At 40.7% G+C, this 243,083-nt stretch overlaps 10 protein-coding genes across 22 annotated transcripts; 5 read left to right on the top strand and 5 right to left on the bottom strand.

The window, feature by feature from the left end:
- The first annotated feature begins 4,138 nt into the window (after positions 1 to 4,138).
- LOC118212829 (alpha-catulin-like) lies at positions 4,139 to 43,955 on the top strand. 2 transcript variants are annotated; one of them, XM_035391252.1, is made up of 19 exons: positions 4,139 to 4,472; positions 19,186 to 19,375; positions 25,482 to 25,669; positions 27,160 to 27,279; positions 28,082 to 28,171; positions 29,531 to 29,701; positions 30,528 to 30,728; positions 32,220 to 32,306; positions 32,486 to 32,644; positions 32,828 to 32,920; positions 33,759 to 33,909; positions 35,499 to 35,536; positions 35,683 to 35,733; positions 36,040 to 36,194; positions 36,852 to 36,900; positions 38,063 to 38,119; positions 39,272 to 39,391; positions 40,775 to 40,858; positions 42,164 to 43,955. In XM_035391252.1, the coding sequence occupies exons 1-19, from the start codon at positions 4,377 to 4,379 to the stop codon at positions 42,326 to 42,328; spliced, it is 2,265 nt and encodes a 754-aa protein (XP_035247143.1). In that variant the 5' UTR covers positions 4,139 to 4,376; the 3' UTR covers positions 42,329 to 43,955. The 2 variants fall into 2 exon arrangements, with proteins under 2 accessions (XP_035247143.1, XP_035247233.1); XM_035391342.1 differs by having other exon boundaries at positions 4,140 to 4,472; positions 35,502 to 35,536.
- Positions 43,956 to 60,741: 16,786 nt separating this feature from the next.
- phf20l1 (PHD finger protein 20 like 1) lies at positions 60,742 to 79,316 on the top strand. 4 transcript variants are annotated; one of them, XM_035430824.1, is made up of 24 exons: positions 60,742 to 60,881; positions 62,093 to 62,206; positions 62,306 to 62,477; positions 62,793 to 62,888; positions 63,834 to 63,918; positions 64,198 to 64,286; positions 64,934 to 65,117; positions 66,136 to 66,270; positions 66,376 to 66,458; positions 66,941 to 67,193; positions 68,217 to 68,390; positions 68,940 to 69,122; positions 69,391 to 69,450; positions 69,916 to 70,209; positions 70,657 to 70,869; positions 71,002 to 71,055; positions 71,158 to 71,265; positions 71,978 to 72,124; positions 73,675 to 73,856; positions 74,217 to 74,316; positions 74,917 to 75,112; positions 76,231 to 76,549; positions 76,952 to 77,117; positions 77,722 to 79,316. In XM_035430824.1, exons 2-24 carry the CDS (start codon positions 62,124 to 62,126, stop codon positions 77,862 to 77,864), a joined length of 3,519 nt encoding a protein of 1,172 aa, XP_035286715.1. In that variant the 5' UTR covers positions 60,742 to 60,881; positions 62,093 to 62,123; the 3' UTR covers positions 77,865 to 79,316. The 4 variants fall into 4 exon arrangements, with proteins under 4 accessions (XP_035286715.1, XP_035286723.1, XP_035286733.1 ...); XM_035430832.1 differs by lacking the exon at positions 62,793 to 62,888 and having other exon boundaries at positions 77,722 to 77,864; XM_035430842.1 differs by lacking the exons at positions 76,952 to 77,117; positions 77,722 to 79,316 and adding an exon at positions 76,718 to 76,930.
- Positions 79,317 to 80,833: 1,517 nt separating this feature from the next.
- Positions 80,834 to 129,192, top strand: tg (thyroglobulin). The gene is made up of 48 exons (XM_035382267.1): positions 80,834 to 80,929; positions 81,153 to 81,261; positions 81,397 to 81,494; positions 82,164 to 82,352; positions 82,811 to 82,970; positions 84,507 to 84,613; positions 84,893 to 85,036; positions 85,364 to 85,549; positions 85,919 to 86,968; positions 87,871 to 88,467; positions 88,796 to 89,029; positions 89,661 to 89,798; positions 90,368 to 90,445; positions 91,146 to 91,249; positions 91,573 to 91,693; positions 91,964 to 92,167; positions 92,362 to 92,571; positions 93,134 to 93,279; positions 93,593 to 93,752; positions 94,107 to 94,271; positions 94,972 to 95,121; positions 95,557 to 95,721; positions 96,819 to 96,935; positions 97,561 to 97,676; positions 98,295 to 98,400; positions 98,858 to 99,055; positions 99,415 to 99,585; positions 100,072 to 100,158; positions 100,311 to 100,394; positions 100,885 to 101,022; positions 101,519 to 101,692; positions 106,641 to 106,752; positions 106,887 to 106,963; positions 108,041 to 108,184; positions 109,127 to 109,192; positions 109,852 to 109,986; positions 110,222 to 110,386; positions 110,672 to 110,876; positions 111,004 to 111,091; positions 111,180 to 111,339; positions 111,948 to 112,144; positions 120,388 to 120,552; positions 120,989 to 121,156; positions 122,326 to 122,513; positions 125,585 to 125,692; positions 127,979 to 128,119; positions 128,261 to 128,454; positions 128,918 to 129,192. The coding sequence occupies exons 1-48, from the start codon at positions 80,863 to 80,865 to the stop codon at positions 129,052 to 129,054; spliced, it is 8,223 nt and encodes a 2,740-aa protein (XP_035238158.1). The 5' UTR covers positions 80,834 to 80,862; the 3' UTR covers positions 129,055 to 129,192.
- Positions 112,473 to 119,546, bottom strand: LOC118208003 (src-like-adapter). 2 transcript variants are annotated; one of them, XM_035382245.1, is made up of 8 exons: positions 119,394 to 119,546; positions 117,566 to 117,722; positions 116,577 to 116,676; positions 115,848 to 115,934; positions 115,657 to 115,760; positions 115,189 to 115,320; positions 113,454 to 113,583; positions 112,473 to 113,291 (listed from the first exon to the last, which is right to left on the bottom strand). In XM_035382245.1, the coding sequence occupies exons 2-8, from the start codon at positions 117,678 to 117,680 to the stop codon at positions 113,087 to 113,089; spliced, it is 873 nt and encodes a 290-aa protein (XP_035238136.1). In that variant the 5' UTR covers positions 117,681 to 117,722; positions 119,394 to 119,546; the 3' UTR covers positions 112,473 to 113,086. The 2 variants fall into 2 exon arrangements, with proteins under 2 accessions (XP_035238136.1, XP_035238145.1); XM_035382254.1 differs by lacking the exon at positions 119,394 to 119,546 and having other exon boundaries at positions 117,566 to 117,880.
- A 3,336-nt stretch (positions 129,193 to 132,528) lies between the features above and the next one.
- Positions 132,529 to 141,609, top strand: LOC118211081 (CCN family member 4-like). Its single transcript, XM_035387888.1, has 5 exons — positions 132,529 to 132,776; positions 138,782 to 139,058; positions 139,394 to 139,648; positions 140,488 to 140,681; positions 140,924 to 141,609. Exons 1-5 carry the CDS (start codon positions 132,729 to 132,731, stop codon positions 141,221 to 141,223), a joined length of 1,074 nt encoding a protein of 357 aa, XP_035243779.1. The 5' UTR covers positions 132,529 to 132,728; the 3' UTR covers positions 141,224 to 141,609.
- Positions 141,610 to 142,226: 617 nt separating this feature from the next.
- LOC118211074 (protein NDRG1-like) lies at positions 142,227 to 156,175 on the bottom strand. 2 transcript variants are annotated; one of them, XM_035387873.1, is made up of 15 exons: positions 155,892 to 156,175; positions 151,873 to 151,902; positions 148,322 to 148,427; positions 148,002 to 148,122; positions 147,612 to 147,674; positions 147,439 to 147,499; positions 146,362 to 146,448; positions 146,082 to 146,138; positions 145,758 to 145,861; positions 145,616 to 145,678; positions 145,458 to 145,509; positions 145,016 to 145,063; positions 144,680 to 144,715; positions 144,300 to 144,351; positions 142,227 to 143,546 (listed from the first exon to the last, which is right to left on the bottom strand). In XM_035387873.1, the coding sequence occupies exons 2-15, from the start codon at positions 151,894 to 151,896 to the stop codon at positions 143,323 to 143,325; spliced, it is 1,098 nt and encodes a 365-aa protein (XP_035243764.1). In that variant the 5' UTR covers positions 151,897 to 151,902; positions 155,892 to 156,175; the 3' UTR covers positions 142,227 to 143,322. The 2 variants fall into 2 exon arrangements, with proteins under 2 accessions (XP_035243764.1, XP_035243754.1); XM_035387863.1 differs by lacking the exons at positions 151,873 to 151,902; positions 155,892 to 156,175 and adding an exon at positions 149,251 to 150,218.
- A 3,694-nt stretch (positions 156,176 to 159,869) lies between these two features.
- Positions 159,870 to 185,310, top strand: LOC118214050 (protein tyrosine phosphatase type IVA 3). Of its 5 annotated transcripts, none has more exons than XM_035393500.1 (6): positions 159,870 to 160,026; positions 174,202 to 174,812; positions 177,370 to 177,462; positions 181,386 to 181,516; positions 183,944 to 184,018; positions 184,156 to 185,310. In XM_035393500.1, the coding sequence occupies exons 2-6, from the start codon at positions 174,708 to 174,710 to the stop codon at positions 184,271 to 184,273; spliced, it is 522 nt and encodes a 173-aa protein (XP_035249391.1). In that variant the 5' UTR covers positions 159,870 to 160,026; positions 174,202 to 174,707; the 3' UTR covers positions 184,274 to 185,310. The 5 variants fall into 5 exon arrangements, with proteins under 5 accessions (XP_035249391.1, XP_035249410.1, XP_035249429.1 ...); XM_035393519.1 differs by having other exon boundaries at positions 159,897 to 160,026; positions 174,205 to 174,812; XM_035393538.1 differs by lacking the exon at positions 159,870 to 160,026 and adding an exon at positions 172,457 to 172,474.
- A 3,184-nt stretch (positions 185,311 to 188,494) lies between these two features.
- On the bottom strand, positions 188,495 to 197,750 carry LOC118213130 (casein kinase II subunit alpha-like). 2 transcript variants are annotated; one of them, XM_035391850.1, is made up of 13 exons: positions 197,625 to 197,750; positions 195,466 to 195,607; positions 194,166 to 194,277; positions 193,190 to 193,291; positions 192,870 to 192,920; positions 192,707 to 192,766; positions 192,096 to 192,179; positions 191,622 to 191,732; positions 191,217 to 191,318; positions 190,816 to 190,916; positions 190,535 to 190,683; positions 189,612 to 189,701; positions 188,495 to 189,003 (listed from the first exon to the last, which is right to left on the bottom strand). In XM_035391850.1, the coding sequence occupies exons 2-13, from the start codon at positions 195,564 to 195,566 to the stop codon at positions 188,888 to 188,890; spliced, it is 1,179 nt and encodes a 392-aa protein (XP_035247741.1). In that variant the 5' UTR covers positions 195,567 to 195,607; positions 197,625 to 197,750; the 3' UTR covers positions 188,495 to 188,887. The 2 variants fall into 2 exon arrangements, with proteins under 2 accessions (XP_035247741.1, XP_035247732.1); XM_035391841.1 differs by lacking the exon at positions 197,625 to 197,750 and adding an exon at positions 195,757 to 195,811.
- A 13,790-nt stretch (positions 197,751 to 211,540) lies between these two features.
- On the bottom strand, positions 211,541 to 220,827 carry LOC118212872 (heat shock factor protein 1-like). Of its 2 annotated transcripts, XM_035391307.1 has the most exons (14): positions 220,373 to 220,827; positions 219,264 to 219,372; positions 218,750 to 218,886; positions 217,698 to 217,822; positions 216,970 to 217,045; positions 216,757 to 216,818; positions 216,220 to 216,316; positions 215,709 to 215,842; positions 215,417 to 215,611; positions 214,283 to 214,360; positions 212,859 to 212,964; positions 212,555 to 212,614; positions 212,361 to 212,412; positions 211,541 to 211,938 (listed from the first exon to the last, which is right to left on the bottom strand). In XM_035391307.1, the coding sequence occupies exons 1-14, from the start codon at positions 220,487 to 220,489 to the stop codon at positions 211,778 to 211,780; spliced, it is 1,509 nt and encodes a 502-aa protein (XP_035247198.1). In that variant the 5' UTR covers positions 220,490 to 220,827; the 3' UTR covers positions 211,541 to 211,777. The 2 variants fall into 2 exon arrangements, with proteins under 2 accessions (XP_035247198.1, XP_035247206.1); XM_035391315.1 differs by lacking the exon at positions 214,283 to 214,360.
- Positions 220,828 to 233,041: 12,214 nt separating this feature from the next.
- Positions 233,042 to 242,642, bottom strand: LOC118210929 (basic helix-loop-helix transcription factor scleraxis-like). Its single transcript, XM_035387454.1, has 2 exons — positions 241,795 to 242,642; positions 233,042 to 234,410 (listed from the first exon to the last, which is right to left on the bottom strand). Exons 1-2 carry the CDS (start codon positions 242,323 to 242,325, stop codon positions 234,372 to 234,374), a joined length of 570 nt encoding a protein of 189 aa, XP_035243345.1. The 5' UTR covers positions 242,326 to 242,642; the 3' UTR covers positions 233,042 to 234,371.
- Between the last annotated feature and the right edge of the window lie 441 nt (positions 242,643 to 243,083).

The raw sequence follows: 243,083 nt of genomic DNA, 5'->3' as shown, positions 1-243,083 counted from the left end.
GCCAGCACTTGGAAAGTCAGCTGTTGGTTCTCCAGCATTCTGCAAATCAGCAACATAGCAGCACCAACACTATTTTTAAGGAGAGCAGGGCAGTCCAACTTCCTTTATTTATTTATTTATTTATTTATTCATATATTTATTTATTTACTTACCTACTTACTTATTCAGACAGGCAGACATCAGAGAGGGTTACAGATAAGGAAGAGGCCGCAGCTGAAAAAGTGGCTTGACAAGAAACAAGCCCTCACGCACACAGGGGGAATCATACTGAATATACTGTAGCTGAAGAGTGGGTAGTCCTACTGACTGCACTACATGTCTCACTGGTATTATTAATAGTTGATTTTCATTTAAACTGCCTCACCACAACTGCAGGCTAGGGCTGATTTGAAAATCTAAAATTGTGGAGTAACATTTGAGTAAAAATCTCTGTCTGGTCAGTCAAAGAATTAAAATAAATTGTTAGCCTTTTATTCTTCCATACATTGCTAACTTGAGGACCCTAACAACTAGGATATTCCATGTAATGAGACTGATCTGAATGTAGCTGATTAGCAACAGTAAGGTTGCTAGGTTTAGATGTACTTACTGTATGGAGTGGCGACTACCACCTCCTAAGAATGAGTGAAGCCAACAAAATGTGCACACATGTTGGTAATGACTAACCGGGTGTCTCTGCAGGGCCATGGAAATTCAGAGAAGTGCTATTCTTTTTTAAGCCTGACAACCATTCTCATTGAGAGGAGTAACAAAGTGAACAAATACAGTGCGGAATATGTCCGGTAAGTGTAACACATTCAGAATGAATCACAATACTGCTTGCCAAAAACACACAACCTATGAGCCGATATTAAATTTGACTTATTTGACCATAAATGAGTATGTGTTACTCTTTAATGAGGATTTCATCAAATTGTCATGTCTCTCTTGTTCCTCATTGGGAACTAGCGTGGAGACTGCTAGAGAAGCAGACAACAGTGCCTTGCCTGTGTTTACAGACATCCCTGTTATCTGGCTTGACTATAATTTCCCATGGCTTGGCAGCAAACACGAAAGCTAAGAGTAATGACAGCTAAATAAGGCACGCAGTCCTGCCCACTTCCTAGCAGAAATAGATGTGCCAGTCCACACACTCTTGTGGACGATGCCTTTTTTGTATCGTAACTAACAGGCCTGTTCCAGATTTCCTTATGAGTAATATAGCTATTCAGAGATATGGTGCAAATGTCATACAATGATATCTAATACCAAAGTTAAATGTTATTTAGTGTTAATTAATATTTATAACACTTGGAACTGTGTTTCATAAAAGCCTTTGATCAAGTGACTACATCTTTTTTATATTATGTTTGACCTCCCTGACATAAGGTTAAAATGTTCAAATCCATTTTAAGCCTTCTGTTGTAAGATCTTCTGTCCAGTAGGTGGCACAATATCCCCAGTGAATGCTGAAATACAATCCATGTACCTGAGGACTTTGCAAAATTCTATTGCACATAAAATAGACATAGGAACATTTGGGTTTTTTTTAATATGTCAAGTCCATATTAATTACTGAACTATAGCTGTTGTTCCTCCCTTTTTGCTTAAACAGTAAAATGCCAAAAAATAAACTAAAAATTAAAATACATTTTAAAAATGCACAGGCATCTGCTTTTTAATTATGACTTTAAAAGAATGGTTCATTTTCTGTGTTCACCCCAGAACGTGAATTACCTCCGTATGGATTAATTTTATATGCATATTTCAGTTCTTTTTTACTTGAGATTCTGGTCATCTGAGTAATTAATCTACTTGAATGTCATTGCATGAACAGTGTGTTGCAGGGAGGAGATTATGTAACTAAGTATGGTCTTCAAACCAGGTTGTGCGCGAAGTTTATCTGGTCTGAGCATGGTGGCCCATTTGAGGGAATATTCAGGTACCAGGATGTCAGGCATTGTTTATTGTTTTGTTAATACTGAAAAGCAAGATCTGCATAGCTATGTTTCACTCTGTGCAATCTGGTCTACCGACAAACAGTTACATGCACCTTGTTTTCATGTCAGTAATACTTTTGTCAAATGTTTTAAATCAACAGAATTCCACGCATCTGTTTGGTCAGTGAAATGTGTATAATTAATAAATAAATACCTCCTAGTTAAAGAGCACTTAAATCACTTGCTTAAATCAGTAAAAAAGGCTTATTTAGTATCTCATTGTTGAACGAGTGGGTGTTACACAGGCCACAGAGTAATCTCTTCATCCCAAAATGTGACTATACGATAATCAACTCCAGATGACATACCATACAGTCAACACCAGACAACCTACCATACAGCCAACGCCAGAAAACAAAATATGCTTGGACCTGTTATGGCGTTATGTACTACCAGGAGTCAGAACGTACCTGTTGATCGCACTGCACAATTGTTTTCAACGGTACCAAGAGCTATTCTGGAGCAGCGCCCTGAGCGCTTTGAGTACAATCAAACAGAGGAGCAGTTACTAATGTTCTAGTGCTCGATTTGCTATTGTTTGTCAGCATGTGCTTTCCTACAAAGCACATGAAGTAGCCATTGCTTCTTATCACTCCACAGTTTGCAAATCGGGGCTCACACAGACATGAGTCAGAAACCACTTTATTTGCAGCTCAACAGGTAAACTTGTGTTCACCTGATTGAATACAGGGGTCGTTTGTTACCAATGGAATGCTGCGCTGGCGAATGCTCTTGCATCCCAGCGTGATTCTAGAGCCAATTGTGCATTGTCCTGCATGGCTGCTGCCATAGTTTGGATTTGTACCAGACTGTGGGGCCCCTCCAGGCACTAGAACTGTGCCTGAGCCACACAGAATGAGCCACCCAGCAGCCTTGGAATCATTACCTGTTTAACTAATCAATTAGAAGACCCATCCTTATTAATTCTGCAACTGCTTGTGATCAAATTATAATACAATACACATTCCAAATTTGTTTATTAAGGTACAATGGCATATAAACAAAAGTTTAAAAAAATTATTATTTTTTTAACAGAACTAAGTTTCAGAAATCACAGGAAAGATTTCCATTGACATACCATCAATGGCTTAAAACAGATGACTAGTGAAAAATCAAATACAGTTTAGAACTCAATCAACACCTCAGTCAAATCTTATCAAGCACAGCAGGAATGAACATCAGCATGTGGTATACTGTATGCTACAGAGGTTCTCCAGGAGCTGGATTTAAAAAAAAAAAAAAAAAAAAACATGTGATCAGGGGACAAAAAAAAAACACCCTGCAGGTCACACAAAATGGGTAGCAGATGTTCAACAGAGGTGCTGCCTTGTGCTCAAGCTGATGTCAGCAAAACGGCATGCAGGGTATTCGTGCCAGCACCCCCAGCTTCTCCTCATCTCTTTTTTTACCTCTTTTGTTTATACCACTTAATGACACGATATTGATTTTATATGTGAAAAAAGTTGCTCAACATACATAAAGCCTTATGAACGGGTCTTCATTACATTCCAATATGTTTTTGAATCAATTTGTACATATACCTTATCTTCTATGCTGATTGCCAATCACATTGACACACTACAGCTGCAGAGCTAATAAGAGAAGAAGAAAAGACTGGTGGCTCAAGTTTGCTAACAGAAAGTCTGGAGGAAGTGGGGTGAGGTAGTACTGCTGTAAACTTGAGCGGGGTAGGCAACTTCACTTGAATCATCCTAGTGAAGACTACCTCTAAATTGTATATGTACAGGATAAAGTGTATGTCGTTTTGTTCTGGATAAGAATCCCTGTTTAATAAGCAACACTAATATGGCATAGTTACTGTGTGTGCAGTAATAACACGTTGAAATGTTGTGAAGAGAAATACAAATGTATCAATGTATCAAACCTTGAATTTAAAATTTTGAGCCCTACCATGCAGTGTGAGGTTACCACTTTTGTGTGCAATTACTGTGTGTGCAGTTACCACATGTTAAAATGGAAACAGCGATACCAATCACAAATGTCAGAATGTATCGACTTTTGTTGAGCCCTACCATGCAGTGTGCAAACACACAACATATTGAGGATGAGGGAGAAAGGTGTGTGTGCGTGTGCGCGCGTGTGTGTGTGTGTGTGTGTGTGTGTTCCAGTCAGGGTAATGTCACTCACAGCTCGGCAGATTTCGGGCAGTAGTCGCTCTGGTCTCTATCACTACTGCAGTCGGCAGTGCAGCTCGCTTAGCTTGCAGTGGTCCGGTAAACTGCTTGGAGTTACAGGAAAACGTTTAGTAAGAACACAGCAGGACACGAGTGGATTACAGAAAGTGCAAAAACAAACAGGGTTTTTTTTTCTATCGCTCACAGGAACAAAAAATTTAACCCTGAAACTGTGTTGCTCCAGAAAAATAAATCGGCGGGAATGGCTTCATCTCCTTGCGGCAATAGCAGCTTCGATTCCGGTCTCGAGATCAAAACTCGTTCGGTGGAGCAGACACTCATCCCTCTGGTTTCTCAGGTAAATTGTGCGACATTGCAGCCTTAACTTTATATTAGCCTATCCTTATCTTTGCATTACTTCGTAACATTTTTCTTTACTGCGGAGTTGTGTATTGAACAGAGTTTCACCACGAATTTTGGCTGTGGTGTTGCTATTGCAACTGTATCCAGGCGCATTTGAATGTCAGCTAAATCTGGTTGAATTAGCGAACAGATTTGTATAAATAGTTACACAGTGTCACTTCAACTGTTTGTTTACATGTATGGGATGAGGAATGAGAATTATAGAATATGCTCAGTTATCTTGGGTGATGGTATTACTGACAACTAGTGCCTTTTATAGCTTATATAGTTGACTTTTTGATGCCATTATGTACATTTGTACTTTCATGATTGTGCTTGTTACTGTCCCTGCTAGCTGGTTGCTAAAACTTTTTTTCGCCTTGTAGCAACGGCACAGGAGAAATAAAAGGAGAAAAACGACAGACTATGATCAGTATATAAAACAAATATTCGAAGGAAGGAATCTCATTTTAACCATTTATGGTATTAAACATTTAGCGAGCTAATTCATTATTTAAAACATACGTGGATTGGGGGAATGAACCTGTAATAGCCTCCACACGCGACAGTACCTGCAAGTTCTGTATAATAATTACTAGGCTGTTCAGGTAGCCTACAGCATACGAAGTATTCGGTATACAGGATTATAGAAACATTGTTTGGCTTATCAGAATGAAATATTTTAACAGAACATATCATATTCTATAATTATATATATTATAAGTCCAATATTAAACCTGAAAATATCATTGCTATTACTAAAAATGGCTAATTTCTCCTATGTCCTCAGCAAAAACTCCATCTTATGTAACAGTGACAAAACTTGTGTAGTTGCCTGAATGGAATAGCATTCAGATGATATTGTGCAACGTTTATTTCACTCAGCTTTGAAAGCCAGTTCCATGGGTATGCAGTAGACTTTAAAGAAGGGGCCCTCATAGGACTCCTGAGGGGTGCATTTGGCTGTAGCACTGATGTGTTTTGCCCTAAAGCAGAGCAGCCAATTAAGGACTTGAGATCAAGGTGTGTAGATTCTTTAGACAACCAATGGTGCTGAAACATTGAAACCCAGCAGACTCGGTGGTCCCCCAGGATTGAATTGTGACTGAGCCTGCATGTGGTCTGTGCAAGTGCTGACTGTGGCCACATATTCCATGAGATCAGACATGAGTGGCTGTAGCATTGTCCTGTGACGGAGGTCAAGTTCAGGTAAATTCACCCCTGACTCATTGGTACACAGCAGCTCCCCCAGTCCATCAGGCTACAGCAATCAGCCTACATCACCAGCCATCAGTTGCACTGTTCTCTGTCATGCTTGTTTCTGGTGCTGGTGGATCATAGAGTGCAAAATAAGTTGTCTACAGTACATTGAATCTTAGCTTGGCAGAGGATTGTAGTGACAGGATATTAGGATTTTATGAACTTTAAGTGTAAAACTAATGCCACTGAATATCTTTTTGTTAAATTAAATACCTGTGGTGATAGAAGTGGTGTTGTGACGATTGTTGCAAAGGGAATAAAGGTTAAAACCTCAAGAAACATTGATCAGGGATCATCTGAAGTTCTAGCTCACATAGAGTCCTTCATTATTGTTCCAGCCGGCAGGTTCCCATTGTTTCTAAGAACAGCTCTGAAAGAAAAAGCACTGATTGCGAGTGTAGGGTAACCAGGCCGGCCCCACGTCTTGCACTCGGAGGCAGACAGCTAATCTCGGTGTGTCTCTGCGTCTCTCAGCCTCCCTCATCAGCCCTGTGTGATGCCAGCCACGGAGGGCATGTGGGGTGACTGGCTCCCGGTCTTCCTTTTGAACAGGAGTCATTGTTTACATGGGCTGTCTAAATGTCTCAGTCCAAGGTCTTTAATCAGCCTGTAATTTAAAGGCCTGCCTGTTGCTGGAAGCCATTGCTCACAGGCAAGAATTACTGTTCTGTGCCCATGTGCTATGTTATGCAGCAGTGTATTTACAGAAATGTTGCAGATTTAACTTCAATATGGGCACTACACTGTGCTTGTACCCAGTTGTTAGAAGATATCCAACTTCAGACTAGAGGTTACAGAAAAAGTAAATGGCAAGCAAAGGTCCTGCAATTTTAGAGAGTAAATTTGGGCATGGGCAGCCCTGCCAATATGAACAAGTCCATAATATCTCTGGAGTGGAAATGTGTTTGCAGTATCACATTGGCCATTTCCTATCTTTGGGCCACATTCTGTCATCCTGACCCATCTAATCTTGCAACCATTCCATCTGACAAAGTTAGGGTCATTTAATGCTGACTCAGCAAGTTTCCTCTCATATCAATATTTTAATATTTAAACGGTCAGCAATTGGCTTTTTGGTGAATTTATGTGACAGTGAAGCTCCCTTACCCCTGCCCTCCACCCAGAGAATTCATGCGCCTATCTCACAGTGCTGCTGTTCCACTGGGCCCTTCCATATTCTAATTTGGAACCTGTCTGTAATCATCTCCATCTCAGCAGCCCTGCACTTTCTTAGACAGAAGGTGGTCTCTTTTGTCTTAACACTATAACTGAAGTTCTCTGCTTGTGTTTTCATTACGGGGTGCACTTGGATTGTGATTTTACTGTATGAGAGAATCTAAGTTGATTTTGAGTTCTGTTAATGTCACCTGAACAACTTAGTGTAAAATATGAACATTATCATTCAGACACCATAAAGTATGGGAAATTACATATACCTGCAGCCCAATTATAGTTGCTGCAGTGAAAAAGCATGCTGAGAACATTTGATTCTTGAAAATGTTTCAGTGTTTAGACCGGAGTAGCTGACGTGGGAATAGATGTGTCAGGCATGACAATTTTATGGTTGGGACATTTTTGACAGTGAAGCCACATCAAGCATGATTGTGATGAGGTTTAGAAATGTTACCAGGGGGAAGTTACTGTGTTTATAACCAGTGGGCTGCTGGTGGAGAACAGATGGAGGATTGCTGACAAGGCACATGGGCTGTAGTGATGCAGTGACTGTCTCACAATAAAGGGGGTCATGTGACTAGTACAAGCTAATAGTGTGACCAAAATATGTGCTGTGCATAGGTGTTGCCTTTTATAGTCTTGTAGCTCTAAAACGCCATAAGGTAACATGTAATGGGCTGATATTTCTTTATTAAATTGTATTTTCACCATGTGCTTGTCAAACAAGCGCCAACATTTGCTACTGCATTCTTTTGGTGTTGCCGTGTAAATTATATTCAGTCATAAATTATTGAAAACTGCTTGGTTGCATTTCTCAACAGGATTGTTTTAAAAGGTTAGTTAATTTCCCAATTGACATTTTTATTATTGTGAATTAATGTTGTAGAATTAATCTGCTCATATTTATAGCCTCTAGAAACATAAGGTTGGTCATAAGGACACTGGTAGACTATCAATCTGATGATTGGTAATAAATAACTGTTATTTAAGACCAGCTAATTACAGCCAATACCAAATCATAAATGAGTACTAAGCAAACTAATCTACCTGGTTCATTAGTTTGCTTAAGTTAGGTTGCTGGCTGAGAAGTGATACATCCAGAATTAGAATTATTATGTGATAACCCATAACAAACTAACTTAATAACTCTAATTGTTATATTGAAGTTGTGCTCATTACAGAAATGATTATGATCATTACGTAAAGCATTATTTTAAAAAAGAAATTGCGCTCTCAGAGAGTATTACACTGTCACTCATTGATACAGTGCAGTCTGTCACTGTTTTTAATGAGTGCGTGTTCAAGATTTATTTTGTGTTTGCAAGATGGACTTGAGGACTGACCAGCAAGCACTTGGCAATGCAGTTTCATGTGCCAGCTGTATCAAAGGAGAGCTCAGTAAAAAAGCTCATCTTTGTAAACATAATGTGATAAAATGTCATAATAACAGTTGTAAGTATAAGTATTCCTGGTACAGGGTGCAGAACCATTCATGTTCCCATATCAGTCTTTCACCAATTAATTTGTAAGAATAATGTGGATGACAAGAGCCTCGGTGATATGCAGTTTATTTATTCAAATGAATGCAGTCCCAACCATTTTACTTAGGGTTGGGGTTAAAGAGAAGGTTGTAGGGTTGGGGTTGAAGATGAAGACAAGGTTGTGGTTGTGGTCATGGTTGACATTTGAGGACAAGACGAGCATGGACCAGGTTGCTTTTGGATTAGACTTCTGGATGGGGTTTTGCTGACTGCAGCTAGAACATTGTTTTTGTACCTGCATCCTTTTTGGTGCAAAACCAATTTGACCCTTCTCAATATTCCAGCAGTACTGAGATCTTCTGAGCTATGGGGTGATACATTATTATGGTCTTGGTGACTCAGACACAGAGCTACAGTAAATTTTTGATTTGGCTCAGATAGTAACAACACAGAAAAGAGACTTTTAACAACTCATATACTGCTGACAGATTGATTTTTACGTTTTCCCTTTTTACAGTTGACTCAACTTTCTTTGACCAATCAGAAGGCTCAGCGAATTTCATCAAGGACAATGGTTATTGTGATGTAAACCTCCAGAGGGTTATAGAAGACAGCAGTGAGAGAAATGTTGTACTGTTCTCACTACAGGGCAGAGGAAACAGAAAGAGGTCTTTTATGTGCCCTGTCAACACTGCCCTATTTATAAGAGCTTCACAATGCTACTGGTCATTCTCACTGAAGGTCTCCTGGGTATTCTTAGTTCCCACATGATAACATTTGCTTATTATGTTCCTTTTTTTGTTGCAAAGATGGTCATGATGTTTAGGACCGCATTATTATGCTCTTGCATTTTCTTTTGCTATGCCTTGTGGAAATTTGCAAAAGCTGGTCCTGAAGGGGATGTCTGCTTTGATGAAGTGTTTCAATATTCATTATTCAGGATCATTTAGCTCACTGGGTATCCCTTGCTTTCCTTTACTCATGCAGATCCTGAATTTAAGTTTTATTCATTTTTTGTTATTTGGATGCCCTGAGCACTCAGCCAAGAAACAGCAGTCTTTTACCAACTGCTGAATTTTGTCCAAGGAGAGCTGGAAATTTCATCTTTGTTCACAGGAAAATCAGCACAGTGAGATGCTGTGCTGATTAACTGCTTTGTATAATAATGGGCCATCAAACATAACAGATCCAGTAAATAGTATTGGACTAAAGAGGATGCGGCTTCCTGAGGATATAGATCTGAAAAACCACAGAACGTGTAGCCGAAAAAAGATTAGGACTTTATTGTACTAACCACAGGTCTCTTTTATCACCAGAGAGCCCACAGGAGAGACGGAGCTCCCGAAGGACTTTAAAAGTGCTGACAGCGTGGTGGCGGTGTTTGGATAATAGCGTGTCATTCCACCCACCTTTTTATATATTTTTGGCCTTACAGCAGCCAGAAAATCAGATGGGCCAAGGCAATGCTCGTCACACTGACATATTTCAGCACCTCACATTCATTTAGCAGAATGTCTTATGCTTTGTTTCTGCCTATCACATCAGTGAAACAGTGAATAAACCATCTATGCTATTACTGGTCATTATTAATGAGCCGTCAATTCATAACCATTTTGTTTATTTTTATGGGTAGACGGTGGCAACTAATGGAGAAAAAAATTGATAAAACAGAGGCCTCAGATTGTTTTAACATAGACTGTTTTGTGCTACTGAAAGCCGCCCCCTTCAGTGGGCGACAGGACCACCCTCACTCCAAAGCGGGCTTTGACTGCACTGACTACATTCCACAGCAAGCCTCAGGTTTCTGTCATCCGGCTCTTACGGGATAAGGCACCAGGAGGGTCACCGGCGAAAAGGTCAGAGGTCATTACCTCAAAGTACGTGACCTCTCTGCACACAGACACAGCTTAAATGAATTATTTAGTTATCACAGTCGACCCTGGCGACCCACTGTAGTAAGCTGGTATTTGTCCATACCATAACTGCAACCTCTGAGTAGAATTGAACTGTTAAAGGTTCTAAACAACAAAACTAATGTGTTTTTTTATTTGGAAACTGTGCACATATCTTTATTATATAAATATCCTTAAATACATACTTTTTTGGTGATGTTGTGGGTTTGTGACATGAGGAGAAATCTTCAACTGTACCTGAAAAGTGCAAGGAAAATGCATTGTCATTTGCCATCGTTTGATATTAATGGGCTGAACAGATTGTTCTCATTTTTTTATTTATTAATCCAATCCCACTTGAATTTGGATTGTCCAATTGTCCAGTCAGAATTTCTTATGTATTCTTTCACTTTATTCAGCAGGGGGAAAGCAAAGGTTAGGGTTAGAGAGTGGATCACAATACACAAAGTGCCACGGTGGGTAACCCCTGGCTGAATGGGGGATTTGTATATGGGTCGGAAGTCAGTTGCCACATGGTCTGTGCCACAGTCTCCCTGTTCTCTTCACTAATGTTATTTTCTTTCTGTTGTTTATCAAATCAGATGTTTATTACGCTATTTATGAGGAGAAATCTTCTTTGCAGGACAACACAGCTTCAACAGGGAACATGACATTGTGACATTGCTGCCCAAGGCGCATGACAATGGCCATGCATGAGTTTCCATTAAATAAGATCAACATCATTGATTTCATTTCAGCATACTGGGTGTGAAGGAACTTCTTGAACTGCTTGCAATCTGTTGGAATATCAAAAAAAAAACTTGTTGTACTTGTTAAACCGTATCCAGCTTTACTGGGCAGTACGTATTAATTATCTTATGCTTTAGTCTACTTTGGATAAAAGCATTTGCCAAACAAATAAAAATGTAATTCTGTGAAATATTGCACAGGGAAAACATTACAATGTCTTCAACTGATGCTTTTAGTGTTACACCAGAGCTCAGTGCAGTTTTGCTGAATCAAAGTTCAATAATAAGTTTGAGGAACAACACTGGATGATATACTGAACAGCTTGAGCTTCCACAGTACTAAATATGCCAATCACTGTGCTTTCAGTTTATTTAGTGCACAATGTTGGAGCAGCCAGCAATGCAGCAGAATTTGCTAATCAAATCAAGAGCATCATTCTCCCTGAAATTGCTGTTTACAATCTACATAGAATTTCCTATAAATCAAAATTTACGAAAAAAGGGGCCAGAACACTTTACTGATCTAAGTATAGTCAGCTTCTGTAGACTATATGACTAAACACTGAGGGCCCCAATTACCCAAGATTCCACCATACATGCCAGGGTTACAGAAAATATTTTGGCACTTCCCCCCTTCAGGTTTCTCCTATGACTGGTCACTCCATGTCTGAATAAACTACTGCTCATCTTGCATTGACTTCAATGAATACTAATTAGCAAGCTGGGTTGTTTAGTGTATTGTAAAACATAACCAATGTAACATTACTAGCACAATTTTGTAGCTCATTCCACATTATTTCACTCAAATTGCACCAAACAGACCACTTGCAATAAGTAGCTTGTTGATACCCAAGTTTTGCATTTTTGATTTTCTGTAATTGCGGCACTAAAATATCTAGTAAGTGATCTGCAGGGATATTTTCTTTCCTTTTTTTTTTGTATGGCGCAAAGCTAGGAAGAGATGACACTTTCAGAGAAATTAGAGAGCAAATCACTGAGTCAAAATTATGAAAACATAATAACTACCAGATTTATTTTAAACATTTATGTGTTCACAGTACTGCACTTACCTTTTCATGCATTTCAAAACTATTTCATATCTTAATTTTTACTAATATAGTACAAATGCCATTACATGGAGTTTGGCATATCATTAAACTGTATTTTTGATTGCTTGGAAAATGTCGATATACAAAGTGTTCTACGTAGTATAATTATAGAAATTACATACTGATTCAAGTACTTTACACTTTCAAGAGTATAAACAAGCTGTATACTCTAAGCTGAATTCATTCCCATGACCCCACATTGCTACTTTATTACATGTAATATCTGGCAGTGAGGTAAATGTTATTGGTTGTGCCGTTGTGCTAATAGACCATTTTGAATTATGTGGTAAGACTTCCAGTCCTCAGTGCACATTCTTACTGTCTGAATGAGTAAGTGAAAGATGCAGTAGAGTGATATTAGCTCAATTTTGTCTCCATTTCCCAGTAGACACATAACCCAGAGTCTGTCCGTTAAAATTCCAGAGTGGATTAGAGTGTTGACATGGGAATAAACACAGAGGAGTACAAGGAGCATGAAATGAACTATCCCTTCAAAAGGATGAGCAACCCAGCAGTCTCTATGAGATCAGTTTGATAAGACTGGTAAGTGTGTATCATATGGATATGTGCAGTACCTGCTCTATGCTCTACCTCACCCCTGTGTAAAGTTTAGTTTCAGCCAAAATTTCTACCTCACCCCTGCGTAAAGTTTTGTTTTTAACATTAGAAACAGGAAGCACAACTGTTAGTTGCTTCCCTCGCTGTCAAATGGTAATTATCTCATTTTGATGAACACTCATTTGTGAGGCAAAATTGAAAATTTGCATTGAATTGTGAACAAGATATAAGGACAAATGTTGATTGAATCCCCTGCATTTTTAACTGTCATGTACGTCTCTAATCTCTGACCTACATCAACAACATGTGCTCACCCTGAGTACTGAATCACAGACAGTATGAAGGCAATACTGGAAATGATGAAATCCAACACGGGGTTTTAAGGTTGGGCATTACATTACATTATATTACATTACAGTCATTTAGCAGACGCTCTTATCCAGAGCGACTTACATAACTTTTACATAGCATTTACATTGCGTCCATTTATACATCTGGATATAATACTGAAGCAATGCAGGTTAAGTACCTTTCTCAAGGGTACAACAGCAGTGTCCTACCCCGGAATCAAGCCTGTGACCTTTAGGTTACAAGACCAGTTTCTTACCCATTAAACTACACTGCCGCCCCAGGGCTTAAGGTTAGGCTAATGGTTACTCCCCTCTCATCCATATTCCATGTTGTTCATGTCATGGTGCTGAGGACTTGGTTCCCTAGGGACAAAACTGATGGATATAGGCACAACTTACGGATTTAAAAGATGGACTTGACCTATTCTTTGTATTACTAATCCATTAAAAGGGATTGATGTTGGATTGGATGTTGGATCCAATAATGGATGTTGCGAATAAGGATGTGCCATATTGGAAAATCTGGGGCTGATATCAATGACCAATATTTTACTGGCTATGTTGTTAGATGCTGATGCCATCCTGTTTTCAGAAAGATCCACACTGAGCTTTTATTGGCTTTTATTGAATCGAAATGTCTTAGAATGTATTACATTTTTCTTTTCCATTCCTAATAGGATTTAGCTAGTCTGTGAAAAAAATCAGTATCAGACTTTTTTTGATAGGCCTTAAATTTAGAACGGAAACACAAATGGATCCCACATTTTCTACTGGGCTGATTTTTTCTGTACTGCTATATCTGCATAAAAATGCGGCTGTTGAAGGGTCGGTAAAGCCTTGTCGCTCCAGGAGTTCAGCGATGTGCTGCGGTAATCCGTGTGAAATGGTTCTGAAAGAGGGCGGCCATTATGGCTTTGCGTCAGACAGAAGGGAGCTCTGTTCCTTGTGGGCTGTCTCGGATCAGTTGCGCTGATCGTTCCTGTGGACACCTTGCCACTGGACCCACAGTCTGATTCCCACTGGTCTGCGAACAGACTTTATGCTTCTCCATGCAGAAAAAAGTGTGCTGCGTTTTGGCAATGCGTGCATTTTCAATTTGGTTTCCAGTCAAGATATATCAGTATCATTTGCAGAATGAAGTGTTGGAGTGTTGAGACATACTGATTTTCACAGGAACCTCAACTTTAATTTTTGCCAGCTGGACAAAACTGTGAAAAAATTCAATGCAGGTTTTGGATAAGTGCATGAGATATTTCGCCATTAGATGCGTTTACAACAAATATTCTGCCAGGTGAGAAATAACTCCTACGGTACTGTCTCACACTAGAATGCAATGATCTGATGTGTGTGCATTCCTTAACACAATGTATGTTTTTTGTATGGCCCATACTTTCTGGCATATTTATTCTGCATTTCCCGTATTTAGCCAGCATGGTGATGTATTCTGCAGCAGTCTCCTTTACAAACCGCTTTACCATATAACAGCAGGTCTGCTGAATCATTTGCAGGTAGAACAGTGAGAAATAAAGTGAAATATTGCCACATTTTTGGTTTTCCCTTCAATAATTGACAGTTTTATAAAGAGGATGTGCTAATGCCCATTGTGTACTCTTGTCCTTCAGATTTTGATTTTCACAAACATACTGTAAATCCTTCTGAAGTACAGTTGCTTTCTACACCCTAAAAGGATTATCATTCTGATCGCCATGGTCACCAGGAATTCAGAATTCTTGCTGTGACTAAGGGGGAAGGGGCTCAGGTTTCCGACCTTAATTTGCAGTGTCATAGGGCATGCATGTCAATTACCTGGGTAGATCTGTGCTCCCAGGGGAACAGGTCAGAGCATATGAGCAGACATCATTAAAACTTGGTGTTTACAGTACCAGTAGGCTTCAGGAATACCTTGCCTTAAGAATAATTGCCAGTACTTTCCGGAAGTGTGATAAATGTTCAGTGCTTACTTGTAGGTCTCAATAGTGGACAGAGTGTATACACTACCATAGGCATACTCAAAGCTTACCTGTAGCCTTGGTGAATTCACTGTCATTCATATATTTTGTTCATTCTCTGTATTATTGATTTTATTTTATTTAGTGATTTGAGTTATGTTGGATATCTCTTGGAAATAATTTTACCTTGAAGGGTAAATTTAAATATTCTCGGTATCAGTAAAGGAATTATTGAGTGAAAACCTCCATTTCTGAATTCTCTGTCAGAAAATCATATCATTATGACCTTTAGTTGTAGACCTACAGTATGTTGTGTGTGCTTCACAAAAGGGCAATCTGGAGAACTATGGATTTACTTACATTCATAATTATAGCTATATATGTGACTGAAATATTTTATTCACCTCAACACTGCATATTTTACATTTATTTGTTGTGGGTAATACAGTCCTGGTAGACTAATATTAAATTACAGTACAAGTACTGTAATCAGTCACTGTATTGAAGGCAGCTTGTCTCTGGGCCTTGTCCATCTGTTTACCCTCAGAATCCTGACTGAGGCTGCAGATGTAGCCTAATGCATTTGGCAGTTGTCGCTGTTAAATTTACTTCAGACTGGGGTATTTTTAAACTGTCATTTGCTCTAGGTCACTTCCTCAGTCCTGGTGACATATGCATGTTTTATCTCTGCCTGTGTCAGGAACCTACATAGGCCACAACTCGCACGCTTCCAGAGGCCATCTGCTGTCACTCAAAACTCCTCTCTTTCCAATCTGCCCAGTTTCTGTGTGTTCCCGTGAATGTCATTACACTTAATTTCCCATCTGATGGCTAACGACTCAGTCTTAAACTAAACTTTGTACTGCAGCTCATGTAATGAAACTTCAGGTGAAGCAGGAGTGATGTGTCGTAATGTTTTTATGTAGTAAATTTTCCAGGGGACAGGCTTACCAAAATGGCCAGGCATAAGTATTAAGCAGTCTGATTATCCGTACAGGTGCCTGTAAATTTCAGATCACCGTCCCTCAATTCACAGCGCATGTTGGGTTTTGTTATGCACTGAAAAAATGTTTCGGTGGATAGACCACTTTCTACTTCAATTTGTTGCGCCTATAGTTTTTTTTTTTTTAGGTTTTCTCAGTATTCATTTGAATGAACTTAAAAGTGGCTGAGCTCTACAAGTGCCACCAGGGCCAGTTAGAAATGGTCTGCAACCTTCGAAAGGTGATGAGAGCCCCAATGTGAATATTTTATCCATCTGCCTGCTTCGGCAGGAAGTGCCGTGTTCTGTCAGGGCTGTGTCAATATTGTGTTTCTCCAGCCTCTGTCATCTCTGTTTACACAGTGCAGACTGAATGTGTACTAATCTCTCCAGGAGGAAGTCAGAGATATGACTCCATTGGCCACCGCGGCTCTCTATCCCCTGTGTGCGCCCCCCTGCTTTTCCACCACTCTTCCCTTATCTCAGCCTCTCTGTCTGTCTCTGCCAGCCTCTGTTTGTTTTAAAGGACCAGTCTGCTTAAATGCTCTGCTTCTGCCGGACAGTCAGGGAGCTGCAACCCTTCTGCTCTCTGTTGACAGACACTTTGTCAGAATGATAGCCAGGCTCCACTGCCCATCATGCGTTGGCGGCAGACACCAGAGGCACATCTGTCTAAAAGAGGAAACGTCTATGCAATCATGTCCATAGACAAGACATTATTCTGGCGCATTTGCGCATTTATATGATTATGGTTATGTATACTGTTAGCATTAGCGCCAGGGTTAGGGTTGGGGTTAGCGACATCGTGCACATGGACGAAATTACTTTGAGCATGTGACAGAAGCACCATTTTTGGCTTGATCCTTCTCCTTATGGCCATTTATCACCCCCTCCCACCTTCCCACCCTCTGAACTTGTGCCAGCCCAGGATGCAGTTTCAGTGGGACATTATCACTGGAGTGGATACCCTGGGTCAGGGAATGCATGCTGCAGTTCCGGCACTTTCAAAGTCAATCTGGAATGTAATCATGGATCAGGAGGACCTGTTTCTGCCTCATTACCTACCCTTTCCTTTCAACCTACAGCAGCTATCAAATGGCAGACAGCGGTGATGCACACAGTATGACTTTTCTGAGGAAATATATCCCACTGCTATTGAATCGCTGTTTACTGATTGCGCTGCAAAAAATGTGTGCGATCTGGAAAGCAATTTGCAGTGTGACATAGCTTTTCAGACATCAAACACCGCCTACAGCAGACCATGCAGGAGACTGTGCAGGCCTGTAAGAGATGAGGTGCAGCTGTGCAGCTGTGCATCCAGCCAATAACAGCCCAGTGCTCCCTCTCCTTCATTCCTATGAGATGGTAATCAAAGCACAGCGAGTAATTGGGTTTGGTAGTGAATTATTTATGATTCTAATTAGTGCTAAGTGTGGGGCAAAAGGCCTGCTTTTCTGAGGGTTTTCCTTTCTTTCAGTATGATGTTGCAATCATATCATGTCTGAAAAGAGTGAGAGTCTAGGTACCCTTGTGGCATACTCAAAATTGAATGCCAAAATTACCTCTCAGTAACTTTGAATCAGATCACTCAAACGTGGCTCATTTTGAAGTTTGGATGTCTAGTGTATTATGTTGAAAGGAAAAATTATTAAATGAAGTTGTGGTTCATTTAAAGCTAAATACTTATATCCTGGATCAGGACTGATTGCTGTCTTGAGGGAAGTGGGCATGGTATTGATTATGAGAAAGAAGGTTGCCATAATAAGTACATTCTTCATGTGCAAATCATTAGACGTAATCTCTCCAGCATATCTTTTGTGCACTTAAATGCAAGACCAAAGTCTTAGAGTATGACCAAAAAGAGACCATAAAAGGAAATAAAACAGGCACAATTTTGATCCTTCTGGAAGGTCTTGAGGTGCTGTAACTGTTGTTTAATATGCAAAAAAGTGTCTCTTCCGGGTAGCGTTTGAGAAGCAGGCAGGTTTTTTTTCATTCTTAATGTCCCCAATGTTGGCATATTTCACCAAATTTTTGTCTCATTTTATGGCCAGTTTGGTGTGTGCTCAGCATTTTCAACTAACATTCGCCGGGTTCATTTTCAAGTACTTTTCTAAGCTTTTGGAAAATAATTCAAATTAGTCTGATGCTGCAGTGTCAGATTGAGGACAGTCCAAAGTGCCTTTAATGAGTATATGTGGAGGTGGCACCTATTTTAGTTGGTTGAGCTAATCTCAGGATCAACATTTTGACCTTTGATTTTTAATGAAACCTAAAAATACAGGTTATTAGAAGAACATTGGTATTTGGAATAAGTATTTGGCTTTCATATTTATTTTTACCAACTGTCTGACATCTTATGATATTTCATGCTTCTCAATTTTCCAGTGATTGGTCACATCCACTCAATCAAGTGCAAGAATGAAAGTTTATATAATCTGATTTTCAGCCCTTCACATTGCACGTACAGCTCTTGTGCTTCTGCACTCTTCTCTGTTGAAAACAATTAAATGAAATGCTCTCTCTGTGTGCTCGCTCTCTCGCTATCTTTTTTTGTGTATGTGTGTGTGCATGTGTGTGTGTGTGTGCGTGTGTGGAGAAGTCTACTTTAACAAAGGAGGAAGGGAGCCTTGCTCTGCAAAACACCTCCTGATGAGTCTCCATGGAGACACAGTCACTCTTTAACAGCGTGTGGGAAATCATCTCAGTTTTTTGTGACAGCGTCACTGCTGTAATAGACCTGTGAAGGGCCTATGGGCCTATAGACTGAGGCTGCATTTACACAGGCCAGATTTTGAACATGCCTGGCTCTCACAACATGTTAATGGGCTGATTATTGCAGGGTGAAATGATGTAACAGTGTATGTGTATATGTAACATGTGTAAAATACGTAATCAGAGCTTTGATCAGTCTTGACTCTTCACAAATGCGGTGTACACTACTGGATGATTCAGATGAGTGTGGGAACTGGTGATGCTGTACAGCAAACTGTTTAGTGGGGTCATCGGCATCACTTATTAAACAAGAGACACTCCATTTAGAGATGCTTCTAGTTATGCAGGGCCCTGGTGTTCTAGCATTGATGATGTTCTGGGGCCAGTCATCACTGTTACAAAGGCTCGTTATAAAAAATGGACCCACGTGTGTTTGCCGCATGTGTTTCAGATTACCACCCTGATCAATCACAAGGACAAGCTGAAGAAGTCGGGGAAGACCCAGCGTGCGCTGCAGAGGCTGGGCCAGGCCGTCAGCGTGGCCGTGGGCCGCTTCGTCACCGTGGGCCAGGTCATCGCCACCGAGAACCTGGAGCTGAGGGAGGAGATGAGCCTGGCGTGCAGCGAGGCGCGGCGAGCGGGTAAGAGGGTCGGACCGAGACCCAGTGACCTTCCTGGAGGACCTGTCTGTCCCTGCATGCCCTGCTCCTCAGATGGGAGGACATGTGGATTACTGACTGCCTCAGAGTATTTCAGACCTGGTCCTGGGCACTTACTGGTTATGCTGGTTTATATGCAAGTTGAGCCGTAAATTAATTAGGTTTGATGAGCTTTTAACAGAATACTGATTTTTTTGTATCTGGCATTGTGTGTGTGCGAGTATGTGTGAATGCGTGCGTGTGTGCGCGGATGTATTTGCGCTTGTCAGTGTGTGTGTGTGTGTGTGAGAGAGCGAGATAGAGAGAGGAAGGGGGTGATTGATTGTCATGATAAACAAACTTAAGTTCATACAAATACACTTGGAATTTCCATTTATGTTTTAACAGTCTTTATAGTCTGTTTGCTGTTTCATTTTCTACAAGGACAGATTTTTGTTTCTGCTCTTTTATTCTCAACGGATGGTGGAGCAGTCAGTATATTTTATGTTCATTCTTGGTTTGCCCAAGTAGATAATGCAGGATTTTCCTAAGTTAATGGTTCATTTTAGTGATTGCATTGTTTAGTAGTTATACTCTTTTGCAGCTTATATTTGTATTGTATTCATACACACACACACACACACACACACACACACACACACACAGAAATATATATTTTTGCGTATGCATGTCTTTTCTGTGTGACACTATTTTTCTTTGTCAGAACTGTGTGAGTTTTGATTTTGCATGTGAATATTCACGAAGTAATCATATTAAAAATCAAATCTGTTTTATTTGTATAGTGCTTTTTACAGAGAACTGTCACAAGGACACTTTACAGAGTAACATAAGGAAAATTCTGCAAAAACCAGGCCTGAACACCCTAAAAGCAAGCAGTGAGGTAAAACTCCCTGGGTGGAAAAAAAGCTATCATAAGAATATGATTTGTTCCCAGCTGGACTGGTTAATCATACCACTTATTATGCAGTGGTCAGTTCAGGCCAAGGTTTGACACCTTTAGCACACCTACACCTTTTATTTATTGACACTTCTTGTTATAATGATACACAGACCAGTCATTGAAGTTTTTGTTTGTCCTAAATCATCCTATTTTGGCAATGCATCACTGGATTTGTAAAGATACCATTTATCATATTGTGGCTGTTCCAGGAGATGTGAAGGGGGAAAAAAGGAACAAAGGGTACACTGGAACACTTATACTAACTACATGTCAATCACATTCCTACAAATTCAAGTAGCCTAAAATTTTAATTGTCCAAACACTTTTTAAAGCTTAGTTTTACAAACAATACTTCCATTAAGGTTTGCTTTTCAACATAGGTATATATGTTATGTGTACTGTCAGGTCTCTTCATCATAATCGTATGCATATGTTTGCATGTCAGAATAAGTTGTCACACTTTCCAGGTTGGTAGAGAGAGATTTATCTATATTAGAATCCAAAGATGAATTTGTGATAAGTAAACACAGTGTGTTTCGGTGCACTGAGGGCCTGAATCTGCCTTTCCCCTGGCATTTCAGTGGTGTGTATTTTTCCTAAAACGGGTGACTTCCATCTAAACGCTCCGCTAACTGTCTGTGTGCAGCTTCCGGTGGCACGTGGTGCTGGAGTGCCGCGGATGCTGTGTTAATGTGGTGATAATGAAGTGGTACAGACTCCTCAGAGTCCCCCTGCACTCTGCAGAATAAGCCTGTCCTGACATGAACCCCTATCCTGACATGAACCCTCCTCCCGAAACTGCAGCTGAGCTCCCTCCTGCCACTTCCCATCTGGGACCGAAGGCATAAATTCCTGAGCAAGATGGAGAGTGCTTGCATCCGCTGATGCTGTCAATCAAAAATGAACGTGTGATGGCTTTTGATATTGGTTTTAACAGTCCAATGCATTTTTAATTTAGAATTCTGTATTTATCCAGGGGGACCTGGCAAACGTTTTCATTATGGACTCAATATACTCAAGCAATTACGTTTTAACTAGTAAGTAATTAACTGTATTATGAGTTATATATGTATAAATCAATTATAGCCCTGAATTTCAATTTGAGCAGGCTCTATGAGAAACTAGCCCTATGCCAGATCATATACGTAAAATTCATGAATAGTAATACAGTACTGTGAAATGTTTCAATGTGTTGGTGTTAAAAACACTTACAAGTGTATACAAGTATACAAGTTTTGGCTGCAGCCTGAATTGCTCTTAAATATAATAAAACCCCAAGCATATTAAGTAATGATTGAAGTGGGTACAGCAAAAGACGTGGATTTTTGTCAGTGCTAAGTTGACAGATAGTCTTCATACAGAGTACATTGGTTGTTTTGAGCTCCATCCGCTGCAGTCAGGATGCTGAAATATAGGCAGGTTTTGCATACATTTATAGCACAGTGATATTCTGACAGAACACTGAGATGGGCTGTCCTCACTAAGCATATACTGACTTACACAAGCTAGCTAAAAGCATGGCTGACAATCACATGCTTATTAACTGGAATACATAATTTTATTACATATTCTAAAATTTGTACTGATGGATATTTTCCTGAAGCAAGTAGGACATTGTGTTTTATAAAGGTCCAACAGTGGCCTATCTGAAAGGAATTGACCATGATGGGCTGTCCCGTTATTGGAAAAGAATGTACGACGGGGGTGGTGAGGCGAAAAGATTCTAATCCGCCACCTTCTAATAACCAGTAAGTTATTCAACCATGGACAACAACTGCAAGGAGCATTTCTACCCTCACATATCCTGAATAGCCAATAGTAGAAAAAAATGAACTTGATATATATATGTTTCTTAATCCTGTGATATATTTCATCCCTTCTGCTGTGCATTTTCTTTAGTGTTGAAGGGCTCTGAACACAGCATATAATTAATATTGACAAGAGGAGAACAGGTGCTGACCTATCACGAGACAAATAAGCACAAATATAGAGCTTATTAGTGGGGAAATGTCCAACCCAAGATTTATTCACCGGTAGAGCAGTGTTGTAGCGCTCACTGCAGCAGCAGGGACACATCGATCGGAAACACTCAGGATTGTTTACTGCTGTAGAGACACAGGCATAGGTCCACATCTTCAGCCATAGACAATCTTCACTGTGTCATGAGTCAGTGTTTGTCTCCCAGTGTAAATCAAACAGTATGTTACAAATGTAGCATACAGAATATACAGCAGTTCGCAGTGGAACTGCAATTATTATTGCTTCGGATCCTCTTATGGATCCGAAGCAATGGAGGCCTCTTATGAAATGGAAGCATTACAGCCGCTCATACTGAAAGTGAACAAAACTCTTCGTATTGATAATAAATATTGGTTCTGGTGATTCTGGTTCAGAGGTGTGCTTTTCTCAGGAAAACTGCAGTCATCCTCATTGGTCAGCTATGTCATCATAGAACTTTACTGTACTCCAACAAAGGATGTAAATTGGTTCACTTAACAATGGTGCAATAGAAAATGTACTGTAGGATAAGTCGTGGAAAACAAAGACACTTTATTCACTATGGCATATGCTTAAAAAGACTTCATTATGCTGGAATATCCATATGAAAGTCACCCACTTGGGTGTTTTTTAACATTTTCTCCTGCTGGGATTCAATAGGAGTCCATTGTGTAGAAAGACGCTCTCAGCCAACCAAAGATCTTTTCTCCTCGGAGTTAAGAGCACCTGTCTAGCTGCTGCTAATTTAATTTGACCGCTTTTTCCTACCGATTTGGAATGCCGGCTTTGTGTGCGGTCAGGCTCATCGCTGGAACCTGCTGCAGTGGCAGAGCATAGATAAGCACACACACCTTAATTTCTATTGATGTCAAGGCACTGCCTCCTTTTGCTCTGCTGTCCGTGAGTAAAGTTTGCAAAGACATTGAGACAGAGGAGACGAGAGTACTTCATGTATAGCATGTGTAAACAGACTTGTAGCCCAGAGGGTCATTAGTGGACGAGGAGGCATTAATGTCCTGCTGTCTGAGATGCCTGCCAGCCCAGGGAACACCCGTCCAATTATATGCTACCCTGTGGGGCTCCCAGCTACAGTTGGCATGAGCCTGGTCCAGACCATGGGGCCCATCCACACACTAGAGCACTGCTCTAATAGGACGAGCCCCTTTATCTGTATACTGTATGTCGACACATGCTACAATCATGCTACATTGATGGCACACACCTTAATGAAATCAAAGCACAGGGACAGGTAGCGCAGGCTCCTTCTGATATTTATTCTAACCAATTGTCTTTTAACCTGATAAATCCATATGATTTCATTCATGTCTGTTCCTGTAATTCTGCCTGCTCTGTAGTTACTATATGTTATTTCTCTTGTAAAGTGCTGTCAATATGTTGTGCTTTCTTAAAATTGATAACCTTCTTGGATAAGAGCATTAAGAATAAATACAGTTTTTAAAAATGAGAATTCTTTCACTTCTGTTACAGTTTAGTTTGTGATTAATTTGTTGCTGTTCAACACTGTCCAAATTATGCAAATTAAAAATCTAACTGAAGAAGAATACAAACGTGAATTTGTGTTTAATTCAGGTGCTGTGTTTTCATCTTCCAATACTGCTAGCCATGGATTCAAGAATGAGCCTTTTCCCATTGCAGAGGAAAGCAGTCTAAATCTTCAGGAAAAAAAGTATTTCAAGGTTCTGACCATTCTTTCATGTGTAGCCAGAAGGAACTAAATAAGAGCTTCTTAAACACACTCAGTTGCAACCGATTCAGTAATGGATGTGATCACACTTATTACCTGCTGATCTCTTTCGTAGGGAACCTTTGAGGTGAAGTGAAGCAGGCACCAGGGAGTTATTGAATCCATTTTGCTGGCTTGGCACAGAAACCTGTCCGATAAGATTACAGGACATGGAATGGAAGGGCGTGGGAGTTCAATTTATGTTTGCTCCAAGTCACTGGACTTGCTCTGAAGTGAAGATATCATTTTATATTACTGCTTTTGAAACATATAGTCACAGAATCGTATACTGCAGATCTGAACCACACTAAGTATCAAAGAACTGTATCACAGACTGGACCTAAACATCAGATAGGATGTATATGAAAATAACATGCACACAAATTAATAAAAATAATAATAATTCTAAGAATAATTCAAAATGCATTGATTTATTAGGTTTATTGATTTGCTGGTTTGGTTGAGGAATTTTGGCAAGACACCAGGGAGCCAAGTGTCATGGGATCACACCTCAGTCTAATGTCTGACTCCTACAGCGCAGTGCCCCCTTCACCCTAACCTCTCTCCAGAGTGACTCAGCACCACTGCTGTGTTTTACAGAAGTGAAAAAGCAAGTGAAAAACCACATCTAATTAGAAGGTATTAATGGGCTTTAATTAAGCATTGGCTTCCGTTGAACACTGTAGCTGCTGTACATTAGTTCAGCTGTTCAGGGAATCTAGATGGACTAGCAGGTGGAGGGACAAACCAAACTTGGCCTACTTTGGTTTGGTTTTCCAGTATAATGTATGGCCCACTTAAAGATCAGGACAACATGCAGGTCTTACCAGAAGGGGTTTAAATCCTTCTTTTAGCATCTTTATGGCCTGGAAAATAATATGGAAAAACTAAAGCTGCAAACAAGCTTGGACCTGGCATGGAAAAGTGGCTGTTTTGAATGTACTGATTAGATCAAGAAGGTCATAAATTTAATGAGGAAAAACTGCTATTGCCTGGTGAAATTAATAAAGGAATAAAACTGTCTATCCAAGATCTAAAATGACATTAAAGGGGCAACCTTGCATTATTCATTCACCTGTGGTTGTGCTAGGTCATGGAATGCTGCGTCTTTGGGATGTAGGACATTTCAAAATCCGACTTTTACACTAATTGACTTACATTCTGATAAAAATTACTTTCTTTCCATTACAAAAGCAGGCATTGCCATAGCCCTGCCAATGGGCTCCTTTCCTCTATAATCAAATATTAAAACCTAACAGTGAGATTACTTTGGCTTGTTTTTTTTAAACACGGCCAATGATTCCTGGGAAACACACAGCACGGGACATGCCAGGGTAAAACTGAATGTGCTTGTGCTAGCTCTGTGTTCGTGTACTATACCATGTGCCATGGTGCTGTTTCTCCAGGAGACACCATTGCCCGGCTCACAGATGCGGCAGGCACAGAGCCCTTGGAGCCAGATGGGCGGAACACCGCCTTCACCGACAGGACGGCCATGGTGAAGGCTGCCAGGATGCTGCTGTCCTCCGTCACCAAAGTGCTGGTGCTGGCTGACCGCATCGTCATCAAACAGATCATCAGCTCCCGCAACAAGGTGGGTGCCGATGTCATACAGCACGCTTCCACTTCACGGCCACGCCACATTCTCGTATATATCCATATATTCACTTACACCTCAACATCTGCCCAGCGCCCCCGCCCCCACCCCCCCACATCTCCCAACACATACCGTATGCCACACACTGACCTACCACACTCTACTTCATCAACATCGAAGGGCACAGAATTCAACTACTGTAATATTTAAAGGAAAGCGCTTCCATCACCTCTATGATGAAGATTAAATCTGCAGCCATTTCAATCATAAAACAGCCGGCAGCTTCTCGCCAGTACAGTCGTATGCATTTATGAATAGTCGTGTGCATTTACGGTAGTTCGGTCCAATAAAAAACCAGTATCATCAGTGTTTTTTTACAGCTGCAGTCCACTGCTTAGAGCAATTCAGCCTCCAGGTTCGGACACCACTGTCTGAGATGGGGAGCCGTTTGTGTTTATCTTGGGCAGGCTGTGTGGTCTGAAACAAATGGCTTCCTTAATAATAAAAACTGTTATTAAGCCAACCGTTTGTTTCAGATTGCACAGCCTGCAGCAGACAAATAAAATGGAGGCCTGAGTCAGGCTTTTCACTGTTGTTGCTTTCAGATCCGGCAGTTTCATCTCTCCCTGCCCACGCTGCAGTCACTGTAAATTCATTAAGTGGCCTGCGCAAATTAATGATAATGCGATTTAATTGAGTAATGAGAGGGCTGGTTAGAAAGGATAAAGGCCATGGACTATCAGAAGTAAATTCAGAGAGAGAGAGAGAGAGAGAGAGAGATTTGCAGAGTAAAAATGATATCATAAACGTGCCTTTTAGCGTGTCCTGTGAGTTCTGTGAACTGTGTCTTCTCATGACATGATTCCCGTAATCCCACTTCATGATTTTATTTAAAGGATTAGTTGCATCTGTACAAGCAAATCACTTCTATAGGCAGCAGTAATCAGCTCTTTGGACAATGAGGAAGTGGAAATGCTGAGAAGCTGTAATTGTTGTTGGGAATTATTGGAATTCTCTGTTTTCCAAGGGATAAGTAAATGCTGTGAATGAATACGAATGCTGAGAGTTAATTACGATCCTTAATCCATTTTGTGGATGACCACGTTTTCCAAACAAACTTTCATTCATCACCTTTCAATCTTTCATTTGTCTCTCTGGTCAGCTAATCAATACAAAGTTAATTTGAGTGACCACCTTTATCCTAGGATGAAACATTTCTATCCTGATAGGAGTCTCCTACAGGGTGACAGTGCCCTCATCCACAGGGCACGAGGGGTCACTGAATGGTTGGTGTTTCCTTTAATTTGTCTCTCATCTGTATATGTTGACAGTCTCATCAGATTTAAATAGTTTTGTCATAATTTCAGAACAATAAGTGATCAAGTGGCCTTCATTGGAGCTTCCAGTGTATACGTTCTGCACACTGGAGATTCCTGAACTTGCCTTGGTTGATGCTGGAAGTTGTGAGTCCTGTTGTTTTTTTGCAGGTGCTGATCACCTTAGAGCAGCTGGAGAGAGTCTTCAGTTTCCAAGAATTTGTCCAGATCTTCAGCCAGTTTGGGAACGAGATGGTGGAGTTTGCACACCTTACTGGGGACAGGCAAAATGTGAGCATCCTAACCTTTCTCTTTATCAGAGCATTGGCACCCTAACCTCTCACTCTGTAAGAATGTAGTCCTCCTGACCTACCGTTGAAGGTGACTTAACCATTCTCTTTGTCAAAGGGAAAAATAACCCATCTATTTCCTACAACAATCACTAGTCCAGAGAAGCACATGTATGTGCTTTCAGAATAATGTTTAATGGTGGATATTTTCTGTATTATGTAAACTTTCACATTATAGAGAAATAATGTGTTTCATTGCCTGTTTCTCTACACAGTAGGGCAGTTTTACTGCAATAGCTTCAGGCTCCAACGGCTGAAGCTATTGCAGCGCAGTATGATTAAAGATAAAGATTCCCTTTTGTTATCACTAGTCCTAAATATGGAAAGGAATTGGTTGTTTCTGTGGGCACTAAGCAGTGTTTCTGTCATTTTAAAATTTCTCCTGGAATTGTTCAGGTGAAAGCTTCAATCTCAAACTCTCAAAAGCTAATTTAGCAGTGCTTGGAAATGTTATGTGTATGCTAGTTATGAAAGTTATATCATATAATTTTCCATGAAATCATGGATGTTCTCTGTTTTCTCATGACATTCCAAGCTCTGTAAAACCCTCAAGTTATGAAAAATGAATTCAGTCATTGCTATTTACCAGGTCCAAATATGAGTCTGTGTGTGTGTGTATGCATGTGTGCATGCAAGCATGTGTGTGTTTGTCTGTCTGTCTGTCTGTCAGTCTGTCTGTCTGTCTGTCCCTGTGTCTATGTATTGGAGAACCTCACAATTGGATGGGTGTCACTTCTCCTTAGGATCTGAAAGATGAGAAGAAGAAAGCCCGAATGGCTGTCGCACGTGCTGTGCTGGAGAAGTGCACCATGATGCTCCTCACAGCCTCCAAGGTAACTGGGAAAATCAGGCATGTTGTTTGCATAGTATCACCATGACATGGACTGGAATTTTGTTCAGTATCGAAACAGTATTTCCCTTATGGCAAGCAACATTCTACAGGTATTGTGTCTAAGTTAGTATTTTGTCAGACAATGTACATACCATAGAGCCAGATTTACGCATATAAAACTTGCAGTGCAAATTGTGGGCTGACGAGGGTATGTTAGTATGTTCGCAGTCTGCCTGAAATTAAACTCTTATTTACTAAGGCTACTACTAATTACGCAATCAGCGAATGGTAATGCCTACTATTTGCATTTTGCATATGAAGCAGAGCTAGATGGTGTGAAAAGGAAACTCCTGTTTACTGCACTGAATACACTCCTCTTTAGTGCACAAAATATCCAGTGTTAATTCTGTAGTTCTGTAATTCTGTAGTTTATTGATTTTGTCCTTGATGATCTTATTGGTTTTTGGTTGGCCTGTGGGAGATGTGTGTGAAGTATGTTCTTTGTGTATGAGTGAGTGATGTTTTCAGCCAGTCAGTCTGGGTGTGTCCACTTGAGAATGCAACCGTGCCAGTGAAGTATTTGTATCCATTCATGGATTTGAACTTTTGAATGAGATGTTTGTCCCCACTTGAGCATGTGTATGTGCAGCCCATGTGTCCTTTTGAGGATGTGAGTGTGTGTGCAGCCCATGTGTCCTTTTGAGGATGTGAGTGTGTGTGCAGTACATGTGTCCTTTTGAGGATGTGAGTGTGTGTGCAGTACATGTGTCCTTTTGAGGATGTGAGTGTGTGCTCAGTGCTTGTGTCTTCTTGAGGATGTGAGTGTATATGCAGTGCTTGCCTCCTCTTGAAGATGTGAGTGTATACAGTGCTTGCCTCCTCTTGAGGATGTGAGTGTATATGCAGTGCTTGCCTCCTCTTGAGGATGTGAGTGTATACAGTGCTTGCCTCCTCTTGAGGATGTGAGTGTATACAGTGCTTGCCTCCTCTTGAGGATGTGAGTGTATATGCAGTGCTTGCCTCCTCTTGAGGATGTGAGTGTATACAGTGCTTGCCTCCTCTTGAGGATGTGAGTGTATATGCAGTGCTTGCCTCCTCTTGAGGATGTGAGTGTATACAGTGCTTGCCTCCTCTTGAGGATGTGAGTGTATATGCAGTGCTTGCCTCCTCTTGAGGATGTGAGTGTATATGCAGTGCTTGCCTCCTCTTGAGGATGTGAGTGTATATGCAGTGCTTGCCTCCTCTTGAGGATGTGAGTGTATATGCAGTGCTTGCCTCCTCTTGAGGATGTGAGTGTATATGCAGTGCTTGCCTCCTCTTGAGGAGGTCCGTTTGAGCGCATAATCGTGCTCTACTGCAGACCTGCCTGAGACACCCAGACTGCGAGTCTGCTCGCATCAACAAGGACGCCGTCTTCCAGCGCATGCGCTTCGCCCTGGAGCTGGTCGTCCAGATTGTGACTGACACGCGGCCGAGCACGGACGCTGAGACCCTGCCCGTCAGTATCTACTGTGGGATCAGGGACTTCAAGGTGATTCTGACAGAGGAAATTACATTCAAGCCAAATGTCCACATATCAATTTTTTCAGGTTCAGGGTGGAAGGAGTAATTTGAAAGTACAGATAGAATCTGGGTTTTCATATAAAGCTCCCACTCAGTCATTTTATGAAGTGACCAAACAAAAGAAACATAGTGTGGAGCTCAACTGAGCACAAGGTTTTGATTATAATGCAGACCTTAACTGAGCACATTTCTCCTGTGTTGTGGGCTATACCTAAAAATGTGGGTTCCACCTGAACATGTTTCATCTGCGGTTAATGTGAGTTTCATACTGAGTCTGCCTGAGGGCTAATGTTAGAAAAGGTAGCATGTGACACAACATTCCCTATGTGTAGAGAATATAGGAATGCAAAGATTCTATGTTACATTGTTAATTTCAACAAGAATAGCAGTTCTCATGTTTTGGACAACAGTTACGGACCACTGACAGAAAAGTAAGCGTGCTTGTTCAGTTGTATTTAGATCTAACGATAGGCTAAAATCAGCAGCAGCTGCTAGCTATTATTCCAGTTGTGGTCAGTAGTATAACCAGTAGTATAAGCTTTGCACAACTTTGCACAAGTCTCTTTTTCAGTGTTTCTCCATTTTTGTCTACCTTGTCATTTTTGTGGTTCTCCTGATAACACTTTAACTGAAACAAAATATTGGTCTTGCACTGTGATTATGTTCCACTGTGTTAATCCATAGCTTGGTTTGATTATTAATACCAGATGCACAGGCTGTTCATGCTTGTTTGCAGGCCGTTGTGGAAGCTCGCAGAAGCCTAGGCCTTTCCTGACCACTCTCCCCCCTGACAGGCCAAGGTGGAGGGGCTGCGGGAGCAGCTGTACTGCGTGACCCGGGAAAGTCTGACAGCCCTGCTGGAGCGTATTGCGGAGCAGACCGAGGACTTCACAGACTCAGCCTACACCAGCCATGAGCATCGAGAGAGCATCCTGCAGCTGTGCCACCTCGCCAGGCAGGAGCTGAGGCAGCTGGGCGCACACTGGGAGCTTGCTGTGAGTGTGGGCACCCCCTGTGCCACTGATCCTGAGGGAAGGGGCTTAGTAACATCATCCCTCAACTGTCACCAAGTGAATCCACTGTCACACTCATGTTGATAAGGACTTAAAAGTTCCTCTGAAAATATTCCTTATTTTTGCAAGCGAACAAATCTCATATTTAAGAAAACTAGGAGGCTTATTTTTTTATTTATTAAAAACTTCTTATGAATCTTATGCATCATATTTGGAGATGAATAATGTGAATAATCCAGTGAAATTTGCAACTGGTATGCAGTTCTCATTACCAAAAAGGAGATCTCATATTGATATGCAGCTCGCGTGTGTGTCCTACATGAACTGTGGAAACAGAGGACTGTATCAGTCGCAAATAGCTGAGCACAGTCTGGCTGCTTTCAGAACTGCTATCTCGTTAAGGGAGATTCTAGATTTGGCTGACATTTTCCTCTTTTGAGGTGTTTGAGTTTGAGTGCTCTTCCACACCTATTCAACACATATACCTTACTGCTAAGATAGTTGCTAGGTTTCTGAATAATGGACAGCAGCATGGGATATATATTCAGCTTTGCACCACCCTTTGTCCTCCTTCACCCTGGAGCTTCTTCCATCTGTCTCTCATCTTCCCTTCACCTTTATGGTCCGAACGGCTGAATAATAAAACTCAAGCGTAAGCACACAATGAGTAAGGTCTCAGAGTGGACAGGCCCTGGGTCTGTACCAGCAGCTATATTCAGTTGTTTTTTTTAGGTGCTTCTTTTTAATACAACAGTATCTGACTTAAAAATTTAAAAAAAACACTGGATAACTGACAATTGAGACCATATTTTCTGTTCTGTTTGCAAAAATGTAGGTAATTGAAAGTGAAGGAGAAACAAATCCCTATTGAGCCTAATGCTGTTCTCACATTCCCCAGTAATCCCCTCTTAAAGGGAGACTTATAACACTTTGGCGTCTGCCTCCAGGTGCATTTGAAAGATTGCTGTGTTTTTACTGCAGTGGTTGCACTTGGTTGATCATTTCATGCAAATTTGAGGAACTGTATGACTGATGGTTGAATGATATAGCAGTGCTACAGTGTTAACTTTTTCTACAGGAGCTAGCAAAGTTTCCGCTAACAACAACAAACACTTGCGATAGAGTGATAGAATATTACATGCCGCCTGTCCTTCACCAGCTCTTAAATATGCTGTCCTCATCAACACAGCTTTTTTATAGTACCCTGCTACAATGTGAAGCCGTGAAGCTATAAACACATTTTGCATACTGTACATGTTTGGACCAATTAAGTGTAGGTCAGTCTATGGATAGTCAAGGTGTAAGATTGCAGTCGTTGAAGCTGTGAGGGACTGCTATATAAAACTGTACTGCAGTGCTGTAGCTGTGGACTTCTCTTTTTAGTTTGGTCAGAAGTGGGCTCCGGCTGGACCGGTCTTAACTGACACCGCATTATCAAAAGTGTGTCTTCCTCCCTGTCTCCTGTATGAGCAGCAGTCCCTAGGAGCCAGTGAAGCCACTGAGGAAATGGAGATCAGCATTCTGAAGACCTGTCACTGTGTGAGTGAACTACGGCAGGAGGTGAGCCACTGGCTGTCACTGACCCAACTTCAATCACAGCACAAATCCAGCCGGCTTTAACACAATACAGACACCCCCATTATCAGCTATAAGCTCAGTTTCCAGGTTTTAATCCTCAGAGGAAATGTTAAAGAGTGTAGTGTGTTAGATCATTCCCTCTCTCTCTCTCTCTCTCTCAGCTCCACAGGGCAGCAGTGGGGCCTGCATTGGACCTGCTGAAGTACCACACTGAGCACACGGTGCTGAAGGCCCTGAAGGTGTCTGGAGGGGAGGGTAACCTGGAGGGCGTGGACGAGTATTCCTGCAGACTCACTGAGCAGAAGGAGCAGTTGGTCGAGGTCAGAGGACGGGCCAAAGGATGACCAGAAGTCCTAATTACACTTTTAAAATGGGCTATAGTTTTTTCAATGCAATTTGGGAAAAGTTAGAAGTTGTCTCAAAGTGCTGGTCCAGGATCAGGTAATTCTTCACGTTTTGATTTTTAATTGGGTGCTTTCATTGTTCATCTTGGTTTTATCCAGACATGTAGACTCCTGCGTCACGTCTCAGGGACCGAGCCACTGGAGATCACATGTGTACATGCAGAGGAGACCTTCCAGGTCATCGGGCCACAGGTAACCTGGGAAACAAAGCAGAGCCCCACGCTGACATGGCAGAAAAATTGTATCTAAAACGCAACTATAGCAGGATTATTCCAACGTTGGACTAAGAGAGTGGCAGTGTCTGCCAGGCCACTCCACTCAGCCCTAGTTCTGTAGGGGCACAGAGCTTATAGCTACACCCTCTACACAGGAGCTTAGCCACCTGACTCAGCTAATCCCTCCCCTCTTCTGACTGTCTGTGGTTTAAACTGAGCATCCAGGTGCAGAATTGAAAGCCCTGTTCTACAACATTAGCTTTTTACTTAAATTATAACTTGTAACTAGAAGTGGCTGTTATACTTTATTTAGCAGCATGGCTGTGACAATGTGAATTCATGCTGTCTCCTCTGTAGTGAGACATATTGCATTATTGTGAAAATTAAAGTATTTTGTAAGTATGCATGGATTCAATATATATTGAATTAATGCAGGATATAATTTGTCAGTGGGTTTGGAAAAAGGCAAAATTGGGCTTGCGGTTCAGTAGTAGCACTATGCTCCTGATTTTAGTCAGTATCTCAGTGTATTCAAGAAATAAATTAACATATGGGTGGAATCCAAAAATATATTGCATCCTTTATAAATGCAGCTATTGCAGTGCTTTTGACCTCAACACCTGTTTGTTACCATTTGTTTTTAATAAGAGTGAAATGCACTGTTAAATCTTTTCAGATTCTCTGTAGTCAACTTGCAGGAAATACTGTATTGGCACACATTGGTAGTTCTTATCTGATGAACAAGCACTCTTGAGGTGATGTTGGGCAAAGAAGTTTTGTAATGTATACAAAAATCCCAAAATATTTGTTCTCAGATAATCTCAGCAGCACAAACACTGGCGCTCCATCCAACCAGTAAAATCGCCAAAGAGAACCTGGAGGTGTTCTGTGAGGCCTGGGAGTCACAGCTTAGCGACATGTCCATCCTGTTGAGGGAGATCAATGATGTGTTCGAGGGACGAAGAGGTGGGTTACCCCTATTCTTGTGTGCTGTTGGCAGTTTATACAGGCCTTGCCTATGGCCACTGATCCTTATATGTAACTGATGTGTTTTTTCGAGCATCTGTGAGCCTGTACTGTCAGCCCATTCAGATACACAAGGGTTAGTGGATCATAAAGGTGACTGCTCTGCGATTGTGTGTGTCTTTGCCCTTCCTTGAAATCATTATCACTGGGCCAATACTTTTTTTGATCGCGTGTGTTTTGTTGGGTTGGAAAAAGTATTGCTGTATGTATGAAAAATGATAGTTAATCCAAATAAAGTTTTGTCTGTTTTCATGTCTTATTTGATCTTAAGTTTTATCCGTATTTGTTCTATTCTGAATGGATTGATAAAATACAGTGAATATTTTCAGTGACAGTGCTAGAAACATGGCATGTGCAAAATGCAAGTTTTGGAATGTGACTTCTTCAGTTCAAAAATCTTTGTGAACCAACAAATGCTGTTTGTTCAATGAACATGGTTGAACTCACAATCAAAAGCTTACATTTAAAATATTTACTATATTCTGTCAAGCCATGAACTTATTTTGTGTCATGTTATGTACATGACACAAAATAAAACTATTTTAGTAACAAATGACAGATATCAGGTTAATATCACATCTAGCATAACCGTTAGCATAGCAGTTCAGCATACTGTAACTGTTTAGCATAATGTTTAAGCAGGTTAAAGAACACAATCAGGTGATGCCAATACCAATTAAACTTGCATTAATTTGCATTATTGGGTACTGTATCCTTTTACTCCAGACCAGCTAAACAGAACACTTTATACGTATGTAGAACGAGTAGTCAAGTATTTTGATAAAAGCAATGTAATATTGAAACCTCATTTCAGAAATTTATTTCATTGTCACCATGAAAATATCTGCTACATACAAAAACAACAAAAAAAGTGATAGATGGACTGATGATTTAGAACTCACATCCCTGGTTAAAGCAGTTGAATTAATGGGGCCCTCTATAGCTGGCAAAATCCCAAGGATAAAATTTCCCAATGCCCTTGAAGGTTTCTGTCTTACAATAAAATTCCAAGGCATTTGTCTGGGTTCGTAGCGGGTGGTCACAGTGCATTAAGATTCCTTCCCAAGCCTCTGAAGGGTTTGTCTGTGGCAGGTCTTCACCCAAATTATTTACACCAAGTGATTCCATAAAACCACTCATTTATCATTGTGTCCTGGCATTCCTGAAATGCCTTTAACCCACACTCACAATTACTGGAGTTAGGAAAATGGAGGATCTCGGGATTTGACATGATGGGTGGAGTTTTCCCATCATGCGCATTGTCATATATCAAAAATATTAAATATGTAGGCACAATGTCAGACACAAGTGTTTAGGGGAAAATATTAATTTATTTGAAATTTGCTGCATATTGTTATCATTTAATTTTGACCCTGGTAAAAGTTGTCCTTGAAATTGCTGATGTCTTTGCACCATATAGGTGACAGATGTTCAGTGTTATTTTTTATATTTTATGATAATTTATTTTTTTGTGATGGGTTAGCACAAGAAAATAATTTGATAGAAATACAATTTGTTCTCTTTTTGAGGAGATAAAAGAACATACCTGTCATTACCGCGGCCAGGGGTGAGTAAATTATCACTAATCAAATTACACCTAAGTCAGTGAGACACTGACACTTTAACATTGTTTTCTGTTATTTTATATCGTTATTCTGTTATCGTTTCATGTTTCATTTCTGCATATTATCATATGTTGTCATTTTCCTTCAGAAACATTTGCCAAACCTGAAGGTGGTGAAGGCTGTCAAGCTTGATGCTGAGGTAAGTACTGTACTGCCATGTCAGGCAATCATGTAAGATCATTTAATTCCACCATAAGGGTGAATAGTAATGCCAAACATGTATTCAAATGTGTAAATAAGAAGCTGTTCAGTGTTACTGATTCCAAGCAGTGTGCATCCTCTTTGTTAATTTGCCCGGAACATGAATATGAATCAATATGGTGCTCCAGCATAAGCTAATATAAGGGGCAATTGTAACCTTCTATGTGGCCTAAGAGATGGGAGCTGAGGTCCAGCTCAGCAGATGAGCAGTGAAGATTGTGATGGTGAGGCTGTGGGGTTGCAGGAGCAGTCCACTGTAGCTAAGCTGGGCCTGGAACTGAGGCTAATCACATCAGACCTGGACTCTGAGTGCGAGAAATGGGATGACCATGAGCATGACATCATCCGTCAGGCACAGAGCATGTCAAGCATGGCCTACTCCATGTATCTCTTTACCAGGTACCGACAAAATCACACACACAGACATACAGACATGCACGTGCACACACACAGTTCCTCTTCCTAGTGGAACGCATATGTGATTATAAACACACAAATTCATGCCTACTCACAGTTACACTCAGACAGAGTACATTTAATTGGAACTATAAAAAGGCACAGATAGACTTGATTAGCTATTAATAACAGCATATCTAAACAAGTGTGACTAATTGTATGAATGCAGAACAAATTCTTTCTGTTTTAGTTCACTGAAAATCAAGCATGCAGGATACCATACAATGTCTCATTCTTCATGTTCTTTGAAATATTTTTGGTTTAGCTGTTAAATAAAATACATAGTCTTGATTAATGTTTTACAGCATCACATAGATTCATTTTGCCTTCAATAAGCTGTGCAGTAGAGGGAAGGCAGAAATATTTTTTCCAGCAGTTGAGGAAATGCGACAGTTGGAACAGTTAGTATGAAGGGGAAAAAGCTGAAGAGTTGACTGTTTCAAATTACTTGTCATTTTGTATAAATGTCAGCAGAATAGTTAGTGTGTGAGCTACCAGTACTGAAGATGACAGAGCTGATATAAGACTGGCTACCATAGCTGGTAGTCTGCGTCAAATCCCACACCAACACACACTTTTATTTTGTTTTTAACAATTCAGAGGAGAGGGCCTACTGAAGACGACCCTGGACTTGTTCCAGCAGGCTGAGGTAGGACACGCCCAACTGTGCACATGCTGCAGACTCACTCTTCAGAAAGGCTAATGTGATGTCAGTTTGAGCACCGATAATAAAGACTCCCAGGACTCTACTCTGTGAGACATGTGCATATCTTATTACAATCAGTGCAATTGTCTACCTGCGATCTGACTGCATTCTTAGCACTCACATAGCTTTGGGACCTACTGTGCCTGCTGGGCTTCACCCCTCCTGAGCTCTCAGTGAATTTGGTTTGATTTTGTGCAATGGATACTCATACGGATTTCACCCGATGTGAGGCGAAAAAGGCTGTTTTATTTGAAGTGTGTTTGTGTGAAGAGAGAGGTTAAGTATGAATAAATGTGTTTTCTCTGCCCCCTGTAGTAGTACAGATTAATCAGCTGCTCAGCTAATTACATTAATTACCTGTTCAGACTGGCAAAAAAACAATTACTTGAAATAATAATCAGGCTTAAATCAGCTTTTCCATACCTGTACACTTAACACCTTTACACAATTGTACCGTACTGTAGGCCCTTATAGAAATGAATTTACTGACAATATATTAATGCACATGCATATTTACAGTACATTGTAGTGTATTCCATTTTCATAAGGGCTGAGGAGTCACTCTTCTTAGTGAATCTGCCCAGAATATTTACTTCCAGGGAATGAGCTTGTGTTATAATGCTACCCTGTCAATATCACTCTTTCCCTGAGCAGTGGCATGGCACTCTCCTCTCTAATGCGATCTGACCCTTTCTGCAGGTAGAAAACCCCATTGTCGCCACAACAATAAAAGTCACTTCTGAGAACAAACACATGTTGCTTGTGTCTTTGGAAATTGTGTGTCAACGGTAGATGTTTGCACACTTATGAACTGATTTAAGTTGAATGTGCCTATGTGCGCATTTTTGTAGATTAACTATGAACAATGTATAAGCCATATAAGCCATTTTTATGCTTCTTTTGTTCCGTGCACAACTTTATGTGACCAAGAGTCAAGGATACTGGCTGCGTGAAAAAAGATGAGATTCTCAAAGTTAAGGACAAAGTGCATTACGGTTAGAACAATAGTGTGATGTGTATTTGAGTGCATCTGTACATGTTTACTTCAGTCAGATTTCTCAGCAGTGTAGAAGGGGGCGGTAATTCATCCTGTCCCTTCCCACAGGTGTTTTCGGAGGAGGGCTTTCAGCTGTGCTCGTCTTTGCAAGCGCTCTCATCTCAGGTGAGATGATGAATCACAGCGCTAGGAAATTAAATCCATCCTCCCATCTATTTCTCTTCCTTCCTTTTAATTTGATTTCCAGGCCTGACAAGGTAAACAATAAATATATATTTTCCCTCCACGCTTCCTTCCAAGCTGTAGTCGTGGCGTGTAATTAAACGTCTCTCTCCCTGACAACCATTAATGACTCCCATCTGTCTCGGGGAGAGGGAGCGGGAAGATGGGGATCAGCGCGGCAGCGCCGGCAGGTCTGGACGCGGGGAGGGGGGGGCGGAGCTCTGGGGACGCACGAGGGCGAGGGCGCATCATCGACATCGAGACGAAGAAGAAATATGAAGACCGTTTCGCTGAAACGATTAGAGCCCAGCCGATGTTCCATCACTTCTGCTGTTCGCGTCATCCCAGCTCAAAAACTTTGTGAACAAAAATTCCTGCTGGAAGAACCTTGACCTTTCAAACTGCTGCAAATGAATGCATTTTAGGACCATGTGATTTTTTGTTGTGTTTTTATTCTGATGCAGTTTTATCGAGGGCTGTCGTGTGAAAGTAAACCTGCATGCAAGTGCTAGGACAGGTGGTGCTGAAATGCTAGATTATTCCTGTTAATGCATACAAGGAATTCGGCTGTGGTCCTTTAGAATAGTTCCTGTCATAGCTTGTGTAAGCTAGCCTAATACCACTGGCTTCCTTTTCAGTTTACTGTATATTATCTGATAATGACATGAATTCTTTCTTGGTAATGCCTCATTACAACTCACAGACTACCCTGCGTTTGTTCTAGCATTATCCGCATGTTTGCGTTTGTCTAGCTCCAGTAATTGTGTCTGCCTTATTGCAGACTTGTGTGTGGGGTGGGAATGGTATGTGACAGCAGCCCATAAATGGCAGAGCATTTCCAGTGATGAATGTATTCAATGAAGCGCATTCCAGCTCGTGTTATTCAGTCACAGCCATGCTGAGCCAAAACCAAACCAACACAAATATTAAACCATTCATTTTATTTTGTTGTCATTTAATCAGATGGGCTCATAAAACCAAGACTTATTGCAAGACAAGGGATTTATTTTGTAATGGCTAGTGAACAGGGTATGAACATAAAAATGTCTGGTTTTTCTTCTGACCTTGTGCTATAACTGCTCAATTACCTCTCAGGTGGGAGATGAGGAAAAAGTGATGATTACCTCAGAGACAGAGAAGCTAGTAACCTTGTGCCAGCAGCTGCAGGTAACTGCAAGAAGCATGGTGCAGGGCAAGAGTGCCACCTTCCTGAAGGTAAGGCACATGACTGTGTCCATATTCCCATGCACTCTCTTTAGGGGAGTGCTTCTGTTTGTGTACAGTATGTTTTCATAAAAACATATGCAGTTTCCTCATATTCATAAATGTTTAAATTAGTTATTAAATACCTGCATTTGGCATGTGTTCATTGATGTTTAAGGGAGCATTTAGTTAAATAACTAATAATTGATTCAAACAGTACTTAAATATATTGTACTTATACTGTATATCATTGACATGTATTAATACAACCCATGCATCTTTATCAGTATTATTATTGTACTGTTTTCAGGTACTTTTTGCATTCATGTGAAATTGTTTGAAACTTTCGCTTTTAGGTTAAATGTCACTTTTTTCATTTTTAAAATTTTTTTAAATTATTTTTTGTCCCTGATTTCATCCCTGGTTTTTCCCAACCGTGAACTCAACCAAAATTGGTGATCTCCTGCTGCAACCCTTCCTGCCGACATGACGCCTATTCTAGCTATTTTTCACACTGCAGACGCACCACTGATTACATACTGCCCATGTTGTCAGAGGATAACCCGGTCCGCATAGTCTTGCGTCCGCAGGCTCCTGATCTGACCAGGAGTGGCCGCTAGAGAGCAATGAGAATAACGGACCATCGCCGGCGTAGCCCCTGTCATTCCCCGGCACAGGGCTCACTCTTTTGCTTTCAGAACAAGTATATTTACAGTGTGAGCCACCTGGAGGCCCAGTGACATTTTTTTCTGCATATCACAAATTGATTTTGGCTTGCAGATCTGGTATAGGCCTACAGAATCACGCATAGGGGGAAATAAATTGACAGATTTATTTCAACTATAAACATGCCTTGGCTAAGCAGTCTGAGGACTGCAGACAAAGCATATATGTCTTTCATTGAGATTTACATGTATGTATTAATCTAAAAACAGCCATATAACTAATCAAAAACAATAAAGTAAGCACTTAATATTCACACAGGATACAGTTCAGAATAGAATTGGTTTGTTCCTCTTAAAGATATTTGTAATTTCTTAATGGAGACACTAACTGATCCATGTCTATGGGCTCAAATTAATGCCAAAAGTATTTTGTATTTTGTAATACCGCACGTGTTGTTTACGGCGTTGTTTCCCTTTTTAGTACAATCTGGCTTGATTGACAATTCATTTATTCAGTAGGTGAGAGTATAAGCTTTCTAACGATGTATAACATGTCTAATTTTGCTTTTGGAATAGCGTTTTATAGGTCAGAGTAATCAAAAGTTTTACAGATTCAACTCGCAATGTACAAACACAAACCATAAGTTGCAAGCACAAGTCATTGCTTACAAAATACAAAATACTTTTGGCATTAATTTGAGCCCATACATGTCTCCTTTTTCATGAACAGGTTCAGTCCTCTGTACAGCATACCAAAGGCATCCTGGAAATTGTAGTTTTCCTCCTACCTGCCTGTCACAAGCTTGCCAGAAAGGTAACAGGCAACACTTTAAAGCCTTGGCTCATTCACACCATACTGCAAATGTGTGCTTTGTTTTCATTCAATCTACTGAAGGTTTCTTCTTTTAGTAGTGTGTGCACAACAGAATGACTTTATTAATTGCCTACATGGTCTTTATATTTACTTTGTATGCCTTTAAATACAATGCACAAAGCCTGCAATCTTGTCTTAACATGCACCGATCACAACAGACACAACAACACTTTTGAATGACAGCAAATCACAGCCAAAATGTCAAGCAAAAATAAATATGGCAGTTCTAAATTCAGCATGTAGCCAAAACTGGGAAGTGTTGGTGGAGGCCATTTGTCATTTGTGTGCCCTCCCTCCAGGGCATAACTGAAGTTGGAATATTGCCGGGGTTGAAATGCATAGACCCTCATGAGTGCAACCCTCTCGGGGTGTGTAGGGGCATGCCCCACCAAAACTGATCAGTAAAGCTGGGTGTTTCTCATTGAAAATAAAGGCTGAAGTCGCAGAGTAGTAACAGCAAAGTTGTTGAAAATTACAGAAAATATATATATTTAAAAAAATGTAAACATTAATTAATTAAATTTATGAATTTTTCCTCATGCGAAGCAGTGGGAAAGAATTGAAATAACATGCACAACTGTAGCAAAGGTAACAAGTGCTTCAAGTTTCAAACAAATCAAGGGCAGTTGCCGGCTATGAGGAACAGCCTATGAGTGAAATCCAGTGATAGGCTGGGGCATTTACTCACTTAATTCGGACCATCACGAAAAAAAGGAGTATTCTTTTTGCAACAACTGACAAAGACAAGAATCTTGATCCCAGCACATTCCAGAATCTGTATTCACTATCAAACTTTGTTTCTTTGTTTCTCTCAGCATTTGCCTATACAAATAACACTTAAGCCCATGTTAAGGTTGACAGTTAATATCCAAAATTGCTGGAAAACCACTGAAAGCACTAAAAACAGAGGAAATTGCAGAAATTGCAGTCATGGAATCCATGGCGCCTGCAACTTAACTGTGACCAACACCCAACCTTACTGATCAGTATATTGTGCCCTTGCATTCCTTCCTTTCTCATTTATCTCTATGTGAATCTCGAGGGTTTAAGAAACCATTCTTTGATAACTTTGTGAGTGCTGAACTTCAAACAGTATCTATTCAACAAAGACAAACTTTACATCTAATGTTTAATATTCAACCTCTACAAAGTCTTATAAATGTTTAAAATGTATATCATTACTGTTGCAACACCCCCTCCCCCCCCCCTCCCCGCCACCTCCCATACGCCCATTCTTCATTGCAGTACCTGTCAGAGAGCAGCAGTCTGAGCTCCCCTCAGATCTGGAGGGAAAAGCACCTGGCCATCCCAGATAAAGAAGACCCTCTCAACAACAAGAACACCAGCGGGTTTGGGGTTAAATCCTTGGAGCATCACATGGCCAGTCTCACATTCCTGGAGAGCAAGTAGCCTCATTCACACTCAGTCCAGACCTGACTGGCATGAACCTGTGTAGTTCACTGTGGAGCATACTGCTCACTGCCACCAGAGGGCAGTGTGAAGCACAAGACTGATGTATTTTCGCAGAAACAGGTTGACTTTAGTGAAACTGTTCAGTTGTGTCCCAGCAACCTGGCAGTGCATTGCTTTGTGGTGCCTCTGTATCTCCAAGTTCCAGATTCCTGCCAATATGCTGTAAAAGTGAAAAAAAAGGCATGCAGATTGACATGTACTGTATAGGTGAGAAAATGTGACTTTTCCGTTTATATTACATGGACTTTTTTCACTATTGAAATTTGCGCTGGGCTAAGAGTCCTAGTGCAATTTAGTCAACAAATGTTCATATGATCTGCTGCATAGAACAATCATAAACATGATCAAGGCTCAGAACAAAGATGTACTGCGAGCAGGTATTTCTGTCATACATGCATTGATAGTGATTTGAAAAGAAAGAAGGCGCAGTACTCTGTGACAGTGCTTTACTTCATGTAACTATTACCTTCTAGAAGAAATATTAGCACCATTGGAAGGTCTTTTCCCCCTGAGAGAGATTTTGTCCAAATTAATTCAGTTAGATTTTATTGACTTTCATGTATGCATTTGTAATAATTTTATTTTTTTTAAACATGTGTAATTGTATTTCCACAGAAGATATGGCTCCTGTATTTGAAGGACACATTGATCATGCACAAACACAATTAAATGCAGCAAGCTTCCTAATGTGCCATGAGTTAAGCAAAGCAACTGGAAGCAAACTATGGCCATTGCATAAAATGTTGAATGATAAAAATTTCAAATTTAAAAACATTCATGCTTATGTACATTATTATTGTTTGTGTAAGTAACATATTGCACACTGCCGAATGCATTCACAATTTTGGAATTGAAGTTACACCATTTTAACAAATTATGTAATCCTATACACTGTAAGGTGGTTTTAGTTAGTGTCCAGAAGAGCATATATTTTAAACTAGTGCAGTCAAAATCTAGACACTTCTCTGTTACTGCTGGTTAATTGGTTGGAATTCAATCATGTGATGCATCGGTAATCTCATAATTACATTTTATTCATTTATCATTTATTTGTCCACATCCATTGAGATAAAACAATCCCATTTAAGGGAGCCCTGGCCACTGTATTAAATGTTATGTTATGAAAAAGGATTCTGACATTCTGTCATTGTGATCACACCATTTCAACATGTACCCATGGGTACTATCACTCAGTAATTTGAACAGAGAAGAAACATTCTGATAGTGAACATTTAGATGCATATGTGTAGTTTATTAATTGTTCTGCTTAGCACCTGGAGAGATGCTCTGGTAACTAAACCAAATTCCAATTGCTTTGTGACAAAGCCAATCAATACTGTGTATTTCTACTCTTTAAAATGAAGGTGCTTTGCCTGACAGAAACCTCTGTCTCACTGTTAGCCAGGTCTGTTTCTGACACAAGTCTGTTGTTTTCAAAGGACTTGTATGTTATATCACATTGTTCTGCCATATAAACCCATTGTGTTTCCTCCAAATTTCAAATATGAAATCTGTAAAACTGAAAAATATTTTTCAAATAAAGATACCACTTTGCTACTTCTAACCTTGTGATAAATTATTATAATGTCAAGTATCAAATTATAAACTAGAATGTAAAGTCTGTGGTGTTAGCTGTTACCAGATTAAAAAGTTAAAGCTGTAGCATCTTAAAACTTTATCAGTGTAACTTCATGACGATTTCAACCTAATGGGATTTTGTAAATGAAATGTCACTAAATTATACCTGTTTTCACCAAGACCAAATATCCAGAAAAAAAGCATTCAGATTTAATGTTGAATATCTCAGCCATAGATTGGTCCGTAGAAATAGCAAACCACTCAAAATGATTCTCTGGTTCACAATGGTGCTAAGCGTAAGCCTCTGTCTAAAATGGCCCCAATGTTATTATGTAAAATATTTTCATACAATTGCTTGTGTCACCATTGCACCCATATTGTTTGAGCGCAAAATAAAGGTAATATGTGAAAGTAATATGGTGTGTAGAGCTTGGTCCACAGATGGTGCATACCAAGTTGCATGCATATCTGTCCAGTCGTTCTGTGGCAGCTGTTGTTTTGGTGTTTTTCACAAAATTCAGAATGGCGGAAAAGTCTGCTGAGCCCATGGGCTTTTGAGGCATATTTGTTCCTTGTGAGGGGAGGGACCTACAGTATGTACCAAATTTCAATACTAGGTCAAATGGGGTGAGGCTCATGAGCTTTCAATGTTTTCACCTTAAATTACCTATTATAGCACCACCATGTGGACAAATCGAATGTTTTATGCAAGAACACTACTCTGAGCCAAGGTGACTGTTATGAAGTTTGAATGGCATGTCTAGTTTAAAAGCTGTAGGAGGAGTAGCATGCCGGAATTTAGACAGAAAGAACATAAGTTACTAAGATATTTTGATTCTCGTAATTAATTTTCCGAGCTTTTTAACATTATAAAATGATTTCTTAATAATACATCTTAATCTGTCGAAGATGTATTTATTCTGTATAGATATAGAATAAATGCATGTAATTATATCAAATTTTTGAATAAATTTAAATGACTAAAGGTACATGTCAGCTGTACAGTACCTGTTGGGTGATGGGAGACTCATTATTGGGGAGGGAGGCTCAGTGGAAAGACCATCAGGTACCTGTCAGCTGCCTGCTCCAGATGTACCAGCTGCACAGGCCTGCAAAGCAGTAATCGCACAGCTCAGCTGGTGGATGGCAGGGTGGCAAGAAGAACTGGCTGCCCAGTTGCATTTGAAAGAATGTGCACTGGCTTGTGCTGAATCCATCACAACAGGCAGGCCTGAGGAGGCTGGGCCCACCCACGCAGACTGCTGTGCCCCACAAAAATATTTGTGGTCATTTTCATGATTGCAAAAATAATATTAATTCAGTCTACTTTAAATGCATGATTTAAAATGAATGAATTTGCGTTAATTATGGTTTACAAATCCTGGTTCAACTCATTAAACATTTATTACACTGGGTTGGCAAGCTGATGGGCTGCCCCTCTATAACCAGGCTCGTCCAAAGATTTCTTTCCATTGGGTAGTTTCGTATTGCCACCGTTTGAGTGTTTTTCTCCCCACCATTCACTTTCCTTCAATTTCTTACTTTTTGAGAGTTCACCTGTTTGTTAGTTGTTGTTTTTTATTTTTATTTTTTTGACAAATTTACTTTCGTAAGGTAGTGCGCCGCGAACAAAATCTGCGGACAGGAAAAACGCCAAGAGAACAAAGGTTGCCCGTTTCATCCTGAAATGTGAGCGAAAAGTAAAATCATCATATCGAGGGATGACTTCCTCGGCATATCGCTCAATTCTGCAGACCTTTTCATTAGCTGCGCTACACGATGAAAATGACTTTCCGGATAACAATGATGCAACGGGACTGAAATGCATGTGAAATGTTAAAATTGAGAACATTTAACAGACATGTGACTACAATAAGTAAGTGTGCACTACAAGGTGTTATAATTTACGGCATTTAGACACACACAATGATTGTGTGAAAGGGGGTGGGGGGTGGGGGGGTAAATAAAAGTTATAAATATATAGGACGGCCATTTCTTTGTTGTTTTTGACAGTGGAAACATTTTCAAGCATTTAGCACTGGAAGCACTTATAGGCTATATCTTCTATTTTGCCTCCCCCTGCTTTTTAAGTCTTTATTACCTATATTTTTCCCACGGCACGCAGGACTGCCTGCTGCCATGTGCTATTCATGGCAAATTGTGGTTAGTCAAGTCACTCACGGATGACCTTTGAGGGATGTTTTGTAGGACGCATGCGCAAGTGGTGCTTCGTTTAGTAGGACACATGCGCAGGTGCATCTCCCAAAATCACCACTTCGAACGGCAAATGTTTTTAAGCATAGCTTTATCGCCTAACGTTTCTTTAGCTAACCCTAACATCTAGCGTTTCGCCTACTTTAGTTAACCAAGTTAGCGCGTACCACCGATACAGATGTATGGACACACGGACGACAACACATAATGTTACAGAGGTGAGGACATGCCATAGCCAGCTAGCTATATTGTTAGCCAAGTTTTAATCATGATACTTTGTACAGGTGCGCCGTGGGTCTGGACGGTTTCGTGCTTGTTAAATCCCGATTAGGGTGTCTAAACTTTTGCACATGCCATATTGACAGTATAATTAATAAATGTTTTATTGTCAAATACAGAAAATAAAACGTGTGTTAAAAGTGGAAATATGTCATTTTTAAGTTTTTAAGTGGTTAACTTCTTTTCACTTCATTTCTGAAAGTGAATCATGATAATATTGCAGAGCAAATTTGGTTAGGTAAGAACAGTTTCCCAATGCTGGATTTTCCAGAAGAACACTGCCAGCGGGAATTTACGTGTGTCTCTGTTACTCTCGCTGACAAGTCTTCACTCTGGTTTTCATTGCAAAGTTTTGAAATTCTCGGTGTGTGTGTGTGTGTGTGTGTATTGCTTTTTTTATTTGTTTAAACCTTTTAAAGAGGAAGACTACAATGAGGTATATACACAGGTCATATCTTCCCTCTTAAATAATTGCTATGTTGATGGTACCTGCAGTATCTCATCTCCAAAACCTTTCTGTTTGGCTGTCCTCTTGGCCACCTTGGTTACATTAACATTCACAGACTGTGCCTTCACACAGGTGAATGTCTGCTGTTCCCATTCTTTTGATTTATCCATTTTTACTTCATGTTGAATATAATAAAATTTGATGATCACTTTTTAATAATTTAACAGTCTCTAGCAAGTGATTAGTTGTGTTTTCTATTGACATTTTTTATATTTTCCTTTGAATGTAGTTTTTTGCTTTCATTTTCAGCAACACAACATCTACAGGGTACAAACTTCAGTTTTCAGTTACAGTTTTGCAATATCAAATGTTTACAGATGACTCGGACTGTTTGAACCATGACATCATTTTAAGTAGGAGGATCACACTGAAGTGTACAGTATAAATAGTTCTGTGCATTGACCCTTCTGAAAGCATTTCTGAAGTTACTGAAGTTACTGTGCAGTATCTCAGCTCCAGCAATGTCGACGAAGACACTTTTCAGCTTGGGTGTCGTCTTGATTGTCCTAGTTACAATTGTGGCAGGTGGATTATCAAGCGGCTGTAAGTCAGATATTAAAATATCACATTAATATTGAGTTCCGTAAATGTTGAATGTCATAATGCTTTAATTTCTGATTATGTTGATGATTTACTACTCTAATGTCAGACTTGTTTCTAAAATATATCTTTATTCAGCGGGAGATAAAACATACAGCTATGACCTGTCTAAGGCGTCTGACCTGAGGAAGCTGTACAACTCAGGCGTTTATAAAGCTGAGAGAATGAAAAGACCCTTGGACGGCATGTCTGTCATAGTAGGAGTTCTCAGTCACTCTGGAGTCAGGTAAATCGAGAACATTTCTATGATTACTCATATAGCTAAAGAATAAATATTCATGATCACCTACATGTACTAATATACACAGCATTATGCACATGTACTTGTATTATTTTGCAGTAAATTGAACAGTATCATTGCTTTTCATTCCATAAATAATGCATTGAATTTAACCTTGCATTATTACAAAGTACAAATAAATAAAACCTATATAGCCTAGTGATTCTTATTCAATTTTACAATCATTGACTATATTATCCAATTTACAACAATGGGTGTAAAAATTTAGTGTTTCCCCTCAACAATATTTTCATCATCTTATGTGTTAATCTTCAGAGTAACCTTGGCTGATGGAAGCCGATGGCTGGTACACAAAGGGGGTGACTTTGGGATCAGCTCCCAGACGGTTGTGGTTGCTGCACGACACATGAGCAACAACTGGAAGGTGAGTATCCGCAAAAGGACAGGATGCCTTTAACAAGCATCTCCTGCACAAATCAAATTCAGGTTTCCTTCTTGTAAAAGTAATGTTTTTTTAGCACTGAATTGCATTGAAGGCTACAATAAGATTAAAGTGAAATATATTTTCCCCTGCATTTGAAATGTTCATTAAGCCACACAATAAAAATGTCCTTTTCATGTAAAGTGTCATTGCTAAACACGGGCTCTGGAGGCCCAACACAGTGTGTGCTTTTTGTATGTTCACTCCTTATTAGTAGTTCCCTTGCCGCATTAGTAGCTGCATTGCTGATTGATTACTCTATAAACAATGGTCTCCAAATCACCTAAATCAAATCCTCAGGTCATGGGCATTGTAAGATATTTGTTGCATTCTGGATAAAAAGAAGAAAAAAAAGAACCTCTCCTGAACAAAATGGGCTTGATATCATAGTACTTGAAATTTATTGTATTTGTCCTGGTACTTGATATAGAGTATAACTACTGAAATGATGCTTGCACAATATCTTAACTTATGATGATAAAACTGATGTGTTTTTACTCAATGTCTCCCTGTGATTTCAACTGATGTAACTGTAATTGATTTTTCTGAAAGCAGATCGTCGAGACAAAAGATTTTAAGGGGAGTAAGACCGTCTCTGACTTTGTAAAAGCTGGAGGCACTGACTATAGCCTCATCTTTAACAACTGCCACGACGGGGCTGGAAGAATGATGGGCCAATAAGAATGCAAGCTCTGCTGTGGACGTCTTGTAATGTTCATCAAACATAATGCATGCAGCAGCTATGAATATAATTTTATACACTGGTGTTGGAACTGCTTTGTAATCAATTAAAAATATAACATACAGTTTTGCTTTCATTTAAGCAATGTATTCTCCTTCCAAGCACTTGAAAGCACTGGTTTTATTTTCAGTAGAACAAATGAAGCAATGAATATTGTGAGCTACTGTAAACATTAGCATTTCAGTACCTCCCTATTTGTTGTAAGTGCATTATGAGAGAGAAATTATGAGGTGACAGACTGACCTAATGGTCTATAATACTGCTGGTGGAACTGACATGTGCATCAATGTGTACTTCTGGAATGAAGATGCTATTTTTTCAAAAAGAATAAAAAGCTAATTTCAAAATTGAGTCTCCATGGATCTCCTGTATGAAAAAAAAGCTTCTCCAAAAGCTGCATTAAGAGATGACAGATCAGAGGCACTGAGTCCATACTATAGTCTACTGCAGTTTAATAATGTAGACCAACACAAATGTTTACTTTTAGTTCACACAGCTGGATAGAATCCATAATAAAACATTACCAAAATGTATGCTGTTAATGAGTGAATTATCTAGTAACTGAAATGCGTACACATCTACAGTTTTTGTGCGCTTAAGACACTAGGGGCTATATTTTAACAATTGCATTTAGGGCGTGTCCAATCCACTTTTGCTAGTTTAACGGCGAATAAAATTTTAAAACCATTTTGTCTCGTTGCGAATCATTGATCTGAACTGGCCTTAACGTTACCGTTATTTAGCCTACATTGCCATCAATATATTTATATAATTTATAATGATCGGAATAAAGTGGTCTTTACACAGAGCATTGACCCCGGAGTATAGGTGGAGCATAGGGTCTGATTTCTGTGTAAAGATGTCAAGCCGGAGAAAACTAAATTTAAAAAAATACGGCAGTATGGATTCGTTGTTATTACTTTATTACGCTTCCTGTTCCTTCAGCCTTGATGCCCTTTTTTGATGAAATCTGCTTTGTTTTCTTGTTCTTGTTATGATTGCTAATTTAACACCCAGCTCCGCTTTATTCTCGAATAGTTTAGCTAGCAAAACCAGAAACACCAGGGGTAACATTTTGCAAGGCAGTTGTTATAGCCTATCAGTATCACACAACAATCATTCACGAGAAAGACAATGTTTATTGTGCACGAGATACATAATTGCACGAGCCACAGCGAATCCCGCGGATTCTTCTCTGCAGTGTTCACAAGGGGCAAAAGGTGGATAAAGAACGTCAGTGGAAATTCATCATCACTAATTCTACCCCAGATCTGATACAGCATTTTAACCCGGCTCGGCAGCGTAAGTACAGCTTAAGTTAGCCTAATGTTAGACAATGAATGAGTATGTACATAACGTTACTTTTATAACAACCATTTTGTATTCAGTCGATAGTAAGTTTTATAGTTACCGTGGCCAAGGTGCCAAATGACTGACGTCACACAGGCGACACTGTTTGGAAGTTGGGAAGTGAGGTCCAAAAACACCTGCAATTACGGCTTCTCGCCATTGGCACCGCCAAAGAGAACGAAACTGAGATCTTCGAGATTGTAACTTTAAATTGGGTGACATACGATCTCATATCAATTATGACTTACTAAGAATTTTTACACTATACAATTATTTCTAGGGCAGCATGGTGGTACAGTGGGTAGCACTGTCGCCTCAGCAAGAAGGTCCTGGGTTTGAATCTCGGCTTGGGGCCCTTTCTGTGTGGAGTTTGCATGTTCTCCCCATGTTTACATTTTACATTACATTCATTTGGCAGACGCTTTTATCCAAAGCGACGTACAAAAGTGCATTTTCATGATCGTTGACAACTGCTGAACACGGGTTCAGTAAGGTACAATTACTTATTTTGTACAGCTATTTATAGCCGAGAACAATGAACACTATGCTGGTCTAACATCTGCAAAGCCAACTAGGCAGAAGAATAAGCTACAGTATTAGGACAAATACAATTTACCAAGAAGTGCAGGGATGGGGCAACATGTAACAAGTGACAGGAAAAAAGGCGTTGTGGTGGTGCGTGGTGGTGTTTAATCTAGGTATAATCTGAAGAGATGAGTCTTCAGGCCACGGCGGAAGATGGATAGTGAGGGGGAGGTTCGGAGAGGGACGGGGAGTTCGTTCCACCACTGGGGAGCTAGGGTGGAGAAGCTCTGTGATCCCTTTGGGCGGGTGGGAGGGGTTACAAGACGCCCTGCTGCCGCAGAGCGGAGTGGTCGAGCAGGCACATAGAATTGAGTCATGTCCTGCAAGTAGATGGGGGCTGTCCTGTTGGCGGCAGTGTAGGCAAGGGTCAGGGCTTTGAATCGGATCCTGGCAGCGACCGGTAGCCAGTGAAGTGATCGCAGCAGAGGAGTGACGTGGGAGAATTTGGGGAGGTTGTAGATGAGTCGGGCAGCGGCATTCTGAATCATCTGTAGTGGCTGTATGGCACAAGCTGGCAGGTTTGCAAGGAGAGAGTTGCAGTAATAAAGGCGAGAGGTCACCGTAGCCTGGACGAGCAGCTGGGTGGAGTGCGTCGTCAGGTATGGTCGAATCCTCCTGATGTTGTACAGGAGGAATCTGCAGGACCGTGATGTTGCCTTGATGTGCTCCTTGAGGTCCAGTTGGTCATCCAGGACCACCCCCAAGCTCTTGGCAGAGTGAGAGGCAGTCACTGTGGTGCCATCAACCGTGATTGAGAGTTCACGAAGCAAGGAGGTCTTGTACGGGAAGAAGAGCAGCTCAGTTTTGTTGAGGTTGAGCTTCAGATGATGGCTGGCCATCCAGGTGGAGATGTCAGCCAGGCAGGAAGAGATCTTATCATTGACCTGTGTGGCCGAGGGGGGGGGGGGGGGGAAGAAAAGAAGAGTTGTGTGTCATCTGCATAACAATGATAGGAAAAGCCATGTGAATTAATGACTGAACCAAGAGATCTGGTGTATAAGGAGAACAGCAGAGGACCCAGTACAGATCCCTGCGGCACTCCCGTAACAAGTGGATGAGAAGCAGAGGCAGACCCCTTCCAGGTGACCTGGTAGGTCCTATCTGCAAGATAGGAAGCGAACCAAGACAGGGCAGTCCCGGCAATTTCCATCCCAGCCAAGGTGGAGAGGAGTATTTTATGGTTGACCGTGTCAAAAGCTGCAGACAGGTCAAGAAGGATCAGGACAGAGGAAAGGCGTGAGGCTCTTGCAGTGGCAAGTGCCTCCGTCACAGCTAGGAGTGCAGTCTCTGTTGAGTGCCCGGATCGGAAGCCAGACTGGTGAGGGTCTAGCAGGTTGTTCTGATGGAGAAAAGAGGTTAATTGTTTAAGAACTGCTCGTTCAAGGGTTTTGGACAGAAAGGGTAGAAGGGATACGGGTCGATAATTTGTTACATCGGAGGGGTCTAAGGTGGGTTTTTTGAGTAGTGGGGTAACACGAGCCATCTTAAAAACAGAGGGAACATGACCAGAGGAGAGAGAGGAATTAACAATGGAAGACAGATAGGGAAGGAGCTCGCTGGAGATGGATTGGAGAACTTTAGATGGGATGGGGTCAAGTGGACAGGTGGTTGCGCGATGAGAGGTGATGAGTTGTAATACATCGGAGTCCTCCAGCATTTCAAAGGAGGTCAGTGTGGCTGTGGGTTTGTCCTGGGGGGTTGGGGGGCTCACTGGATGGGCGAAGGAGTTCCGGATTGTAGCCACCTTTCCTTCAAAGGCGGCCAGAAAGTCATCTGCGGAGAGGGAAGAGGGAGGTGGGGGTGGAGGAGGAATGAGGAGGGAAGAGAAGGTGGAGAACAGTGAGAGGTGATGAGTTGTAATACATTGGAGTCCTCCAGCATTTCAAAGGAGGTCAGTGTGGCTGTGGGTTTGTCCTGGGGGGTTGGGGGGCTCACTGGATGGGCGAAGGAGTTCCGGATTGTAGCCACCTTTCCTTCAAAGGCGGCCAGAAAGTCATCTGCGGAGAGGGAAGAGGGAGGTGGGGGTGGAGGAGGAATGAGGAGGGAAGAGAAGGTGGAGAATAGTTTACGTGGATTAGAGACACATGCACTGATCTTGGATTGGAAAAAAGAGGCTTTCGCAGACGTGAGGGCAGATGTGAAAGTCGCCAGCAGGGTATGGTATGCGGTCAGGTCATCAGAGGATTGGGATTTTCTCCACTTCCTCTCTGCAGCCCGCAGTGATGTTCTGCTGGAGCGTAGTGACTCGGTCAGCCATAGGCAGGGGGGTGAGGAGCGTGCTGGTTTGGAGACAAGAGGACAAAGTGAGTCGAGGGACTGAGAGAGGCAGGAGTTGAGGGTGGAGGTGGCAAGATCAACTGGCAGGTTAGAGAAAGACGCAGGAGGGGGAAGTGTAGACAGGGCAGTGGAGATGAGGGAGGATTGTGACAGAGTAGGGAGATTTCTCCTGAAAGTTACTGTGGGTGAGCTATTGGATGAATTGAGGGGGAGTAAATAGGACAGGGAGAAAGAAAGAAAGAAAGAAGTGGTCCGAGACATGGAGGGGAGTCACTGTAAGTTGGGGAAGGAGCAGCTTCTGGTGAATACAAGGTCTAGTTGGTTACCAGCCTTGTGTGTGGGGGGGGGGGGGGGGGAGGACAGGGATAGGGCGAAAGACTGGAGGAGTGAGGCAACCCTGGACAGTTGGGAGGTTTCTGGTGGGAGGTTTAAGTCTCCCAGTAGAATAGCAGGAGTGCCATCCTCAGGGAGGGAGCTCAGGAGAGTGTCCAGCTCGTCCAGAAATGAGCCGAGTGGACCTGGAGGGCGGTACAGAACAATAATGTGAAATTTTGAGGGATGAGTTACAGTAATCACATGAAATTCAAAGGAGGAGGAAGTAGGGTTAGGACTGGGGAGGACACAGAACTTCCAGGACAAGGAAATGAGTAAACCGGTACCCCCGCCTCGGCCAGAGGCCCTGGGGGTGTGCGAGAAGGAGCATCCCGCAGACAGTGCAGCTGGGGTGGCGTTGTTATCGGGAGTGATCCAGGTTTCCGTGAGAGCCAGGAAGTCAAGAGACTTCGTCTTGGCAAAGGCAGTAATGAAGTCAGCTTTCTGGACAGCTGACTGGCAGTACGGCAGCCTCCGCTGGAGCTATAAATACCGGGTGACAATTACGTGCTTGCATTAGCTTCATTAGGGCAGATAAGCAATTAAACACCAACCCCCACACAGAGTTTCACTAACGCCTTTAACTAACTAACAACAGCAAGTCAACTACAGATATTCTCAGCTAACGCACAACTAAGCTTGCTGACTAGCAACAGTTGCGACAAGTTTTAAAAAAGATTACCTAAATTACACACAACTATGTTCTCTAACTAGCAACAGCAGAAACAAATCAAGTTAAGATACGCTTATCTGAATCGCGGGGGACGGCAGAAGCGACGACACAATCAAATGCACACTGATGAACCACAGATGAACACCACTTAAATAGCACCAGGTGAAGCTACTCGAGATTAGCTCAACAATACGGGGCAATTAAACACCAACCCCCACACAGAGTTTCACTAACGCCTTTAACTAACTAACAAAAGCAAGTCAACTACAGATATTCTCAGCTAACGCACAACTAAGCTTGCTGACTAGCAACAGTTGAGAAGTTTTTAAAAAGATTACCTAAATTACACACAACTATGTTCTCTAACTAGCAACAGCAGAAACAAATCAAGTTAAGATATGCTTATCTGAATCACGGGGGACGGCAGAAGCAACGACACAATCAGATGCACACTCATGTCCGCATGGGTTTCCTCCAGGTACTCCGGTTTGCACCCACAGTCCAAAGACATTCAGGTAGGCTAATTGGAGACTCTAAATTGCCCATAGGTATGAGTGTGTGAGTGAATGGTGTGTGTGCCCTGCGATAGATTGGTGGCCTGTTCAGTGTGTATTCCTGCCTCTCGCCCAATACACGCTGGGATAGGCTCCAGCACCCCCCACGACCCTGCTCAGGATAAGCGGGTATAGATAATGGATGGATGGACAATTATTTCTTAAATACATCTTAATCTGTCGAAGATGTATTTATTCTGTATTAATATAGAATAAATGCATCTAATTATATCAAATGTATGAATAAATTTAAATAACGAAAGGTACATGTCAGCTGTACAATACCTGTTGGGTGACACATTATTGGGGAGAGAGGCTCAGTGGAAAGACCATCAGGTACCTGTCAGCTGCCTGCTCCAGATGTACCAGATGCACATGCCTGCAAAGCAGCAGTCGCACAGCTCAGCTGGTGGATGGCAGGGTGGCAAGAAGCACTGGCTGCCCGGTTGTATTTGAAAGAATGTGCACTGGCTTGTGCTGAATCCATCACAACAGGCTGGCCTGAGGAGGCTGGGCCCACCCACGCAGACTGCTGTGCCCCACAAAAATATTGGTGGTCATTTTCATGATTGCAAAAATAATATTAATTCAGTCTACTTTAAATGTATGATTTAAAATGAATGAATTTGCGTTAATTATGGTTTACAAATCCTGGTTCAACTCATTAAACATTTATTACACTGGGTTGGCAAGCTGATGGGCTGCCCCTCTATAACCAGGCTCGTACAAAGATTTCTTTCCATTGGGTAGTTTCGTATTGCCACCGTTTGAGTGTTTTTCTCCCCACCATTCACTTTACTTCGATTTCTTACTTTTTGAGAGTTCACCTGTTTGTTAGTTGTTGTTTTTTATTTTTATTTTTTTGACAAATTTACTTTCGTAAGGTAGTGCGCCGCGAACAAAATCTGCGGAGAGGAGAAACGCCGAGAGAACAAAGGTTGCTCGTTTCATCCTGAAATGTGAGCGAAAAGTAAAATCATCATATCGAGGGATGATTTCTTCGGCATATCGCTCAATTCTGCAGACCTTTTCATTAGCTGCGCTACACGATGAAAATGACTTTCCGGATAACAATGATGCAACGGGACTGAAATGCATGTGAAATGTTAAAATTGAGAACATTTAACAGACATGTGACTACAATAAGTAAGTGTGCACTACAAGGTGTTATAATTTACGGCATTTAGACACACACAATGATTGTGTGAAAGGGGGTGGGGGGTGGGGGGGTAAATAAAAGTTATAAATATATAGGGCGGCCATTTCTTTGTTGTTTTTGACAGTGGAAACATTTTCAAGCATTTAGCACTGGAAGCACTTATAGGCTATATCTTCTATTTTGCCTCCCCCTGCTTTTTAAGTCTGTATTACCTATATTTTTCCCACGGCACGCAGGACTGCCTGCTGCCGTGTGCTATTCATGGCAAATTGTGGTTAGTCAAGTCACTCACGGATGATTTTTGAGGGACGTTTTGTAGGACGCATGCGCAAGTGGTGCTTCGTTTAGTAGGACGCATGCGCAGGTGCATCTCCCAAAATCACCACTTTGAACGGCAAATGTTTTTAAGCATAGCTTTATCGCCTAACGTTTCTTTAGCTAACCCTAACATCTAGCGTTTCGCCTACTTTAGTTAACCAAGTTAGCGCGTACCACCGATACAGATGTATGGACACACGGACGACAACACATAATGTTACATTACAGGCATTTGGCAGACGCTCTTATCCAGAGCGACGTACAACAAAGTGTATAACCATAACCAGGAACAAGTATGACGAAACCCCTAGAGAGAAGTACCGGTCCAGGTGCAGGGAACAACCACATAGTTCAACTTGGACCCTGAAGGTTAAACTGATTAACACTAAACAACGAGAACGGCAACAACGCAGTCTATGGAAAAAATACAAGCAGTAGTTAAGACAGTTAATGCACCTAAGTCACCATGTTACAGAGGTGAGGACATGCCATAGCTAGCTAGCTAGCTATATTGTTAGCCAAGTTTTACTCATGACACTTTGTACAGGTGCGCCGTGGGTCTGGGCGGTTTCGTGCTTGTTAAATCCCGATTAGGGTGTCTAAACTTTTGCACATGCCATATTGACAGTATAATTAATAAATGTTTTATTGTCAAATACAGAAAATAAAACGTGTGTTAAAAGTAGAAATATGTCATTTTTAAGTTTTTAAGTGGTTAACTTCTTTTCACTTCATTTCTGAAAGCGAATCATGATAATATTGCAGAGCAAATTTGGTTAGGTAAGAACAGTTTCCCAATGCTGGATTTTCCAGAAGAACACTGCCAGCGGGAATTTACGAGTGTCTCTCGCTGACAAGTCTTCACTCTGGTTTTCATTGCAAAGTTTTGAAATTCTCGGTGTGTGTGTGTGTGTGTGTGTGTATTGCTTTTTTTATTTGTTTAAACCTTTTAAAGAGGAAGACTACAATGAGGTATATACACAGGTCATATCTTCCCTCTTAAATAATTGCTATGTTGATGGTACCTGCAGTATCACATCTCCAAAACCTTTCTGTTTGGCTGTCCTCTTGGCCACCTTGGTTACATTAACATTCACAGACTGTGCCTTCACACAGGTGAATGTCTGCTGTTCCCATTCTTTTGATTTATCCATTTTTGCTTCATGTTGAATATAATAAAATTTGATGATCACTTTTTAATAATTTAACAGTCTCTAGCAAGTGATTAGTTGTGTTTTCTATTGACAACTGTATTCATTTTTAAATGAATGCAGTGTGTGCATGTTTAATTTGATGAAGATTGGGGAAAACTATTGACTACGTGTGATAGAGTTGAAATACTAGACATACTCATACAATAGAGAAACCAGTACTTTACTGCACATGCATATGAATAAACTGAATAAATGTGATACTGCCTGCCAAAACATGGAGAAATGAACAATTGCACAATTTTAGAGTTCCCCAGAAACACTGCCAAAGAGAGCTTGTGAACTGTAAACAGCACACCTGCCAAGAATCACTTCAACCACTTAATCTCTGGGATAAAGGTTTTATTATAAGATTCTCAGTTTTTTGAGAATCAAATATAATGAGGCTATAGTAATGATCTGTGCCTGTCATTTTTTATATTTTCCTTTGAATGTAGTTTTTTGCTTTCATTTTCAGCAACACAACATCTACAGGGTACAAACTTCAGTTTTCAGTTACAGTTTTGCAATATCAAATGTTTACAGATGACTCGGACTGTTTGAACCATGACATCATTTTAAGTAGGAGGATCACACTGAAGTGTACAGTATAAATAGTTCTGTGCATTGACCCTTCTGAAAGCATTTCTGAAGTTACTGAAGTTACTGTGCAGTATCTCAGCTCCAGCAATGTCGACGAAGACACTTTTCAGCTTGGGTGTCGTCTTGATTGTCCTAGTTACAATTGTGGCAGGTGGATTATCAAGCGGCTGTAAGTCAGATATTAAAATATCACATTAATATTGAGTTCCGTAAATGTTGAATGTCATAATGCTTTAATTTCTGATTATGTTGATGGTTTACTACTCTAATGTCAGACTTTTTTTTTCTAAAATATATCTTTATTCAGCGGGAGATAAAACATACAGCTATGACCTGTCTAAGGCGTCTGAGCTGAGGAGGCTGTACAACTCTGGCGTTTATAAAGCTGAGAGAATGAAAAGACCCTTGGACGGCACGTCTGTCATAGTAGGAGTTCTCAGTCACTCTGGAGTCAGGTAAATCGAGAACATTTCTATGATTACTCATATAGCTAAAGAATAAATATTCATGATCACCTACATGTACTAATATATACAGCATTATGCACATGTACTTGTATTATTTAGCAGTAAATTGAACAGTATCATTGCTTTTCATTCCATAAATAATGCATTGAATTTAACCTTGCATTATTACAAAGTACAAATAAATAAAACCTATATAGCCTAGTGATTCTTATTCAGTTTTACAATCATTGACTATATTATCCAATTTACAACAATGGGTGTAAAAGTTTAGTGTTTCCCCTCAACAATATTTTCATCATCCTATGTGTTAATCTTCAGAGTAACCTTGGCTGATGGAAGCCAATGGCTGGTTCACAAAGGGGATCGCTTTGGGATCAGCTCCCAGACGGTTGTGGTTGCTGCACGACACATGAGCAAAGACTGGAAGGTGAGTATCCGCAAAAGGACAGGATGCCTTTAACAAGCATCTTCTGCACAAATCAAATTCAGGTTTCCTTCTTGTAAAAGTAATGTTTTTTTAGCACTGAATTGCATTGAAGGCTACAATAAGATTAAAGTGAAATATATTTTCCCCTGCATTTGAAATGTTCATTAAGCCACACAATAAAAATGTCCTTTTCATGTAAAGTGTCATTGCTAAACACGGGCTCTGGAGGCCCAACACAGTGTGTGCTTTTTGTATGTTCACTCCTGATTAGTAGTCCCCTTGCCGCATTAGTAGCTGCATTGCTGATTGATTACTCTATAAACAATGGTCTCCAAATCACCTAAATCAAATCCTCAGGTCATGGGCAAGATATTTGTTGCATTCTGGATAAAAAGAAGAAAAAAAGAACCTCTCCTGAACAAAATGGGCTTGATATCATAGTACTTGAAATTTATTGTATTTGTCCTGGTACTTGATATAGAGTATAACTACTGAAATGATGCTTGCACAATATCTTAACTTATGATGATAAAACTGATGTGTTTTTACTCAATGTCTCCCTGTGATTTCAACTGATGTAACTGTAATTGATTTTTCTGAAAGCAGATCTTCGAGACAAAAGATTTTAGGGGGAGTAAGACCGTCTCTGACTTTGTAAAAGCTGGAGGCACTGACTATAGCCTCATCTTTAACAACTGCCACGACGGGGCTGGAAGAATGATGGGCCAATAAGAATGCAAGCTCTGCTGTGGACGTCTTGTAATGTTCATCAAACATAATGCATGCAGCAGCTATGAATATAATTTTATACACTGGTGTTGGAACTGCTTTGTAATCAATTAACAATATAACATACAGTTTTGCTTTCATTTAAGCAATGTATTCTCCTTCCAAGCACTTGAAAGCACTGGTTTTATTTTCAGTAGAACAGATGAAGCAATGAATATTGTGAGCTACTGTAAACATTAGCATTTCAGTACCTCCCTATTTGTTGTAAGTGCATTATGAGAGAGAAATTATGAGGTGACAGACTGACCTAATGGTCTATAATACTGCTGGTGGAACTGACATGTGCATCAATGTGTACTTCTGGAATGAAGATGTTATTTTCACAAAAAGAATAAAAAGCTCCTTTCAAAATTGAGTCTCCATGGATCTCCTGTATGAAAAAAAGCTTCTCCAAAAGCTGCATTAAGAGATGACAGATCAGAGGCACTGAGCCCATACTATATATAGGCTACTACAGTTTATTAATGTAGACCAACACAAATGTTTACTTTTAGTTCACATAGCTGGATAGAATCCATCAGAAAACATTACCAAAATGTATGCTGTTAATGAGTGAATTATCTAGTATCTGAAATGTGTACACATGTACAGTATTTGTGCACTTAAGACACTAGGCCTGTATACTCCAAATACAGCAAAAAAGTTAAGTGGACCAGGCCCCAGCCTTTACCCAAGGAAGACCCATCATGTTCATCCTTTAAGTATTTATGAATGTGGAGAAATGGGTTAGGAACTATTATTTACCTGACCAACAAGTACACAGAGAAGCACAAACCATGTTTTAAAAATTACAGAAGGACGTAGGGTGCATGGCAGAAAGTCTTGATAATCATTAGTCAAAAGTTACTGTTGTGACAATCTACATACTGTATCTTTCAGAGGAGAGGGGATCATATTTTCTTCATTGTCACGTGATTGTAATGTCTCGTCCCTGAATGGCTCGCCTCCTTGAGTCGCAGTGGTTACGTACTGCTGACGCCACTGTGTTTGGGTTCGGGGAGAGGGTTAAAGTATCCGAGAGCAGAAGAATGGAAAGAAGGCTGAGTTTTAAAAATAGCAACCTTCTTTAATGTGTTTGCAAAGGTAAAACAACTTGCTGTTCATCTCAACGAACGTGCTGTACGAACAGTACAGATGTTATAACTGCTGACTGTGATAACTTAATTACTTGCAAGCCAGCAATCTTGCTAGCTATACCAGGCTTGGTGGCTAAGTTGAGTTCTGAAGCTAACGTTAGCTGGCTAGCTGACTAGCTATCCAGCAAGCAAAGTAGCAAGCTAATTGCATACTAGCTAGCTATACGCTTGGGCCCATAGCTAGCTGGCTGAATTAATCACCGAAATGTAACGGAGTATTAATTTCTTAAATTGTTGTGTTACTTCATATTTCATGTTCCACTTTCAGGAAGATACATCTGACTGTCTTTATCAAGGAAAGTTGGTAGCTAGCTAGCGCCCAGTAATATGACAGTGGCTAGTTAGATAGCTAACTAGCAAGCTGTGTCAGAACAACCTAGCTGTCCAGCATGCACATCTGAACGAGTGGAGTTGTTTGACTGCTGGTGAATATTGCAGAAAAGTTAAAACATTAGCAGTTGTTAGCTAAGTTACCTTGCCACTGAAAATAACTTACTATCAATTACCAGCTAGCTAGATTGTTCCGGACTTACAGCGAACTATTTTCCATCTTACTGTAAAGGCACCATGATAACTTGCAAGCAAGCTAGAGTTGTTTCCCAGATAGATATCATAACCGTATTTTTTCGACAGTTTGTAAAGTCAACTGGCCAGAAGTATTGAATCGAGCTAACGCAACTTATTTTTGATATTTTGTAAGCCAGTTCCATTATTCGCTGTCGTCTGTCGCGGTTTTGCGTTTCCACACCTTTAAAATGGTCAAAACCTGCTCACCAGTTTACTCGCACTTGCTAAGGTTCTACATCTTCTCCAATGTTCTTGTAGTTAGCTCGTTAACCTATTATAAGGGTTAGATAGAGTGTTTATGAATTAAAGTAGTTTTTTTGACTAATAGATCTTAATAACAAACTAGTTAATGCAAGATGAAGTTCAAAACTGTTGTTTGTGTCGACTGTCATGTAGATTGTATCATTCATAGGTATTCGTGCAAGTCCCATGCATGGCGCAGTATAGTCCCATGGTAAAAAGTTAATGGCTAGACAATTCATTTTTCAACAATTTTACTACATGTCATCAAAATTATAAAATTTTATAAAAAGCTACAAATCTTTAAATGTCTGCATTAATGACCATTCACATGGTTTTGTTCCCCCACAGGCTGAGAAAGCATCAGTCTTGACAGACGAAGATGAGCAAGAAGCCCCCAAATCGTCCAGGAATCACATTTGAAGTTGGTGCCAGAGTTGAGGCTCAGGATTACTTACAAAAATGGTATGCAAAAACTTTTTTCTGTGTTAATATTCAATTTATGACTTTTTAATTCTCACCCTTACCACTTGTTATTGTATCACCCAAACTAAATTTACATAGGTACCCTTCTCGCATTGAGAAGATAGACTATGATGAAGGAAAAATGCTTGTTCATTTCGACCGCTGGAGCCATCGCTATGATGAGTGGATCTTCTGGGACAGCAACAGGCTTCGTCCTTTGGAGAGAACAGCACTCCGCAAAGAGGGACTCAAGGATGAAGAGGAGATATCTGTGAGGGTCTTTTCTTCTCGAGGCACAGTCCCCCACCCCCAACACACCTACACAATCACCTTCATGTGCACACCAGGAACATTCCCTAAATTGAAAGTATTGCAGATGATGGATTCACTTTGGAGAATATTGTGATGTTCAAGGATAAGGCATGCCCAGTCTTCAGGGATGAGCAAATGCTTCAGAAGTTGTTTTGATTTTTTTTTTTTTTTTTTTTAAAGGTTGAATATGAATGCTGTTCTAATTTCTCTTTAAAGTTATCTTTTGATCAATTTAACTAATTCTTGATGTATATCTCATAAACATTTCTGCCAGGAGAGACTCGGTGAGATAAGAACATCTCGCTATCGTGAGCCTCCTGGATGTACGGAGAGCAGAGAGGACCAAACAGAGTTACCACAGTCAAGACAAGTAATACGCTCCCATCACTCAGACGCTTATAGTGATTTGGCTGGAATAACTGCTTGACTCACCAGTGTCTCAGTATTTATTTCCATTTGCTTTGAAGATGTCCTTATCCAGTTTCTTACATTTCACCTAGGCATTAATAAAGCTAGTCAATTAATGAATAAATTCAGGTACCTTGCTGAAGAGAGCAGCAGCAGTGATCATCCAGAATTTTAACCTGCGACCCACTGGTCATAAGTCTTGGCCTCTAACAGTATATACTGTGCCATGTTGTAAATATAGTGTATTCTGGCAAAAGAAAAGGTGCATGTTGTGTTCTTTTTTTTTTTTTTTTAAATTAAGTTTTCAACCATTTTTATCAGGTATTTCTTTTTCATTAATATTATGTTTTTTAACTGTGGAATTCTACATATGTCGTGTGTTTAATTCCAATCAGGATATTTATGGCTGGGCTAAAATATAATAGTTATAATTATAGTATGTCGATAAACCACCCAGAGTTTAATCAAGCTAGCAAGTAATACCACAGGAAAATTAAAAACTTTGAAAGCTTGATTGCTCCAGGAAGGATATCTGCTATTTACTTATGATAGGATGCTATTTATATGCTTTTCATACGTAGTAATTTCAGTTGTGGAGCCGGAACTGTTTTTCAAACATAAAATAATTTTTAAGTATTACAATTGCTTAACATTTAAAAAGGTGAGGGCTAACCAGTTTAGTTTGTATCCCAAGTCGGAGACCTTACTGGAAAGTGGGTGACCGGTGATGCAAAATTAAGACACAACCACAGTTGCAAGACCATTCACTTGGTAAAATTTGGATTCAAGTTTCAAAGCATCTTTACCTTTGAAACTTGAGTTTGTGTACCCCTGGGACATTATCATGTCTGCCAGTTAAGTGTTTGAGAGTGAAATATTTGTATTTTTGCTTTTGTTTCCTGTACAGGTTTTGAAGGATGGAGAGGAAGTGCTGGCACGATGGACAGATTGCCGTTACTACCCTGCTAAGATTGAAACTGTAAACAAAGAAGGTGGGTATGATTGGCTTTTCTGGATGCGTTAGCAGGATTTTACAGAATGAGGCTCATTTTCATTTCCCCTGAATTCTCACTTGCAAGTGAACGCAAGCATTACACTGTTAATGCTAATAGTGGTGATGTTTTAATTTAGATTATAAACACCATTACAAATTTCAGTCAGTGAAGTACTACTCCTTTATATGACACGCGCCACATCTTTTGTGCATATATTGTATGTTTTTTGTTTTATGTTTTCGTGTCAGCTTTTGTCATCTGAATGTCAATTTCCAGGTACTTATACAGTGCAGTTCTACGATGGGGTTATTCGCTGTGTGAAAAGAATGCATATCAAATCAATGCCAGAAGATGCGAAAGGTCAGGTAAGATGATTTGAGGAGAAATGTTGGAGGTTCTGATGTACCTATTTTTCAGTGCAAGCACTACTCGCACGTATCCATTTACAATATTAATTTGAGGTCTAATTCCTGTCATATTTAATCATATTTATACCTAAATGTATTAATTATAAGTGATGTTAAATAAATGGGCAAAGCCAACTGTTGCTTAAACTCTGTGCTCATATCTACAAACTGATAGAGTGGAATTCTTTATTATGCTGCAGTGTTACATTTTCTAGTATGTGATATTCCACACTATGCTAGGAAACATACAATAGTTTACTCCAAAAATGTAGATTACAAATATTAGGTACAGATGGATATGCAAGTGTTTTCTTTCTCAGTTATTGTTTTTTAAAATTCATATCAATTAATTAAACATGAGTTATGAATATATAGCCCTACTAGCTTTGAGTTTTAGAGCTCTGTTGGCAGAAATTATATTTTGTGAACTTTCTGGAGGACACTATTAAAAACCAATATAACTGTGGTTGTGTTATTGAACAGTGGCCATAAAATCACATTTAGTCTCCTGTAGAAGCGCTATGTCAAGTGTGTGATCGAACTTTCAGTGTACTGCCCATCCTCCAGTGTCTTGAATGAGGAATTCTGTTCTTTTTTTTAACCAGGACTGGATTGCTTTGGTAAAAGCAGCCACGGCTGCTGCCAAAAGCAAAGGGGCCTGCAAGCCTCGAACCAGTGCCAACAGCAACAAGGACAAGGAGGCCAGGAGGGAGGAGGACTCTGACAGTGAATCTGATGAGGACACAGACTCGGAAGATACGGATGAAGATCTGGACTCTGAGAAATCTGGTAAAGCGTGTGCCCTTGCTTTAATCCTGGAAGAGTATTCTTATCAGCACACAGTTCTTCACTAGTACTACATGTATGATGCTGGTTCTGGTATGATGCAGTGTCTGCAGGGCCACACAGCCCTGGTGCTGCAGGGCCACACAGCCCTGGTCCTGCAGGGCCACAGTGTCTGCAGGGCCACACAGCCCTGGTCCTGCAGGGCCACAGTGTCTGCAGGGCCACACAGCCCTGGTCCTGCAGGGCCATAGTGTCTGCAGGGCCACACAGCCCTGGTCCTGCAGGGCCACAGTGTCTGTAGGGCCACACAGCCCTGGTCCTGCAGGGCCACAGTGTCTGCAGGGCCACACAGCCCTGGTCCTGCAGGGCCACAGTGTCTGCAGGGCCACACAGCCCTGGTCCTGCAGGGCCACAGTGTCTGTAGGGCCACACAGCCCTGGTCCTGCAGGGCCACAGTGTCTGCAGGGCCACACAGCCCTGGTCCTGCAGGGCCACAGTGTCTGTAGGGCCACACAGCCCTGGTCCTGCAGGGCCACAGTGTCTGCAGGGCCACACAGCCCTGGTCCTGCAGGGCCACAGTGTCTGCAGGGCCACACAGCCCTGGTCCTGCAGGGCCACACAGCCCTGGTCCTGCAGGGCCACACAGCCCTGGTCCTGCAGGGCCACAGTGTCTGCAGGGCTACACAGCCCTGGTCCTGCAGGGCCACAGTGTCTGTCGGGCTACACAGCCCTGGTCCAGCAGTGTCTGCATGCTGTCATTTCATATTACAGAAACTTAATGAACTGATTCAATTATCATTGTCTGGAAAATAACTTTAACTCTCTAGGTCTGAGCGTTTTTGGTTTACGCAGAGCTCGGCGACGTATTGGGCTGTAGCCTACCATGTACAGTTGAGTAGCTCTGCTAAATAGCGTTTACATGTATTTCAGTACCAGGTGTGTATAAATTCCTCAAAACATCAGTTTTTTTTGGTTTTCAGTTTTTATTTTGTCAACACTCTTGTCTCCCTACACCGTTAAGTTACCTTGGAATCTGCTGTTGAGGAAGAAGTAAAGCCATCACCTGAGCGGCTGGAGTCAGCAAAAATGAAACGGAAAAAAACTAAACAGGGGAGTTTATTCAACTCCAAGAGAGCTCGCCTCAGCAAAAATACAGGTAGCGTTTTCACCCGCCCTTTTCCATTTTATATTTCACTGATTTCATTTGAGTTCCTTTTGAAATGACTTTGTAAAAAACACCCATATGTTATGCAAATTGTAGGGCTTTTAGTCTCAAAGGTAGTAAGTGAGGATGAGAGCTTTCACAAGGAAGAGCAGGCTGACCTTCCTGGGACATCTGAAGAGGTATTTACTTCTTTATATCTGTGCAATGGCTTATCTTTGAAGGCCCAGTTGAAGTGCATTGTTTCAGTGCATACTAAATTTAGTGCATGTGGTTACTCATTGATTGTTCATTGTCAGTTTCTTCGGAGCACCACTCATACATTTGTTTTAAACTTTGTTTTTGGATTGCCTTACCTAAAGTTGGTATTAACGCTTTAATTACAAGTGACTTTAAGACAAACATTACAAAACAAATGAACGAGTACTTTAAACATTTGGATTAATTTATGATTGATGAGAATTTTTTAAGTCAGGGATCAGTAGCATCATCTTTGGGACATACACAGTGAAACAGTTCATTTTCTTAACCTTAATATATGTTAATGATGCTTTATTAATGGTTATGTGATGGGGCCATGGTGTTACCATAATGCCTCATTGTGTGCCAAGTTGCATTTTAAAACTGGACTCTTGACTCGATGGTCATGATTTCCACCTCTCAGGGCCCTGAGGCAGGAGGGGAGGAGCCAGGAACGCCGGAGGACTGTGTCCAGATGCCATCTTCCCAGAGACACGCCCCTGTCATGGCAGGGTCTCACTGCAGGGCTGGGAGCAGGCGGCTCAGAGCGGAGCCTGGAGAAACTCACGGCTGCCAGAAACAGCCCAGGCCCTGCTCCTCTGCCACATCCACAGGAGGGGCCGTGGTACTGGCAGCCCCCATCCTGGTGCCCAGCCCCCCCAACATCACTCATGCTGGTGGGTGGAGTGGGGCTCTGTACTGTACTACATAAGACCATGGAAAAATATTATTCTTAGCAGGCCTAAACTAATTCCTTGTATTTTTATAGTGTTATTTTTTTTATCATCGCTGGCGACTCAAAGGACTTTACTTTAGTCAACCACCACCAATGTACAGCACCCACTTGGGTGATGCACAGCAGCCATTTTTCACCTGAACGCTCACGCCTCATCAGCTGACCAGTTAAACTGGGGAATGATTTGTTGACAGGTTGAGAGAGCCAGACTGGGAATTTTGGCAGTACACTGGGGAACCCCCTACTCTTTCTGATCAGTGTCATGGTATCTTCCTGTCTCATCCGACAGTGATCATCTCCTACAGCTCAGTTTCCCCATCACTGCACTGGTGCATTGGGGTTTATGGCTCCTTACTGGCCTACCCACACCACCTTCAGCAGAAACTTTGGTCTCTTATCCAAGTAAAAACCAAGCCCATACCTGCTTAGCTTCAGCAATTCAGTAGGCACAGGTTACATGGTGGTATGGCTCCTGGCATAAGCTTTAAGCATTTATACTTTCCTCCATAGAAAGTCACTGTACCAAGTGCCATCCCAGTCTTATCCTAATCAGACAGGCACATGACCTGGACTCTACATTCCTGCAGTGAAGGCAATGACATGCATGACCTAAAATGGCTGTATTTATGTTCATGCTTACTTTCAGTTTACTGGAGCGCTCTCATTCATTTCTTCAGCCTTTATCTTTAGCTGCGTGAAGTAGTGTTTGTGGAAATATGGGGAGGGGCTCTGCTTTGGAAGACAAACTACCAACTAGATGTAATCATTTGAAATCATAATCATAATCGTTAATATGTAGTAAGATGAAACAGAGCAGAATGGAAAACACGAGAATGGTAGCCACCCTTGTGTATGTACCTGCTAAGAAAGCTTTTGTTTTATTTGTTTTTTTAATGAAAAAAGTGTAGTCGCCAGAAGGAGACAATGGGGTTCTCTGAAGTTTGTTGTTTGTTACTCTCTGCAGGACTTCCTGTGACGGCTCCCCCCAGCTCTCCCCGAGCGACAGAGCAAAGCCAGCGACGGAGACGCTCTCAGCGCCTGGCCACTCCCACCCCCGAGTCCCTGCTCGAGCCCGTGAGCAGCGGTCTCCCTGCCTCTGAGGGCAGAATGGCTCAGTCCAGCCTGCGGGCTCCTCAGAGTGAGTGTCACTGGGTCACTCAAGGCCCACATCATGTGCAGCCTCGTGTTGTTTAAACTGAATTCAGGTGTTTTTCATATGAAAGGCCCCTGCTGGGTTTTTATGAGGCAGTAAAGCCCTCAGAAAACACTTTGTTGGACGTAGAAAGAATCTGAAACAGCTTGCTGCCAATTTTTTGTGTGTGGTCTTGACATGTCTGGCTGAGTATCAGAGAGGTCTGAACACTTCTTCCAGAAAGCCTGAAATGAATTTCAAAGAGAGAAAGACAAGGGGTTTTTTGTATATTGAAAATAAAAGTTTGATTACCTCGGAACTAAAAGATGTAGTTTCTGCTGAGTGGATGTATGGCATAATGGCTAGAAAACCTGCTTTGTTGAGAAATTATATGTATGAATTTTTACAAATCAAAAAAAGTTATGTATACTGTTCTGGATAAGAACTTCTGCCAAGCAAATTACTACAGTAATATAAATGAAGGATATATTTTATTGTGTCTTTTGTGTGTCCGACTAAAATCTAATGCTTTTAACTGATGCATTTATCTTTCAGCTCAGCACATTGACAATGTGGAGAAGTCTGTGGAGTTGCCCCTTTCTGATCTCAGTGTAGTTGTACCACCAGAAACATCCCTCCTACCACCTCATCCTCCAATCACAGTGAAAGACGAGCAGACTGACACCTCCTTATCCAATCAGATGGTCCCTGGTATGAAATCATCCCCTACGGCTGCAGGTAAACCAGGGGTGGAGGGGAAGGTAGTGTGCTCTGCAAACTATAGTGACACCAAAGAGACCAAAATGTGTAAATAAATATGCTGTCTTTTTCATTTTTAAGTTGACTTAATGGAATGGAAATAGAATGAATGATGAATATTTTGTTTGTCTATGTACTGTTTCTGCTCAGAACTTTTTAATGAACATGAGTTTTGTACTGATATTCTCCTGAATATCTTGAGGTTTACCTCAGAAGCTGAAATCTTCATTTTGTGTCCCTCTCGTAGCTGCTGGGCCGAAGGTTACAGCCAGGACTCCCAAGCCCAACAAACACACCAGAGAACCCAGTATGCACCCGTCCTTCGTTTGCTCCTTTTACCTTGCCATGTTTTTGTATTTGGCTAATTGTGTTGCTCACTCTTTCTGGTTTGTAAAATAATTTAGTTTTTTTTTCCTTTTCAAAGACAAAAATATTCTGATGTGTTATCATGTAAAGAGTGACCTACAAGGCTACTATGGCATGATGCAGTATGTGCACATTGCAGGTGTGACTCTGATTGCTGTTACATAAAATAGGGATCATGCTGAAAAACAGAAAAAACCCCCACAAAAATATTTCTTGTGCTTAACAATTGTTCTTTCAACAACAAAAGCACACCATACTAATGTGAACATAGAACCAAGCAGCTTGCTATTAAGTAAACTTGTGTGATGTAATTGTGCTTATCTGATGCGAAACAGTGATTTGTACGAGCAGCGTTAATGTTCAGGTGAGCAGCACCACTCAGATGTGTCTTCCCACCCCTTTTCAGTAATTAACGTAAGAAGGAGCGATGACCCCACATCTCCGAATGAGCCCCTCTTTGATCTGGACCACAACAAGTTCAAGTGTCAGGTCCCAGGCTGTTCGAAGGCCTTCCGCAAAGCCAAGCTTCTGGACTACCACCTGAAGTACTACCACAGCGCCGACAAGGAGGTGGAGTCAGAGGCGTGGTCACCTGACAGGGCGGGGCGAACCCGGGCCACGTCCGCCACCGTGCCCACGAGCACCCTGCTGCTGGAGAACCCCGACAACAGGCGCCGCAGGACTGTCTCCACCTCCTCCTGTACGGAAATGCCCTCACACTCTCTCTCTCTCTCTCTCTCTCACACTCTCCCTCTCTGTCTCTCTCACACTCTGTCTCTCTCTCTCTCTCTCACACTCTGTCTCTCTCTCTCTCTCCCTCCCCCCCCCTCTCTCTCTCTCTCTCTTTCACTCACTCACTCACTCTCTCTCTCTCTCTCTCTCTCACACTCTCCCTCTCTCTCTCACACTCTCTCTCTCTCTCTCACGCTCTCTCTCACACTCTCTCTCTCTCTCTGTCTTGCTCTATTGCTCAACCTCTCTACTATGTGCAGACCTTTGTACCTTCTAAATCCATGCTTTATCACATTCCCCATTGGTGGCTATCAAGGGTCTTTTAAATAATGTGAGATTAGGCATTATGCTACGAGTCGATGATTAGTCAGTGTTCGTTTTTCAATAAAAATTTTTTCTTCTTTCTGTTATGTAGCGCTCTCTCCTCCCACTCACATTGTGCCGCTCGAGTGTTTGGGTGGTTGTTCCAGACCCCCCAAATTCAGCAAGAAGAAGCGCTCCTCTGTCTCGGTCAGTTCGGACAGTTCAGAGGTGCCGCTCCCTCTTCTGTCCCGGGAGAGGAGCTTGGAGAACCTGCACGATAAGGTGATAAAGAAGGTGATCGAGAAGGACCCCCACATGGAGCCAGGTGAGTGCTGCATGTCCTGGAATGGGCTGACGTCATGGTAACCACTGTACCATAGATACCACACTCCGATGGCAATCTGAGAGAATCGTGTACTGAACTATTTCTCATTACTGCTTGACTTCGCTTCCATAGGACTCATAAAAACTGAGAAAAAAATCAAGCTTGAGGACAAATGTCAGCCAACTGGTAAGAGTTCAATTTCAGCAACTGCGTATGTATTTCAGTGCAGTATTTTATCGTTTATTAAAAAAAAAAAAAAAAAAAAAAAAAACACTTTTTGTATTTCAGGGAAAAAGAAAGAGAAGGACAAAGAACGGAAAGACAAAAAGGAAAAAGACCCTTTTAAAATTAAACTAAAGAAAAAGAAAAAGAAGAAAAAGAAATCAAAGCAGCACAGTGAGTGTAGAGATGATGTCTTCTTGCTCGTGTTGTGAAAGAAATAAAAATACTGAATGGTGTGTTTATAAAGAGATCATGTGGGGTCAGTAATGGCTCAGTTTGTGGAAACATGACCCATGGAAAAGCCCAGGCCCTGTAGCTGCAGGTTCAGTCCTCAGCTGGACTTTATTAGACTCATTAAACTTCATCATATCAGTTCTGACAGGGAGCCTGTGGTGGTGGGATACTTTTGATCTCTGCACTTTCCTTTCATGTGTCCCATCCTTTAGGCATGCCAGGTGCCCACAAGCAACCAGGTTTCATCTGGGAGAGATATTCCTCTCCTCCATGCAGTGCTAGCCTCCTCCTGTAGTACTGAGCAGCCTGTAAGGCTGTGGTTTTTAACCAGTGCTGGGATTTTCAGACCTGAAAATCCTGTTTATTTTCCTGTTAGTGAAGTAAATATTTATAAAGTATATGCCACTGCACCAAACACCAGAAAATAAAGGGGTTTTATTAGTATGATTTAGTATGCAGTGTGCATGGAAAGATTGCAGATGCAGTGTTCCTGCCATGTGGGTGACCCAACTTGCCATTCCACATGGGGGGCAAAAAAACATCTAATGCTATGAAAAACAGAGTGAATCTGCGGAAAGCTGTGTTGTCATTAGGGTGTGTTTCTCCCCCTGTGGAAGCCTGACTGCCCCTGTGCTCCCCTGCTTGTGCCCAGGTTACTCAGACTTTGAGGACATATCCCTGGCCTTCCTGGAGAGGTGCTCCTCCAGCAGCCCCTTCGCCCTGCACAGCAGCGCCCCCTCCAAGCACAGCACCTTCCAGTACCCCCGTGCCCTCCTGTCTGTGGACCTGACCGGAGAGAGTGAGTCTCCCCAGGACAGCTGGAGCCCACACCGTCATAGTACCCCTACACCATTCATATCTGTTCATACACTGCTGACCGTTATAGTACTTCTACACCATTTATATCTGTTCATACGCTGCTGACCGTTATATTAGTGCTATACCATTTATTCTGTTCATACACTGCTGACCGTTATAGTACCACTACAACATTTATATCTGTTCATACACTGCTGACTGTAATAGTACCGCTACACCATTTATATCTGTTCATACACTGCTGACCGTTATAGTACCGCTACACCATTTATATCTGTTCATACACTGCTGACCGTTATAGTACCGCTACACCATTTATATCTGTTCATACACTGCTGACCGTTATAGTACCGCTACACCATTTATATCTGTTCATACACTGCTGACCGTTATAGTACTTCTACACCATTTATATCTGTTCATACACTGCTGACCGTTATAGTACTTCTACAGCATTTATATCTGTTCATACACTGCTGACTGTTATAGTACTTCTACACCATTTATATCTGTTCATACACTGCTGACCGTTATATTAGTGCTGCACCATTTATATCATACACTGCTTTGCACGTGTTGTAGAATTAAAGAGAGCTGGTTTATCAGTTCTGGCGCATAATCAGTGATGTCACAGTGCCATCCCTTCTGCTGTGTGCCGATTCTGGTCCATGGCAGTACCCACTGTGGCCGGTAGCTCCTTTGGGCAATGCACAGTTCGCTTTGGCATCACCCAGGGTACGGGGGGTTAAGTCGTGTTGGGTGACAAAAAAACATTTCTACAGAAGCAGATTCTACCACAAAAAAAGTGCTTAGTGCGTACGCACGCTTGGCTTGAGTCTAATCAGTAGTAAATCGTTATCCTGAACTCGGAGCAGTGACTTGTGACACAGAATGCAAAGAATGTGACCTCTGCACCTCCACACTGGACTTGTACAGTACAGTGTACAGTGCTATGTCCTACAAAAGCTTTTCTGTGAAACTTACAGTAACATTTGGCTTTAACTGTCAAATGTTACAGTACTGTTCAGGAAATCATGAATTCAGATACTATCTGATATGTGCTGCTTTGCCTATCTGTCAAGAACAGCTGTACAGTTCTATGCAATGCACATTAAGGCAGATATGAAGGCATTCCCCCTACCCCCACACACACAAACTGAGAAACTGGATTTTCTGCCAAATGCCTGTAATGTAATGTAATGTAATTTGTATTTTTGCAGAATTTCAACTCACACTTGGACTACTGTATTCATATAAACGTAAATGGTAAATGGACTGCGTTTATATAGCGCTTTTATCCAAAGCGCTTTACAATTGATGCCTCTCATTCGCCAGAGCAGTTAAGGGTTAGGTGTCTTGTTCAAGGACACTTCGACACACCCAGGGCGGGGTTTGAACCGGCAACCCTCCGACTGCCAGACAATCGGTCTTACCTCCTGAGCTATGTCGTGGCAGCGTTAAAAGCGTGGTTAGATGTAACCATGAACAAAGGGGGTACTGTAATTGGACCGGAATCTTTCCCCTCCTCAGACCTGTCGGACATCGACTTCCTGGAGGACTCGACCACGGAGAGCCTGCTTCTGAGCGGGGAGGAGTACGGCCAGGATTTGGACTCGCTCACCATGGACGACTTTCAGGAGGAGGACGACGACGCCAACGAGATCGTGCGCTGCATCTGCGAGATGGACGAGGAGAACGGCTTCATGATCCAGGTGCGTCACGTTCACGTGCTCCGCCTCTGCGCTTCTCCGAGCTCACCCTCTTTTGTCCTACATCTGACAGAAAAATCCCTCCTGCGTCTCAGAAGCTTTGTCTGAAGTGTAGGACAGCCATAGCGCCGTGCTGTTTTATTACTCTGGTCCTTAGGGAGCTGGAACTCTACACAGTCTTTCCTAGAGTGTGGATGTAATTTGTAAAGTTAAATCTTGAAAGCGACACTGAAATTGCGCTGAAATCAAGGGAAGGTAGTGCTGAGGAAAATCGTTTTCATCAGTTCATTTGTATTCCCGCATTATGCCGTAATTACTGTGCAGAAATAGTGTGGTAAGGACTGTTTCCTCCTCCTGATGCAGTGTGAGGAGTGCATGTGCTGGCAGCACAGTGTGTGCATGGGCCTGCTGGAGGACAGTATCCCTGAGCAGTACATCTGCTACATCTGCAGGGACCCGCCAAGTAAGAGCACGAGTACGCGCACACGCACACACTCACGCACGCACACACTCCCACGCATGCATACACTCTCACGCACACGGACACACACCCTGTGTTTGGAGCATTTGGGTTTAGCCCCACACTATTTATATTTTGACCTTCAGCAGACAGAGTGCATGCATGCACACAACAGCGCTGATGGTCACATCTGGATTCTTCAGGGTCACATCTGATGGTAGTAGTCAATACATAGTCTTGCAATGTAACGTTAGATGCCTTAGTTGGTGCAAGAGGAAAATAGATGATATGGAGTATCATTATAAAACAAAGAAAGTGGTTAGGGGTTAGAGTTTTTAATTTAGCATAGGTGTGGCTGGTGAACCCATGTGAAGTGTTGAGAGTTCAGCCTGAGATGAGCCAAGGTGCAGTTTAAACAGTTTAAGCAGGTTAAACAAAAATCAAGAAAACAGCCAAGTAAAGGATTAGCAGTGGCCGTCGTAGTTGTGATGACAAGGAAAATAACAACGGCATGGTGTTGATGATGATTATAATAGCGATATATTTGTGTGCTGTCAGAAGTGTTGCAGTCCTGGCTAACGGACACATTCATTACATTAACAGGGCAAAGGTGGAGTGCCAGATATCAGCACGACAAAGACTGGCTGAACAGGGGACACATGTACGGCCTGTCCTTTCTCTCAGAGAACTACTCCCACCAGAACGCCCAGAAGATCGTCTCCACCCACCAGCTGCTGGCGGATGTGTACAGCGTGAAAAAGGTGCTCCACGGCCTGCAGCTCAAAATGGAGATATTACAGTGAGTGACGTCAGAGGACAGAGGGGAGCTTCTTCCCCTTTAGTCATGTGTGTGAAGCACGAGTGTTCATTTAAGAAGCGTTCATAACCTATCCTCGATACATTCGTGTGCCATGTGTTAGTATCTCGTGACACAACTGTGCTTTATGATTGGTCACATACAGCTCTGGAAAAAATTCAGACCACCCCATATTTTTTTAGGAAGAATCGGGGTTACTCCACCAAATATTGATTGATGAATCCATTGTTCAATCCACAAGACTTTGTTAATTTTATTGCTCATTTATGGGTATAAACTGATTTGGTTAGCATTATTCAATGTTTTGCAAAACTGTATTTTTAGTGTTTTGACCAGGTGTCATTTTCTGCAAATAAATGTTCTGAATGACAATATTTTTGTTTGGTATATAAAATTAAATGTAACCAACAGTTCATTAAAGGATATCAGAAGTTAGATTTTACACAGCCACGTACTATGAACTGTGAAACTGAAAATGTGATGGGGTCTCTTGTAGGTTGAAGGTTATCCAAGTCTGACATGACAGTTTGCTTTCCTCTCATCTTTGATATGAGTAATACACCGCATGTTTTCACGTGCATGGTTTCATTTCCTTCGTTTAGAAAGTGCCGTGTCACTCTGTCGGCTGGCTAGTCACGATTGAAGTAACCTTTTCACCATCATAAAGTTTTGACAGCTGACCGTGACGTGGTACTCTAAAAATAAGGGGAGCTGGAGCACAGAGAGGTGTGCGCTCAGCATACTTAACATCAGCCCTCTCAGCTCACCAAACATATTCTGTTAGCTCATCAGGGTCTTTTATTCTTTGGTTTAGTCACTAGTCGCAAATTTGAGGAATTTATTTAGTATTTTATTGTCCTCTGTGTTAAGCTCTATTCCTCTTTACAATAGATGGTTTGAGGTGCATCAAGTGCTGCGTACTCATTATAATGTTTATTATTGTTTACATAGGCAGATATTTCTTTTTACTGGTTATAATGTACAGTGTTTCTGTGAAATTCAGTCCGAAATGGCCTCTCAGGGGCTATATCAAACAACTAGTTATACGAAATGTTGGTAGATATAAATGAGTGAAATTTGTTGATTGTTCCTCTTTGAAGAAACAAACACAATCCTGACTTGCACTTATGGGCACGGTCGTGGGTGAACTCGGAGGAGGACCAGCCCATGGAGGGAGTCCCGGACTGCATCCACTTCCAGGAGCACTTGGCCGACCCCCTGAATCAGAACTCCAACCTGGATGCCTACATTGCCAGTGAGCACAGTTACCAGAAGCCCCCGGGCCTCGGCCTGGGCCCCTGGCCCATCGCTGACCCCCTCAGCCTGGGGGGCGAGGAGGGGTTTCGGCTGGAGGAGGGGCCGGAGGTGGTGGCCGAGACCTGCCCCCACACCCCACCGTTTGGACTGAAGGAGGAGGAGGTGAGGGCCGCTTTGCACCAGGAAGTCTGATCTTCTTTATTGATTTAATCATCCAATCAGATCCCCAGCTGGTTCTGAGCCCTGATTGGGTTAGAAATTCCACTGTCAATGGAAACGCGCCCATTACGATGTCAGGATATGAGCTTGTGTATTGTATTCTTGGCACAGGTGCATGAACATGGGGCATTCAATTCTTGGTGACCTCCATTCCTCTGAACTGTTTGGGACATACAGTTACAGCTTTGGAGTTTTCGCATACATTTCACAACTTCAGATGAGTTTCTCATTGGCTAATAATGATTCAGTGTGACCATGTCACTTAAACCTAGAGTTGTATCAGCAAAATAACTCACAATGGCCCTTTTCAGCCCGAAGTGTGAACGTTGTCTCTCCTCTCAACAGGAGAGCACTGCCATCACTGTGTCCGGCTGTTTGACTGAGACTCGTACCGACTCAGCCGAACAGGCCCGCAGCTGCCTGCAGTGGCAGCTGAACCTGCTCACCCACATTGAGGACATTCAGAACCAGGTGGCCAGCAGGATGGATCTCATTGAGAAGGAGCTGGATGGTAACCATCTTCTCGTGTCATATTATGGCAAGGTTACTGATACGACCACCAGGTGGCACTGTGGTACATGGATTATGGAAGAGCATAGCAAGACCTTAGAATCATACTGTAGTGTTTGTTCTACCTGTTTGATCGACTGTAGATTAAATAGATGTTAAAAGTTTTTCAAGCATGTTATAACTTGCGTAGATGTCACATTAAATAGTGCTGGGCTATGGGACTGGAAAAAAATACTACATTTTTACCTCCCAAGTCTGGTGCTCTGTATGTTAGGTTAAGGGTGCTGCTGTTATAGCCCTGTGCAGTAAAAAGGTGATAAAAAGGCAATAAAAAGGTGAGCTGCTTCTGTTAAATATACAGCTTTATGAGTGTTCATGATGGTTTATAAATCAATTAGGGTATGTACAATACATGCTATTTAAGCAATTAAATAATTATTATAATAATAATAATAATAGCAGGAGCTATGGTTGTGGGTAGTGGTATTGATATAAATATTGACTGAGCAGATTGCATGTGGTGATCTCTCTCTCTCTCTCTCTCTCTCTCTCCCTCCCTCCCTCCCTCCCTCCCTTGCTCGCTCGCTCCCTCCCTCCGTGGTCAGTGCTGGAGAGCTGGCTGGACTTCACCGGGGAGCTGGAGCCCCCGGAGCCCCTGGCTCGGCTGCCTCAGCTCAAATGCAGAATCAAGCAGCTCCTGACGGACCTGGGCAAGGTGCAGCAGATGAGCTCCCTGTGTTCTGTGTGAGCGCGGGGGGTGGGGGCGGTGCCAGGGGGCACAGGGAGCCCCCCGCCGCTCAGTCACAGTCCTGCCCGCTGACCGAGATCGCTGTGACAGCCTATCCCGCGCGTAGGGAAAACGCCAGCTTCCCGCCGGGAAGAGAACGGCAGCCCTCCGACTCTACAGGAGAATGTTCTGTGGGGGGGGGGGGGGGGGGGGGGGGCGGGATGTTCCCTGTACGTGTCATGAGAATTTGGAACTAATAGTGTAAAGGTACAAGGCAAAATGAGGAAAGTCAATAGTGTGTTGAGTATGTTGTAAAGAAACACAGAATGTGAATCACCCAAAGGTAACCACATGATGTAATATTATAAAAATATGTAGACAAATAATATTAACACAGCACAGGTCCGTCACTATATTTTTTAAGTAAGCAAGAAACAATAGTTTCTTCTCTTTTAACAGTAATAAGTACTGATCACAGTAATTATTACTTTTAATAGTAATAATTTAACAGTAATACTTGCTGATCACAGTAATGTTCTGTCACCTCTATTAAGGGAAGAGGGAATGTTTGTATTTGAAATGTATATCCACGGCCGCAGACTTAAACACTACACTGAGGGTCTTGGAGGGTGGAGTGGACAAAGGGGAAATGAACTAAAACAATATAGGAGGGGCGTTATCTCAACTGCCATTAACAGTGCGTGAGAGTGTGTGTGTGTGCGTGCGTGGTTGCGTGTGTATGTGCGTGTGTGTGTGTGTGTGTCTATGCTTGTGTGTGAGTGATTTCAGCCACAGTGCGTCCATCCCCTTGAGTGTGTGGTTATCCCAAAATTCTGAAAGAGAGATTTATTCTGGAAACCGTTTTGGTCAGAATTATGCATTGATAACCATTTTATTGTTCAAAAACCGAATGGTTATTTATGCTTTGTGCCAAGAATATCCAGTTCAGAAATAACAGTGTTCTCATGTTGGCTAGAGTGAGCATAGAAATAAGGAGAATAAAGGTGTACAGAAATTTGAAAATGAAATGCATATATGCTAATCATAGGATGAACTGTCTTGCAAGTGGAATGGATTGGATCGGTCACTGTTTCATGCCATACAGTATGCTACTGCCTCTTCTCCCTCTCGCGAACACAGTCTAGCCACAGTAAGCTGGATGTAAATAAAGTTAAACAAAAGTGTTGCAGTTTTGAACAATGTATGTACAGTTTTATAACTGTAAAGCTAAAAAAAATGTAGGCAGACTATAAAAAGAAGTTTACTTGAAGAAAATGCCTGTGTTAATTCCAGCATTTCTGATGATCTGTATAAAGTGTGTTTTAGAACTGGTAGGTTATAAAACTTGAAGTTGATTTTCATTTGCATATACCAGCTGTACATTAAGAATTTATTTAAAAGAAAACTACAAAATTGACTGTTTATGTAATTTACTATATGTAAAACTGTTCATTAAATTTACTGTTTATTTACCATGGCTTGTCTTTGTTACTGTTTGACCAAACTGCTGGTTTCCTGACAAATGGCTGAACCAGGCCGAGGCTTGGCTTGATTACAATGAGAGGCAACCGGTGAACCCAGGGTGTCTACCAGAAGGGAGGTTAGCGAACTGTTAGGGGCATTCTTCCCCCTGGACCGTGTAGAAAAAACTGCCCCACTGGTACCGGGGAAGTCACCTCATGCCACGGTCAGTGAAGATCCTCTGATCTTTATTGTCATTTTGAATTGTGCTGCCTAGTGTCCTGGTAGAGGCCTTCCCAGGCTTTGTCTCAATTTTGGTTAAGTGCCCTTTCACCAATTAACTGGTTAAATAAGTTTCTCCCTTTCATCTTTTTTGGTAACTGAATATTTTGTTTAAAAAATGGCTGCCATACATCACCTAGGTTTGTGGTACTTACCTGTGGTATGTAGAGGTGAGATCCTCCCCCCATTGCTTTTAGATACTTGAAAGGTACTTTGTGAATAATCCCTCACGGCAGTGGGTAGCACTGTCGCCTCACAACAAGAAGGTCACGGGTTTGAATCTGGCCTGGGCCTTTCTGTGTGGAGTTTGCATGTTCTCCCCGTGTCCGTGTGGGTTTCCTCCGGGTACTCCAGTTTCCTGTCCGGGGTTTATTCCTTCCTCTTGCCCAGTGCACGCTGCAATAGGCTCCAGCACCCTCGTGACCCTGCCCAGGATAAGCGGGTATAGATAATGGATGGATGGATGGAATTGTACGTGGAATCTGTTAGAGAAACATTTTTCATATTATATATAGTAAGTGGAACTTGTCATTTAAGGGAGATGGAATATAAATCTATTTTGTGGAAAATAATTATCAAGCATAGTTGTGAATACTACAAGGCCCGTAGGCACATTGTACTGAGTTTCAAAAAAAGAATACTATGGATACCCACGATGCATGAGATCCAATCAGTGTTTAGTCTATCAGAAACCTGTAATTGTATTATTTGGGTTCCATTCAAGGTATCTAAAATATCACAATTTTCCTATTTTTTCCAATTTTCCTAGTAATAATGTTGCTTGGTTGACATAATTTCCTTTACCTGTGGGGATATATTTTGCTGTATATTTTTGTGGTGTTCTGCTGTATCATCAAGGTTATCTTTATCTTTAGATTTTGAGCACCTCTGAAAAGTTCACCTGAACATATGAAACAAGTCAATGGCACCCTTGTTCTCAAGTGTCCAACCAGGAGACTACTTGAAAATTTCCTAAGCGGTAAAAGCGTGTGTGTGTGTGTGTGGGCGGCGGAGGGGGGCACTTGTTTGTACTTTTTAGTGTTACTCTTGATTTTTTACGCTGGGCTGTGTTGGTAATGACAGCCTTTGTCTTGGACAGGCATGACTGACCAGTGTTTGGGGAGGTGGAGTCGAGCATGCATCAGCAGTGCTTGTGTGTGTATTGATGATGTGAGAGGGTGACTGGGCAGATTCACTGGATAGTATTTAAAGCCCCCTTCATCCCCAGCAAAGGGCAAGCTCCTGCATCCGACGAGGAGCTGGAAAGAGCAAAAAGATGGGCATCATCAGCTGTGTCTCCGTCCTCCTCTGCTCCATCCTCCTGTGCGAGGGCAAGATCTCAGGTAATACCAGATACTGGCACATAGTGCCAACTCTCTTGATTGACATTCTTTTTCAGAGCAACTGTAGTCTACAATGTGTCAAAGCCCTTCAAGTGTTAGATGTTACTCAGGGCACAGTGGCAGTGTCTCGCCCTGGATTCGAACCTGCAACCAGGTTACCAGTCTCGCCTCCTAAGCTCTGTGTCCCAGCAGTCACGTTTGTGCTGTTTTGCTGTGTTTCCAGAATACCAGCTGGAGTCGGAGACTCTCAGTCGGTGTGAGCTGTTGAGGGTGGATGGGGCAGCCCAGCAGAGAGAGCACGTGCCCCAGTGCTCTGAGGGTGGCCGGTTCAGGTACAGCCGTCTGTCCTCTCTCACACTCAGGGGCCTTCTTTCAATGAGCTCTACTCTAAACAATTCCACTCAGTTCATTCATTCTGTCCTTTTTAAAGTTAAAGTTGTGTCCCTTCTCCTCTCTCCTCTCTCCAGGCATGTGCAGTGTACCCGTGACAGCAGCGAATGCTGGTGTGTCGATGCTGAAGGATCTGAGATCGCAGGGAGCAGACAGAATGGATCAGCTGTGCACTGTAACTGTTGCTTACTGACCTTACTGAACAGCTGTTACCTTTCATTGATGATGGTTTATATTGAGATATAGAGATTATGTAATACGGGATAAGATAATATCATAGGAAATTAATTTAACAGAGTTTAGATTAAACAAGCAGATTAACTGTAATTACAGGGGGAATATGTTATTAAAATATACATTACACCATCAAAATAAATGCAGCTGATTATTTTAGTCATAAGTGTAGATATCTTTACTGATCAATGTGTTGAAGCAGAGTTAGGTTAGAGATTTTAAATGAGTTTTTCTTTTAATCCTGAATGCAACAAAGTTATCTGCTGCCCAGAAAAGAGCATTTAATATTGGAGTCATTTGGAGACCAAATTTACATTTTAAATAATTGACAGCATGTTCATTACCAATGTTCAGCAATGAGGTGGAGAAGCTCAAGCTCTCGTGTTGAGAAAAGCCACATTTTACATCTACAGGAGATTCTCCTGTTTATGAATATAGAGCATTGACTGTGGTTTGAGCATTTTTAAGAAAGACTTGACCACACAGGTTCATTAATTCCAATTTATGTGTAGATGCAAAGTTGGTAATTTGAGTACTCGTGGACCTGTCTGAGAGATGGGACCCCTGCCCGTACCCTGGATCACTGTCTTTTTTGGGATGGTGCCCACAGGTCTGTCCTCATGCCAGCTCCAGAGGCAGCGGGCCCTGCTGAGTGGAGATGCCCCATTTGTGCCCCTGTGCCTAGAGTCTGGGGAGTACCAGCCCATTCAGTGCCAACGCAACCTGGGTCAGTGCTGGTGCGTGGACCAAGAGGGCATGGAGATCTATGGGACACGGCAGAATGGAAAGCCTTCTCGCTGTACGTGGTGAAAGATCACTTACATTCACGTGTCACATACTCACGTACAGATCTGCACAGTCTTAAAACACAAACATGGGTACATGTAAACACACATGTATTAACTCTCATGCATACTTTACACACACAAGCTGTCATATGCACACATATTTGCAGTCGTGTCACACTAAGGCATGCCTGCACCTTTAGACACGCACAAATAAGGAAGAGCAGCCTCCTACACTGCAGATAGTTTGTATAGTGCTTATCAGTGCATTTATACCATAACATCTCAGCTGTATGTAACATAAATTGTTTATGTAGCTGTATAATGTTTGGCCTGTGAGTTGACAGATGCCTGTCTGGGTGGCACACTTTAAGAGCTGTTCAAGAGCTGTAGCACAGATGTGTGGCCTTAACATTCGGAGACGGCTGTAAGGGCTAGTGTAAAGTGTGTACTGTATGACCTTTGACCTCAGGTCCAGGTAGCTGTGAGATCAGAGAGCGCCGCCTGCTCCACGGGGTTGGGGAGAGCTCCCCCCCTCAGTGCTCGGCCGATGGAAACTTCCTCCCTGTGCAGTGCAAGTTTGTGAACACCACGGACATGACAGTCGTGGACCTTCTTCACACCTTCAACAGGTGAGAAACAATGGCAGAATTTCCAAGGCTTAAAAAGCATGTACTTTTTTGCGTCATCAAGTGGCATGCCTTCCGACAGACAAGATAAAATTGCCTTGGAGCACTGGTGTGAGAAAGTGACTGTCAAATAATTGAATACCAAAGTTAGCCAGAAATATAGCCTTGGTTGTTCTCTACTATAAGTCTGGTGAAAACGGTCCAGTTCAGATCAATAAGCTCACCCCCTTTTCAGTATTTACTACTTTTCTAGCAAATCAAATCAACTCAGTGAAGGTGGATCGAGGGTGGAGCCAGTGACTCAAACAGATTCAAGAGTACACTATGAGTAACAGGGAAGATTGCTCAGTCAGCATTACCATCCTTTTTCTATTGCCTTGGAATTCTTTGTGCCATTTAAATGATTCATTTTTATTTAAACTCAAGTTTGGGTCAAGTCTCCCATAGCCAGTGATCTAAGATCCTGGCTGTAATCCCAGTATCATATGTTGCCAAGGCTCTGGCAGAGGGGAGTTTTATTACATTGTTAAAGACGGTGAGGGGCATTGCTAATTGAGCAGTTTTATCTTTACAGCTACCAGGTGGGTGCACTGGGATATGTTCCAGGGGCACTGTGCACAGATTTGTGGGTCTGTGCGTTATGTGTATCCATTGATGTTATAAGTATCATGAATAGGATTCAGATGTTTTAATGATCCGTGGAAGATCTGGTCAAAAACCACTGATCATCACATGATCCTGACCCTGTTTTTTCCATGTCTAATCTCTGGCACATGTTTGATAAAGGAACAGGAACATTGTTTATGGTTTATCTCTTTCCGTTTCTCTCCACATCATGACTTCTTGGACAGTTGTGCATATGAGTAAAGTGTTTATATGCCTATGTTCACATATACAGATTATTTATACAGCAAAGACAAGCATCTTAAAACATTTACATAAAACATCCTTTTGCTAATGGACAGTTTATATAGCTGCATGTCTGCCATGAATAGTTTGAATACTTTTCACATTATGTTAAAATGCATAATACATAATGGAGTGATATGACAAATAGTTGGCATAACAACATTCTGTATTATATATTTTTGACTTTCTTTTTGAATGTGCTTATCACGCATTATTATCCAACAATTGAATATGGCTGTCAGCTCCCCCTCTAAAAATATTCACATAATGGCTGACTAGATGGGCCCAGCAGTCAGTCATCACAGGTAAAGGTATTGAAATCTTAATAAGCACACAATATAGACATAAAGACAATATTCTGGATAAGTTTGATGTTTTTGGCAAAAACCTGAGCCTAAGCTTTCTCAAATTCAGATTCATAACTGACCATTGTCTTAATAGAACCATAATTGAGAGACCCTGCTCAGCTCTGACAGTGAAAATGTTTTGAATGAAAACACTGCTGAACTGCAGGCCTCTGGGTGGGAGTGGAGCAGCCCTGGTCAGAGGCTTTGAACTCCAGCGAGTCTCTGAGTGTCTGTTTGGCAGTGAATAAATGAAGGAATGAAGTCTTTGATGTTTCTCTCTCAGGATGCAGAGAGCCTTTCAGACATTCAGCGGCTTCAGAGAAGCATTCCCGGAGGTTTCCAGTTACTGTTTCTGTGCTGACAGCCGAGGCAGAGAGCTGGCCAACACAGGTGAGGCGTCCTCAGGTGGCAGACCATGTTGGGACACACGCCACTCCTGTCATACCAACCTAAGTTTTTCTCATTAATGTGTTGCCGTGTTTACATGGATCTGTATAAAGCAGCTGCAATAGTTTGTTAATCGAGGAGGTAGGTATATTTTAGCTTTTTTTAAATCATTTCCTGAATCAGGGTATTCCCGTCTGTGCAAAGTGATAACTACAGTTCTGAGAGGTCCAGCGCAGACTGGCCACCTTCAGAGGGTGAGATTATGTCCTGTCCACCGCTCAGGCGTGGAGCTGCTGCTGGACGAGGTGTACGACACGGCGTTCTCAGGAATGAACCCCGGACGCTCCTTCTCCCAGTCCAACATGTACCGCATCCTGCAGAGAAGATACCTGGGGATACAGCTGGCCATGGGCGGCAGGTTTAGATGTAAGCATGCATTGCTGTGGAGTTTGGCAATGACGAATGCTATATGAATAATCAATCATTCAAATGATCAGGACAGCCGAGCACCCTTAATAAAAGCACTGGTATAACATTGCACAGGAAATGAACTGGTAAGACAGATACCCAAGCATTTCCTCAAATGACTGCAGTAATAAGCAATGAGCAATGAGATGTTCACAGGATATGTATGTATGAGGTAGGTATATCAATGTAATTTTCAGCTCAGTTCTTTGAAATTTAAAACATTATTTCATCAATTTCATATTGAATGCAAGTTTAATCCTGATGAGTGTGTGTCTTTTCCCGGAGGTCCCACTAAATGTGAGAGCGAGAGGTCATCCAGCGCTGAGGCGGGGAACGTGTTTGTGCCCTCCTGTGATGCGAGCGGAAGCTACACACCTGTGCAGTGCCAGGCTGGCGGGCAGTGCTGGTGTGTGGACTCTGATGGCAGAGAAATCTTTGGGACACGGTTGCATGGAGGAAAACCTGTCTGTAGTGAGTATGGCACCACATTTAGGATTCAGACTTTTATGTTTTCAGTTCACGTCACAGACTTTTGTGCTCAGAACTGATGATGCAATATGCGTGGCGCTGATTTCTTTCACCATGTTCAGTATCTGTTCTCTATTTGTCTTTGTCTCACTCTTTATCACTCTTTTTCTCTGTTTTATTCCTCTAACAATTCTCTTCTCCTCTGTCCCCCATTCATCCCTCCCTTCCTCCCTCTCTTCCTTACTGTCTCCAGAAAAGGCCAGTACGTGTATGTACTGAAGACAGAATTGATTTTCTTTCACTTACAGGCAGTCGCCCAAGATGGAGTAGTCTTGTGTGGTAAAAGTTAAACTATATTGTCTTGTTGTGCAGGTAGTGGAGTGACAGACTGCCCTTCAGAGAGACGGCAGGCCCTCTCACGGCTGTTCTACGGCCTGTCTGGGCCCTTTGTTTCCCGAAACTTGTTCTCACAGAGGGACAGCAACCCCTCACCCCTCAGCCCCTGCAGCCCCGAGGTGCAGGAGCTGTTGGCAAAGTCGGGTCTGCTCGTGTCAGTGTCCGAGTCAGGGCGGTCTGACCTGGGCGAGGTCCTGGCTGAGGTCATTCAAGGCATGTTCCCCACCGGGTCCATGGCCCTCAAAGCCCTGTCCCTCACCACCAATCCCAAGAGGCTGCAGGAGAACCTTTTTGGAGGGAAGTTCCTGAAGAATGCCGGCAATTTCAACTTCAGTACAGCCGTTGGGGCCAGGGGCACATTTAGCTTCGGCAGAGCCTTCAGCCAGGTGGGGCTCACGCAGGTTAGCGCTGACTTGGCCCAGCTGGCTAAGGTCTTCTCCCCTGAAGCCAGCTTCGCGTTCGAGGCTCCGGCCCTGGACCAGGAGATCTCTGATCCCTTGGGCCGGCTCGTGAACCTGAAGAAGAACAGAGATTTGGTGAAACTGGTGGGGTCCACTCTGGAGAGCGAGCAGTTCTTGGCCACGCTTCGGGATGTCATCACCGTGATGAAGGCGGAGGACAGTGTGGACCTGGGTGGTGTGTTTCGGGCTGTGTTCCAGAGCTCCCAGCCAGGCGCTTGTCAGAAAGACTCTCCTGCTCTGTACGTCCCCCAGTGCACAGAGACCGGGCAGTACCAACAGGTCCAGTGTCAGGGTACAGAGTGCTGGTGCGTGGACTCCCGTGGGGTGGAGGTCCTGGGTTCCCGCTCAAAGGGGCGGAGACCCAGGTGTCTGTTGCAGTGTGAGAGCGAACGGGAGATGGCTGTGAAAGTGAGGGCGGGTCTGTCGGCGGGGTCACAGGTCTTTATCCCCAAGTGCGAGGAGGACGGCAGCTTCGCACCTCTGCAGTGCTCTGGGAAGGACTGCTTCTGTATGGACCGGGAGGGAGGCAGACATGACGCCACTATGGGACCTGGGGGTCTGCAATGTGAGTGTCAGCAACCCCTCCTTCTGTTGAAATACATATTGCATGTGTATGTTGGATACGTAATAAGATTCTTGACAATGTTATGTATTAATCTATAAACTGATATAGCAACTGGCCATAATAAACATCAAAGTGTAGCTCCTGCTACGCCATTCGTTTTGCTCCAGAACTCACACCACAAATGGGCAGAGAAACACTGGTGGTTTAAACAGGGATTATTAAACTAGGGGATGATTAGACAGCCAGAGTCAGAGAGCCAGATTGGGATTTTAGGTTACAAGCCGAGGTTACAAGATTTTGGGTTACAAACTGAGTACCTTGCCCATTATACTACACTGCCACCCGTGACTTTGGTTCAAGGGTCAGTAAGACTTCAGTTCAAGTGAGATTACACTTCAAGGGTCGAACGGATTAAGAAATCACGTTTCATAGAACTCATAGGTCTAGAGTCTATCAAACATTCCATTAAGCAAAACGAATGAATACACACAAATAGATTTCACAAAAAACCAAAAAGGTAATAATTGAAGGTAATTAATAATTTTGAACTGTTTATTTTGACTGAAAACAGTTGTATGTTTTCTGTCTGCATTAGTGCTACCCATTTTTAAAAAAGAGGCAGACATTTTAATCCAGTTATCAAGTGTTTTGTTTTTGATTCCCCCAAGCAGCCATAATATTATTTATCATTATTACTGTAACCGCTGAATGACCCCAAAGAACCACAGAGCGTTCCTGAGACACATCAGCACAAAAGTAAACACCACCAATATGCATTAATAAATGCCACTGAGAACTGAATCGCTTTCTCAACTGGAAACAGAACCTTTTGGGTGCACTGCTCAGGTTCTGTAGCTCTCAGACCCCAGGCCCAGTAAACATTGTTTATCTTATTTACCCAGGTCCGACTGACTGCCAGGTGTCAGCTGCAGGGCGGTTCTTGAGTGAGGTCCGGTCGGTGCTGTCAGACCCAGCTGCGATGGCCCAGCTCTCCGACGTGTACGTCCCCCAGTGTGACCCAGCCGGGGCGTGGCGGCAGATCCAGTGCGATGGGCCCCCAGAACAGGCGTTCCAGTTCTACCGGGACTGGGTTCGACTCAACAATGCCGGGCAGGACCTGCCTGTCTCCGAGGTCATCAGCATCCTCAGAGGGTACGGCAAGCGACCCGAGGTCCTGGCATCGTTTGGGGGGTTCGTGAAGCTGCTGTTTGATGCAGGACATCAGAGCGTCTTCCCCGTCCTCTCCCAGTACGAGACTTTTGACAGTGTTCCAGCAGAGGTGCTGGCCGGGGACAGCGATGCTGTTTTTGGCCCCACTGTGTTCCTGAACCCCCTGTCCCTGTGGAGACTCCTCCAGGGGAACGTCACGCAATACCCGGGACAGGCCTCCGACTTCAGTGTCCCCCTGGGGCACTTCCACCTCCGTCAGTGCTGGTGCGTGGGCGCCCGTGGGGACATGATCGCTAACACCAAGGCTGCTGTCAACCAGATCCCAAAATGTGAGTTCTGAGCTCAGGCCCCCCTATAGTAATATTGGTCACTGATTGGTAGTCATCAATATCCAAATGTTGTAAACATTTTTTTCAGTTTTTTTTTTCTCTCAGTGTTATTGAAGCAAAGCCCCAGATCTTTATTGTATCTGGACCAACCTAATCTTATGGGTGGCAGTTCAGTTCTAATGAAGGACTGGTTCTTTCTTTTGCACATACTATTTCAGCATTCTTCTGTACTTCTAATGGAATGGTATTTCAGTATACCAGTTGTTTCACATAGAGTGGGTACCGGTGTGTGTGTAATGGTTCCAGTGTCTCATTGTTCGTTCCTCAGGTCCTGGCTCCTGTTCTCTCGTGGAACGCCAGATCTCCCAGTTTCGCCAGGATACAGAGGCAATCATCTCCCTCTCCAACAGCTCCAATGTGCCTTTGGGCTATGGCTTTCTACTGGCAATGGGCCTCAGTCTAACCCCCCAGGAGCTCCAGCATAGCCCCCCTGTGGAATCTATCATCTCCGACACCCTGCTCATTGACTCTTATGCTGCCCTTCGCCTGGCTGCCCACTCCAGTACGCTGTTCCTTACTTATCTCTGATTGGTCTAGATCCCTTGCAGTGCTCCTCCTATTTCTATTGCAGCTACTAATACTGTAATACTTGCAAATTTGGTAATAATTTCATAATGTCAATTATCAAATGTTTCTGAGTTGTGCTACAGATGCCATACTGTGTGGACTGTTTTCCAAGTAACCTATTTACTTTGTTAAACTAATATTTTATTTATTAACTAATATTTATTTTGAATACTAACAAATTTCACCTTTGACTATTTTTATTTACAGGTGATACGTGTCTTTTCAGTAATTTCCAAACTAAGTCATTATTCAGTGGATTTATTATTTTACCTGGCACCCCCTGGCTTAAACAATCTAATTTATTTCAGACGGTCTAGGTACAGTATTATGATGCAGTCTGGACACTCAGACCTGGCTTAGTCAAGAAAATGTATGTAGTGTTAGGTAATTAAACATCACAGATAATATTCATTATTGTAGACATTTGTACTTACTAACTAATGGTTTTTGTATTATCTGCAGACAAATCAGTTCTGGCATACTGCTATGGCTGTTGCTACTATATACTAATAATAATAATAATAATAATAATAATATATATGTTATTTATTGCCTGTTATTTTCAGCGCTTCAGTTCTACTGGCAGAGTCATATCAGCAGGTCTGACAGTGACAGAGAGGCCCTGCTTCTTGGGTACCAGCCCTACACCCCACAGTGTGACTCCAACGGCCTGTGGCTACCTACACAATGCTACCCAAGCACAGGTGAGTGTCTTATCCTGGTAGCAGTGATTTACTCAACAGCTGCCTCACTGCATCACTGTTCTTATTCTGGAACCTTCCTCTGCAGGAAAATTCATTTGTAGAAGATCTAGTTTATTTATTGTAAGCATGTACAAATCCTGTTGTTCATACCTATACCCATGGGTTGTTGAAATGTGCATTCAAATTTGCATTTCTTCTGTATTGAGATAGGACAGTGGTGTCAAACTTGTTGCCATGGAGGGCCGTGTGTATGCAGGTTTTCATTCCAGCCTCAGATCTTGATTATATAATTAGTTAAATTATTTGCTGAATTAGGGATGCAGGTTTGTGCACAATGGTGACCCAACGTCTATGGTGACCCGCATTGTCTAAATAAAAATTTTCTTATATTCTGTGCTTCAATGCAGTTAAACGCATATGGCTGAATGAGTAATTGGACTCAATTAAGGCAGCATTAATTGGTTGGAATGAAAACATGCATACACACGGCCCTCCACGGCAACGAGTTTGACACCACTGGGATAGGATATGATCTGACATAGTGATCTCTTTTTTTGCTCTATTGACAGGTCATTGCTGGTGTGTCGATGGAGAAGGAAGGTATATCCCTGAATCTCTGACCAGTCGCTCTATGGAGCTTCCACAGTGTAAGATTGTCCACTTTTCTGTCATTTTATTCTCAATACTAACAAGGTAGAAATATGATTTTCTCTTGATCAGATGCACTGAAAAAAAGAGCAAAGTCACTGAAATTTTATTCCGTAACACTAGTCCCTCATCTACCACAGGAACTCCTTCACTGGCAAAGGAAGGAATTTAGTATTTCAGATGTGTCCCCAGTGATTAAAAATCTCTTAGTTTCCCTTTGGAACTGTAATGATTGACAGTTGGAAATGCCTCAGTCTCGGCTGACCTTAACAAAGACAAAAAATAATCATTTTATTTCGGAAATGGAACATCATCATTCATTTATGTTTTATATTTATATTCCTGCTTTTGGCAGGTTGGAAAAAAATTGTTTTAGACCTCTGGCTTTTATAATTGCCCATATAGTATAGAGTATTAATGTCTACATCTGTTTTACATTGAAATTCCATCTGTTTTACATTGAAACTCCATGAAATGCTTTCAGAACCCGTAACATATGAATCATTGTGTCTAGGATTTGACCTATTCTTTGGTAATAGTACAATGCAGGTATTCAATTTTTTTCATATTATTTTTTTCTAGGCTGAGAACCAAAAGTACATTTCAGTTTGAGATGAATTCATCATTTAACAGCAAAGAGATAACTCGAATCACTGATTTACCATGGAACATTCTTTTTTAAACATGGTTCTCTTCCAGGCGGGACCCCATGCCAGCGAGCTCACACACAGGCTCTGCTTTCTGATTGGATGCCATCTGTCTCCGAGCCGTCAAATTCTTTGTATAATCCCACTTGTGAAGAGGTATTTCTCCCAGTCATATTTTTATTGGAAAAGGCTAGTGCATTCATAACTGTAGATCTATCTTCAATTGTAATTGCATTTGTTGCCCACGCTTTACTGTTTGTTACCTGAGGTTGTAGCCTGGCTGAATTTGTGTGTGAGCTAATTCCCTGTGTTTATGTTTGCTGGTTTGTTGCCTGTGTTTGTGTCGGGTGAGTTTGTTTCTCTGTTTCTGGCAGAGTATTTTGCCTGTTTATCTGTCTGACAGCGTATTGCCTGTGTATGTGTCTGGCAGACTGTGCTGCCTGTTTGTATTTGATGGTGTGTGTTGTCTTTGTTGGCAGAGTGGAGAGTTTTCTGTGCTGCAGAGGGAGCGTGCAGACAGTGGCTTTGGCTGGTGTGTCAGTCCTCTCTCTGGGAAGGCTATCCAGCCTGCTGTTTTGTCTCAGACAGGAGACATCCAATGTGCGTAAATTTCACATGTGGACTTCTTATAATTCCAGTTTCTTCCTTTTTAGTTCTTGAAGAAACTAGAAAGAAACTTTACTGCCGGCTCCTTGGGTTACTATATTTGACAAGAGCCCATAAAAATTTCATAAAATGTGATTGATTGGATGCAGCCTACTCTGTAAGGGCAACAGGGTTCAGGTGTGTTGATCTGACTATATCTTTTTTTTTTACTACCCTCTGCACTCCTCATTCAACTGGGGTCCTTTCCTGGTCAACATATTGTAGGCCCCAGCTGGTGCCAGATGCTGAAGGAGCAGGTGACTGGAAGGAAAGCTGGCACTGGTTATGAGCCAGAATGCAAGGCAGATGGGCAAGGCTTCTCTCCAATGCAGTGTGACCATGCAGACTGCTGGTGTGTCTCTCCAAATGGCCAGGAGCTTCCTGGGACCAGAACCCCTCGCAATGCTGGGCAGACTCCTGCCTGTGACAGTACGTCACCCGTACCTGAGCACAGTGCCACTCTGCTTTTATTCCCCCTCATATACTGTATATATATACTGTAGATACTGTATATACATATATATATATATATATATATATATATATACACACACAGGATACATCTATACATCATACAGTCAGTCTTCACTTATTTTAATATATTTCTGTGGTCTTGTTCTAAGGTCCCCAGTGTCCCCTTCCCTTCAGTGAACTCCTTGTTGCCCACGGTGCCCTTCTGTGCAGTAACATCATGGAGGACAGCCAGCAGAGACAGCGTTGCCAGCTCGTGTGTCACCAGGGCTATGAAAGCGCACTTTCTGTTGGCAACTTCCTGTGTGATTTAGTGACCGGAAACTGGGTGTCAGATGCCCCACTTCCTCATGCCTGCCAGAGTAAATAGCCACCACTGCAGTATCCACTTCCTCTCTGTGATTCTGATAAAAGTAATTTACAGAAAACTACTACTCATTCACTGGTTACTGATAATCAGGAAGGATTTTGCAATGCCCTCTACAAACATAAAATTGCAAATGGTGCAGTTTGTAGATATGCTAGATATATATGTGCTTATGCCATGATCTGTCTATTATGACAGATCTAATCAGTTTGTTTATTAGTGATCACTATATTCTATGAACATTGGTACCATTACCTCTATGTGTTACATTTTATATTTCTCTCTGTGTAATGTGTGAGGCATTTCAACAGTGGAGAAGAACTAAGGAAAACCTAGCATGAACACATTGCATTTTGTCTGTAGCATTCTCAAGTGAGTTTAAGTGAGGGCTAATTGTTTAATTTTGTTGGTAGTATTGTGAATTTGGTGGTTTTGACTGATGTAGGGTAGCACTTGTCCATGCTACTGCTTGATCTGTTTTGTTGTATGACTCTGCTTCTCTGTCTTCTATTTCTCTTTGTGTCTTTTCTCTCTCTGTTGCTCTGTGCCTCTGACAGGACTCCAGGTTTTGCAGTCAGTCCAAGCCAGCTCTCAGCTCCAGCTGTCTGTGTCCCAGAGGCAGCAGTCATGTAGCTCCATTCGCACTGGTCTGCAGCTCTCCCTCCTTCAAGACATGAGGAGTCGGGGACTCTGTAGTCTGCAGGTATTCCCATGGATACATTTGGTTGGGCAATGTGATGTATGGATTCAGCACATATTCACTGATCTTTAATTCATCGGTACGGCCCATCCCATTGACTGTCCTTGCTTTGTCAGGTAATCCATGTGCAGTAAAGATCAGTCAGTCTTGGATTGTATTGGATATATGCAGCATGAAACCATGATTTTGGTCTTTCTTGTCTTGTCCATGCCTTTTGATTGCTTTTGTCTGGTGGTAGTTGTGTCTGACAAGTCTTGTGTTAGAGATGGTACTTTGTGTTTTGGCAGTAGAGTAACTGACCAGTTGTATGTTTTAGGTGACATCCCCCACAGGAGAGCTCAGCTTTATGTCAGCCTGCGATGACTCCTCTGTTTTGCTGGAGTGTGACACTGAGGAGACACTCAGGGCCACGCTTGCATGGAGGGCACGCCTCTCAGATGTCTCAGTACAGGCTCTACCAGATCTACACGATATCGGTAAGCAGAAAATACCAAGGCACATGAAAAGGGGTGTGCTTAAAATTTGTTTTCACATTCTTTGGGTCCAGATTGGTTCATCTTGACCAGGAACATGGACATGGCATGACACGGTACCCTCTTATTCATGTAATATCGACATGCTTGTGACAGTTACAATGTAATTTACCTCATTAAACCACTGCTGCCTTTGACAGCTCTATGTGATTTTGTAATTGGCTGTTATGTACAGTGAATCTCCAGATTGGCCTTATAACATCTTCTGACCTCTAAATCCCTCCAGTACATTCAAAATCCTCAAGTCCTGTCTACCACTTAAGTAGATTGTTTTAAGTGCTTCATTTTCTCATTCAGATGTGGCATTTACTGCTGGGAAACTATTGGAGGGAGCCGTTGACCTAATACGAAGTGGCAACTACCAGTCCACCGTTTCAGTAGATGGCCCTGTGGACCCAGTCCTGACCGTGACCTTTGGGTGTGCTCCAGGTTACAGACGTGTCCCAGGAAACACTGGATGTGGTAAATATGAATGAAATGACCAAACTGTCTAATGGTGTGGCAGGGAAATTGTATGGATAATAACAATGGCTACAATGTAATGCAGCTTATAGAATTATGTTGTTTTCATGGTGATGCATTGTTCTTGTTTTTTTTTTAATCTGAAGCTTTCAAGATCTATATAGCAGCACTGTGTTTTGTGATTCCAGCATCCTTGCAGTAAATTTTGGCAACCCCAAGGAACAGAATTTCAAATATAAAATATTTATGCAGAACTTTATATCATTATCAATAATGCGTAAATTCACCTGGAACTGCACATTAGAGTTTTATTACCAAAAATATATGGCCACCCTGCCTTACAGAAAACAAATGATGCAATGCCTAACTATAGTACAACAATCATTTGAACATTCCAGTTTGAAACTGATGGACTGAAGTTAGTTTTGCTGCGGTTGCTAGAAGTGTGCAATTAAATCAGATTAGGTGCATGTTTTTCCTTTAGCTGTTCATGGTAGCATTTCATTTTGTACACATGTGGAAAACAGCTGCTACTTACTGCCAAGTAAACTGCAGTACTTTATGAGTATTTCAACTAAGTTTACAATGCCTTTCTGCCGAACCTGTTCTAGACTGAGACAGACATCCATGAGCAATCTTAACCCACCCCATGTGATATAATTCCTGCCTCCTGATGGCGCTGTGTTCTGCATTCCCACAGTGGCATGCCCTGCAGGGACCTTCTTCACCAATGGAGGCTGCTCCCTGTGCCCTGAAGGGTCTTATCAGGATCAGAAAGGCCAGGACGTCTGTGACAGGTGTCCCCGCGGCACGTCCACTGCCTCCCCAGGGGCGTTCAGAGCCACACATTGTGAGTATGTGGCAGCGCAGCAGGCTCAGGCGATGGCGTTGTATCCAGAACAGACTGATCCAGGTTGAGGCAAAGATCTATTTGTGAAAAAACGGCACTTTAAAAGTCAATCTTTGGGGCTTCGGACTCATTCAGTTGCTAAAAGCTTCTCTCCACAAGCTAAGATGTCACAGGTTTGTTTTTTGGCAACACAATGAAATTAGCTAACTACGACAGGGACTCTTCAGTGGCAAGAAACAAATCAAAATTTACAGGGGGGGGGGGGGGGGGGTATCCTGGTTGACTGCTGCATTGGCTCCTTCCAGCCATACTGCAGGTACCCACAAGGATCAGGGAGCCTGGACCCCAAGAATGTGGTTCTGGTATTAGAGAGACTGGACCCTGTCACTGTGTTCTCTGTGTTAGACTGACAGGACCCTGTCACTGTGTTTTAAGGTGCCAGTGAATGCCAGAGGAGTGGACAGGGCTGCACAGACAGCGGGGCATTCCAGGCTGCCCAGCTGGACGTCCAGATGGGGAAGTGGCTGTGCGTGAGCTCGGAGGGGAAGCGTCTGCTCTGGACCTCCTCAGTGGAGCCCCTGTCTGAGCCTGAGTGTCAAGGTACAGCCATGTTGTTTTGGTGAACTGACATTCTCAGAAGAACTAAACCGTAGTTAAATTTTTTTCATAAATTAACAACAAATGAACTATAAATAAGCATAAATATTAATATTGTATATGCTTGTTTATTGTCTAACTGTTGTCATAATAACATTAGTTAAAAATTAAAACTACTCTATTTATGCCTCTGCCTCTTTGGTTACCATTTGGTCTCAATGTTGTAATCAGCCAAGATAAAAAATTAAGGCAGAATTAAATTTTTGTATTTAATGAGAGAGAACAATGAACTTTGTAAACCACCCGTGGTTTTCAGAATAACACTACAGCCCTAAAGCAACTTTCCTTTTCCTGTCTACCATTTGAAATGTAAGGCTGCTGCCTCCTTTTATGTAACTCACAGTACCGGTGACTGTTTCCAGTACTTAAGGCTATCATTTAAGATGCCTACGACTTTCAAAGCACAAGGTTGACAGAAATAGCCTCAAGGTTTCTTGAAAAACTGCAAACGCTCTTACTCTGAGGAAGTATTGCACACTTCACACCTTCCCCTTCATGTAGCACCACAATGTCACGAAGTCCCAGTGTGGTCTTAGCCTAAGGTTTAGTGCTTTAGTTTCAGCTTTAGTGTTTTATTTGTGCCTGGGTGTCTGGTAAAAATGACTTCATCTATGTTAAAATAACGTCTCAGTCCTGCACAGTTTCCAAACCACAACTGACAATTAATGCTCGTTTTTGAGTGGAAAACAGATGGCTAAAACGCAATGAGAACATTTGGAATGTTTGGTAGATTATATTGTAGATGTAATGGTCTGACAAGCTTTCCAGTTGTTTTGAAATATGGTCTACATCACCTTTTTAAACGTGATTTAAAAGAGTGTTTTTGTAACTAATGTCAAAATTATGTTAAAAGTTATATATTAAAAATGGAAAATTGAAAAAAGTGCATCTTCAGTTTGCGAAAGAACTGAACTTTGTGCTTTACTCCTTTGAACAGTCTAACACATGTCATGTGGAGATTTATTTGCATGTTTATTCATGTAGGAAAACTGTGAAAATGTTAAAAAAAGATACGATTGATGTGATTGTTCCTCCTGCAGTGATGGAGAAATTTGAGGATGTGCCCAGGTCTCAGTGGCGAAGTGACGATGCCATCCTTCTTGGCTCCAGGGTCTCAGATGATGCCCTGGAAAGTCAGCTCAGAAAGTGCATCTCTGGTAAGTAACTGTTTATTTATTTTACAGACCCCCCTTATGCAGCATGAAAAATACACTGCAGAAAATGAAGGGCAAATGCAACAACTCCGAAACGTACAGTACTAACATATGCTAAAAAAGATTTTTTTAAAATCTGTCTGTGAACAGTGATTAGTATTGACTTGAGTTGAAATGAAGGTACACCTCCAGGAAACTACTTCATCAAGAGCTTTTTGATAAAAAAAAAAGATCAGTATTCAGAAAATTCCATGAATGCACACATGGCCACTCTGTGGCATGAGAACTGCCTGGCTGCTGCCATTCTCATGCTCATGTCTGCTGTAATATATTTTATATAAACAGGCTTTACCAGACCTGGGTCAAGTAATTATAAAATAAATTTTACAAACTCATTAACCCTTTAGACACTATTAAAAGTATTGCAGATTACAGAAATAATTTGAAGAAACATTTGTCTTGACCAGTAGTTAGAACATGATTCTTCCTTCAACGTTTAACAAAAATGTGGTACCGAACAAAACTGTACATTTTGTTCCCTAAGTTTTATCATACCTGTCTATATGTGTTAAATTTAATGTTATTAATGAAGATTTTTTTTTAAATAAATCTTATTTTCCCACCCCAGACTGTGCTGCCAATGACTCCTGCCATCACCTGGCCCTGTTCACTGATGGAGGGCGAAAACATTGTGACCTCTACAGCACAGATGGAGCGAACATCGAATGCAAGGCTTCTGAAAAAGTATACAAGGCCCCTGTTCTTTCAACACTGTGCTATTGTTTTCAACAAAATTATTTTCATTAGTGAGAGCGTACAAAGTTATTCCATGGCCCCGTGCATGTGGCTAGCACTGATGGGTGGAGTACAAAGAGGGTGTTTCACATTGTTGGACATTCTGGGTGCTTACTGCATCACATCTTGGAAATAGACAGGCAGAAGGATGTTTGATATGCATGTCTTTTCTGAAACAGAGCTAGAGTACATGTCAAACTAGGCACAAACTGTAAAGACAAGCTTTTATAAATCGTAAAATCTGTGTTTTGACAGTCTTTGGCGAATTAAACTACCTCAAATACCAGCAATAATTGTACTTAATTTTGGTTGTAGTCATTTCATCCACCTTGGATGCCATCCAGAGCCAGTGTAATGCTTGTTTTCTTGACTGATTGTGCTTGGTGTGGCCTGAGTGATCAAGCAGGTGATGTAGTTGAGTGAACTTGCGGAACTAATGGCCCAGGCCCCTCAGACCGTGAACAAGTCAAGCACTTGCCTTGACTCTGAAAAGGACCTCTGTTGTCTTCTGGCCTCTGCTGCTGAAACAGAAATTGATTCTTCTGTTTACATTTTGTCTAATTACAGACCAAAGGATTTTTGGGAAATCCAGGTGCTGATATGTACCAGAGTCTCAGCTGTTTGCTAAAAGTGAAAGGAGACAGACCAGACCTTGTGGTGTTGAGAAAGAAAGGTATGAAATTAAGATGCAGTAAATTAATGAAATAATGAAGAATATTATTATTTTATTATTATTATTATTATTATTGATAGAAGTAGTAGTAGTAGTAGTAGCAGTATTTGCTATAGTAGTAATGCCTTGATATCTACTGTAGAAATTTAGTTTAAGGACCTTGCTTGGTACAGCAGCTGTACCCTGCCTGAAATTAACCTAAAAATGACATCCTCTGTAAATCTGTGGAGAACTGTGAAACTGTATATCCAGAGAGATTGATTTAGGCTGATAACTTTAGATTGGGGGCATCTCTAAATCCAGGTTTGTTGAATTGGAACTGTAAATCCCCGGAATCTTGGCAACAGCTAGATGTTCTTGGCCACCCGAATGCATTCGGATGCAACTGTGTGTCTTGGCCAAAACTTAAGAATCTCCCATGCTCTCTTTCGTGCTCTCTTTCTCTCCCTGACGAAAGGTTACGAGTTCACCACTTCTTCTTTGAAGACCTTTGAGAGGCTGAAGTTCCGCAAGGCGAGCTCAGGGGTGTACCGCACTGCGGTATTCCAGGCTCAGGGGGCCTCCTTGATGGATGTCCATCGCTTCTGCCAGGACACATGCAGCCAGGAGAGCTGCTGTGATGGCTTCATCCTCAATCAAAACATCCTCAATGGAGGTCAGCCACTTAAACAACACTGGAATTATAGTGCAGAATGCAAGCTACAGTACCAGAGCCGTACAGATATAATATATCCAAGTAATCATATAAGCCAGAATTCAATGACAGAAAAGCGAGTTACTGGAACCTAAACCCTTGAATGAGTATCTGTATGAGGAAGACCCTCGTATCAGTCTTGCCAGTTCATTACTATCACTTCACTGTGTCCAACCAGTACTGTGTGCTTTTTGTCTGAGTGTGTGTTGGTAAATTTGTTTTTGCCCGTCTGTGTGTGCGTGTGCTCATGTGCTCTTGTGTATGTGTGATTACGTATGTGTGTGTGTGTGTGTGTATGTGCATGCACGTGTGTGTTCCAGGCACCGTCCTATGTGGCCTCCTGAGCTTCCCAGACCTGCTCCTCTGCAGTGATGAGGACTGGGACGTCTCTGGGACCTCAAAGTCGAATCGTATCTGTGGAGCAGGGGTTCAGTACAACAAACAGAGGAAACAGTTCACCTTCAGCTTCGGGGGCCAGAACTTCACTATCAGTGAGCATGAGCTGCACTGAGCATCTTAAAATTATTAACCGTGCAAATACATTCTCTAATGCCATAGCTCAATGCAGTCCTGTTGTTGGGCTGCTGGATGACTCATCCCTTAAGGCATTGTTCTAGTGTTCAAACAGAGCGGCATAAGATATCTGTAGCATTGTCCGGGGGGGGGGGGGGGGGGGGATTTCAGTCAACAAGATGCTATTTGTGTATAAGGCCCCCTTCTGTACAATCAGACACCCGCAGTCTGCCTGCATAACCTGCCCGTGAACTGTACTCCTCTGACTCAATGTCTGTACAAGCTTACCTGATGGACTGTGCAGTTTAAAAATCAGTGGCGGATATATGTGTTTCTGAGGAGAACATATGCTTGTCAGAGAGGGACAGCAGTGAGCACAAATATAACAGAGGATTCCAAATTGTGATGAGACTTATCTGGCTGTCTTAACAATTGAGGAATTTTCTTCTTGTCCTTTTGTCTAGCTGATGCAGCCTTGCCACCAACTAGCAAAAACAAAACTGATTACCAGGCAACAATCATTGGTTTCCAACGAATTTATCTTTGGAGAGGTACAGTACAAAATGCTCATATCATCACAGGCTATTACTCATTTGAAACAGCTGTTCATTTCAGATACATATGAATTCATTGTGTGGCTGAAAAAAAAATCTGCTTGGAAAGAGTACCGTGCTTCTGACTTCACAAATGATGAACGTTTTAGGTTCTGACATGACGACTCGTCAGAAGTCATCCCCAGAATGTCCCAGTGTTTCTGCGCAGCCGGACCAGAGTGTTCTCATCTCAGGTAAATCTTTTGTGTGGAACAAAACTGAAGCACCTCAATATCATATACTTGCTTATAGTGGGTCCTGTGTACTGGGTTTATACACTAGTTGGATCAGTATGCAATATAACAATGAATTATGAAATACAATATTTATTTTGAGGTTGATAAGTGTTCTGTTTTTAATGTGGTGGTTAAGGTACTCTACTTTTAACCAGTTAGGGGAGGTTGATTCACGTGAGTATCCATAAGCAGGGTACTGACCATGAGCTTCTTTGGAAAGTATAAATGGTGATTGTTTAAAACTTAATAATCATACTGGATAACAGTGTGTCATGTGATGAAAAGGAGTTTGTAGTACAGCTAATGACACTTGGCCAGTGTGTCATACTTTTTGAGTTTATTCAAATTATATGTTATATGTTTGATATTATATTCACCTTCTCTGCACACACCTATTTATGTTATACCATTTACTGTGAGTTCCAAACCGTGAAATTTTCATCCTCAGATGCAGTGAAAGAGGGATTTACGGCATTGGACAGCACAGACATCCGTGTCAACCCAAGCCAGGCTGTCCCAAGTCAGCAGTACTGGATCTTCAAGCACCAGTTCTCTGCAGAGGATGCCCAACGGTGGTGCCTAAAACGTAGGAAAACCGTTCTTACCTACAGTATATGACCTCTGCTCATTGTCCTTCACACTAGTTATGAGAGAGTGAGGATTTATGAATCCCAAAATGGGTTAAGCCATCTTAATTTATTTTTGACTCAGTGATTTGAACCAATCATAGCAGTTTTCTCTGGATAGCCAGGTGCTGTGATTAATTTACACATTGAATGGGTAAAAAATCCATGATTGTCCTTACATTACGTGTCCTTCATGTATTGAATCATGGTTTGTAGTTCATTTGGCCCCATAAAATTTTTAATTTTTGAACTATTAACCAGCTGCTCATTATCTGTGTTCTAATTCCTTTAAAAAGTCCTATTTATTTTATAGGAAGCAACAGCTTTTTAAAACTATGAACAGACATTTAAGTGTGACCATACAAAATAAACCTTGCTGCCAATTTTGGTGAATATTTTGTGGCTTTGTTTCGCTGTTTTTTATTTCTGCCTGCTGGGCCATTCTGATTCTTACAGGTTGTGAGGAGGAGAACCTATGTCACGTAGCAGATATTCGGGATGACAGCCCTACCTACTTCACCTGTGCCCTGTATCCCGACACCCAGGTGTGTGGGGCCTATGACACCCCCCTGAGACAGCCCTGCAGCCTCGTACTGCCCCAGCCTCCCCAAAAGGCCCACAGCAAGAAAGGTGAGCTCTCTCAACTCCCCCGTCGCGCCCGTTAGGTCATGATCTCATGCAGTACGCTTGAACACTGGGCCGATTGCTTTTTAAGAAACATCATTTTCCATATTTTAATTTCACGCATATCAAGTAAAACGGGCATGCTTTTTATAATGCAATGTATATTGTTGAATTCAATACAGAGTAGGTGGGTTACTGAAGCATCCAATGCACTTTATTTCAGGGTCAGAGTTTCCAAAATACAAGAAATATTGTGACTTTTGCAGACACACACACACAATACACCACCCACATTGACAGAGGAAAATGATGGATGGACCTCCATGCAGTCCTGTGCATTGCTGCTCCTCATAGCTGGCGTGTTTTAAGCATGCTGATCTTAGCAACTGGTCAAAAGTGCATGCGACGTTTGGACAGCTGTTACCTTTTCACAGTCCAAAAACAGCAGAGAGGAAGTGGTTAGGCAGGGGGAGAGCTGTTTGGATGATGCAAGCGTGCTAATTTAAACCTGGGTCCTGAGCTGAGGGCGGGTGCAGGGGTTTTCTGATGCGCTGTGGCTGAATCTTGATCATAACCATTCCCAGTTGACGTCAAGCCTAGTTACTTCAAGGTTCAGTGAGAGATGATGCTGACTCTCCCGGAATGAGTACCAGTTCTTTTTTTACCATTAAAACATATACCTGCTCCTTTGTAACTGGCCTCCCCCTGGACCTTTCTTTCATCATAAACTGTATTGGGATTTGCTTTCTTTTTATTGGCAGGCTGTTAATGTGGAGTATTTTAGAGATATAAGCATCTCGGGTTACGCGCATGAAAACACAGAGAGCTGCTGTGTTTTCCAAGAAATCTCTTTCTTCACACCCGACACCAACTGCCTGTGCCATCACAAACTCCAGGGCAGGCAGACAAGATTTTACTGCTGGCTGAATGAGCAAATGTACTGTACTGTAATTCAACCACAATTTCAAGGCATTTTCAGTGTAATAGCGCATGTTAAATGATGGCTATATCAAATATCTAGATTAAAATGAAATCAAGGATCAAGCATTGAGTCTTCAGTTATTTAGCAGTACAGACTTTAGTTCCCAGAACCTGGATGTACTCTATGGAACCTAATCAATCCAAACTCTGAGAAAAACCTGAAACCGTTTATACTTATCTTTTGATATGTTATGCACTATTATGATATTAGTGCAATGAATAACATGGATCATTTGTCTGGAACCATGTGAATGCTATGATTAATACTGACCTCAGATCACTGATAAGCCATGTGTGTGTTACAATATTCTGTAGCATTCTTACAGTATATTCTACCTGTTTTATGAGCTTGATGCTACATTTACTATTACTGGTATGTTGCTATGTTGCTATTGTGTGCACTGTGCTTATTTTCTTGTTGTTTCTGGTGAGTTCTTATTTAGTGTTTATTGCCATGGTGATTGGACTATACAAGAGTCCGAAAAATAAATAAAACCCTTTTGTATAACAGACAGTGCTTTGTTAAATCCCTGTGGTGTGACAGAACAGAACAGAATGTTTTATTTGTCATGTGCCTTGAAAGGCAGTCTCAAATGTAGATGGATTTGATTTTTATTGTAATCATATCATAGTTGATTGACTTGGAAAGGTGAAAGGTAATGAGTGTTTGTAGAATAGAGATTTGTGTTTTTTAAGCTTTTGCAGATACTTCTTCATGTCAGAGGCAGAGCAAGCTGTTTTGCTTCTTAAAATGAGCCAACTATTTTACTTTGGTCTGTGGTATTTTGAACACTCATTTCATGACTACTGGCAGCCAAACCCATGCTGTCACATGTGCTGTAAACTCATTTGCAACGTGTCCTTTGGACTTGCCTTTGCACAGCTCCTCCATGTCAAACCTGCATATGGGATTCGGATTCTTTGTTCTAGACCTGAACTCGTTCAGGTCATATGATTGAGTTCAGGTTTAGCACAAAGTACATATACTGTATGAATGGATACTCTTAGTAAAGGTAAAGCTGCCTTCTTTTCCAGTCACAGTATTCCCAAGGCTGAAACTATGCATTCAGTTTGGAAATAACTGGTAAATGACTGGTAAATGACTGGTAAATGCTTATTCTCTCCTCTTGCCCCCATTGAGAGAGACCTTTGCGGCTCATGTGTCCCTAGCTAGCTAGCTTTGGCTCAGCTGACATTACTATATTCCTGCGCTTGAGAGGGGTGTAGTGTGGCGTGCAGCGGCACTTCTGCTTGTCCATCAACATGACTCTTCCATCAACTAATCAGATACTCACAACTGAAATACTTCAGGACTGCAGTGCTTTTACAAGATGAGATGCCCAAACTGCAAATGTGTTTTGTCACAACATTTATTCTTTAAAAACAACAAACAATCTTCCAGATTGAATTCATTGCATTCTGGTAGTCTATCAAACAATTCTTCATAGTTGGGAACACCTGCGTGTTGGAGATGACAATTGAATTGTAGATCAGTGCTGTTATGGAGATGAAGTCTTTTCTGGGGTTGTTATGAGGCTGTGTTTGAGTTGAGAGGCATGTTGGAGATCACAGCAGTATTAGAGATGAATAACGTGTCAGAGATGACAGCCAGTCAGGGAGCTTTTTTGCGTGTTTGGGGTGAGTGGTATGTTAGAGATGATCGAGTGTCGGAAATTGATGGTGGACTGAAGGTGGTTGGATGGATGGAGGGCATGTTCCTTTGAGAGATACTCCCCAAGAAATGAATCAGCAGATTATATCCTCCATCTGGCCGTAAGCAACAGTGTGCTGACATGACCTCAGACCAGATGTATCACAGCACTGTCCTGGCAGAGCAGCATGTGCAGTTGATCTGCAAAGAAATGAGGTGTGACCATTAAGGTAGAGAGAGATAAAGTCGAGATTTAGCTTTTCTTAGACATCACCATTAGAAAAACATAATAAATATAGAAACCCTCATCTGGAAGTTGTGGTGAATGATTTCTTTTTATATGCATTCAAACTGATAATGAAATGCATTGTAGCTCATAACTGTGGTGTTTGGTTAGCCAGTAGGCTCATCTTTTATATCATTTTATCTCATCCAATGCCTCCTTAGCTCCAGAAAAAGGTGAATCACCTACTTTTTTGTATACAACTTAATGGCTGCTTATACTTTTTTTTCCCACTCCTCGCTTTTCAAATATTTTTAAGAGGTAAAATGAATATTTGTCTGCCTGGAGTCTTATTCATAAATGTATCAGTCGATAGAAAGCGAACAGACTGTGAAAGGGAGTGGAGTTACATAACAATTGTGCCGACAGTCTGGGTGCTGTACCCGAGTCAGGTCTGCCCAGATGTGCTTCGCAGATTGTAAAAGTTGTCCAGATTGAGACCAGATGGGAGAGGCGAGAGCAATCCCAGGACCGGAGGCTGCTACACCCTGGGACCACTATGAGCCCTCTTCAGTGGAAACCTCTATTCCCACCCTGCTCACTGTACTTTACCTTAATCAGCTGTTTTGGTCGCGTTAAAGCTAACAAAGAAAACAAAGCCTCTGTGTTTGCATGCATGAAGGTATACAATTAGACAATAAAAGGCTGCCTTTAATGACACTACATGTAGCTGAGTAGTCATAAAAAGATGTGAATAACATCTAAAATTGGTCCTGCTCTGATGCCTGCTTTTATTTTCCCTAAACTCAAAGGAAAGGGGGTCTTCTTAAATGTTGATCTAAACAGACAGATTAGACTGGATTGGTATAAATTTGAAGGTGAATGATTTGGCTGAACCTGCAGTGTGTCAAATACCAAGAGAATCATGGGCCTAGCTCACAGCAAAAAGATAACGAAATTAGAAATTGAGTAACTACAGCAGAATTGTAAATCATTTTCCCATTTTCATACAGTATATTCAGTGTTTATGGTAAATTAACATATGTTGTATAATATATACAATATTAATATCTAATAGAACTAAGAAGAACCCTTCACGGTCTGTATACAAGCAGCTGTTTTCAGGCAAAGAGCTGTAAATTTTTATTGGTCTGTTAAAACATTTGCCGACAACAGCATGGATGTAATGACTCATGTGTAGTGCATCTGTTCTTGACATTCACAGAAGGAAAATAACAAGCCCAAAATCAGTTCAGCCATGTGGTTCATGAGACACTGTATCTGTGAAGCTGCTCTTTGGAAGCAGCTGACCCAGCACGTAAACCTGCTCTCCAGCAGAAATCAAAGTCTTCTTTTATTATGCCCTCTGGTACCGCCATAGGATGATACATGTTAGGGGCTTTTCATATGTCAGTTACTGCTTCACAGGATGATTTACATTGACTTTTGGCCGTGTAAAACTTCCTTTTGATTTGTTTCTGTTGTTTCTGTGGAAAAAACTCAACGATTCCATCTACTATGTATGTTGTGTGGAATTGTTTGAGTTTTTCCCACAGTCACTTTATGTGAAACAAAATTAATTTTACAGGTTTAGGTGAAACATGTTGAAGTTGTTCCATATTTTTTTAGTTGTTCCAACCATTTTTAACACAATACAGGTTTAGCTTCTTTTTTATTTGCTTTGTCCTTGGATTGCACAAATGGTTTAAATTCAGTGACCAGGTGTCCACACATGTAACAGTTTGGACCACACTGATTTCCCCTGCCAGTCTATAATTGAATTTTGGTAGCTGTCACCTCTGGTAAGTATCTGTCCAGCTGGTGGGCAGGAGATATGGTGGTGAGTGTTGGGTGTCGGTTATCATTTTAGTGTGTTTTAACTAGAAGTTTGCCGGTTGAATTCCTGGGTGTGTTTTCACCAAACCTGCCTCAGTAAATATCCAGCAGCATAGTTTCATCACGTTTAATAATTAAGGAAGTAAATAAATAAATAAATAAATACAAGGAAGTGAATTCTGGACATGTTGTTTGATCGCCAAGTTTTTTATATACTGATTTGTGAAGTTTACAGCTGGAATAATGTCTGTTCTTTTTAACAGTCAACCTGTTAGGAAGTGCGGAGAGCTTCTACAGCCGTGTGCCTTTTAAAAAGATGGTGTCCTACTCGGTGCGGAGCCGGGTCAGCCTGGGAGCAAAACCCATCACTGAGGGGTAAGATTGTCCTTATGACAGACATCATTTTGTGCTCACACTTCAGGGATGCTATTAGAGCTCTGGAATGTGAATGTGAAATGTGTTCAGCAGAAAGTAGTTTATGACACTGCTCTGTTTGGTCGCTTGTGTAGGTTTTTTGAATGTGAACGGCGTTGTGATGAAGACCCTTGTTGTCGAGGGATTGGCTATGTCAGAGACTCACAGTCTGGTAAGTTCTGCCAGGTCTTTGCTGTCATAGTGCTGTTCGGGAGTGGGGGAAATCACTGATGGAAGAAAACATGAATTCATTTGAGATGATTTAAATTTTAGGAATATCTGTTAGAGAAGTTCTCTTGTGTTCTGGATGTCACTCAGGGTTATTGAATGAGAAATTTAAATTCTAAAAAACGCTGGACAAACATATTAACAAACCCTGTGAGGCTGTGTGTGTTTGATCAAAATGCTTTTTTTCATTTTCAAATATTTGTTAGCGTTTTTCAGAATATTTTGAGTTCAACAACAAAATATGGTGATAATGTATTTTTCCTAGAAACCAGCTCTATAAAGAGAAACGCTTAGTGAAGTAAGCAGTGACACACCATTCAGATTGTATCTCCACAGCTGGGCATTGATTGAATATCTTCAGCTATAGAAAAGACATATGGCAGCCTTACTGCTCTGTATCAAAGTGCTTAACACTTTGTTATGGGGCAAGTTTTTTTAAAAATCTAGTTTGTGTGATTTATACATTGCTTGTTTTGTTAATGCAGTGTGTTTTGTGTGGCAAAATATTTTCATAATTTGTTAATACACAGAATTTCTTTTACTGTCTTCCAAGGAAATTATGCTTGTGAGGTTTAATTTTTGTTATTTATTTTTGAAATAGTATACAAGGCAAGAATGGCTGAGAAGTCCCTTTCACATGTTCTGACTCACATGCTCTGACTCTGACTGTGACATCAGTCTTGCCAGATCTCTCCGTTAAGTAATCTTGAGGCAGTTGGCTCCCTGACTGGTCGCTTCTCCCAGACACCGTGCCTGTCTGTACTGGCCCCAACAGTGATGGAAGGAACTTCCCAAAGTGTTTAGAACAGTGATTGGCTATCTCCCAGTTCAGGTGGAAGACCCATGGGTCCTGCTTCCACGCCCACCTCATAGCACTCTCCCCTTTTAATACTAATTCAGCTAATTCATATGAAAATAGTGGGGTTGAAGTGTCTCTGCGTATCCCAAACCTACGCATATGATTCTGAATGATCATTTGACATCTTTGTCCCCCCTCCTCCCCCTCTCTCTCTCTGTTTAGGTGCAGATGCTCTCTGTCTGACTCTGAACAGCTTTGGGATCCAGACTTGTGGTGAGGAGGACCAGACTGCCTGGCGGGCCATGGACTGCACGCCGTCCAAAGTGGTAACGGGGGTGTTTCCATTTGGCTGGTATGAAAAACCAGGTGTGTACAGCTGGAAAATGAGTCTCTAAGCTCCCCAGCCTAGTGCAGGCTAAAGCACCAGTTCTCCCTATTGTACAGGACACACCTGGACAACATCTGGAGCTTTCCCTAACCCTCACTCACCCTCTCCTGATAACCCCACTGATATCTCTCTAACAAAAGAGTAGACATTATGGAAAAAAATATGACATCCTGCCTTTTTAGGAGGCATGGAGCGCAGCGCTTTACAGGGTGAAGCAAACGCGACACATTTAATCAGGGTTTTTCCTGGCATGAAAAGGGTGTTTGGTGCTCCCCATCATTGCGCCAGGGATAATTTAGCTGCCCATCATTGATAGCCCCGCCCACAGAGCCCATGAGTGTGCTGTCTTGCTTGTCCCTCTCTCTCTCTCTCTCTCACTCTCTGCTTTTCTCCAATTATCATGAGTGCTACCAAATAAATAATATTCATGGTCTGTAGTTTTAATTTTTTTTTTTCCACTTTGGCACTCTCTATGCAGGAAACCCCTGTTAAGAAATACACAGCGGTGTACTGTGGTGATGCAATAATACTCTACTTGACCTGCTCTGCATTGGAAGAGAGGTCACCATTTTTAAATGGAACTTTAAATTCTCAGACAGTGTTATCATGCCTTTAAAATTCCACCACACATCAGATGGGATTTGTTTCAGCAGCTTTAGGGGTCTGGCAGTTACGAAGTCCAAGCTTTGCATTTCATGGTTATATCCTGTGCCTGTTGTATTGATATATAACGTCTGAATACTTTGTCCCTGTTAATGCAACTTCCTCTGATCTACACTGGATCCTATGCCTGCACTTAAGTTAACAGGAATTTTTGCTTATTCTTGTCTTAAGAGCATTTCATATCTTAAATCTTAAATACCTTTCGAGTTACTGATTAATTGACTGATTTGTGCTAATATCATATTATCTCCTTTCAGTTAATCAGTGGACTAGTAGTCCTGACCTGTGTCCTCCATTCAGTCTCCCTACAGCTACTCTGAATGGTATGTTGCAAGGACTGCATATTGTTGCTAACATTGAAATACTGTAATTAGCCTTATATTATATTCTTATATTCTGTAAGTTAAATGGTGTATTCCTCAGCTGGAGTTATCTGACAACTGGGTGTCTAGTTATTATCTTGCATAATTGTTTATAATTGCATATTTTATTATATTTCACTTTTCCTAAAGCAACCATAGTGCATGTGTGACAGGTAGAGGAATGCAAGTAAATTTACTGCACTGTTATGGTACTTTGGGATTGCTCTTCAGTACTGACTAGGGAACTCAGAATGTTTAAAAGAGGAACTCTCAACTGAGAGTGAAACCAGACTAGACACTCTTCCCATTGGTGTCTTGTTGTGACGTGGTTATGGGTTTATATGCCACAGTGTATCTACTCAGCGTTCAGTCAGGAGTTCATGTATTGAGTTCTGTCAGCTGTGCCAATTTCCATAGCTCTCCAGTAGCCACAAGCCTGCCCATTAGGAAAACTGTAGTGAATCGCATGAATGCTCTTAGACCTTGGAAACAGTACCTTTCCCTTTCCATAGCGTCTTATGTGATTTGTTATTGTTAAATATTTTTATTCTGGTTCTTTGTATTCGGTTGTAATGCCAGGTATCTCGCCAGGTCTGAGTTTGTCTTTCCTGCCCCCACAGTAACACTGAGTGACTGGGCACTGGTGGACACGTTCTCCACCCTGGTGGATCCATCAGTTTCTACATTTGATGTCATTCACATCAGCAAGGACATCGCAGAAGACTTTGACAGAGCCAGAGACTGGTGTCTGTCCGGTGAGCCATGCTCTCACACAGCCCCAGTGGAATCATTTACATTATACTCAGTTTAAGTGAAGTAACTACCAGTGCACATACTCCCAGTATAATCATCTCCAGTGAAGTCACTCCCAATAGAGCTGCTACAAATATAGTAATTTCCATTGTACTCATAGTAAATTCAGTCCCAGTTGATATATAATAATAATAATAATAATAATAACAATGTGTGCTGTGTTTCTCTGCTCTTCAGCCTGTGAGAGGACAGACTCTTGCTCTGTGGTGACTGTGGAGAGGCGGGAGTCTGCTGTGCGCTGTGTGCTGTACCCTGACACCCACGCCTGCATGCCCTCTGCAGAGGGACAGAGCTGTCGCCTCTTAATCAGAGAGTCTGCCTCTCACGTGTACCTCAGGAAAGGTGGGCCTCAGTAAACACTCTTTCATTCCAATGAAAAAGCATTCCAAAGCTCAATGAGTGTTGTTGGAAGTGTGGTGTATAAATACACTTTCTGATAGGCCTCAGATTCAGGTAGCCCTTGATTTAATGTTGCCATAGGGAATTGCAACAGGACGAAGAAAACTAGTTGCAACAGGAGAAGATGTATATGTTATGTTTGGCTAGAAATTATAGGTTTATATATTCTTTATATATGCTTATTCGGTGTTCCTACTGACTCACTAGGGTTCATTTTGTTTAAATCAGGTCTGAAGTCAGAGCTCAAGTCCGTGCTCATCCCAGGTCATGGAACCCTTGTGGGTGAATCCAAGGTAACTGTGGTTGGCTCAGAAAGGAAGAGAGTGAGCCACTTCCTGGGTGTACCATATGCTCTTCCTCCAATAAGAAACCTGCGTTTCAATCCACCACAAGCTGCTGAGTGGAGTGGGACGTGGAACGCAACCTTCCCCAGGTAACTTTTAGGCTTTAACAATTGTATTCAGTACAAATATTGTAGTCTTTTTCCACACAGTGAAGCTTAAAGGTGTGGGGTTTGTTTTTGCTTTAACCGTGTGTGGCATATTACATGTCGGTTGCAGGTCCAGCTGCCTGCAACCAGGAGATGGAGATTCCTCTTCATCCAGTGAAGACTGTCTGTACCTGAATGTTTTTGTCCCCAGCAGCAATGTGAGTAGAACCCATTGTAATTAAAGTATTTTGATCAAACTTTCAGCTGAAGACTCTTCCCTGTAAATCTTTCTTGTGTCTGTGATAGAGAGGAAACAGCCCTGTCCTCGTGTTCTTCTACAACCCCACAAGACCTGCCAGGGCTGACGATCCTGCGCTATTGGACGGTTCCTACCTCGCTGCAGCCAGCGACATCATCGTGGTCACAGTGCACTTCAGATCAGCAGTGTTTGGATTCCTCAGCACAGGTATGCAGCCTGTGTGTAACACTGTGCAGTTCGTAGACTTCTAACAATGACAACAGAGCATTATTGTGTTGGATAACTTCCTCTGACAGACAGCACAGGGTTAATCAGAAAAAATTGCCACATAGCTCAACATAAAAAAACACTTCATGGTGTTAGTGTGCTAACTCAGCTCCTTGCTCAGCAGGGATTCATCACCCATGTCAAGTCCCTATTACCTCTGGAGAAGTCGGGTTACATTTTCAGAAAATCTTGTTTCTGTTGTTGCTGACTGGATACAGCTGGCTATCAACTATTTGAAGTTGGATGACAGTTACCCAAGCCCTGTAAACGTACATACTTACAGGGTATCCTGAAAAACAGTATGCAATAATAACAACTCAGAATAGAACAGAAAACAGGGGGACATTGACTTTCATGCTCCTGCAAGGCCTGCCACTCCCCAAATATTGCACCCTGGAATATGAATGGTAACCTGAGTCACTTATAGAATATTCATTTGTATATAAGTATTGTACATAAAAACATAATCTATGTAATTTGCCCTGGTAAACCTATTAATTGTGTAATGAACTTGTTAGTCTAATAGTCTTTTTGATTGCTGGTTCCAGCCTCTGCCGCTTCTCCAGGGAATGCAGGCCTGCAGGACCAAGTGGCTGCTCTGAAGTGGGTCCAGCAGAACATTGCTCATTTCGGGGGCGACCCAAGCAGGGTGACCTTGGGTGCGGAGCGCAGTGGGGCAGACGTTGCCAGCCTGCACCTCATCTCCGCTGGGGCAGCCGGCCTCTTTCACCGAGCTCTGCTCATGGTAAGTGAGCCCGTCTGACCTGAGGGTCCAAGGTTATCATTGGTCCTGGTGTCATTGTGGGGCTCGGATTCACAGATTCAATAAATGTTGTGTTGCACTGACTGAACTGATTTTCATCAATAGCTTATTCTGTACAATATTTCCTGCAGTGGCCAGATCGCGAACTATTCTGTAAGGTTATTTTTTCCAATCTAAGGTTGATTTTCTACAGTACAAATAATTCCGTTGAATACGAGTCAAAGCTGAACCCATCTGATACTCATATGTTGTATCTCTCAGAATCCAGGACCCATTACACAAGGCAAAAAAATGACTGAGGTCACAACTGTGAAAAGAATTAGCAAGGTTTAATTCACAATGAATTATCATAAACAAACGTTTAATCGCAAGAAGTATTATTAAAATAATATCCAGCAGTCAGTTTGAGTGAGTTAGCCTTACCCTCTCCTCAGTAAACTCAAAGATCCCCCTTGATATCAGATCAGCCAGTGTGTTCACAGAACAAATGCAGGAAGACCATTCAGGATGAATAAAAGTACAGTAACAAGAGGTTAACCAGGTGAAGCTATATAAATATATAATATATGAATGCTACAATACATTACCATTTCTCTGGATTGATATGACTGGCTGGATATGAAGGCTTATTTGTGCCAAATTAAAAATACAGGCACATAAAATAAATTTTTTACTATATTTCTCCCTTTTCTCAATTGAAAGGATTTACATATAATTGCCATTTTAATTGGCAACAAAAGGAAAAACTCTTACACAAACTCTTGCAATACACTCTCTCACAATTGAAACTGTGCTGTTAAAACGAAGGTGATATGGCTGTTTTAGAAGAGGCTGTCCCAGGTAAAACTTGGGGGAAACAAAAGTAAGCAAAAGTCTCAAGACAATAATGATGATTTTCTCTGGCTGGAGAGGTGTTTGATCCTTCTACTTGTAGCAGTCCTCCTCTCTGTTCTTGTTATCCGGGAAAGTGTAGATGGATTTTTTCTTGTTCTTGTACTGGCCCTTTTGTTTTGTGTCCTGCGATTTCACAAGGGACAGGTAGGAGGCGATACTGTTCCGTACTCCAAAGCTTATCAAGGAGTCTAGGTTCTCAGGGCTGCACTGTGTGCTCTCTTTAAGTAGCTCTGACCTGTGGACAGACACAAATGTCAGGGTGGTATATTTATATCAGGTTCTTCCTAATCATAATGGAAAATGAGTCATCTGCATATTTAGGACAGGTAGATGCTAGAGCAAATGTTATAGGATATATCCTTGCTGTTGTTTTTATTAGTCATGGGCACGGCTTTACCTCTGGACATTCTGCCAGTCAAAGTTGTGTCGCGTCACCACCGGGGGCGCCTGGTTGGTGAGGTTGAGGTTGCCAGTCATTAGCGCCATGCAGGGAGCAGAAAGGACGCAGCACAACCCATCTGCAGTGTCTGGGAAAGGAAAACCTGTCCGTCAACACCATACGCACTTCCTTGACTTTTACGTTTGGTATCATTCCAAACATACCCCAGGAACCAGGTGGGGTGGAATTGGGGGAAGAGTAAGCTGGTCTTAGTTCTAAATCTTAGATCATCCTCAAAAGCGTGATGCATTTCTGCACCCAAAGCGGTTGGGCAGTACTGTAGTACTGAAGATTTAAATGTTCATGTTTGATCATTTATAACCATACATATTCTGACAATATTCAGTCTCTGTTATTCTGGTTTTATAAATTACTTGTCATATGCCATTTTCCTTTCCTGCTTACATAAGTTACATTTTACCGTACATTTTACTGGATTAGTGGCATGTTTCAGCATACATTTGCCAGTCTGGAAATTGAGCAATTTACCTAACCATATGACCCCTCCACGAACCACATTAAGTAATTTAGAGAAATGTACAATTTCATTTATTTCCACATATTTACATACATTGTGGTTTGTACATTGCAAAAATTTGTATTTTTCCATTGCAAAGCATCTCCATCTGTGCTATTTTTTATGTTACTTCTGTTAACAAATTTGTATCGTCTTGCTTATTTCGAAACAAAAAAATGTACGTAAAGCCAGCAAGTTCGGTTAAGTGAAGAAAGGGAAGCTTTAGTGCTGATAAAATGTTGAGGCTTTTTTTAACGTGGACCTCAGCAAAATGTGTGAGGCTGCCCATCTGGCATCACATCCGTCTTTTACTTCCTGTGTCGGTCCCTCCTGGCGTGTGGCCTTAGCGCTGTGTGTGTGGCACAGCACGACTAAAGTCTCAATTGAAATGAGGATTAGAAGCTTTCATGAGCATAGGTTCTGCAAAGTATTATGTTTTATAGCCTTTTGTTCTGCTGATGTTGGTAAGATAATAGTTTAGTTAATTCCCATGATTTCAGATAACATTTTTTATTCCCATTCACACTAAGGTTTATCCTATGCTAGCCCTTGCAGTAAATATTCCTCACCTGGAGTGAACCCTGAAGTAGTGTTTTAGATCAGTGTTAAAAGCTTATGTTTTGTCTGACTGTACATTGGTTCTATTGTTCTATTATTCTACACTCTCAGAAAGAAGGGTTTTTTGGCTTGTCTCCATAGAAAATTTTTTTGTTCTTTATGTAACCCTCTATGGTATGTGGGAACAGTGTGAAAGCTTCCAGACTGAACTATGTTTTTGACAAAGAACCCTTGAAGGCTCATAGGCTTCCTCTATGGAGATACAAAGGAGCTCTTTGGAACCCATTCTTCTGAGAGTGTACTGTTTTTGTTTGGCATTCTCTACTGTGAGATAAATAAAACTTTAAAAAAAAAATCATTTAAGGCACTATTTATGAGCTTTTAAAGGATTTGTTGGTTTTCTCTTAGCAAAGTTTTGGAACTTTATCAGAATGACTTTCTTGTTATTCTGAATTTATGCATTTATAGCTCTTAAGACTTCTCACAAATGTGCATTTTCACAACAGTCTACAGGATAGTTATGGAATTTCTTTAAGCTTTACTCTTAGACAATGGGAATTGCATCTTAGTTTTAAGTCTTGGTTAACACTGACAGCATGTAGTTGTGTATGGATTTACCAGAGTAGTGATTCACAAGGTCCTCCAAGCACTGAAAGGTGAGTCGAGGTGAGATGTAGTACCAGTTATTGGGCAGCCGGAAGATCCGATAATGTATTATAGATCTGTATCTGACTGACAGGGAATAAGCACCTGCAAGAATAAAACAAAAATGCTAGGATCAGTCATGTTCATTCATTCAAGGACTCTGTCTTGCATAAACATTAAAATGCACAAAATTTTTTTTTCAAAAATACTAAAACACAGGAGAAGAATCAAGTCACAAGCTGGATGTGCATTTAAACATAGGCCATGTGAGGCACGCCAGCTTGGCTTCCACTTAGAAGTAATATGTCTAACTAAAAACTCAAAATTAGGAAATGCCTTTTCAAATGTCAGAGAGGATATTTCAATTTTGACATAAATGAGCAAACTTTATATAATATATATTCATGATCGTGTCTGATCAGTTATTGCATCTTACAATACCTTTTTCTTTTGTTCTTTCTCTTATCATGAAAGAGCCAACTTTGTTTCCAGGGAGGAACAGTAGCTCTTCTGCCTTCTGTCTGCTCACTCCCTCAAATAGCCATCTAGAAGGTACAGAGTGATCTTATAATCAGAGTTTCAGCCTTTTTGAAAGACTTCGGTCAGTGAAATGTTCAGTAATTAGGGCTCACCCGTGGTAGACCTTCGCAATGTGATTGTGTGGAATGTAGTTTTCAATTCCTGTTGTGATAGAATGCACTTTCCACCACCATTCCACTCTGAGAATAAGAATAAAAAAATGGTGAAAAGCATGGTTAAAAATGTTGCGTTTCTGTCTGAGAGATGAACGATTTTTAGGTTCCTCTGATGGGACTGTTTACTCCTGGAAGGTCAATGTCTAGCAGATTTGTTCATGAGAGGTTCAGTCAAAGCAATATTTTAAAACAGCCATCTGCATAGTTGAAGTGAAAGCCTGCAGACTACTGTGATGGAACAGGGTTGAGTAGCCCTGTACACACTGTTATAGTTCAGTACTCTGAGACCAGGGTTGAGTAGCTCTGTGGACACTGTGACACGTCATTACTCAAGGACTAGGGTTGAGTAGCCCTGTACACACTGTGATACTTCAGTTCTCTAGGACCAGGGTTGAGTAGCTCTGTGGACACTGTGACACGTCATTACTCAAGGACTAGGGTTGAGTAGCCCTGTACACGCTGTGATACTTCAGTACTCTAGGACCAGGGTTGAGTATCTGTGGACACTGTGTCATTCTCGGACCCAAGTGAAATAGCCCTGTAGTCTGTGTAATAGAGGTGGTTGCCTGAGATATACAGATGTCTGGCCACCCACATTTGAAGTGTCAGTGTCTGGTCAGTGATGAGTGTGGTAGGGAACAGATGTACGATGGAGCACACGCTTACTGGGATAATACTCGGAGCTTCTCTCCAATTCTGAAAATAGGCTGACTTATGTCCGGTGGAGGGTAGTCCTGTAGAACAACCAAGATGTCGCTGTCCGTCACTGTAAAAAGGCAGAAATAAACTGTTACCATGACTGAATTTGTCTCTTAACTGCTCAGAAGCAGTATTACAGTATGCGTGCCATTCAGACCCAGCATAGAAGACATAAAGAGATATCCTTTCAGAAAAGTATGGCCACACCGACTTATCTTTAACTAATGGCTTCCCCTTCCTTTTATTTTACTAGTAAATTGCTACAATGAAAAAATTTCCATCTCAAATGAAATGAGATGAAAAATATTTTCCATTGCAACAGCACTGGAATTGCTTTTCAGTGTGTGCAGATCAAACTCATTTTCTTCATATTTGAGGTATTTTACAGTACAGGCTTTCAAAATAGCCTTGATCCTGGGATTCATTTTCCATTGTCACATTTTTCTGTATATGATCAAAAATAATCCCATAGGGCTAGTTAGTCATATCACGGACAGTAAATGTGACATAGCCATGCCAGGTCAGCTGCTGCAATCTATGGCTCACTGATTTCAGTTGGTTTCACTCTGTCATTCTCCTTTTGAATTAATGCAAATATACTCGATTGCATGCACAAGCGCTTTCACTCAGATTTGAATTCACGTTTTTTTTTAAAGTTGTTGATGGACATCAGTTTCCGTAAACATATCAGTGTGACATAAACACAAACATCACATACTTATAATGCCGAATAACACATACTTAGTTGTAATCAATGCTGAATGCCAGTAAATAATATAATATTGCACTAGAATTGAATAATTTTATCATCGAAGAATCTTATCAATAGCCCATGTTAAATTTATTATTACAACAATGCTGCATTTTATGAAAAAGAACACATTTCATAAAATTCCAAACATTCATTCACAGTAATGCAAACAGAGCCACAGAAAATATAAAGGAAAGCACCGAACCTTCCTCCATGCTGGGTTGCATGCTGGGTTGCATACTTTTCATCTGGGGATCTGCAAAGTTCGTGCCATTTTCGTCCTCAGGCCCGGGCACCAATGTTGTGCTGGAGTTACCCATCTTGCATCGGCAAGCCCTACACCTCCAATGATCCGCAGGGGCCTAAGGCAGGGGGGAGATCGTCCATGCTTAAAGGAAAGAGTCTGATGTGGAGTACTAGCCAGCACTCAACAATGCTTCTTTACTTCTTCACCGCTTTGCAGTCTGTCGCCCTTTTTCTAACTAGCTTTGTTTTGTGACTTCCTACACACAGTGTGAAGAGAGCAGTAAGGGCAGGGCCGGACAGAATGGGGAAGCTGAAAGGCGTTCACACTTCTGTTCCGCCAAACAAGAGAAATGAGGAAGTGCTACTAATAGCCAAAGCAGACCCTTCAGCAGACTGGTGCAACTTTAAAAAAAAACAAAATGCTTAATAACTCTATAAAGCACTATCCTGCTGCAGAATATGTGAAGTGTAGGACAGAGCAAAAAGTAAACATAATACATAGAGAAAATGTAGTTTGTTTTTCAACATTTTCCGTCCTGCAGATTAAGTTTGCATGTGAAAATGCTATCTAAGGTTCCTGGCTACAGATCTTGCTGAACACATGTAATTAGCTGATTAAGTTACTCTTATCTGAGTTCAATATCATGGTTGGTCAGTGTTCCATTGTTAAACTGTGCAATTACAATAATCCACCATAGCCATCAAAACATGAGTAAATTATACGTTATTATATATTGTAGCTGTCTTAGAGATGGATTAACTGAATAATAAAGGGTGTTTTTGATGCATTAGTGTAATGCCAGATTAATGCATGTATAGCAGCCTTTACAGATTATGTTTAAAGATAGTTTGTAAACGGAGTATTCTGTAATTCTTGTAGATGGTTCATTGAACAATGAGCATTGAATGCATTATAAATCATTCCCATATTTGGAACAGTGTGCGATAAGTAACATAATCTTCATTCTTGATGAGATCATGCTAGAATGTGTTTTATATTTTCTAAACCAAAGTGACAAAGTGGTTGATATAGCTCTACGAATGGGCATAGCCTTTTGTCATATTGCTGTTATTCTCCCTGCAATGCTTTACTGAATATTGTATTCAGTAAAGCATACAATATTCAATATTTTGCATGAGTTGGATAGTCATCAATCACTGCCAGTCAAATGAAATAAAACAGCTGACTCAGCTTTATCGGCAGACTGCTTATTTGATTTTAACTTTCATAATGTCATTATTGATTACTGTATTTGTCATCGTATTTGACGCAATACTGCTCCCACAGCATTTTTTATTCTGTGAATTATGAATTTTTGATGTGTATAATTAGCAAGGTCCAATTTGTATGCAGCCTTTTCCTGTGTACTAATTTGTCGAAAACCACTCCCTTTAAAAAAAACTTAAATCTTCTGTAAATATTCAGCTTTTTCGGACTAAATGGAATGGACTGCTGTAGAGATCTGCCATGTTTTTTTTAGATAAAATTATGCAAATTCTGCCAGAGAAAGAACAACACCAACATGTATATTTATATGTAGTGTAGTGTTTCAATGCGCTGGTCTTATAACCAGAATCTTGTCATTTTGATTCTATTGTAGGGAATTTTCATTGTGCTCTTGAACTACTTATCCTGAACTACTTCACTTGTACACAATGTCCTGCTGTTTAAGATTGGAAGTGAAAGTCTATGTGAGTGGCCCCACATAAAGCTGCCTGAAAACATGAAGTAAAGCTGCCATTTTATTTTTTTGTTTTGCGGTAAAACATAAAAAGGTTTGCAGTACCTTCAGAAAGTGCTCATTTAGATGTTCCCTCCCGCCGGCAGAGTCAGCTTTGGCAGAAACAGCTGTTGCTCACAGAGGAATGACAGATGCATCACTGCGGACGATGTCAGGGGGGCCGTTTCGTGACTGCCGAGGGGGCGGAGTTGCATGTTTTTTAGCTGGCGCAGTAAGTGAGAGTGAGGGTGATTGGCACTGGCTGCACACTTCCTCTGTTAGGAGCAGGAAGGAGACTGTGCAATATCACTAGAACCCCTGAGCCATTCCCTTCCCCTTTTTAGGTAGAGAGGATTGCACAAAACCAGCTCTTATGAAGCGGATCGTTCTTCAAAGTGAACATTTGTGTGTATTATTGAGCCTATCCAGATACTGATTGTCTTTCTTTTTTTCATATGTTTGCATACAATTTAGAATTATTTTGTTGAGTTTGGTTGGATGATATTGTGCAGAGACCAACCTTACACCAGCGAATACATTTTTTGCATGGCCTCTTGCGCTAAAAATAGCTGCATGTGTCAATATCTGAATTATTTGTGGGACACATGTTTGCTGTTTAAACAGATATTTGTATATTCATGATAGGATACCAGGCCTTTCAAGGAACTGTAATGCACCTGCAGTGTCTGAAACTTGGGTCACATTAGGGATTGTAATATTTTTCAGTTGTGTTCATGTTGCCCATTTTTTTACACTCCAGCTTTGTGTTACACTCCAGAGGTGTTTCTTGTGGTTTATATTTATGTAGTTTGCACATAACTGTTATGTATACCGAGTGGCATGTTGGTGCAGTGAGGAGCAATGTCACCTGACAGCAAGAAGGTACTGAGTTTGCATGTTCTCCCTGTGTCCACGTGGGTTTCCTCCAAGTATTCCGGTTTCCTCCTTTCCTCCATTCTACTTCAAATACTATATATATATATATATATATATATATATATAGCTGTTATCAGAGCTTTAGTTTTGTTGCGGACCTTTGTTCTGTCTTCCTCTTTTTCAGGGGGGGTCAGCCTTCTCTCCAGCAGCGGTCATTGGCAGCTCAAGGGCCCGTGAGCTGACCAGCTCTCTTGTCCGTGAAGTGGGCTGTTCCTCGCCTGACCCTGCCCAGGTGGTGTCTTGCCTTAGAGAAATACCAGCCCCTGTCTTAAACTCTGCCCAGACCAAGGTAGGCATCTGCTTCTTCATTGCCAGGGTTGGGGAGCTTTCTGGCATCACTGTCTTGTGTGTCGGACATGGTCCCCTCCTTAAATTCTTCATCTTCAGCATTTATATCACTGTATAAATAAAGAAATGCATCCTGCATAAAATGTGGAATTTTTCATTTTGAAATTTCAACTCTGGAATTTGGCCTTGAGTTTAGGGATAATCTGTGAGATATGGCAAGGCACTGAGGTGCACTGTGTCAGTCTCAAGCTGCAGTCTGGCTGGTTCCCCTGGATGTGTTGTAGTTAATCTTAATACAATTGAAAATAACGTCAGGTCACCCAGCTTTGTCTCCAGTTCATTCTGACCTAGATCCAGCGGCCACAGCAAATGTGTGTCTGTTTGAATATGTGTATGAAATGCAGGGTGAACATGTGAACATTTCCACGTTTTTGTAGCTGCTGGCTGTCAGTGGTCCCCTGCAGGCATGGGCCCCAGTGGTTGATGGGATATCTGTGAGGGAAAAGCCCTCCCTGGCCCTCCAGAGGACACGCTTCTGCAATGTAGACATAATGTTGGGCTCTTCAGCTGAGGATGGGCTGATCAGCCGAGCCAAGAACATCAAGGTGAGAAAATCAACACAAATTTTTCCTCCACAGAATGCTTTGGCTTTGGTGGTGATTAGTAAGTCAGTCAGAGAAGGGATGTATTACCATTCCTTAAACAAAAAAAACTTTTCCTCAAATAAGATATTAGCCTCAGAGTTGCATGCTGGCCGATCATCTGAACAGTGCGTGAACCTGGAAGTTCCTTACTATAGAGTCTCTTTATTAGTGTCACTGAAACATGAGCATTCAACAGAAATGAATCACGTTTTCCATTTTAAAAAACTGGAAATACACAATTCACTCTTTATAGCCATGAGTCAACAAAAGCATCGATTTGTGTACAATCACTCATGAGTTTAAATACACGTTTGACACATAGATGGATGCCTTTATTTGTTAACTGTGCAACTGCTCTCTGGCAGGCCTCTGCTGCCAGTCCCAGAGTGAGGCTGTGCCGTTAATGACATCACATGAATCTTCTCTGTCTTGCTTATAACTGACGGTCCAGTCTGTATACCCCTCTACTCAGTGCTTTTCTTGGTCATTAGCTTTTAGATTCTCTGTAATTGACATACATATTCTTTATGCGTAAAACTTTATATTTTATGAATATATTTTGAGCTTCAAATGCCTCATTCCCAAAGTGTTTGTATCACTTTGGAAATAGATTGTAGATGGTTAGTATTGCGTTTTCATCTTTAAATTAGTTAGATTGTTGCTTTGAACAATATAAATCTTTTTAACCATTGTTTCAATTAACTTTACTCCATCTGCATATTTTCAGTTGTTCTATGTGCCAGTTTTGTATACTTATACTGTGTTAGTGCAGAATCTGTGGGGAGAATGAAACTTGCTATACATATGGAATGATTTAGTTTCTGATTGCTCTCAAGGGTACCTTAGATGTGTTTTGATTTTTCCCTGGGTCACCAGGGAGGCCTTATGGTGTAGTTTCAGGCAACTTTTAAAAAGCCATAATTTCATATCTGCCTCATACTGTAACTATGCCCAAATTTCCCCCCATGTTCTTAAAATTACGCATTTCTTTCTGTCCTTAGTGCTGTTGCTTTTATATTTGAGAAGATATTTGACTTTGACAGTATTGTTGTGGCACGGTAGGCACCCTGAAGTGTTACACTTGCCTGCCGTGAAAATTGCCCATCTCTCTCACCTTGTTTTCTAATCAGAAATTTGAGGAGCTGCAGGGAAGAGCAAATGGCAAAACGGCCTTCTACGAAGCTCTGTCCAATTCTCTGGGAGGTGACAGCGCCAATGCCTTTGTGAAAGAGGCCGCAACATGGTTCTACTCCATGCAGCACTCTCCCACACCCGCTGGCTACAATGTCTTCTCACGGGCTTTGGAGAATGCCACAAGGTAAGGAATGGAAGCACCACGCACTCTTATATTGGTCACATGGTGTCCCTAAAATCACATCTTCAGTGCCTCTCAGGCATGCTTTATATTTCTGGTGTCTGTAATTTATGAGTGCGAGAAGCCATGATGGATTCTTCAGGCCCAGAGGTGCAGAACTTGCAGGAAGCTAAAAATGATTTAACTTCCCAACACAACCTCCTTTCCCTCCGTGAAAGGCTGAAAGTCACATGGCTAGCCATGTGATGAAGGGTTATGAAGCCGCCGTGATGATATAGACAAAAATAAGCAAAGGGCTGAGATGAGTGGATTTATATCACCTATGTCAAAACAATTAGGTATTCAGTCCTGGAAAGCACCATTTTAAAGTGGTTTTGCTTGAGAATTTCCTAAGATTTAGATGTGGCCAGTGTCAAGAAAGGGATATAATGACTCCTAGTTTTAAATAGGACTGTATTGTTGTGTGGTTAGTATGCTTGATATTGTTCTACATAAATAAATTCAGTCTGTTGACCTTTCTTGGTATGTACAACTAAAGACATTTTCTGGAGCTTAATTTAAAATGCTTCCTTTCTTGAAAGCATCAAACTAGCCTTTTGCTTTAAGTTGACAGGTATGTTTAATTATAAGTGTACGTTAAACTGCTGTTATTTTTCCAAGAAATGTGAAGGTGACGTCATACTTCACTATTGACTGTTGGAATGGTGTCCTCAGTTTGTTTAAGCACATGTTGGTAGGTCTCAGAATACCCACAAAAAATAGCCAGGACTACACTGTACACTATATTCCCAAGTACATATTTACAATACTGTACAAAAAAACGTAATAAACTCAGATACAATTCTTGTTTTATTATGTATAACATAACTTGTTTTTTGAACTTGATGCAAGATCAAAATAATAATTCAAGAGCTAATATGATAAAAGTGCTTCAGTTTTACTCATCTGTGTAGGTGGAAGGGTTTTTGGAGAGAACATATAATGATTCTTAATTTTTGAGACATGATGTAACACAGCAACCAGGGGTACTAAACTGATATTACACTACCCTACTGATGCCTCTAGGTAGTGCTGAAATGAAAAGTTTGGTTTTGATGTTTTGATCCTTAATTCCATTCACTAGAAACGTGGTCCTCTGTGTCTGGAAAATGGCTCTCAAAGTTTTACGCTCTGATAATTTGAACGTACTGAGGTTCTATCACGAGGTCTCTTATTTCCATTTACCAGCTCTTCTAATGGGTAGGAGTGAGTTTTTGTAAAACATAGTGACGTACCTATCATCAGATCTCAAGATAATGGCCCTTGTGTAAAATCCTTTGTCTTAGAAACCACTGAGTAAACTTTGAGTGTGTGCACTCCATGAAGAAACAGGTTTTCTGTCTAATGTAGCTGTGCCAGAACAGACATGTGTTTGTGACCACAGTGTTTTCCCCTGTATAATGACTAGTGTCAAATATTGCAGAGAATAGAACCGACCCACAGACCTGTGGCTTTTTATAGAATAGTAGCCTTTGAGTTCTAAATAAACAACACTCCTCACAAAGGTGTACATGTGCATGCAGGATATGCATTCTGTCTTAGCATACACAAGGTGTATTCCAACCACGGGAAAGATAGATTTACTGCACAAGTTTCTGATGCTATTATTTTCTTCTTGCAGATGTTCTTTTGCAGACCAAGCCAATCACCGGAGGACAGTTGATATAAATGCATTCCATTTTTTGCCATTACTCTGCTTTTTTCAAATTTTATGGGGTTTCTCTTTTGTGGGAAAAATGAGTCATGCAGAAAATCTAGCCTTGGACAGAAAGAACTCACTATGTAGCAACCCCTTGTCTTTCTACCAAGTGGTTTTTTATTTTTATTTTATCAGTAATCCTCAGTAATTGTACAGATACTTTTCCTGAAACTTTGGCAATCATACATTTTTAAAAAGCAAATAACTGCTAGTTTAGTTTTAATCATTTATGATAGACAGATCCTTACTGCCAGTTACAATTACTAAATAGATATAACATCTCTCTGTGGTATTCAGAAATTATCAACCCATCATTAAAGTGAGATAATACGTTCAGCATTTCAGTTCAACTAAGTAATATGAGCGTATGTAAAATATGTATTTATTATATAAGGGCAGGAGCCTGAAGCCCACAATCCCATCATGAAGTGATTCTGGAATGAGTGGTACTGCCTTTAGTTAAGCACATCTGCATTGTTCCTCTCTACATGAGAAGGTCCTGCGACAGTTGGAAGGGGTTTCTGCAAGAGCACTGCATTGGCTTTACCTGCAGGGATCTGCTGCTGTGTAAACACACTGCATTCCAGAGTGCTGTAGCTCGATGAGGAGCCCCCCAAACCCACTGGAAACTCTTACTCAGTAGTCTGCATCAGGAGAGAGAACTGATGTCATCACATTAATCACAGAGCCCGTTTGTGATCCAAGTAAAGCCATGGAATGCATTTGTGGATGGTGCCTGTACAATTATGCCATACACACACATACACACACTCGTGCACATACACACACACAGAAGCGCACACACTCATACACACACAAGAGCACACGCTCACAAATATGCATGCACGCATACACTATATGACCAAAAGTATGTGGACACTCCTTGGTCTGGGGCTGTTCATGGTCTAGGCCCCTTAGTTCCAGTGAAGTCAAACCTTAAGGCAGTGACATTCTAGATGATTCTGTGCTTCCAACTTTGTGGCAACAGTTTGGGGAACAAAGTTTTGTCATCCTGTTTCAGCATTACAGTGCCCCCAGGTGCACAATGCGGTCCATATAGAAATGATTTTGTCGAGAACGGTGTGGAAGAACTTGACTAGCCTGCGCAGAGCCCTGACCTCAGCCCCATCCAACACCTTTGGAATCAATTGGACAGCCAACTGCGAGCCGAGCCTAATCACCCAAACAGTTCCCGACTTCACTAATGCTCTAAATGGAAGCAAATCCCTGCAGCAATGCTCCAGCATCTAGTATACAGCCTTCTCGAAAGAGTGGAGGGTGTTATAGCAGCATAGTGTGGACCAACTCCATATTAATGAATCTGTTTATTTCCCAGGGATTTCTTCATCATTTGTCCTGCGGTCCAGATGGCTCGGTTCTGTGCAGCCCAATCAAGGTCCAATGTCTTCATGTACCATTTGCCAGAGAAGATGGCCCAGACCAGGTGAGGCGTGTGCTTAAGGGTTCATAGGTACTTTGGGCAAGGGCTAAGATGTTGAGAATGGATTCACTTCTGGAGCAAGTGCAGCTATGCAGCATGGTGAAACAGGAAGTAAGATGAGGTCGCTTGGTTTCACTCTGCGACTGTTAGAGCCAAGTCTCTCTTGCCTGCTGTCTCCTTTCGCATGGAAATATAAATGCATTCTTCCTTCTACAATCAGAGACTTACTAAACCAGTGTTGTGCTGTAATATTTTCCACAATTTTTTGCTTTGTAGTTGTAGCATACGTTAGTGTATTGACCAAATATATGTAAATACTTAGATATATAGGGATGGAAGCCATGAAATAGCAACTTACCAATGATGACCTTGCAGCTGACGTATATTCCCTCTACAGTTCCACTCACTCACAAAAAAATACTATGAGAAACCTGGATCAGATAAAGGGCAATACCTGGTGACATCTGGTTGCCTTTGGTGTGTTGTGAGGATTCAAGATTCGAGATTAAATATTTTTATTACCATACTAATCCAGCAGTAATGCAGAGAGCCACACACCCCCCCCCGCCCCCCCCCCCCTTGTCAACAGCATCCAACAGCACCGCCCCCACCCCCCCTCCCCGGTCGATCGCACTGGGTGATACCATCCCTAGTGACGCCACTGCACTTAAGTAAGTTGCCCACCTATAATTTCTACCAGCCCACCCTAATATAGCAGGCTAAAACCGGCCCTGGAGAGCCATGGTTGGATTAAACCTACCCTACTCTTAGTAAGGCAAAGACAGTTTTGTCCTGTCACTGCAGACTCCTGGTCATATTCAGCTGCTGACATAGCCAAGGCTAGAAACTACAGTATTTTGCATAAAGATCCCAGCCTTTTCCCATTGCGAGTATCTTTACCAGCATAGTCACTCTGGAGCACTTCCTCAGGTACAAATGTGAAGCTCTTTGAGATTCAGAGGGCATGAACTGTGTCAAGTGGTGTGACAGTGACATGTAACCCAGGGCAGAGTTAGCTAATATTTGGTTTTTTCTTGCATTCCTGGCATTTCTGGATTGTATAAGAGTGTTGTCTTTTGTTCTGGAATTCCACTGTTCCTTCAAAATGTCATGACTGTGGTATTGTGTATGTGCCCAAGATGCACTAACCACATTCATTTTGAATACTGCTGTATTTCTCAGAACTATCCCCGCTGGTGTCCCTCGGGGAAACATTGTACGTAACAAAAAAACAGGTGTGAAATTTGCACTTGACTCCCAGGGGACCCATGGTTAGTGTCTTTGCTTTTGATGTGTGAACACACTTTGTCAGCTTTAGTGCAGGCATCTTCCTGTGGCTTCTGTGAATGCTATTTCAGCAAAATAGGCAATACAGACAGGGGAAATTTTACATTATATACATTCTTGAGCCCCCAGACCAGTAGATGCAGAAGAACCTCATAACATCTGATTCAACACTATGTTTCACTGCAGGTTTGGCAAACATGGCATGCATGGCCAAAAATCTCAATGACTGTAGCACTTGGTTTCAATCAAAGTTCAGCACTGGTTGTAGGCTTGTTTTGCATGTACTGATCCTGGAGCAGTTATTAAGATTCAATTGGAATGATGAACTACTTTATTTTCCTTAATTCCTTTATTTTGGGCAAAACCTGGTATACCCACAGGAAGCACAAACTTGGAAATGGAAGCTAAACATCCCAACCATATCTCAAAAGTGACCATGAATTTCTGTCAAATTTATGTTTTGCAATGGCCATCTCAGTTTCCAGACTTGAAACAACTGAAAGATTGTGGTTTGAATAAAAGAAGACAGTCCTCTGGTGCACACTGAACAAGGATATGAAGGATCTGAAGGAGCTTGAAAGATTCTGTATGGAGCAATGGTCAAAAAACTTCCACAATATGTCCACCAATCTCACAAAATCCTGGCAACTTTGTCCCTTGTGAAGAGTGACTGTACTAAGTATTAAAAACAAGTGTAAAAGTAATTTGAAAATCTGTCTTTGCAGAAATTGTGCTAGTATTTGTATTAATATAAAAGTATATAATTTTTCCAATTTCATTTCCAATTTTCTGACCATGCAATGTACTTAATTATCTGTGTGGTTAATTTTTACTGCTATTTTTGTTAATTTTTCTCAAGAGTGCCAAGCATTTTGGAAGGGACTTTAGAAAGATGCACAGTATTTATATACTTTACTATATATCCATGGTCCTTATTTAAGTGACTTAATATCTGTTATAGTAATTAAAGTCTTCTCCCCTGTCTATATCCTTCATCCTCAGTGCCGATTTGTCCATGCCTCTGGACCTCCAGTTTGTGTTTGGAGTCCCTCATCACTCCAGGACACACAGTCTTTTCACCAGCAGGGAGCGAAGGCTGGCTCAACAGATGATGGCCTATGTGGCCAATTTCGTCAAGTCTGGGTACGGAACACAATGCATGAGACTCCCCTGCATAAATCTACAATCTTCAGATCAAACCAAGTGCACTGATCAATAAATCCAAATACTCAGTATATGCTTAATGAGTGCCTTGCTGTTTTTCGTTCTTGTTTTCTTCTCCAGAAACCCAAACTACCTACACTTCTTCTCCCAAGCGTCATTCAGTGAATCACTACCTCCCTGGCCTCGCTTCCTGCCCAGTCCTGAGGGGGACAATTATAAGGAGGTGGACACGCCCCTTAGCAACCACAAGGGCCTAAGGAGGGCGGAGTGCTCGTTTTGGGCCGACTATGTTCCACAGCTGACAGCTTCCACAGGTATGTTGAAGTTTTTGGGAGAGAGTGTAGGTGATTGCGGTGTGCTACTGGTATTGGTTTCACTGGAATGTAAGGAAAGTATGCTGAGCTCCTTCAAGTATTTAGGGCTTTATCTGCCATTTATCCAAGGTTTTGCCAGCCTGTTGTTTTACACATTTTTTCTCAGCATGTGAAGCAAAGCAAGGAGAGTGGATATGCATAAAGTATGCAGTTTTCAATCATGCAGTTTTTCTCTGCTTTCTCAATTGTTGTCATGCCGCATGTTCGTTGCTGAGCTTGAAAAAAGCAGAAAGTAATCAGTGATTATAACCACAAACAATTATTTACAGTAAATTATTATATTTTGAAAAAATATTATTTGTTGTATCAGTAATACTTCAGTCCAATATAAAAGTAAACTGGAAATCATTGTGACAATCTGTTTATTTATTGTTTAAAAACTCATCGTGTCTTTTCTCCCTAGCCAAACTCTCACCTGCCCTTTCAGAGGAAGAAACGAACAGCTTTGGAACCCCCACACAAGAAACAAAATTGTTCAACGTTTTCCGTACTTCAGTGACCCAGAGCAAGCCAAAGTCTGAAAAGGATGCTTATAATTAAAGCCCTGCACTAACATAGATATAACATAGACAAATATACACCTGACTATGCTGTTACATAATTTGTATTAATAGAACCTAATCACATTTCACTGAAGCTGTCTGTGCAAATCAAACAATAAATTGCATTCTAAAAAGATTTGAGATATGAATGAGTGCATCATTACAGATATAATGGTTCACAGATCATACAAAAAAATATTGTTCATAATAGATAGTTCAGGCACCTTATGTTTTAGGCATTTTGTCAAAATGTTTTCAGTCATACTGTCAAACAATTTGGTGACAAGCTTGTTAGAAACTAGGATCCCTCTTCCCGTTCATAGACCAGATCTATATAAATATGAATCAGAGCTGGTGCTAAAGTTTTAGTGGCCCTAACAAGACAGACAAATGGTAAAACAGTAACCTATAATGTATAATTCAGTAAACATTAAAAATGGCATGTGTACTTGCGTATGGTTAATGCCTATGGCCGCATTCTGAAGCATTACCTTGGCTTCATTGATGATTTAACTGCTGACAGCAGCAGCAGGAGGAATTCTGAAGTGTACAACAAATTCATATTCACTCAAATCCAACCAAATATCTTAAAACTCATTGGACAATGCTTCATCTTACAGCAGGACAATAACCCCAGACATGCTGTTAAAGCAACAAATGTGTTTTTCAGGGCCAAAAAGTGGAATGTCCTTAACTAGCCAAGTCAATCATCTGACCTGAATCCAATTGAATATGCGTTTCACTTGCTGAAGACAAGACTGAAGACAAAAATCCTGCAAAACAAACAGGAACGGAAGGTGGCTGCAGTACAGGACTGGCAGAGCATCACCAGGGAAAATACCCAGAATTTGCCATGGTCTATGGGTTGCAGACTTCCTGCAGACATTGAATGCAAAGGATTTGGACCAAGTACTAAATATGGAGACATTATTTAAGATTATATTCCTTTGTCCAATTACCTTTGGTCCCCTGTGTAGTTTTGGTCCCTTCATGTGTGTGAGAAAACAGTTCTTTAAAGGGAACTTATGGGAGTTATTTATGTTGAATCAAATTCAATGACTTTATTGATTCATTGAATTGCTGGCTGTGCATTGCAGAACGGTATGTCCAGGAAGTCGAGAAAAGGAATGTAATGCTACAGTATGCTTCTGGAATTTCAATACTTGTGGGCTGCTAAGACAAAAGACAGTTCTGTCCACATGCATAACTCCTTAAACACATGTGCTACAGGCTGCAGAGTGATCTCCAGGAGGGATTTCAGTTCATGCCCCTTCAGCGTCAGTCTGTATTTTTAATCCACTTTGAGAGTTTTAATGACTGTAGTAAAAGAGGATCCGCCCAAATAGCAAATAACTTAAATATCCTTTCAAATACGTTTAAACATAACATAACATTCATATCTTTTATGAATTAATACCTACCATGAATTGAAAATTGAATATATTTATTAAAACAGAAGTCAGTGTTGTTTTCACAAACTGGAAATAAATGCACATTCCTGTAGCAGCTGTGATTCTTCCGGTATTCACTGTATTTGGGATAGAAATAAACACTTTACTGCCAATCTTTTCTAACTGGATACTGCTCCCTGGCACCTTGCGTCTCACATGGTGAGAGGAGCAGTCGTGCTCTGACCTGGTCTCACGCCCTGAAACTCACATGCATGTTTAAAGGTGATTTTTCCCCCTTCTAGATTAAAGCTGATGTCCATCTAAAGTATAATTTATGTGACAAGCGGTCAATGCAAAGTTAGGGAACTTTTGCCCAGCCTCTTGCTCTAGGCCATTAGTGTTGAGTCTCGTGTCCTACACTTTGTTGGCCTTCAGATACCGGATGGCTCCTGTATCTGCAGTTACAAACCGCAGTACATAAAGTATTATGTGAAGTTGACACTTCCCATTGGTTTTTGGGCTAGAATTACAACTTTTCCCACCAGTGCTCATTTTCCGGTAGAAGAGCGAACAGAAGAAAATTCAATTGAAATATCCAGGGGCTCAAAGTCAGAACAACCAGCAGGATAATTTATAACAGAAGAGACCTGTAACAAAGAGAATATTTCACATAGTGCAAAAAAAAAAATAATAATAACCCAAAGTACTTGCCGCTGTTTACTTGTCCAGAGCAAGCAGTGGCTACTACCTGCACAAAACCAGATTCCATTTGCTGCGTCCTGTTATATGTCAGAGAACAGTGGTATTATGGGCACTGTGAATATTTTGGGGATATTGTTGAAAAATCTTGCCATTCTGTCCTCAGAACTAGTCTCATGATCCCAAGTATTACTGTTTTGTTTCATACATACATAATCACAGACAGTGGCTTTCAAGGAAATTAATGATGAATACAGAAAATAAGAGATGTGTGCTAAAATAAGAGAATTTGGCCTGGTTTATGTAGTGGGCTCGCAGGACCAGCTGCCCATATAATTTCATGAGTGATTTTGTACAAGATTGAGCCAACAAACAACCCAAAAAAGAAAACACTGGGACAGGGATGTGAGGTCATCACTGTGTTGTGCCTCGTGTCCTAATGATAGGGATGTGCACCAAACTCTCTCATTAGAGGTTGATCTTGGTTCTGTTTTGTGAATTTATATTTCCTTTAATTTTCCTCAAGATGGATGTGTCAGTGGAGTATGCTTTGGTCTGTCAACCCAGATCAGTAATAATGGCATGCTATCACTGTATGGAGACCATGGGCACTGCCCACAGATAAAGTTCAAGTTCAACCTTTGCCTGCTTTGAAGTTTGTGATACATATACAGGTACACAATACCACTGTATACACTTCTCACAAAAATATTTGATGCATGCTTTATTTCATAGGATTATATTTTCTAGTCACTGAATCCTGTGCCATGAATTATGTTGCCATGCCATTGCATAAATCAATCTCTAATAATGAGTTGGTCTTGGGACTATAGGCTAGGCACTAAACTCACAATCTTCTGCTGTAAGGGTGGAACTTCTGCTGCCTTATTTATAAGCATCACACCTGGGTAACCAGTGTGAAAGATTACAGTGACTGGGCAATTAAGCAACTCAAACACCTTAGGTTTCTGTGATAATATGCCCTTGGACACTGCTTTGAGTTAATATTATACATTTAAATATAATATTTATATATAATTATACATCAAAGAAGCATGCACTATGCATTTCTCAATGTATAACCTTTTAACGTGAAACTTTTAACTGTAAATTAATTGAATACAATTGAATATGTGCTTATCATTTAAGAAAATGAAAATAAATCCTATCTAAATAGAAAAGTGTGTTTTAAGCTTTTTTGGGGCTTTAAAATTTACCTAAACTGTATGATTTAAGAAAAGATTATTTGCAAGTAGTGAGGGCAAGTAGCCTTTTTTGTAATTAGCCTACTGGACTGATTAGAACATGGTTACCCCGCCCACACCAATCCCTTTCCCTTTAAGGAGCTGTTTTCACTGTATTGGTAGTGGGAATAAAAAAAAGGGCAGGGAGGAAAATTACCAAAAATGCAGGGCTCGTCCCAAGGTCTGACGTAAAGAGTCGCTTTAATAAGTCTGTAAGGTCCGGGAGAGTGACTGTCAAGTTTCAGAATGCTGTGAGCTCCTGGAGACGCGGGATGTTTTGGTTTTTTGTTACGAGGGTCTAATTCTCGGTTCAATGAATTTATTTGTGAAATGTAGTAATGAGGTGGCTTCTGTCGTGGATTCTAACATTCGCCAGCATTCATCAGGTGAGCGGGCTGCATTGATTTACTTGTTTTCTGTTGTTTTCGTTTGTCTTTCATTATATCGTGTGCTTCTGAAAAAAATCAACATAAGAGAAATTGCACATAGCGTTGTATTTGAACGAGGTCAACGGAGACGAGAGACGGACAGTATAAACAAAATCTGATTTTATACCATAAGCTTCTTCTGTGCTGATGCACGCCGGCTCGTACCCTGAGGGTTATGCATCTCTAGAATGTGCTTTTCCATTCAGCTGAGCGGGTGTTGTGCGGAGGGGGAAGGGGCGTGGGTATAGCTGGAGATTCTTGAAAGAGCAATGACCGAGGATCATATCTAAAGAAAATCCACTCAGTACAGGCGCACAAAAACGCTTGCCGTATCCAGGTCAAGGGCGACTCCCTTTCCAGCGCCGCTAAATCGGGTTCCCATTTCTTCCCTGAAAAGATAGTGGTTTCTTCAAATGTACAGCTTTGTGAATGTGTGAATAAGATGTAATCTTGTACATGCTTCAACTATTTTTCCTTATTTTTGTTAGGACTTATGCAAAGATAAATGCATTGCACTGTAAAAATGTGTTTGGCCTATGTAGGCCTAACAATTATTTGATCTTATGATAATTATGTATTGGCCGGCTTGTTGGCCGTCGGAATATGTTGGTATAGCACTAAATGTGGCAATAGATTCGACTATATATAGACATAGCCTATGAAGTGAATTTGTCTCAACAAATATGATTTGTTGCATAATTGCCATAACCTCACAATTAATCGTAGCCACACAGTCAAGGACAGTAAAAAGCACAAAGCACATTTTTGGATGTAATAAACGTAACTGTTGGATTACCACAGTCATATAATACCAGTACCTGTCAGGTGATAGACCGGCCCCACCTGAACTTGACTTTTGCACTGAAATAACCTTAGGTGACCCCACTGTCAAGCTGATAACCTATGGTTCTATGAGAGAGCATGTTAAATTAGGCAAACTAACATGATATGAGTTGTTTTTAACGTGTCAACTTTTAGATACACTTTGTTAGTGTTTCATGACTCTGATAAGGACCTTCTAATGGGGCATTGTTAAATATATTACATCCAAATTCTACCACTTCCATTGCAGCTGAGAGTAGTGCTAAAAGCATCCTTGGAAAAGGTATCTTTCACAAGAGCAGGCAACAATCTTGCTATTGTTGCATAAATTATGTTTACAATTTCAAAAACTGCTGAAACGGTCACAACTTGACATTATTTACTATGAAAAGCTTAGCTTTTCCCCTGCACTTACTCAACATTGTAACGTTTTGAGCGGATTGGGGATGCCTGCGTGTTTGGCTGGTGACCCCTGTGTAATGAAATGTTCATAAAGAGAAGGGTCCGGTTTCAATTTGCTGCTTGTTCTTTGAAAGGAATTGGCTCTCATACATGCCAGAAAGTCTCCCTATAACAAATGAATGTTTTCCGACGTGGCTAGTGACTATCATCTGAAAGCTATTCCAGAGTACCACCTCCCTCAGCCTGCGGAGGAAGATTTCTCTTAAACGGTTATCTTAGTCTAGCTCTTGGCATACATTTCCTTTGAATCAGAAACCAGTTCATTACAATGCAATACAGTAAATAAGACAACGCCTGTATCTACTGGATCTACATAGACAATAAAAATTATTTTACATGCTGTTTTCCCTTTGCTCATCCTCAATGGGAAAAAAAACAGAGGTGACAGACAGTATGGTGCCACTTCCTACACTTCAACAGCTAGCATTAAGTAGGCCTACTACATTTCCCAGATGAAGGCAGTTTTGTCCCCATATTTCCATTTTCTCAGACAGATTTTGTTGTATTAATGCAATTAATACATCTACATTTTATGAGGCATATGGTAGATATTAATGTCTTTTTAATTGATGGTGTACATGCATTGGACAAAGCATACATATGCTCGAGTCTAAGCATTGGATCTATCAGGTCTGGTCATTAGTTTCTATACATTTTGGAGTGAGGAATTCAAATAAATATATGCATACATCTTTGAGCATATTTGTATCCTCTTAGATTGACTTTTCTACCATTGTGGAATCGGCACAGACAGATCCAACCCCATCCTTCCACTATTTTTAGAACACAGTAGAAGTGATACAGAACACATAAAGAACTTTGAAATTATGTGAAAATTTTATCACCAAGAAGGATGACTCACCTCTTATTGTATGGAATAGCTTTGTTTTTATGCTTAGTTTTTGTTGTCACAACACATCATGATCCAACTGAATTTGAATGAAGAACACCTGCTGCTTGTTTAATGAGTGGGAGAAAACCCAGCCACTGTTTTGTTTTGTCTTGGATGATCTGTGAATGGAAGTTTTAATCTTAGGCAGCAATTCGCAGGGGACCTGTTAGGCTTGATAGAGGGATGGTTGTGAAATTATGAAGATGCTAAAACCAGAGAACATTTATTCTACCAGAAAATGCAGGGCTGTGTAGAAGTGCTGTGACTATCTGTTAATAGCGTTCTGTTATATACATCATATAAGCTGGGCTCCTCAAATTCATTTTTTAATGTTTTCTGAGGGAGTTGCTATTGGGGAGATGCAAATACCAGCAACTGATCTCAGAGGATTGCCTGGGGTTTGGGCATACTCAATTTCAAATCAAGTTCATTGTATATTTTCTAATGCTGACCTCTGGTGGTTAACTGAGACACTGTCTGCATTTACTGATCAAATTATTTTTTACATGGCTGAATGATTTTTAAGGTCACTTAGGTCCTTTTTTCTCAGCTGAGATTGGAATTGTTTTACTAGGGCAACTCAGTTGAACAACTCAGACTAAGCGTACAGCAGCAGTACAACCTATAGGAATCAAGCATGCAGCCACCTGTTAACAAGGCTAGTTCTCTTTCTACTTGCCAGGTTTCTTTGCCACAGATGTGTCACATCTTTGCCAGCACAGCAGACAATGAGCCACTTAATTCACATCGCAAAATTCTGTATACATACAATAAATATATTCATAAATAATACCAAGGTGCCGAAAAAGATTCAGACTATTTTGTACTTGAAATAGCTATATGGGGAGAAAAGCAAGTTATAAAGAAAGAGTACACAGCAATAACAGGCTACTGTAACAGTGGCATATTTTCATTTTTAGCAATACTATGCTGATTTAGTATGAATTTAAGAACTACCAAGCCAGTGTAGTTTAGCATTAGAAATATATATTTTTTCCAATATTAAAATCTAAATCTATTGGCACACAGGTGTTCCAGGAAAAATATCAGATTGTTTTTCCGAATAGCAAATTGGTTTTGGGCAGAAAATATGAATTTGTGTCTGTGCACAACATACCAAACATACTTATATTGGTAGTACAAAGAGGTGAGATTATTGCAACATTTGTAGAATATTACAAAAGCTTGGAATACCCAATGTTTAACAAATCACAATGTTTATTTTAATTACATTACTCTCTAGTTATAATTAAATAATTTGTAAAATAGGGTGAACAGGGTGATATGTGAATAACATGGTTAGAATGTTATATAGAATATTGGAGCATGAAACATTTGCTTGTTTGTTACAACATGTTCATATTTGAATCTCTTGAATTAGTGTATTGCAATTTTATGTTGTGCAGCTATAATATTTCAAGTGGAGATTAGGTCCTCAAATAAAGCATAATATGATGATTACTGTTGTCATAATACTACAGCTTTATGAAAAGGAAATGTAACCGTCATTTTCCTAACAAACACAAAGAGCTGGTTTAACTTCAAAGTAATTTCAAATGTGTGCAGTAAAGTACTTCAAAGAGGCTAATCCGAGATGGCTTCTCTTAGCTTCTGATGAGAATCTTTGCTAGTGCATGATCAAATAGCAATTGTCTCGGGCCACTGTGAAACAGTGATTTCTCAGCTCCACTGTCCAGTACCAAAGTTTGGGGCAGAAAATGCTGTCAGGTGACTTGGTTATTTTCCTTGGCTTTTTATTCTGCATTGTCTTGCATTATGATATTTCAGATGTTTGAGATTTTTCAGATTTAGATGTTTTAGATATCTGTGAGGTATTTGTGAGGAGGAATGACCGGAAATGCTTGATTGTTATTAGTTCTGAAGCCACTGGAAATTTTCAACAGACACTAGTCTTTCCTTCTCCAGACCAAACAAAAAACACTTAGAGCCCAGAAAAACACCCAGCAGTCAAAGTGTTTATTTTCAAAGGTTACAGCTTATAGGAGGTTGAGGGGAAAATGAAGAAATTAGAAGAAATATTTTGATATATTTATTTCTGTGAAGACTAAACTGATGAGCAGGATAGATAAACTTAACTTTCTGAACCCAGAAATGGCTCAGCATGTGTGCTGAGGTTTCATCATAAGCTTATGAGTCCATGGGAACCCTGGCAGTTTTCTGGAGCTGCTGCAGGACACAGATGGAGACAGGGATTTTTGAAAGGGTGAAGTGTGTGTCACCTCAGTGGAACACACACAGCCATTACACCACTGCTGAATACACAGGGCTTCTGTCCGTAATGGAATGCAGAACAGAATGTTCCAGAAGACCAGAGCCGTGCCATGGTGGGCCTTCCTTTCTTTCCTCCTTCTTGCTGTCTGTGTGCATCAGTTCATGAGCACATCATATATTTGTTATCCTTTTATGCTAGTATTTTGTTCCTTGGCAAACCATGAAAGATCAGGAAATGAAAGATGCCAAATAAATACAGCTTACTTTTAGTTTCTTAAAGACAGGTGGTGTGGTCTGATTGGTTAAAAAGCCACTGTTAACCAAAATGATGATGTCACAAAAACAGAATAGAATATGACAAGATCTATCTGGTCATCCTCATATCCTTGGATCCACAAAATGAATATACTTTAGTCACATGTTTGTAACTAAGAAATAAATATAGGTACTTGTTCCACTGTTGATTTTTTACTTGATTCTCCTTGATAGTTCACTGGGACTTCCAGGTAAAATAAAGGGTACTTTTTATGGTTTGATTTGATAAACAGTACTCAATATTAATCAAGAATTGCTGTTGTGGGGAGTCATTTAATTTGTGCTTGTGAAATTAGTTAAAACAGTTGTTAAGAAGATAATGGCCATGTGTGTATTCTCCAGACGTGTGTTTTTGTTGTAATTTTTCCTTCAATTGAAATGATGTTTTAGAGGAAAACGTCCCCAGAACTTCCTTTTTTAATGAAATGTTTAATTGTGCACTGCCACCAGTGTCTGGATCAAGAGATGCATGTGTGGCCTCACCTCCACAGGAAAGGCTGTGGTTGTGCACTAATCCTCCTGAATTTGTTTTTGGTGACTCGAAACAGGAAGGCGCTAGAGACAGAGACAAGTATTCTTAACTGGGATTAGTGGAAACTTGATCTGCTGAATTATCAAAGTTCATTTCAAGAACTAATGAAAACAACCTCCTTTCCAGACAGGTTCAGAAAAATAATAGTTCTCTGAAGTATTTTATTCCAATCACCAGGATTTGCTAATTAGCACAACAAAGATGTAAAGAACTAATTCGTGAAATCAGGTGGCTAAATTCATGGGTAGAAGAAGCACATGGCAGGATTTTTACTTTCTGACCCCTGATCTTTCTACCTCTGCTCCTCTCCACCTCAAGATTCCCGAACATCTTCTGCTTTGCATCTCCAAAGACAGTGGTAGCATATGTGCTTTTTATTTACATTCACAAATCTCTTAAGTATACACAGTTGTTCCTCAATTCAATATCATGTTTTTCTTTTGCAAATTGAGTCCCATTGAGATGGCAAGTGAAACTTACACCAAATAGTATATTATTCAGATATACTATCAATTTGAAATAAATGTTAGTATTTTACACAACTACTGAACTACCAGTTTTATTGAGGTTAAGGAGGAACAGACAGTTTAGTGCCACTGGTACCCTTGTTGTGCCATATTGGATTGCTTCCAGTAATTTTTGCCTGTCAAAGAACCTGTCAGAGCCTACCCCCTCAGACAATCCACTGAAGAAATGTTTATCTTTCAGGGTATTTCCCAGAATTCCACCACCATGCCTCCCACGCTCACTGCAGTGGATCCTTCTAACCGCACGCAGTACTGCAAGTGGCCCTGCAAGTGCCCCAAGAGCGACCCCCTCTGCCCGCGGGGGGTCAGCCTAATGATGGACGGCTGCGACTGCTGCAGGGCCTGCGCCAAGCAGGTGGGCGAGACCTGCAACGAGGCGGACACCTGCGACTACCACAAAGGCCTGTACTGCGACTACAGCGCGGACAAGCCGAGGTACGAGAAAGGAGTGTGTGCATGTAAGTGACCTCATCTTTGGCGACATCTGGTGCATTGTTACATTTCATTGAGTTCACTGGACATCATAGTAATCTTCAGGGGGTGAAATGCAACAAAGAGAACGTATCAAAATGTTCTTTAAAAAATATGTTCTTCATTGAGCTTTGGTTCTGTGTATCATTGATGTAGCTACTCAGACACTGCTCTATTTGCAAAGGTTGTCAAATCAGAAATTCTGATTTCATTTCTGAATTTCAGTCTCTGCAGCTATATGAGGGTCTTGGCAACCACTTACCTCTTCCTGACTTAGATTGCTGCTGGGCTAGCGTACGCGGTTGTGTTTGTGTCCATGTAGACATGGTGGGCACCGGCTGTGAGCATGATGGTGTGATCTACCGGAACGGACAGAGCTTCCAGCCCAGCTGTAAATACCAGTGCCTGTGCGTGAACGGAGCCATCGGGTGTCTGTCCCTCTGCACCGAGTCCCAGCCCCCGTGGGTGTGGTGCCCGGCGCCCAGGAGGGTCAAGCTTCGGGGCCGCTGCTGCGAACAGTGGATCTGCGATGAGCCCAGGAAGATTCGAAAGGCCATACCCAGGCACGCCGTGGAAGGTGCCACCTCCGCTGTTTCGCTCCTTTGATTCCCCAGCCGAAGAGATGAGGGTCAGATTTGGGAAATCACAGCACACAATCAAGTTTAGTGCAGTGGGATTAATGTGAACGGTTGGAGAGTTGAATTTTGGAAAATCCAATGGATGGAATATTTCGAGAAAAATTTATCTGAAGTTAGGCACTCAATTTACTTCAATCATAGTTTATTATGTACGTATATGCCTCTGCACAAGATTACTCTGGAACCCACTGCCCAACTAGCTTTGGTGCAACATAGGTAATTAAACATACACCTGCCTTCTGGCTGTAGAAACTTCTGGTAACATATTCCCCAGCTCCAAAGTGTCAAAATAGTGTCCTGCCAGGACAGGATTTAGATGCCAGGGAGCCACTGTCCCATTTTGCTCACTAGGACTCGTCTGGTCAGTCACAAGCCTGAAATCTGCCTGTGTCACCTTCCTAGTCCTACAGTCAAGTAGCTGCTGACTCGGAGTACTGGGTGGGGGACTATGGTGATTACATGCATGTTCATTTTTAGAGTTTGAGTTGAGTTTTAACATTGAGTTTTAAAATACTTGGTGTCAGTCTCATTCTGTCAACCCTCAGGTTAGTCCACAAGGCCCCGGATAGTAGAAAACGGACACAATCAAACCACACATGACAGAAAAACACAATCAAAATGAACAACAAAAGCAAGACAGAAAACAAAAAAGGAATAAACAAAGCAATACAACAAACAGTTACAAAATGAAAATATAATTATTCATCAGAAAATGACAAATTTACAGAGATTATTGCAATGATGGGATGTTCTTTTGTCTGCTCATATGTTGGCACAGTGTACCCAAATGACAATGAAGTCTGGGACAAGAACTGTGTGACGCAGACTACGTCCTGGAGCCCCTGCTCTAAGACCTGTGGCCAGGGGCTGTCCATGCGCATCTCCAATGACAACACCCAGTGTGAGATGGTGAAGGAGACTCGTCTGTGCAACCTACGCCCCTGCGACATCGACATTACCAAGCACATCAAGGTGCACGTTTTTTAAAATCTTTTGTAGAAGCGTTCATGTTGTGTAGCATACAAAAATGTAAAAAAGTATTTGCCTAAAGTTCCATTCAGTGTGATAAATGTGCAATAATAGAGGACATCAGGAAGGGGGCAAATACTTTTTCACTGCACTGTAAGTTGTAATGAATTAAATATATTGATAATGGGTTTAAAAGCCACAATATGACACCTCATATAAACACCACATGTCTCTTTCTCTCTCAGCCTGGAAAGAAATGTCTGAACATTTACAGAGAGGAGCAGAGCCAAAATTTCACCATATCAGGCTGTGTGAGTACCAGGCCGTACAGGCCAAAGTACTGCGGGGTCTGCACAGACGAACGCTGCTGCATCCCCTACAAGTCCAAGACCATCCTAGTGGACTTCCGGTGTCCCAACGGAGCCATGCTCTCCTGGCAGGTCATGTGGATCAACGCCTGCTTCTGCAACCTCAGCTGCCGCAACCCCAACGACATCTTCGCTGACCTGGAGCGCTACTATGACTTCCCTGAGATTTTCAATTAAGAAGACAAACTTGTTTCATTGACCCAAATTGCAATACATATAGATCCATAAGTCAGCTTTCTAACTCAAAGATCGTTTTGTGTTCAAGCCATGATTGGCAACTGAAAATTTCTGACCTTTAAATTTGTTATATTTTTATTCTTTGCACCTGAACGTTTTGGAAAAAAAGGATGCACATCTGTCATCCATAAAATATTATTTTTCCTATTGGAAATAAACTTATATTTGTTTATGAAATAGTAGTAAACCAAAATAATGTTTATGTTAATAAAGAGTACAGCAGAATTATACTGAATCCATAAAAAAAATGACTCATTGCAGTTATGTTACAATTTGACTTTTTCTGTTACAAAACCACAAAATGAAGATCAATAAAAATATAAAAACTAAATCAAAATTACCACAAAAAATGGCCTACGGTATTGTATATCATTTGAGTGGATAACAGAAACATGTATTGGGTAACCTCTAGTATGCCCAGTTAATGAGTTAGGTAGGAACAGGGAAGATTCAGAGAGAACAGGAGGTCCATCCCATGGACCTGCCCACAAGTGTAAGTCCCGATCCTGTCCTTGGTTGATGGTTTGTCTAGGTCTTAAAGTAATTTAATATTGAATGCTGATCATTGTCATTGACCAAACAAGCAAGGAATCCTAGTTGTCATTGGATACTGGATTAAGAATCGTGCTGTATTAAGGGTCAGGAGATGCCTGGCTACACGTTGGAGAGAGGGGCTGGAATACATTTTAAGGGCAAAACCAGCAAAAACCAGCATTCACACAGCCATCCCACAAGAATCCCATATGCCATTGTATAAAGGCAATCACACTTGTTTTCTTTCACTTTTCATAAGATTATTTCATGCAATTAGCTCTCAAAAAACTCAACCATTTCATTGTTTTCATCAGAAATTAATAACAGGCACAGTATTAAAGTTGACTGGTTACTGTTTTCCAAACAATATGACATGAGATGAAGAATAATCAGGCAATATACACTCATACAAATTCTGGAGGAAGTTACCCATTTTATTTTTTTCCAGTAAAGGGGAATCTGTATCTTTACAGAGCAATTTTCCAGTAGTGCAAGTTAAAAAGCAATAAGTAAATGAATTAATATTCAGAAAACCCCAGTTTCTGTATGATCGTTGGTTTAGTTAGCTCTGTTAAAATAGTGCAGAGGGACATAAATGCACATATAAGTTACAGAACAATGGCACTTTTTGTCCTGCTGTAATGTATAGTATAGAAAACCAAGATTTACAACAATAGCTCAACAAAAAACATTGCCGGAAGTAATATAATCATTAGTATTGCCACAAGTAGATACTATAATTTGCAATTAGAACACAATTGCAAGTTTAACAATACTGTTATGTTACTTCTGATAGACAATAAGCTTTATTGAAAAATTAAATAACTTTTTTTTAATAACTCAGATACAATGAGTATAATCAGTTCAGTAAGGTAAATTACTGATCTAAAAAGCATCAGGTTTACAACCGATGTTAACAGCAACCTAGAGCATATGTTATCATAGTCCCATATTTATTACATTTAAAATCTCATAACTACTTCAATCCTGTGAGTTTAATGAGAAGCAGTTGCCGTTATTTAGAATTTTCTAAGCACACTTAAAATCCATCAGGCTGCTCATATCACACACTCTGTACACAACCGTACTGCTGAAAAAGTGGCAGACTGTCAGAATAAACATTTTTAAATGACGAGTTTGTTCAGAAGCAGAGAAAGCAAAGGAATGCCAACAGTGAACACTGAAACAAGCAGACAAAGTAGAAAAGCAGAGAAGCAAGTTTTACTGAAAGGGAGAGCTCTCCAGCCTGTACTGCTTTCCACTCCTCAACCTCATCTATGCCAGGACTGCTCTTGCAGGAGGGGGACATGCAGTGTTGTTTTCAAGCTCTTTAGTATTACGTGTATATATACAGAGTCTAAATTCATATAATTAACCTTGTGATGACGCGGGCCTCTTCCATTGTGTTAGATAGGGGAGAGGAGGGGGAATCTCACAATCGGAGCGTCCTGGGTTTGTCATCCACAGTCGGTCAGTTCAGGCGGGGAGAGCTGGTGGGCGGGGCTTTAGCAGGACACCTCGCCGGGCCTCATGGCCTGGTCGATGGTGAGGTTGCCGGCGCTCTCCATGGAGACGTCCGTGTGGGAGCGGCCCCGCTGGCCGTCTCCGGGGTGGGCGTGGCTCCTGTTGCCCTCGTAGGTGTGGGAGCGGCTGCGGTTTCCGTTGGACGCGATGCTGGAGCCGGACGCCGTGCGGGAGCGCACCAGTCTGGTCATACTGGCGGCCGGCACTGTGAGGGAGAGAGGGAACGTCACTGTAACAAACCCACCCAAAGAGGTATGTGCTTTCAATGCTTGTGATCGTACTGATATACACCCATACATCATAATCTGACACATAAAGTCAATCTGAAATGTAACTCACTCATCACTTTTAAAACACTTCGTAAAAACATTTCCTCTGAAAATACAGTGTCTGCCCACTAGAGGGCGAACAAGCTTAAATAGCTCTGTGCTGTACATGGCCAAGCCTGAGTGACATTCAAAAGGCGACAAAGAACACTGGATTGACAGATGTCAGTCTGAGTCTGAAAACACAAGTGTACTGACCAAGTGTTCTGATCCTGTATCACAACAAAGGAAAGTGGGGTGGGTGTTTTTAAATCACTCACTCTAGCACTGCCATGCTATCTCAAGTGCTATTGTTAGCTGTGTCTACCCAGCAATGCGTCCACCTGGGTTTCAATAGGATACAGCAAAGATGCTGGTCTAACACATGAGCAAATGACCCATTTGGCCTACAGACCAGGTGATGTTTCAATCTGGTGCTTAGAATTGGCCTGTAAATAACCCAACCCTGCAGCACTGCACAAAGGAACCAATCAGCTGTCAAAGGGTGGTCATAATTCATGAAATTAAACCAGTTGCCAAGAGCAGAATGTAATTGTGAACCTCAAATTCAAGCATTTGGGTAATGAAACGAGGGCTAGTGGGTCACGAATTTTCCTGACAGGGACAGTGAACAGTGATACTCATGGACTTACTGTAGCCCATGCCCTGGATGAAGTACTTGAAGGCCTCTGTCAGTTTTCCAGGCTGTTGAGAACACGAAAGAAGAGATGAGCATGTGAGCCGTTTCTCCCTGTAGAAAGCCTCTGCCAAACTCAAAATGTCTGCATCTTTTAAATCATGAGATGAATGTTACCTCAACAACGTGTGTCAAAGCACACTGAGGATAACCATGTTAAAATAGTTTGGCATCCAATGTATGTCAATCCCCACCACCACTAGTACTCTGGGTAAAGGAGTGTCAGGAGTTGCACGTAAAGCTGGCTAACTTGTTGTTCATGAGCTTAGCTGAGACCATATGTTACCTACTTAACCTTGTCGGCAGGTGTGTGAGTCACGAGGAGCCTTTACGCACCTGATCCACCTGTGGCAAGCCTCCACAGTCTGCCATCTGTAAAGAGACAGATGTGTGAGAGCTTTAACCTACATGCACTACTGACATGATTTCAACAACTCCTTCTGTTCCTTCATAATGACTCAATCAGGGTCTTAACCAGCTTGCTATTTTTTAACTTTGAAACCTTTCTGTGCGTGTGGAATGGAATTTCACATACTGGCTTAAGCTCTGACCTCTGAACTCAGCAGTGAATGAGCTACATGTAGCACAGCGTGAGGCTGATCTGCTGCTGTTTCACCTTATTAATATCTATGCATCTGAAATAAAAAGAAGGAGTGAGTATGGACACTCTACCTTGAGCAGTGTAGTTTTTGTGGGGTTCAGTTTGGAATTGCAGTCCACCTGTGGAGGGAATGGATTCTGATAAATAACATGGAAAATCAAATACAGATCATTGTGAGGGGTACGCTCATTATTTTGCAGTTTTTTGTTTCCCGCTGTGTTCCAGATACCTAACATTATTTAACAACCTGACTGTACATTAAATAGTGAACAGTAATACTTACTGTACATTTCTTTTAGTTGTGTTTACTCTTGCTGAGTCTTTCTGGTCTCAGGACTCAGGAATAAGGCTGCTTTAGCTATAAAGCAGTCTGAGCAGATTGTCCACTGAAATTCAGTAAGAATTGTTCTCCACTATGTACATCACTCTAGATAAGAGCGTCTGCTAAGTGAGTGTAATGTAATGTAATGTAATGTGTACAATATGAAACGATTAACTGAAGCGTGCACTTACCACTGCATCGACTGCAGGTGAGCTGTCTCCTACCACCAGAAGAGCATGGCATCTGAAAAAGCCAAGAGGGCTTTGTCAATTCCACAGAACATCTAGAAAGCAATGTAACAAACTACACACTGTGGAAACAACATGTACAAGATTAGCCTCTGACTTACTGCAGACTTTTCACGTTAACATTTCCACCCTGGACTGGCCGTTCGATCTCCAGATCCCTGCGACTGCAAAAATTATATTTTACAAATCAGGGAACAGCTAAATTCCCTGGGAACAGCTAAAAGTGCTTACGTGAGGCCTTACCTGTTGTAGGACCTGACGAAGTGCTGCAGGTTGGTCTGGTTCATACTGGTGGTGATGTGGTGACGGAACGTTTGGATATGATCGTGGTTGTTTTGTATTTCTTCCTGCAGAGAAACACAAATTTGCGCTTCACATATCACTTTCTGAGTAGAAGAATATGGAGGAAGCAGGAACTGTTGCAAGCTTCCTTTTGTGTGATCCCAACCTTTTTCATATCACACAGATAACATGCTAATGTTACAAAGCTCTTACTATAAACATTAAGTAAACATTACAAGACAACTGATGAAAGGATTGGAATACTGAAAAGGCAGGTTGGCTCACCTTTCCAAACAGGTGTGTGATGACCATGTCAGGCAATGCTTGGGCCCAGCCGGTGATCTGGGGAAAAACACAGTAACACAGCACGGTTTATAGTGCCATCTCTGACTGCCAAACTGCCTCAGGTAAGATTTACTAGCATAAATTTAAATTAATTTAATGACATTTTTCCATCTGGAAAAATACAAATCACAATGGACATTTTTACTAATTCTCTACAGCTGGTTATTCCCCTTCTAATTGGCTGTCACACGCGATGACACATGACGCCAAGCTGTGGTACCTTGAATGCAGCCCAGTCCATCCAGCCCTCTGCACAGGCGTTAATGTTGATCAGAACCAGGCCCTCCACCAGGTCCGGATGGTCCAGCTGTAATCAAGACAAAGCAGCGGTGACTAAGAGCTCCCCCATAAGGCCAGCTAAAGAACGTCAGAACTGGAACAGAGCAGGGCGCCCAGTGAAAGTCAATCAATCTTCTAATCTTTGCTTTCCAAACAGAGTTATCATTATGCTCCAATAGTTTTTGAAATAACTTTGCACTTTGACAGGTATAGATGGTTAACACATTGGGTATACATTTACCACTGTTCTGTAACAGATACTGTGAGTTATCACTATGACATGATCAAGTTAAAATATGGCATTATGTACTGTGTTCAAGTTATCACAGTGGTATAAGTGGTATAAATGACCACAGTTCTGTCACCACTGTATCTAGTGATCATATACAACACTGATAGAAATGTTACACTAAGTGCCCACAGTGGTTTGACATTTACAGTTACCACAAGATTGTCACAATTATGTTTCCTTTTCGTGGAGGCATCAAGAGATTCAAGCATTAATGGAAATGGGTATGCACACTATAAGGCATTTTATTTTTGATCTCTCCAATTTCAGTATGTTAGCTCTTTGTGGAGCAAACTGCAACACAAGAAAGTAGGGCAAATGCCCAAATCACTATTATCTTAGTGATCAAAATAGCATAACAGTGATGCTATTTTGGGGAGTAACAGGATGGAATTCTGGTTCATCCAAAGGTAGAAAACCTGCACGGGACTGTATGGAAATAATTAAATAGTGTTTAAATGTAAAAATAATTAAATTTTCCCAGTTCCTAGAAGGATATAGAAATGTGGCCTCACAAATAAAGTGATCAATTAAGTTTCTCTACTGTGCAGCACAACTGCTTGGTGACCAAAGAACATTCTTAGGACTTACACCCAGGCAGTCATATTAATCAGGATTATGTAGTATAGTGGTATGTACAAGAAGGAATTTTACTGAAGTTTAATCCTGCTTTAATAAAAGTCTCTCAACTAAGCACAGGAGGAGGGAGGGGGGTGAATTTCAACTCACTGCAAATTTAGCCAGTATGTAGGCCCCAGCACCAACGGCAATCCCAATGATACTGCTCAGGCTGTTGGGAAACAAGACGAAAGATAAAAGCATCTCAAAGGGCTAAATCTACTGAAATCTCTTTTCTGCAGGAGCTTTGCAATGGCATATTTCTGTACAACCTGCTCACTTACCCGAAATGCTTGAGCACAGACACAAGAGACTCAGACAGCTCGTCCATGGAGGGGTAGTTGTACCTGCAGCAAAAACAATGTTCAGTCAAGGCTCCATTCAGCCAGCTACACACATCACATCATCAAACTGTTACATTTGCTCATTGATGAAAATGACATGTAAAATGTAAGAGCAGCCTGAGGTTCAAAAGAAGAATCTAGAGAAAAAAAATCTTTGCTTTGCATTTTAATATTTTTCCCAAATTAGCTCTTTCACCCACAGTTGACTGACACCCACACGGGGTGCTGTGTAGGTTATAACACCAGTTTGCCATTGAAAGGTCAGGCCTAATTTAGAAGGCTGACCTCCCCCTCCAGGTGGGGTTGGAGGGTAAAGGGGGGGGCTCTCACCCTGTGGAGAGGGTGGTGGCCCCCTCCTGCTGCCCTGGCGCATCCACATGGCACACTGCAAAGTGACGCATGATCTCCTGCATGTCCTCATGATTGAAGAGGGAGTTGAAGCAGGATTTGTCTGCGCACGGGACAAAATGGACAACCAGCATAAGGAACGATGGCAGAAAGATCTCTGCACAGGAAACGTTTGGCTTGAGCACAGTGCAGCTTTGTAACTGCAGATTGATTTTACTTTACACCTCTAAGGCAATCAACTTTGTTACATTTTGACGGGAAGAATTAAGTCTGTAAGTTGAATTGACTCAGAAGAGACGTACGGTTGAGTCCGATGTCGTGGAAGGTAAGGATGACTGGCCGGTTCCCTTTCGGGACCCCTTTCATAGTGCAGTGGAGCTTGCCGTGCTGGGTCTCCACATCGTGCTCCTGTGGGAGGAGAACTGCGGTCAGGTGTGTATACTGAACGAATGATAAAATAATCCCAACCTTCACTATTCTTCACAAACAGCTATGCAAATCTCAAGTGGACATTTGCTTAAACTAATGGAACTGCAGTTCAGTCAGCCTGTAAATTTCTTTCATTTCACTTGCAAATTTAAGTGTCACATTTTGTGTTCGCACGTTGCCAAATTGATAATGCTGTTTACACCATTTATTTAAAGAAAATCACTGCTAAAAGTTATGAGTGGTTCAGATACATCTTAAAGGTAAAAACAACACATTATAATTATTGAAACAATTAGGCTACATTACCCCAGATTTTTAGCTCATAAATTCAGAATAACCTAACCCAAAATCTATATGCTGCAGTAATGTCAAGTTCCAGTTGCTCATATGTAGCAAAACAGTGTGAAGCACAAGTTCTGGTTTTTATTTAAATGCTTCTAACTTAGCTTCCATGATAATAATATAACCTGATGATGCTGAATTACTCACACACACACTCTATGGCACATGCTGCAGTATTAACACCCTGACTATAGATGTCATAGATGACAGACATCGAATTAGAATTAAAATGTCATAGTAAAAGTCAATTATGGTGAAAAAGAAGCCCATTGGATTGTATTCTTAGTATGACAGAGACATAGCATCAGTTTCAACATGCCTACGCTGTTCAAACAAGACCCACACCATATACAAAAGCACATGGATTTACATCACAAATCATACCACAGTACAAACCACAGACCCATTCTCAACTTCAACTGAAAATCCACCAAAGAGCAACATGGAGCCCTATACTCACAGACACTTCAATTCCAAAGACAGAGTCCACTTCAGAGTCTTCCAGCACCATGTTTTTGCTTGCAGCTGTGGGTTTACTGTGCTTCAGTAAAGATCCTACTCCTTCAGCTCTCCTCGGAGACTTATCTGGGACTGAGCTGAAGGCCTGGTTTTATACTCCCGCTGTTAACCACCCTACTTAAGCTCCAGGCTCCCATGATGCCTTGCAACCATCGCCAAAAACCAAGCTAGCCTAATTCTGCAGGAGGAGATCCGCAAATGGGATCAGTCAAAGCACTGCCCCCTCTTCTGTTCAGGGAAATCATAAAGCCAACAGCTGCGGCTCATCACGTGGTCTATTCAGTACAACCTAAGTTCTTGTTTATGAATGAAACACACACATGCAATGTACATAAAATGGCTGGAACACAACAACCAAGTGATCCTGGTACAGTACATGTCCTGTAACTGTGGGCAACTGCGGTATAAATCAATGGAGAGTCCAAAAAGAAAACCAAGAAAAGGACAGAAATTCTATGCACCACGGGTGACATTGTTCAACCAAATACAATTGTAATTTTGTAATTGTGGAAATATATTTCATTTGACTTGTACAAGCTGGTTGTGTACAGCTGTTTGGAACTGACCCCACACTTCTGAGACCCCTGCCAGTCAGACGTGCATAACAGACCTGCCCCAGAACAGCTTACAACAGGGAGCAGCTGATGCCAGGAACTCCCTATTATTAGAGCATAAAAGGAACGATGTGTTGGGAGGGGGTGAGGAAACAAAATAGGGGAAGAATGTTCAGGGCATCCATGACCCCTTACAGTCGATAAATAATTATTAGTCTGAGGGACCGAAAGTGAATTTTCATACATTCACCCTTTCCACTGTCATGTTTGAGTTTAATCAACACATTCAAACTGAGGAATCTGAATACTGACTGCCCATTACACATAGAAAATATATCCACTGTACAGGACCACTGAGGAGGTCTATGAGTAAAAAGACACTTGGAAATGGATAATGAATTAAATTATCAATTACATCCACAAATATTGCATAAATCAATGAATAAGACAACCATATACAAGAAGGAAATTGCTAATTGAATACATTAATTAATTAATACAAATACATTTTCATATTTTTTTTAATTATTCACATTATTTGTTGTCTTCTTCCCACTGTGATATATATGAATGTAGTTGTCCATATAACATACTCTTAAAAATTTCTATGCCAAGCAAAAGAGGGGTAGATAATATAAAATTTAAGAATTATAATTATTTAGGCTAATTCTGTTCGGTATGTTGTATTAATACTGTGATCATAATTGAAATATGTATACGGAGAATCCAAAGCTATTCATAATGATCAGGTTATAAAATACCCATCCTCATAAGAACTTGTGGTAAAACAGCCTGAGTTAAGCTTCCGACAGCATGACGTCATGGTGAAAAGCTCGTCACGCCTCCAGCTGCACTAATCCTGCGTAATGAAGGAGGGTGTCTGCGTGCTGCATGTGTCTGCAGCTCAAATCAGCTTGGGCAGATGGTGCTTCCAGCACGACAGCGTCATCGCTCAGGTTAGCAGAAGGTCCCCAGCCTTCCGCATGCTGCCGTTTAAAGTGGAGGACAGTAAACGGTTTGACAGGATGAGCACACGGCGGCAATCTGTTAACAGATTCCACTGATTTGGCAGGTCAAGTGTGAGCACGCTCACACCGGTCCCTTCCTCACTCCCTCAAGACCTGCCAGGCTAAGAGACTCAAATCACCCGAGGAGGACAGGGAGTGCACCCGAGTACTTAAAAATTTGATCACACAATCCATCCCGTACATTTCAAGTAAAAGCAAAAAGGTACCTGGGATGAAAATATATATTATTTCACTTATTCATAAACAGATGCCCCTGACATGACATTTCCAAACACAGCCAGGCATAGCCTATATTTGTGACTCATTAATGTGAAGGCCCAGTCTCTTTACAGAGTTATAGAAAATATGACAGGTGTTGTCCAAGGTCCTGAAGTGAAGAGGACAAACCCACCTTTTCCCAGTTATATTTTCAGCTAAAGTTTTTATTTTTTATTTTTAAAGCTTTCCACTCAAAGGAATACCAATAACCATTTTTGGTGGTGACGGTTCAGAACCCATATAGTTCACTGCTGTTGTACTAATATTACTAATATAACATACAGCAGAATAAATGCTTCATGTGTAAAATTGTTACTATAGTTACTAAAGAAATACTTAAGATTTCAGAATGTAACAAGGCATCATATCAGTATCTATCTTACTATAATTATTATGAGGAAAAGAGGACTTAACCACAACTGGCATCCTCTCAATCACATAATCTGTAAGCTCAGCTGACACCCCTATCCAGACTGGTAAATTTACACTTTCCATGTTCTGAAACACATTCAATGGGGTGCAGTTTTACTGCTTTAAACTTCCACTCCACACACTGCTTTAGAGTCCTTTCTGAGTTCTGCCGAAAGACAGTTTCAGACATACATGCGACCAAGCCAGAAAAACACCGTAGTGTTTATACCAGGCTGACAGTGTTTATACAAGCCCAGCATGCAGGATTCTGCACAATGCATGCTTATTTTGAAAACTGCATGATTGCCTTACCACTGGCTGTTGAACAGACTCCATCAGCCCCTGGAATAATACAAAAAAAAAACAATAAATGAGTTACATAACCCTACAGATAATGTTTTTTATTAACACACAGAAGCTATTTTAATCACATTACCATTATTAATGCAAGCTTGAAGCTTAGCTTCTGCCAAGTCAAACAGCTACCCAAAAGAGCAACTGATTCATAACTGCATCATTGTGAGTTTACCACAATGACTTCACAACAGACTTCATACAGTATTAAAAACTTTTTACATGTTTACAGTTTAAAATGTGATTATGATCCTTAGAACAAGCACAGCAGGTCTGCCATGGGTCAGCCAGGCTAAGAGCTTTGCGGGTTTCATAGGCCATATAATAATAATAATAATAATAATAATAATAATAATAATAATAATAATAATTGCAGTTATATCATCTCTTACAAGGGTTTCAGGTGTTTTGTTGACATTGATTTGTTTGGTACTATGACATCAGTTCTGCTTTGGTAAGAGAAATCCACAGAATCTGATCACATCATCGTCGACACGCCCACTTCTTATCCAGATGTTGATTCAACAGCATCCCATAGAATAAGTGCCCTTTGTAAGCTGTGTCCCTCCATGCCTCTATTCTTTGCTGCGTTGTCTGGGAAACAGCTCTGACATGTCCCTCCTCCTCGTTCTCAGATCCAGCGACTGCCAACCTCCCACATTTCACTGCACTTCCAGGCTCGGGGGCCTGTTTTCTCAGCCAAGCCAAGGACACTGAATCTCTCTCAGTGCTGGACTGGAGCCGCATTCCTGTGCAGCCGTTTCAGCACTAACCACTTTCTCCAACTTTAAATACTATGCCCTGATTATTTCAGTTTCAAAATCATTACTATCTTATCTAGCATTACAACAGCGACTTCCAATACAGCATCATCACCATCATTTCAGTTTCAACCATGGTAAGCATATTGTACGTCTCTGTCAGGTATTTTTTTGTTGGCATCAAGGTTATACTTGGGCTCTCGTTTCCTCTTGTGATGACTGAGGACCATTAGAAAGGTGACACAGGTACAACAGTAACTTTAGGACTGCTAGGTACTCGATAATTAGATGCATTCTGTTACTGTGCTTTTTGTACTACATGTCTAGAAAAAATCACAGCATTTGATTATAAAGGATTGCATTTTTATAGCACCTTTCATTACTTCAAAGTGCTTAACAATGGAGGAGGGAAGATCCCCAAATGGTTTACCTTTCCTCATCTTTGTCCATTGCAGGAACCTAACCTGAGCATTTATAAACACAAATTATTATTACGTGGAAAAGAATAACAGGGACATTTGTGTCCTCCTAGTGCTGTTAAGTCTTCATTTTGCATGCTCCAAATATGAGGTTGTTCAATTATGATTTTGCCTGCATGATATAGCAACAATTGAGGAAAATTCCATTAAAAATTCTTCAGCTGAGCTTTCTCGTCTCAGACTTCCTCTCATTTTGAGTAAAAGTATCATCGTTATAATTAATTGAATTCAACAATAAGCTCTGCTTCATTTAGCCTACAGGTTTATCAAACAGTATTGGAATTTATACAACTAGAATGAATGATCAAATCCATGTGTAATAGGAGTTCAAATAAACACCAATAGTCTGTATTGCAGAAGCCAAGGCTGGCTTTCTTGTCTGGCTTTACAAGAAAGCATAAAAAGTCAGAAGACCCTCAGCAGGAAATTACAAATTTCATAAAAACAGCCATATGATGATTTCTTCATACAGTTTGAACAGTGTACTGGTATTTCATATAACCTGACTCGCCCTCTAGCAGTGGTATTAATACAATTCACCTGAGGCAATTCATTTACTTGCCATGTTGTGTTTTCATGGAGGATAGTTTTAATACCATTCCCTCAGTTAAGCTTGACTAAAGTAATAACATTTACCCCGTGAGAATTAAAGCATCCAATGCTGCGACCCCTTGAAATGAATTAAAAGCTTTTCTTGGCCTCAGAAATGGAAAGAAATCCTGGAACAAGTAGAGACCCCCGATTTCCTGTCATAGACTATGAACTTCCTGTTATTCCAGAGAGTGAAGAAGAACAGTCCACGACCTCATAAGTGTTCTAGGGCTTTGCTAAAGAAACTTCATGCAACAAAAATCTCAATCATAGAATTCTGACCGACGCTGAAATTTTCAGAGAATTCATCTGTATTTTGTCAACCCCAATAAATTTTCCCAATTTACGGAGTAGGACTGCCATTTTCAATTTATTTATAATATCCATATAGTTGAATATTTCATGAAGCTACTCAGGTTACTTTTTCAAAAAAGGTACAACAGCAGTGTCCCCTCAGTCTGCACTTGCTGGATATAAGCTCAGATACCTAGACAATGCTACATTTCTGCCATTATCTTGGTGCTCTTTGTATTTGTGCCACTGGAAGGGTCCAAACAGCACTGGCTTTTCACCGCCATGCAGCGTATTCAGTTGGATGCATCTCTGAACAGATGCATTCCTTTTTTAAATAATTTATTTTTTACAGCAGCCATGGAAGGGTCACAGTTCACAAATATAGCCTTCATCTGATAAATACAACTTTTTCTCTGACGATACAGTGATAAAAAATCAATGCCGAATCACAGCACACAATTTGACCATGTGCCACAATACGATTTTGAATATGAAATTAAGAAAAGCAATAGAATTGTTAAGTAACTTGACAACTAATATAGCGTGCATATTAAAGTAAACCTATTTTAAATGAGGCAGAAGGGGACCAATGGTGGCATTCACACTTTAGGCTAGAAGAGAAAGCCCTGGGTTTGGATGGAGGGTGATTGGGATGTCTGTGCATGTACATCACATTAAAATTGCCAATGAGTGCATTGTTCAAGCAGTTCTCTAAAGGTTACAACTTTCTGTACGGTCAGCCTGGTGGTACTTTCCCCATTGCAGGAATTTACTGGAGGACATAAAGGACTCGATTGTTTCCTCCACTGGCACTTTGTGTGCTATAGCCTAGTTCAAATTCAAGTTCATCGTTTTTTTTAAATCCTTTTTTCTTCTGGTTCCCTTTTATCAGTCCACTACATGACGTCCCTTGAACAGCATTTAGGCATTTAGCAGACACTATGAAGGCAGATTACATTTTTACATGCAATCCATTTGCGCAGCTGGCCATTTAACGTTACTGAAGCAACTTGCTCAAACGTGCAGTAGCCTACAGTGCACCAGCTGGGACCTGAACCCAAACAGGAGTTAAATGCCAGTATACTACACCGCTGGCCACAGTTACTGGAACAAGGGACGATATTGGATATGATTCAAAACATATATTCACTATCATCTGCAGCACGGCCAAAATACCTGACACCCATATTTGCCTTTTCCATAGTTGCTAGTCTAGCTCACAAACAAAGCATGATAGTAGGAATTAGGGAGGCAGGCAGCCAAGATTTCGCTCCCTGGTTTCCCTGGCAACGTACAGAAGCGATCCGCAAGAGGTGACTTGCTTACTAACGGTCGAAATACAGCTAGCTAGTATAACTTTGGGACTTACCTGGCTATGGCGAACTTAGTCAGTTTCCCCCCACATAATGTTATAGAAAACTGCTTATTACGTGTTTATTACTTACACACTTTAAGTACTCATTTAACGTTACTCAGTCAGATCATATTGAAAAGTTCACTGTTCAGTTTACAAGGTAGGTAATTTTATCTAACGTTAGCAACATAACTCTAAATTAGCCAGTTTAGGTGACGTAATAGCATGTTGCTATCAGTTATTTTAACGATCAAACGTTACAGAAGCTAGACTAATTTACATCAGCTTGCATTTGCTTCACAATGTGTTTAAACTCTTGAATTAATGCGGTTTACTCAGAAGTTTACAAAAAATACAAATAACAGCTCATAATGCGCCATTACCGTACATAAGTACATTACCAAATAAAAATGTTGAGCTAGCTACATAAAATATAATACTGCTCGCTTCATAACTTAACAAGTGATTAATGATTTCACTATTAGCTTGCTAACTTACCTTTTCAGACGGGAAAGAACGTCACAAAAAGCACTAAACTGGAACACTGGAATCGTTTCTTCAAAACAAATCGCGTTCTCTCAGTGCCACTAGAACTTTCTTTTCTTTTTTATCTGCTTCTGTCGCGGGGGACGACCCAGCCCACTTTGTGCCTCTTCTGTCCAGCTGTTTCTGTTGTGCAATATCCCAGAGTGTTGTTTATTTTATTTGCTCTGAGTCCATCTGCAAGCGTTTGGAAGGGAGAATCTGGGAGGACTTCCCCTGCTGTTGTTGTCTGTTCCAACAAACAGCTAAACAATATGAGGAATTTGGGGTTTGCTCAATGTTTTAACTTTACTCATGATAAGGGTGTGGAAACAGAAATACTGGAAATCCGATTATATGCCTTCATTTTCATTGTCTGAACTTTTGTAAACGGTATAAAATTGAGCAAATAAATTATTTAATGAATCTAATTCATTTAATATCAACAAAATCTATTTAGTATAAACCAAAAACAAAACCATTGATGTGGATGAAAGTACATTAAAGTTAGATATCTGGCCATTGCAGGAAAATGGCTTTCAATAAATTATTATTTACATCCAAATATTTCTTAATTTACCTGTATGGAATGATGATTGTTGTGTATGTGCTTCATTTCAAGCACATTTGTTTTTGGCCAGATTCTGTCTGGCAATAAAGGGGATGATCATCATAATAACAATGCATACATAGATACATAGGCCAACAGCATAGAGATTTCACTAATTAGGGAGAAATGCAGCTCTGTGGTGTTATTACATAATGTAAATTTAAATACATCAATCAATCAATTCACATCAAAAAGAGGGAACTTCGGGAGTCATTTGTGAGGCCTATATATTTTTTTTAAGAATGGAAGGGATTACTATAATTAAAAATTGTGAACCGAAATAATAAATATAAATAATAGAAACAGCAATATAACATCATTTAATAGAGCAGAACAACCTTTTGTGCTTTTTTTTTACAGGAGAAATGCACCAGGATTTTTCCACAAGAAAGTAAATCAACTTGATTAGCTGATGAAAGTGAGAACACTATCTCAGGAGTCATTCCAAAACATATTAGGTTGAGTTCAATCTAATGAATAACATCAATATTGTGCATTTGAAACCAATGGGTTACCACTTCAGCTCTGTGCAGATAGGGCATTATCATCTTGAAAGACTCCCTTCTGTGTAGCAAAGAAATGTTATTACATGGGCTGAAGATGGATCACCCAGTAGTTACCAATTAATTTGATCTATTAAGGATTTCAATAATTTATAAATATTTTACAATACATGACATATGTACAGTACTTTGTTCGCAAGTTTTTTAAAAATGGTGTGATAAAATAATTATTGCATAGTAATTAAGATTTGGTTTAATAATATATAGGCTATTATACAAAATGAATGTATGCCCTTATTTTTTATTCATGGTTTAATAGTGTAATCATTGCTTGAATAGGGTGATCTGCTAAGTGGTACAGTATATTTATTCTTTACTTTTAAGTTATACTTCCATGATACAATTAAAGAGCACCATAAACATTTGCATTAGCCCATCTTTTTCTCATCTGTTCTATTATAAAATTTAGAATTATGGAAAATGAGTAGAAAGAAAATCTCAGAGACACAATGACGAGCTGCTTGATATGCGGTGATAGACGATTTACTTTATGATGCCAGCAAATTAAGAGTAATCTACGCTGGGTGACTCCATCAGTTATTCAGCCATGAGTAGGTTTCAGACTAAGTCCACAAGAGGAAGTGATGCATTACAATTTAAGAAATCCTTTATTCTTAAAGGAAACCATATTTCATTCTGACTTGATGTGCCTAGCCTATATGGGGTCATTTTATCACAATAAATTTCCCAAGGAAAGCATGTATTGTTTTATTAGTCATATAGAGTAATGCAAATATCCTTAATATTAAAAAAGGCACTATTAATTACTAATACACCATATTGTTCATAGATTTTTAAAAAAAGAAACCACAATGTTTTTATTGTGTAGTTCTTATGCTAGATTGTATTTTTTTTGCTCATGTTCTTCTATCATGTGAGAAAGATAATTTACTAATTCCATAATTAAATCACTAAATTTACATAGCTTCTGTATCAAAGGACTAATAAATGAAGCCCCACAGTACTTAATCGTGCTTATAATGTTACAAATTGCAGAAAATATTAACCATTATTTATTTATTTATTCAGCTGCTTATTCACAAACAATATTAAATACAGTTTTACTTATTGGTGTATTTACATACCCCTGAATATTTAGGAAAACTGAAAAGTGTGGTCCAGCAAAACGGAGACCATGCCAGCATTTGTGTCAGTTGGTCAGTGCATGATACGGGTCATTCACTGGTAAGCCTGGTGAATGGACTGTTCAATGGCCATCTGTGCTGACACTTCTTTCCTGCTCTCAGATTATGTTCTGTTCTACTAGAGTGCATGACCACGTGTGTTGTTACAAAAGTGTTGCATGTATGTATTTATGTACAGTATGTATGTATGTCTGTAGCCCATTATAAATGAGGCTTAAATAACTGATGCAAGTTCTGGCCAGTGGATTAACTCTCTAATTGTGAATTGTATTGTATTGTATTTAAAATATGTACAAATATTTTGGAACATACCATGCATTTGTGTTTTTGCCCACCAGTTAAATATTTTTCAAAATTTTAGCATTAATTCGCAACCTTGAAATTTACATGAATACGGCTGTGTTATCATGATTACATTTCAGGAATTTGTAAATCTAACTATCAACTGAGATGCTAGTCCAGGGTGCAAGATCGTTTCAAAGATCCACTAAATGCTATAGCCAACCTAATAATTCTATTTGTCGTATCTATATTGCATTCCAGGTTTCATAAATGACAAGATTGTGTATGAAATACACGCGAAAGAGGTGTTTTCTCGTGCAGCACACAAGATGGCGCAGTGGGACAGATAATGGAAAAGTATACATACATTCGGACGTTCTTTTGTCGTTTTGTTTCTAGTATAGATCGAGTCTATGGATGCATGCAGGGTTGTGGTTTAGACGTTTCCTGTAAGTTTTCGTCGCCGTTTCTGTGATTAATTATTTATTATATGGTCAGTTAAGCTGTTAGGCCAATAATACGCAGGCCTCCATCCTTTTCGTCGTTCCTTGTGTCAGTTTCGAATGAACCAAGTAAAATAGGCAATGAAATGAGGGAACATATTAAAGAATTCGAACGCAACCCTCATCTCGAAACCACTGTGCTCGAAATTTAAGACGAGTTCACTTTTCTGGCATAGGTTTCCTGCAATCCGATTTGTGCAGAGAACTGGATTTGTGGCAGCAGATTTCTTATAATGGATTTGGTTGGCTTTTCGTTTCATGCGCCCACCCACTTGAACATGGAGTAAATAGATTAAGCAGCTTCCCTCTTGATCTTCCCCACTTGGCAGTAGCATAATTTAGATTGACTATTCCTCCCTAATGTGGAAATTCTGAAGATTTTTGGAATATCTGAACAAGTAATTATATCGGGATTCTGGATGGACACCTTTTCTGAATTGCCATGTGTTGTATCTCATTTATTGAAGCACCACCAGAGAATATACCAGTTTAATCGATTGACGCCTTTAACTGGAATCCAGACAGCAGATCGCTTATGGACTAGTAGGCTAACTAGGTTTTATGTGGTTATTCGACCACATTGGAGACGGAAGTAATGCCGTTGAAATATAAGTGAGTTTGATTTGTGGTCACTAAAATGACGCCGTCTATTGTGTAAAAAATGAACCACAACTGCTGAAATTCGTGCATATTCGCGCGTTGTAGTTTGAACCATAGAGTAGGTTACTTTGAACAGAAACTCAAGACAGACCTCAAGCAAACGCAAGCAGAACTCCCGCCAGTTATTTAAAAAAATTCTTCAGCCCGCCCATTTACTTTCCTTGCTTCAAGCAGCAGGATTCTGACGCGATGTCCCCATGGAGATAGTAGGCGGAGCAAAAATGTCATTTTGCTCTGGCTTGAAATCACATGGACCGCGGTTGATTATCTAGAGAAGCTTACCGACCTAGTCGTTTACTGTATGAACATTAAGCCGTTTTCAAGAGGAAAGAACTTTTCTGAAAATCAGTGAGTATAAAACACGATTTCAGGCAAAACAGGAAGAACCAGATGATAATATTTTTCTCTAAAACGCTGTGCTTGCAACCGGCAGTAGCTGGCTTGCTACTAGTTGATGTGATTTATCGAGCAAGCTTGGGTTAGCTATCGAGCTAGGTGGTCCGCTGAAAGGTCCGTCCTGGTGTGAATTTAAACACATATTGACCTAACAATCCAGCGTTTTCGAATCGAATATGATAGGTCCATTGTGTAAAAAAACGAACCATAACTGTATAGCTAACTAGCCTAAACGCGATAGATGGATTCACCATTTCTTAACGAGCTTGCGGGCTACAGTTCTACTAACGTTACACTAATCCCAACAATGGAAGAATAGCTACGTTACCGTTAGGTAAGACTGACTAGCTTCAGCAGTATAATGGCTAGCGGCTGGCACCTATGCATCGCTTTCGCGGGCGGCATATTTAGCTATTAAGTAATCTGAAGGCAACAGGTTTGATTTGGATTAGAACCAGCCGGTACAGCCAGACAGTGATTCATTGCTCATAATACTGTGTATAGCCACGGTGTTCCTAGATAAATAGGGTATCAGCTATGTAGCAACAGCTAGCTTGCAAAAACATTGTGGGATCATTCTATTTGTTACATATCCTTTGTGCAACTAATAAGGGTCATGATGTTACTATGACTAACTAGCTATAACCGGAAAACAAAGACATAAGGACCTCCACTGGTCTTGGCAGTAGTGTTTGCATTCTCCCTTGCTGCCATGCACATCTTAAGCTAGAATTGCTCGTCAGTAACTGGGTGGTGGTCTGACTCCGACCCAAATGATATTCTCTTTGGAAACGAGGTAGCTAGCGTTAACGTTCGTTACGATGTGGATGTGGCATGCTCTTCGAGATTATCGGTCACTTGACTTGACAGCGTGATACCTCTGACTCTGTGAAATGGTGAATGGAGAGATTGGTCTGAAACATCCATTGCAGTGTGGCGTTAATGTCGTGTGAATTCACGTGTGAGCCACTCTGGATGCCTGGCGCTAAGAACGGTACATGCTGTAAATGCCTATGAACAGAAAGCGTGGCAACCACTGAGATTGCATTGCTTCCATACTCATTCCGTTACTGGTACTCTCGAAGTCGTTTCGTGTCATGTGCTATAATAGATGGTGTCATTAAAAATTAAGGACATTGAGTTATTTGTAGATTTTTTTTTTAACAAAACGGCACAATGGAGGGTCTATAACCATACCCCGCGCTTGCTCTACCGTTTTACTGCCCTATGGCTTTCGACATTATTTTCTTTAATTAGAATGAATATTCAGTGTGTTTAATGTTTGAATTAATGAAATGCCACAGGGAAATGTACGGAACCTCATTCAGATCTAAGAAAATCCTCTTTTTTTTATAGGTAGGTAACGTTGGAAATACAGGTAGGCGCTTAGTGGTGCTTACTGAATTTTACTATTAGATACCTCGCGGACCTTCAAAAGATGTAATGTCATTATACAGGTCCAAACGAGGGTGAAAATAATCACCGTCCTACTCTGATAAAGATTTTATAATTAAAATTATAATAATACTTACTGTTGACACACTTTGAAGAATATCACCAGCTGCAGAATCTAGCCTCCCATTTAAGAAATGTATTCATGTTGCTTGGAAAGTTGGATCGTATTTGTTCTGTAATATATAAAATTGGCTGAATATGTTTGTTTAGTGTGGCTGGTGTGAATTCTCTCTTTTCTCATTCTCCTTGGGATGGCACAGTGTGTTCAGTAAACTGACAGTGCCTCTTAATCTCATAAATGCCACAATCTCAGGGCTGTATTTTAAACCTGGCTTTTATCAGCGGGTGGGGAGTGTTCCATTCTTGAGACCCAACACAACACATCAACCACAGCGTGTATTGGAGTGTATGCTATTAAAAAACTGATTTGAGATGTGCTGTAGTATTGTGCTTGTTTGTTTTAAGACCCATTTCTCAACACCTTCCTGTTTGAAGCAAAGTAGTAGGCTAATCAAGGACCCATGAATCCAGAATTGGGTGGTGCCGTGATGCTGTTGCCATCTCGGTGACTTGAACCAATTGGTGTTTTGCAATAGAGAGCATACTGCGATTGATTTTTGAGCCAGTAATCGACCGCACATGGCATATCCATTTATTGTCAGATTCATGAAGCCTCGAGCCTCTAGTCTCCCATTATCACAAACTATTAGGCGTATACTCATAGGACATGCATTCTAGCAGTATCTTTTTCTGTTGCTCTTGCAGGAGTGGCCATCTGTAGTAAGCTGTCCCTTTTTTTAATGGGCTTTGTTTTAACACCCTCTGGAATCTCATCTCTCAAACGCACAGGTGTCACTGGGTTGAAAAAGTAGTTATTTCTTTACATTTTAGTCAATAGTGAAAGAACATGCCATTACCGTGTGAGTTTCTCCGGTTCTCCTTGTTGCATGATTTCACATCTTCGTATAGGCCCTATGTATTTATTGTCTGAGGGGAATTGCATTTTATTTGATTTTCAAATTGGGTTTGAGTAATTTCAACTGTATTATGCTTCTTGAGAAAAATATTTGCTTAATTGTAGCTGTACCTCTGAAAGTGTTGGGGAAACTTCACCTTAATGGCTTATTGCCTCCACATAAGTGCCCTTCTAAATGGTTTAACTTTTTAGGACTAGGAGCAGTTGCAGTGGTACCCACCTTGTCTTGGGCTGGCTATGTGGCTCTTTGTATGGTCTGTTTCTGCAAGTCATTTGGCTACAGTTCAGTGTAGATTAATATGTGAACTATAACGCACATGTAGAAAGCGGCAATAAAGCACCTGGTCTTTAGGACTGTCACTTGTTGGACATCTTCTTGATGTTTGGTGCGGTTTTGGTTGAACTAGTGCAAGGGGAGCTGACCTGAGGTACAATTAAGTGATTGACTTAAAAACTCATCCTCCTTAGGTTGTTATTGATTTACTTAGCCTACTTATTTGTCATATCAGCCAATGTTTTTTATTTTATTTTATTTTTTTTGTCAAACAAAAAATGTTTGTTTACAAAAAATAAAAAACCTGTTTCCTTAAGACCACATGAACAACACCAAATGGCTGTGAGAAAAAGCTAGTATTGAAGTGAGTAATGGCATAATTGTTGGATAATTACATTAGTCCAACCTGAGAAGCTCCCGTGTAAAGTCATACATTCTTTCAGCAGTTTCTGTGCAGAAAGCACATTAGCCTACCGTATCTGTTTCCATTGCACGCCAACATTAGAGGGGGCATTGCAGTGTCGTAACCTTATAAAGTGTAATTTTGGTGGTCTGCATGAATTTAATTCCCGCTATAGCCTATGTACTTATAGCTTAATTACTCAGGCATTGCATTCCCATACAGTTCAAGTGCAGCGTATTCTAAAAGTCCTGTTCTAACAGCAGATTGTGAAGTTATCTAAGCCAGCTCTTGTGTTGTTTTGAAGGAGGATGCCTTCAAGGCTGCTGTGTTCTCTAGTGCCTCCTCCAGGAGGACTTAGTCATTTAATTAGTGCTTCCACTTAAACTCCTGTCTTCAGCACAGACCCGGTGGTTACCAGGTGGTCCTCATAGTCTAGCTGTCCCCTTTGGTTTGGGTTGAGGCAGCACTACACTATTAAAATGTATTTAAATGTCTGCACAGAGGCTCTTGCCAGTGATGAATCTCTGTCTGGCAATCTCTGTCTTTATGCACTTTTGCCAAATTCATGCATCTTTACCTGTATTTGTATTCTGTGTGTTTGTTACGTTTCTGGGCATAGTGCTTTTTTCGGTGTGGGGAGGGGTGGGTGTGGCTATACAGAGCCTGTGGTTTGGGATCAGATTTCAGTGGAGTGTTTATTGCTAGGTAGCTAGCCGCTGCGATGGCCCAGATACAACAAAGCAAAAAGACTAGCCGACAGAGCTCGTTCAAGAACTATATTTAACCTTGGAATTGCTTTTCCTCTGTGGCGTCACCTGAAGTTCGCTAAGGGAATGAAAAGCGATGTGGAGTTGGCTTGTTTTCTGTTGGAACATCTGTAAGTAACATTATCTCTAGCTATCCAGCTTGGGTTGCCAGATGTCTGGTTTTTGTCCAGAATGTATGGTTTTCAAATTATTTGTACATGTTTTGTCTGAGTAATTTATAGGAGAAATTTACCAGTAGTTTCTATTGCGTGTCAGTGACTTGATCTGAGGTGAGTTGGCGGGGTTGAAGACAGAGACTTCCTTGATTGTAAACACAGGACTGTAGTAAGGCTAAAAAAAATCCTGCATAGTATGCCTTTAACTAGTCATCAATGCACAGGCTGCACTAGCCTTTGACAGCTTCTTTAGATTGGATCAGGCTGGTAGGCTTGTTCCACACTAATACTTTCAAGTAATCAGAATTACTGCCAGCGGTGAGTATGGTCAGCTGCCTGCCAATTACGTGGCCTTTTACTTTACCGTAGCTATCAAAATCAAATGCTCTGAACATCCTGTCTATTTTTTGGTTCCGATGGAAAGCCCGATCACATGTGGGACAGATGGCTCCGTCGCAGTAATGCAATCCCAGGGCCGTAATTAGAAAAGTGTGGGGAGCAGAAAATAGCAGATCATAAATATCTGCTTAGCCAACAACAATGTGATTGGTCATGTGAAGCATAACGATAAGTGTTTTGTTTGTTTTCTCATATACTGTTGCCAGCTTGGTGGCTTTTGGACCTCAGTCCAGGAAAGAATTTGCCCTCTTAGCCATATCACATTCCTGAAGCAGTCTGCACAAGAGATGTTCGATCTTCTGAAAGGCTTTAAGGACAGAACCCAGTCTCTTCCAATGTGCTGTCAACATCTGCCTTTCTCAGTACTTTCTAAGCAAGTTATGCCTACCTACCTGTCTTGTACTTCCAGGGTTGCGCCCAGGAAAATAGTGGAAGGGGAAGTGCTTCAGAGGGTTAGCAGTTGCAGCATAAAGTGGCAAGCTGTGGTTTTCACCTGGTATAGCCTGCACCTGACCTGGTGATGCCAATTTTGTTAAATAGTACACATTGATTGAATGGTTCAACACAGGCTGATGGAGGTCAGACTCTGAGTCTGAGGTTTTATAGATTTTTCTCTATTTGTGGAGGCACTCGTTCAGTGGAGAAACACCACCACTATTAATACCTGGGGGAAACCATGGGCCAGTTTGGCAGACACAGATTAAGCCTGGTGCTAGGCTAAATTCTATTTTAAATGGTGATTCTCCATACAAAACTCAATTTAGTCCAAGACTAAGCTTAATCTGTGTTTATGAAACCGGACCCATGAAGGCCAGGTTGTTAATCCAGATTATGTATCCAAGCAGGTGCACTTCAGATGCATAGGTATATCCTAACCCAAATGCCACAATCGAATGCAGATGATGCTTTTATATACTATGTTTCTTCTTCACAAAGTTATATTTATAAGGGGTTCTGTTCAGTCAGACTCATATAGATTAGTTTGTGGAAATAGGCCTATATGAAAGCAAAATCACACATCACATGTACAGGAAATGCATTTTTTATTAGAATACATTGACTGATTGCATAATAGTATGGCTTGTGATACCCTCTTGTTTCCATCCCTGGTAATATTGCCAATAAGATTTATGTGGATAGGCCTCTAAAATCAGCAATGCACCATGAATTCACAGAGAAAGTTAACCTGTTCTTTGCTGTGTTCTTAATTTTATTCAGTGTAGGAAAGCAAAGAAATATCTGTATTGCAGATATGTCTTGGTGAGTCTCCATTATTTGCTATTCAAAGAAAGACAGTTTTATGAGGCAGATTAATTAGGCTATGACAAATAACGGATTCATTACACTTTCCATCTTATGATCTCAGCGCACTGTATACTGAAGGGACAAACTTGCCTCGCACCACCAACGAGTAGGACCTCCCCAGGTGGAGGGAGGGAATTAAATCAATTACACTGGGTGGATTATTAGGAGGACTGTATGAGAGAGTTGGATCTGGGAAGAGAAGACAATCCCCTATTGGCCCACCAACACCACTTTCACCAGCAAGTTTATTTTCCCTGGTGGTGTCCCATTAAGTACTAACACAGCCTACACCTGCTCTGCTTCAGCCATTCAGCAGGAAGTAGGGTACGTGGCGGCTAGCCAGATCATGCCACTCAAACCCTATTTTCCTGACTAAAATGGCCTGTCTGTTATTTAGCCATGCTGGTCCAAGTATGGGGTAAAGTAATTTTTTGTCACAACATTGCATGTAAGTGTAATCCACGCCTTTTGGCTGGGTCAGTAAGGTTCAGTAGTGAATAGGGCTTTAAAAATATCTGTGAGGCGTTTCTACTGCTGTCCACTTGGCTTCCCTCTCCGCACTGTCTGTGAACTTGGAAGGTTCAAATCTTACCCCCCCCCCCCCCCACCCCCTTATAGCTTGAAGTCAATGCAAAGCCTGGCAGTTCACTCACTCTACACCACAGTCAGAGTACTATGAGAGTAAATGCTGGAGTGCTGTGCAGGGCAGCTCATGACTCAAACAACCCCTGTGGAGGGTAATGGGTTACTTCCTCCAGAGGGTAGTGCCCGTTATTCTGAACATTCTAACACTGGGGCTAGTTAAAGACAATAAAAAACAGAATGTACTGTATTCACAAATAATACCCCTTAAGCGGTTATTGAGCAGTGGTTTACAAGTTCTGAAAAGGAAGGATAACCAAGTACTTTAGTTTTTTTCATGCGAATGAAGATGCTTCCATGCTTATTTTCTAGAGAATAGTGTACCCAGTCACAGTCAAAATTGAATCATCTAAACATGACTGTTTTTAATACAACTATTTTACAAATTGCATTGCTTTTAAAAGATTTGCCTTAATTTGTTTTAGAAATGAGAACTGCATTGGTTTAGCGGTCTTGTGACGTAGGTTGGAGGTTGAACTTAATAAAAAGAGATTCATTTTCTCTTTTTCTGTTTAAATTGTGGTTGTGTGGGAGGTGATATTCAAGTAAAGTTCTCTGAATAGGCCCCCTTCCTATGAAGTGCACTTTGAGAACAAAGCAGCAACAGACCTTTCACATTGAAAGTCCTGATCCCATCGCCCCCCTGTGCTGTATATTATCTTTGGTTCATTCCACAACCAGACGGGTTGCCCTGAATGAAACCTTGCTGCTGCAGTCTCGTCTGTTAAAAAAAACCTTAAATCTGTCTTTTCCCAACCTGCACATCCTGGCTCTTGGCCAGGAGGCTTAAAAAAAGACTGCATGCAAAAAAATGAAACTGGCCTGTTCAGATTTGTACGGCAGCCAAATAGATGGTTGTGTTAGGATTCCCTAAGGAACTGGCTGTCTCTCCCCTTTAGGTTGACATTTCAGAAGAGTAATTGAACATGGACATCATGGCAAGCCCTGTGACACACACACACACACACACACACACTCGTGCACACAGACAGACAGACAGACACACACACACACAGGTTGGAAATGCTTTGTTTTATGAAAATTGCTTTCCTTGGATTTTGAATTTGTACTTTTTTGTATTTCTACCCATTTAAAAAAAAAATCTACTAGTTTTCAAAGAACAAATCAGTCAAATTCTTGTAAAGTATCATCTGAAACTTGTTACTAAAGAAGACTTTATTTTCAGTTTCAGGGTAACAACACCTTCAAACCAAGGAATGTTTCCCTGCTTGCTCATTTGGATATAGCCTAGTGGGTGGTTGTTTAATTTGCATTTTGGTTATGTACTTATATATACAGTGCAGCTCTTGCTCTAAACAGGTATGTCTGTCAATACTCTAGACAAGTATTCCAGGATGTAATATTATTAGCTGTATTTATTCCTTGTAATAGCTCTTGGGTGGGTGTATTCTCTGATCAAGAATAACGCTATGAAGTAGCCTAGGCTCAGTAATGTCCAAGAAACCACGTGTGTTTAAAATATTGAATGTTATAAATTGAAATGTCTTCTGTGGTATCTGCGTGATAATGAAAACACAGTGGGTACTTCATGAGTGAGTGGGGTGTTATGAGGTGCTGCTTAACACATACACCGTGTAAACATAAAAACACATACACCCGTGACAAATGAATTTTAAAAAAATACTTGTACTTGTATTACATTTGCTTATACCAGGGCACGTGCTTCAGTACTTTTAGAAGTACTTCAGGCTTACAATCCATCGTGAGCAACCTGAACTGGCTGAATCAAAATCACTCAGTAGTTGGGTGTTCTGCATTTACTGTAGTAAATAATTTAGTAAAACATCTGAAACCGTGTCATATAGAGAATATTTGCTATCAACATTATTGTGGAGAGATTAGGGTGTATATCACCAGCTAAAACTATGTCTTGCTATATATTTCTAAATGTATAAATTTAAATAAATAAATAAAAGTCTGATGGCATAGATAGATATTCACTGCAGGTCAAATGAGGCAGAGTTCACCTCACCCAAAGAAAGGAGCTTCCACACATCGGAAAAGAATCTAGTGTCTGAGCAGAAGTGTGTGAAGGAAAGTGAGAGTGGAGAGGGGGGGGGGGGGGGGGGGGGGGGGGGGGGGGGGGGGGGGGGAACAAAACTTTTTTTTGTGCTCGCGTTGCTGTTCTATTTATTACAGTTCTGTGTGGGTGATTGAATTTGTAAGTGTTTTGTTAACATAAAATGTAGTCAGATAAATGCTTTTTTGCATCTTTAGGGTTTCCCAATACCAGAATAAGCAGAATAGCTTTGCCACCAATCATTACCAGTCCATTCAGGAGATCATGATAGTGCTGCATGCTTTTAACACACTTAAGAATTAGGCTATATCTGTTAAACGGTCTTTTACGAAAAGTGACTAGGGATGTAATTTTGATTGTATGGTTATGGTGCTCTCAAAGTAGGGCACACTCTACTTTTCATCAGACAAGTGCAGCCAAAACCCGAAAGTGGTGAAATGTATCACTGTCCACTGTCGTACTGCGTCACTGTCACTGTTCTCATGCCGGTTTCCATGCAAGATCAGTCTCTTCAGCCCACAGGCACAGCTCTCCGTCGACCCTCCCCAAAAGATCCAGGCCACTATGTTCCTGGCTGCCTGTTCTCTTATGACAAATTACGTGTTCCTGTGGAAGTGATAAGGATCTGGAAAACATTTTGATCACATTAGCTTGCTGCTGAAGGACTAACATGCATGAAATTAATACCTCACATATTCCTTAAATGAAATCATTGGGACCAGCATTGAATGAAATGAAACCAGCATTGGGGCAGTGGCACCAGTGAAGCTGTACACTAGCAGGGGGCCTCATCCGTTCTTTTACCCTTCCGGAAGAAAGAAAGGCACACAAATGACACTTAAAATTCCCAATCTCCAGCAGCATTTCCCTTTGTAAAATGAGTTAGAGTGAAGGACTGATCTTAATACACAATGTTTTTTTTTCCTTTTTTGTTAAAGGCTTTGATGGTTAGTACTCTTACACGCCGACATTTCAATTGTCAAGTTGTTCCAGATGGCATGTAATTACAGCTTTTGCTCATTTTGAAGCAGCAGTTGTCAGAGTGAACCCAGTGCAACAGTCTTCCAGTCTGAAGTGATGATCACTGAATGTGCTTTGCGTATAAGACCATGTCCATCACACTGTGCGGTGCAGGAAATCAAGCTGTCTCCTGATATTTAACATTCTTCAGCTGGGCCATCCACTGCAGGTCGTCCTGTGATCTGTGAGACAGAAACCTGCACATCCCAGAGTGGATGTTTTATTGAAATCTGTTTCATATTCAATGTCTTCTGGGGCATTCTCTCATCAAAATTACTTGCGAGTGATCTGAATCCTGGTGAATTTTCAAAAACACTTCAGCATGAGTTGAATGAATGTGAACTGGAATTTACATGCAAATAAATACAGGTTTTTTTTAACTCTTCAGCTGTGCTTGCAGTAGAAATACAATGGAAATCTAGACCCTTCATTTGGTATTGTAGCTTTTCATAGCTTTTACATTGTGAGATCTCTTAATCTGTCACTGCCGGCATGACTTAGTATTTCATGCAATTCTGTTACTGAGGTATTATACTGTGTTTCAATCGTGTAACCCCTTCTGACTCTTATCTGAATGCAAATCATTCCAAGCTTGACTGAATTCTTGTTTTATGGCAGTGAGGCTCTCTACTGGCTCTCATGATTCGTAGCTTTTCTTATAAGAGGTCCATAATTGAGTTTATAATGCCTCATTAAGATGTTTAGTTTTAATTTACTTTAGTATGCTGCAGTTCAGTGGTTAAAGGAGGAGTTATATATACAGGCGAGATGCTTCCATACAGGTGTACTGCCTGATACAGTTAAGCAGTTAACATCCTCTCATGCTCTGTGGCATGTATATGTGTGGCTCTGTTATGATGTAACCTTGTCTCCTTAGACGGAAGGGTCACTGCAAATAAATATGAAGTTATTGTGATCACCTTCTTCCTATGATGAAACATTTTTATCCTGATGGGACCGGTCTCTTCCAAGAAGACAATGCCCCCATCCACAGGGCACGAGGGATCACTGAATGATTTGATGGGTATGAATAGGATGTGACTCATATGCCATGGCCTTCACAGTCACCAGATCTCAACCCAATTGATTTATGGGATATTTTGGCCCGGCGTATTAGACATTCCTTTCCACCACCATCATCAAAAACCATTTGACATATAGATGTACGGTTATTGGTCATGTGAGGCATGTTCCCTGTTCCCATACAATTAGTGATGCAATTCAAAGTATCCCAAATGTTAAAGAACATGGGTCTGAGATGGATTGTGAAAATTGAGAATTGGCAAGCCATAATTTAAAATGATGAGGTGTTGATACAATTGGGCATGTTTACTAACTTATTAATTTCAATTATACTAACTTAACTTATAAATTAAATTTAAAATAACTTATAAATGACATTTATTTTCTGTAATTTCTTGTTTTTTAAGCCTTGAAGTCATTCAGACTTTGGGACTTTTACATTGTGGAGGTTACTTGGTTTTCAAAACAACCACTTGAGCCCGCTGTGTAAAACAGAGCCATGTAAAACTCACCGGCTCTTAATTTCAGCCATGCTAAATTTATTAGACGGCAGCTGGTGATGTTAAATATAGTGAGCAGGTGGCGTAGATGGGCGCAGCTCTGCTCTGTGTTCATTCCAGTCTGAAGTGCTCCCTGAGTGCAGAGTCTAAACAATGCTGTCCAAACTGTCCAGTGCAGATCCTCCGAACTGACACACGCAGCGTTGTCACCTCCATGCGAGAGCCCCAACCCCTCGCTGAGCCATTATCCCTTACTTTCGCTGTGCTCCCGCCTTTCACTGAGCGGCTCTTGACATGAGTTGACCTCTCAGTCATTCACAGCAGAGGAGGTGGTGTTGTTTTATTAAGTCTGTTAAAATGTTTGCCATATCTGGGCTTTCTGAGTCCTGAATTATCAACTCTCCAAAGCACAACTGTGAAGACCAAAATGACATGAAGACCATCTTTTAGTAACATTATCGGTTTGCATTTGTAATGTGTGGCCGTCCAGTTTTAGTCCTTTTCTGTCTACTGGTTTGTTAGGGGAGGGAAGAGCCCCCTGTCATTCACGCTTCCCTTCTTTGGTTAGTGCACTTCCTGGAAAATATTATCAGCTCCACGAAATGCCGCCACTGCTGTGAACATCTTATGAAGCAGCCTGTCTTCTCTGTTGTTGGCGTGATTCTGGTTCTGTTCGGTGCCAGCTTCACAGCGTATTCATTTGATTCATGTGGAACATTTGATCGTTCACATGGTCTATGCATTCCTGCTGCCCCTGCAATGGCAATCCAGTTAATCTCAGCAGGAACTGGACCAAAAACCCCAGAACTACTTTCAGTCCTGCCCTTTATTGATATAGAATGCTCCTGCATTGAGCTGGACTGCCAGACTGTTTTACTGTAAAAAATTCAGCTGCAGAACAGGAATGTTAATCTCTTTCTCTTTTGTGAGCATTGCATTGGCTGCGATATTCATATTACCTAACATCTATTATTTGAATGGTGACCTGTCTGGTGATCTTGTTCACTTCATGTTATTGCTCACCTCAGATTAAATTATCTGTGCTGAGAAAAAAAACATTAATTTAATTTGTGTGCTGGAAACAAAAAGAAAACAGTGTATTGCGAGCAGTGGAAAAATAATTAAACGTATGTACATATGGGCTTATAGTGTTCCTATTAGATTTATTGGAAATTCTATCAGGGTGTGTGTGTGTGTGCAGGCGCATGTACGTGCGCACGTATAGGGTGGGGGTGCTCTATCCCTGTAAGAGCATTAAGTGTGCATTTGTTTGTGACATTATCAGACGAGTGCTGTCAGTGTCATATGGTAAGCCAGGGCAGTCTCAGCTGGCTCAGAGCAGAGACAGTTATTAGCGTCAATGATAGTGGTTGTTTACTTTGTGTAACTCCCTCCAAATCTGCAGTCTTAATCCCGAGCAGGACACAGTGGAACACTGAGGTAAGAGTATCAGGTAGTGGGTGAGAGGGCAGGGGGGGGGGGTGGGGGGCGTGTGGAGGTGGAGGCGTAGTACAACCCCCACCCCCTCGGGAACACTTGTTTGGTCACATCTGCGGAGTCTCGGCTGACACTCGGTTCCAGAGCGGCCCCCTCATTGTCACTGTTGCCATTGGAGAGCAGAGGAAAGGCCTCATAGCGTGCTGTGTGTACTGCAGTCCTTGTGTGGGTGTTTTTGTGCGTTCATCAGACTTGACAGCCTTCCAGCTTTTGCCTCTGTGGAGCTGTCTTTACTTATTGTGAAACCAACGTAAGATGGAAGGCACCTGTTTGTTTGTCTTTTGAGGAAAAACTGAGGATTACAGTTTCTATCAAGACTTTTTTTTTTCTTCTAAAAACTGCTGAGGTGAGCAGCAGATTAATTTGAGTTTCTGTGTTTCCTTCACCTCAGCTGAGCAGTGGGAAAGTCATTTGAAGAATCGATTTTCGCCAGTTAATGTTCTGTTCACTTGTGAGGCAATGCTAACATCAGCATCATATTACATTTTTAGTTTAATTCCTGAATGAAAATCTGTGTGAAAAATTCTGAATGTGTTTCTTAGGTTTTTGTTTTTGTATTGCTGCACTAAATTGATGTTGGCCATTGTATGTAATTAAAATAGCTGTATCTTGCAACAATTTTAGCATTTTGCTTTTCAGAAGAGGCGTATCTTTAATGCAATGGAAATATTACAATATGTATTAGCTGTACGCATGTTTCATTTCAGTTCAAGGGAAGTATCATGCATTTTCAAATTACAAGTAATGTGCATACTCTGCTGTTGCATTTCTTGTTTATTCCAAATACACTTCCATATCCGTGTAAGTATGTTGTCCTGTATTGTGACACTATATCTGTGGCTTGTGAATCAGACAGTTGGTAATTAATCAGACTGATGTACTGGTTATAAGGTCAACAGAAAGCTAGCAGTGCTGGTGTTGCTAATATGGCATTTTCCAATGTGGCCATGAAGGTGATTTTTTCTGAATAGAGTTGTATTGGCTACTTTTTGAAAGGGTGAAAAGACACGAGAATATATTTGTCTTCACTCTGTAGCCTGAAAGTGGCAGTGGCAGCGGTGTGCAGCAGGGTTGTAAATAAGGGCACATGGCTTTGTTTAGCTGTTATTAAATTAGCCTGTGGTTACCCTTTTCCCCATATACAGCCCACTGTATTTGGCAGTGTTTCCCGGGACACGCCAGGGAGAATGTACGGCATGCCAGGTCATGACCGGTTAAAATTCTCTGTTACTGCAGATAAGCAAAGAACCAGCTGAAGCACTTCCCCTTTTTAACTAGCCAGTTACAAGTAAACATGTAACCAAGTTTAGCTGTGCTAACTGTTATTCCTGTTAATGCGTGCGTTAAAGCTGAAAGTCTCCTGTGCACACTGTCTCTGACCAGCAGACTCATCTCTGCTGTCTGTATTTTCATCACAATTTCTTTCTTCTGCTCTCCACCCCAATCTTTTTCACTCCTCACACTCCTTTCTTTTTTGTTTACTTTCCTCCAGTTTTTTGTCTCACCCCCCTTATTATTTATTTATTTTCTCTCTTTCTTATTTCAGTATTCAGTTTTTTTTATTAGCATGGTATATTTGAACATATTACCAGGGCTTTCACAATACCACGTGAACGGTTTGAAATGGCACCCAATACTAATCTCTCTCTCTCTCTCGGTCTCTCTCCCAGCAGCCCTGCCCTCCTGCCCCTGAGTGTTTGATGGAGTTCCTGCAGAGGAGTGGTGACTACTGCCACGCTCAGCATCCCAGTGTCTGAGGAGATGCCCCGCCCTGTGCCCAGTGCCGACACCTGACCGCCAGGAGACGCCCACCTTTTCCCAAGCCGTACAGACACACTGATGGGTTAACGGGCGTTGGCACAGCGCCAACGCACGCCAACGGACAGTGTTCCGCCGCACCCCCGACCCTGCCCCCCTGCCCAAGTCCCAGTCCTAATTAGGGTGAGGGTCCCACCCTGCCGACAGAGGGACTTGACAGGATTTCCGGACACCTTTATTCATAATTCTTTTTTTTTTATTAAGTAAAATATATCAGTGAAATCTGGAGAGCAGAGGAACCCTGGGGGGGGTCTACGTCGCGCGGTGAGTGCATGCCGCTTCATTAGAAGAGGGGGCGCACGTCCGTCTTTGTTTCGGGAGCCTGGCCCAACTTTGCGTGACTTTGTCTTACGACGCCATGGCAAGGATGAATCGGCCAGCCCCTGTGGAGGTCTGCTACAAGAACATGCGCTTCCTCATCACACACAACCCCAACAACTCCACCCTTAGCACTTTCATCGAGGTGAGAACCAAAAACAAGGCATAGGAACTGTTCTGCTGGTTACTCTTCAGAAGTAATTGCTGTTTCTATTGGTAATGTAGACTTGAAATTATAATGAACTTTGCATTCCTGATGCTACCAGATACGCAACTGTTCTCCAAACACTGTTACAATGTGTGACTAAGCTGCAGATTTCTCACTGTTTCCCACAGAACATTGGCTTCTCTAGACTAAGCAGGGCCTATTGATAACGTCTCCCACAACCTTCTTGTTACCATGGTTACTTTTCACATCACCATAATTCCATGGCGAGGAGATGAATTGGAAACAGGCAGGATAGGCTCCAAGGCTTCGATAGCTCACATGGAGACAGCAGACAGTGTTGGATGTAGCATTAGGTGCAAGTCAGGGCCGTGCTTAGTTCCTGCTGTAAAAATGCTAATGTTGAGGCTTTTCCTTATAGAGGAACATGCTTAGCACTGCTTATTAAGGCTAAAGGTACATGCTGAGGCCCTGCTCTTAAAGGTACATGCTGAGGCCCTGCTCTTAAAGGTACATGCTGAGGCCCTGCTCTTAAAGGTATATTGCTGAGGCCCTGCTCTTAAAGGTACATGCTGAGGCCCTGCTCTTAAAGGTACATGCTGAGGCCCTGCTCTTAAAGGTATATGCTGAGGCCCTGCTCTTAAAGGTACATGCTGAGGCCCTGCTTTTAAAGGTACATGCGGAGGCCCTGCTTTTAAAGGTACATGCTGAGGCCCTGCTCTTAAAGGTATGTGCTGAGGCCCTGCTCTTAAAGGTACATGCTGAGGCCCTGCTCTTAAAGGTACATGCTGAGGCCCTGCTCTTAAAGGTATATGCTGAGGCCCTGCTCTTAAAGGTACATGCTGAGGCCCTGCTCTTAAAGGTACATGCGGAGGCCCTGCTCTTAAAGGTACATGCTGAGGCCCTGCTCTTAAAGGTACATGCGGAGGCCCTGCTTTTAAAGGTACATGCTGAGGCCCTGCTCTTAAAGGTACATGCTGAGGCCCTGCTCTTAAAGGTACATGCGGAGGCCCTGCTCTTAAAGGTACATGCTGAGGCCCTGCTCTTAAAGGTACATGCGGAGGCCCTGCTTTTAAAGGTACATGCTGAGGCCCTGCTCTTAAAGGTACATGCTGAGGCCCTGCTCTTAAAGGTACATGCTGAGGCCCTGCTATTAAATGGCTTGTTTGAGATGACTTTCGGCTCGCCTCGAAAACAGGCGAGAGTAGCCGATTGCAGTCGGGAGAAGAGTCAAAAAGAAAAAACTTCTTGGTTGACTGGCCTGCTCACCTCGTCTAGCAATGGCAGATATTGCATTCGCGAACAGCTAGAAAAATACTATAACACTCACTACAAATTGATGTGAATCAAGTCTTCATTTATTATTATTATTATTATTATTATTATTATTATTATTGGATACAGGAGTTTGTGTACCAAGAGCTTCTTCTGATTACTTTCTCATTATATTTTATTCAGGGGTGTTGATAGTTATTTCGATATAAACTCCATTGCAAAGATGTTTATTAAGACAGCATTTATGAGGAATATGTAAAGCGTTCGATTGTGAATGTCAGTACTCTGATAAAAATAATTTGGTATCTGTCTGACAGTTCATTAAGTTTATCTTGGAATAATGATGTATAAGATAAAGTCTCTTAACTTCCTTGTGGGTGGTGACAGCTTTTCTGAGCCAATAGGCGCTTCGCTCAAATCAGAGCAAGTCGTTTCCCATCATGCATGAAGTTGTGCGGTCAGTGGAGAGCTACTGCGTCGCCTAGCCCTGAAAACTGCGAGCTCCTCGCTCCCGTGAGATCCGCGCAGTCGGATTTCCAGAGCAAGTCGGGCAACATTCTAACCGTCATACAATGCGCTTGGCAAGGCGGTGGTCAAAACTGCGCTGGCCTAGCTAATCTCAAACAAGCCTAAACGTACGTCCTGAGGCCCTGCTCTTAAAGGTACATGTTGAGGCCCTGCTTTTAAAGGTACATGTTGAGGCCCTGCTTTTAAAGGTACATGTTGAGGCCCTGCTTTTAAAGGTACATGTTGAGGCCCTGCTTTTAAAGGTACATGCTGAGGCCCTGCTTTTAAAGATACATGTTGAGGCCCTGCTTTTAAAGGTACATGTTGAGGCCCTGCTCTTAAAAGTACATGTTGAGGCCCTGCTTTTAAAGGTACATGTTGAGGCCCTGCTTTTAAAGGTACATGTTGAGGCCCTGCTTTTAAAGGTACATGTTGAGGCCCTGCTCTTAAAGGTACATGCTGAGGCCCTGCTTTTAAAGGTACATGCTGAGGCCCTTCTGTTAAAGGTACATGCTGAGGCCCTGCTTTTAAAGGTACATGCTGAGGCCCTGCTGTTAAAGGTATATGCTGAGGCCCTGCTTTTAAAGGTATGTGCTAAGAACGTCTGCTAAATGCCTGTAATGTAATGTAATGTAATGTAAGAAGAAGGAAGCTTAAAATTAATCTAGTTATTTCTCACAGCACAACACAGCACACTAACATACTTATTTATATTTTGCCTATCATTTATATTTATTTTTGATTATCTTTGCAGGATCTGAAGAAGTATGGGGTCACCACAGTGGTGAGAGTGTGTGAAATCACCTATGACAAAGCCCCGCTGGAGAAGGATGGAATCACAGTGGTGGTGAGCTGGAGAGGCTTGGGTTCTGGGGGCCATGTGTGTCTGTGCTCAGGGTTGAGCTATGGGGAATATCTCACACTTCAGCCATTTCTGTCCGATCTGGCACTATAAAAATGGGGTGGGGCGACTCATGAGCTCATCCAGATGTTGGGGTGTGTGTGTGCGTGTGTGTGTGGGATGGAGGTTGTCATTACCCATGCACATCTGGTCTGCTCCGATATGCTCCTTCCTCCTCACCCCTGCGGTGAGGTAGCGCATAAGGACTCTGGTTTTCGCTCGGCTCCTTGCACCCTTGCATATCGACCCAGTTCCTTAATTAACCCCCTGTGTCATCCAAAAGGGTACTCCGTTAAGAAGCAGCACAGGGAGATGTGCTTGGCTATGGACAAACCAGAGAGATGTGTGGACATGGGACCCACAAGTCTCTGCCATTTATCCTCCTTTGCCAATACGTGTCTGAGCAGAGCTTGTGTTTTCCCTTTTATCCTCAGTTGACTTGGGAGATGGAGGGTCTTTAACAATACCACATAAACAGCAGTATGAAATACACAGTTTGAAATTGCCACTACAAAAAAATCTCACCCACTGTCACACTGTCTCAACCACATCCTCTCACTATATCATTTTCTCTCTCTCTCTCACTTCAGCAGCCTTTTAAAGTATGTTACGACAGTGCATTGCTGCCACAGTGAAAAAAAATATATAACGCTAAATATCCTTACAACAGGATCCTTTTATTGTTATAATGTCACACCAACATATCAGGTTAGGCTACATTTTCTGGTTCTATCAAAAATGACACGCATAATTAATTCAGTGAAGACAAATAACTGAAAAAATGGCTTGTGTGCATGACTTAAGTCTTGCTTTAGTCTTGGGTTGAGACATGCTGGGATTCTGCTATCCTTGTGCGCTTTAGATGGTTTTTCTCATTGGTCAGCTCAAGGGGTACGGAAGGCTGTGTAGCCATCGGGATTATTGGAGTGTATGTGGAATTTCAATTTTTCATGATATCAATACGTTTTCTTATAACAACACATTCAAGTTTCTTGTTATAACCAGAAAGTTTTTTTTTTCAAGTTGAGAGATTTTCAAGTTTCTCTTTATCAAGATCTTTTCTTGTTATAACAACATGAAAATTTGTCATTATAACAAGGAAAAAAAACTTGCGAATCCACAACTTGTTTAGCAAAGGATGCTTATTCCATCAAAATGGAAATTTTGGCAAAACCGAATCACACCTTCACTTTCTGAGAAACAGGTCTTGCCGTCTTTCACAAAGATGTGCATACATGAAGAAGTGCAAATGAGGGTACTGTAGGCCATCATAAGAATGGCATGAAGGGTTAAAAAAAGCTATAACTCTTCTCAACTGACCACTGGAGAGGAGGATGACGGAAAAGGTTAAGAAGCAAATATTGACATGAGACAGGTGCGTCCGACGTCTCTGCCAGTAAAGTGGAGAAGACCAGGTCCCGGGTTCTAAGAAACTGAGACACTGGCCACAATTAGACTTGAGAAGCCTGGCTCTGGAAGGGTTTGGCTCCAGCTCCACACACATCTTGGAAGGTACTCAGGGAATTAATAGCTTACTGTTGACATTCCAGTCACAGGCTGTTAACCTCTTAGTGGATTTAAGGGATATTTTTAAATGGCGGGCCCTACAGAAAAGCTTGTCCTCCTCAAGGTTGTGCGCAAGGTAGTTTACTCGGTATGGAGTGCTCTTCTTCAAAACTATTCACCTCATTCATTTCTCATGTTGTTATAACATTCTTTTCACCCACATGAACTTGATCAGTATTTGCACAGTTGCTAGTAATTTAGAAGAAGTTTATTTGAATATAAGGATTGAATCAGGATTCAATGGACTGTCTTAGTTGTATGTTTTATGGGATATGCTTAAGGATCTGTCTTAGAGAAGCATCTTAGGGGATTGGTAAAGTATTAACTAAACTACATCTTTGCAGGAATTTAAGAATGTAAATACAGTACTGTACAAATTTATGTAACAGGGTGCTGCGAACAAAGTTTATACTAGCTTCACTGAGCAGCCTCATTATATATTAAGAATCTGGAACTGAGACTACGCTTCAGCTAAGATAATTACAAGACCTCTGTCAGATTCTGAATTCACCCTTCACTTTCTCAGTTAGTCAATCAATTTGCAGTGCCCTTAAAGAATTTAACGGAATGTATTGAACTGTACAAGTTTTTGGAAATGTACTTTAAAAGGAAGAGCCATGATGCTTTGCTTCAGGAAGTCATCACCTAGAGTGATTGTGTATTGTTCTTGGACCTTGTCCCAGTGGCACCCTCACTGTGTACTCTCTGTTTTGAATCCATTAGCATGTTAATCCCAGCTTCTTAACAGTGTGGATTGCTCTCTGCCCTGGTTGGATACTAGGGAGTGGTGGCTTATGTCATGTCTAACTTAAAGTGTGATTAGTGTTTAAGCCACACTGTGATCCGATGGCTAGACTGAAATTTTGTCAGCCTGAACATTCACTTTTTTTGGCATTCCAGGATCCTCATGCTATAGTAAAGGATGTCATGAATTCATAGAATAATTTCGGTATCATGTACTGCACTGCATGAGATATAAAAACATGCTTGGCTATCTAGCTGCGGTACTGTCAGTGTAATATGAATTTGAGGTGAGGCGACAGTGCCTCCTTTGTTGGGCTCATGTAGCTAATTTCTTTGCTAATTGTTTTCTTTTGATTTAATTGCACATAGCTCTTGTGATGCTGGATAAAAATGGTATCTGCATTATGAAGTTTGTATATTACCATATTTTCTCATTAAAAGTTCAGACAGGCTAACCAAGGCTAACCTTGTTGACTAACCAATAAACCCCACACCTCTTATACATAGTGATAGGAAAAGTGATATGGTGACAAGGTTAAAAAAAAAAAAAAGATATGTAAACTTGTTTCAGATTCTTGAATTTTGAATATGAGAGGTTGGGGAGATGTTATTTCAAGTCCATTTAATAGCGAGTTGTTTTGTCTATAGCTCTCTGGACAGTTGTTCAACAGTGCTGTGCTCTCTTAAAGGTTCAGCCATTAATTTCATAGCAAGTCATCTGTTTGCAGTCAATATATGGCCCCTGGCATTAGAAATGAAAATGTGAGTGTGTTTTTCTGTAGTTTGTCAGGAGCTCCTGTGTTGATTACAAAGGTAACCTTGGAGAGCAGACTGGAGCGAGTGCCAGTGTGGTTGTCAGGGAGATGTGTTGTGCCATTGAATCTACACTGTATTGTGTGATTGACTGCTGGCCATCTGAATAACTGTTTTATTGGACTAGGTGGTGTTTAGCAGATTCTTTCATTGGATACTTTTACATGCACACCAATACCCCGATTGTTGGGAGTAATGAGTTTGATTGCTGCATACACGTGGATATAAGTAATGTGACGACTCCAATAGCCACGTCTATATGATTCTTTTCATGATGGGTGTATGTTCAACAGGCACAGTATGCTTGTTTTCATCTGGGGTCTTTGACTTCGCCTGACGTACAAAAGCTTAAAGAAATCAGAGTAAGACATCTACATGCACCAAACACTCGGGAGAGTGCAAAAATCCAGGTGTCTTAATTGGGTTTTGAATATGCGGATTATGACCGTACACTGACAGGCATTTACATGACCATTTCAGTAATTAGAAATGGTCATGTAATTGGCATAATTGTTGTAAGATCAGACCATTAGTGTGCATGTAAATGCACCTATTGATCCCATCACTGACCAGCATTACCAAGTCCGTTTGTTGATTGAACCCTTAGGGAACGGCACTCAACTAGAGCCATGAATAACTCTGCTCAGTAGCCTTATTCCCACCAGGGACTAATGGGACAGATACGGGGCTCCAGGGAGTGACCTCAGGGGCCCGAGCCCCGCTCTAACCCGCTCATCGCCCTGCAGGACTGGCCCTTTGACGACGGTGCGCCTCCGCCCACCAAGATAGTGGAGGACTGGCTGAGCCTGCTGAAGAGCAAGTTCTGCGAGGACCCGGGCTGCTGTGTGGCCGTGCACTGTGTGGCCGGACTGGGACGGTAAGCTCCCCAAAAACCACCCGCCCGCCTCTGCCATCCTCCGGGGGTTACCGGACCTTTTCATTGCAGTTCTCTGTAAAGTCACAGCTGTTTGGCTAAGGATCCACATCTGGATAAAATGGGTCTGATCTTTTCTGTTGAGACTTTGAGACATTAGCAGTAGACTGTCTAACGTAGACAAATGTCATGCAAGGTTTATGTATTCTGTAAGTAGGCCCTTTGCAGATGTTGCGCTGCTGTAGGTCATTACAGTATGAACACACCAGCACCATATATTGCCTTTTCCCATTAAGATCACTCACTTGATATAGACTACATCAGACAAGCTTAAAGTTCACATGGTGTAAAACAAGAGCTGTAATTCCTACTCTGATCATCCAGTATGGATGTGAATACCCTCAAATTAAGCTGACAGTCTGCACGTTAACCTCATATTCATTGTTTTATTTCAAATTATGCTGGAGTACAGAGCCAAAACATCAAAAATCGTGTCACCATCTGAGTACTTTTACATTTAACTATTTATTGCTTGTCATATAAACTTGGAATGCTGTCAAAAGCCTGCTTTTTACAGAAAATAAGACAGAACGACTATTCCTGGTTTTTTACCTCCTTTCTTTGGCATGTTTTAAGAAATGAAAAACATTATGGCATTGCTTTTTATGTGATCCTGGTATGTGCACACAAGTGTTACTTAAGGAGTGCTTTTTGCTCGTCACATTATTCTCTTTTGAATCAAACTGAAATTCGCTTCAGTGTCAAGCTGAACCCAGACCATTAAGTCTGATCACAGCTGAAGTATTGCTGAAACTAGTTCCACCCCCTCCTCTTTCCCACTCCTCGTTCCACAGGCTGGTGAAGCACCATCTCTGACGCACATTACACCCCCCCCCCCCTCTCCTACCCCCACCCTAGGGACCTGTCAGCAGTTCTTGAAAGGGTGCCAGTGTGTGCTGCTTTCCTCTTGATTTATTTTTGGATTATTCAGATGGGAAACATTCATTTGCAGTGGGCAACCCTCTCTTATTTGGAGCCAAAACAACCACCATGTGAAGAGGTTTAAAGTAGCTAAAATGTTTGCGCTAAAATGCATGTCAACACGGTATTGTTTGCAGTTCTGTTAAACACCCTCCTTTTTATTCTTGGTATTATTGATGTTTATGTTTTAGTCCCAATTTTCAAGTTGGTTTGTTTAGTTGACTCCCTCACTTTTTTGGAACTAAACCCAAACAAACTCTCAGCTAACTTTGTAGTATGGTCATAGTAAGGGTGCTGTGGTGAAAAGTGAACTCCAGAGTTCTGAGTGAACTGTCAGTGTTCTTTGGCACAGAGACGAGCGTGGCCCCATTTCTGCAAAAGAAAACAAAGTACTTCTGTGTAAAATTAGCTCAAAATGGTATATACACACGCACACACACAGTCTGGCTCATTTTATCTCTCTAGAGAATGAACCGGGTTATTGGGGACGCGTGGTAATGTTGGGGTCATATCAGTATCAGCCAATAATGTGTTAAAATGAACTTATCAGTATAGGACCGATGCTAAGAACTATGGTCAATATGCTGATGCAAAATGTGTGTGAGCTAGCTGTATTAGATGTACCGTCTATGCTGTAAATTACGTGGAACTGCCATGTTCAAAAATTAGCCCAATCATAATGAATCATCTGAACTTTTCATTTATAAATTTTACCAGTCAAACTCAGAAACTGGAAACTTGGTTGAGGTTTTAATTTATGCTGTAATGTAAAAATGTATCGTAATTGGCGTCAGCCAGTATGGCCTGAAGGATATTGATTTTTAATATCATCCCCAGAATTTCATTATCAAGCATCCCTATGTATTATATCCCATTTTTTTATGTAGATGTGGCCCATTAGAGATGTGGATATGCAAATAATGGGCCGAGTGAAGAAGCCGTCTACATGATTTAAATATCCGTGCATGTTTTCAGAATCGTTTTTTTAAAAGTACAAACCTCTTGTCCTTGTTAATCCTTCCCCTCTGCTTATCAGCTGTGCGTCAGGACTGACAAAATGTCTGACGACAGATGTGCTCTAGACTAATATCACTTACGCACAGAGGCGAGGCAGTCAAAAGCGACGGGCACTTCACCTGCTCAATCGGTGCGCCGTAATCGTTTGTGTTTACATAAGAGGCAATCGGGTAACGAGCACTCATGCTCTCTGCAGCGAGGGTACAACCCCTGCATTCCGATCTCATTTAAGCTCACTGTTGCCACCGGGCTTATGTAAGGCTGGCTAAACGGGGCAGTTCTGACACGTGGCCGTTGAGCAGGGCAGGGCTTGGACTGGCTCGTTTTTTGGAAACCATGGACACAGCTGGGAGAGGAGAGTACTCTATTCTGAGGTTGGGATGATGGGACCATTTTCATGGTTTGATTCTCTGCCGTTTGTGTTCTCTGCAGAGCTCCTGTCTTGGTGGCTTTGGCACTGATCGAGAGCGGAATGAAATACGAAGACGCCATTCAGTTCATCAGGCAGTAAGGACGTTTCTAATCTTTAACGTACCCGGAGATCAACATGCGTCTGACGTTAGAACAGAACCACGCAGAAAACTGAAATGGACTGGCGTACAAGCTGCCTGCTTTTATCTTTATATCTCTCTCTCTCTTTCCAGGAAACGCCGTGGGGCGATCAACAGTAAGCAGCTAACGTACCTGGAGAAGTACCGTCCCAAACAGAGACTGCGCTTCAAAGACCCTCACAACCACAAGAACAAGTGCTGCATCATGTAACTGCACCCGTCCCCACCCCTTAGTCTCCACTGATGGTTCCCTTAGACTGTGACTGACCTGGACCGTGATCCCATGTGCTCGGAGTCACGCTCCCCCTCTCCCCCCCACCCAAAAAAGGAGATCCTCTCGTGTGGGACTCCTACCAAGCTCAGGGCGGCCAGAAACAAGCCTCTGAAACGTAGTCTTTGCAGGTTAATCCCATGCGCTGGCTAACTGCTTAGCATACAGACGTTATCTAGCACTGCCAGGCGTTGCTCAAGTGCTCTAGACTCTCCTGGCTTTTACAGCCACACACTGAACTGACTCCCATCCCCACGCCCCGCTTTCTGGACTGCCCAATGGCATGCTTGCTTCCTGAAAGACCATCATTGTCACAAATCGGCTGCCACGTCGGCTGCTCATATTAAGAATCATGTACCTGCGTGGGCAAGAGATAAAGATCATGAAACTGTAATGCCCTTGCCCATGAGCATTCTATATCATGCACATAATTTGTTTGACTTGCCATCACGATGCTCAGCTGTTTTTCTTTCTATGCTGTCATGGTGTACGTACCACTAGAATGGGGGGAAGTGGGAGGAGGCTGTATTGAAAATAGAATATTTTTTATTTCCTTTTTTTTTTTTTTTTTTTTTTACACATTTATTGATAGTATTTACAGACATCCAGCATTAGGACACTTCATCTACATCTGCTGTATGGGGAGTGTGTATGTGCGTGCGTGCGTGAGTGAGTGAGAGCGAGAGAGAATTGTCACATGACACACATCAATCCTCTTTGGGCAGTGCAGTGACCAGACCACCCAACACCCCCCCCCCCCCCAGTTCTCTGAGATCCTGTCAGAGGTCTGACTCTGTGTGTCCCTGTGGCCAGGTACTGAAGTAACAGTGGCTCTTCGGGACATTCCCCCCCTGAATGTAGCCCACTTCAAATTCGCACATGAAATGAACTTTAAAATGTGGACCGTTCCTGCGGGCATGCGTGTGTGTATGTGTTGTATAGCGGTGTGTTTGAATAAATAAAACCAGCAAACTGTATGTAATCTTTCCATTTTTTTTCCCAGTGTTTGATCAGCCTTTATGTTGAAATCAATATTACCAATATTTTGTTTTGTATGACAGTTTAAGTGAGCTCCTGAATATTTGTGACAGCCTTTTTTTTTTTTATTTGGCTCTGTATTCCACAATTTTGGATTTGTAATTTGTAATCAAACAATTCATATTTGGTTAAAGTGCAGATGCCCCGCTTTTATTAAAGGATATTTGGTTTTATTTATTTTTTAATCCAAAAATGGTGCCATTTGCACTTTAACCACATTTAATTGTTTGATTACAGATCTAAAATTGGAGTGGAGTACAAAGCCAAATGAAAAAAAAAAGAAATATATATTTATGTCTTTGTCCCAAGCATTATGGAGCTCACTGTAGTCACTGCTTCTGCCATGGAGTATTTTCTTAATGTGTAGACTGAATTCACCCTTTGGACTATCTAACGGTAAAGCCAATTTTGCCAGAAAGAGTAGTGCACCCATGCTGCCATCTAGTGGACATGTGTAATCAGACTGGGTGAAACTCTGAAGTCCAAAATGCTGGGTTTGAATACTCTTTTTTCATTTGCTTTTGTTTTTCACCACAGACCATGTGACAGCCCTTGGAAACACTATCAAAATAGAAATGATAAATAAAAAAAACAAGGAATCTGCAGTCACAGGAGCAGAGCTTGCTTCACCAATGGCACAGATGATAAACTTGTGGTGCGATGTTAAGCAGCTTTGACAACCGTGTTGTTTGCTTGTTATTGGAGGCATAGAAGACAGAATTTTCTGCGGGGCACTGTGAGGTCAGCTGGTGCTCAACTGTGAGCAGGGAGAAGTCATCGGGATATGAACGGAGCCGGTCCCAGCCCTTCGTGTCCCCACCATGTTGGGGTTGGGGTGGGTGATGAGGAGGGCCCAAGCGGGTCATCTGTTTTGTGCCAGGAACACCTGTGGAAAAACTCTGTTTATTTTCCGGCAAAAATAGTTCCTTCCATTTGAAAGCTGACCATATTTGCATTGCCACAGAAAAAAATTTGCAACACTAAAAAAATGATTTGGGCCATCCCGTTTCACTAACATGCACCAAATGTCTTTCACGTGTACCTCCTGACGCTGAACGCATTTGATTATGGAACCTATAGAATCGGCCATACAGGATTTTTCGCCATTTGGAATTTTTTTTAATACAAATTGCATAATCTATAGCAGGTCCCTGCAAAAAATTATGAAGGAAAATTCAATGTGTCAGAAGATGGCTGCAGGACAATGATTTTAAATTTAACCAAAATGGCTGGCCATGCCAAATTATGCATATGACCCAAAATTTAGCTTGAGTGCAATGATACTTCAGGGCATAACAGAAACGCAATCTTGTGAGCACGCATGCATGGCCACACAGTGTTATAATGCAATATGGCCTACATAGCACTTTTAGCAAAATACATTTTCGTTGGGTCCAGAAGCCCTCAGACAGCTTCCCTGGAATAGAAGTATATCCCCCTCAGTCCAGGCTACTTAAATACAACATAAACATGTATAAATTGTGGAAGATATTTGACCATCCCTCCTTTAAATCTAGCCTCTATTCAAATTTTTGAAATGTACAAATTGAAGAGGGTCCCACAGTCATGCGTATCAAATTTTGTGCCACTGCCATCCTAGGCGGCGCTACAGCACCACTTAATTTTAATTTTCAAATAATTATTACAGAAGAACCATTGCTTCCAATACATGCCAAAGGTGGTATGGATGGTATTTGGATTAGGTTTGCATTCCATGACAAAGTACCACCATTGCGCTACAGCTCATCCTTGGAGCTTCGCCTCCGACATCACTGCTTGCAACTGTATTTGTTTCCAATAAAATAAGAATGAGGGCTGTGAAAAAAAGAATGCAAATCCTTGTTATACTTCAGATGCTGCAGACAGGGGAAGTGATAATTTGCACATTTTGTTCCCACTGACTCAGTTTGAACAAATCTACAATGACCAGTCCATTTTAACAAACCCATTCTGTACACAAGCAGGAGAGCTTCAGATTACACAAGGCTATAGTTGCACCTCAGTAAAATCTCTAACCATGCATCTTGAGTAGCAGTGAGTGGGTTCTCAAAGCCTCTTCAATACTTTATAGTGGGAGTTCGCCGTAATGCTTTTAAACTAGTCCAAAATATGTTTTCGACTTTTCAAACATCTCTACGAGGAGAAAAGTTTGAAAAGGTCAAGATTGTATCTCACAAACTGTCCAAATCTTGAACAGGTGCTAGCAGCAACAGACATTTACAAACCAGCCCCACCTGCATTCCATTCACTGTGTACACTGGCTTTCCTGAAGGGCCAGGTATTATGAATGCGTGCTGCAATGCATATTAAATTCCCACACTATTGTCGCAACCTATGACAGTGTCAAGTTATATGATGAAATGATCAAATTAACATGAAAGTTTTCAATGAATTTGAATCAATGTATTTTCTCATGAAGGTGGTATATAAAACAAACTATATAAAACTGACCTATCACAAACTATTCCATTTTAGATAGGTAAGCCTGTCCTAGACAGAAAGGATGCTGTGCCTATAAATACATACACAAACACAAATTCAATCTGAACACTGCTGTTGTAAATCAGTAAATTAGTTAATGAACACTATTTGACCATTACAGAACAAAGTGTACATTTCCAGAAACTGTCAAATATCTGAAAATCTTTGATGTTCAGATTAAGAAATCGACTGTAGTTTGGCTGCTAACATGGCAAGTCTGCACTGTGACTAAGCTTTATTCTATAGGTGAACAAACTGGTGTGGTTTATAGTAATTAAAATGGACTGGATATATACAATGACCCTGACACCCAACCTTCTGTCCAGCACAGACAACTCAGTGCTTTTGTGATTATACAGAAGTACGTTTCTCATGGTCACCTTATTTATATAAAAAAAAGAAAAGAAATTACCCCAAGTGAAAAATGCCAATATATCTAAAACAAGTCAAAATAGCAACAGATTCTGATTGATAAACTACAGAGAATATGTGCAACTGTGAGAGAAAAAAAGCCAAATAGAGGAGTGTAGCACCACTTATGTGGAAGTCACAGGGAATTGGAAAAATCCAACAGGAAAACTTAAAAACAAGACACCTTCCCATACCTCAAACAAGTCCTTATAAAACCGCTTCACACCAGAATGTACTTTAGGGACATATAAAATAAATTTTATTATCCATTTTCTTCTGAATTTTCTACATTGTAGATGCATTTCTAGACACAGTCATCAAGAGAGAACGCAGCTACATCTCAACACTTCATCCAGGCACACATGCCAACACAACGTTTCTGCCATGTGTCCGGACCTCAATATATAATTATTGAACAGGAAATAAAGAGGAGGAAAGAAAAAAACTGAACCTAATTTCTTCAATTTTTTTTGTTGCGGTTTTCTTATACTCGAACATAATAAAAATAAAAACAAAGCCCGGGTGGAGGGGGGGGGCGTGGCCCGGGCGAGCTGTCCCAGATCTGTAGGTGGGGAAGGGGCAGATGGAAAAAGAGGGAGGGTGGGCCAGTGAGGTTCTCAGAGTTCAGGGCTGTGCCCCAGTGGCTGCTGGGACTTGCGTGGCCAGCGTGTTTGGAGAGGAGATGACGGGCGACCCGGCCATGTTGCCGATGGGCTGAGCTGCAGACATGGACGTGATGCCTGTAAGGAAGGGGAGAGGGACGGGCCTGGGGTTAGTCCCAACTCAATTGCACGGATGTAGTCTTAAACGGGTACTCTTTTATGAAGTAACAATCCCACAGGGCTCCAAATTAACAGGCTTCAAATTAGAAAGTCTCAACAGCCACTTCAGTAGGTGTTCCTTTTTAAATTCAAAAGGAGTCAAAACCTTTTCAGTTAGCACACTAGTTTCAGAAGTTTCAGTTTTGCAGTTTAAACCTCAGACAAGAAACATCAAGGCTCACTTTACAACTGTACAGTGTTTTGTCAGAGCCTCCAAAGTGAAATCCCATGATTCATGCAAAGTGCCTGATCACCCCATTTGGTTTTTAAAACGATATAGCCTTATTGAATGCCACTGGTATGTGCTCATGACATGCAAAGAAATAAGGATCCTTAGATATAAAGCAGACAATGCTTTATATCTAAAAACATCTTTTTTTTGTAAAAGTTGCACCTGGCCAGTCCAGCCTTGTAGTGAGAGGTCCTGGCCCAGTTACGAAGGCAAAAGCTGAAAAGCTGTAAAAACCTACATCATGCTACGGGACAGCTTTTACAGAGTTTGAGCGAATGTGGAAGCGCGTGCTTACCGGCCATCATGCTGGAGGAGCTGACTGGGGTGTTGGCAGTGGACAGTCCCGTGGAAGAGCCGAGCCTTCCCTGGTCCTTCACAATGGGATCTGTTGGCAGGTAGAGAGAGAAAGACCAGCAGAAGCAGCCATCTGATTAATGATCACAGCTCCAAGCTGACAGGACGACACCCTAACTTGCAAACCCCAGTTCCCATGAGAACCCCATGCCCAGTAACAGTGTCAGAGAGCAAACCAACCACTCCATTCACCAATATATCATGAAGAGATTGTCAACCCTTTAAATACATTTCTTTGAGGGATATGCATTTAGTTTCACTTCACATTCAAATTACATAAAAGATAAAAGCTACCATCCCCAAGCAGTGCATGAACTGGAAATGACTGCAGAGAGTGTTAGATCCACTTGCTCAAAATAATTATGATAATTTATGCAGGGTTTGCAAGGTCTTTATAAACACTGATGAGAAGGATTCAAACTTCCTTCATTTTCGGCAACCAAACATTTGAATACTGATTTTAAGCAACTGATTAGTTCACTTATGATAAGAATGGCTATTAGGGATGGGTTTTTAAATAATACTGCTCACAGATGAGTACACTGAGTGGGCGTATGCATGTGGGCTGCCTGTGCACACAGGAGCCCTGGGGGGCGTGCAGCTTGCAGGTGCTAACAGAGCCCATTGTTCTGTGAGCTGGCCCGTGTACTACAGCGCTGTGTGGTCCACGGGTGTGTGTGGTCCAGGGGCGTGTGCGTGTGTGTGTGCGGGCTGGGCCGGGAGCGGGTCGGGGGCGGTCTGGGAGCGAGTCGGGGGTGGGTCGGGAGCAGGGCGGGGGCGGGTCGGGGCGGGCCGGGAGCAGGACGGGGGTGGGTCGGGGCGGGCCGGGAGCAGGGCAGGGGCGGGTCGGGAGCGGTCACTCACAGAAGTAGGGGTGCTCCATGGCCTCCCTGGCGGTGAGCCGGGCCTGGTGGTCGTAGCGCAGCAGTTTGTCCAGGAAGTCTAAGGCCTCTGTGCTGACCAGGTGCTGGTTCTCGCTGTGAACAAAGCGCTCCCACCGCTTCCGCGAGTGCCTGTAGCCGGGGCAACAAGCCACACCCTATCACCCGTTTCAACAGAGCTTTTCAGTACAGGCTGTCCTGACATCTGGGGATTGTGTCTGACAAACAATGCTGTGCTTTACACTAAATGGGATTAGAACGTACCTTCCCAAAATGTCATTGAAGCGGGGGTCTAGTTCAATGTTGTACTTGTCAATGTAGTCGTAAAGGTCTTCTGTGCCCAGTACTTTAGCGATTCGTACAAGCTGAGGAGGATAAATCACACACGCACGCACGCACACACGAGACACAGTCAAGTCTTGCATTACTACTTAGCAAATGGGCAAACCAAAAGGCAGGGCAGAGGGCTAAGGAATAATGCGCAACTTGTGACAAGAAACATCCATATGAATCCGTAGTCCGTAAGAGGTCATCTAATAAATAGATGGTGGTAAAAAATGACCCCCCCAAAAAGTTGCACTTTGCACTGTCTGCTGTCATTAGTACGTTTCATTCATACAGTTGTAATTAAATGACATTCAGCTGAACTCAAATAGCATTCTTACTTGATCATAGTTGTCGTGTCCGTGGAAGAAAGGTTCCTTCCTGAAGATCATACTGGCCAGCATGCAACCTAAACTCCACATGTCTAAACTGTAGTCATACATCTAAAAAATAAAATAAAAAAATAAAAAAAAGACATATAGCGAACATGCATAAGAAATATAGCAGTTTTTTTGCCCCAGGTTTTACATTTCCACTCATACAAACATATCAGGGCACAGAGCGTACAAGTGAGACTAGCACAGTGATATGATGTGCAATTGTGTAATCAGGCAGAATGACTCAAGGGGGGGAGGTCAGCCAGAGAACAGAGAACATGGGGAACACAGTCAAATTTCAAAGGCAGTCAAAGGGAGACGGATAGAGAGAGGAACAGAGGGGTTTCACGTGTCGAGGACAGGACGTACCTGGTAATCTACCAGAAGCTCAGGTCCCTTGAAGTACCTGGAGGCGACTCGTACGTTGTACTCTTGGTTGGGGTGGTAGAACTCTGCTAAGCCCCAGTCTATCAGGCGAAGCTGAAATTATCACCAACATTTTAATTATGTTAAATTTTTTATCAAGATTTAGAATGACAAAGCAATCAGACTTTGTCCAAATCAGTTTATACATTTTAAACTGTCCCCAACATTAGAGAACAGTTAATGATACAATAAATGATAGGCTCCTTAAATGTGTTTAACATACTGGAAATAACATCATTTCAATAAAAGGTTCAAAACAGAACTGGATGTGCCTTTCAGAGATGAACCCCTGAACATTTTCTTTCCATCGTGTTCCATCATAATTTATAGTCCTGCAGATAACAGGCCATTGCGGTTTCTCAGTGCGTGTATCCCCAACGGTACTGTATAACACATACTGAGGGAGAAGAGCCAGACCTTTCTGTGTTCGTGGTCAATCATTACATTGTGCGGTTTGACATCTCTGTGCATGATTCCCATGCTGTGGCAGTAGTCCAGTGCCTGGGGGGAAAGGGTAAATGGATAAGTTAACATTCTTAAAGAATAATATTTCAATGGGTATTTCTTACACAAGACCCCTTTACTCAGAGCGAGTCCTTGACTGGAACCAAAGCTGGCTGACCCTGTATAGGAAACCTGCTTTTTACTGCTGTACCTGCAATGAGATCTTAGGCCTACGACTTCAGATGAATTCCTGGACTTTCTGCCTGCAGATCTTGTCTGTCATTTTTCTGGAAAACTTATATTACATCCTTCCCTCATTCCTCCCTTCCATGTACTCTTTCACAGTTTTAAGTGAATCTGATCCTCAGAATCAGTGGTTCTAGGCTCAGGCAACATAGGAACCAAACAGGCCCATGAATTAAAATAATGAAAACGTCAACATGAGTGCACATTGATTCCAAGTCATAGATGCCAAGTTCTAGAAATCTGATGGGACTTTTCTCCACAGTAGCTGTCCAGCTAACTGAGCTCAATCAATATCTTCACTGGGCAGCAGGTTCACTCACATCTCTTATCTTCCTTACCTTTAAGATTTCGTACATGTAGAACCGAATGTCGTAGTCCGATAACGTCTGATATAATTGCTGCAAAGAGAGAAAGACAGTTACCACAAACGCCATATGATCGGAAGAGGGAAAATTGATGGTGCTTTGGTCTAGTGTTCCTTGAGGGAAATGCTATACTTACTTTGAAGTCTGTGTTGTTTACATGTTCAAAAACTAGTGCTGGCGTCCGTGACTTGGAATGAAGAGAAACAATAATTCATGTTAATTTCAATCATCACTAGGCTATTTAACCTATTTTTTCCCCCCATTTACAGGTTTTTCCAACAGTTACTGGAAGTAAGTTTACCAAACATTTTCCACGCAGGGGTCTTTTAAGTTAATCTAATAACATCAATTTGGTCACACACAACTTCATTTAGGCCTGCACAATAAGAATTGGTTTATTTTCTAGCATACATTTTTTACACATTTGATTTCAAAGCCATGCATGGGAAAACTCACCACAGGGTCTTTAACAATGTCTAGAAGTGTGATTATGTTGGGGCCGCCTCGCAGATTTTCCAGAATCTTTATCTCTCGCTTGATTTTCTTCTTTTTTACTGGCTGTGGGAACAAGATTAAAGCAAAAACCAGGTGGGCACATCAACTATTTTCAAAAGAAACAGTGAGGAAACAGATTATTACCTACCTGCCTGTCAAAAAAACACAGAATTCACAAATGTGTAATTGTGTTAGGGGGGAGGCATTTTGACCTCTTATGCAAGCCCCTTAGAACTTGGCCCAAAGATTCCATAATAATGCACATGCAGTATATTGATTTTAAGAAGCAGGCAAAAGAAACAACTGGTGTAGGGAAACACCCATAAAAGTGGCTCCAACAAGGCTTTTTAAAAAAATGTTTCTTATTTTTTCTTTTTCCCAGAAATGCATCACAAATAGTCTGTTCATGAGGCATTAATTTAAAAACAACCTTAAAGGTCAACAGTGGGTGGGGATCTCTTAATTGTGTCAGATATTTTGCTGAAGCCTTTAGCATCCCAGAAACATGAAGACAGCCTTGCAGCCATCGCCTTAAAAAATACTTTACAAGGAACATAGAGACACTAGAACCACAATCCTGCCTTTAACAAGGCACGAAAAAGTGTGCTCATGAAATCATGCTCCCAGTCTAGCTCACAGATCAATGGACAGTTGGACACTTCAGATAAAATCATATGAATCCTGGACAAACACTTTGTTCGGAAAATGTTAACACAGGCCAAGCACATTACAGGAGAAACAGAAGTTAAATCTATAGCAGCATGTACCAACACATCCTTCACAACTAGCATTGTGAAAAAGAGCAGAACTCTAATTATGGCAGATAAAATGATGCAGCGCTGCTACACTACACAGGAGCTCAGCTCAAATACAGTTCCATGTTACAGAGTGAGACGGCAGCATGCAACTGAACCCAGAAATGAGTCAGAGACCATACCTTGAGTATTTTGACGACTACTTTCTCGTTGTTTGTGATATTTATGGCTTCAAACACTTCACTGTATTTGCCTCTGCCCAGTTTTCGCACCAGCTGGTAGTCGTCTTGATTTCTGAAGTACAGGAAATGAGAAAAAGACAGAATGAGAAAAACACCTTGTACAAAACGGTAGGCTACATTTAGTTGTCAACAGCATCATTTTCACTGTCATACAATAATAGCAGACAGTTTTACGTAAAATGGCCTTTAACTACGATCATAGCATAATTTAACAGTAAGGAAATCTTCATGAAGCCCCCTGAACTTGAAGCCATCATATATTAACAGTAATTGATGCATTTAAAACACTGACTGTTCGCTATTCAGGATTTAACATACATAAAATTTAATATTAATTTAACTGCATTTAAAGGACGTATTTGTGAAATGTGGCAGATGAACAGAAAATACAGCAAACTGAATTATCAATGGAGCAAACAAGCATGCAACAACATTTTGTCTCGAAAGAATTCAAAGTAGATTAAGAGATGTTCATGAACAATGTTCATATTAAGTTAACGGATAAATCAAACCTAATTAAGTGAGCTCATATACACAGGCTTAGAAACACTGCCTTTGTCCAATGTGAAAAATAATATTTTTTTCAAATAACATCACCACATCAGAACATTAGGGACACATTTGGCCCCAAAAAAAAAAAAAAAAAACTAGAGAAAAGTAGAAAAAAGAAAGTCACTGATTCCCAGGAAACCCCTGAATTCTGGAGGGAAACTTAATTGAGCAAATATGTTTTATTTAAGCAATAAAAGCACACATAAGCATGAAAAACATCAGAATAAATTGTGCTCAAGTTAAATAATTTGATGAATTGGATGCAACTTAATGCACCACCATTTTTCATTAACAAACTTAAAAAATAAAAAAAAACTACTGTTGTTTCAAAATCAAATGCACGCCAACTTTCTGCTGCTCTGCCTTTGGTACTTCACTACACTGCAAAAGTGTACACAGCCATCTGCAAATCCTTGTTTATTTTTTCCCCAACAAATATACATTTGATCCACAGACATGTCAAAACCAGACTGAAAAGTTCTAAAGGCAATCACCAGGATTCAACATGTTCAATCCACAGAAAATATTAACGATGCGTGCCAGAAAAGTGCTGCAAATGTGACAGCTGTGCCATCAAGACATTCCTGGACCTTAAAAGCCATCTAGACAATCTGTTTTTGAACAATCAACATTAAATGATCAAAGGTGATCAAACTCTCCTCTTTTAGACTCAGGAAATCATGCTTACCCCCATTCGACCACATGTGACTCGTAGTCCCAGTACTCCCTTGGTCTCTGTGTGTTTACTTCAGGGTAGACACGGGATCGACTTGGGACAGGGCCAGACATGTTTGAGGACGAGGAGGTGAAGGTTCCACTCTCAGTATCACCTGTAGTTGGAGCAATGTGATGTGAGAAATAAATTGCTTATCATGGCTTTTTGGTTGAGCACAGGTGTGCAATGAAAATATGCCAGAAACTATGACTGGAGAAATGGCAGGAACACAGTTAAAACGTATTGATACGTATTGTTTCACACCTTTCACATGCTTTTTATGCTTCCTATAGACTTCCATTTGTCCCTTCCCGTTTTCTTATTTGAGTAATCGCATCTTTTCCAGCACAGAAAAGCAAATTAACATCGTGATTTTAAAATGTATTGAGCGCCCAAACAATGTTGCAGGCAGCAAAATATAGCATCTTTCAAATCTATCAATCTAATAACGAAAAATGATGCTCTTAGAACTATCACCAAGATCAACAAGCTCAAATGTGCGTCGGCCGCATTACATGCAGTTAAGTCCAATCACAACCGGCATGTTTTATTCACCAACATTAACACCATTAAATAATCATTTCCAGTTCATACGCACAGTTTAGGCTTAAGCAGCCAAGTTATTTTCGTACATTAGGCTATATCTTGGCTGTTAGGCTAGCAACTGCCGCAAAGGGAATCGGTTACACCGCGTGTAGCTAGCTAGTCCGGTCATTTAAAATACGATTCTAGCTATCTAACGTTACCCGTTTAAAGTGTATGATCGTTAAGATCTAATAGTGATATTCTCGTCACTTAACCGACTGCATTTCTACAATGAAATGTTGCAACAATAATAGCGCCACAGTTAGCAAAATAGTCCAGCCTACAGGACATGAAAAGGCCGCAAGTGTAAACCTGGAACTTTCCTATCTAGCTCAGCACCACACGACCCTATTTAGCATGCTAACGTTCCCGTTAGCGACAATCAACCAGAAAGCTAGACGCATTCAACTTAGCAAAAACACAAGCGGAAGCGTGTACATCTATCACTTCCAGAAAGCCGTGTAATACTATTAATTATACGAAAGCCGCGTAACTGTTAAATGTGTATGGGTAGCAGACTGCACAATCAACGCTAGCTTAGCGAGCGAACTAACGTCCAGTTTTACCGGGTAAATTCGTTGGCTAGGCAAGTTAGCTAGCTCTCGCTTGTTGGCCAGCCAATCATTTCCAGTATGCAGTAAATTAACAGTAAGTTAGTTAAGCAGTTGCCAAGCAGTTGAATCACCGTTCCCAAGAATGTGTTGCTTACAGCATGCAAGATAACACAAAGTTACATCTTCTATTGAAAGCATCAATATAACACTTGCCACCTGACGATATGGCGTTGGGTATATTTTCATTTGTCCAAATTGGATAGGCAACATATTGGCTGGCGTGATATTTAGCTAGCTAGCTAACTAATCAAGTCGACTTTTTGTGTAGTGCTTTGCCGGGTTCACAGTCAGCTACCTAGCTAGTCGGTAATTTACTGCCACGCCTTGTTAGCTGTATTTTCATTCAAACTATGACGATAAATAAAACTGATGGTATACATATTACATCTCGATCAGACGTTGATTAACGTTAATACACTGGTGCTTTATATTCCTAACTAGCTAGCTTTTCGAATACGATGCTGTTTGCCTTATTCCTTCGATCAACCATTCCGAAATAGCCAGGTCGCCAGCTAGCTAACTAAGCTAGTCCCGGCTAGCTAAGTGGGATTCCCTCGACACTTAACCAAATCGCCCGTACTTGCCCACACATCGAAATTTTACCAAATTGTCTCTAACTGTATACATTACCAAATACATCGCCTCATAGTAAAACGGTTATTGGTCGAAGCTAATGATTGTAAAGAAAGAAACATTCCATGCGTTGCTTTTCCTGTGGTCAGAAAATATAGCCAACATTAGCTTGCTACAGTCCTGAGGGTAGGAAGCCACGGCAACGACTCGTTGAATTAACTAGAACAAACGCGTGTTTTAGAGTTTTTAGGAGAATATGTAAGCACAGGTGATAAAGTCTCATGGTACGTGTTCGTTTATTTCTATATGATAAAACATTCCTTATGTTATATCGTACGTAAATTATATACATTGTATTACCTCTCAGCGTCTCTTGACTGACAATATGGCGGTTCCTACAGACACCGACTGAACTCCAATTGTAGATGGTATTCCGAGAAGAGAGGGAAGAGTCCTCCGTTCCTTTTGGGGGCGCAAATACTCCCAATCGACGGGATGTTGTCTAGTGGAGCAACAAATGTGCAACTACAACATCCAGAGCATTCAGGGAAGATGGCCAACTTGCTATTTACCCTGGGCACATTTTATTTTGTCTTTATTTAACGAGGTAAATCAATTGAGATATCTGTTCTCTTTTGCACTTTGGACCAGACCAATAAAATTTAGCAGGGGATGCAAAGGACTGTGGAACCAGTCAGATGTAGGGGGCAAATAGATGGCCATTTTGTGGTAATTTGACCAGTACACTAGGGGGGTTAACACACAAACTCTTTTGGAAAATGCCATGTGATACTTAATGAGTCAGGACCACAGAACTGTGTGGTCAGGACCTCAGTTTAACATCTCATCTCATCTGAAGGGCAGCGTCATCTGTAGCACAGTGCCCCCATCATATGTTGGTATACTGGATTTCTGTTTCAGTTCACAGGGAAGAGTGCCCTTACTAGCCCATGAACACATCTGGGACATTCAATGTCAATTTAGACGCTTGGGCTGTAGGGAGGGACTTGTCATCATTGTGGTTTGCAATTTTTTAATTTTTGTTTATTTATTTTTTGTATTTTATTATTTTGATAACTCAAATATTTATAGTCCCATCATTTTGCTACAGTGTAATCAGTTAGGGAGAGTCAGCTGTCACAGTCCTCCAGTTGACAGTCCCAACCTATCGTTCCTCCTTGGATGATGCAGGTCTAATTCTGTTCCACCAGGCAGGTCTACTAGCCAGGGTTGTCACTGGCATGATATAATTTGACACCAGCCATGGAATGCATCCATACACTGAAACACAGTGTAACAGCAGGATTAGCCATTCGCAGCCATTGCATAGCATTTTCTTCAAGCAGTTTCATTGCAGGGCCACAGGGAGACTACACACACTGTGTTTCTTCTGGTTTGTAATTCACTCACTGTGGATGAGTCAATTCCTTTCCCAGGTGAAATGTGTGATTTAGCAATGACAGGGAAAAATGTTTCAATGTAAATTTAAGCACTTGATAAGATACTATGGAGAAGTAATGCACTGGTGTACAGGAATGGCCCATGTTTGCCTTATACTGTTACATCCTATAAAATTCAATTCAACCAATCTAAAAATGTTTCATCTAAAAATGGCTACTCCATCAGTAGGGAAAGGGAAGTGTGGCACATATATATATAATGTTTGCAAATAAAATCAAACTATTTACCTCTCTTTTGTTTTTATCTCTCAATTAATTGCCTGAAAAGTACTTTGTGTTATGTTTTGCGAAAGGTAATACAGTTATAAATAATTATTAATGTTGTTTTAAAAAAAAAGAATAATTGTGCATAATAATGTTAACAAGTTACACATGGCAGTAGCTACTGTTATTGGAGATAGCATTAGAGATGCATTGGAGATACTCAAGCCTGATGAATGATACTGAAAATTCACACACCTCCTAGAACAACTAAATTCTACCACAATTTTCTTTAATCTGTCCTCTTTCTCATGTGCTTTGAGAGATTACTCAAATGCATTTTTCTGTCAAATCATTTTATATAATTTTTATTAATAACAATATGGTGATTTTTGTGTTCTAGCCATGATGAGTGTATGTATTATCAGTGCTCATTTAATAACTAAAAAGTTGACATCACAGTTTCATTTCATAACACATCAAATCATTGTGTAAGTAAATAAGTCAATTGACAGCCAATCACTGGTTCAAAATCCCAGAGCTGTTCCCTTTTAAGGTAATCTTTGTGAAAGAATTTCCTACACAGGAGTGTTGTTTGCTTTGCTAACTCAGAGCCATGCATATGCAAATCTGACCTTTTCAGCTTCCAGAAACCTCAAATGCAAATTATTTCCTTAAAATGAGTAAGCAGCATCCAAGCAGGTAATTATCCTCAAAACTTTTAGAGATATTCTTTTATCCCACAGACAGTGACCTTTTTTGATAGCCCTTGGGGGATATTTTGGAATACCCAAGCAGTGTTGGATGAATGGGTGAAACCATTTTCTAAGACTTCTTGCACATTCAGGAAACCTAAAACGCAAGTGGGCAAATTTCCTGTATTTTTGCAAAACAGTTCATTCTGTTCCATTCTAAGTGGTTCAGACTGATAGTCTGTTGGATCAAATGACGGACTAAAGCTAAAATTCAAGGCTGAGCAAGGGCATTTGTTTTTTTTAACAGAAATAGTTGTATTTCGACCAGTTTTGTTCACTTAGCAACTGATCTCTTTTCCAAGTGTACAATACAGACACTTAGAATATTCGGCAATGCTTGGTAATGGTGCTTAGTTACAGTAAAGCATTCAATATTACTCAATATCTGTAAAAGAAACACATTATTATAAACCAAGCATGTGAGTACTTGAACAATGTTCTGACATCAGTCTGAACAATATACATTAACTTATATAGTTTATTAAAATACACTAATTTAGTAAGTACAGGGTGACAGAACCTGAAAAGTTGTGTTAAAGGTGCAATATACAACCATTTCGCATACTGCAGCTAGCATAAAGTGAGATCCGCCTCTAAATTAGCGATTAAAAGCCAGGCTTCCCATTGAAATCTTTTAGAAAAACTGACATTAATAGAATTTAATTTTGTTCTGGCTCTGTCTGGATGATAATGATTTTATGAGGAGAGTTCAAACTCCAGGATGGAGCTTCAGACCTGCATTAGCCAGAAAATTTTCCATAGTGGCAGAACCCTGTATGTCTTGATGATGATGATACATGATGTCGTCCCCCCCCCCCCCCCCCCCCCCCCCCCAACCCTAACCCCCCCTCCCATTGGTATTCCATCATACCATGGCAGTTACTGATGGTATATTTTCTTATTTTCATAGTTGCAATCTGCAGTCATAATATTCCTTGGATGCTGCTATCTAAACCACTGTGATTTATGCATGTCTGCCTACCCAAGGGGATGTGGGTGTGAATGTACAAGAAACTTTGAGTATGTGAGTGGTAATTATGATAAAACAAAATGGCAACATTTTATCAACAAGAAGCCATCAGTCATTACACTTCATGATGAACATGATAGAAGAAAAGTTGTACTGGGTCCAGCCACAAGAGGTACTAGAGAGCAGAAAATAATCAAATAGTATTCAAACACACCAATGCAACATTAGATAATTTGACATGCTACAAGATAAATCTGAAATACTTCCTTGTCCACGTTTGCATAGCAAGCCAGGTCTCTCGTGGCCACTCTTAAAAGGAGAGGTCTTTTGAGGTATCTTAAATATGAACCAAGTTAAGAATGTATACTAAACAAGCAAACCTGAGATTTAATATCTCAAGGAATATATTTTTTATAAATTTTATGTTTGCATGTATTATGATGAGATTAGTTTTACTGTGCCATGAGGACCACACATTTGGCTGTTAAATGGTGCACCTCCTTTTGTTTTAGTATCCTGATAAATTGATTGCCTTCAAATTATTATTTTACTATCTCAGTTCCATGAACCACACATCTACATGCCAGCTAAATAGTAGCAGGAACTGTTTATCATAGGTAATTCCTACAAGTAGCTATCAAGTTAACAGTAACGTTTTATTGTTTACCCACAATTAAAATCTACCCTGGAACAATGTCCATACACAAGTTTTAAGTGTAACAATATTCAGAGGACAGAATATGTTATAACAATATTTTCTTTCATATGTTCTTATAACTTGTCTGTCTATTTTAAGTTTTTTCAAAACTCAATAAACCTAATCATGAGTGTATCTGGGCAGTAAAGCACTGTAAAATGTGGGTCTGTGGAAAATGGGTTGGTAAACATGACTGTATAGCATGATCCATGTTGGCACATGACTAGCATGTGCATGCAAAAAAACAGATGTGAGGTACTACATTGGTATATTCCCTAAATGAACATTAGTGACAGGAGACTGAGGCTTGATTCACAGGACAAGTAAAAACTCCATAAAACCCACAGAAAAAAACATTATGATTCAAATCAGTGAGTATTTCACCTGAAAAATCCAGAGTAGCTGGATGAAGAGTATGATCACACTGCGAACCCTCCAGGGCAATGCAGAAATTCTGTAAAGCACAGAGTAAAAACAGAAACATATGTGTATTTCTGTGAGAGATATGGTGCGGTCCGATATGGTGAGAGGTTGCTATCATCAGTGTAGGCTGCCAGTGCAACATAAGCCATGACCTAGTTACTAGGTGCCTTAATCAGTGCTGAAGCAACAGCACCAAGGAAACTCTGTGCACTTTAGCAAGCTGCATTTTCTCTTTTTCGGGTAGTGTATGGACATTTTGGGATGGGAAACCACCCCATGATGAAAGAAATGCCCTTAACAACAAAAGCTTTTCTTTAATCATTCTTTTTGGGGAGAGATTCATTTTACAGAACGTTGGAGGAACCTGTAACCCATGGATGCTTTTAGCGTAATCCGATATGGCATTTTGTTTCTCCCTGTCCAACATGAGCTACAATGATAGTCCCCTCATCCTGAATGCCACGAGAAGGAGGTATAAAAGTCACATTTTCACAGAAGTGCGATATTGCGTAGTGTACTGTGCAGTACATAAGCTTCATTATCTTCCCAAAGATGCTGTGCAGGTGGATGTTCAGGTGATTGATTAATTTCCTTCTCACAAGATCGGTTGTGCATCGGTTACCTGTTTTATCTGTTGTTTTTAATAGGTGTCTGTATCTGTTGGAAATTTTTACTTTTAATAGCGTTTCGCTGCTTGACCACGTGATAGTAAGTTTGTAAACGGAACAATCAGTGACGCGTATGTTGTAAATTTGAAAATCAGATTACTATTGGATCATTTTTGTCTTGCCTTAAACTACACAATAAAAACTTAAAATGTTAAAATTATACCAGTAAATGAATTCAATGACAGCCCTGAGTGTTAGACATTTATGAAGGTTCTGTGTTTTTCTGAAAAAAAAAAAAAAAATGTAGTTGTAAGTAAATGTATTGTTGGAAATGCATTAACAATAAGCTATTATCAGGATGAATATGGAAACTATTATTACTATGGTTTCTATTACTAAAATCAAGCACACACGTATGCACACATTTGATTACATACAGTATTTCACAACAAAAACTAAAAATGTAGTTACCTTAAGTACTTTGGTAAATGTAGCATATTCATCACATTGAGGCATATGCATACCTTATGTTTGCATGGAGTGTCAATACATGTGAGAGGATTTTATTAAGAAAAGGTAGTTAAAAATATTGCATTGTTTCCCAAAGCTGGTTTGTACTTTCACGTGCGGTCTTCTTTATTTTAAGTTTGTTTCCATTTTCCAGGAATGTTTTCATCTCCTGCTCTCTGGCCATTCTCCTGATAAAAGCTGACCGTGATACAGGTAATGCTCATTTCAGAGCCTTGGATATCTGAAATAGAGGCTTCATGAACCCTGTAATGGGCAGGACTATTTTGTACCAAACTAACTGGTGTGAACCAATCAAAGAGCTTTGATCTACAATGAAAAACATGATTATTGATGTATCATTGATACCTCTCCGAATCTGGGGGTTCATGAAACCTACTTCTTCCAATGCTTCCAAATGATTGACGCAGCTGCTACTTTGGAACTTGACAGTTATGGGAGAAATAGAGGGGCAGGGGGAAAGATGTGTGAGATGAAATACCTGAAGCCAAACGGATGCTGTGTGAATTATTTTTGGCTGTGACAGGAGGGAACATCATAGTTCGTCTCATGTTAAATGACTGACTACGGTTTTAAGAGTTCATGTTCAGGTGTACCCTGTAACTGTAAACGTATATGTATTTCTCATGAAACCTTGTGAGAAAATTAGTAGAATATTTTTTCTTTCAAATTTTGATTTAGGTTATCATTACTACTAATATTACCACAACTACCACTACAGCATCTGTTATTACAGTCCATCAACTATCACCATATTACCACAACTGCCGCAAGTGATTATGGCATTAACCACTGCATTACTAGTTTAGGCATTTTAGTGTTGTAGAATTACCACAAGTGCTTTTTCGGTAAATTCACTAATATCCAATTTGTGTTTTTTGTAGAACACAATGTTTGAATAACACAGAAATCAAATTTTGAAAACTTGCCTTTTGCCTTCTGTACTCATCTTGTCCCTGACAGGCCAGCATGTTCCTACAGGTAATGAAGCTTGTATTTATTATGTAGTAGTGGTAGTTATGGTAGTAATATAAATATGCTGAAATGTGCATAATCAAAATTGTTTCATACAGTTCACTTTTACTATTTGAAGCTCAGTGCCATTAAGTTATCTCATTTCAGTGCCCAACAGCTCAGTTTGTGTGCATGGTCCTTAAGCTCTGCACCCATAACTGTAAAACTGAGTCTCCAGAAAGATTCTAGGCTGACTGATTCATAATATGAAACATTTCTGTATGTACAGAGAGCACAAATGCGGTTTCTTCAGAAAAGTCAATAGGTAAGTGTTTTGGAGCAGAGTACAAATCAATCCTTGTCCTTGAATGAATATCATAAACAAGAGTATTGGTACAAATAAGTGCAGCGAATTAGATTTTTTCCATTTGATGTAATGTACGCATGGATGAGAGCAAATTGATATTGAACACACATGCCGCTCTTCAACTGTTTTAGTCTGAAAAAGAAAATGCTTGAAACTCCTGGCAAAGTCCCACATATGGATAAAGACACTGTGTACAATAGGCTATGTAAATTTAAAAATAGAAGATTCATTACCACAATGAGAAAATTGCTCATTTTCAGGCTGACAGATGTATTTGGTATTGAACTGTGATGTCATTTCATTTTTGTATCACAGAAAGTAGTCTACATTATCTTATAGATAAATTAAAGAAAAATATCCACATGATATTATCAAATATGTGAGATTTTAAGTGTCTCTGTGTAAAATAAAACAAGCAAATGCAAGAAGTATTTTGTATGAAATCTTTATTGGCTTTCATATGAAAATGGAAGGAATAAATATGACATCAAGAGCTGCGACTATCCATATTACTGAGTGGAAACAGAGAGGTCTCTTAAAAGAAAAACATGATGAAAGGAGTTTCGAAGTAACTTTTTTAGCATCTCCTACCATCTAGTGGTTAACTGGGAAATGACAATTCCAATCAGTTTGATGAAAGTTATACAGAATCTGGGCACAATAGCACGTTTTCCAATAACCCCTACGATTAAATTACCAATGGCTGAAGTGGAACAAATGAAGATCTGGAAGTAGAATCCTCCAAATATATTGACATGAGACATTTTTCTTTCACAGACACTTCATTTTATCAGGGAGCAGCAGGAGGTGAGGGAAGAAGTATTTATCATTTATGTGGACACAAATGTGTAGCCATTTGTGGAAATAAACATGGAAACATTAAAATATATTTTCTTGTGTTGCTTTATGTTCAACAGTGTAATTACCATATCTGAAGGATATTTGTAAATGTTTAATTATATGTAACACCCAAGTATATGTGTTTCCTCTAAGCAAAAAAAAAAAAAAAAAATTATTTATGCACCGTACTTTATGGGAATACTTGTAATCGTGTGGGTCTTCAATTCTACAATCTGTAAACACAAAGAATGCATAATTTTTTAGGACTATCAGGGTGGAGAGCATGTATTGAGTCAGACAGTTCAATAGTGCCCCCGGCTTTTCTTTCTATCAATACTCTGACAGAACAGCTCTATGGGAGGAAAACGGTTATAACACTACAATACAATACAATACAATAATGCTTTGTTTGGTGTCATGGTTTTTCTCTTAAGGACACCAAGCAAACAATGGAGTGACTAAGGGTAAGTCGTCTTCAATTAATAACTGGGCTTTTATGTTAACACCTGTGTAATTAACTGCAGCTGTCAAAAAATTAAACACAAATATCACTGTCTACATTTAACATTGACATTTGTGAGTTATTAAAAATGGAATGTGTAATACAACATAATCTGACAAGGTTCCACACACACACACAGAATATTGGTGATGTCTTTGTGCTTCCACCTTTAGAAGGCACTACATCCAGCATTGAAGACCAGAATGGTAAGATGACCCCAATTTATGTGTGTATGTTTAAGTACACCACAATCAACAGCCCTAACATCAATTTGCCCACTCTTAAATCCTAACACCAACAATTTTACCAAGATAAAAGTTTTATTCTGTTCCTGGATTAGTTACTAAGGGCAAAATGCACTTACACCATTAAAAAGTTTCTTGAAACCACAGAAGTGATGGCAACTGAATTACCTACATACTGTGCTGTGATATATGATTTTATTTTACTGGGGAAAAATAATGCTTGTACTAAAATATAAACCTCACTTAATGGAAAAATATGCTGAAAAACATGAAACACTTCAGTTTAAATAGAGGTAAACTGTTACCAGGTAATACCTGTAGCATATCTTGGAGATCTCCAAGCTTCTACTGGTAGTTACAACTTTGACTCCTGAATATCAAATTTGGTTTTTCATTCAGCAGGGAACACCTGTGCATTTCTGGTGTTATAAAGCTAACACCCTCAAAATAATATTTGTTATTCACTAGTCTCAAAATATACAGTTTGAAGATGCAAAGTAGTGTATTCAAACATATAATTTTAACAATGTACACCTATATTCTATTTTATTGTAGCTATTAAACTGTCTACCTGATGTATTTACTGTAGTTTATACATTGTTATCCAATACTGAAAGTGAAATGTGGTATGTGATCAAAATTGTCTTTAAAGATGTTGTTGTTTATATTTTGGTTTATTCAGGTTATTATTTTTATTTTTCAGATGACCAGAATCTCAACTCAGATGAAGGTTTGGAATACAAGTTCAATAAAGTTTCAACTATATAAGGGAAAAAGTGACACTTTAAAGAATTAAAAAAACCAGTTTTTCTGTGAAATTGACTGTGTCAGCGAAGTACACTGAGAAAAGAAGCCTGTTTAATTTCACTACGAGGACCTTAGCTTGAAATTTAGCTAGAAATACCATGGTCAGTCTGATTCAGGTTAAAGCCTGACCCAGGTCATTTTAAGGTGCTAGTAAGCAGTGTGTTCATGTACTCATAGGAACAGCATATTAACATTATTTTGCACTGGCTGATTGAATAGACATCTTCCATCATTTCTGAATGCTAGTAAATTAGATTATTCAAAATTAAAGTATAGATTCAAAAGAATATACTGTATGTCCAACAATGCTGACAATTCTCGTTCTGCCTTCTTCAGGAAAACAGTAAACCAAGCTTCAGATCCCTGGACACAATGAGCTCCATTTGACTGGTGCGGACTACATGAGGACTGTGTTAAATTCACAGGAATCATATAGATGACTGTACTATAGTCACACATTTCTGCTATCTGCAATATTTACATGAGAAGCATTTCTTTTTTCAGTTGTGATTTTTATTTGTATAGATACAATAAAACAGTTGTATATTGCATTTATACAACAGCTTTTTTAAAAAGATAAGTAAACCAATTTTTATTTCCTTGAATGGTTGATTACTTAATAAAACTCTACAAGCAAGTATCCAGAATGACCTTGTAATTTATATCAGTGTTATTAATTTAGTCTGATCTCAGATTATGCAAAAAATCAGGATCAAAATCTAAGTCTGTTCTTTCAAATTCATTCCTGTCCCAACATTTAGCTCAAAATATTATTTAATGTTATTAACGTGTACCAACCAACCCTGTGTTGGGGCTGGTTGGCACAAGTGCGCAACATGACTTTAAACATTAGTCACATAATTTTAGAAAACATCTGTGAACATTAAAATATATTTATTTATAGCTGAGAGCATTACTTTTCCTTTGCTACTGGTTAGAATATTCTAATATAAATTACGCCAAAGTCAAATTGGGCCACATATGATGCACTAAAACCATTGACTGCCTTTTGAATAGACCTTTGGTATGCACTTATTGTACATCACTTTGGATAAAAGCGTCACCCAAATAAATGTAATTAATTTAATGCAGACGTGGTCAGAGTTGTTGGGGGGGCGAACGGCACAAAAGGCTTGCTAGACTGACCCAAAATTTCGATGAGCTTCACCAAAATTGCACTGACTGCGCTATGCGATATTGACTGGCACACACCCGGCAGCGGCTCGCCTCCCCCTTTGGCGCAAGGTGAGTCACAAAATTACCGATTTAGACAATTATGAAGTGCGTCAAAATCCACGACAAAAATACGTTTTTACCTTTTTGGAAGGGCGATGGCTCGCAACACACCAACTGCAGGTTGGAAAATAGAACCCGAAGTGTCAACAGACACGATTACATTCATTTAATTTTACTGTTAGAAACATCACCCTAACAAATAAGGACGTAAGACTTAAATACGATGTAAGCACATACTCTCAAGCTCACTATTTTTATCCACAACTCTGTAAAACTAAGAAAAGGAGGAGGTTAGCTGATATCATGATTAGCACAATATAAACCCATCAAACATTTTATACCTAATGTTAAAGTAGTCTGAAATAAAGCAAGTCTCTGCTAGGTGCTTGCTCTTCTGCATTCAACATGCTGAGTGCATCGTCATATTTGAATACTCGGCAGGAATGTCACGCCCAAAGACAAGAATGGAAAATAGCATACAAAAAAATTGGAAATTGCAACAAAAATACCACTGTGAAAAGGTATCAAATATAGGTCTTTTTAATATGAAAAAATTACAGTTTTAAAGTGGAGCAGAGCTGTTGCTGGCCCACGCACCAGATCCCAGAAAAGACCCGTGCCGCTTTTGGCCAGCTGTGCAAAAGGACAATGGGGCAGACCCTGCGCAACGTCCAGCATGTATCTGGTGCCGCGTCCATTTGCTACATGGGAAACTAAACAATACCAACAAAAAAGTGCGTGGCCCCCTAAGAACTGAGGCGGGCCTTACAAAGCACAGATCACATCAAACCAACAGAACACAGGGAATCAGCAAAAAAATGGTACACATTTTTAGAAAAGAGATTATCAAAATCTTGTGACCAGCTTACTATGTGGGATATTTTGTTAATAAAATATTATGTATAAGAAAAGTATTATTTGCCAAATACACAATATTGTCTTTCAGTACCAATTAATATATGCTTACATACATAGATCTGATACCTCGTATGGCATCATTAAACTTTCCACCACAAAATATATTATTCTAAAACAAAAAAATATTTGATTTATTACACAAACAAAATATAACATTTTACTCTTACCTCTTTACATTTGCTTGACCCTGTGCATGATTATGTTTTAGGTATTAAAGAAACAGGCATTTAAATGCATTCGTGTCATACTTTCCATGCTATATTTGTAATTAGCGAGCTTATTGTGCCAATCATGCAAAACCGAGATACAAAATTATACGCTAAAACCCCAAGCACTTACAAAGGCCATTTCTGGTTTGCGCTACTCTTAAGTAAAGCATTATAACTTTGAGGCAACACACAGGAGAGACAATGGTGATGGCAGTATTTGAAGGGCACAAGTGACCCATCAGGACTAAAGTATTAAAACCTATCAAATATAGGAAGAATTATTCATGGTAAACACATAATTTACATGAAAAAAGCACCTCATAAATTACTTGGTCTACTGTTTATTTCTCAAAATCCAAATCAGCTAGTGGTAAAATTATGGTACACAATTCACCTTAAACGTTTTCTAACACTAGAAAAAAATAGTGTACTCATCTAAAAAGCTGTCAAATTCAACAAGGGTTTCTAAGGAAAGATTTTTCCCAATGAAAATTAACTTTTGTCCAGTTTATAAACAATCAGGCCAAAGTGAATAGGCAACACTATGCCATTTTGAAAATAGCAGCTACCATTGAAATTCAATTTAATCCTTTAAAGTGTAAGATCACAAATATGTGATACATTGTTGTCAACTGAACATTCTAATCATTCTAATGCTAATGTACCGATCACTACAAGTAATTGTAAGTAATGGAGTTCTAGAACACTGACTTAAAATAAAATAAAATAAAAACATTCCAAAAAAAACCTACTCTTCCATGGGTTAAATGCCCTGTGCCGCAAGCTACATGAACTCCCGGCTGAGCTGACTTATTCTTACAAGTCCTAGACCTGCAAACCCCAGTCAGGTCTCATTTTAAAGCTTAGAATCCTAATTCACCCAACTGCTTGAATGGCTTGTAAGGAGACCAATCACTGCTCATACAATCAAGACTAGCTGCCCAGCAGGAACTGATCTCAGGTCAGTGGCATTACTTCTGTGCCATCTTAGCAGACAGACACATATTGCATTGAATTCAAAATGGCGTCCAAGCTGAGAAATTCTTGCAGCTAGAATACAGACTGAGCTGTTTTGGATTAAAAAGCATTTTTATAGACCACAAAGATGCAAGTATTGGATGTACTGGAAGTGAATTCTATGTAATTACATTATGGACATTTAAAACCTTTTTTCTGAATGATTTATTCAGTGATTTTAGGTGCTGTCCCGAAAGTTGAAAGGGAATACAATGCTTTCATGCAAAGATGTACAAGATGATAAAAAAATTAAAAAAAATTATATATATATATATATGATGTGGCTATCCAGCTGTATAAATGCAATGTAAATGCTATGTAAAAAGTTGTGTAAGTCGCTCTGGATAAGAGCGTCTGCTAAATGCCTGTAATGTAATGTGGCTTAAGGTGTAAGTGATTAAGTGATTCTGGAGGCTTTTGTTTTAATACCCTTTCTTGCCCCAAGAGCTGAAACGTGGCTTTGTTGGCTATGGAGGAGTCTAATGAAAGCTCTGAGTGCAAACTTGTGGCATGCTTGTCCATTATGTTTTAAAGCATCGTGGATATGTGATAAGTCCAAATTCTGTGGGCAGTTCTGCCCATACCACTCAGGTACAGGTAGGGTAACTTTAAATATATACAAGTCTGTCTGAATGCAGTGACCATAACACTATAATCATACATTTAACATGTTGGTAAAATACACCGTACATCATTTACTTATCATTATGTGTATTTTTCCCTGACTGATTGTCTGAGAAAACAAAATCTCAAAGCTTTCATTTTCCATTAAGCTTTAAGGTATTGAGAACAGTATTCCAGTAACATGTATGGATTTAAATACCTGTGTCCTCTTTTAAGCTTCAGTATATCTGGGTGGCTTTCATAATTGCATTAACACAGTTGATATTTACAGGAACTGGAATTTAGGTTATGTGGCGTGTTTGAGGGTAGAATGGCTGGACCTCCCCTGTAACTTGAAAAAATATCCTTATGACTGCAAACCCAGCACTCACATAACTAAGCCACAGACTACTGCAGCACAAAAATGGAAGCCAATTAAAAAAAAAACGTCAAAATTATATCATGTGTTTACAGTGCCATCGGAAATTATTCAGATATTTCAGTTTTTTATTTTTAAATTTTTTTTTTTTTTTAAATAAATTTGCAAAAATTTCTAAAAACCTGTTTTCACTTAGTCATTATGGAGTATTGTGTGCAGATTGATGAGAATAAAAATGAATTGAATCAATTTTAGAATAAGGTGGTAACCAGTGGTGTAGGTTTCGTTTGAACATTGGGGGGCGGACACATTAAGCTGGGGGTCTGGGGGGTCCTCCCCCAGGAAATTTTGAGCGTCAAACACTTAATTTCCTGCATTCTGGTGAATTTGTGCCTTTTCTGCATCAATTTATGGTGGAAATGCTTCTTTCATGTTTTTATTGAGGGGGACAAATGCACGTGTTAAATATTGAGGGGGACGTATCCCCTGCGTCCCCCCCGAAATCTACACCTATGGCGGTAACGTAACAAAATGTGGAAAAAGTGAACGGGTCTGAATACTTTCCGAAGACACTGTATTTTGGTTGGTGGTGAACCAAAATCCTTAACAGAGATCAAACTAATTTCACAGATTAAATGAATGTAGCTGCAAGCTACCCCCAGAGATAAATATTGCTTCGAAGATATAAAAATGTAATGAGAGGTGTCTAGCAAATAACAAAAAATGAGTAGAAAAACAGTTTTACATCCAATTGTTAAAAAAAATAAGAGAGGTTGTCTGCCTTTGTCTAGCTTTTAGCCACTGTTTGAGTGGAGTGATGTGCTGGGGTCTGTTTCTTCTGCATTGCCACAGAAGGCCTCTTCCTCCAGCAGGACAGGCGGCTCATCCCTGGTGCAGTCAGGGATGATCAGGTCATCCAGAACGGGCTGGGCTGTGTATTGAACCAGCTGTTTCCCTGCAAAACACATAGCGTCTGATGAAATTAGGGCTGTTACTGGTAGAACACATTTGCACACACATCTTTTACATTTTTCTTAGTCTGTAATCATGAGAATAATCCCCTGGGAACAGGCACTACACGGTAGATTAACAAATGCCAGGATCAACCAACAAAAAAACTACATAGCCACCTGTGACTGCAGACTTAAAAATGCCATAAAGCATGAAGTGTGTCAATACCATGAGTTACAAATTCAGACAGCCGGACCTTTGTAATAAGCAGGCCATAAATGCTTATAAAGTGCAGTAAGCGATGATGAATGTCTATCCTATCTGCACCATCTGGCACTACATGTTACCCTAAATCAATGGCTTAATAAAAGTGGCATCATTAGAACAGAAACCATAATGAGTGTATAATAAAAGATGCACTCTGACCAGAGTTCTCGCCCATCTCTGCCTCCGGGTCCTGCATGAGCAAGTCTTGAAACTGAAGAGAGAAGGGTTTGAAGATATGAGGTTTAAATAGTCATTTGCTCTGAGCTGAAAGGAAACCATAAGCATCATAACATAAAAAAGCTATTTGACAGGCAAGGCTGACAAATAAAATTGACTATTCTCTCCTCACTCACACTTGAAAGGCTGGTGTCCAGATCTGGAAGGCTGAATTCTTTGTCTGAGGGACTAAACATCTAAAAGAAATCATAAAATCATTTAAACACACAGGAAATGATATACAGCATTTCAAATCAAGTTCCATTCTTCAACCAATGCTACACTTGCTTGAATGTGTCAACAACAAAATAAAGAAAAAGGACCACAGCCACTATACTAACTGCCCCAACAAGCCTTCTGAGCTCGTTTTTTTTAGATTTCCCCCCACTTTATAGCATTTTTTTATTGTTTCATTCGAAAAAGATAAATGCCATTACTCACCTCAAAAAGGGATGAAGAGTCAAAATTGATTGCCTGGCTGTTCAGGATTGTTTGTAGGTTATCCAGACCAGAGTCAATATGCTCCACATGCTCGTTCAGCTCATTCCTGGAACAGAGACCACAGTGTTAACAGGAAACACAGCATTTTAGATACAGCTGGAATAAGGCAGTAAATGCCTCTCTCTCTGCACACAAGGAAAGGAAGCAACGTGTATGTCTACAAACCATCATTCTCAGCAATTACCCACCATATTACAAGGCAGTGTGTTTATCAAGATATAGGCTACTTAAGTAGAAATTTCATAAAAGCTGTACATGCATATGTTTTTGTAGTCCATTGTTTTTGTCATGTTGTGGCTAAACAAGTTTCCCCTCTCTGGGATAAATAAAGTATCAATCAATCGAGATGTTATATTGCTGCGTGGATATTTGCCAAAGTCATTTTGGGCCAGGAATAGCTCCAGTGAATGTCAGCTGTAGGCTACAACTGATATAAATGACACGTACTGGGGCTGGCCTGGGACAGCCACCATAGGGGGAGAGAAAAGGGGGGGGGAAGAAGAAAGTTTTAGCTCTCATATGTTTGTTTGGACATTCGGATGCGTTTGTCTGCATAGCAGATGAAAAGCTCATTACATTTCCAAAAAGCCTATTCTGACTGTGTGGATTTCCTGATTACTGATGCAGAATAAAACAGTCTGCCTACTAGCAGGGGTAGCTGTATGGACGGAGCTCTTCAGACTTCAACAGCTGACCATCAGTTGCCATACTGTAAATAATCAACTTCTTTCTTTTGAAATGTTTTTGGCCGAGATGGTGTGGTGTATTCTAATGTTATGGTTAAAATTTAGCTAACTGCAAAACACGAACACACACTTGTTTTTTCGTGTCTCAGCAGGTGTGAATGCGAAATGTTCGCTGACAAATTTTATGCATTTTCATCACTCTTATTTGTTATGTCCCTGGTGAATGGGCTTTCACACCCCAAGTAAATACGGAAACCTTGCTTTTTAGGCTATTCAAACATCTGGTGTACTGTATTTTCTCAGTTACATCCTTTCATATTACATTTCATTTGTAGCCTTCCTATTTTTGTTTCACTTTTTGTACACAACCATTTGTCTCATTGCCATAACGTCATGGTGCTTTATGTTCTACACCCTCTTCTTTAATAATTCACTGCTGCATTTAGTAGCAGGAGATGACCCATCAAAAACCAGCTAATTAACAGATTGGGCACAAATGTTTTGACTGTGTCTTGCTCTTCATTAGACATTTAAAAGGCTAAATACGCTAGTCTAGACTGTATGGGACAGCAAATATATCATTAACAACTTGCACCTTTCCATGATGAAAGATGCATTTCCGGCCCAGGCTAGGTTATCCAGTGCTTTTATAATTTTGGGCATATACAAATTTCTAACCATGGGTGCACTCTGGCATGAAGGGGTGATGAGGGAGGACTGGGGACAACACAACAGACCTCTGACATCTGGGAAGAACTGAAAGACAGAAACACAAAAAGGCACTAGGAACACCAAGGGACATTTTGAAACTCCAGTTCTTTCTGCTCGTGGCATCATTGCTATGCCGATGACAGGCAGCTTTTCTTTCCCATTTCCTCCCTCCATCATCTAAGTTGAGGCACGTATCTCTGCATGCCTGCCCACATGAAGCTCGACCTGTGGGCTCCCAGTAGTTTGATGCTTCAATCACTATCAACTGGGGATGGGGTTTAACTGACTAGCCATTTACACGTTTATAAATGTGGTAAACGGAGTCCTTACGAACAAGCCTAGTCTCCCCATTAGTAGGGATCCACAACCCAAAGCTTAGCCAATTAGCCTGGCATTACCAGTGTGCCCACCTCATCAGTGCCCTCTGAGCACCTTTTTTCTGCTGAGGGTGCAACTGTGAATCGACTCAGAACCCGTCTCTCACCGGAGCATGTGGACATGATTATATCCCTCATCAAAACTGGATCGTTTGTTTGAGTGAACTCAAAAAGGACGTGAGCATGTGATTTTACCAGACTGGTTTGCTTTTTTCTTGTGGATTGCATCACATTTCTCAGGTATTGTTGTCTCATGTCATTGTTCCAGCTGAAATATAGGCTTTTTTGTAGTGTTTTTAAATGGTAAAAAAACTCTCAATCCACAATTTTAGAAATAATATTTGAAAGTGTACCACAATTGAAGAATTGACTTTGTGGCCAACCTGCTCTCTCAGCGAGGCCCAATTTTCTTTCAACTACCTATTCATACACTATTTTAACACAAATGAATTATTGACCATATTACTGAATATAATTTTGATGAATCAAGTAAACTCAGCTATGACATCTCAATGGTGCCCAGAGCACACTGGCCAACAGTGCATACCTACTTCATGCCATTGACATTACAGTGAGAGCAGAAATACATGGTAAGAACTTCAAACAGGATGTTAGACCATTTGTTAGATGTAGAAATCCAGCATGCGTACAAAATTATGGGCGAACAAGCACCCTCCCGGCAAGAAAATCAAATCAAGCCATGGCAGCCAGGTCCTCCACTTACTTGTCCAGACAAGCCATGTTGAGACAATTTTGGCTGTCATCAGGCAGGGGTGGGATTACAGGGATTGGCTGGGATTGGCTTGCTGGGACTGGCTTGCTCTCCTGCAGTATGGAGTCGATGAAGGTGGAGGGAGATAAAGGGCTTTCCTCAGCGATGGCCACGCCCACGGGGCCCACTTCCTCCACTAGGGGGATTCTACAGGCAGATGGCCCAATGCAAATTTCGGTATTGCAAGACATGCCAATAAAATGGAAGACAGTTATCACTATTAATATTTGATTTCAGCACTTACATCTCCTCTGTCCACCTACTGGTTGCCTCAGTGGGACTTAATTGTGCCAGGTCAGTAATGTCAGAGATGGTTGGTCCCGACTGTACAGGTTCAGATGTGAGGAGGGCTTCTCCTGTGAGCGGTGAGGAGGCAGCCTGTAAATGACCAAACACCAGTAAGATCACAAAACAGTGAGGTCTGCCTGCATTGTCATTGCTAGTCATAATCTTAACCAATCATATTCAGTCTTTGCATGCATTCTCCTGGATGACACAGCACACATAAGCACACTATTAACGCAGGAAAACTGCACAGAAGAATATAAAGTTTATATGCATGTCAATTGTGTCATACGATTAAAAAAAAAAACAAATGCACACAAATGCCGTCAGTCAAAACAAGACAGATACACACGCACAAAGCTACTCACATAAAGATAACCTGAGTTCCCATAACACAGAAAAAACCGAAACAAGAAAAATGAAGGGAAGCAATCATCACTGACTGTCCCTTTTCTTAAGGGTTTACTCACAGAGAAGGCAGAAGAACCTGGCAAGGGTTCGAGAGAGAGCTGCCGACTGTACTTCGGCAGGGAGTGGGCTGAGCTGCTGTCGCCCAGCATCAGAGGACTGTGATGAAGCAGAGACAAAGACAGTATCAACACCAGCCATATTACCTTATGCCACTTTGCTCAGAGTACAGGCACACTTTGCTTTCCATAATTCCCTGTCAGGCTACCTTCTTCCAGTTCCATTAGTTTCAATGTCTGAATAAATCTTACCTCTTCACCTCAGCTGATACCTGAAAAGCGTTATGATGTGCAATGGCAGCCACTCACCAGCCAGGTGAGTCTTACACATGGGGGGGGGGGGGGGGGGGGGGTTGCTTACTGCCATATTAAGCGTTTTAAGATCCATGAATGGGCTTAACCCTTTTATGGTGTTTCCCATAAAAGATCTCGGAGAAGCAAAGCAAACGAATTTGAGAGCGGTGAATTAATCTGCCATGAAGGAATGTCAAGCAGAGTATATTTTCCTTATTTTGAATTCTGTCTTCTCAAAAGACTTACATTTTTCTCTTCAGTCCCAGAAGTCCTTTGGACTGTGCCAGTGAAATTAAGAACTGAATGACCTGTGGGGGGGTGGCACTGAAAATATTAGTCCACTTGCATTCCAAGAGCAGATTTTCAGCACTGAAAAGAAGGCTGAGATTCCAAGGATCACAATCATAACTGAAATCACAGAAATATTCATTTCTACACAACACTTAAAAAAAAAAGTACCTTGTTGACAACTTTCTGTTGCTGAGCATGCTTTTGTCTCAGGGTGGCTATCTCTTTCCACAGTGCCTCATTTTCACTGTGAAAACAACAGAGACATTACAAACACACCAAACAGCAGCTTTCAATACACTGTAAAGAACTGACGGTAATTATTTACATTAAGATATAATTTAATTTCCCACAGCACTGTACATCCTAAGCCATGTATGGACTGTTTGAGTTAACAATCCAATTTCAACAGAGTGACTGAGAAAGAGTGAGAGCACAGGGAAGGGGGACATATCCACCATTTTTTTATTTTTCCATTTCCAAAAAAATGAATTAACATTGCATACATTTATAGTAAGTTAAGGTTAACATTTTTGCCATATTGCTTAAGATATTTGAAACCAGCCTTGGTTCAGAATTACAGTATATACTGAAGTTATTGAGATATGGCAATAAAATAATTAAACTGAGATGGAGAATGAATAAGAGAGCAACCACAAGGTGGTTCCGCTTCTAGAGGAGACACTGCCAATACAAGGTAATGAACTCCAACTGCTTCAGGACATTACTGCTGCATGACTGTATAATATCTGAATTTTTTAACGGCACTAATTGTCCAGACATGTCTCTTCATACACTGTTTATTACAAGTGTAAAGGAGAGTTGGGCCTCTAAAACAGGATTGGAAAACCATGTGCTGATCCGGGATCACCTCATGCCAGGATCTGTCTTTAACTCACTGCTTCATGGCAATGATTTTGGAATCCATGCTTTCCTGCTTTCCCTTCATGGACTTGGCGCTGCTCAGTAATTTGCTGATATCATCCTGGCCGAGCCTGACGTCCTCATGTTTCACATTGGAGACCTGAGGAAGGACAAAGGAAGCATATAGGAAATATACAGGAAATATATATAAATGCATTTTGTTTCCCAAAATAAACAAAACTTTAATGAAAAATAAAATGTTGAGCAACATTTTGTAAGATGTGGGGGTTCTTTAGTGTATTATTATAAAGGAAAAAATAGAAAAATGAAACAAGGCCTCTAACTACACCAATAATATCAAGCTTAAAGGTGCAGTATGTAAGTTTGTTATATGAACACTTTGTTCATATTTGGTTAAATTTCTTTCACATCCCGACAAATATCAATGAATTACAAGGTCTAAGAAAAAAATCTAGTTTCTCTGACTGCCCCAGTCTCTGAAAACAGCCACTCTAAATTTCACCGTGCCTGAATCTTAATCACCAATCAGAACAGTTGTCTGCCCTGCCTCCTGTTGTGTTTTGCATTGCTGCCAGAACAAACAGGGCAGGTGGGGCTACGGCTACACAGATAAGAGCAGAGCAGAGGTAATGATACCTAGACCTCCCCAAATGATGAGAAACTCCTATTGACATCAAGACACACAAATAATGAAAGCAAAGACATTTTTCAAGTAAAATCAAACAAACAACAAACTGACACACTGCACCTTTAATGAGCAGAACTGTTTTGCTCCTACCGCCCTTTGACACTTGGGTAACTGCAGTGCGCTTTGTGGTTATTTCACGTATGAATATAACAAACCTAACTTTTTTTTTTTTTTTAAGTAAGGTTTGTTATATTTCTATACAACACCCATGAATAATTTCCACAACTGCTGATCTTTGACATTATTAATCCTGAGTTTTAAAAAAAGGAAAAACAGAGTGAACTTTCAATTAATCTGCAGTAAAAAACAAAAGTAGACTGAAGAGGGGACCGAGTAACTGGAAAGAGGAAGGTGAAGGCGAGGTGCTGCTGCACGCACATTGGTGACTTTGCGTTTGATGTTTTCCAGCAGGTACTCCTGACCTCTGATAAAGTAAGGATGCTGAAATTCTGTGTCTTCTTTATCTGGCTTCAACAGGCCACCCTGCTCAATATGGACAACTTTGCGGAAGCCATCTATTAAAAATAAACAGAATTATTAATTGTAAGAAATGGCAAAAAAAGAAGTTTTAAGAAAAGTACATACAAAGTGTAAAAACAAAGCATATTTGTTAATATACAAAACAAAGGATACAAAGGAAAAAAAATACCTAACACGGGCAGTTGATATAGTGAAGCCAATCTATACTTAAAGTCATAGATAGCACAATAAATTTGTGTGACTCAAACTGAGAGCAAATTGTCACAACAACGTAGCCATATTCCTCTGTTAGCCACAAGCCAGAAAAAAAAGAAAAAAAAAACTAAACAGGAATATGACATATTCCAAAACACCCATAAACAAAACAATAAGGAAATCAAAAGATGTGAACTAATGTGAGCATATTACTCACACATATTGAGCTGTCGGACAAAACTGGCCATGTTATTATGCTTGAAGTATTTGGGCAATACTTCCTTGGAGAATCTGGCTTGGTCAAACACGTGGAATGTTGTCCCACTCTGTGAAAAGGAAAAATGTAAGAATTACACTTTAATAAAATAATAAAACAACTGGCTAAAATGAATACGTTAGTAAAAGTTATTGTACGATTTTACAGCGGGTTATTAACACGCATCTTTGCTAAATGTAACTGAATTTACAAAAATATGTTGCAGAACAACACACAACCAAGCCATATAGGCCCAATCTCCTTGCACAGTTCATAGCGTTTATACCATCGATGATATGATGACTACAACTGGGCTATATATGGTTCAAATGAGGTGAGAGTGCGATGTGCCAGCGAATGTAATCGCTGACACTGTAAAACTAAATCCCAATGCAGTGGACAGAGATTAACGGTTTATTTTCCTAAGGTGTGCTATGTAACGATAGCCCGAAACATAACAGACACATATAAACATAAAAAACATACACACAAGCACAGCACAAATGATCCTTTTCTTTGTTTTCATCAGGAAATGTATTAGTTTAGAAACAGCTGCATTCCAACATTGGATAACTTGCAATATGTCTTCTGAGGCACCATTTGTTAATAATTTGAAACTGAATTCGTCACTTGTCAAAATGCCATTGGCTAGTTAACACTGGTAGTTACCTGGCTAGCTAGCTTGAGTATCACTTTAGAGCACTCTCAGGGCACCACATAGTTTGTAAACGATAATTATGTTGGAGTAACGCTGAATGAGCTTCGCTAGCATGCTATCATCTTTACGGCATTTAAATGCAAATCACTTGTACACAACTTAGTAACTGTGTATAGTTCAATGAACCTGTTCGTGTTGAACATTACAATTTCATTTTTTGCTTTCTGGCTAATATAATGGGCAAAAACCTGTGCTCTGTGCTGAAGGGTAACTAAAAGACTACTGGGTAGCTACTTCGCAAAGCACAGTTAGTTAGCTAGCTAGCTACCTAGCGAGCCAGTCTTCCTCAAATACGTTCAGATATTCTAGCGTTAGCTCACTGACGTTATAATGATACTACACTGACACTTACCTGACTCCAGCAGATGAGCGAATCTGTGTCCGGATCCTCCACCAATGTCCAAAGTTTAATGAGGAAAGCGGGGACATTCGCTGAATTTTGTAAAATCCCACTGGAGGTGCCCTCCATATCTAGCAATAACGTTAGAAATAACACAGTAAGAAAGTTACAAAGTTGAACCGAGGGGGCTAAACCCCAATAAAAACAAACGGCAAAATTTAGAAACAACAAGAAAGTCTCAGGTTCACTGACAGTTTGCAACACTATGTTCTCTTTTTGAAGTAAATATTGTTCCTTTTCGTCATGTACACACGATTTACTCCAATTAAATTTAGTGGCTGTTTGTTGCAAACGCTAAATACTCGAATTTTGATAGCAAAGCGGCATGTTTACAAACTACGTAGAACCGAGCAAAAAATATGCTATCCCACGGTCTAGTCGCGTTTTTGTGACATCACTTTCGCCTTTCAAGTAGAGAAGGAAGTCCGTTTAACCCACTGAACCCATTGGTTGAACCCAATGAGAGGTTGAACCACTGAACTCTATACGCTTCACGGTTGAACCTTCCACGTGTACACATCTTTAACAGTCTCTGGTCCACATGCCCTGAACCGCTTGAACCTATTCGATTACGCTTTCACAACAACGATTCGTATTGAATGAATGAATAAATGAATATAATAACAACAATAATAATAATAATAATAATAATAATAATAATAATAGAATGTAAACGGGCGTGATTTAAACATTGCGTTATGAAACAGTAGTATCTGGCCCCGTGTCAACTGCAAAAAAAACAGTTTTAAGTTCGACCTAGGTTCGATCTCAATTTCCTACTCTGAAGCTGCGTCGCGCACTACAAGATTCAGATTGCAAAACATTTCGAGAAAAATTAGAGTGAAAGTATTTTGGCAATCTGAAGAATCATACTGTATTTAGAAAAATATTGCACTTTTTCAGCTTCTGCCACAAGGGCCGCCCCATGGGACAGTGACTGACCTGCAGTGCTAGTTTCAGCCAATACTGCTCTCTAGTGGTATGATCACTGAAATATCCTCTGTCAATTTGCGAGTACAGACAAATGCTCCTGAATTGTATACTGCGAACTGTCTTCTTTATACTCTGCCATCCAGAGTTATACACACAGCTGGCAGGAGTTCATGTGGCTGGCGGTGAGCTTCTGTCCCATGGGGAGGCTCTGTGCATGGCCATGGTGGTGATGTTTTGGGGCTTTAGAGTAGGAGGGGCAGATGTTCATGGGATGGCTGTATCCCTCGTGCCCATGCACACGCAGAAAGATTACCTTTCGGACACCTCTTACTTCTGTGTTGTCCTCTTCCACTTAGAAACAAACAAATAACTTCATGAAAGCAAGGAGGGGGATCACTGCGCATCGGTTAGATACACTGATACGGTGCTTCTCAGAAATGATGGCAAACTGAAATAAGGGAATAAGTCTGGAGCTCATGGATATATAGCTTTTATTGCAAACGCAATGCAAACTGACTAACATTTCGACATGTCTTCATTAGAGTTGACTCTGATTAAAGCATCATTATTGTATACGTTCACTGGGTAAAGGTGTGTGTATGTGTGTGTGTGAATGTGTGTGTGTCTTGACAGCAAAATCAACTCTCCAACTCTGAAAAAACAACAATCCAGCTCAAAAACAAACCAACAAAATAAGATAAATCAACAGCAGGCTGTATGGAACCCTTCAGAACAGGTATCTTGGAAGAAGTGAAACCTGTCATATAGAATACATCCCTATCTTTAACTGAATTACAGTTTTTTAGCGTGACTGATCTTCCAGCCTCCCTAGGCTTTCCTTTCTACTGGAACTTGTGATCAGATCGGGGAGTGAGGCCATACATTCAGAGAAATTGTTTTTGAGGCAACAGCCACTAAATTCTTCAAAAAAAAATTCCCTCACTTTTTCCCATTTTGTTCATGTGTAATTAGCAATTATATTATGCGTTCACATAACTGCTATGACTTATGCACATCACACATGCACTATCAATAAATATACTTCCCCACAAAACAGCTGCTAATTTCCACACAACAAACCACACAGTACATAGGCGGTACATAGAAATGGCCATTCCTAACTGAGGGCAAGTGGTAACCTGTAGCACCCTAGTGAGTAGCTAGGGGGGGCTAATGTAGCGGTAAACTGAGGAATTGAACCTCAGTGGGATGAAGTACAGTGGGTCTCACTGCTACAGACTTCAGACTGGTACTTATACAGCCCAGACATGAACCAGATATGACTAGGCTATAGGGGTAAGCCTGTACTTGTGACAAGTTGCTATGCTGACTGAGCTACTTGGAAGCCTCCAGACCCTCTTTTTTCCCTGATTATACAATATCTGAATAATGCAGTGTCTAATTTATTCAATCCATCTTTTCTTCCTTGCTTTAATTCATTCATTTGCATCCCAACGTATAAACAGTTGTAACATATCTTAAGCCAGTCATGGTATTTGATTCATGTCCTCACTCATTTTTCGCTGCGTGCCAAATAAGCATTACCCTTCGAAAATCCTCAATGATGCGTTGAAAGCAACATCCATGCTTATTTCAAGTCCCTGTTTCCTCTTCGTTTTTGGACTCACCAGGCCAACAGACTTCCAAACCGTTTCCGAAGACTCTCACTCCAGAGAGGGATAAACTGTGGAGCTGTCAGGATGTCAGTCTAACTAGACATCAGGGAGGAAGTGCCTGAACATGAACTCAGTTCCAGGAGACACCTTGTCACAGAGGTGACATAAATCAAAGATTCTTCACCTGTCATAGTGCACAGACAAGGCACTATCTAGCATGAAGTGTCCTGCCTCCTCTCTCCTCTGGTAAAGATGTTTCAGTTTAACCCATATCCGCCTTGATCCTCAGCATTGTCACCAAAGCCTGACAAACCTCTCCTGCAGCAACAGAAGTGTGTTCAGAGCTTTTTTTAATTTTTCAATTTGAATGTGAACCTGGGTGATGAGATCTTTCACAAAAAATCTTGTAAGGGTGATCATATTTTCATGTTAGGCTATTGGCCTATACTGTATAGTCTTTTTCTGCTTTCTACAGGCTTTCTACATGAACCATGCCACACTGGTGTGTAAATCACTTGTAAATGGCCATGTAGCCTGAAATGGCTTCTGTACAAATTAGTTTTGTGCTGTTTACTTTGGCTTAGAAACATGTTGAAATATTAGTGGCCTTGAGGTGACCCTTCATATAAAGATGATGATAGCAAAAATTCATTTTTGAACCATGTAAAACACAGTTGAAACAATACCTACTTTTAGCGAGTACATGCGTTGATAGGGTATGCAGCGCTAATATTTAATTTATTACAGAGTACAAATTCAATTTTTTTACGTCATTAAATTTGAGTCACTTGCAGCATTACAAGCTGTATACATCCCTGCTGTATGACCGCCTCCCCATCCAATCAGGTCTCCAGGTCCCCTTAGTATGAACATTCTGGCTCAGTGCTGGTGCAGCCCCACAGAGAAACTCCCTTAAGACACAAGGCATCTGTCTCAGATTGATGACTCGCTACTATTGAATATCAATGATCTGTAGCAGTCTCGTTCTGATGACCTGCCACTGTCCCTTTCTAATGTTTTGCTGCTGTCTCAGACGAATGAACAGGGCTGTCTCCCACTGATTACCTACTGTCGTCTCACATGGATGACCTGCAGCATCCGAGAGGCTGAGAGCGAGGAGGCTTCCTACCAGGAGGTGGAGCTGATGGAAGCTTGACACCGAATTCAGTACACCTAGCTATTGGCTTCCTTGATCCGAGGGCTCCCAGAAAGACACTATACAGTTCAGTTTTCATCACCTCATTCTCTGTGATACGGGGGTGGGAGAGATGATTTGTTATACATAGTAATTTTCTTTTCCTGACTAGTGTATATATCTTTCTTTTGCTACAGAAAAAGTTGGAGAGAATGGGCCAGATGTCAGTACATGGAAAACATTTGTTTTAGGTTTTCTCAAGCATGTTCAACTCTCTCTTCAAGCCAATCATGTACCCTGGAGCCCCTGTTTTTGTGTGGATGCAGAGTACTCCAGAGTACAGGATTATACAGAACTATTTACTCGGCTATTTACCTTACCTATTTACAACCTCTGTCTGTCGGCAGCAATTTGCATGACTAATATGTGAATAAAACTTTATAGGTAAATATAATGTTAAAGTCCTTGAAGTATTTTAGTAGCAGCTACATCGTTCTTAAAACAGGCACCACAAAAGTGGAATGTGCTTAAACAACGGATGAAAAAAGTGGTACCAAACAGCCGTTTAGTTTATCCTGCAAGCCAACGACAAAAGTATCCTGTCTCTTAATAATGGAAGATAGATACTATAGCTACAGCTATAGCTGAACATTATTCTCATTCACAAAACTAATGTTTGCTGAACTTGCCCAGAAACCTCAATGTATCAGTTAGACTCTTCCTTGCATGTTTTATTCAGCTGTATAATTTAATATATTAGCTAGCTAATATTTCTGTCTCAAAAATCATATCATATATCATCCTCATATATCATATCATATATCATATCATATAATGGTACAGTAGCCAAAGTAAAATCTGATGCAAATGTATCACACTTTAAAAATTGGTAGTCCCCTGCATATTAGCCTGAAATACAACAGAAAGTCACAGGACAAGGCAATTTAGGCTTTGTCTGTGTGGATTTAGCTTCCTCGTTGCTAAGCCCGTTACTAGGAAGTACAGGGAGAATGAGGAAAACACTTTTAGAGCATAAAAAGAGGCCGCTTCCTGTACCTAGACTGAAAGGTAGCCTGTGGCCTCTATTTAGGGGCCTTGCTGGATGGAAGTTTTTTTTTCCTCCCCAATGTTTTTTCCATGTGGTGGGAAGAATGAGCGAAGACACATTTTGGAACTAAAAGTCCTGGCTCCTTTCGGAGAACAGCTTCCTACTCAGCTCTGCGTGGCCTCAGTACTGAGACTTAACTATGCAGAGGCACTCAATTCAGTAGCTGCAGTGGGAGGAAGGGAGATGGAGAAGAATGGCAGTCAGACACACACTGCAAGCAGCCAAGTTTTCAGGAAAATGGAGAGAAATGTCTGGACTGCAAGGTCGAAAGGTGCTGAGATTGACATGGGAGCAGCTCATATTACTCGTCTGCTTGTAGGTTTGATGGGTCAAAGAGGACATTCTCTGGGTGCACAACAAGGGCATGGATTGCATTCCCTAATTTGAATACATAGAACTGTGAGGGAATTCATTTAGCAAACTAAGGTAAACTGGCTTGTTGAAATGCCATTGTATATTTATTACCCCATTGTAGGAAGGCAACTCCTGAGAGAAAAAGCAAAATTCACCTTTGCTGCCTCAGCAACACTAGATGATGATGCTTTTCCATGTGTTTACATGTATAACACACCACAGTCAACAAAGTACAGTGCATACACACAATTTCCACATTAGCATCTTGAACATATTGGGTAAGATTCTGTTCCTGATCTCTATAAAGTGTTTTTTTTTTTTTTGAAAACAATGAAGAATGTGAACAAGGAGATTGATTTTTCTACCTCATAGCAACTTGCAGCACACAGCATGCCTCTGCCAGATTGATGATGTATAGTTGCACCCTTTTACATGTACATAGTGAGTCTGAATAAACAACTACTTGTTGATATTCACAACCTCAGAGGGCTACAAACTCCATTGTCCGCTGAGGTTTAAAAGGTTTGTTTGTGTTTTGGCATGCAGTTCTGTCTGGTTAAAAGAGAACAGCAGAAGGAAGTCATGCCTTCTTTGAAGAGACACATTTTTCTGCATCAATGGGGTTGTTTGGAATGGAGAAGTATCGTTTTGCCTTCTGTACAATATCTGGAACGATTTTTTGCCTCTCTCTCAGGACTCCCTGAATGTCAGTTTGGGGCCTTTTTTGTGTGCCAATAATTTGTAATCAGCCAGTCTGGAAGTACCATATTTGTCAAACACTAGAATCACATCCAGCAGACTCAAATTGAGTCTGCAGACTTGATTGAGGTCAAAAATTTGGACAACCTCAAGGAATTTGTGTAATCGTTGAAAGAATCACAGTCTCTATTGGAGTGCACTGGGGTTGTAATATGTTGTCAGTTTCTCAGCAACTTGTTTGCATCTTTTGGTACATCTCTCATTTGATTTTGATGTATGCTTGAGATTATTGGCTTGTTGAAAAATCCATTCATGGCAAAGTTTGAACTTCCTGGCACAGCGAACTGGGATTTGTTCCAAAACGTCTTGGTACTCACTGGAGTTCATGATTCCATTGACCTTAACATGGGTCTGATAACCAGAAGATGCAAAACCTAGCCATCACCTCAATAATGCACTACTATATGTCATTGTAGTTATGACTTTCTTTTCAATATGCAGCACTGTATGCATCCTTCTTTCCTTCTTGTTGTTGTTCTTCTTCTTCTTTATTTTTCAGCTGTACTTGCCCTTATCTCTGTTTCTATGCTAAAAGGGTAACCTTAGGGGAGTCCTTTGACAATGGAATGTATTTCTTGTGCTAATAAATTAGAGACTGTGGCCACTTCAATATAAAGATCAGTGCGCAAGGGGAATGGAGGCCCACAAAGTGAGAAGCCCTGGTGTTTAAATCAAAAGGAAGTGGTAGAAGTCGACTGAGGACTCAGGAGCGTATGGAACACTGCCTGCACCATGCGCTAGGTCACTGGGTTTATCATGTGCTAATTCTGAGGTTTCGGCAAATGTTTTGGTAAACCCATTGATTTATTCACAGAGAAACCCTGATTCTTCTGTTGTATTTTCTTAATTTGCATTGTTAATAAGAAAGATTTAATCAGCAAAGAGTATTTGAAGTCATTTGGCTTATGGGCCTTTTAAGGTGTGGCCAATATTGTATTACAAATCACGACCCCGGGAATCTGTTGGGAAGTTCTGTGTGAGCTGTATGAATGGTGGATGTACATATGATTTGTTTTCTTTACTGCTGTCACAGAAACGTGAAAGACATCAAAAATCGGCTGTGAGACATTTGGAGCTGCATCGCGTGATCGAAAATATCACAAGGGTACTTAGAGTCGATTCACTTTATCCGCATTATTACAAACTTCTCACACAGAAACTTAATTGTACTCAAATGTCCTGTTTCTGGTTTCGATTTACAAACTACACAGAAGTTTAGTCTGTGTACTTTTCATTACAAAACAAAGTATCGTGATCTGCAGTTATAATGTTTGAGACGTTCCACATGAGTCTTCCTTCCCTTTTATAAATTTAGATAAAAACAAACTGATAAAATGGCACACGTCAGGAAGTCTGGGGGAGGGGAGCAGGGGGGATTCGTTTTATTATTTTTGTTATCCCATATTTTGATTTCATAATTGGTCCAGGTCCAGGTGGTGTGCTAATGTGCACCAGATGGGATCTGTAGCAATCCCAACATTTTTCCAGTGCTGGTGAAGAGGGTAATAAAAGTGAGGATTTCCACAGTTGTGCAGACGCACTCGTGCTCAGACTCTGAAAGGGTAATGAGAGTGAGACAGACCACAGAATTACACTCTGTTTTTATTCAGTGCTGGGACTGACAAAGGGGGAGATTTCTTTCCAGTATTAAAAATGCAGGCCCTATAGGCACAAAAAGACCAAGGCCAACAGAAGTGGAGCTCTCTCTCTCCCTTTTCCCTTTCTGTCCTCTGTGAAATCAGTCAGTTAATTTATTTTTATTTTATCTGTCCAACAAGAACATTGGTTAAATATTAAATCAAATATTTTAAATTAACAGCACGGATAACATCTCATCATATTATTTTTTGAGAATATGCAAAACCTAAAAACGCTAAAGAACATTGGTCCCTTAATGGCAAGCAAATATAAAACTTTGAGAGAAAATCTGTTTGCATATTTTGGTGGTTGTTGGCTGACTCTAAAAGTCAAAGTTAGTTTGCAGGTGCTGCACTGCAATGGAACAAAATCTTGTCCTCATATGTTAAAGTAAGGATTGTGTATATCAGTTTGGTGAGCTGAAAAAAACCCTAGAGCCCCAGATTCGCTTTGCTTGTAAAGCGATTAAAGTCTCTCTGCCACATTTCACTGCCAGGGCCACTTCCTTAAAAATCCTCAGTCTGTCCCAGTTTAGCCTCCAGGTGCTTAAGAGGGTTTCTGAGGTAATACCTACTTTTTCCAGCAGGTGTCAGTTTGATCAAGCCATAACATCAGTAAAACAGTAAAAAAAAACATGAATGTTGGAGGTGACTGCAGTTGTCACTCTGATTTTTAACATTTAAAAAATACATGGCTAAATGTGTCGGTGCGTGTATCTGCGTGTGTGTGTGTGGCTGGTTCAAAACCATATGTGGAGTAACTAAAGTGACCTTATCTTTGACAAAGAGACAAGTTCACCTCAAGCAACCCTGTGTAGGATCCACAGGAAGAACCCTGAACTGGACCTCCTAACCTCTGAGAAGCTACAAGGCCAGGCTGAATGAAGCCTGAGTTCACTGAGTACACCATACAAAAGAACATCATCAGTGACTTTACAGGCGAAGGTGATGCACATACTGACTGAATAATTATTGGTCTATTATTCAGAATCAGGGGATTAGGGATTATTATTCAGCTATTATTCGGACTATAAGCGTGCTCATTTAGGAACATTACAAATGACCATAAAGTGACAGAAGCCGAGAAGTACAGCACATTCTGTGAGCCAGGGGCACTAATGATGTGCTACTGAATGAGATGAATGAAATGTCTTTAGCCAGGCCTCATTGACCACTAAAACTTCCTTTCTGAAAGTCAGTGCTTCCGAGATTGAGAAGCTGAGCTGGTAGTCAGAGATTTGCCTCTCCCAAACCCAGCAAGTCCGACAGATATCTGCTTCTGATTAAATTTTACTGGAAATGGCTTTTTTCACTTATAGTTACAGAACTGGAGTGTTATTAAAGCTGACATCAGCTTAAAACATATATTGATTTTAAAAAAATCCCTTTTTCCTGCAAGCTATTTGGCCAAAAGTTTTATGCAAATGAAAAAATGGCATTTTGTAATGTAGTAGATGTAGAATGTTTTAGTAGGTCTGCACTGTTGCAGTGGTTTCGTTTCACAGGATTTAACAGGAATTAGATTTATAAAATAAAGCTCAAATTAAAAAGTGTAAATAATACAGTGTTCAGATACATATGGTAAAGTGGTGCACTTGGAAACAGCATGTTGAAAGCACCACATTCTCATGAGCAATTCACTGCACTCCTAGCAAAACTCTTGACTTCTAGGAAACAAGCATTTTCAGCCGAGACATTCAATTTAAAAGTCTGTAATTTTATCCAGGGTTTGTTTTTTGTTGGCAGCTTTGTTTTATTCATGTTTCATTCAATCATTTCATTGGCCACCGAAGTCACAGTTCTGCCATAAACAACCAAAGAAGTTCATTACCACTTGATTACAACCTCTTAATTTTTTTTATTGGAAGCACAGTGTGTATTGTGATTAGTTCAGACATGCGGCTGAGCCTGAATAATTGTTTTTGAGAGGGACGGAAAACCCGGTTTTACGAAACAACGCTGCTTCTGGCGCTTCTGATTGTATTTCAGCATGTGCTCAGAGGGCAGGCAATGCTAATTACCCAAACTCCCCTGCCCCACGAGGAAAACTGATCTCTTTCACTTTGACCGCCACTTGTTCCTGTGAAGTCCTTGTGGATTCACAGTCTTTGCCATCATCACTGTGCATCCAGATGTCCGCAACACCCTGTCTCAACCCCTTTTAACATCAAAACGTGCTGTGGCGTCTCTGCTGGAATTCATACGCTTAGCTCTGCAGCCCACGCAAAGATTTACACTGACTTTATGATTATATGCCGAGGGTTTTATTCTAATGAATAGATCTTGTCTTTTGGTGATGACAGACCGGACACAGTGGTGCTGCAGATGATGAAACTGTCTCCCTCGCCTTGCAGTCCTACTCACGGTCTCTCTGCGTGATATCAAAGGAGTGTAGGGAAAAATCAAGACTTTATGCTCACAGAAGATGTGATGTGATACATCTGGGCTGTAAGCCAAAGGCTTCTGTGGCTGAACCCCTTTAATCTTATGGATATTGAAGACTTCTTCGGTTCTGGTGTGTTGAACAACCACTCTATGAAACAAAGGTTTGCGTTCAGGGCATTTTAAAGCGCCATTCTCTGCTTTGGAAAATTGGGCTAAACAGTATTAAATTGATCAGTTGTAATTAATATTGAACATAGGCTAATCAACAATGGAATCAGCAGGAAATCTCTTTTATTAGCCTCTTTTAACAGTCTCTGCAGAGTAGAATCGTATTCTTTTTCAGGGAATGTTGATACAGTCTGGGATGTGGTTGGGTGAGTCATGTGCCAGGTTTGATTGTGCGAAAAAGCCCGGCTGTAATATGCGGGGCCATTACCACTGTGTGAATGGGTGTGAGCGTGTGAGCTGGTGCCAAAGCAGCCACCTGTCGTTCTGTAGCAGTAGTTTTAGGACTTCCTTTCATGCAGACTCCTCGGTGCTCCCAGTGGGCCCAGCGTGAGCTCTAGCCAGGGGCTTGATTGAAACCAACTGTTAACAGGGGTTATCTTCTGCAGGCTGGCTGGCCAGGTGAGGCCCAGGAGGAGGTGAGTAACTGGGCCCTTTCGTGTGGCCAGTGCAGAAGCTCAATCAGAGAAGCTGAAGGAAAGAGAAGCTGTCCAGACCACTTTATTTCTCATTTTCCTTCCTTCCCCCACCTCTGTTCTTCCCTCCTCAGCACTGCAGGGTTTTACTGAAGAGGACTGTAAAAGCATTCATGTCTTTGTGATTCTAAAAATGTATAACATGATGAAAAGTGATGAAAATGACTTCTCCAGTACATTTTTTCCCCTCGCACCAATTTCTTTGTCTTCTAATCTAATGAAATATGAAAATGAGGAGGTGCTGTTTATGTGTAAAGTGTAATAATTCTTGGGCAGTTCAGCAAATCTCGACTTGTCATAAGGCTATAAACTAGAGCATATTTATTGAACAGAATGATTTTCCTCCAAGTCTTCAACATTGCTGTGTTCCTGATTCTTTTCATTGCAATTGCCTTTGTTTCTGATGACTGTCACAAAGCTGTCCGTGTGTTGTCATATATAGATGCATAGATGAAACACATGAAAGGAACCACCAGTCTTCTGTGTCAGTTAAGAAGTTTAAGAATATCAATGGCAATTGTGTACATATACGAGCAATTCACATATGGGTTCACAACACCAATCTTTTATTTCCCTGTGGCCAGGAGCCTATGAATGCAGACAACTGATTTATAGTTTTGTCATATATGTAAAATGCTTTCCACTCTTAAGTGACTATACAATATGTGCAATGTCCCCATGTTAGTAAGAAATTGCTTAATATAAATCATCTGTACGTGTAAATATGTCTAAATCAATGACCATCCTATAATATAATAAGGACATATTCAGGAATGTGAATAGTGGAAGGGGGTGGAATGTGAGTGACAACTGAAAATCTGCACAATTTCTGCCAATCATATCACTTATGGAATATGAGAATTATTGAATGCATTAATTTGTTCTTTTCTCTTTTCTCTCACTCCTTTTTTAGACAACATTTAAAAAACATTTCTGTCAATACAGAAAAAGGCAAGATTATGTACACACCAGGAAAGCTACTGCAACTGAAAGCAGATGTCAGCTTCTTGCTTCCTGATGTGACAGCCCCTGCTGGGATGAGCACTGGTCTGCAAGCACGATAAGATTGTTTTTGAATTTACCTCCCCCGAGTTGTAACCCCCATGTACAGTTAAAGTTTCTTTGAAAAATGCTGTTCAAAAACCTCTGTGTCTCAACAGCTCACCACCTGTTAGTAGTATAAAATGGGATCCAATGACATATTCAAAATGGCTGTTTATAATGAATGGCTGCAAAATGATGTATTGTATTGCATTCTAATCTAATGTTAACTCAATGAGAAACTATTGGACTGTTGTAAACTTTTATACTGTTATATAATGTGCTCATTGAGTTTTGTCCATTACATACATTTACCAGTATCCTCTAAGTGCTGTTGAGTCACTGTTTCAATTAGAAAATAGCTAAATTACTTGAAGTTGAGCAAAATACTGGATTAAACTGCAAAGACTACATAAAGAAAACAAAACACAGTTTACAGGTAGCCACTGGATTTTGAATCTTGGTCAACACAACATATTTGATAAATGGGTTGACAGAGTGAATAAATTGTTTTAGCTGGACATTTTATTTGGGAAATTTTGAAAATGATTACTTCTGAAAATTTCATACTGTGAAGATAGTCCGCTCATATGCCTTTGCACCACCTGCAACCCACTGGTTCACATAGTGATGTTGATAAAGATTAACAGCAGCTACAGTATACTCCTATGTAGCATTGCAGTGATAGTAGGCAATATGTCCTGTTTTAGTTCAATATAGTATACTTTATTAAAATAGGTGAGGCAATTTTGCTAGAATGCTTCACGGGGCCATAATGAGAAAAATAACAATTTATTATATGTATGGAAGAAAGATTCACAATACCATATAAATAATACAATATATAAATACATTACAAAATAAATTATTACAATTTTTTATGTTTTAAATGTTGTATTTGTCTTCAGAAATACAGATCAAATTCATATAAAGGTAAACACATGATATGAAGCTCACTGAAAGCATGGAATGATCATTGAACAAATGTATTTTGTCACATCAGCTAACTATATTTAATTTTAAAAAATGAGATGGATAGACTATCTGATACAAAGTAAATCTAATTTTCCATTAGCTCACTTGTTAGCTACCCATTTACCTTCCTATATTTTAGACCATATGTAAACCTGTGTTAACTCAAACATTCCAAGTATGGTCACTAGAATTATGGATGGCAGATATACCACTTTTTTTCTACCCACATATTACAACATGTTGCTAGCTAGCTATTTAAAGATTTTCTCCCTTCAGTCATATTAATAAGCACACCACTAAGTCCTAGCCAACAAGCAGGGCCATGTCAAACCAGGGGAGACAAGGCATATTTGAAATAATGGAACCATGAAAGTATTGAGGCCGACACGTTGTCGCCTCACAGAAAGAAGGTCTGGGTTCGGCCTTTCTGTGTGGAGCTTGCATGTTCTCCCCATGCCCATGTGGGTTTCCTCCAGGTATTCCGGTTTCCTCCCACAGTCCAATTACATGCAAGTAGGCTAATTGGAGACTCTAAGTTGCCCATAGGTTTGAGTGAATGATATGTATGCCCTGCGATAGATTGGCAACCTGTCTTGGGTGTATTCCTGCCTCTCACCCAATGCACGTTGGAGGGTAATATGCTGACCTTTTTACCTGAAGAATTATCAATACAACCGAAGGACTCCTGATTTAGACAATTAGATTAGTGAATAGAGTTCTAAGTAGTGACACAAATTCTCTATCAAAGAAACTAAGTACCCTCTGAGGATCATGATCAACAATGATGACAGTTGTCTGGTCTTTTTTTTCTGGCTCGCTAATCCTATATCCTGAACTCTCACCGCCATGTTTCTGCTTGTCCTCCAATTCCTCTCTTGGCAATCAGCCTTTTGTTTATAATATATTTGTGAGTGAGCTTGCATCTCAAACACCAACACATTCTGTATTTGGCATTCAAAGAGATAGCTTAAGATAAGTGATGCCAGTTCATTGGATTGGGTTCACATTTTAGTCACAGCTTAACAGGAATACCTGTGGTTGTTTGGTTCATGAGGCAATGAAATAACAGGCAGTTAGCAAAAAAAAAAAATCTGAGATATCAATTTTTCATGGGCAATTCAGAATTCTTCTTCAAGAAACAAACCCAACAAACCCATTGCATTAACATATATAAATATATATATTTGGATATATATATACAACCAAATTCCAGTCCTGTGAGTTTATCAATAGCAGTTGAATAAAGGGAGGTCCCTTCTGTACATGACTTGCAAATCTGTAGCTTCTTTTGTCATTCTCCTTCAGCATTAGCTTCTTAGTGCAATTTTCCTTTCTTTGTCTTTGTTCTGAAAAAGAAAACAGTGGAGTCAGTTGGCTTATTCTTCCTGCCACAAAATAATGTTCTGCACATTTTATTTCAGATATTAGGCTGGGAATATTTTGGCAGTATTTATAAAGTTGGCAAATGTTTTTTTATTTTTTTTATTTTTTACTGTAATGGATATTGAATTGGAGCAATCCATTTTATTGTGGAAAATATCAGTGAGTACAATAAGCATTAATGCAAGCCAAACAATAAGCATTGATGTATGCTGGGTACAAACACTTTCCATATGTGTTACAGATAAAATCACCCTTTTAACAATGCTTCAATAACGACAGCAAAGTGATATTAAAAGTGCTTTATTTTAAACAAAAATCTGATCAATTTAATTAATTTTAATTTTAATTTAATTTAATTTTATTCTCTTTGCATTTTGAATATAAAGAGATTCAGCAGTCAGCCATTTATCAAGACACAGCAAACCTCTGGACTGTAGGATAAATCCATTCTCTGAGCTGCCTGAGTTTCCTTGAAGTCCAGGTTGTCTGGCCAGGAAGTGGACCTTGGGAAATGATTTGCCTCAGATTTTCCGTTCTCACCTTTCCTCACTTTGTGGCACACCTGGATTCCATTACTCTCCCCCACTCTGGTGAGAACCAGAGTAATTGGGAAGTCATTGTTTTCTCAGCCACAGGCGAATGAGGTAGGGCAGCACTCACAGTCATAACACGCTCCCCAAGTCAAATGGAGTCTCATTCAAAAAAATAACCATGATTTCCCCCCCAAAAGTGCCACAATTAAGTGACAAATCCTTTAAGATGAAAGGGTAGTTAACTGCACCTGAACCAATGTGGTATTGAATAACATTTGTTGTAGATTTTTTCAAATTTGTACTTCTTATTTGGCAGCTTGTGGTGAAATTTTAATCTTAAAAACCCAAGAAAAAAACCAAAACAATTAATTATTTATTTATTTATTTATTTCGTGAAATGACATAGTAAATGACAGCTCAGGCAGGTAGCTCATATGTTCCCCCATTAACCTTATTTTCTAACCACATATGGTTGGTTGGTTGCTTGATGCCAGGTATGGCTGACAGTTCCATAAAAGATCACATCTGGGGCACATGTCAGATGCTCATGCTGTGTATAAGGATATTCTGTGGACTTCAAGGCCTGTAACTTTACCCCGTACATCAAACTCATCTGTTTGGGTTGTTATTAAAAGCGATCCCTCAGCTCATATTGCTTTCTGGACCATATGCTCTGCCACTGAAAATGACTTGGCTCCTTTTAAGGATGTCACTCACACTTTTGCAAACGGTAGTTGTTAAGATGACACGCATCACCCTCCCTCAGCTGCCTAGACCAAACATCAGAAATAACCGTCGAGGTTCCCTCTTGCTAAGCGTTTGCCAGCTGTTTCCCATAAAGGTTGGATAGGGGTAATGTTTCTAACTCAAGATACAGTCTTTAATAAAAGCCTAAAAAAACCGACATAATAGTTCATTATGATTCATTCATAGATTGAAATGCAGCTGTTGCTTGCATTTTAATATAAGATGTCCGTCTGTTAGGCTATAAACACAGCATCTGTGAAAGTGCAGGTTTAATTCTTTTTCTCAGCTTTTAAAACCACCCTTAAACCATCTTTAAAGACCTTGATCACTTGAACTTTTCATTCTTGCTTACAGCTGTGTTTAAGCATCCCATTAAATTCATCATATTCTTTTGTTAATTTAAGCTGTTTTGTTCATGGATGGGAGCAGTTATGACAAGTCTAACATATAAGAGACTGCCCTTATATGTTAGACTGGTCAACTGCCACCACACGTCAATTATTAAAACACTCACAGTGTCTTGTCAATACCAATACACAAGACACAGAATGAGCTGAAAGTAGACAGACTTTCACAATGATTGATCAAAAGTTCTGTTGGTCACCTAGCAAAGTGCAAATACCTCCAGTCATGCTGTCGCAGAAAAGTCATTTCACAAAACGTGGCTTTGACAAGCATAGTAATTTCATGGGCTGAACTATGGAGACTTTCTCATTGTATGGTCTACATGCACTTTGTGAGTATATTTAGATCATTATTAGGATATGTATGGCCCGTGTTAATGGACAAGGAAATAAATGGTTCCCTTACTTTCTTTTTTGTTTCAAAGACCTATGTTAAAAGAACTCTTATGTCTTTCACCTGATGTCACAATCATGAATTTAATTAAAAGATTCTATCAACGTGTCATCATTTTTAAAAATAATGAGAATATGTTCAAACAGTCATGCGCAATTCTTCTTAGTACTATTAAAATCAATATAATATTAGTTTATTCATTCCCTCAGGGGAAATTATGTTTAGGGCAGAGATAGTGTGTCTGCTTAAACCTTTTTAGCGTTATGATGCTTTAAGACACAAACACACACAACAAGCCTCAGTGAGCCCAGGGTGCGACTCCACCGTCTGCTTTGAATCACCGCTTTAAGGGCTCAGACTGGACTTTCAGTCGATGTCATCATGCAATAAAACCTCAAACTGCACAGAGGCTGGAAGGCTGAGCTGGAAACACGTCACTTACGAGCTTTAAGACATTTAAACTGGGTATTAGTTTTTTAAATAAGGAATATACGCCACACTCACTCCAAGACAAATGCAAGTCTATGCCAGATGTGTGAAAATAGAGGCAGAAATAGAAGCTCGGACTTTGACAGGAGGGCACACAAACCAGCCGTACACATTGTGATGAAACGCATGCTGTTCTAAAAAGCCCAGGGCCCCAGATCTGTCTGTCATCTCCGCTAAAGCAGAAGCCGTGTTATTCTAACGTCTAAAATCAGAACAATAATTCTCTGTGAGGTTCTGCTTCTGGTTTGGTATCGGGCATATGTGCAGCAGACAGCTTGTCACTGAGAGACATGATTGATGCCCATACATTTTGGGTTTAAAAGAGGTAATCATATTGATTCAGATTTTTGGTTAATGAACAGTGCTTTTTGTTTTTGGTCACTTGAAAGAAAACACGCGCATGCAACACTTCATCCCCGTGTGCAAAACATCTGCTAGCAGTTATTCAATTAATGGATGGGTGTATTTTTTCTTGAGATACAACAAGTATCGGTCAAAAGTGTGTGAGGGCCATATTGATGCAAAAACTGGGCATGCTGTAGGTGAGATTATGGACCGGTGTTGGGGGGTGGGGGGGCTAGGGGAGATAGTGATTGTAGAACAGAGAGTGGAGGGCTGGATTGTTGTCTGGCCTCTGATTGTCATGTAAGCAACGCGTGGATTTTTCTTTATTTATTTTATTTATTTGGCACATCCACCCCTTCCCTCCAAGTGAGTGGCGCTCCATCCGATCACCCTTGTCGCATATGTCGAGAGCTAACCCTGAGTGGTGAAAACATTTTCAGTTTCTATGCCTTGTTGCTTTTCTCATGGGACTTACGGTCATTGTCTGATACCGTTATGACCATAATAATATATTCATGCCAGTTAAATTAATGATTTTACCTTGCAAAATGAAAAAAGAAAAAATCTTTCTGAAAAATGAATGTGAAAATTGTTCATATAAAATCACTAACAGGCAAAATGTTAAAAGCAACAAAGTTAATGAATTACATGGCTAATTTTGTTGCCCAAATACAGAGTTGGAGGGGATTTTACTGTGACAATGCATTATAGACTCTGTGGCTGCTTGCTCTGTGGTTTTCTGCACCTTTCCCAAAAAAATATTAATAAATCAAAACATCCCTTTGAAATGATAGAGAATGCTCCATCTTCAAAAGCTGCATTTCCATTGGGCTGCATTTACTTGGTCAGCTCTACTAGATTCAAACTGAAGCCATATCCTTTACAAACTGACCACCAAACCAAAGTTACTGATGATCAATGCAGTCTTGCAATGCAGACAGGTGAAGCTAAGGTTGTCGTATTTATGCTATAAAAAAAAAAATCATTGGCCAGAGTAAGTCTTTAACAATGCATAATCCTTGCTAGGTGTCAGGATCTTTGGTAACATATCCTAGAAAGTTCATTCTGGACAAATATTCATTTTATCTATGCCAGGGTTAATGTAGTGTATATGTGCATTATAGCATGGATGAATAATAGCATTATTCATGACAAAGGATTTTGCTCTAATTTCTTCAAAACCCAAATGACAAAATGATAAGCATAAGGATTAAACTAGACGGTTACAATAAAATATGGGGACAGATATCAAATGAAGTATAGGCAAGTGTAGATAGATTAAATTCTCTTGCATTGCAATGGTGTGAGTTTTAAAATTAAATTTAAACATATTTAACACAATGAATTTGCACATACATGCACAAATAATGCAGGCCAGTGGAAGTGGTTAGAAGAGGATAGAAGAGTGCTAAGGTAGAATAAGAAGTACAGAAATAATCAGTTATGGAAGCCTCTGATTGTAATCTTTAAGCGCATTCAGTTTGCGACAGGGTAAAATAGTAACAAAATAACAACTTTAAAAAATTGTGTTTCACAGAAATAGTTGATGAGCTCAGAATCAGGGAAGAACAATTCTTAACTTGTAGATGCAGTTTCCACATTAGCATTTTTTACATGCCTCCTAACTGTGTTTTAACAAGTCTGGGTTCAATTGAATTTAATCAATCAAAAGAACATCATGCTGTCATCATGGATGCTGAGTACCTACATACAGTGCATTAATCCACATGGAGAATCAATACATGCACTGAAGATATGTGAAAATAAATGCAATAAAACAGTCCACCTGCAATTGACAGTTAACCCTTACATTATGCAAACAAATATCCTCTGACCATTCACCAATAACAAATAGAAGAACATTTTTTTTTTTAAATTTCAAAAACAATGTTCAATAAAAGTTTATTAAACACATTATGTCCTTTCAAAAAATTAGCTAGATTTTGAGAAAACCGTTCAACCAACTTGATGTACAGTAACCATTTTCAGTAATCAAATGGTTTTTGCGCTTCATAAAACGCTGACCCAAATTCTCCCACAGCATCATTTTTCTAAGAAAAATGTGCACAGACATTCCACAGCTGTGGGTAAAAACACTTCATATAAGTCGAAGACCCCAAAAGGGTAAAACTCATAAAATCTCACTAAGAAAAAGCGAAGGTATCTGGTATTTCAGCTCCATTAAAACTGAAATGGGTCAAAACTGACCCATAACATTATAACATTATAGATGTAAGAGAAAGACACTGATCTGCAGAGTGGTCTGGTTTTGTTTAGTCAGAAAAGTAATTGTTAACAAAACAAACAAAAAGTTGTGAAGTGTGATGATAAAGTTAATGGGTGAGATACATGTCTCCTGTAAGTCAGACTCATAATCCACTACTTGTTCTAAACACAAAAACTGAGGTGAATTAAGCACACCTATGATGTTACCTATACTTTATTAATATGCAGAATTAATTTTCTACAGTAAGAAAAACAGCAAGGGGATCAATGTAATTTCTTAAAAATAACTATTCTAAACATTGGCCTTTACTTTATGCTATATTTTGCTTTTACCTTATTGCTATATTTGTGATAGTTGGTAATTGAATCTATCGCCAAAAAATGTCATAAAACAAGTTTAATATCTCTTTGCCCCATGGCTTAAAGCCTTTGCGGTGAGACAAAATACAAGCTAAAGAATTATTTTCAACTTTATGCAGATGGTTTTCAACAGAAGGAAATCAGTTTTAGAATATGACGGGACGCGTTTGTGCTTTTTTCATTTTCACAATTGAATGCAAATGAATCGCTTCCATGGTAATTAAATACTATTACGCTTACATAACATATATATTTACATTGCATTTTGTTCTCCTTTAAGCAAAAATGAAATTGTTGATGCTAGGCTATCCATTATCACACGATATGTCTTCATCGTAACATTCAAATCTGTACTGGCAAGCTTTGCTCAGCTCTGACTGAGTCAGCAGCTGAAAATAATAAACACTGAAGCCATACGTTTGAATCCAGTTGACAGTATTATTAATTATAAGGCATGGAAGAGACTTAGATCAACACAGGACATCCATGTAAATCGTTCAGGAAGTCCACACAGGTAGCTCAGGGAGTAAAGCAGATGTTCACAGAATGTTCAAGGGTAGATACAAGGAACAATTCCGTTTCCAGATTGCAGCTTTTAAGCTACAATATTTGAAATATATTCACTTGCATGCTCTTTCTCTGGAACTTGTGAGTATGTCTGCTCATATGTCATTTTGAATTTTATTATGAATTTGTAGGCTGGCTGATAAAAAATGAGCTTTGACTGTTCCAAAATGGGTTCTTGTCTCATTTTCAGTATTCCAGTTCTTTAACTAATACATTTATTGTGCCTGTGATGCCAAAATAAAAAAAAAACAATATTCTAGCCCAGTCATAAAAATGTAAAAATTGTGTTTGTTCACTTTTTGATTTTATACATTTCTCTGTGAACTTCCTATCCTATCGTAGGTTTTATGGCTGCTTGGGAATCTTGAATAAGAAAGAAACTGCATATTAAACAATGTTTAATATGCTATTTGACTTCATAAACAATGTCTGAAGAAAAACCAAGGAAAGTCTATGATTCAATCGATTGATTAGCTCATTGATTAGCGACTGATTAGCTCATTTTTAGGCAGCAAGCTGAACAATGTTCAATCAAAGACTGAAAGATCCACTCAAGTGTATTTACCTGGGTCTGATCTGAAGCACTCATCACTGATTTACTCATCCCTTACTTATCCCACACTTATCTCACATTCCAAATGGTGCTAAAGACTGCGTCTTATTGCTCGCATGTGTGCTGCAACCTCCACATGCCTTAATTGTGGGAGCATTAATACTGTATATAGGCTCCCCCACACTGCAGGTGGTGTGTAGAGCCTGCCATACCAGCGAAGATCTTAGTTATCTTAGTTGCTGAACTTTTTTCAAGCTTGAACACATATCTAACAAACAATCCAGATTTTCAATTTTGGTGAGTTTTTGGCCTAGTAAAAAGCAAAGAATAACTGTTTCTGAAAAGTTAGATTCGTAATAATAATCTCCAGTAAAATTATTATAACATATCTAACTCCAGAACAGAACTAAAAAACATTCCAGATGACATTTTTGCATTTTTATTTTTCAAAGTGAGGATGGCATTCTAAGCTTTAATGTACATAGCACTGAGTTCTATAGAAACTTTAAAAAAATTATGCAATTTCTTGTGAATGTAAATGCATTTCATTCATAAAAATATGATTGTTCATTTTTTCACATCTGTCTTAAAAGTAGGTACAAATTGGTTTAAAAAGTAATTTCTCTTTCACAAGTCTTAATTCCATCACATCAGCAATAAGAAAAGGATCCTGCAGATCTAGCTGTGTTTGTGTGTGTGACATTGACCTTGTTTCAGTGTGGTACTCACGATTTTCCTCTGGTTGCTGAGGCAGAAGGTACAGATCTGCTTGGGTTGAGAGTTTTCAGTGTCCTGGCTGGGGGATCCATTGTGGTGGTAGTAGGAGGGGGAGGTGTGACAAGGCTGCCCGTCCCCACAGGCTTCCCCCACCAGCAGGACATTGCCCAGGTGGGAGATGTAGCTGGAGGCCAGCCGCAGGGTCTCAATCTTGGACAGCTTCCTGTCCGCGGGCTCCGTGGGTATGAGCGTCCGCAGCGCGGTGAAGGCGCTGTTGACGCTGTTGGTGCGGTCCCTCTCCCTGGCATTGGCGGTGTTTCGCTGCCGGATCTCGCCCACCGGAGATGCCATCACTGGCACCACTGGCCCGCTGCTGGGCTTCCTCTTCTTGCCGACCTTGATCTGGTAACCTGTGCCGTCCAGGCAGAAGGACTTCTCGTCCGAACCTGAGCTCTCGCTGCCGTTTTCCTCGTCCTCCGACAGCATGCTGATATCCGAATAGAGAAACCTGCTGCGGGCCGGCCGCACCATCGCAAATGACATCGTCACCCACCCCAGCAAGATCGCCCTTGATCTTTTAAGAAATATCTTTTTCACTATTATTTGCCAACTTTCTATTCCCTGGGCCTGTCACACCTGTATATAAAGTGCAGTTGATTATTAAGAAATCCTAGAGATTCTTTCAGTCAAGACCCAATTGGGAGCTTCTGGTTCTCAACGAAAACTTTGTCATGGATTTCCCGTCTCGTTTTGTAAAAACGAAAAGCTTCTAGTGGCTGATTCTCAAAAAAGCAACCCTTCTAAGATGTTTGAGTCTAGGCCTCTCTCTCTCTCTCTGCCTTCCTCACCTACTACACAGATCCACGTGTGATTTCTGTCTGACTGTTTCAGTGTGGTTAGACTTTATAGCCCGTAGGAGTGTCTGGTGCATTTTTCCACTCCCCCTTTAGCTGCAGCAAACCCAGAGCAGGCTGTCTGAAGGAGGGAGTCAATCTGTTTTGGTCTGATCAGCAATCTGTCCATTCTTTAGGAGAATGCTGAGGACCCACAGTGGGGGGCACGGTGCAGGTTATCCGTAGGGAATCAGGGAAGAATTGATTTTCTGCATGGTTTCTATAGACCTACAGGGGAGGGGTGATCGGATATTCAGTGGAGAGTTTAAAAATGGGTTATTCCCATATGCATTATTTGCAAAAAAATCTCTGAACCTGGCAATTGTGTTGGCATCACTGTTCTGTGTGGCACATTCAGAAAAATGTGGGACACCTTGTTGGTGTTCTGCCTTTAACCGCTTTGGTCGA

The sequence above is a fragment of the Anguilla anguilla genome, chromosome 1, assembly GCF_013347855.1.
Source record: "Anguilla anguilla isolate fAngAng1 chromosome 1, fAngAng1.pri, whole genome shotgun sequence".
Classification (NCBI taxonomy): domain Eukaryota; kingdom Metazoa; phylum Chordata; class Actinopteri; order Anguilliformes; family Anguillidae; genus Anguilla; species Anguilla anguilla.
The sequence above is the reverse complement of the archived record's forward strand: the minus strand, read 5'-3'. Positions and strand labels throughout refer to the sequence as shown.

Bases quoted from the DNA above. Each gene is read 5' to 3' on its own strand.
- LOC118212829 (XM_035391252.1), top strand. From the start codon at position 4,377: ATGGCTTCATCTCCTTGCGGCAATAGCAGCTTCGATTCCGGTCTCGAG. The intron at 25,670-27,159 runs GTGGGTGCCGAT...GTTTTTTTGCAG, and splicing joins TCATCAGCTCCCGCAACAAG to GTGCTGATCACCTTAGAGCA. The intron at 33,910-35,498 runs GTGGGTTACCCC...TCTCTTTTTGAG, and splicing joins TGTGTTCGAGGGACGAAGAG to GAGATAAAAGAACATACCTG.
- phf20l1 (XM_035430824.1), top strand. From the start codon at position 62,124: ATGAGCAAGAAGCCCCCAAATCGTCCAGGAATCACATTTGAAGTTGGT. The intron at 64,287-64,933 runs GTAAGATGATTT...TTTTTTAACCAG, and splicing joins CAGAAGATGCGAAAGGTCAG to GACTGGATTGCTTTGGTAAA. The intron at 70,210-70,656 runs GTACGGAAATGC...TCTGTTATGTAG, and splicing joins GACTGTCTCCACCTCCTCCT to CGCTCTCTCCTCCCACTCAC.
- tg (XM_035382267.1), top strand. From the start codon at position 80,863: ATGGGCATCATCAGCTGTGTCTCCGTCCTCCTCTGCTCCATCCTCCTG. The intron at 88,468-88,795 runs GTGAGTTCTGAG...TTCGTTCCTCAG, and splicing joins TGTCAACCAGATCCCAAAAT to GTCCTGGCTCCTGTTCTCTC. The intron at 109,987-110,221 runs GTGAGCCATGCT...TCTGCTCTTCAG, and splicing joins CAGAGACTGGTGTCTGTCCG to CCTGTGAGAGGACAGACTCT.
- LOC118208003 (XM_035382245.1), bottom strand. From the start codon at position 117,680: ATGGGTAACTCCAGCACAACATTGGTGCCCGGGCCTGAGGACGAAAAT. The intron at 115,761-115,847 runs GTGAGCCCTAAT...TGTACCTTCTAG, and splicing joins ATTGCGAAGGTCTACCACGG to ATGGCTATTTGAGGGAGTGA. The intron at 113,584-115,188 runs GTAAATCCATAC...TTCCTTTCCCAG, and splicing joins CCTTGTGAATCACTACTCTG to ACACTGCAGATGGGTTGTGC.
- LOC118211081 (XM_035387888.1), top strand. From the start codon at position 132,729: ATGAGGTGGCTTCTGTCGTGGATTCTAACATTCGCCAGCATTCATCAG. The intron at 139,059-139,393 runs GTAAGTGACCTC...GTGTCCATGTAG, and splicing joins CGAGAAAGGAGTGTGTGCAT to ACATGGTGGGCACCGGCTGT. The intron at 139,649-140,487 runs GTGCCACCTCCG...ATGTTGGCACAG, and splicing joins ACCCAGGCACGCCGTGGAAG to TGTACCCAAATGACAATGAA.
- LOC118211074 (XM_035387863.1), bottom strand. From the start codon at position 149,301: ATGGTGCTGGAAGACTCTGAAGTGGACTCTGTCTTTGGAATTGAAGTG. The intron at 145,679-145,757 runs GTAAGGCCTCAC...TAATTTTTGCAG, and splicing joins TTCGTCAGGTCCTACAACAG to TCGCAGGGATCTGGAGATCG. The intron at 145,064-145,457 runs GTAAGTGCACGC...TTCCCTCCACAG, and splicing joins CACCTGCAGTCGATGCAGTG to GTGGACTGCAATTCCAAACT.
- LOC118214050 (XM_035393500.1), top strand. From the start codon at position 174,708: ATGGCAAGGATGAATCGGCCAGCCCCTGTGGAGGTCTGCTACAAGAAC. The intron at 174,813-177,369 runs GTGAGAACCAAA...TTATCTTTGCAG, and splicing joins CCCTTAGCACTTTCATCGAG to GATCTGAAGAAGTATGGGGT. The intron at 184,019-184,155 runs GTAAGGACGTTT...CTCTCTTTCCAG, and splicing joins GCCATTCAGTTCATCAGGCA to GAAACGCCGTGGGGCGATCA.
- LOC118213130 (XM_035391841.1), bottom strand. From the start codon at position 195,793: ATGGAAGTCTATAGGAAGCATAAAAAGCATGTGAAAG. The intron at 192,921-193,189 runs GTGAGTTTTCCC...CTTCATTCCAAG, and splicing joins ACATTGTTAAAGACCCTGTG to TCACGGACGCCAGCACTAGT. The intron at 191,319-191,621 runs GTACGTCCTGTC...TTTATTTTTTAG, and splicing joins AGCTTCTGGTAGATTACCAG to ATGTATGACTACAGTTTAGA.
- LOC118212872 (XM_035391307.1), bottom strand. From the start codon at position 220,489: ATGGAGGGCACCTCCAGTGGGATTTTACAAAATTCAGCGAATGTCCCC. The intron at 217,046-217,697 runs GTGAGTTAAAGA...TTGTTTTCACAG, and splicing joins AAAATCATTGCCATGAAGCA to TGAAAATGAGGCACTGTGGA. The intron at 216,819-216,969 runs GTACTTTTTTTT...ACCCCCCCACAG, and splicing joins AACAGAAAGTTGTCAACAAG to GTCATTCAGTTCTTAATTTC.
- LOC118210929 (XM_035387454.1), bottom strand. From the start codon at position 242,325: ATGTCATTTGCGATGGTGCGGCCGGCCCGCAGCAGGTTTCTCTATTCG. The intron at 234,411-241,794 runs GTGAGTACCACA...TTTCTTTTTCAG, and splicing joins TCAGCAACCAGAGGAAAATC to AACAAAGACAAAGAAAGGAA.